Source organism: Diuraphis noxia, unplaced genomic scaffold, assembly GCF_037042655.1.
Source record: "Diuraphis noxia isolate RWA-SAM2 unplaced genomic scaffold, SU_Dnox_SAM2 contig0003, whole genome shotgun sequence".
Classification (NCBI taxonomy): Eukaryota; Metazoa; Arthropoda; class Insecta; order Hemiptera; family Aphididae; genus Diuraphis; species Diuraphis noxia.
The window spans coordinates 4,171,180-4,456,164 of record NW_028301713.1 but is presented as its reverse complement, the minus strand read 5'-3'; the positions used below and the strand labels follow the sequence as shown (position 1 = coordinate 4,456,164).

General features: G+C 29.1%; 16 protein-coding genes and 1 long non-coding RNA gene across 25 annotated transcripts; 9 read left to right on the top strand and 8 right to left on the bottom strand.

The window, feature by feature from the left end:
- Positions 1-17,369: 17,369 nt before the first annotated feature.
- LOC107173772 (uncharacterized) lies at positions 17,370-19,789 on the top strand. Its single transcript, XM_015524436.2, has 2 exons — positions 17,370-17,528; positions 19,097-19,789. The coding sequence occupies exons 1-2, from the start codon at positions 17,511-17,513 to the stop codon at positions 19,391-19,393; spliced, it is 315 nt and encodes a 104-aa protein (XP_015379922.1). The 5' UTR covers positions 17,370-17,510; the 3' UTR covers positions 19,394-19,789.
- Positions 19,790-28,150: 8,361 nt separating this feature from the next.
- LOC107173760 (uncharacterized) lies at positions 28,151-32,024 on the bottom strand. 2 transcript variants are annotated; one of them, XM_089224546.1, is made up of 2 exons: positions 31,852-32,024; positions 28,151-30,287 (listed from the first exon to the last, which is right to left on the bottom strand). In XM_089224546.1, the coding sequence occupies exon 2, from the start codon at positions 30,210-30,212 to the stop codon at positions 29,622-29,624; it is 591 nt and encodes a 196-aa protein (XP_089080672.1). In that variant the 5' UTR covers positions 30,213-30,287; positions 31,852-32,024; the 3' UTR covers positions 28,151-29,621. The 2 variants fall into 2 exon arrangements, with proteins under 2 accessions (XP_089080672.1, XP_089080671.1); XM_089224545.1 differs by lacking the exon at positions 31,852-32,024 and adding an exon at positions 30,379-30,693.
- An 8,302-nt stretch (positions 32,025-40,326) lies between these two features.
- On the bottom strand, positions 40,327-41,596 carry LOC107173773 (uncharacterized). Its single transcript, XM_015524438.2, has one exon. It carries the CDS (start codon positions 41,229-41,231, stop codon positions 40,920-40,922), a length of 312 nt encoding a protein of 103 aa, XP_015379924.1. The 5' UTR covers positions 41,232-41,596; the 3' UTR covers positions 40,327-40,919.
- A 5,904-nt stretch (positions 41,597-47,500) lies between these two features.
- On the top strand, positions 47,501-50,861 carry LOC107173774 (uncharacterized). Its single transcript, XM_015524439.2, has 13 exons — positions 47,501-47,611; positions 47,695-47,761; positions 47,835-47,967; positions 48,098-48,183; positions 48,280-48,480; positions 48,588-48,701; positions 48,894-48,999; positions 49,060-49,203; positions 49,285-49,691; positions 49,769-49,990; positions 50,080-50,141; positions 50,238-50,335; positions 50,705-50,861. Exons 1-13 carry the CDS (start codon positions 47,548-47,550, stop codon positions 50,774-50,776), a joined length of 1,776 nt encoding a protein of 591 aa, XP_015379925.1. The 5' UTR covers positions 47,501-47,547; the 3' UTR covers positions 50,777-50,861.
- On the top strand, positions 49,859-54,958 carry LOC107173775 (uncharacterized). Of its 2 annotated transcripts, XM_089224347.1 has the most exons (4): positions 49,859-49,990; positions 52,057-52,266; positions 52,936-53,141; positions 53,932-54,958. In XM_089224347.1, the coding sequence occupies exons 2-4, from the start codon at positions 52,123-52,125 to the stop codon at positions 54,482-54,484; spliced, it is 903 nt and encodes a 300-aa protein (XP_089080473.1). In that variant the 5' UTR covers positions 49,859-49,990; positions 52,057-52,122; the 3' UTR covers positions 54,485-54,958. The 2 variants fall into 2 exon arrangements, with proteins under 2 accessions (XP_089080473.1, XP_015379929.2); XM_015524443.2 differs by lacking the exon at positions 49,859-49,990 and having other exon boundaries at positions 51,759-52,266.
- A 2,454-nt stretch (positions 54,959-57,412) lies between these two features.
- On the bottom strand, positions 57,413-58,694 carry LOC107163175 (transmembrane protein 170A). The gene is made up of 3 exons (XM_015510451.2): positions 58,328-58,694; positions 58,151-58,256; positions 57,413-57,751 (listed from the first exon to the last, which is right to left on the bottom strand). The coding sequence occupies exons 1-3, from the start codon at positions 58,416-58,418 to the stop codon at positions 57,556-57,558; spliced, it is 393 nt and encodes a 130-aa protein (XP_015365937.1). The 5' UTR covers positions 58,419-58,694; the 3' UTR covers positions 57,413-57,555.
- Positions 58,695-58,852: 158 nt separating this feature from the next.
- Positions 58,853-61,526, top strand: Yeti (yeti). The gene is made up of 6 exons (XM_015510450.2): positions 58,853-59,127; positions 59,418-59,571; positions 59,633-59,733; positions 59,886-60,042; positions 60,866-61,093; positions 61,167-61,526. Exons 1-6 carry the CDS (start codon positions 59,067-59,069, stop codon positions 61,261-61,263), a joined length of 798 nt encoding a protein of 265 aa, XP_015365936.1. The 5' UTR covers positions 58,853-59,066; the 3' UTR covers positions 61,264-61,526.
- Positions 61,527-61,599: 73 nt separating this feature from the next.
- On the bottom strand, positions 61,600-64,892 carry Grip75 (gamma-tubulin complex component 4). The gene is made up of 2 exons (XM_015510446.2): positions 64,168-64,892; positions 61,600-63,018 (listed from the first exon to the last, which is right to left on the bottom strand). Exons 1-2 carry the CDS (start codon positions 64,711-64,713, stop codon positions 61,750-61,752), a joined length of 1,815 nt encoding a protein of 604 aa, XP_015365932.1. The 5' UTR covers positions 64,714-64,892; the 3' UTR covers positions 61,600-61,749.
- Positions 64,893-72,893: 8,001 nt separating this feature from the next.
- Positions 72,894-94,333, top strand: Klp10A (kinesin-like protein 10A). 2 transcript variants are annotated; one of them, XM_015510455.2, is made up of 14 exons: positions 72,894-73,910; positions 88,130-88,224; positions 88,291-88,404; positions 88,988-89,030; positions 89,321-89,753; positions 89,827-89,930; positions 90,060-90,222; positions 90,309-90,555; positions 90,625-90,767; positions 90,838-91,004; positions 91,074-91,228; positions 91,321-91,539; positions 91,643-91,817; positions 93,268-94,333. In XM_015510455.2, the coding sequence occupies exons 1-14, from the start codon at positions 73,835-73,837 to the stop codon at positions 93,408-93,410; spliced, it is 2,277 nt and encodes a 758-aa protein (XP_015365941.2). In that variant the 5' UTR covers positions 72,894-73,834; the 3' UTR covers positions 93,411-94,333. The 2 variants fall into 2 exon arrangements, with proteins under 2 accessions (XP_015365941.2, XP_089080471.1); XM_089224345.1 differs by lacking the exon at positions 72,894-73,910 and adding an exon at positions 83,954-84,199.
- Positions 94,334-95,514: 1,181 nt separating this feature from the next.
- On the bottom strand, positions 95,515-100,403 carry LOC107163170 (transmembrane protein 41A-like). 2 transcript variants are annotated; one of them, XM_015510443.2, is made up of 7 exons: positions 100,207-100,403; positions 99,558-99,747; positions 98,382-98,480; positions 97,337-97,498; positions 96,058-96,234; positions 95,834-95,972; positions 95,515-95,696 (listed from the first exon to the last, which is right to left on the bottom strand). In XM_015510443.2, exons 3-7 carry the CDS (start codon positions 98,478-98,480, stop codon positions 95,530-95,532), a joined length of 744 nt encoding a protein of 247 aa, XP_015365929.1. In that variant the 5' UTR covers positions 99,558-99,747; positions 100,207-100,403; the 3' UTR covers positions 95,515-95,529. The 2 variants fall into 2 exon arrangements, with proteins under 2 accessions (XP_015365929.1, XP_015365928.1); XM_015510442.2 differs by lacking the exon at positions 99,558-99,747 and having other exon boundaries at positions 100,207-100,402.
- Positions 100,404-102,207: 1,804 nt separating this feature from the next.
- Positions 102,208-107,287, bottom strand: LOC107163180 (regulator of microtubule dynamics protein 1-like). The gene is made up of 7 exons (XM_015510459.2): positions 106,847-107,287; positions 106,208-106,402; positions 105,401-105,658; positions 104,541-104,596; positions 103,303-103,443; positions 103,116-103,230; positions 102,208-102,504 (listed from the first exon to the last, which is right to left on the bottom strand). The coding sequence occupies exons 1-7, from the start codon at positions 106,949-106,951 to the stop codon at positions 102,457-102,459; spliced, it is 918 nt and encodes a 305-aa protein (XP_015365945.1). The 5' UTR covers positions 106,952-107,287; the 3' UTR covers positions 102,208-102,456.
- A 9,676-nt stretch (positions 107,288-116,963) lies between these two features.
- On the bottom strand, positions 116,964-170,260 carry cd (peroxidasin homolog cardinal). Of its 5 annotated transcripts, none has more exons than XM_015510457.2 (15): positions 170,105-170,260; positions 168,066-168,210; positions 164,597-164,751; positions 149,432-149,559; positions 149,020-149,278; positions 146,758-146,975; positions 143,685-143,855; positions 140,053-140,205; positions 138,333-138,554; positions 136,509-136,706; positions 133,485-133,621; positions 127,488-127,655; positions 125,775-125,995; positions 122,069-122,238; positions 116,964-121,001 (listed from the first exon to the last, which is right to left on the bottom strand). In XM_015510457.2, exons 3-15 carry the CDS (start codon positions 164,737-164,739, stop codon positions 120,634-120,636), a joined length of 2,556 nt encoding a protein of 851 aa, XP_015365943.2. In that variant the 5' UTR covers positions 164,740-164,751; positions 168,066-168,210; positions 170,105-170,260; the 3' UTR covers positions 116,964-120,633. The 5 variants fall into 5 exon arrangements, with proteins under 5 accessions (XP_015365943.2, XP_089080469.1, XP_089080468.1 ...); XM_089224343.1 differs by lacking the exon at positions 170,105-170,260 and adding an exon at positions 168,995-169,090; XM_089224342.1 differs by lacking the exon at positions 170,105-170,260 and adding an exon at positions 168,967-168,984.
- Positions 170,261-172,350: 2,090 nt separating this feature from the next.
- LOC107163172 (A disintegrin and metalloproteinase with thrombospondin motifs adt-2-like) lies at positions 172,351-240,333 on the bottom strand. The gene is made up of 17 exons (XM_015510447.2): positions 240,226-240,333; positions 230,525-230,664; positions 223,311-223,503; positions 222,706-222,853; positions 215,791-215,843; positions 215,499-215,672; positions 205,253-205,449; positions 203,869-203,918; positions 202,078-202,219; positions 198,960-199,088; positions 197,315-197,510; positions 191,608-191,703; positions 189,823-189,943; positions 189,619-189,722; positions 189,182-189,305; positions 185,575-185,750; positions 172,351-173,435 (listed from the first exon to the last, which is right to left on the bottom strand). Exons 1-17 carry the CDS (start codon positions 240,322-240,324, stop codon positions 173,163-173,165), a joined length of 2,415 nt encoding a protein of 804 aa, XP_015365933.2. The 5' UTR covers positions 240,325-240,333; the 3' UTR covers positions 172,351-173,162.
- On the top strand, positions 207,206-209,835 carry LOC149056556 (uncharacterized). The gene is made up of 3 exons (XM_089224348.1): positions 207,206-207,848; positions 209,722-209,730; positions 209,810-209,835. Exons 1-3 carry the CDS (start codon positions 207,338-207,340, stop codon positions 209,833-209,835), a joined length of 546 nt encoding a protein of 181 aa, XP_089080474.1. The 5' UTR covers positions 207,206-207,337.
- On the top strand, positions 219,368-221,129 carry LOC149056555 (uncharacterized). Its single transcript, XM_089224346.1, has 3 exons — positions 219,368-220,132; positions 220,195-220,415; positions 220,499-221,129. Exons 1-3 carry the CDS (start codon positions 219,577-219,579, stop codon positions 220,829-220,831), a joined length of 1,110 nt encoding a protein of 369 aa, XP_089080472.1. The 5' UTR covers positions 219,368-219,576; the 3' UTR covers positions 220,832-221,129.
- LOC149056554 (uncharacterized) lies at positions 237,221-240,362 on the top strand. Its single transcript, XR_016191121.1, has 3 exons — positions 237,221-237,352; positions 239,942-240,176; positions 240,244-240,362. It is a non-coding gene; the product is annotated as an uncharacterized LOC149056554 (long non-coding RNA).
- A 19,467-nt stretch (positions 240,363-259,829) lies between these two features.
- Positions 259,830-262,465, top strand: LOC107163177 (uncharacterized). Its single transcript, XM_015510454.2, has 2 exons — positions 259,830-259,886; positions 260,397-262,465. The coding sequence occupies exons 1-2, from the start codon at positions 259,884-259,886 to the stop codon at positions 261,024-261,026; spliced, it is 633 nt and encodes a 210-aa protein (XP_015365940.2). The 5' UTR covers positions 259,830-259,883; the 3' UTR covers positions 261,027-262,465.
- The last annotated feature ends 22,520 nt before the right edge of the window (positions 262,466-284,985 follow it).

Genomic DNA, 284,985 nt, shown 5'->3' with positions numbered 1-284,985 from the left:
TTTTATGAATTTCTAACACAAGATAAATCGTATTTTTAAAATACGTATTTTGTCATAATTCGAAATTTCAATGCTTATTATTAATAAGTTATTAAAAAAAATTGTGGCTATGCATTTTTAATATTTTTTAACAATTGCCATTGTAACAATATATTAGGAGTCTCGTATTAAATTTTGGAACTTTTTTTACCAAACTAATAAAATTGTATTGCTTGAATAAAAAAAAAGAACTTTAAAAATTTTAAATGTCTATAAAAAATTTATAAAATTTGAAAAAATCAACTAATTTGGGGAATGCCAATTTAATCATTTAGTGAAAAATTCATATATCTACGTCAATTTGTTTTAGAGTAAAACCAGTATCAAAAATCGATTTTGTCAAAAACAGATTTTCGTAAACCTATCCGTTCTTCTTTAATTTATTTGTTGTTTTTCCTGGTATTTTTAAAAACTACTGGAAATTTCTACATTCATTTTCCCGACGGAAAAGTTACTGTAGTTGAAAATCGTGGCATAATTTCGACTACTTATTACGACACACACACACAAATAAAATAAAAACACACATCATTGTACAATTTATACAACGAAACGCTCGTAATAAAAAAAAATAGAATAATATACGGGAAAATATATTTATGTACACAAAGTTTTGATAAATTCAGACTAGTGTTTTTCATTTTTTTTTTAGATTCTGAGCGGAGCGATGAATGTATTGAAATTACCATGATGTGTGTTTTTTTTTTGTGTCTGGTCATCACGTTTTGGGGCAGTAAAAAAGCTTCGATTTTTGACTTCAGTACCTCGTTCGAAGGGAAAAACGTGAAATTTTACGGACACTCATTTTTCGACAAAATCGATTTTGGTTTTAAATGTAACTTTAAAACAAATGACCATAGATACATGCAATTTTCACTGAATGTTTATATAAGTATATTCTATCCACCATGAAATTTTCAAAAAATTTCGACTTAAGTTGAACTATTTATAGGCATTTGAAATTTTCGATCATTATTAGTTTTTTTAAAAATTAATATCGATAAAAATTTATTTGTTTGGTAGAAAAGCTTGAAAATTTAATACAAGGCCTCTAACACATTGTAACAATAGCAGTTAAAAAATATTAAAAATTCGTAGGCACGATTTTTTTTTATAAGCATTTAAAGTTCAAATTTTGACTAAATACGTAAAAATTACGGCAATGTTCAAATTATCTTAGATAGAAATTCATAAAAGTTTTTCTTTTTAATTCTAAGATTTGAAAATTTAATACAAGGTTCCTAACATATTTTTACAATTGCAGTTGTAAAATAAAAGAAATACATAGTCACAATTGTTTTTTATAAGCATTCAAAGTTTTAATTTTGACAAAATACGTAAAAATCACAAAAATTCACAAAATATTTTAAGCTAGAAATTCATAAAAGTTTTTATTTTTAATTCTTAGATTTGAAAATTTAATACAAGATTCCTTACAAGTTTGTCAATCTTTATCACAAATAAAAAGTCCACCGGAAATTCAAATTAAATTTTTATGAGCATTTGAAATTTAAATGTTTACAACATTGGATTTCCACTGGATTTCACATTTAGTGATTTTCTTGTTTTGGTGTAACTCTAAAAGTCTCAAACAATGACCGCAGATACTTGAAATTTTCTTAGAATGTTTATATAGACATTTTCTATATTTGATAACATTTTCAAAATATTTAGATTTGTTTTTAGCTATTTACTGACATTTTAATTTTTCAACTTTTATAGTTTTTTTTTCTATAAATATCGATAAAAATGTATTTGTTCGGTAGAAAAACTTTAAAATTTAGTACAAGGCTTCTAACACATTTTAACAATAGCAGTTGAAAAATAAAATAAATTCATATTCACAATTTTTTTTTACAAGGATTCAAAGTTTGAATTTTGACAACATGAAAAAATCACGAAAATTCGCAAATTATTTTAAACTAGAAATTCATAAAAAAAATGTATTTGAAATCTAAGATTTGAAAATTTTTCATAATCTATAATATATCCTAGACAGATAAAACGTCTTCGCTCAGAATCGTTTTTCGTATACAATGATATAATATCATTGGATTCAAATTTAATTCCATCCATTACAGTAACCCACTTGTAACCTACTGTACAGCAGAGCGACATCCACGACTTACCCGCTTTTTTTTTTTTATGAGTCAAATGGAAAAACAATAGACTAAACATTTTCAGCAAATATTTAGATGTAATTAAATTTTCTTGAAGATATGATTATATTTATTTAGAGAAATTTTAACTTTTAATAGGAGATCTCCAAGAGCTGTTCTTTAACAATTTTTTTCATTTTAATGTATTAGTTTTACAATGAAGTGGTGTGTTTTATAGTAGAAACATTCTTATCGGTTTTCAACTTCTGCAACTATTATGATGGAAAAGTAAATCTAGTTTGTACTTTTGAGAGTTGTTGCATATTCAGCATTTATATTATATGATATTACACCTATACTGTTTATACTAACAATAATCATAAGTATCATATTACGATCGGTGGGGACTGTCCATCGGTTATTAGCGAGTAGAAATATATTGTACGTCATTACGATTTATACTGTCAACAATAAATGTCTATATAATACGTTTATGTTATTATTTATATTTATAATACATAACAAATTGGCGACGAAGAAAATAATAATTTAATCGTAATCACTAGTGCATTAGAAGTTTCAAGTATTGTATTCATACTAATACAAAATGGCAACTCCTAAGACAGAATCCATAACGAACTTCAATCAAGTTATTGGGTCACCTGGAAACTTTGAAACAGGTATGGATATCACAATTTTTGAGTCAAAATTGACAAATTTTTTTTTGGCAAATGCCATCGAAAATAATATTCAAAAAAGAGCCATTCTATTATCATCAGTCAGTGAGGAAATTCACAAAGTACTTTTTAGTTTATGTGTTCCTAGCACGCCAAACGATGTTGAGTATGAAACTCTAATGAAAAGTTTGAACAAATATTTCAAACCAATAAAATCGTACTTCGCGGCTAGGTATACATTTTATCAAGCTAAACAAAGACAAGATGAATCGGTGTGCCAATGGGGTGCACGTGTCAAAAATCTTGCTTCAAAATGTGGGTTTTCGTCGGAACTAACAACAGTCATTAGAGACATATTTGTTGTCGGAATGGGTTCAGGACCAATCCAAGATCGTCTGTTAGAAGAGGATGCCTCAAAAATTGGAGTTACATATTCAAATCTAATGGAAATCGCGACAGCCAAAGAAGCTGCAATAAATGACAAGAGTGGCTGGAAAAAAGAAGAATACGCAGACTTGAAGTACCAACAAAAAAATAATGGACATACTGCCAAGAAGGGGTTCAACACATACAAGGAGTCAAAAATCAAATGCGGGATTTGTGGCCGTTCCAATCATTTTCAAAAAGACTGCAGATACAAGGACTTCGAGTGCAACAATTGTGGTGAAAAAGGTCATTTGTCCACCGTATGTAAAAAGGGTATGAAAGAAAAGAAAAATATAAAAACACAAAATAAATTTTTGTATGATAATAATGATGATGACGAAACAGTTAATTATGATCTTTCGAATACTTTTTTTTCCATAATTGATCAAAATTTTCAAAATAAAGCGGTAAAACCGTTTACAGTTAATTTAATTGTACAAAACAATAATGTAAGCTTCGAAATTGATACCGGTTCACAACATAGCGTAATTTCAAAAAGATTATATCATCAACTGTTTAGTCATATCAAATTAAAAAAAAATGACATTTCGCTATCTGATTACGTCGGCAACGACATTAAACCGATAGGAAAAATATTTGTCGATTCGGTGTACCAAAATAAAAAATTTACAATGTGCCTTTATGTTATCGACAATGGTGGTCCTCCATTAATAGGTCGAAATGATATAAAAAACATAAAATGTTTTACCTTGTTTAGTATTGAAAATGACGTAAGTGTCGATAGTATTATAAAAAAATATAACAATGTTTTTAAAGATGAAATAGGCACTTTTAACAAATACGAAATTTCATTAAATATCAAAGCGGGGGCAGTACCTAAATTTTACAAACATAGGTCTATTCCATTAGCATTAAAGGGAAAAGTTGAAACCGAAATTGAGCGTTTAATCAAAAGCAACATTTTAGTTCCCGTCGACCACAGCGAATGGGCAACTCCAATAGTACCAATTTTAAAACCAGACGGCACGGTTAGAGTTTGCGGTGATTTTAAAATAACAATAAATCCGGTATTAGAAGGGACTGAATACCCTCTTCCAAAAATAGAACATTTATATGCAAATATTAGTGGTTCAAAATATTTTTCGAAAATAGATTTAAAAGACGCATACCAACAAATGGTTATTAAAGAATCTGATCGCAAATATACCACTATTAACACACATAAAGGTTTATTTAGCTATACACGCAACCCTTTTGGAATAAAGTCGTCAGCAGGGGAGTTTCAAAAAGCTATGGAAACTTCAACAGCAGGTCTTGAGGGCATAGGTATATTCCAAGACGACATTATTGTTGCAGGTTCCACTATCACAGAGCACAATGCTCGTTTAGACAAATTACTAAATGTATTGTCAAATGCAGGTTTAAGAGTAAAGTTGAATAAATGCAAATTTATGCAAAAGTCAATTGAATATTTGGGTCACAGGTTAGATGAAAATGGTTTACACACACTAACAAAACACACAGATGTTATAAACGATGCCATTGTCCCAGAAAATAAAACATTGCTAAAATCATTTTTAGGTTTAGTTACGTATTATATAAAATTTATTCCAAACGCTGCAAATATTTTAAAACCATTGTACACTCTTTTACGTAACGGCAGTGAATGGAATTGGACACCAAAATGTGACCAAGCATTCAATAAAGTCAAACAAATTTTAATTTCGAAACCCGTATTGGCACATTATGATCATAATATTCCGATTAAACTCGTTGTAGACTCATCATCTTATGCACTAGGCGCAGTTCTTTCCCATGTGTACCTAGATCGTACTGAAAAACCTATAGCATATGCATCAAGAGTTCTATCTGAGTCAGAATGTAAATTTCCACAAATTGAAAAAGAAGCTTTAGCAATTATTTACGGGGTTACGAAATTTTATGACTATTTATATGGTAGGCATTTTCTATTAGAAACCGACCATAAACCGTTAATATATATTTTCGGTGATAAGAAAGGTATCCCAATTTACGCGGCTAATAGATTACAACGATGGGCCTATGTTTTATCATCATTCGATTTCGACATAAAATATGTAAAATCCGAAGATAATACAGCCGATTTTTTATCACGAATAAAAAGTTCAAAATTAAAAATTGAAAATCATAATGAAGAATGTATTAGTCTTAATTTTATTCACGAACAATCACCTTTCACATTAGACTGGTCTAAAATAAAAATTGAAACAAGTAGAGACACAATTCTCGCCAAAGTATTAAACGCAGTCAAAACAGGAGAATGGAATAGTGATTTTTCTAAAAATTTAGAACTTAATTCATATAATTTACGAAAAACTCAAATTGCAGTGGAACAGGGATGTCTATTATGGGGTTACCGTGTTATTATACCAGCTAAATTTCGAAATAATATACTCAAGGAACTTCATTCGTGTCATATGGGTTCTTCCAGTATGAAAAGTTTAGCGAGATCATACTTTTGGTGGCCAGGAATGGACAAAGAAATCGAAAATATCACACAAAGTTGCGACAATTGTATTAATGTCAGGCAAAATCCGCCAAAATCTGTAACATCACCTTGGAAATGGCCAGAAAAACCGTGGACTAGAGTGCATTGCGATTTTCTTGGTCCATTTCAAAATAAATATTTTTTTGTCATTGTTGACGCAACCACAAAATGGTTAGAAGTATTTCAAATAAATTCTATGACAGCAGAAATTGTTATCCAAAAATTTTCAGAAACGATAGCACGATTTGGAATTCCAAAAACAATTACATCAGATGGTGCAAAATGTTTCACTGGTTTTGAATTTCAAGCATATTGCAAAAATCTAGGTATAAGGCATATGACAGGCGCTCCATTTCACCCAGAATCAAACGGCTGTGCGGAATCAGCAGTCAAAACAATAAAAAATTTTTTTAAAAAATGCTCGACTGCACAATCCCAATTAAATAAATTTCTTTTGATGTATCGTAATACACCTCATTCAACAACACGAGAAACGCCAGCTAAACTAATGTTAGGTCGATCAACACGTTTACAATTTGACGCGTTAATGCCGAATACAAGTGAAGTGGTTATTGAACGACAAATATCACAAATAAACAATGGTGGTAATAGGATAGTATCATTCAATACAGGTGATAATGTTTTAGCTAGAGATTATAGGAATAATAACAATAAATGGCAAAAGGGTAAAATTATCAAATCCATTAGTTGTAATACACACGATGTAGAGCTCGATGACGGAACTATTTGGAAGAGACACAATGATCAATTACTCATTGATAAATCGCTGACACCAGCGAATAATTCAATTTCACTTACACCCACTAGACAAATAAATGAAAATACTGAAAATATCGAAACCGTAGGTGCAAAACAAAATCCTGATACTATAATAATAAATAAAACACCCAGACCAATTAGATCTAGAAAACCACCTCAGCGATATTCTCCAAGTGATTATAATTAATGTAATTAAACTTACTAACACACTAACATAGCGATTAAGCAATACACAAAATACTACTTATATATATATATATTTTTTTTTAAGGAAAAAGATGTTGCATATTCAGCATTTATATTATATGATATTACACCTATACTGTTTATACTAACAATAATCATAAGTATCATATTACGATCGGTGGGGACTGTCCATCGGTTATTAGCGAGTAGAAATATATTGTACGTCATTACGATTTATACTGTCAACAATAAATGTCTATATAATACGTTTATGTTATTATTTATATTTATAATACATAACAAGAGTTAAAAATTTGAAATTCCCATCAATTTTTAAAAGTGACATGAAAAACCAAAAAAAAAAAAAAAAGGAAAAGGAATAGGAAATAATGTAAATTTTTATTTTATACGCCAGATCATTTTTCGACAAAATCGAAAAATTGTTTTTATGTAAGATTTAAAACCACGAGCCGTCGCGTCGTCGTTGGACTTTAAACATATAATATATTATTATACAAAAATGTTACCAAACTATCTCTACACAATATAATGATAATATTACGTGTCCGTTTAGAAAAACACAAGTTTATACGACCGAACAATCGATCGTCGAATAAGTAGTTACGTGTTTGATTTATTGAGGCCGTGGCCTATGTAAAGACGCTCATTGTCTTATTGCAATTAAAAATACAAACGTAACTTCTAATGAATCCACCAATGTCAGTCGCTATACGAATATTATTATTATAGGTATATATCGATTGGAGGGACATCAGACAGGAGCACGTGAAATGTCATCACTCAACGGATCTTTGGCCAGCGATCGCACAAATAATAACTGATTTATTAGCATTATATACGTCTTATGCGTTGTTACGTGAGAATATAATGAGCCAACGAATGCAAAATGTAATTACATGTTTGACGATATGTAATTGCAATACAATAATAATGGTAATAATAATAATAATAATAATAATAATGTTTCGCAAATACATGCGAATTATAAATGTCCATCAATAACATGAATAAATCAGTCTCTTTCGTAGACTAGGGGTCTCCAAACTTTTTTATTCAATTATCACGTCATGAAATATCAAAATTTTTTAGTGGGCTAAATCAGTATTTCTCAACCTTTTTACTGTGACGACCCCCTTTTTGAATTTCAATTTTTTAGCGACCTCCCACATATAATTCTTTATATACTCGCATGGAATAGAGATTAATTTTAATATATTTTTTGTGTTTTAAATATTTAGATCATACGCGACCCTAAATAATAAGTTGGCGACTCCCAGGTTGAGAAACACAGGGCTAAATTACATAAATATACATATAATTTTTTATTTTATAGAAATACATATGCTGTAGAACCTCTAATAACCCTCGTAACCTAAATTCCACCATCCCTGTCAGTGGCGTATATAGGGGGTGGCCTAGTGCAGGGCTGCAGCCTTCCTGAAATTTCATTCTTAACTGTTAAATATAGAGTTGGTTCTAGGTGCTAAATCATTATTATAGCCCACCCCGAAAATTATTTCTATATACGATACTGATCCCGGTTGATTCGACCCTACCATTATCGATATTAATGTTTTAAAAAATACATTTGGATTTTCCAATTTATATAGTGTGTAGCTAAATACATTAAAAAAATGAATTACCAGTTCACTATTTATCTTATCGCTTGCCCGCTTTATAGCACTCTGTTCTCTCTCGTATCGTTTCTCCCGTGCGTGTTTGAGGAATATTGCAGCCAAGTCAAGAATTTAATTTGCTAAACAAAAATCTGTAACTAAATTTTTTCTAAATAATCTTTTATCATGTTCATTATATATATAAAAATATTTTTAAATCTTTAAATAATATACATGCATAAAAAATAAATGCATAAAATATTTTGTTTCACCAAGTGGATGACCTTTTGATGAAAAAAAAATTACTCAATATGAAATTTTAGTATCTATTTCGTGAAAAGATATCCACGTCATATTTTTTTTAATTATTTCATTAAGTGGAAAAAAACAGTTTTCATTTCATGACACGGACATTTCCATCAAGTAGACGCGACATATATACTTACATTTATGTACATAATGCTTTCATTCAAATTTTTGGTGTTACACATAGACATAATATTATGTAGTAAGTAAAATTTAATAAAATGTTTTTGTACATGCTGATAAATCCAGAATTCTACCACATTCTCAGACTCAAAGGTTGAAAGGTGACGGATTAGAGGGGTTTTATTGTATATAATATATGTGTTTGTGTGTTACCGGAAATGTTGACAATTTAGGAAATGACGACGATTCCTAGGAGATTATGAAAATTCCTAATAAAGGAAGGATATTATTGCCTAGGAATTGTCATCATTTTCGTACTTTAATAGGCAATTATGATATCACTCATCGCTTTCTTATACGAAAGCATTAGCGACAAAGCTGGGCAAGTTAGTCATTTTTTTTAACTAGTTGAAGTTAAGTTACTTTAGTAAAAAAACTAACTAAGTTAGAACATAAGTTAGTTTCTGAAACTGTCCAAATTTTTAACTTAGTTAGTTAGAAGTTAGTTTGGTGAAAATAGTAACTTAAGTTATATTAGAAGTTAGAAGTTAGATTTTTTTTTTAGATTAAAAAACGTTTGTGTTCAAATGTAAGTTATATCTAACTTATATTATTGATAAAAACTGAAAAATTGAATTAATCACCTAGTAATTTGATCACATGTTCTAATTAGGTAAGTAATAATTTCAAGTTCTTGGAATTTTAGTTATTACTTATTAAAACATAAATGATGAAACAAAATAAAAAAATATATATAACAGTATGACAACATAAAATATAAATATAAAATAACAATACATAACAGTCATAGTGTAATCAGATATTTTATGTTTTATTTAAAATATTCATTAAATTTTAACAAAAGTGTCATTTCAAAGTTGTTATCAGACATAGACCCACGCCTTTCATCAAATAATTGCCCTCCAGCGCTAAAAAATCTCTCCACGTGAGCACTAGAGGGAATACTAGTATTATATCGAATATACAATTTTTGTATTTCTTTAGAAAATACAGTTAATGAAAGTTTAGGAGAAGAGTTTGAATAATCATTAAATAGATTTTGAACTTTATCTGTTTCTGGATTTTCTATAGTATCAAAATGTAAAAAATCATCATATGTGACTTCATTGGTATCATCATTTAAAATACTGCAATAGACAATAGTAATAATAGTTATATAGATAAATGGGCAAACCAAGGTCCAAGACCAACAATAACACTACCACGAAAATTCGATATCGTGTCAAATGCCTACTCTCGGTTTAACCCACCCGTATAGATAGTATTTATATTTACATTCTACGGACTAAGCGGAAAAGCCATGGTTCCTGTGAGTACATTATTATAAATAGTAAATACTAATAATTATTATCCATGAGCCTATAATCCATATTCTATATTATATTCTATATATATATTTTATATAGCTTTTAGAATTTTGGAATGAAAAAAAAGTAATAATAATAATAATAAACTAACTAGTTAGTTATTTTTCCAACGAGTTAGATTAGAATTATTTTACGCTTTCAATTCAACTCGTTAAGTTTGAAAGTTATTGTACATTAAAACTAACTAGTTAAGTTAGAAAGTTACTTAAAAAGTAACCAGCCCAGCTTTGATTAGCGATTATGATATTGGCGTGTTGCAGGTCACGTGGACCGGCTTTGTTACAATGTTAGGTTATTAGAATTAGAACGATATAGTTATCGTACTCGCAACGGTGACATGTTAAAAACCATTATAATGCCACTACTGTCAATATTATCAGTGTTCTGAAAATGTAGGTACCTACTGAAAATGGATTTTTAAAACATGTCGGAGATACACGAGATCAAAAATAAATCCTTTCAATGCAAATTTATTGGATCTAATTACTGTTTTAGAATTATTACACAAATTAAAGTAATATAAAAAAAAAGGTTTGACAACACTTGATTGTTAATTATTTATTAGGGTAATTAATAATTATGTTTCATAAAAATAATATTTAAATTAGACAGATTAAATTAAAATATCCAAAAAAAATACGTGATATCCTTGCCTGATATCGTTAAGAAATAATAACATATACTATGCAATGATATAATTTCCTAAATGTCAACTTTTCCGGGAACATTTATAAATATTTAAAAAAAATACTTTTTATAATATACTTAATTATACTTAGGCATATAATTATGGTACAGCCGTACAGGTGATAATAAATAACGATTTTGAATATCACACATATTTTTGGCTGCATCCGAGTTGGGTCCCAAATTTTAAATTGCTACACTAGTTGGGTCCCTGATTTTTATAGGTACTACACTAGTTCGGTCCGGAATTATTTTAGATACAACATTAGTTCTTGAATATTTTTTGGTAAGTACTTCACTATATTAACAATTTCATTCCCATTTTAAAATTCTTAGGACTGTCTACAATCTATTAAGACCACAGGTATGGTTAAAAATGTTTTTTACAGTTTTTTTTTTTGTTTTGTTTCTTTTCCATCAAAATATAAGTTATTAGAATTTATAAAAATCAACTTCACAAAATCTCTTTTGTGTTGTTAAAAATATTAAAAATGTTAAAAACCAAGTATAAAAATACATATTATATAATATAAATAGAGCCATATAGATGTAAGTGAAAAAATATTTAAAATGTTAAAATAATTATATAATATAAAAACAAATAAAATAATATTTTTTGAAAAATCACACGTGTGTTGGTAAAAATGTATACGACATTAATTTTACAAAATCAAATCGAAAGATTATTCCTGAAATTGTTTTATTATATATTTTAATAATAAAAAAAAAACTGTAAAAAACATTTTTAACCATACCTGTGGTCTAAATAGATCATAGACATTCTGTTAAAATTGAAATGAAAATGCTAGTATAGTGTAGTACTTACCAAAAAAAATATTCAGGAACTAGTGGAATACCTAAAATAATTCGGGACCCAACTAGTATAGTAACTTTAAAAATCTGGGACCAAACTAGTATAGTACCTGCGATTAGACCCTAGTACTTGGGACCCAACTAGGATGTGCCAATATTTTTAGATTATTTTGTCCTTTGGGGGACAGATGAATATTTGTTCGTGGGCCGCAACTGAACCGTAGTTTGGAGACCCTTGTTGTCTATATAGACACTGAAATGTAAAAATGTAATATAGTAATATACGTATCGAAGATATATTTTGTAATATTAATTCAACACCCAACTTACGTTTTTTTTTTTAAAGAAGCTGTTGATAATTTTTATCTATTCAATGCCATTAGCCAGTTGGCTATTATCTTTTATACGATTTATCCGCGAACATGCTTTACTTATTTGGCATAGTAGTGATATGTAAGTATTCTATGTCAGCGTTTCCCAAACCATGGGTTGCGAAATTTTTTTGATGGGTCGCGACTCGCGGTTACGATTACAGTTATTTTAGCCGTAAATTGATAAATAGTATAAATAACTAGTATTGTAGAATAAATGACGTAAAGTTATTATGATTATGGAATTTTTTTATCTTATCGGTAAATGTGCTAATGACTAGTGACTAGTCGATATTCACACTAAATTTTCTATTATACTAATTTTTTGTATTTTTTTATAATTTATTTTATTTATTTATTAATTAAGTTATTATTATTCAGTATATTGTATTCGTATTGTATTTTATAAAAAAACTCAATGATAAAATGGATTATAGTAAAAATCTTATTTATTTAAGTCATACTTTTTTTAAGGGGGGAGGGGTCGCGTACCTAATAAAGATTAAATGTATGGGTCGCCATTGCAAAAAGGTTGGGAAACGCTGTTCTATGTAATAGTCAAATTTATAACTCCAAGACATTTTTAAGGTCCTTAAAATGCCAAGTTGAAATTATTGATATCCGTTTTAAGGTTTCGGGTTAGGCATGGAGTTTTAATTTTTTTTTATTGGCACTACCTATAAAGTCTATAATATTTGAATGGAACTGGAACGCCCAAAAAACTGATTAAAGTCAATAGCAGCTACACGAATGTTGTTATCGATTAAGTCGAAAATATATGCAAGCGCACGTGGAATGACATCACTCGATTTTTGGCCAGCAATTCGCAACTCGCAATAATAACTGATTTATTATGTATTATATAATATGCTACAGTGGTAACTATAGGCGATCGTGTGCATATAATTTAACAATGTAGATTTATGCAAACATCATAACACGTACACCTACGTAAATGTATGAATAAAATAATAATAACACAATATGTAATTATGTCTCCGAAATAAATATCATAAAATATAGTTTTGTTTTTAATATATTGAATAAAAACTGCAATGTTACATTGTAAGAAAGTATTAGTATAGTATTTAGGTGTTAAATGTTAATTTGTGTAGGTATGAAACGTTAAAGTTAAAATAATCAAAATAAAATCATTGCCGAAAATTTTTTCAATTTCAATTTCGGGGGTAGTGTTACGTATACAGACATCGGTTATGTGAAGATAAAGACTTTTCCTTGTAATAAATATTATTGTAATTATTATAAAATATTAAAATATTGCTAATTATTGTTAAAAAAAGGTCTGCAAACCTCTCTTAAGTGAACGATATTGAGTTAAAAGCATATACATAACACTTGGCATAAATTCAACACAGTTCATTGACTATCAGTCATCAACAGCAAATTATAATTTGTACTATACTCTGATAATTGGTTTAGAACTTACAACTCTCTCAAATAACAACAAAAACAATTTAAAGTACCAAACATTGGTAGCTTTTTTATGGTATCCTATGTCAAATGTTAAAGTATATTTCACGCTTTTAAAATAGTATTATGTTCAAGAAACTTTAAGAACAGTTTTGACAATTTAATCTAAATTTTATGTTGCGTGTGGGTCTGCGAGGGAAAACAAATACTGCTCTGACATCATCTTTAAATATTATTATGTTTTTAATCATGGAAATATATCAATTTTGTCCAATGACAATATGATAGAATGTTGTTAAATTTTAAATGAATATTATATATTATGATAATACAAAAATTCCAATCTAAAATTGTATAACATCAACAAACATGTAGTAATGTACGTAATATTCTCTTCTTTTTACTTATGTAAAAACGTTACTGATTTATTATTTTTGTTTAAAGTATTTATCATTAAAGAAATAATATTTATATCAGAAAATATGTTGTCAGTTTTCAGAAAAACAAAATGTTGTTGGTCAATATATTAACTAATTTTTACGATTCAAAAATATAACAATTCATATAAACAAGTATTTAATACTAATACATAATTATTATATATATACAGGGGAATTTTTCAAGCATGTTCCTCCCCATGTTTTCCTTTAATACTACATTTATTCAAATTCTGATTTTAAGAAGACTTAAAGATCATATTTTTAAATTTGAGATATTTTTTGTACTACTTAATTAATTAATATCGTGTGGTGATACTAAGATCTATTTTTCAAATGAGAACCCCCCTTTTTTACTGAAAATTATTTAGTGGATATTTGTTTTGAACATTAATTTGATGTATCTAAATTAAATCTATATATAATATGTATAATATGTATCTAATGAATAGTTTCTGAGTTAATAAAATATTTATACAAAGGATAATAATTATTTATATTGATAAATCAATTGTAATCGCAAACTTTTTAAAATCGTCTAAGCTAATTAACCTACCTATTATCATAGACATATTATTCTTAAGACATAAATTTACATAACTCAAAAACTAGTAGCTCGAATTTTTATTTAGATACGTTAAAATTCTCAAAACAAAAAAAGGGAGGTTCCTATTTGAAAAACTGAAGTTTGTACTGTCGCAGGATCATCTTTACGTGGTACAAAGAAAGTCAAAAATCTGAAAAAAGGTCTTCAAAAGAGTATTTAAAAATTCCAAAAAATCTCAAGCATAATTTAACCATACAAATAGGATTAGCAATGCTTAAAAATCACCCTGTATAAAGGTAAAAACCAATTCAATACAAGTCAAAGATTTGTATTAATGGCTTCTATAATAATAATATACTTTGACCGTGTTTAAATGGAATCCATAGTTCATACCTCCTCTCATCCTCATAAACCAAAATTCTAATGAAGCCAAATACATAATATTTCATTTCTTTACAGTTTTGTTTTTAAACACTAAAATATATTAAAATTTTTAAACATCGATTAAATTAAAAGAAAAAAAAAGCGGGTAAGTCGTGGATGTCGCTCTGCTGTACAGTAGGTTACTGTAATGGATGGGATTAAATTTGAATGCAATGATAGGTATCATTGTATACGAAAAACGATTCTGAACGGAGATGATTTGTCAGTCTAGGATATATTATATTTAAATATTGTCATATATTCTATTTTGAAACAAATATTTTATTTTTCAATTAAGACGCATTTTGCAAAAGGCACGGTTAATCAATTAGTATAGTTATCATAATTCATAATACCTTATATTATCATAGATATACGACTACCTGGTTTGAGGATAAATCGTTATCATTACGCGATTTCATAAAAATTTAAAACTCAAACGCTCAAAACATTTTTCCTATAATGACGCTTCAAATTTTCTCTATGGCTATTTGAAGCAAAACTTATGGAAAACTTGGTGTTAAATTGTATAACCTTAGATATAAATACAAACAATATTATGAATTTTGAACTACAAAATAATTTGCAAATATTCATGGTTTTGACGAATTTTTGTCAATATTTGAAATTCAAATGTTAATAAAAATTTAATTTGAATTTCCGGTGGACATTTTTTTTTTGATAAAGATTGAAAAACTTGTAAGGAGCCTTGTATTAAATTTTCAAATCTTAGGTATAAAAGGAAATTTTTTTATGAATTTCTAGAATAAAATAATTTTCGAATTTTCGTGATTTTTACGTATGTTGTCAAAATTAAAATTTGAATGCATGTAAAAAAAATATGTGGCTATCAGAGCCTGATTTACAAATTTTGGGGCCGGGGATTTAAATAAAAAGAGGCCTGAAATAAATTTATTAATGTTATAATAATATATAAAACTAGCAAAACGTTTGGGGCCACTCCAAATTGGGGCCGGGTAACTAGTCACCCTGGTACCCCCCTAAATCAGGCACTGGTGGCTATATATTTATTTTATTTTTCAACTGCTATTGCAAAACTATATTATGAGCCTTGTATTAAATTCTCAAATCTTAGAATTAAAAAGAAAAACTTTTATGAATTTCGATCTAAGATGATTTGAACATTGCCGTAATTTTTATGTATTTAGTCAAAATTTGAACTGTAAATGCTTATAAAAAAAATTTGTGACTATATATTTCTTTTATTTTTCAAATGCTATTGTAAAACTATTTTAGGAGCCTTGTATTAAATTTTCAAATCTTTGGTATAAAAGGTTAATTTTTTATGAATTTCTAGGATTTCAGACAAATTGAAAATTTCAGTCGTCTATAAATATCTCAAAAAAAGTCAAAATATTTTGAAAATTAAATCATGTAAAGAAAATGCCAATCCTAATAACTGGTAAAATTTTCAAGTATCTAGGATTTATTTTTGAATAATAACAAATATTTAAAATTGTTTCAGGATAAATCGTTATCGGTACGCTATTTCGTAAAAATTTAAAATTCAAACGCACTTAAAATTTTTCCTATAATGATGCTTCGAGTTTTCTCTATAGCTACTTGAAGGAAAACATATGGAAAACTTAGTGTTGTATTTTTAATCCTTAGTTATAAACGCAAAAAGTTTTATGATTTTTCAACTTCAAAATGACTTGCAAATTTTTGCGTTTTCGACAGATTTCGTAAAATTTTGAACTATAAAAGCTTATTAAAAAAAATCGTGACTTACGATTTTTAATTTTTTTAGCTACAATAAGAACTACTCATAAGGAACCTTGTATTAAATTTTCAAGTTTTTTTGGTCGTCCAACATTTTTTTACCGACACTTCAAAAAAAAATTCTCAAAAAAGTTGAAAATTTCAGTGGTCTATAAATAACTCAAAAAAAGTCAAAAATTTTTGAAAATTAAACTGTATATAGATAGCACTACACAAGTATTTACAATGATTAGTTTTTGAATTACAACCATATAAAAAAATTGATTTGGTCGAAAACTGGTTTTACTAACCCGTTTTTCTGTAATTTTTTTTTTTTGTTTTTCTCGATTTTTTTAAAAACTGTTTGAAAATGTTTACTTTTGACCTCTATAATGCACCAAGGATATTCACTTTTACATCGGAAACTAACCCCAAAGTTTGAAATCTGAGCATTTTTTCGACTAGTTATGCTGTACACAGACACAAAAAAAAAACACATCATTGTAAAATCAATAGATTCATCATTTCATTCAGAATCTAAAATATGCAGTCTTTGTATACAATACCAAACTATATGCATTTTCCATTTCAATTGGAAGCCGTTGTAGTAGAAGGTGAACACTGAAATAACATACATAATTGATAAATCGTTGTATACAGGTATATGTCACAAACCCAGTGCACAGAATTATTAAGAAATACGCGCATCATCGCGTGCGAAAAAAAATCGGTCACGTGCGGTGATGGTCACAATAATACAATAATATTATGTTATGCCAACGATAATATAATTCTTATAAATACAGTTGTCGGGTACGCCACTACATCAGTTATCAATATTATTTGGACGACAGCACTCTACCACTCGTCATTCGCCTACAACATTTTATACTACTCAGTTTTAAAAACACGAACAAATTCACTCACAAAATGAACACCAACACTATGGTAAGTCGAAATTTAACACAACCTAATATTATGTTATATTTTAATATTATTTTCATCTTTACGTCCGTTCGCGATTGGGATAAACTAAATATCGATAGACATTTTATTACATTTATATTTTACCTACAATATATATTATTATATGTACTGATCTACGAAAATTTTTTGAATTTGACGACAATATAATATCGATAAATTATATTCTTTACGAGTTTATTAGGCAATAAAGTAAGTACACTGCGTGGGTGATTTTCCAAATAAACTCAAACCCATTTTTACCCTTTAATAATAAGTTAATTCAAATTCAAATATTTGTAATTTACTAATTTATACATGTATGTTTAAGGATCATATTTTTAAATTTTTCATGAAACACTCTTATCGTTATGTCATTTGAAGGGAGTTTTGTGACCATACCAATTTTTTTTTAATGAGAATCACCCTTTTTTCTTATAAATTGTCAAGCAGATGAATTTTTTGAAATTATTTGTGTATTTACATATATAAATCGAAATAAGAAAGAATAGCTTTTGAGTTATTTAACATTGCATTGCAGACTAATAATAAAAGTGTTGAAATATAATAATATTTGGGTTATGTGATGATTTGACTATTTAATTGTTAAATACTATTAACGTTTTATAATTTTTAAACATTATCTAAATTAAATACTCATCATTATAACAATTTTTTTAAGTACTATTATCCTATATTTTTAACTTCAAAACTACTCGTTAGAATTTTTACTGATAGGTACTTACATGAAAATTTACAAAAAAGTCATCTACTTGACAATACATTTGTAGTAAAAAATATTGGTTCTCGTTTGAAACAAAAATTAGTTTGTATCAACACATAATGAGAATATTTCTTAAATAGCATAAAAATCCAAGTATTGTAAAGTATAGTCAAGTAAGGAGCTTCAAAAGCATTATACCTACAGAGTAAAAAATAGAGCAATCGAGTATTTAGTGGATCACTCTGTTTAGACAAAATGAATGATGAATACATGAATATAAATGAAAAATTAGCTAAATAAAATTGTAATTGTAATAATTTTAAGTAGTTTTGAATTAAATGTACATTTTATAAATTTTAGTTGATTTAGAAATATTTTATTTTTATTTTTATTATGGTTAAAAATTAAAATTGAGTCATGATAAGAATTTTGTGTATTATTTGATAATTGCATGTACCTATATAATATAATGTTTCTTAAGTTAAATTTCAACCTTACATACATAACACATAGGAATTTTAAGCTATGTATTGGGTGCTATCATGGTTTTAGATTGTGAAGCGTAAAATCTAGATCGTCGTAAAAAAGAAATCAAAATTTGACATGGTATTCTCGGAAAATACTAAGTGAAAAAATAGACGGAAGCAATAAAATAAATTGTTAAAATAGATCAAATTTAAGAGTTTTCACATGCAATATGTAGAAAAAAAATCAATAATTACACTGAACTTTGACTATATAAATTATAAACTTACCTATACGACCATACCTTTTTACATACTATAAAAACACATAACTAAATACATACTAATTTTGTTCTTTTCTATAGCCACTGTTTGCGCTGGTCGCCTGCTGTCTGGTCACCATATCCGTCGCCGCCCCGTCAGGTTTAGTCCCTGTGCCCCTAGCCGCAGCAGCACCTGTCGTGGCCACCTCCGTCCACCCTGGAGTGGTCACCGCCTACAGTTCGCAGTACGTGTCTAGAAACTACAACGGGATTGCCGTGACACCCGCCGTCGTCCCTTCCGCAGCCATCGTCGCCTACCCTGCCCCAGCACCAGCACCCGTCTACACACCCACTGGACTCGCCTACTCAGCACCTCTAGCTCAAGACTATCTTTTCTAATGATGACGACGACGACCCTCTACCGCAGCGTTTCTTAAACTTTTTTATCCACGGAAACCTTTTTGATGTTCACTTTTATCGTGGAACTCCTACTTTTTTTTTAGCTTTTTAGCTTTTTTTAGGATTATTTGTTGCAAATGAATTATAATATTAAGTAGAAGTATAGATTATTAAATATAGACTTAGCTGATAGATTATTCCATATGAATTATACATTATTATTTAATATATATGTAATTTTCTTGAACATTTAAAAAAAATAATTCAAGCTTCGTGGAACCCTGAAGTAATCTACGCGGAACCCCAGGGTTCCGTGGAACACAGTTTAAGAAACGCTGCTCTACCGTACCAAATATATTGTAAATAATATCGCATAAAATATACTATTTCCGCAAATATTGTCTAAATTATAATAATATTGAAATTATTGATTGCAACAGTGTAATCTGAAGGTTTTTATTTTTCAACTTTTGATTTTCTTGGCGACGAAGCAATCTTTTTCAAATGCCAATTCATGTCGTGGTAGGTAGTACAATAGTATTAAACACAATCATAATCCGTTTCCGTTTTCGTAACGGAACAATGCTAAGTACCAAAAAATTAGTTTTTCAATTGCTACTTACCTGCAGTTACCAACATATAGTACATAAGTTTTATATAGTTCCACGTGCACGGAAACGAAATGTCATAATAATAATATAGTTACTCTAGATCGACTTTGTTTACATTTTTCTATACTTAATAATAATAATAATATGTGGTGTAGATATAATGATTATTAACTATAATAATAACGTAAATTTGTGTACCGCTATTGCTCATCAAAAAAAAAAAAATAAAAAAAAAAATATTAAATAATGACATGCTACAATAATGTGTATTGTTATTCTTTTTGAACATAATCAATTGAGTCACATTATTTGTAATATTTATTTTTATTTTTTTTTAAATCAAATATTAACAAAAAATATTACTCACACTTTGCACTGCATATTAGCATCATTATGTGTTGTTCAGAATCAAAAGGATAATCTCTAGAGGGTAGAGGGTTGGGATAGGTTGCCACTGACACTTTATAGCGGTGGCAAAGATATCGTATTCACCCCCTCCCTATCATCTGTCTTAAACTCTAATTCATATTATATTACAAAATATTTACAACACATTATTTTCAAGGCAAAATGCCCGAATGTTATTTGTCTACACTGTGCGTTTAATATAACTACTATTCGTCAATTATTTTAATATTTTATTAAAAATGGGCAATTAACTTGAGTTAGTTAAATTAGTCAATGTTCAACACAACGTTGATTTTTTAATCCAATATAGTTAGGTACCAAATAATATATAATATGACGGTCAACACCAAAAGTTAAATAAAATGTGTTTAGTGTTTAGCACCTTTATGCTGCAATGAGTAGTGAGTACGCAGATTAAAGACCTATTAATAATGATTAATAAACCATACACAAAACAAAATTTTAGTTTTAAATCAAAATTTATGAGCACGTTTGATCAATTAATAATGAAAATAAAATAATATGATAAAAAATAATAATAAAATAATTGCAACATAGTAAATATTGATTCCATAACAATATTAAATTATCGGATTCTTAATAAATGGGACCCATGTTTGGTATAAAACAATCAGCATTTATTAACATAATAAGATATTATTAGATAAAATTTAATCAAGTCACCTAGCACTCAATTAAGTTGTGTTGAAGTTTTGTTTATAAAGAAAATAAATTATTAAAATGAACTGTTTAATTTATGTTTTTAGACTCGTAAGATTATTAGATAGCTTGATTTCCCATCCAAAATGTGTATGGCGTTAACACAAACTCAATAAAAATTTACGGTAAGTAATACATCATTATATCAATAAAATAAAAATAACTTTAAAGAGCGATTTCTGAGAAATACAAAATACATCTCTTACTAGGAAAAATAATTGAAAAAAATATAACAAAAATGGCAAGTGTGAAAAGTTATTGTAGAAACAAAAATCGAACAGTTTTTAGATTTAGCGGAAACAAATTGGATTCGTATAATTACTTATCAAAAAGGTCGTTATCTACACGGAAGCCATATAACAGGGTATAGAATTAAATTTTTCAGTATTATAAATACTGTCTGTGCTTTTAATATTAATTTCTGTTTCATCGAATTGTTTTGCGTAAACTGTATAGGCTCGTATATAATATAATTTCGATGAGAAAATCGAGTGAATCCCAATCCATTCTTCTTGTACACATAACTAAAGTACACCAACGGACTAATCCGAAATAAGACGAGCAGGTAAGTGGATAACGCTGTTTAGTGAAACACTGTAATGGATGTGTTAATTTCGAATTCAATGGTATAAAATCTTGGCATACGAAAAACGATTCTGAACGAAAGCGGTCAGCCTATAATATTACCAAATAGATATATTTTATGTTATATTATTGTGATTAAAGTCGAAAAAATTGCGTTTGACAATATCATTGTGAGTGTATAAAATATAATAACATACCCACTCTATGTATATGTTTCAAGTACGCGAAAATAATATTTTTAAATTACAATAAAATAGCTAAAATCATTATTCTTGGTTTAAGTATGCAATTTCGTCCGAATTTTGGATTTATAAATGTTATCAAAAAAATTCAATATTGAATGCTTATAAAAAAAAGTCGTGTCTATGTATTTTTAATATTTTTCAACTGCTATTATAACAATATATTATTATCAGGAACACTTTTTAAGCTTATTTTTGACACAACGAACAAAATGTTATTGACATTTATAGAAAAAAAAAACTAAAAATATTTAATATTAAAAATGTCAGTGAACAGCTCAAAATGAGTCAAAATCTTTCTTCATTTTATCAAGTAATTATTAAAAAGGCGGATAAGTCGTGGATATCGCTCTGCTGTACAGTAGGTTCAAGTGGGTTACTGTAATGGATGGAATTAAATTTGAATCCAATAATATTATATCATTATTGTATACGAAAAACGATTCTGAGCGAAGACGGTTTATCTGTCTAGGATATATTATATATAAATAATTAAAAATTAAAAATCTTAGATTTAAAAAGAAAATTTTTTATGAATTTCTAGTTTGAAATAATTTGCGCATTTTCGTGATTTTCGTAAATTTTACATATGTTGTCAAAATTTAAAATTTGAATGCTTGTAAAAAAAGATTGTGACTACGCATTTCTTTTATTTTTCAATTGCTATTGTAAAAATATGATAGGAGCCATGTATTAAATTTTCAAATCTTAGATATAAAAGGAAAATTTTTTATGAATTTCTAGCATAAAATAATTTATGAATTTTAGTGATTTTTACGTATGTTATCAAAATTCAAACTTTGAATCCTTGTAAAAAAAAAATTGTGGCTATGAATTTATTTTATTTTTTAACTGCTATTGTTAAAATGTGTTAGAAGCCTTGAACTAAATTTTAAAGTTTTTCTACCGAACAAATAAATTTTTATCGATATTTATAGAAAAAAAAACTATAAAAGTTGAAAAATTAAAATGTCAGTAAATAGCTAAAAACAAATCTAAATATTTTGAAAATGTTATCAAATATAGAAAATGTCTATATAAACATTCTAAGAAAATTTCAAGTATCTGCGGTCATTGTTTGAGACTTTTAGAGTTACACCAAAACAAGAAAATCACTAAATGTGAAATCCAGTGGAAATCCAATGTTGTAAACATTTAAATTTCAAATGCTCATAAAAATTTAATTTGAATTTCCGGTGGACTTTTTATTTGTGATAAAGATTGACAAACTTGTAAGGAATCTTGTATTAAATTTTTAAATCTTAAATTTGAAAAGAACATTTTTTATGAATTTCTAGCTTAAAATAATTTGCGAATTTTCGTGATTTTTACGTATTTTGTCAAAATTCAAACATTGAATGCTTGTAAAAAAAAATTGTGACGATGAATTTCTTTTATTTTTCAACTGCTATTGTAACAATATGTTAAGAGCCTTGTATTAAATTTTCAAGATTTTCTACCCAAAAAATACATTTTTATCGATATTAATTTAAAAAAAACTAATAATGATCGAAAATTGCATATACCTGTGAATAGTTTAACATAAGTCAAAAAATTTTAAAAATTGCATGGTGGATAGAATATACTTATATAAACATTCGGTGAAAATTTCATGTATCTATGGTCATTCATTTTAAAGTTACATCAAAAACCAAAATCGATTTTGTCGAAAAATGAGTGTGCGTAAAATTTCCCGTTTTTCCCTTAATTTTTAGTTAGTTTTTATCGATTATTTAGAAAAGTATTAAGAACCCCCCAAAGTACCAACTAGATTCACTTTCTGATCGAACGAGTTACTGAAGTCAAAAATCGAAGCATTTTTACTGCCCCAAAACGTGATAACAGACACAAAAAAAAAAAATTAATAAAAACACACATCATGGTAAAATCAATACATTCATCGCACCGCTCAGAATCTAAAAATTAAAAAATTATATTTTGTAAATTCCAAGTATCTATCTGTTATTCGTTTTTGAATTATAATAAAATATGAACATCATGAGAAATCGATTGATTAGCTTTTAAAGTTTTAACTAACATACAAATTTAATTTGACTTTCCGTAGATATTTATTTTTTTTTGTCAAAATTCTAACTCGAGACATGCTTATAAAAATTTATTGTGGATTTACGATTTTCTTTTAACTTGTACTGATAACAATTTTTGAAGAACCTTCTCAATCAAAATATCATGGATATACGATAATTTTTTTTATTTTCATTACACTAAAAACCAAAACCGATATTTTTGTTGACCAATTTTGCGAAAAAATTACCATTTTTTCTTGACCCCCCCGGGTGCTTTTGAATACTTTTGCATCTACTGAAAATTTTTAATTTTGACCTCCTGAATGCACTAACTAATTAACTTTCCTACCAGAAAAGATACTGAAGTTGAAAATCTGGAACTTATTTTAAAACTTTTAGTCATAGATATACCTAATTACACTAATTAAACATTTCATACTCGGCGAGTTTCATTTTAACTACAATTTTTTGTTAACATTTGATCTTGAGCAATGCCAAATACCCGTCCACTCCAAAATTAATATTCAACCTGCATAAGGTAACTATTATTTATTATTTATTGCTTAACTAAATATCTTTAGCCAAATTTGTAATGGCACCCGGCGGGTATTACACTACGCTTACACCCTAATTCTTTTCCAATAAAAGCGAAATTAGTACAATTCCTGTTTCACCAAAGTCCAAAGCACGCTTTTACCCTAAAATATTCTGGTAACAAATTATCTTAATTTTTAGGCAATAGAATATTATGATATTAATATATATGTATTAATGTTTCATTATATAGAAGTGTTTTTTCACGAAAATACATTTTGACGGAAACAGGAATTGTACTTTTTCGTTTTTGGCGGAAAAGTGTTTTTCATAATCACGGAAATCAATCAACCAGTTTATTTGGCAGAAAAATGCCGTACTTACTCGGACTACTTGCGATGACGCATACGCACCTACTTGTATGCTTGCACATTGTCTCCGGACATTGTCTCTGGACATCCGGTCATCTGCAAGTTGATAGTTACGTGACATTCAATCGCTAATTGCCACTCTTTCCACATCCACCGCACTGCCACTGCATTTTTCACGGCTTTGGCAGCCTCAGGTGCAGCTGCAGTCGATGTTGTCCACAGATGTCGAGACCGTGATAAATCGCCAGTGTTGGTGGTTTCGTATACACCACCAGCGGACTGCCCGATATCCAATGATGAGTGTTGTTCCGTTGCGGTCTCTGTTTTTTTTTTTTTGCGCCACTGCGTCGACAGGGATCGATCAAAAGTCGATTTGGAATCCAGGGATAAAAATCCCTGAGAAAATAAATCCCCCGACGAACGCCCCGGAAAAAAATCCCCAGATTACATTATTAATCGCATGAAAATGATTTATGTAAATATTTTTTACAAATAGGTATATTTTATATTACACGTATCATTCAAAAAATTAATATATATAATATGTATAGTACCTTGAAATAAAATATTACGTTTTCTATAATATTTTGACGATAATTTGTAATATATTAGAACTTTAAATGTTCAATTTAAATATAAATATTCAACTTAAATTCAATTAACTATCCGTGATTGTTATTATCATTATTATAATAAAATTATCAAAATGTTTTTAAATACTACTAAATATTAATTTGTTCAATGATAAATATAATATTTAATATACCTATTTGTAATTCAATTACATATTTAAAATCATTTTCATGTGATAGTGAGTAAATCTATTGTAATCTCGGGATTCCGATTACCATCGTTTTTTTTTTTTTATCAAAAATCTATATTATATAATAGAACTGTGACTATTTTTAGAAGAGATATGAAAATACGTTATATGTAGGACCCATGAACGACTGTTGCACGAGTGCGAGTGATACCTGCAAACTTTGCAGATTTTAAAATTTTACAACATATATATATACATATTTATGGTAGCAGAAAAAACTTTGATGAGTTCACGTGAATCGTAAAAAGTATGTGTTTGTTATTTTTGTTACTAAAATAAATATACTAACTTTTCGGGAGTAAAAATAGTTACATGTTACAATATTATAAAATATGCACACATCACATGCAGTGTGTAGAGAAAAGAGAGAAAAATAATTTAATAAATTGTATTTAGAAGCCAATTATTAACAGTATGTAGATTCTGAGTGTAGCAAATATTGTATTTATAATGATGGGTTTTTTCGTCTGTTATCAACATTTGGAAAAACTAATTTTATTTTTTGGTGTAACTCAAAAACCAATAACCGTAAACACTTTAAATTTTCATCAAATATTGAAATTAACGTTTTCTATAAATGTCAAAATGTTCAAACTGAATTTTTTGAGTGAGTTATGGTCTTGAAAATTTTTATGCAATAAATATATTATACACAATACAATATTTTGTAAATATTATTAAAATTATTATCGTTAAAAACTTTTAACTTTCATCAAAAGGCTGAAAATTCAATGCTAATTAAGTTTCTCGTAAGATGCTTTAATAGCATCGAAAATGATTAAAATAGCAGTTCAAAAATATTAGCGATATATAGGTAACATTTTTTTTTTATATGCATTTTAAGTTTATAGATTCATGGCAAAATTTGTCAAAATCTCGAAATTTTTCAAATTATTTTTTCATAACTAACATTAGAAAATTTTAATAGAAGATTACCAGCAAGTCTTTCTACTTTCGAAAAAAAAAAAAAAAAAAAAGGAATGTAACAAAAAATTAATTTGAACTTAGAATTCAAAATTATAATGATATTTAATATTCAGCGATAAACTGATAAACTAAGGAAAATTTATTAGGTTGATTACTTTTGATATTTTGTCGTAATTCTAAACGAATAACCGTAGGTACTCACACAAATGTAAATGCAATACATATTTTCTCGACATTCCAGCTTCAAACTACATATTAATACCAAAAATATAAAATATAATAATTATAAAATATAATATATTATACCAAATTATTGTTATCTACAGATTATATTATACAATTTAAAACTTTAATTTAAATCTGTCCAATTCTGTAAACTATATTCATGCGTAGATATATCATTCTTATAATATTGCTAATTTACGATTGTCTCTTACTCGCTTATGTCCATCTGTTGTAACTGATCCATCAGACAAAGGGGCTATCCCGTCTCTTGCTATACTATAAATCGGAATCCACGCCACCTTAGTGTCCTTAAGCTAAATATTTGTTATAGGTATGTATAATTCCTAAGCGCCTATACCTAATCGATAATAATGGAATTAAACCAACACAGGACCTTGACATGATGATATTGAACCGTTGAAGGAATATCTGCTCGATTGCTCGATTGCATCGTCGTAAAGTTTATTTTCATTTAGATTTAACTAATTGTTAAAATAATACTGTAAATTATTTCCTATAGTACCTATAGAAATTTGTGTATGTACTACTCACTGTCAAAAGATGCCATCATAAATGTGAATACAATTACGTATAATAGGTGCGCTGCAATTATTTAGAAAACCTACCAGAAAAATATTGAGTTGCATAAAAATTTCCGGTACAAGTTATAAAAAAATAGAGATTTTTGAGCACAGCTTACAACCGGCCAAATATGCGCAAATACGTATATCTATCCCCCGAAAGCATATAATTATATTATACTATTTAAGCGTTTTAAAATTACCTACTAATACTATTATCGTCCTGCAAAGTTCAATAGTCACTGCAATCTTCGTCGTGCACTGAATGTCTGACACTGCAGTTTAAAAAAAACAACATTTATATCATATAAAACATAAAATGACGTCGAGCTCATCCTAAAATGAATTTATATAAATAAATACATACAAATTATAGGTACCCATCTATATGACATATATATTCAAAGATAATATCGTCTAAATCACTATACGAGAAATAAAAACCTATGTCTTATTTATGGAATATATTATGTTAATATTAATAATTCATCATACTATAATATTTATAACGATCGGTTTTTATTCTCGAGTAGAGGTACCTATCACCTATGAACCAATTAATAGAATTACCGCACACGTGGACTAAAATTATAAATAAACAAAGACCAGATTCAGGACCTAATTTCAAAAAATTTAAAACAGTAATTTTATATCATAGAATTTATTTTTATTGTTACATTTTTATGGACATCTATTTAATTCGTACGAAACACATTAAAATCACTCGATAATTGAGAAGTATAGTAATTGTTACGTGGAAGTTATAATATATTATATATACTATGAAGGGTATAGAACATAGATTAATAATAATGTTTCATATATTTCAGTATAATAAATCTCTCTTATATTTTTAATATTAATTATTATTTTTACTTCAAACTGTGCTATTAAAAATATTTAAAATATAGTCACATTACAAATGTTTAAATGTATGTATAAAATAGAAGTATAATCTTACCATGAAAATCGTTTAAGCCTAATAGGTACATAATAACATATAATATCGTCTAATGCACTAGATTTCAAATAGTATACGACTACTACAAGGGTCAAAGAATATTTATATGATCGAAAATATGGGAGTAGGTATGTATAGTGCACACTATTCAATCTAAATTACAATAATTATCACAAGTAAAATATCATCTTGAAGGAAGCCTTTTTACCACAAAATTAAGAAATTAGTTTTATAATTATATTTTTTAAATGTTTTTTTTCGCCCATAATATAAATGGTAAAGTGATTTAAATTCGTAGACCGTTTTGAAATATTTGTTTTTATCCACAGCTGTAAAAGCCGTCCATTTGAATATATGTGTATGTCAGAAAATCTCTACGAATCAAAAATCACTTTTGGTCTAAAAACATGTGAAATACGTTTTGTTATAGGATAGATAAGATGATATTCCAATAAATAATATTAATATATAAATTAAATAATTATATCACACGAGTGTACGAAGTACGACGTATAGATAGGATATATACCACTAATGGGTAGTGAGTACTATTCAGTAAATCTATTTTTAAACATTATACATATGAATAATAAATCTAATTCTAATTTATCGGGATTCGGGTCATGCATGAATTCTACCGATTTTTTATCGAGTCCGCCGAGCCTCAAAAATTTTATGTGGATACAATATAAATATTTTAAACTGTAAGGCGTATTGGTATAGTCAGTCTGTTATATATATATATATGGTATATAGGAATTTTTTTTTTTTGATTATCCATCACATTTCTACTAATTTATACATATAAGATTCAGCGAAATCGTTTTAAGTCGATAATGTTACTATTATTATACCTTTTTGTTTCAAATCAAGACAGTTATGAATGCGTCCAATATTTAGGTAATAACTCCCGCGTGTTGCTGTTGCGTTGTTCCAATGACCAATGACGTGAATGACGTGACGGCATTTTCAAATGATACCTAGGGAAGAATGGCGCTTGACGTCCGATGACCGTGGTCGGGATGGACGGGATCATACAAATGGTAATGATAGAGACGGTGTTGGCTGTGAAGGCGGCCGGGAAACGTGACGATTGGAGGTGATCGCAATGGTCGTGTGTGCAGTGATTGCCGATAAGGTTCATGCAGTGGTTGTCGATAGGGTTCCAAAGGTGCTGCGGGTACAGCGATAGAACGGCGGCAGGAAATCGAGTTCACATCATGTAGTTTTTTGGGTAGACGGGAACCTTGGACGGGATCCCGGACATGCCGATGACGTACTTGTAAGTGGTCGGTGGTCGGAGGATGGTCTTGACGACTCTCTTCTTGCTGCGGCTCTTGCGCTCGCTGCCGACCATCCGGTCGATGACGGTACGCAACGATAATAACCACTTGCCTCTGTGGCCGCTTCCGCCGCCGTCACTGCCACTGCTGTCACTGCTTCCACTCCCGCCGTTATTGCTGTTGCTGCCGCCGCCACCACTGCTGCTACTTCCGCCGCCGCCGCTACTGCTGTTGCCGCTGCCACTGTGGGTCCTCGACGATTTATCGCCGTAACCGCTGTAACAGCCCTCGTCGGCGCTGCCGGACGACAAAGAGCCGTTGACGCCAGTTTTGCTGAGACTATCCGGGGACCAACTCTCGTAGTCGTCGTCTAAGTCACTGCCGCCGTTTCCACTTGAGCTCGAGTCGCCTCTACTTCCACCGCCGTCTTCGTACATCACCATGCTGCGGGATACGTAAGATCCAAAATTGCGTTTTTCGTCCATCGATGGATTGTTGGCCTGGTCACCGTTGCTCGGCATGTTCAGTGATGCTGCTGAAGTAAATGCGTTCGTCTGCTGAAGTGCGGGCTGCGATCAACGACCTGACACTCGTTACTGGAACGGACGGATTTCTGTGAGTGATCGTTATAATAATTAAGCTCGTCGTAAATAATAATAATATTATTATTATTATTATTAGACATACGGCCTATGAAAGGGTTTTTGGTTTTCGGTTTACCGCTGCAGCGCACGGCTATGAGTGTATGATAATATCGCGATAAGTACGTATTATATACGCGATATTACGATGATGTGCCGGTATAAATTAATATTATATCGTATATCGCTGCAGAGTGGGGTACCGGGTGCGAATGAACGACTTGAATGGTCCACGCCGCCGGACGCACAGTCTTTATACGGCCGGCGCCAGCCGTGTGGCACCACGTGAACCACGGCCCACACGTGACGCGCACCACCGGTACAGGGCACCGCGATGCTCAGACGCTGCGCATAAATTCACGTCACCGTACACGTGACGCATGCTCCATGACGGCCACGAGGTACTGGCGACTCACGTGTGCTGTAATTATATTAATGTATTTTATCGTTTTAACATTATATAAACCGTCGCCCACCTATGCTCATTCCGCGCACGTGTGCTCTACCGACGCGTTGCGTGTGACTCCTCGCGGCAATGACGACCAATGGCAATAATGTGTATACCAGCTATGGTAATAGGACTACATATGACGTGATGTGTGAAAATCGTGTTATCCTGTACCTATATGAGGCACCTTCGTTCACGCAGAATTTCGTAAAATTCTGGGACACACAAGTGCCTAAAATATTGCTGTAAATAGTCGAAGGCTAATATATATGAATTAAATGCAGTATAAAACTATAAAACATTCAAAAAATGATTTTAAAATATCAAAAAACGCGATATAAATCCTGAAAATGCATTAGAAAACCTTGAAAATTACATTTTAATCTCCAAAACTACAGTATAAAATGCGCATTGTAAACGCCAAAAAATGCATTTCAAAAATCAAAATTAAAACGTATGACAATCTGTCAAGCGTTGTATTAAGAAGGGCACAAAATAGAAGCTCACTCGGCGAGCGTTCAAAGTTTCCAAGCGTACTTTCAATTCAACCCAATAAATAATTATAATTCCATATATAATTTATGTACAATATAACTATGACCTGTGTATAATAAAAAAATATCTTGATATCGACAATCATAACTATATAATATGCACTGCTGCAGGTTACTAACGGACGGACTGATGAAACAGGGATATTAGGATAACATAATATGTTTAGTAACCTAAAACTAAATTTTTAATTATTTTTATTCACTTATAAAAATGTATAAGAAAAAAATTAAATTATAATTTATAAAATTTGTGTAAAAACTTTTTAATTAATGGAGGATGATGAAAATAATGAAAACAGTTATGTGACTATTAAACATTTACATAAAAACGCTAAAAATTTAAAAATTCATAAAAAGCATAAAAACGCAAAATAAAAGATCCTAAATATTAAAAAAGCTAAATCTTACAATAAGTTTACGAAAATTGCATTTTTCTACGATTGTACCTACCTACAGCTCTTAAACGAATTCTCTATTACTCGAGAATTCTGAAAAATTACAACTTGAAAGTACTTACTTAGAATGACCACGGTGGACGGTACCCTTGCTCCAAGGAAGAAGGGAATTCGTTGCAGGAGAGGTTTACATCCCAAGTGCGTCTGTAGTTTTATCAACGAATTCGATTGAATTTCAAGAGTACGTCATTAGTGGTCCCGGGTCCGTAACCAATACTTTTAGGAAACAGAGTAAACAGAACCGTGGCGATGACAAAAGAACTTAACAGTTGTATAAGAAATTTTTATAAAAACTACTGTGGGAATAGAGAAGAAACCACATTTAATTTTAAAAATGACAAAGCGTGAGTGCGTGACTCATTGAAGTCAAATAAGTATGAGTAGTAAACTGATGCGCGATATGGTGCATTAGTGCCATAAATCATAATAGAAAAGTGTAGTTACTATTGTTTTCAATTTTCAAAATAGAATGACGTTCAGTTAATTTAAAGATACTAAAATATACATAAATGCATTATTCAAAATGAGTACACTTACCTAAACTTTAATGTGTAAAAAAGAGTGTAAGCCAAAATAATATAATAAATTACAACGACTATACATTATTGTGGTGCACTGAGGGTAACTTAAATGAACTGAGACGTATTCAGACTTCAGACTTCGTTAAAAATGTGATAACGCACTATAAGGTGATGTTTAATCGAGTACCCTGTCAGCTGTCATTCATCAATAAAACATAACTGAAGACATTACAACCTAAAACAATTATTATGTATAAGCAGTGGCGTATTTTCAATTTTTTTATGGGGGGGCGGGGGGTCTAAATATTAAGTATAAGTTTATAATATTATAATAAAATACATACGAGTCTACTATATCGTCTATAATATATAGCGTACTAATATAATTATATAGGTATATTGTATATTACGTTGTTATTGTCATTGTTGTCGTCGTCGGATGGCGACGATGCGATAAAAAAAAATAACCAAAGGTTAAACCCAAGTTATGGTTAAAAATATTGTAATACAAACATTAAAACACATAATATAAATTAATATTATTTTTCTCGATACCATTACGTAGCAAGCTAATATTATAATCTTTTAAAATTTTTTTCTGGGGGGGGTCGAGACCCGGGGACCCCTCCCCCCCCGTAAATACGTCACTGTGTGTAAGTAACGAAAAATTTGTTGACATTATAAACGGAGGTTGCAAAGCAAAGCTGCAGCTGGACAACTATAAAATTTTACTGAAATAAAATCCGTCATAAATAATAATAAATTAATAAATCAATCTTACATTCGAAATGTTTTATTGAATACAAATTTACACTATAAACGTAACGTTATTATTAGTTTTCTATATAGTACTATTTTTCAATCAAACTATAATTATAAATTTATATTTTGCATTACCCGCTGTATCTCGCGGGTCGTTGTATAAAACTATAAAATAACCATGCTATATATCTGTATGACAAATTCTAAACTTTCCCGCCTACATTGGACACTATACATTGAATCCCAGACGGAATTTTCTTAAATTGAAAAGCCACTGCAACAGCCTCCGACCCATTTAGCATGTTTTTTTCCTATACATGTTATTTTGGCGTATATCATTCAAATATTATTGATACCAAATTGTTTATTATATTTTATACTACCTACCTACTAAACGGAATTGGAACACGTGTACTGGGTAACTGCAATGTGTTCACCGATCACGTTAAACGGTGGTATATCTATGAAAGGCCGTATATATGTATAATCATACATATAACATGTTATACGATATACACGTTGTGTCGCAGCATCTATACTATACGCAGAAAGTAAGTCACCGGAGATACGCACGTTCAATTTAAACCACCCTCTCTGATTGGTTCTACCCACGAGTAATGGGGCGCACGTGGTTTGTGAAAGCATGCAATTTCATGTGCGCGTATATTTTTCGCATAAACTTTAGACCAATTGACGTGTAACAGCGTGTTCTATTCTAGTTGCGGAAATAATTATGAAAACCATATTGTATGATTTGCAGACATGACCTACATATAATATTTTAAGGGTTACGAGCAAATTTCCGGATACAAACATTTCCCTTCGTTTTTCGGTGCATTTTTAGGACAAACATTGTCCGAGTATACTAATAATTTATAGATTTAATTAGAGATATTACGGTCTTGAAAAAAATTATTCTTATTCCTCGGTAGGTAAGCAAATAATATCTAATGAAAACAATTCTTAAAAAACCCTAAGACATATTATACATTATACTTATTTAAATGTGTACCTATAACAATCAAATTTTCGAGGCAATCATTTTTGAGAAACGGCCTAATATTCATATCTATAGACAGTCATTTTATCACTCAAAAAAAGTTCAATATTAAACACATATAATAAAATAAGTTGCATCAAGTTCACGACCAAAGTTAATAAATATATATTGTGTAAATCAAAATGACTGTTAAGCCAAAAACAACGACCTGTGGAATTTCGACCGAACTATAATATATTATTTACGTACCTACAACATTATTACCTACTGTAAAAAAGTTTGTTTATTCGTGAACAATTCTAGTATTATTATATACCTATTCTTGTATTAATTTAATTTAATTATTATTATATAGTTTTTTTTACTCAAACCATGCAGGGCACGCATCAAAATTACGCTTCCGTTTCATACCTCCCCCTCTATAGAAAAAAAACAATTTAAATCTAAAAGGCTTACTGTTATTGATAACTATCCATCATCGTGTTAACTACAAATTAAAGATCGAGTTAATTGAAACCGATTTTAATAGGCATAGTTTTAACGTTATTAATTTCCGTTGGATAGGATGGCCTGTTGCCGATTTATTATATTTTTAGTGTTCTATAAAATTTAAAAATTATATTTTATATTTCAGTTGTCACCTAAAACTTAAATATTATAATACTTTTCCACTAATCTATTGCTCTACTCCTATTCCTATATTTAGGGGTGAGGAGTAGTTGATGTATTATTTTAACAAAAAAAACTTAACGGAAAAAACTCTACAGGCCTTGTTGAATTTTCAGATTTTAATACCGCACTTTTTATGTAAAAATTTTTTAAAAAAATACAGTCAACTATTAAACTAATATGATTTTTAATTTAATCTTAAGTAATAATTTATAATAATTTGTAAAAACACTTACATTTTTTTTTTATAAACCAATATAATATATTACCTTTAAATTTTGAGATATAAATATTAAAAAATGGAGTTTAATGTGAGCAGTAGAAATACTTCCATCTATTAATTAAAAAAACCAAATCAAATTTGTTTTATTCTACAGAATGGAATATTTTTGACGACGATATTTCAGTAGCACCGGTCACCGAGGATCGATGACAATTCAGCGCGGTCATTTTAGCGCACGAAAATTCAGCGGTGATATTTCAGCGCAAGACAAATCAGCGTATACGATATTTCAGCGTAAGACAAATCAACGTATACGTCATTTCAGCGCAAGACAAGTCAGCGCATCATGTTTATTAAAATATACCAAATTAATTAAACATAATAAATATAATAAAATACCAAGTTAAAATCATATTAAAAATATTATTTCAGCGCAACACAAGTCAGCGCGTCATGTTTATTAAAAAATTAAAATATACCAAATTAATTAAACATATAATAAAATACCAAATTAAAATCATATTAAAAATATCATTAAATATTGCTAAACGTTAAATACCTACATATTACATTATTTTAAAAATCACTTATTTAAATTAAAATTATGTTTAAAATTTAAAAAAAAAATACAAACATTTATAAAAAAAACATCATATTATAATCATTTATTTAAATTCAAGTTGTGGGCTATCCCTTGTAAGTACTCATTGAGTGGTCGATTTTCAAAATATTCGCATATGTGTAATATTTTTTTTGCTGTATCTTTATTGTATTATTTTGTTATTTTGTTATTTTGTTGAGTTAAAATATCACACGCTAAAATGTCGTATTCGCTAATTTGACGTGCACCAAGATGTCGTATGCGCTTCATTGTCATGCGCTATAATTTCCACGCCCAATTAACGTGCGCTGAAATTATCACGCGCAACTGACGGTACACCGGTCACCGAGCACCATATATATTGTATGTGTATCCATCAAAATAATATTAATATATTAATCGATAAAAACGTGACAAAAACTGTTAGTATTATGATGACTGATGAGCATTTGAAAAAAGAAACGTGCTCGTGGTGTAACGAAGCAACGCGCAGTTATACGAATTATCGGAAAAAATTGTAAATTAATATGGAAACAAAAAAAAACATTGACGGCGTAAAACTCAATATTATGACGTTCAAATGGTACGTCATTGATATAACATGGTCACATGGAACTACTCAACTACATTGGTATAAAATATGTAAATAATAAATTATATTACCTAACCGATTATTTTCATTGTACGATACGATTAATAAATAATTAATTAATAATTAATAATTATTATATGATATATCCGAACTAATTCTGAAGAAATTTTTTTTCATAAAATTCCGAATAATGTTGAACAAAAATGAATTTCTCCCAAGTTTCTTTTTAATCAACAACTATTGAGTTCTAGACATTATATAATTTTCGAAAAATGTATGTATAATTCGCAGAAGACTGGACCATATTTTAATTCAAGTTTGAATTTTCTTTTGACATCAGAACAATTTTTTTTCATATATATTTACTTAAAAAAGTAATAATAAATTATTACATGCAATAAATTTTTAAATTTACTATGTATAAAACTAAGAACGTTAAATGAGTTTTCGAACCAAGAATTTCTTATAACAGTTTTTCTAAAGTATTTGAATAATTTAAAAATGCAACTAATTTATAAACCTTATATTTATTGTATTTTGTCGACAAGTCGACAATAACAACTAATCTACATAAATCATAATCAACTGATAAGATTCGATTTGACCAGGAATTCGTGAAGTTATCTATTATTACAATTTACAGTGCAAGTTTAGACGGGGTTTGTTGTATGTCGTATGTGTATCATAGAGATTTGAATGCTGCTGCATGTGTTAAACGCATATTATAAAGTTTTGTTTTAAATTTTTATATATTTTATATACAAATGTATACGATAGTACGATACCATTTAGTCGTGGTCTAATGTCTTGATATACATTGCGTACCATAGGATTTTTTTTCTAAATTATTTTATTCTTGCGCCTTTAATACATATTAAGTGACTATATTAAGTGTGCATGCCTATTATATTCGTAACAGAAAATAAATCATTATAACAATTGTTTATTGATAATTAAAATGTATGTACACAAACACAATATATTAATATATATATATATTATATATTAGGTATACAATATAAACATAGTTACTAAATATTTATATTCTAAGCTTATGTTAAATGCATATAGTCGATACAATAAATTATTGAATTATCTAATATTGTATAACATTATATTACGTATAATATACGTTTTGCAAACTTTCAAAACACGTGCATATCTATATATACCAGGAATGACGAATCTATTGCACGTTGGTTAAATTTCAATAAACTCAAAAATATGTTTATTTCAAAGTTAAATCTTGTATTTAATGAAAAAAATCACTAAAAAATGTCTGTAATATTTCTAAAAAATAAAATCACCAACTGTAAACTTTCTCAGCTATCACAGCAGCATCCTATACGTAATATTTTATAGGTAGGTACTTATGTAAAAGTTTATTTTTTACAACGAATTGTTTAAAACCAAAACAGAAAAATAATACATTGTTGGATTAAATATTAATGCTGTTTATATATTTCATTGAAATAATAATTAAGACTAACATAATACACAACAGATACTAAAACAATGATAGTGATGTTTTTAAAACCTCTATTACTCTGAGGAAAAATTGTATTTATAACGGTAACCACGGGTACCTATGAACATAGGTATTTACTATTAATAGTATGTGCATATTTTTTATAAATTAATTTAAAAAAATGTTGACATGTGACCCGAAAATGTATGTCACCCCTGAGGGTATTATACCATGTGTCCACGAAAACAAGGTACACTCTGTAACTAGGTTACTTATAATCAAGGACGGAAGTGGCTCAAACCAAGTAGAGGGATGCCCTTATTTGTACCTATAATTCTCATATATGTCTCATACATATTTGAAGAATAGAGGGAGGGGAAAGATTTGAGTTTCACTCTTGTACACCCTCTTATATAATACAACGTTATACATATGGTATACATTTTAGTTTTTTAGTCTAGCGTCTTCTACCTACCTAAGTACCTATAATAATATATATTTTTAAAACATAACGAATATTACATTTATGTTGTATAAATGTATACACTCATTATACTTATATTATGCTTGAAGTATTAATTTGCATACAATTTATAAATTCTAACAGTATGCATATATTATACCATTATACAGAAAGTATTAAAAAAAAATGGAAAGCTAATTGTTTATGCTATATTTATTAACTTTTGTAAAATTAATCAAAAATGTTTTAAATTTTAACTATAAGTACACTGTAAAGATAATATATTATTTTATTATCATAAAATGTAAGAAATTACGCTTAGATTTTATTAGTTCGAATAGCCACAATTTAGAAAAGCAAACCATCAGGTGTACTAGTTTCTTATCAAAAAAGTAATAATATTTATTCTATTAATAAATATCAATGCCAACTGCATTGCTATAAAACTAATTTAAAAAAAAAACAATCTTAAATGTAGAAATATACTAAATAATACCAATATAAATCTATACTTAATATATTTTTTAAATAATAATAAGGAATGTATTATTTTCGACAAAATAATTAAAGGGATGGAATATGTGAACTATAAAAAGTGGAGGAACAATTCCCACCATATCGTATTTCCCCACTTTGACTATACTGATATATTACTGCTCGAGTACCCTGTACATAGTTTTGAATTTTATGATGAGCAGTTTTAGATTCTGAACGAAGTGATGAATGTATTTTTTTTTTTTTCATTTTAAGTATTTACATTTTTTACAGATGGACAGATGTATACTTTTGACTTATAAATATAGTTATTAGTTATATATATGTATATAAACACACGCCATAGTGATTTTTTGGATACGCAGCAACTTCAATATTTCTGTTTACCTTGTTTTCATGGACACGCGATACATAGGTATACAGGGTGATTCATGAGGCGTAATAAAACACTCATTATTTATAAAAACTATTTACTTTTTTAAAATTTTTTTTTTTCAAAATTTTAGATACATATGCTGTTCTAAAACTATATAAATTTTTAGTATTTTTCACCCTTATATTTATTAGGTAAACCACTATCAACTTTTGATTTTTAAATGGTAACCTACATATATTAAAAATATCATAAATTAATAAGACTATTTTTTTAATGAATTTTTACGTTTAAATTTTCATTTTTCGTCCGTTGACGAGATATAGTCTCCCAAAGTTGGATGGTTTTGGGTTGGTGTTTGTCCTGTGTAAATAATAAATATGTTTACCTATTTTGGGGCACAACTTCGGCTTAGCTATCGTACTTACTGAATTTATTTGAAAAGTGTATTATGTTTTACACTATAGAGTACAAAAATCCCAATTGCTGCGGCCGCGGTACTAACATGGTATAACACATTTATACACAAACACCACGCCAAAAACCATCATCCAACTTTGGGAGACTATATTATCTCGTCAACAGATTAACGAAAAATGAAAATTTAAACGTGAAAATGCATTAAAAAAATAGTATTATTAATTTATGATATTGTTAATATAGGTTGCCATTTAGAAATCAAAAGTTGATATTGGTTTACCTAGTAAATATAAGGGTGAAAAATATTAAAAATTTATATAGTTTTAGAACAGCATAGATCAACAATTTTGAAAAAACAAAAATAAATAGTTTTTATAAATAATGAGTGTTTTACGTCTCATGAATCACCCTGTATTATACATTTTCACGTAAATGCGTGTTATAAAGCGATGAAAATGTACACTGTAAGCATATTAAACAATCGATTGTGCAGTTCAATATAATAAAACGCAAAATCTCAAATATTTATGATGTATGTAAATTTCAAACGTTTGTTTTCATATTTTTTTTTAAATTTAATTTCCGTTTTTATCACGAAATCAAAAGGTTTAATGTTATTGTTACAATGCTACCTGTCGCGATTGTACCAAAAAAGTATGTGTCAGTAGACCTTGAAAAATAATGCACACTCGAGTAATTCTTATCTCAGCATTTCATAACATTCGTTGACATTGTCCCTTAAGCGTTATAATTGGAAATACTCAGTGTTTTATTATGTAATAATATTAAACACACAAAATCCATAGCACATCATTCGTAGTATTTGATCGAATTACACTACATCTGTTGCTCATTAAAATTAACATGAAAAATGTATGATATATATATTATATTCTAAATTGAAATATAGTAATATACGCCTAGATATTAAAAATTAGAAAAACAATCAATTTCATTATGTACAGAAAATTTATTTTAATTGTTTCGTTCTTGTCGAAAATAATAATTTATAATTTACAGGACACATTTAAATCACGTAGTAAAATTATAGATAATATATGTTTACATGACAGTTAAGCCCGTTTTTTCAGTATTACAAATCTCTTTTTATCTTACATAATATTTGATAAGCACCACGTATGTCGTGCACCACACATAATTATTTAATATTATATTCGTATCAAAAGCGTTTATAAAATTTTAAAAAAAATGTATAAAATTATCTTAATACAATTAGAAACGAATGGTGAAAAATATTATCAATTCGTGTATAAATAAAGAAATTATGAGAAACATATCTACAGTATTGAAATTATCCTATACCTATACAATATACATATAGTCTTTTGAAACGTTAGACTCGTTAGAGGGTCACAATATACAGTTATTATCTTCAGTCACAAAATAAAATTTATGACCACAATATGAATCGTACGACAAAACAATCATAATATCGTGGCATCCGAATTTGTAATATCTCATCACATTTTTACGGATCGTCTACTCAGTCTGGCCTTTGGTATCCACTTCCTTACGGATTCCTTCACATATATCTCGGGTAGACGGCCACCTTGGACGGTAGTCCAGACATACCGATCACGAACACATACGTGGTCAGTGGCCTGAGAATGGTCTTGACCTGTCGCGGCCGGCGTCCACCACTTCTGCTGTCCATCCTGTCGATGATTTTCTGTAGCGTCTTCAGCCACTTGCCCCTGCTGTGGGAGTGGACCGTGGTGGGTGACGGTGCGGATGAGGTCGTATCGTCGAATCCGGAACAATCGGAGTCGGATTCGAACGTTTTGCCGGACGTCGTCGATCCTTCGTCGTCATCGTAATCGCGGTACTGTTCCATGGTGATCTGTCGGAGTTCGCGGCACGGTATAATTTCGATGATGATATTATATTATTATAAAATATTTTTTGATTGTGTTGATCCGACGATGACACGTTCGAAAGAGAAATTCAATATAAAAATTTAACTAACGATAATCTATCGTTAAACGGAAACGTAAAAATCGTATGCGATAATATCGTATTATAATAATAATATAATGTTTTCAAAGTGTCGTCGCGTCCCGAGAGTGTACGGCGTCTGTGTAACTGCCAGCGACGAGCGAACACTTTATAGTTTATGCGATGGACGATCAGCGCGGCGGCGCGGCGATGGCAGTGACGCGAATGAAGCGCGTGACTGCTACCGCTAAGTGTGCGATTAGTCGTCTCGTCTCGGCGCGCGTGACGCCCTTGTTGTTCACCAACAATAATGATATAATACGCACGCGGACATGCGGCTGACAACGTTGTAACGTCGATGATATGGGGGAGGGTGGTGAGGGGGGCGCGTGCACGGGCCGCTCGGAACACACGACCACGGTGATATAATACTGTATTGTTGTTACATATTACTATTTTTGTATCATTTACAACGTGCAATTTGTATTATTATTTATTTATTGTGTTCTGTGGGGTCATCATTGGCGTCATTGAGAGTATTTATAGGAGCCTTTACAGTTAGGACTTTAGGAGTTAAGGCTTTTACGTTTATACGTTTACAATAATGAATACAATTATTAATTATGATGTATTTATAATAAATAGCCTGAAGACTACCAGTTTATTAATATTTGTATAGAAATATTAGAACCATGTAAGTGCATAAAATGCATGTTTCGTGACACTTTAGTTTAGCATAATAATATGTTTGCATATTTTGTTGTTATTCTACATAAATGCATATTTAAGTATATCGGTAATTAGGAACGTAAAATTCTTTTATCCGGTGAAATTGCGATAACAGAAAATGTCCATTTAAAATTTACTACGGTTTCGGTGATAAAATTAGTAAATATACAGTGTAAAATAGATGACGTATAATAAAAAAATACTGAATGAAAAAACATTGAATACAATTTTAAAAAGGCGGATACCGCTCTGCTGCACAGTAGGTTACCAGTCAGTCACTGACTCATTGTAAATTGTAATAGATGGAATTAAATTTCAATTCAATGATATAATATCATTGTATATACGAAAAATAATTCTGAACGGAAAAATTATAATAAAATAACTGTGATTGTTATTCTCTACTTAAATATTTAATTCCGTCCAAATTTGAACTTAAATAACAATAAAAAAAAATGCGTAGAATATTAAAAATCGTATCATATAAACAAAGTATAAAAAAGCGGGAAAGTCGTGGATGTCACTCTGCTGTACAGTAAGTTACAAGTGGGTTACTCTAATGAATGGAATTAAATTTGAATCCAATGATATTCTATCCAGAGGCACAAACTAATTCAAATTATGGGGGGGGGGGACAAAACAAAAGTATTCAATACCCACCTATTAAAAAAAATTTCGATTTGCTCACTTACATATAAATAATAATATTAAAATGTATCAAATTAAAATATAATTTAAGTGTATTGATGTATGCTTATTGTAATGTCTGAAAATTGACCATCGTGTATCAATCAATTGACCACCTACCTACCAAATGAAGGGGGGCAGTTGCCACCCCTGCACCCCTAGATTTGCACCTGTGGTTATATCATTGTATACGAAAAACGATTCTGAGCGGAGACGGTAACGGATCTGTCTAGGATATATTATAGACTATTAAAAATTTTCAAATCTTAGATTTAAAAAGAACATTTTTTATGAATTTCTAGCTTAAAATAATTTGCAAATGTTCGTGATTTTTACGTGTGTTGTCAAAATTCAAACTTTGAATGCTTGTAAAAAAAAATTATGCATATATATTTATTTTATTTTGCAACTGCTATTGTAAAAATATGATAGGAGCCTTATATTAAATTTTAAAATATAAGATTTAAAAAGAAAAACTTATCTAAGATAATTTGAACATTGCCGTAATTTTTACGTATTTAGTCAAAATTTGAATTTTAAATGCTTATAAAAAAAATCGTGTATATGTATTTTTATAATTTTTTAATCACTATAAGAATAACTTATGAGGAACTTTGTATTAAATTTTCAAGTATTTTGATAGGGCCAAAAATATTTTATCGACACTTCAAAAGAAAATTTTTCAGAAAAATTGAAAATTCAGTTGTCTATAAATATCTCAAAAAAATTCAAAATATTTTGAAAATTAAATCATGTAAAGAAAATGCCAATCTAAATAACTGGTAAAATGACACAAAAATAAAAAATAAAAAACAAACATCATTGCAGTAAAATCAATACATTCATCACTCCGTTCAGAATCTAATAAAATATACATACCTATCTACCAAATCGTTACCAACACTTACAACCGTATAACATCTGATCTCTCTTTCGTTTAAATAATTTAATTCGCTATATTATATCATTGTTTGTCGTGAACCTGTTTGCATATAGTCCAAAAAAAATAATAACAATTATAATATATTACTATGTATCGAACGAGTCAGAATTTTTGTAAACGTTTCTCTTGCCTCGGGGCTTTGGTCATTTATACGTAAAGAAATGGAATTAAAGAATCTAAAAAAAAAAGCCGCTATCAATATAGTTCACCCATAATCGCGCGCGTATAAAATCGCATCAGTATTAAAGTCCATATTATACTGATCGTCTCTACGTGCAAAACCGTTTTAAAGTTTTATCGAACGACGCCGTTTACAGATACTGTGTACTGTGTAGGATAGTGTCGATTATTGTTTTAGTCCTTTTATATGACTGTGTTAAAAATCTTTAATAGATATTAAGATAGGGTATATCCACGGGAAGTTTTGAACATGGCTAGCCGAGGTATTAAACAACGAATTAAACACAAATTTTGAATCGTATAATATTATATAATAATTGATATTTTTAACGGGCAACAGAAGTGCACGGGGATCAGCTAATATAATATAAAACTATTAAATTAAAATGTTATCAGAGCCCAAAATAATTTATTGCTCTGAATATTTATCATAAAACCCCGTTTATAATAAAGTTAATATAACTCGCACCTCTTTTGGCTGAACTTCCGTTGAATAACTTTTTATCTTGAAATTCTATTACGGTGTTTACCATATTTGAATTTAAATTGACTAATTATGATTACTATTTCATTACATTGCATATGGATTGATATATAAAACTTATAGTAGAACTATATTATACATTTTCAAATAATACATTTTATTTTTACTATCGTTGAAAATCAAATGCTTGTACACATTTCGAATGCCATCCAGTTTTCTATTTACCTTTTTACTTATAAATACCTTACTATTCAGTAGGGAAAATGGTTATGATAACTGATACGTAGGTAATATTTATTGAATAATAAATACTCGTAACTCGTACCAACTATCTTCCACTACGTGATTTAAAAGTAAATTCAAATAACTTTTATCAATATAAGTTAATCGGTCGACGTTTACCGAAACAATTGTATATCGTATAAGTATGGGTTAATCCTTATAAGTTAAAAGGTATAGTTAATCAGAGTAAAGTCATTTGCAATTTATTTTACTTGTAATGCAGAAAATAGCGTTGTTGACATTGTTCGTTGTATTAGGGTGTTGTTCGACTTATACAACTAATATGGTCCGATCAGGATGAATTTATATTTGTATGATTTAAGTATGTATTTATGTATTCTAAAAATGTATCGTCAATCATTTAAATACCAGCCCAAATGTGTTTCGACTTTGTATTGTTATTTATATAATATTTTTGTTTCACGCAAATACGTAATAAAATATTATTATTTTGTGATACATCGATTTCGACGACGTTGTCAGTGCAATCGGTCGTATATAAATGATATTATTATGTGTGTCCAACGTAATATTAACAACAATAATGCGTATTATAGTGTTACTGTTTTGTACATATTATAAGACGTTAGCGTGCCACCGTATCGCGTTCACCTAGATCATTATCGTACTACGAGACCGATTACAACGACGCATGAGATATTATTATATATTATATTATTACGATATACAATTATACAAAGTGATTCAAAAAAGCATGCTCACCACCATCTTTTCTTTATCAAATAATTAAGATTATTTAAGACAATTTTTAAATGTACTCAAGTACCATTTATTTATTTGTTTAGATTTTTGTACCATTTAAGTTCTGTGCAGGTGACCCAAACTTTAATTTTTTGAAAAATTAAATAAAATACAGCCTTTTTACATTGTGAATTGTTAAATAAATTATTATGATGAAATGTTGACGTTTCTAGATGAAATATAAACCAATAGTGTTTCTGAGTTATATTTAAAAAATGTATGTACCAATGATTTAAGGATTTATGGCTTAAAAAATATTAAACATATTATGTGGTACCGAATCTAGTATATTATATTTTACTTGGACAGTTATAACAAACTATAACATTTTCATAGAAAATTACTATAATTTATTCAAATAAATCTATAGCATCTTTAAATCGTACCTAATATTGCAAAACTATTATTTTTGGTACACAAAGTAAAAAGACAAAACTAATTTTGAATTTAGATTTAGATACATTAACGTTTTCAAAAGGCCATTTGATAAATAATATCTAAAAAAGTCGATTCTCGTTTGAAAAAAAGAAGTTGATTAACCAAATTATACCCCTTAAATGGTATACTTAATAAGAATCTAAGTAAATATTTATAAATATCGACCTAGTGAATACTTTAAAATCCAAAAATAATCCAAATATTTATTATCAAATTAAAAATGGAGGTGAATCACGCTGTATTGTGTAATATTTGTGTATCTTCTGCTGCTCATCTGTCCTGTATCCACAACATTTGTCCGTTTAAGTATCATTGCAGCCACGTCTTTTGTTAGCATATTCTTTTTTGTCTGACTGTTGTCACGTGCGACATAAATTCTGCTATTATTGTTAATATGTTATATAGTTTTATTATGTCGTAGATTCGACAGTGCTTGACGACCATACTATATAAACGTCATCATAATAACGACATCTCCGACCTAATTTTTCGTTGCCGTTGACAGTACTTTGACACATGATACGCGCATCTATAATACATGCACCTCACCTGTTTAACATAATGTAATGCGTACGTGAATAAAATACCATATATCAATATAAAAATTGTAACTACTAAAATGAAACTTAGGTTACTTAAATCGTATAATAATAATAATCATATTATTATAATTCAATGTGTTGATAAATGAATTTTGATTTCAAAACTCATAATATAGTTTGCTGCGATCAGAATCACTCGTGTACAAAGCATGGGTTATATTATATTATATTCGAACTAGTATGTTTATGTTTTCAGCTAGAATCAAATTACTCAAAATTCTAAAAGGTAAAGTAATTTTTATTTTGCTTCAAAAAATCCAAAATGTTTTTATTAATTTTGTAGAACAGATTTTTAATTATTAAGTTTTTATTAGTATCTACTCAACGATTTAGAATAACAATTTTTTTCTCTTTACTTTTGTTTATATTGAGTATATTTATGTACGGGAATCATTTAATAAATCACCTCTTATAACTCAATGCACTGTTCATATAATATACATAAAGATATTAGTAATTAAATATGAAATGCGAGTATTTTATTTTGAACTTGAAAGAAAATTTAAGGTAGACTAAAAAACACCCATATTATATTTGTATATTTATATTATGTACCTATCATTTTTTTTTTTTTTTTTTGTACTACCTAGGTAATGTTAATAACTATATAAATTATAATAACATATTTCACAAGTTTTTTTTTTATTAAATGCACCGTGGCTATAATTACTTGTTTTACAAACTTATCCTAAATGGGCTAAATGTATTTGAAGGTACATTTTTGAAATCGATAAGGATTACACATATACATGCAATTTTGTTATTCATAAATTATGTAAATTGTGTTAATAACATATACAATATACAATATACAATATATATATATTTAGTATAAATTATAATTTATAATATTATATATACTTTATACATTATTTAAATTTAATTCATGCAAAATATTTATAACTACGGTATTATTCAGTTTAATGTCAACAAATGGTTACTATAGTTACGTATAATATGGTCAATATGTATAAGATTATTGACCCCATATGTATGCAGTCTTAAGGAGGAACAGTATCGTGTTTCGTAGGTGCGTCATTATTATTTTTTTTTGTGGCCAGATAAACACTGATTCTCTCATGATCTCCATTATTTGTTCACTAATTAAATGATGGTAGTGAAGTCAGTATCGTTGGTTGAGTTAAAAAAACAACAATGGGCCAAAGAAAAAGGTAGGTAAAATATTTATTAAACCTATAAGCCTGCATTATTTTCAATTATTCGAATTTTTTTTGATCATTTTTTTTTTTTTTAGAAGAGCTTGTAAAATTAAACAGTTACTGGAGAAATCAAAACACGCCAATTGTTTTCAATGACCAGAGGTATTTCAATTTCAAATTAATTAATTTATAATCAAGGCATTTTACTAAGTATTATTTTTATTATTCCATTCAGGGGTCATGTTATTTATCCGGAAATACGTTCAAATGATATTGATCGTCTAGCTATATACAAAGATTTACAAACACAAAAAAATTTAAGTTTTCCTCCAATTTCTCAGGATAATCAAAAACAAAACTTACACAAAGTAAGATAATGTACTTCAGTCATTTGTATGACATTAGCTTTAATACATTCTTTAAATGTTAATTATTATTAATTATTTATTACGAACTGCGCGAACACATCATTTATTTAAACCATAATATTATATACAGAATACCTACATAAATAAAATTGAAAAAGATCTAAACATTGATACTGGAGTGATGGATGATTCCAAACCAAAAAGCACTCATACAATGTAAGTTAAAAATAATGTATCTATAAAGACTAAGGCATTAAATATTAATAAATGTTTGTATATCGAATTAATAAACACTGTACATCAAAATAAAAGATTAAATCGGACATACACAATTTCAAAAGAAAACAATACTAATGAAAGAGGAGGAACACTAGAAAGACAAAAGTGGGATAAACAATATAATGCTTTAAATGGTGGATTAAACGATCAAAACTTCAATTCAAATGAGAAAAAATACTTAACCAATGAAAAAAATGAGACACCAACTTGGGTAGAATATTCATCAGAAAACCCGTAAGTAATGAGTAGATTTTACTAACTCAAAAGTTAGGCGAATAATATTTTTATGAAGACTGAATATATATTGGGTAGGTACCTTTAATAATTTATATTTAAAATAGTTCTGCAACCAATGAAATTGGAAAAACACAATTCCAAAACACTCATAAACCTTCAGATTTTGGAGGTAGCTGTGATACTTTAAGTTCATTAGATTCAAACAACGTTTATAACAGGTAACATACCTATATATAATACTGTATAACTATAGATATTTGATTGATTATACCAAAATAAATATATGCGACGAATACGTATTAATTATTTATTTTTTTATAAATATCATTAATACCAATAAAAATATTAGGTACATTATACATTTTTAAATTAAATAGTTTATAATATTTCATTATCATGTGTATGCATAGGACTTACTTGTTAGGGCAAAATATTCCATTAACCTCTGAAGAATTAGCAGCCAGAGAAATTAAAAGGCAAAAAGCAATGGAACTTCAAGAAGCTATAAAACAACAGGTGAATTGGACTAGAGCTTAAAATTTATAACGATAACCTATTGCTGTATTCTCATTATAGCTAAAAGAAAGACAATTAAAAAAAAAGGAAGAACTTGAAAAGAAAAAACAAGACGATTTGGTTGAAGAAAGACGTATACAAAGACAACAAGAAATTGAAAAAAAGCGGTTAGAAGACGAATTGAAGCGACAAAGGGAAAAAGAAGTAAGTCGTCAAAATATATTATGTAAAGCTATCATGAAGAGCGATAAAATATTTTCTAATGAGCTTTTTGTTTCCAAATAGTTGTTTGACGAACGCAAAGCAAAAGCAATGCAAGAAGTTTTGGAGAATGCACAAAAACAAGCAAAGGAGGACAAATCCAAACACATGCAAAAAAAGCGACAAAATCAGGAAGAAATCAAAGATAAGATTTCTACAGAACCTACAGTGGTAGTCAGTAACAGCAGTGAATCCTGTGAACCTAAGTGTGAAACTAAGTGTGAACCTAAGTGTGAAACTAAAATTTGCCTAGAACCCAAAGCACAACTAAATACATCGAGTCCAGTAGAGATTAAAGAGATCCCTAAGTTGCCGGACGTCGACGTGACACTTCAAACTTCACTCTCTCCACTAAACCACCAAAAAGTGTTGACACCGAGCAAATTTCGAAATCAGACTACTAGTGTTGCAATCCAAACTGACATTTTAAAGTAAATCTAATTTATAAATTTAACAAAAACGCTATTCTAAGACTGTTAAGTCTATAGAAAAATTACTTTTGTTTCAGGAAACCCGTGAAAACTTCAGTTGGTAATGCATATCAAAAATCTATAGATTTAGACCAAAGGCCTAAATGGGGAGTGAATCGACCAGAAGTACAGTACATCAAGCAAAGTGCCAAAGATCCGAATTACCAGTTGAAACTGAGACAAAAGTCGCCATGGACAAGACGGATAAATAATGCAAATTCAGCGAAAAGCCAATCACCAAACGTAAATGGACGAGCCGGGTAAACAATTTTAAAGTTACTATAAAATAGGAAAATGTATTAGGCCATTAGGTATGTTTGTTCATGTGATCGTGTGTATTTAAATGTAGCTTAACGTTTCCGGATAATTATTCAAAAAAGACGTTTGCATACGGCCGGCCAAATTTTGCAGGTGTGTTGTGTGAAAAATTCAAAATAGCATCTACTTATTACTCAAATTAGGAATTATGTATTAAAATACACGTTACTTTATTATGTAATGTTGCAGAAATGAAAAACAGTAATAGTGTTTCAAATAAAACTCCTTCGTTATCAGAAAGCATATCAGTTAGTGATGTGTTATACCAATTATCATCGTTACGAAAAGTAAGAGTACAATATATAATTCATAGTAATAAGTAAATATTCCATTATTATATTCGGTATACAACATTCGATTCGAATAAATATTAATGTAAACTTATCATCCACTAATGCATAAACAGGGTTTAAAATAACATAATTATGTTTATATTAATTTAATATAGGCTCACGAAAATCATTAATTTCAGGACGTTTTATTTTATTCAACGTAAAACGTTATTCATTTATTATGTTATATTATACAGTGTATAAAATATTACTGTATTATTAGATTTAGCTATTATACAATTGGTTGTGCGCGAGAAACCTCAAAACTATGTATAGCAGGTAACTTATTAATTGTTAATTATCATTTTATTTGTTTGCATACAGGTACTAGAAACCAAACGAAAACATTGGAAAAGTGTTATTGCTGACGAATCACCATCATCGGATTCTTCATGATTATTTAATATTAAATTTATATAGCATTAATATTATCTAAATCTTAGGACTTGGAACTATACATATAGAAGTAGAAAAAATGAAACCGTCAAACTAATTTCAAATATTAAAATACATTAATAACATTATTTTAAACTCATAAAATATGAAAACTACTTAGTTTAAAAGTTAGAATGTAGAATGTTAAAATGTATTTTTAATTAATTACTTTTCAATTTATTTTGTTTTCTTGTTGAAAAATTTAATTTTGTTGAATTGTTTATAGTAATAGTAGGTATAATTTGTTTATGTTAAAATGTAGTTCTATCATATAAGCGATTATTATAATTTAAACTTTTAAAATTGACAACCTTCGATTGTTATTTTTATGTCATATGTCCATATGTGTACTGATTATATAGTATATAATTGGTAACAACGATTTTTAAATACATAAAAATAGAACTTTTACGTTATATTATAAACTGATATAGTTAGAGCATGGAAAAATGTGGTTTTAAGTTCAATAAAAATTACAAGTAGGTAATTAACCACAGAAACATATTCATAAAATTGGTTAACATTTTTAAATGCACCTATTTATAAAATGAAATGTAACGTTTTCAACATTATATAATTGATAGATATATAATAATCATAATAATTATGAACTATCTTATTGAATTCTATTATATTAATTATTAATATATTATTATATCATACCTATTTATTAGGTATGATAATTAAACATAAATATATATGTATTAGTCTTATAAGGTTAGAAATAAATTAACAAATTATTGTAACATATTATACTAATTATCATTAGTTATTTAAGAAAATTTAGTCTGTAATCGAACAAAATCATAAAAATAACTTGAAGGCCAAAATATCATATCATAAATTATTAATATATATATATATATATATATATATAATATGAAGTTATATTACATACCTAACTGTACCATATAATTTAATTAATATTTATTGTACACTCACATAATATATTTTAATATTTATAAATATTTAACCTTAAACTTAATATTATGTGAATAAGAATTTAGTTGTTACTTATTTTTTTCTGACTCATATAGGTGTTTATTATCGAAAATTGACTTTAATTACAATTAATTTTAAAAAATGAAAACGGTTTATATATTTTTAATAAAAAAAAAAAAACATTATTACATTAACGGTATTAGCTAAAAAATATGTTAAATAACATAAATAAGTTGTACTTTTTAAGTTCATACAGGAAAATATGTTGTTTACCTACAAGTTTTTTTTTTTGTTGACAGGCCAACTACATGTATGCATGAAAAATTATAACATATATGGGATTTTATTAAAACAGTTACAAGAAAATGGCTTCACAAATTGAAGAGTTTCTTGCTAAAAAGAAGGAACAAACTACATTATTGGATTTACATAACTGTACTGCCAATTCAAAGGAAGAATTAAGAAAACTTGTGGAAAAAGTGCCCGAATTCAAGATAAAGCCAGAAAAAGTAATTTTTATTACTATTTATAATATACTTTGAAATACATACTATTATATCAATATAGGTATGATACCTATACCTACATTATTTTATAATATTTGATTGCTATTATATCGTTTATCGTGTATAGGTAAGGTGTGTGTGTAATAAATATTAAATACTACAACATTTTTTGAAAAAGTCGTTGATACTCAAAATAATTATGCATTAATTTAAATAATGAGGTTAAAAATACAAATAGGTTAACACCATATTTCCAAACCACCTACATTTTTTTTTTTTTTGATCTTATAATGCCTATTTAATTGTCGATATTATATAAATATTAATAATTAAATGCATGCGGAATATTAGGTATATTGAGCAATACTGCAATAGTTTAATGATGTACCTATACCTACGTTTTACCTACCAACCTATAATCTATATCCTTATAATATTTTCATAATCATCTATAGCTATACTTAATCAAATACAGTTTATTAATTCCAACTATAGTTTAAGTTCTTTACATAATAAAATATTTACCAAAAACTGAATGACAAAAAAATACTGAATGTTGTTGTATTTTTGAGATACTTATAGAGATACCTTTAATTTGAAGTTATAGTATATTTAAAACTACAAAATGTTATCAAATTAATTAATTTAAAAAATGTTCTCGATTTTTTTTAGAAATTGGGTGATATTAAGATAAGAGAAAAAAAATTCAAATTTAAATTGCCTAAGAAAGAAAGTAAAAAATCATTTCCATTTGCCGAGCCAACCCCGTCAGAAATGAGAGGAGTTTCATTAGACGAACTGTACTCGGTAAATATCCCATGGAAAATGCTTACTTCTCTTCGACCAAAATCAAAAATTGATGAAGAATATTTTTCGAGGTAACGATTAACAAAAATTTACACCGTTTGCATTTTTTCTCGACGAATAGTTTACCCAATATTATAGGTATATAAATAAATAGATAATACATTTAATATGATAATAAGTTTCAATATCTAAAAATTCGATAGTTTCTTTTATATTTAAATTTTATAACATAATAAAATATATAACGTAATTTTAAATAACAATATTAAATTTTAAGTATCAGTTCAATTTATCTTTGTTAATAACTACCTATACCTTTATAGCTATCTATCAGTTACTGTAGAAAAAACGTAATGAATAATAAAAATTCCAAATTGTTAAGCCAAAATGTATTTTCATGCTACTTAAGTACTTTTGCATTTAATTGAGGTAACATAATTAGTCACTAATGAACTAATAGTAAATAAACTATTATTAGTATTGTTACCCATAGGCTTAGATTAAAATTTGGTTATTAGGCATTAATCAATAACAACACAAATTTGATTAAAATTAAAATTTGTGAACTCTAAACAAATGGAAGTACTCGAGTAGGTAATAATCTATTTATAAGCTAATAAAAAAAAACTTGATAGTTAGGTTTTATTCTTACACCTCTAAATATTAAAATGTTTTCCTTGAAAAACCGATATTTCAATATTATTGGCACAATAATATCAGCTTCCGGCGCTTCCGCTAGACCCTATACAAGAAGTATAGAGATAGACTATATGTACAGCATCGTGACAGTGTCTTTTTCAAATACCTATTTCTTTTTTTTTCTGGATAAAATGTTAATTGTTATTTTGTTGTACTGTATAGACAAGTCGAACTGGGTACGGCCACGCTCAAGACCAGGAACGCGGAGAAAAAAACGCCACGTGATAGTTTTCTGCGGAAAAAGAAAAATGCGTCCGGTGGAGTTGAGTCGAAATTTTTGTCGTGCAAAGAGTGTGGTATCGAATTTTGTACAGGCGAGAGCTGCAAAGTTTTCGATTACGATTCGTTCAAAAGGGTTGCTGTGCCTGCCGTACAAACGACCACCGAACAGACGCAAGAGCCCGCCGCTCAGGAAAAAAAGACGTCGAAAAAGAAAAATGCTAGTAAAGGACTTAAAGTAAAATCGCGAGGCACGGTTGCAGTAAACATCAAAAACGGTCTGGCGAAGAAAAACGGCGAGAGAATCATAATCGGCGTGAACACAAAAAAAAAAAATTCTACTGCTGTTCCGGATAAATCAATCACCGACAAGTCATCCAACAAAAACGCCAAAATAATTATAAAGGATAAATTACATTCATCGAAAGCTGATATAAAAGTAATAAAGGAAAATTCGATTAAAAAAACACGAGTTTTCGACAAAAAAAAGTCGTAAAATATTATATAAATATACATACAATGAGAATTTTCACATATTTCATTATAATAATTATTATTATTACGGAATAGGTACCTATCTACCTTTGTTATTTGTATTTTTACCAATGATTAAAAATTTTTTTTTTTCATAAACACTAATAACCAACATTATTTGCATACCTTTATGGCTTTTTACTTTATTACATAATAAATTGATAAATGTATTAAACATTGGTACATTTTGAATTATTTAAATAAAAATTAAATGCTGTTCGTTACAGGTAGGTAATTGCATCATGTTAAAACGGGTGAACCAATTTCCTCAATTTTATTTATGCTTGTAATAGATATAGTATTCCGGATAAGGTTTTGACGAAAAGAAAAATTTGAAAAGTTTCCGAACGAGTTGCTTACACGGTCAATGATTATTGATTGCTATTAGTTGCATCATTATAATATTAATAAAGGTAGAAGAAAAAATTATTAGAAATTATTATATTTTTTTTGTATCTATATGATATATGATTATTGGCTTGGCTGCCATTGGATGAGGTAAAAAACATAAAAATACCTATCAAATTGTCTCGTTTATGGCCTTTAATAAAGAAATAAATTATTATAATAAATCTAACTTACCTTTGAACAAATATGAGTCTATGAGTGTTAATTGTATATTCTTAACTTCTTTTCTAACACATCCTCTTAAGACCATTTCTTCGAACAAATTCGCCGCCATCTTTCTCTGTCCTTTGAAACTTCTTTCCATTGTGTATTTGGTTCAACTTCTTGAGCATCTTTTCTGGTACAATTCTCTCACCGTAAACGCGGTCTACCGAGGTAACGGTGTTTTCCCAATCGGATCTTCTTTCCGCATTAATAATAATAAATGAGCCATAATTGGTATGTTATTGAGCATTAGCCACATAATAAATTTAATTTTTTATGTGACACTAAAATATGGGCCAAAAAAGACTCCTTAAGTTTTGTACACCAAAATACCGGAATTTGAAAATATTATGACAGCGACACCGCATTCCAGAACATGGAAGATACATTATTTGTTTTATATACCAAATTTTAATTTGATTAATTATCAAATGTTATGTGTACAAATTCTTCTGGTCATAATATTATGAATATGAAGCAAAATATCATTACTGTATCAAAATATTCAAGACTTAAGCCCTTTTCACACGATGATAGTTATGGTACTCTATCTAGCATACTAACTTGTATAGTATATTGCGTGTAACCTAGTATAATAATTCCTGTACTAAATTCTATTCACACCATAATGGCATAATGTGCTATGCACTGTAAATTGTACTATGTGATAATAATAAATATATGATAACGAAATATACGAAAATATCTATTATCTATATTTCTGTAATTATATTCTACTCTTTACATTTTATTTTTATAGACTTGGTTTTGGTTTATGTTTATATTTATCGGTAAAAAACAAATAGGTAGGTAGTTATATACATACATACATATATATATATATATATATATATATATATATATATATATATATATATATTAATATACATGAATATACCTTGATTAGTTTATTTGTTTTTAGTATGGATTCTCGAGAAAAAATGTTAGCTATTGCTGCTAGTGTTATTGGGCATAACATAATATTAATACAAAAGTTATTAAAAGCACCAAAAAAAAGAAATGTGTGGGTGAAAGAATGGATTTCTCGTCGAGAAAAAGGTCTAGGTTCTTTTAGTATGCTACAAAATGAATTATTGTAAGTTTATAAATCCATATTTTAATAGATAAAATGTAGGTACTTCCCTATATTGTTTAAATATAATATATAAATTAAAAAACATATTTTGTACTTTGAAGAATAGAAGATGAAAAATCGTACATGAACTATTTGAGAATGGATCCGGATATGTTTAACGAAATTTTAGGCAAAATAACTCCAGCTATTATTTTAGGTGGCATATTTTATTTTACTAAAAAGACAAAAAGTGGTAGGTGGTACAATTACAGCCGATAGTACTATGTAATAATCGTGAACCAAAAATAACTAGTTTAAATTTTAAAACTTATGCCATCAATCATCATTCATCATGGTGTTAAATGATAATTTATAATTTGTATATTGTATTGATCTCGATAATGATTTTGATTGATAAGATGTCTGTATTCTGATTGGCCGAAAATATTTCTATGCTGGTAAATAGTGTGGAAAATAGGACATGTTCTATTACCAAAAATTGTATAGTAGCTAGTATGATTCCTTTAGCAAGTATACTATATTATAATTCACACGGACCTAAAAACTAGTATACAAGCTATCATACTACTGATAGCACAACAACTAGTATCGTGTGAAACGGGCTTTAAATATTTTATTAATAATTTTTCCATGAATTACCAGAAAACAGTTTAAAACTATTTTCTGTTTAATTGTTTTAATATATATAATTTAATTAGAACACATTGTCTACAGTGACCCAAGTCAGAGGCGGTTTGAATGTATTATTCTTAGTGGTGCAAGACAATATATAGACACCCCCCCCCCCACCACCATCATAATAGAAATTACAAATAAATATTTTTTAATAAGTTTATAGTTTATAATTATAAGGCCCTTATATTCTTAACTCGACGCTTTCAACAGTTTCAGCCACGATTATCATTTATCATATGTCATTGATTAGGTACTTTATTACTTTTTTCATTTATTAAACATTAAAATTAAACATTGCGGTCAGCACATGCTCAACCAAGACCACCCACCCCCCTAACATTGGTGGTGCAGTGCACCAAAAATAGTATACTCAAACCGCCTCTGACCCAAGTTATCTATTTAAAAACTAAGCGTGTGATTCTTCTAAAATTTTAACAATTTAAATTGATTGATACTAATATACATGTATATTGTATAGTTATAAAAGCAGTAAAGCAAAAAAGTAAATTACTTTCAACATTATATTTTATTTATTAAAAAATAAATATGTACAAATTTGTTATATCACAATTCTTGTTTATTAATAGACATCACACAAAATATATACAATCTTTTATGTTATATTATGTACAAGGTATGTACAAATTGATCTATAATGTAGCTAATATTCTTGTAAAACCTACAGCTGCTGAGAGTAATGTCTGTCCTACTCCCCAAAACATTGCATACAACGGTTGCATTTGAATACTAGATGCTCGATAGACAAATGCTATGGTAGCACTGCTGACTATGCCTGAACTTAATGGAGCAAATATTCCAACCAATAAAATGAACAATGGAAAAAACCTAAAAAATAAACAAATTAGTAATAAAAATAACATAATAACAAAATAGTAATATGTACTTTATAAAGTTATAACATTTAAATATTATAAAACAAATTTCAGGGCAATAATATTTGACATACACATTAAAACCTCAAAAATATTTCGCTTTTCTTTGGTACCCCTAAAATTTGTGGCACCTTTGGCGCCCTAAAACGCATACTCTTTTCACCATCTTCCTATTAAAATGGCCAAAGTACTTAAATTAAATATCTACTATTAATCCTCCAAGTATGATTCTAACTATAAAACTATTAAGTTACCAATAAAATGTTATATGTATGTAATTGTCTGTACAATATTTAAGACATTAATTTAGACAAATAACTGAAATAACAATAAAAACAAAATATTATCTTACTTTCCAAAACTATGTTTATGGAGTGTAGCGAAAGCAATTATTGCAGCTACAGTATGGACAACAGCAGATGAGAATAACGCCCATAAAAAAGTTTGATACCACATTTCTGAAAATTGTTAATAAAAAATTAACATTGTGTTTTATTAATGAAATTTATATTATTTCTTTATAATTTACCAGGAAATGTACTAAGGGGTCGTTGAGATGTCAAACCAATTACGTTGGAGATCGGAACAAGTTCAGGATTCTTGAAATCGTTGAGTGGCATTATTTTTCAAATACAATCGTTCTTGCAAAGAAAAAAAATGAATTCAAACTATTTTATAGTGTAGGTGGATTAAAAATATAAAGCTGTCATTGAATGTTTGCTGTTGTAATTATACTTCAACACTGGTGTATATATCAGTTGTTAAAACTACAGTTAAATTTCAAAGTTTAATTTAACTTAAAAGTTTAAAATCCAGGGTCATCCCTGGAATCCTTAGATCATATATGATCTAAGCTAGAATCCAGAGTCGTTTTTGTCATGATATCATGATTCATGACTATAGATAATATATTAGCTATATCAAGGTGGATATATATATATATATATATATTTATATCCACCTTGAGCTATATCAGTGGTTATCAAGGTTTTTGTTTCATAATGATAACGATCATATCAAAATCCCAAACGGGATAACCTTACTACTTTATCTATAGTTAAATTACCAACTATATAGTAACTAGTAATTACTAATTAGTAACAACAAATGCCATTACAATTTACAAGTAGTCAGTTCTGTCAAAGCCTATTCAGTATTTGCTTTAATACTATATATATATATTAGGACTCTGTACTATAATATTTTGTTATTTGAAAAAATTTGATTGAACTACTTAACCAGATAGACGACAGCATTGTAATTATAACATGGATTCTCAGGACTATTCCGACAGTAGTGATGAAAATGATTCTGACTACAAACCACCAGGTATTAATTAGTAAAATCTTAATGAAATTGCATTTTAGTATTCTAACTAGGTAGTTATTAAAATCGTTATTATTTTATACATAATTAATACGATCACAGTACTTATAATGCTTGATGAAAATAAGTCTTCAAATGTATTGATTATTATGAAGTTTTAAGGACTAATAAACATATTAGGTACTATTTTTTATTATTAAAGTATATAAGTCAGTTTTAAAATCGAAATATTTTTAACTATTTACCAATTTATATTTCTGATTCATAAACATTTAATTTATATTTACCTTTAGGTGAAGATGAAAAATTATCAGAAGTCGATTCAGATGATCCAATTGAAGATGATGAGGATAGTGTCAGTAAATTTGCTAAAAAATCAAAGAGAACTAATAAGAAATCTACAACTAAGAAAGGAAAAAGAAGCTCACTAAAGAAATCAAAAAAAATGTAATACTTAGTGGTTTTTAACTTTTAAATATTATATCATGATTTTTTGTTTACTTTATAGAGTAATTGATGATGAAACAGTTGAAAAAACAAAAGAAGAAGTAGATACTCTTCTCAATTCCTCTGAAGACGATAAAAAGCGTTTAGATGCTTTGTGGGAAGGTATAATTGATTTCATATAAATAAATAGTACTTTTTTAAAATCAATAAATCAATAAATCATTAATTTTAATAATAATTGTTTAAAAATTATGATTTATAAAATATAAGGTATAAAAGTAAAATATTTGAACTAATTTTTATTTTATTTTTAGAATTTCAACGACCTATTCCAAAGAAATCTTCTAATACACCTTTAACCAGTGAAAATAAATCTAAATCAAAAGAATCCATAGTAAATTCTAACAAACCAGAAACAACCAAAAAAAGGAACTTTGAAGCATTATTTGACAGTTCGGACTCATCTACAAAGTAAATACAATACTATATTTTTTTTAATTCAAATTTTTAAATAAATTTAATTATTGTAACTCTTTATAAGTAATATTTAAAAAAATTATCTGTATCTACTATTTTTAATTTTTTATAATACATATACAATTTACACAAATTTCACAAGTACATGTTTGTACATTCACTACATTAATTTTTAATGTATTATAAAATTAAAAGTAGACTTACCATATAAAAAAATATAAATAAAACAACAATCATACCATAGATAATTTAATATTTAAAAAATATTTAAGAATTTATGATTTGGATAACACAATCAAAAAATGCCACTTGGCACATGACGGCCAATACTTATTTTTATTACCCCTAACTCTATAGTTAAAATTTAGCTTTCAAATCAAGAATTTTGTTGTATTATTCTTTTCACATATTTGATAGTATACCAAAATATAACATTGTATTATTATGTATAATATATATAAAAAAAAATTTGTCAAATACTGTTAGGTACAATGTTCTAATCTAGAGGTATTTAGCTGTGTAGTGCGGCTCTAAAGAGCATCACGAGTATGGATAGATAGATATTGATTAATGATATAGATCAGATGGGATTAGAGTATTAGGGGACTGGATAACTTTAAGCATCACTATTGCTGGAAAAAATTATACCAAGACTTAGACCTATTTTTTAAATTAATAGAAAATGTAAAATAAAATTATATCATTTTAATTAAACCAAAATACATTTATGAAAAATCTAAAAGCATTTATCAGTTACCAAAAAAAAACTCAATTTATGTTAATATGATTATTTTGTTTAAATGTCTTTGTTTTTTAGAGTAGAGAATAATGATGACAATACAACTACACCTAAGTTTCCAGGACCTAAAAGTGCAGTAGCTCCTATTGCTACTAAACCATCAGGTGGTTTAGCAAGTGTATTAAGTCAAATAGGAAAAAAAAGTAAATTGACAGTTTTAGAGAAATCCAAACAAGATTGGGATGGTTACAAAAAAAAAGAAGGAATTGTTGAAGAATTAGTCACACACAATAAAGGAAAAGATGGGTAAGTGTTTAAAATATTTTATATATTTGTAAACATTTAAAAATATAGTTTAATGGGTAATACTTTTGTTTAGGTACTTAGAAAAGCAAGACTTTTTAGAACGGACAGATTTACGACAATTTGAATTGGAAAAAGCAATGAGAGCTGCCAATAGGTCACACAGAAGTTAAATATAGTATCATTAATTTTATATTATATTAATGCTCTCTAATTATTTAAATAATTGGTTTTAAACTTATAAATTGTATTAAATTTAAATTATTAAACTTTTTTTAAGTAAATTAATATTATTTAATTTTTTATGACACTAGGTATTTAAAAATGCAATGACTGTATTTATAAATTAGTTTATTATATACAAACAACTGAATTGAAAAAAATATTGTAGACTATTTGAAGACAATTGTTACATAATAAATAGCTAGACTTAATACATTTATGATTTTTTTGATTAAGTATTCATAATAATTATTTTTAATGAATAATATATACTGATATGTGTGGACATTTAATATATTATATATATATATATAGTTTTTAATTGAAATTCCATGTCAATGATAATATAAATTAGTATTTATAATTATTAATGTTTCCTAATTTAAAAAAATATTACCTCTTTGAGCTTGTAAATTGAAAATGTAGACACTTCATTTCTAGCTATCACTAGATATTGTTTGAAGAAACCAATAATTAAAATTTAATCTAACAATAAATTGATTTGGTTTTGGAGTCACATGGATTTTTCGAATTATATTTATCAATGAGACTAATTTATTCGGCTTTTTGGTAAAAAATAAATGTAACTCTTCAAAACACTGTTTATACTGTGGATTTAGAGCAGCTGTAATGTCAGTCATATATCTGCAATAGTTTTCGCACATATCTAAAATTCTATTAAAGCCCAAGTAAATTTCTTCCATGAACAAAAATGAATCCCTCATGATATTTGTCTGGAATATATCGTGTATGTGCTTGATTGATTGAAAATCATTGGCATTGGTTAATTTCTCCAAGAGAAGAAAATATTCATCTTCGATGACATCCATCTGAAGATAACTATAAAGAGTATCTATTAAAAACGATAATTTGGTTTTCAGCTGGACATTATGAGCATTTATTTCATAAGATTTTGATTTTTTTTCAATCCATATTGTATGCAAATTGGTTTGCACTCTTTTAATTCTTGATAAAAATGCAAACAATTTTGAATAGTTTTCTTGAACAGAGCTAGTAAATATAAATTGTAATGGCCATTTGGTTTCAAAAGTGACTTTAATTTTTGTCCATGTTGTTTCATCAGCTTCTTCATTTTCTAATGAACTGAAACCAAACAATTGATTCACAGATTTGTGAATTTTGATATCCTGAGCTGTATTAATAAATGCCACCTTAACAGCATGTAAACTGTGTTCAGATTTCAGTGATAAACTGCACATTTTATTTAAAAAATGCTTATAAAACTCTCCATTACCCAGCAAATAAAAATCTCTTACCAATTTCATATGATAGCCAAAACTATCATTATTAAATGATGCTTTTAACATATATTCATCTACAACATCATAAAACTTGTCAATTACTTGAACAAATTCATTTTTAGTAAATAAAGGCACATTTACTAAATTAAACAAATCAGAGAACAGTTCATCTTTTTTGTGCCCATATAACTGTATAGAAATATCCTTGTAGTTTATCAATGATGATTGGTCATTTGAATGTTGTAAACTTTTAATTACATCGCCAATTCTTGTTATTTTGCTTGCAGTTGAAAGAGGAACAAAAGATGGCATTAAACTTGGTAATAAAGAAAACTGTTTAAATTCTTTTTTGCTTTTAGAATATTTGGATTCAATAAAGAACTCACGATGAGGATCAAAAATCACTCCGCGTGCGAAAAACGTGTTCAACTGCGATATTAACACCTATAATAAATTAAATATCATAAAAAAAAGATAAAACGATAAAGCAGACAAAATTAATTACATCTTAATTAAATTATAATTTTTATTTAAAAATATTAAATACTAGCTAATATAAATAGTACTACATAAATCATCCTAGTTCTTTGACTTCACTTAAGTGTTCAACTGTGTGATATGTAAGCCTTCATCACAAAATTTGTTCTCTTCCTATTATTTCTTACAAATTATAATCAAAATCTATTTAATCAAACAATTTTTTTCAGTATGCTATAAATTTAAACTGTCCTGTCTCCATTAATTAAAAGCAAGTGTCCCACAGGATAGTGTAATACTAATACCCTACCTCATTTTGGTTATCTTTACTGGCATCACCTCAATTCTCAACTAATGTTTACCTAATTTAAATCTTGAGTTTCTTCAAACTCACCTTAAGAAGCTACAAAACTGGTACACTTAGTCAATATAATCTAACCCTATAATTTCAGGTAATAATGAAATGATTCCTCAACAAATAGTTAACAGATACCTAGTATTTACCTTGAAAAAAGAGGCTAGATACTTCATTCAACCAGGACTGTTAAAGGGTATACGGTGGTAAACGCTTTATACCTTCTGATCATTAAGAAGAAACACTGTATAACTTTTAGTCATAAATGTTATGGACATTACACTTATATCTAATGATTCCAATGATGTTTATAAGTTATTGTATTCCTTCTGCTTTTTTTATGACTTCAGCACTGAATTCAACCATACAAAAACATAATCTCTAAGCAATCAGCATATTAATTAAGATGTCACGAATTATAACACTTTAAATCATCTGTAAATGAATAACTCGCCCGGAGCATAAAGATGACCAGCAGTAAACAACTATGGCAGCCAAAATATCAAACATATGACCTTTTATTTCTAACATCCAACTCATGGCTTAAGATACTCATATCCATTGTCTCTGCCTAACAAATGCATGACATACCAAATTTTACGTTTTGAATAATCTATTTAATCCCCTGCAAATCAAGTTCTGTCCAAGTATCATAATGAGAAAAAAAAATGAAAAATGATACATACCCAAGTATTTGATAAATTAGATATGTAGAAAAATATTTCTATAGTTATAAATGTATAATATAACTATAATATTACCTGTAAACATTGGTTGAATATGAGCAATAATTGATTTTTACTATCCAAAAATTCCATACAGAGTACTTCGTGTATGAGATTCAATATTTGTCCGCCATGTAACTGAGAAAGTTCAATTTGATCTAAAATATTATTAACTGCAACAATCAACGGTTTATGTTGTTCAACTTTCCTCAATGTTTCAGTCAATAAACATTTGTTTTCTTTGTTATTTGACAAATTTTTTTCAATGTCATTTATACAGTTGCGATATGGTTTCAAGGCAATTAACATACCATTGACAAAAGCTTCAAAGTATAAACCTCGTCTGTTTGATTCTGATTCTGTGTAAATATTATGTAATCGGTTAAAGGATACAATAACGGTGTTAAGTTTCTGATATTCTTCAGCCAAATTTAAGAAACACTTCAACAGTTGCTTGTCTTCAGTGTTCAAAATAATATATTCATCATCAGTGAAATTGCTGTCATTGTCAACAATACACTGCAATATTTCAGATTTGTGGCCAAGTAGAGTAAACAAAATATCAGGAATTAAACATTCCATTGTATTTATTATATCTTAAACAGCTTATATAATGATAATTGGTCAATATAATTCAATTAATATTTACAAGTTAGTAGTTTATTTATTATTTAAAGTTAAATGTTTATAAATCATATTGAGGCAATTAAAAACATTTTTATATTTTTAATTAAAATACGGTTATACATTTAAAAAAAACTTATAATATAGCTATAAGTGAAAGTGATAAAATGATAAAAGATTATCAAGAAACAGATTTCAAACGATAACAATCTCAACAAAAGTTTTTTTATTAAAATAGAATATTTATTATTTACAATCTGTAACATAAGTACAGTAAGTCAATATGCAAAAAATAGGATTTCTTTTTTTTTTACAAAATATTTACATAATGGTATAATATTAGGAGGGAGGCTGTCCAGTGACAGAACCCTCATATCAACAAAAGTTAGTCACTTATATAGTTATATAGTGCTTATATTCTGTGCTTCCTCACTTAGTTAATATCTACTTATTTTTATTTACAAGGACGCAGGGAGTAAAAATGAAGATTAGAATCAAATAAGAGTTATATTCTAGAGTAGGAAGTTGCTAGAATATTGATTAATATTTAATGAATAATATAGATTAATGGTAGTTATACGAATTATTATATTAATATCTAATACCTACGTACATATACATAATACATATTATATCTCATTCGGTATTATAACTAATTTAGGGATTCCAGATTTATTTTTTTAAATACGGTACATTTTTTAAAAATCATATCTATATACTTCAATACTTGTAATTTGCATTTGCATTGGTGTTACACTGTTCATTTGGGCAGGGGGCGGGGACTTGTGTTAGCAATTAACATATTTTACATATTAAATTTGAGTCATTTGGCCTAGAAATAACATTTAATTTTACTCAATAATATACTATAAAATAAAGTTAAACACAATATTAAACAGTAGAAACAAATATAAATTATAATTAAAATTAAAAACAAATTTTATGTTGACTTTCCCATAATAACATTTTAACAAAAAATTGAATTTAAACAAAAATTCTTATTATTAATTATTAATGTATAACAAAATATATCAAGGTGACTTTCTCATGATAAATTTATAATAAAAATAAATAAAGAATTAAATAAAAATTTGAATAATGTAGTAACATTTGGTTTTACTCATTTGTATACATTATTAATTTATAAAATAATATATTAGGTGACTTTCCTCTGATAAAATTATTATAAAAAAAGGCGGGTAAGTCGTGGATGTCGCTCTGTTGTACAGTAGTTTACAAGTGGGTTACTGTAATGGATGGAATTAAATTTGAATCCAATGATATTATAATATCATTGTATACGAAAACCGATTCTGAAGTGAAGACGGATTATCTGTCTAGGATATATTATAGATTATTAAAAATTTTCAAATCTTAGATTTAAAAAGAAAATTTTTTATGAATTTCTAGTTTGAAATAATTTGCGAATTTTCGTAATTTTCATGATTTTTACGTATGTTGTCAAAATTCAAACTTTGAATGCTTGTAAAAAAAATTGTGACTACGCATTTCTTTTATTCTTCAATTGCTATTGTAAAAATATGATAGGCGCCATGTATTAAATTTTCAAATCTTAGATATAAAAGGAAAATTTTTTATGAATTTCTAGCTTAAAATAATAGCATTTAAATTCAAACTTTGAATCCTTGTAATAAAAAAATTGTGGCTATGAATTTATTTTATTTTTCAACTGCTATTGTAACAATATGTTTAGAGCCTTGTATTAAATTTTCAAGCTTTTCTACCAAACAAATAAATTTTTATCGATTTTTATTGAAAAAAAAACTAAATATTTTGAAAATTTTATCAAATATAGAAAATGCCTATATAAACATTCAGTGAAAATTTCAAGTATCTGCGGTCATTTGTTTTAGACTTTTAGAGTTACACCAAAATAAGAAAATCACTAAATGTGAAATCCAGTGAAAATCCAATGTTGTTAAAATTTAAATTTCAAATGCTCATAAAAATTTAATTTGAATTTTCGGTTGACTTTTTATTTGTGATAAAGATTGACAAACTTGTAAGGAATCTTGTATTAAATTTTCAAATCTTAGATTTAAAAAGAAATTTTTTTATGAATTTCTAGCTTAAAATAATTTGTGAATTTTCATGATTTTTACATAATATATTGTCAAAATTCAAACTTTGAATGCTTATAAAAAAAAATTGTGACTATGTATTTCTTTTATTTTTCAACTGCTATTGTATAAATATGTAAGGAGCCTTGTATTACATTTTCAAATCTTAGAATTAAAAAGAAACACTTTTATGAATATCTATCTAAGATAATTTGAACATTGCCGTAATTTTTACGTATTTTGAACTTTAAATGCTTATAAAAAAAATTGTGCCTATGTATTTTTAATATTTTTCAAGTGCTATTGTTACAATATGTTAGAAGCCTTGTATTAAATTTTCAAGCTTTTCTACCGAACACATACATTTTTATCGATATTTATAGAAAAAAAAACTAAAAAAGTTGAAAAATTAAAATGTCAGTAAACAGCTCAAAACAAAATTTTATAAAATATATAAAATGCCTATATAAACATTCAGTAGAAATTTCAAGAATCTGCGGTCATTTGTTTTAGAGTTACACCAAAATAAAGAAATCGCTTAAAGTGAAAATCCAATGTTGGAAAAATTTAAATTTCAAATGCTCATAAAAATTTAATTTGAATTTCCGGTGGACTTTTTATTTGTCATAAAGATTGAAAAACTTTTAAGGAATCTTGTATTAAATTTTCAAATCTTAGATTTAAAAAGAAAATTGTTTATGAATTTCTAGCTTAAAATATTTTGTGAATTTTTGTGATTTTTACGTATATTGTCAAAATTCAAACTTTGAATGCTTATAAAAAACAATTGTGACTATGAATTTATTTTATTTTTCAACTGCTATTGTAACAATATGTTAAGAGCCTTGTATTAAATTTTTAAGCTTTTCTGCCTAACAAATAATTTTTTATCAATATTAATTTTAAAAAAAACTAATAATGATCGAAAATTTCAAATGCCTATGAATAGTTCAACTTAAAGCTCTCGAGATAATAACCGATCGGCGATCACCGCCTACAACTTACAAGACACTATTATTTTCACCGACTCCCTTAGCACTATCAACAATATAAAAAACACATACAATAACTCATTAGACATTGGCTTACATATTCAGAATAAAATGTAAACGTGACAGTACCACAATAAATTCAAAATTATTTTTTTTTGGATTCCCGGACACTCCAATATAAAAGAAAACGAACTCGCCGATCTTGAAGCCAAAACTGCAATTACCTCCACATTAGCGTCGTACACACAAATCATTCCATTCAGTGACATACAAACGCTAATAAAGTTATAAAAAATAAATGTCAACGTAGATGGCACCAGAAGTGGACATATATTACTGCACAAAATTAAATTGTATTAAACATGATACCGGCGATAGTTGAAAATTTCCTATATTTAAATGCATAGAAAATTCGTGGTCATATAACTAGACTCAGAATCGATCACACTCAAATTTCTCACAGCTTCCTAGTAGGCAGTAGCTAAGGAAGAATTTCCAATGTGCCCATCATGCGGTGTCCAAGTCTCCATCAACAACATCCTCACCAAATGCCGAACATACCACAATATCCGAACAAGCCACAACCTTACTGAATCACTAACAAAATTACTAAGCAATCACCAATCCCAATCCATGGCAAAGATCACCCAGTTTATTACAGCCGTCAACCTCCAAACAAAAATATAATTAATACTTAAATTTAGTAACTACCTACATAATTAATATGTAATTAATTATTTTGCTTTAAGCCCAATGGTCTAATTTGCCGAGGGTATATATATGTACAATAAAATAATACATAATACCTAGTAATAATAATTAATACTTTAAGTTGGTGTGTTCTGAAAATTGTAATGATACATATATGTGGATTGTGGACTAAGGTAAAATCTGATTGAAATTTTATCGGAAGCTACCTATGTATACTTGATAAACCATCGTCCATCAAAACTCTTATGAAAATAATTGTTAATTGTATGAACTTAATGCACTTGTAAATCCATAATCTATCTATATAATGTATATGCATTATAGTATTAAAATTATAGCATACTGCGGCCTGCGATTAACCGATTTCCTCCGATGAATATATTATTTTAAATGTTTGTAAAAAAAAATAAATAATCATAACGATTTTCACACAACTACCTATATGTCATATTATTATATCTATAATATGCGTAGCTATAATATTATAAACCTACAAGCTACAACCAACTGTAACACTACTTACGACATTATACCGTCACTAGAATATGTATAATCGAAGTCTCATAATAATAAATCTTTTTGAAAATCGTGTCAACGCTCAATAATGAGTGTTATTTAAATTTCGTAGATTAATATAATAATATACTTCTATCAGATACATATTATATATAGACATAATAATATAGTACATTAATAAATATAAATAAAAATAGGTACTTATAATGTTATTATTTGTGAGTAACCTTGGAAACGACTTAAGGGTTATGTATCATTTTATAGGTAACTATATGAACATATTGTGTATAATAATATATAAGATATATAATATCTAGTACAACCTAGTACCATCATTGACGCAACCGAGATAAAACAAAGGGGGTGCTAATAACTTTATATATAAAATGTAAATATTAAAGAGTCTTATTTTTAGACAATATAAAATTTGATGCATACCTTAACATGATACAATTAATTTTTATTTTCAAGTTTCCATAATTCATCCGGTAAAATTGGTCCTGAACTAATTTACTAATCGCCGGTTAATTGATCGCTACTTGCCAGGATATTGGACTGTCAAATAAAAATTACACATTCAATTGTTTTAAGTTCATAAAATGTTTAGTTACAAATTATTCCTTACATAAATTATATTATATTACAGTTAATTATGAAGTTATTTTTGTACATAATTATTTAAAAGATAAGATAATATTAATATTATAACTATTGCTTATACTTCATGTAATTTAGTTAAAATGTTGTAGGAACTTAAATTTAAAAATATCAATTGAATAATATGAAAATTTAATCTAAAATTATGAGTTATTTCTATTAAAAAGAGTACTTTAATTCTCGTATGATTATAATATGGTCGTCACATATTTTTGTAATCTGCGCTCTGCGGGGTCCTTGACACTTATGTTTAGAATAAAAACATCTATAATATCTACTATTTTCTTTTTCTTTTAATATAATTTATTATAAATTTGTATAATAGTGTATATTATCATATCTGTTATAATTAATAATTATTGTCATCCATATTGTAAATTTATCGAACAGTCCTTTATTTAAAATAAATAAATAAATGATAGTATTTAAATATTCTTTATGAAATATACCAATTGTCCTAGTATACCCTGCACATACTAAAAAAAATAATTTTTTTTATTTTTTTGTTTAATGATCAATAATCTTGGCGACCAATAAATTGTGTCCGTGATAAGTTCTTCAGAAATTAATTATTTTCGACCAATAAATACACCACGACTCCCCATATTATACTTGGACTTGATAATAATTTTAAATATTTTGTTGATATATTAAAATTATTATTTTTTTTTTTTTCATGGTATTGAGAATCGGAGGAGGGACTGATATTAACATTGCTTCCCCTCCGGCGTAGGCGGAAATGGGGAGAGGGCTTGGGTGAAATGTGATTTTATTTGAATATAGTTTTTTTTTAGTTTAATTTAGCCCCCCCAGAAATTTCTATGGATTTCCACCTATGTCTTCCGGCCATATTAAAATTATTTATAAGTATTACAATTTCATGATATAAGTAAAATGGGTACAATTTAAATTAAAATCAATAACACAGAAGATAAATGCACAGATATAAACTAACACTATATTAGTTATTGTATATATATATATCTGTGAATAAATGATAAACAATAGATTTAAAAAAAATTAGAAACTATTATAATAACATTAGGTTTAGATTATATCTTACGTTGTATTTTGATACAGATTATGTGGTCGAAGTAAAAAACATTGTAGTTGTCGTTTCTGAAATCTGAATTAAATAAACATGTTCAATCGACAATCGATTTGGATTGTCAAAATGAACTTTATTGAGTTTGTGACTTGTGTAAGTGAAACAAATATAAATTTATGATTTTGAATTTATATAGGTAGCTTTTGATTTGAAAACCGTGGGCCGTTTAAACTTGAAATAAAGTTTTACAGTGTTGCCGCATACCATAGTCTGTTATCAGCATTGGCGCGTGCGAAACCGTTTGAAAGTAACCACTAACCGTTCAGTTCTAAAATGTTAAATCAGTAATCACTTAAATTCGATTGCTCACTAATTGGTAATTTTTCAGTTAATATGTTTTTTAAATATTATAATATGTTTATCATCCATCGTTGCTTAAGAATATCAGAAAGAGAAAATATCTTTGACATTTTCAAAAGTTTCCGTGCCGTTTTACACGGTTTAACATAACATTGTAATTTAAAATTTGTAGCTTATATTGATAATGCCGGTAGGTATTAGTGGTATTACATTTTCTTTTTGTTTTCAATTTCAAATCGTAAACCATCGTTTTATTGTGGTTATATTATATTCTAAATACTAATCCATAGACATATAAAGAGATGGACTGCGCTTAGAGAGAGAGGTGTCAAGTCATCATTGTTAAAGAGAGAAAAATATATACTACAGGTTGGCATGGAGTAAACGACATATGTAACTTTATTATTCCATATAAAAAATAAAAATTATAGTGATTACTGATTAGTGATTACAATTTACAATCAAAATAAATGTAAACATTAAATAGAAATATAAAATAATTTAATATACAATATATTAGTATATACAAATTTAAAAAAAATTATAATCGTTCCAATATTGTATATTTGTATGTGCTGTGTAAGTAAAAACTAATAATTACTAATTATTAATTAAATATTATAAAATATAAATTATAATTGTCAACATCAATGTTTAATATTATAATATCTAATTAAACTATTTATATAATTACAAGAAAGCAATACATTAATAGACAATAATTTAATGCCTAGGTACAGTATACATTTATACAAAATACTATTGATTCCTAAAATGTATAGTTTTTGTCAAATGTGATCTAATTCTTTCCTTGGGTTCACTAATACTATTATTAAAGTGATGAAGCCTAATTGTATAAAATGTTTTTAGAGTGATTTTTATAATTTGAAGTAAATGATTATTCAATGGAGATTGATCTAAAATGTGGTCCGAAATTTGATTGAAAAGTTTATTAATTTGTAATTTTGATGAAGCCTTTATGGTAAGATATTGAATTATATTAGATTTTAAGGATGATAATGAGTGTTGATGAGATCTAAAGACTAATTCAGCAGTCTTGCATATTAATACAATATCTTCTGAAGGTTTAATCAAACCACCTCTATTTTTAATATTTAGTAATGTATTATTTAATACATTATGACCAGTATTGGTCAATACATTTAAACATATATGGCATGACACAGTTCTGAGCAATTTTCGTGTAATAAACCCACTTATATATTCAATTACATTATTCATATATGTCAATTCAGTGCTAGTGAATACTTCAATATTTTCTTTCAAATCATCATTGTCATCTTCAGCACATAAAATATCTAAATTGTCAACTAATATTTTGGATTTTTTAGATGAACTGATAGTTAATATTGGTGTATAATCTTGTACAGTACAGTTGGCTTGAGAAGATACTTTTAATTCTACATGTACAATCAAACGTTTGTAAGCTGCTTCGAACTGAGTAGGTGTAGGGTTATTTAGATTTTATAGAATAAAGCTTGGAAGAATTGATATGATAATATTTTATAATCCATGATACCCTTTAGTATTAGTCTGTCTCTCTCTCTGAATAGTTGATTTGCCTTTAATGGACGGGGGGTGAGGAAAGCGCAGTCCATCTCTTTATATGTCTATGTACTAATCACACATTTTTAACGATAATCGTAGCAGTACAAGTTTGTCAGTGTCGGGGAGTTGGTACCGCCGTAGACACGACCTTGCTGCTTGCATTGCACCGTTGCGGTGGACCGCCGACGCCGGACGGCACTACGGCAGTTTTGAATTTCGTTAATCCACCTCCGTCTTCCGTCTACTGATCTTTGTGACTCATAAAGTCATAATTCGTCTGTACATATCAATATATATTTACTCATTAGCTATTTGTTAATCATTAGTTGGTTTTTTAATTTCTCATTATTTGACAATCCCGTGAGACATCAGATAGACGAATTGGTGGCAAAGCGAAACCCAAAACCCGTTTGGAAAACCAACTGGAAACGCAACGCCGTCTTATCAATATTCATATGGGCGAGACGCTCGTCGGTTACGACCTCGGATCTACGACAACTATACTTGGGGAATTTTTGTTTTTGCCCGTCGATCGGCTGAAAACTGCGCAACGTTCGATTAGGGGGCCTCCGCGATCGCATGTTATGGATTCGTCGTTGGTCGTTGGCCTTTGTCGTCCGACTCCGACTCGTCCGTAACCGTCTTTCTCCGCCACCTCCACGACCACCGTCCCACTACTCCACCGCCTCCTACACCGGACGCCGCCTTGCGAGTCGTCGTCCTCCGCCGGGTGTCGTCGCCGTTAGTGGTTATCAGTCGTTGCTCGTCGTCCGGTGTAACGGTTTTGCGCACAACACGGCTGGTGCGGCCGTTCGCGTGACGTTTCTCCCGACTCGATCTCGTTCTTATTATTACTTATTTTTACGGTTTATCGCGTGTCATGCGAAATACGTTAAAAAAATTAAATTTATCGAAACATATCGTTCGTCCGTCCGCCGCCGACATTAGTATTATTATCGTCACACTATATTGTTAATACCGAATCGTTCGTCGTTACGCGTATCGCGCCTTTGTATCGTTATCGTTCGTCCCCCCCACCCTTCCCCCCACACACATACATACGCGCACACAGCCCTCGACTGGGTCCGTTGTGCTCGCCTTTTGGTCGTCGTCCGAAAAAAAACCTACGAGGCTACGACGTCAACATGCAAGTGGAAGAAGCGTTATTCGACGGTGTAAACTTGAAGCTGGCCATGGACATCAAGATCAAACGTACCGATGGTGAGCGATTAATGATTACTGTGTGCCCGCACGTTAAGTTTTGAAAATCTTGTCACGATATGTGTGCTGGTCAGTGAATAGGGTCTGTCTTGCCCCTTCGATTGGCTGGTCAAGTTTAGCTCTATCTACTTACCTAGTTGTGGCTAGCAGCAGGCTAGTCTTGGTTTGCCAACACAGCCATAGCTCTTACCTTATGTTTAGTCGTCATGGCTTGAGAAACATTCATATAATTATGTAACTTCCCTATCTAATATTAATGATTTACGGTACATTTATAGCTTTGTTTCTTCATTTTTTACTGTTTTGTTGAATGCGAAGAAAATCACTATGTGAGAATCTAATAATGGTCTTCAACACTGTCTCGTGATGTTGGTCTTCTAATGTCTTACCTTTTCACCGTCTTGCCATGATTACCTACCTGTCTTGGTAGGAACGAATTTTTTTGATAATTTTTCATTACTAGACATATTTTTCTGTTATTCATTATATTTCCCACATCTCCAATATCATATTATTTTAATTAGACAATTGAATTGAAATTTTAATATGCCTAACTAGATAATTACTTAGTTTGGGTATCTAAGTACTTACCGATTAAATTAAATATTCTTATTTTAGATGTTGTGTGTAATATACAAAAAAATCCCTACATACCTATTATATCATAAAATTAGATAAATTATGTGAGTAGGTAGTTCAATTACAGTTTGCTACCATACTTTTGTAATGATAAATTTTATGAATTTAATCAATTTTTAGGCACATATCTACCATTATTTTTACTCTTTTTAAATAAATACACCTTCGTAAATATAATTTTTACCTCCAGTTAAAAAAATGTACCAGTGTAATTAATAGGTAATCAATAGATTGTTAGTTTCTTATGTACCTAGCTAAGTAAAATTTTACTAAATAATTTAGTTTTAATTTTACCAAGTAGGTTTCTCATTTAATTTTTAAAATACAGTAGGTAATTTAGGCATAGGTGTCTGAATTTACATAACTCAGGATTAAACAAAACAACCTATTGAATGAGCCAAGGTACATATTCAAACACTTTTCTGTAAAAATATATGTGTGATAAGTACCTAGGTATTAATATTTTCCTGCTAATTTTATCTTTTACATGTTAAATCAGCGTTTTCCAACCTTTTTCCCTCGCGGCACCCTAATCCCAATTTAGCCGCGACACACTTGTCACTGACTTATAATTATATCTCGAATTATATGTATACATATTTTTTTTATACCTATCAGACTCATCATATTAAATATTAATACCAAAGTAGTTGTATATCAGTATAATACAAGGTATAATATTACTAGCAAACAGTTTAAAATGGTAAGATAGGAAAAAATATTATTATAATTATCCTAAATATTAATTAATTTATTGAAATGTAAAAACAAGATACATTACAATCACAGCAGACAACAAATGACTAACTGACTAATATTTTTAATTATTTAATAAGAAATAGTGAACAATATCCCCGATAAGAGAATCGTTTAAACTATTTTAACCAATTACCAAAATTTTACGTAAACGTTTATTAATAGCCGTGAAATTTCGTGGAACACCAATATGGACCTCGCATCACACCAATATGCCACGGCACACCGGTTGGGAAACCCTGTGTTAAATGTTTAGTTCTTAGTGTAGCTTTTAATATTTTATAAATTTACATATAATACCTATCGAGGTATATTATCAAAATTAGGTTGCTATCCATTTATTGATAGACATTTAAAAACTTAAAATATTTGGAATGCAAGTCACTCAGTGGATGACATTTTATGTTGGCATGTATCCAAACTTAAATGTTTGCTTAAGATGTTTATGCCTTATGAAGACCTACAAATAGATAGAACTGGATCAGTGATAAACATCATAGATATAAATTAGAAAATGCCTATGTTAGGTATAACTGTTATGTACCAATATTGCTGATAATTTTTTTAAATTATTGAATATGCAATCTTTCGTAATGGCGCATAATACATGGTAGATACCTCTCTGCACCTACAAACTGAAATTTCAATTGGTATTAACTTAAGTAAATCTTTGTAAATACAACTGTTAACTATATTAATCTATATTAGTACATAACCACTATTAGGTAGTAGGTACATATGATTGGACCTTGATGTATTCAGTATTTATATGATTCAAACACAATTTAAAATAATGAAGGTAGGTACCTAGCATACACCCACATACATAATTTATTGTTTATCTCTCATAAGTCATTACATATTATGAACCTATAGCTATATTTTTTGGTGCCTATGTTTAGTATTTTAGCACTGATAAAAATGCATTCATTTTTGTAGATTTCTCACTTATTTAAATTTACTCAGAATTAATAATTATTTTATAGCCTAAATATACCTTTAAATCTCTCGTTAAATCCATAAACTGTGTAAATATATTTAAACTCTAATTATTTATGATGCTAATAATTCCAGGCCATTTTCTGTAATGAATAATGGTCTGTTGTCTTTTATGTTTATTGTTTATGTGAATTAACAAAGAACTTATTGATAAATTGGCAAGAGCTAAAATACTATATTATATTGGCTACACTCATTTTTGGAAAGACCATAATATATAATAGTATCAAAAAAGCAAACCATTGACCAATGGACATTGTATAAATAGTTTTTAATTCTAATGTTATTTTTTACTAAATAAATAAATAAATAATGATAATATGTAACTACCTAATCATTACTGAACTTTATGCAGATGTACATACTCTTTAATTATTAATTAGATAATTGTTTATATTTAATTTAATTGTCTAAAGTTAGGGCAGTGTTCACAGTTATATTTTTTTGGTTGTAACTATTTTATTCATGATACCTAGGAGTAAAGTTTGTTTTAAGCACTCAAATATTTTTTACCAAATAATAAAAATGTCCTTGTTTTATTAAATGTTCAATGTAGTTTAAGAAAATGATTTTTATTTAATTACTTTTCCCCTCTTGGCCTAACTCCAAAATGTGGTATAACCTACTTACAAACTAAAAATGTATTACAAACATATTATCAAATATTATGTGTACCTATTTTGGACTTAGTAATGATTAATAATCTGAGTTTTAAAAGCTAGTAGCTATAGTTATTTTTTTTATCATAGAATATAATTTGGATATTTTGGAAGTTATAAGTATACATTTTATTACACATTAGTTATTAGCAAAGTTAGATGTTAGGTACATTGTTCATTGAGTTTATATATTATCAGAAACTTATAGATTGCTATATATATATATATATATATATAGGTTAGATTAATTATATGGTTATGGTAGATATCGATCGAGAAAATGTAGGTACCTAATTAATGAGTTAGGTAACATAGTTTATTTCTCCATTCATAATTTACTAACTAGGTAGTATTGTATACATTGTTGGTGTTTTACATGCTTTGTTTAATGCTACATCTCATTTACCTAATAGTTACACTATCGATGAAATCTAATTACTTGTCTTATACTTAATTTAATGTGATTGATTTAGTATAAAATTAATGTAATTTAAGACATTATGCTACATATTTGTAACTAATTAATTCTTGAAATTCAATACATACATCTTATAGAATTATAAATCTTAGGTATTTTAGTGTTTTATTATCAATATCTATCTTACTATATTTTTTTAGTGTTATTAACTAGTATGGAAATAGGTACCAAATAATTGTTTAAAAGTTTGACATTCCTCAAACCTAACTGATTTAATCTATACTAATTATAATTTATCTATATTGAGAAACTGATTGTTACTTTCTTTTTTGATTTCTATGTAATGTTTAGAATACATTATATTATACTCCTTGTGTCCAACTGTTAGTTACCAGTACATAGTTACGATTGTTAATACAGTTATTTGTCTTTTGTCCATAGTTATTGTAGGTACCTAGATTGTATATTGAATTAAAATTTGTTGTGTTGGATTAAAATATGTTTGGAAGTTGAAAATTTAGCACATTCATAAAGTAAGCTTTCCCAACTTGCTTTGTTTAATACATCTGTTTTAATTATTGCTACCTATTGTTATTTTATGTCTTAATATTAAATTCAAAATTTTTATTATGAGGAATCTTGAGTCAAATTTTGTAGACTAAGTAGCGTTTGCATATATTTAATTTAATATAGGCACTTATAATTAATGTGAAATTTCTGTTAGATATAAGCTATATTCTCGGCTATATCATATAACTGAAATATATACCTAGCTTTTGTTTCAGAAAATCAAATAATTTATCTTATAATACTAAGTATATATCCTTGTAAACCTCTAGCAATTTTATTTGGTTAAAATAGGTTTGTTTATAATTTTATTTTTTGAAAAGTACTAGGTGGTGGTAGTAAATTGTGTACTGGCTCATTTTTTTACCACCACCGTAGAATGTTAAGATCTTTATGTGTTAATAATATTTTTAGTAACATGTCCATGTAACTGCATTAAAGTGACAAAATTTGAATTAGTAGAAGTAGTTAATAATTGTGCTTTATTAACTATTGATTGTTTAAGTTTTACAGCTAGGTATGTGATTCAAGTTTAAATTATCTGTAAAAAAAAAATGAGTTTAAGTACTTTTACATATACTTTAAGTTGTATTAAGTAGTTAAAAAATGCTTTAAATTCATATATTATTTTTATTACAAATATGTACCTACTTTATTTATTCCTTTTTAAGTATAAAAATCATACAGCATGTAGTTAAAAATTGTTTCTGAAAAGTAGTAGATATGTATTTATATATATTTTAATTTGATTTATAATTTAAGATATTATTCACTACCCTTTTATATTATTAGGTACAAAAAGTATAATTTGTTCAAATAATAGGTAAACGTATTTTGTGTTTGGGTGGGTGACAAGACAACAGTTGTTTGACCTTCAGTAGTATCTTCTGTAGGCGGCCTGGCAGTCACAAGACCATATAAGGACGTCCAGAAAATGCAGACTCTAATGTAAGGGCCACTGTGTCTACAACATTAGGTCCAACTTTTTGTAGTAGGTATTAAAGTTTAAAAAAAACATCATAACGTTGGTTTTTCTTACCTACTTCTATAATACGCTAAAAATTCTTATCATTATGAAAATCTATTTTGAAGATATCTGTGCATTTTTTCTCTCTGATCCACGCGCAACTTAGAACATTTTGCATTTACAATAATGGTTATAACCATAATGATCTCTAAAATTAGAATGAGAATTTTTTTTATCTAAGGGAAATTATTATTATCTAAAACATCTCATAGGCCTTTTATTATATTTTAATTTTAAAGCAAGTTATGAGTATTTTGCGTAAAATTAAAGAAGCTTAAAACATACTTATATTATATTGTGTGTGGTCAGAGAAAGAAAAAATTTCACCTATATGGTATTTAATATCATAATTGAATTTCAACACGCATTACACATTTCATTCGTTCTCGATTCTTAGATATATTTTATTCATAATATTGTTAAAAACGTGGTTAATGGACTGAGTGTCATCTCCCTTCATCAATAATGATATCCTTACCCCTGGTTAAGCTTTGTATCGTCAACTATTTTATTCAAACAATAATATTGTATACTATGTAGGTGAATCGCAAATTAATAGAAAAATAATTTATCATTAAACTGTGTAGTTGTGTATTTTTGTTTTCCGATTAATAATAATAAATGTTTTAGTTTATCTATCATTACTTTAGAGTCACTTTAAATATTTCATATCTAGTCTAAGATAATTGGTTATTAATTATAACTCCCTTATTATTAATAGTTTAATAAAATTAATTATTTGCAATAGTAGATCTTTTAAATTTAGAGTGAGTACCTATTTTTTATTAAATTCAAACGCCTACTGAAACAATTTTTTGCTACCTACACAATTATTTACCTCGCAATTTAGTGTGAAAACTAAATATACGAAAATATATTCTACCTATAAATCAATCCGATCAATAGTTTTAGATGCCGTGAACTTAAATTACATTTTAGTACTACCTATACTAAAACAATTATTCGTAGATATAATATATATCCATTTCTATATTTGCATAGATTATGTATTTACGTATATTATTTATATATTAAGTAAATCGGGTATTAATAATTTTATTTTTTTTACTGATTTAACACACTGAATTACAATGTTATTCAATAATTTTAAAAGTGATTTATTTAAATTAAATTTTATAATTAATAGTTTAGGTTATTCTTATTACTTATACTTATCGAAAATTAACGATGATTGATGAATAATATAATATAATATGATTTATGACATAATAATGTACCGGTTGGCGGTTATTAATTTATTATCCAGTTGTGTACCTATTATAATATCTAATTCTTCCAGAAGATAATAGGAATATCCCATATAAGTAGGTATTTATATATTTATAGAGTTTAAAAATTCGTTAATGATTAAAATAATAGTAATATCTGGTTTGTTTAATTTGAAAATCTATTTGGAATAACAATTGGGTTCCTTTAAAATGGATATTTATAATGACGTTACCTATGAATGATTCCACTTATTGTTATTATTTTATAACTTACGTTTTTTAGGTATAATATGTTTCTTTTTTGAAAAATGCAAAATGTATTATTATCTATGGCTTAAAATATCTTTAGAAATGTTTCATTAAGTATGATTTCAAAAATCAATATTTTTTATTCATTTTTGTGATAATTTCACATGTTTATATTTAACAATATAAACATGGGTTAATCCTTTAGATAATTTATGCAATAAAATGTACGTGATTATTTTTATCAATTTATACTACTACTATTATTATTTAGAGTTCTGATTAACACTCTAAATAATTGGAATTTATAAGTATTTTTATTCCAACATAGTTTAACTTGAGAGTTAAAATTGAATCCCACAATTTCAGATTTTTTGTTTAAATTAGCTACTTCAAAATTTTTAAATTAAAATTTATTTTTATTTTTTCATGTATTTTTTTATGGCTTTTAAGAACGGGAAATGAAAAAAATAAGTATGTTTTGAAACTTGGAAATAAAACTTCTAAATTCTTGTTTTGCGTTTGTTTTATTCAAAGACGGAAAATTACCGCTTCCCTCCTCTAATAGCTTAATCGATTGTCTTTTGTTGTGTGATATACGCCCATATTATGAGAGGTTTCCCATTTTGAGGATAATTAATTTTCAGTGCTAAAATGTTTATGGATATTAGAGGTATCAGGTAAATTTTATAATTTGTTGCATTTACTGTATAATTGGTTGGAAATAAGTTTATATTAAATAAATTATGCACTTGTATTAAAATACTGAGATCATTATCATAATCACAGAACATTACTAGATATTTTGTTGATTATTACTCATTAGGAATTGATCTATATACGTAGTACTTTATAGGTTATATCTTACACTGATGTTTGCCATTTCGTAGTAGACGTGTTGGATTTAAACTTAAATTTGTCTTGGACTGGTTTTCCACTTATTTAAATTGATACATGGTTGCTTAGAACTTGTGTGTGATTCTATTAAGTTAAGATCCTTGCCATAGAATCTAATACTTAAGTTATGTTGTATAGTATTAAATGTTGTGAAATATTTTTTGTGTTTTTGTTTAGTTTTTAATTTTGTTGTATTATTTATTGGTTAACTTATATATATATATATATATTTTTTTTTGTCGTATGGCGCTATGTCCGGGAGTAGGCCCGAAGGTCTAGTTCAGACGCCTGTTTGGCAGAATTTCTATTGGGGCACCCGTAGGTTTCTGCCATGCCCCGGAGTGGGGGATGGCGGCACTTGTTCTCCGGACACCATAACTTGCCCGGAGAAAAATGCCGCCCGATGGTCGAGGATCGAACCCGGTCCGGCTAAGCCACAGCCGACGCGCGACGCGTTAGACCACTCGGCCATCTCGTCCCCCAAATATTATATTCCCACTTATATTAAATTACTATGAATTGAACAATTACTATTATTTCTTATAATTGTAATTTTTTGTATTACAATTTAAGACTGTTTATCAAATTATTAATTAGGTAGTAAATTTGGCTTCATAAAATAAATAGTGGCATTAAATACCAAATTACATCTTATTAAGTCAATTTCATTATTATTTTTCAAAACTGTCATTTTTCACTAATTTATTAATTTGTTTATTTAGAATTAACATAGAAATTATAAATAATTATTTACCGGTCCGAGGACTAGTTAAAATGTAACAATAATATTGTTAAATATAGTTATTATTTTAACCATAATATAATTAAAACAACTACAATTTCTTTCCATGGTAATTAGTAGCTTTGTTAGTAGGTATGTATAGTTTTTTGTAATTTATTTTCATGTGATCTATATGATTTTGTTAATAAATTATAAAAATGGGAATTTCCTCTTATAATTCATAAACCATCTAATGTTACGTGTATTTTACTTTAAAATATTTTTTCATTTTTCTTAGTTTCAACACTTCAGGCGTTAGCATAATATGGGAAGTAATGCTAACGCAGTTTACCATGTATATGTAATCCTTTCCTGATATATGTAATCATGAAAATGAGTATTAATACATGATTAAACAAATTTAAATTACACTTGAATTTTATGATTTTTTCAAGTGCATCTATTGTAATTTTATATAGACTTAATGTCTTAATATTATTGTCTGTGTGAAATATAAACAAAACATTTTTGAGCTTTTCGTTCATTAAACTTAGATTTAATAAATATTAATCTATATAATATAGTGTTAAATATAGTAATTTGCTCAACAGTTTTTAAGTTCTATTTTTTTTGTGGTTACGTATTTTTTATTTTACTCATTATGGCGATTACAATCTATTCAAGTTTAAAGTACCTATGCAATTTAGATTCCGTGAAAAACGAGGAAGTAAATAGTTTTGCATTGTGCTTTTATTAGTTTTTTTTAGATACCGATTTATTATTGGTGGACGTTGTGTCGTGGTTTATTGTAATTTATAATTAAAAGTCAATCATTAAATTAATTAGTATTTGGCGTATAGTTTTCTTATGAATTTATTGTTATTGTTTATAAGGATTTAAATTTTTTTTTTTTATAAATAATTGGAATTTTAATTTTTCTTAAAATATTAAATTGATATGTGAAATGCTTAATTTTTTTAGTCTATAGTTAATAGTTCTTTTTTATTTTATTGTTAAGAATGTTATCATACGATTTTAAAATTCAATTTGAAAAGTTTTTATTGAAGTTTCAAATGTGTGAGTTATATACGTAATTGTTGAAACTATTAATTTTTTTCTATGCTATATACATTCGTATAGATGCGTGGTTTTGTTATGATTTTTTAATTCGTACCTTCTGATACTTGGCTATCGATATATCAATAAGACAGAACTATAAAAGTCCATACATTGAGCAAATCATGAAATCCTTGGCGGATTCTGAATTATTTCCAAATAAGGTTGTAAGTTATATTTTTAATTTATATCTCTGTTGCCTATTGTTTCTAAAAATATTTGATTCCTTAAAACTGTTTTCAAGTAAATAAAAGAAGCTGTATAAAGTACAATAATTAACAAAACACGTAATAATAAATAATTAGTCAATATCTAAATTTACCTATAAAAATACGTTTGATGAAACTCCAGGATTGGCATTCAATTTATCAGACGAAAAATTGCATTGACAGCTGCAACTTGCCTTAATATATTATGTATATATTACTTTGGATAAATTGTGTAACATACTGATCGATTTAGAGTTTTTTTGTAACGAGTTACCATGGCCTCCAGACGTTTAGATACTATAATATGTATTCATCCTAACTACATTGTTTATTATACCGTGTATGGGGTGGGGGCTGCTCTGTGCCTGGTACGATTTGCAAACCATACTTTACGGACAACACCGCCAGTATTGTACCTAATGAACGTTGAATAAGTAAAGCAATTGAAAGTTTCGCACGTTAATTTAAATAAATTCGTGGGTAAAATTAACATCCGCCGTGTGTATGTTTAAAAAATCCAACCAGTTAGTCGTGAACCGATCGTTATAAAGGTTAGCTTATAGTTCCAGTTTTTTTGCCGATTTCACAGTATCTCCGTATTTTAAATGTTGGTCATTAACCGTTTTGATAAATTATGTCGTCGTGGATTAAAAAGAACTTATCGTGTTTTCAACATGACAAACGCCGTAACGATTGTAGGTGCAAGTGCAATAAAAGTGTTGGTTCGATGTCTGATAAAAACATTCAATGTAATTTTGATGAAGAGTTCAACAGGCAGTGTTTTGGAAATCATGTGGATAATACGGGTTAGTGCGAGGGTTAGTGCTTGTATAAAATATATAGGTATCACGTGTGCAATGCTTGGAAAGTTCCTTTAAAAAAAGAATTAGTTCTCGTTCCTGTTCCTAAATATAGAACATTTTTCGTTCCTCGATAATTTTAAAATAGTATTAATATGATTTGTAGCGATAATTGTTTAGTTAGGTAGTTGTTTTGTTTTTAAAGTGATTAATTTGTTTATTTCATACAAGTTAAGACCATCGTGAATTCGTGACTGACTCGACATTTTTGTAAACATCGTCAATATTATTGTGTATTGTTGTATAATATAGCTCATTATAATATTGACTAATTAAAAAAAAAAAAATTAATAAATCTTGTCATAAAAACGATTTAAATTCCCTATATTTAAGAATATATAAACAAAAAAAGGAACAAATACAATTTTTCATGTTCTTCTAAAAAATGAACAAAATTCCTTTATGTTACTTTACTCGGAAAAGGAACTACGTTCCCGCTAGGTTCCTGAAAATCGAATAAAATCACTGGAACAAGTTCCTTCCAAGCATGTGTGTAATTAGCATATAATTTTTTTCTTTTTTAAGAAACCGTTTGTCTTGTCTAAATAATTTATTCGTTTCTTAAACTTAACAATTTCATGTTAAGTAATTATAAACGTTATATATATTGATTGTTGACAATTTAAAAACAGTTGTTTTGTATTTACAGTCGATATTAATTATTATGTTAAGCACGCGAACATATCATCTAATTGTTAATATATGTTTGAGAAAAGCAAATTTAAATGTTGGAACTACAAACCTCGGGGTGTCATCAACGGATGACTCTCCATTCACGTCACATAATATCTGATCTTATTCCATTATAGTCATGTTCATCGCGACTAAATATTACCTCTGAGTAGTTACTTTTTTCAAGCCTCATGCCTTCAGCCTTGTATGTTGTATGCATATTTTTTCTCTTCTTCTCTTTCTCCACATAAACTTATTGTAAGGATTATTTAAGATCGTATATTTCTGATTAGAAATTTTAAAAAAAGTGTTTGATTTCTCTTATTTTGTATTATAAGAACTATCAATAGAATAATCCAGAAAAATAATTGTTTTGCTCGCTTCATTAAGTATTAAAGTTCTAAAAAATAATTCTTCAAACGTCGTATATTATACAACCATTATTCGTTTTATTGTGTATAATATATATACCTATATATATTCCACCCCGATTTCATGTATCTAATACCTATCTATTATATTAACATATTACACAATTCATGATTAGTTTGTTACTACCTTAATTTTACGTACAAATAAGGATCTACGATTATTCTATTTGCAACTTTTGGCTGTCTAATTTATTGTTGTATAATAGTAATCTATTTATGTTTTATGACTAAACTAAGGCTGGTAGTATTTATGGTTACCGTTATTTGGTAATTACATTGATTCCTAAAAATACAGTACACGTTTATTCATAAAAATTATATCTTTTATAATCATAATAATAATAATCACCAACATAATTTTTAGAATTTATGTTAACTTCTCTTGAGTATAGTTTATGTATACATATTTCTGTTTTACTAAACCCCCTTTTTTGTTTTAACATAATATGCAATTTAGCATAGGCACTGAAAATGATGGTGAAGTCATCATTTGGCGGTGGGACTTAGTTTTGAAGTTAGAGATATTTGAAGTCCAAGATCTATCTAGGGTAGTTTTACATAGGTGGTAGCAAGTTAAGGGATGCTTTTTATTTTAATTGTCTTAGTAAATTGACCATACCTGGTGCATATGAAAATATTACCAATTGCAATAAGCTAAAACATTAAAACTAAGTTCAACCGTCAAATTCTTACTTCACCATCGTCCATTTTACCATGAGTACATTAATATAGATAAAAGGGTAATCGGAAAATCAGAAAAGTTCCACTACTAAATTCATCGAAAATACCGATTACCAAGGTACGGCGTTTTTGGTATTTACCAAGGTGTTGTATTTCTAGTAATTGTCGAGGTAATACCGTACATACTGGGATCAAAATTTGAAATGCTTCTTGCCCTACTTTAAAACAACCCATTGCAAATTTTAATTAAATATTGTCATGTTTTTTTTTTTAAAGACAAAAAATGTAAACAGCAATAGTGTTCTTCTGCGCCGTTATTACTGTAAAACATTCAATTCTCTAAACCATATTATGAAAAATAAAAATGAGTGTTACTGTGACCCATCTTGCCATCTTGGTGTGTCTCGAAAGGTCATTGCACGAAGATTGTTCATTAATCGTTATTATTCGATTATAATCAATTAATTCGGCACTAAATTATTTTATTTTACTTGTTAGTTGTTTGTACCATAAACATTTAAGTTAATAGAATTATTTTTTTGGAGCCTAGATTATTTCTAAACTGCTTCTAAAAAACACGTTGGTTGTTTTAATTCGTTACATTGTTTTTTGAAGTTCTAGATTAAAGTTAGAACCTTTTTTTAACATTACATATCTAATGTATATTGTATAAATTATTTTACTTTTCGATATTATTAATTCATTAATCATACTAATGCTGTATTATATTGGATGGTCCAGCAATTTTACGAATTGAATGGACTACTTTTTAATATTCAAGGATCCATAAAATTTTCAAAAGACACTTGTTGAATTCGTAGCATATGATATGCGGTATCGTGTTAGTAATTTCTCGTAAAAAAGAAATTGTTAGGTACTTGTTCAAATTACTCGATTATGTCCCATATGTTCCAATTATGTAATTACATAATAGTCAAACAAATTCCAATTAAAAAAAAAAAAGAGTTCGAATACAGCTCCTAGCTGTTTATAGTAACTCGTTTGTCGTTTCGCATCACTCACAATGAAACGATGTTTCATTATTTATATAAACTTAAGTAGTAAAGATAATGTTTTTTTTTTATCTGTAAAACAATTTTGAGTTAAAAGTATATAGTGTGCTTAATTCTAGACGTAGTTAGAATGTTATGAAATTATGATTAAAATTACGTAAATCAATTTTGATGCCAAAAAAAGTATCAAAATCACAAATAAACTACTGAAAAAACAAAATAATTTATTGATTAGGATTAATGAAATTAATAAATCAAAATAAAATGCTCATATTATGTATAATTAATAACTTTTTCTCCCTTCTAGAATCGTGTGTAATCTGGAATTAGCAGAATGAATTGTTTGTATTTATTGCATACTAAGTACGATTTAAATTTAAATTTATGACGTACCATAATGCCCAGATGTTGATGATTAATAAAATATTGCTTAAAATAGATTTAACTAAGATTTTTATTTTGTTGTTATCGATATTTATATTTATTTAAGAAATATTTTGTTTTATGTTTATGTTGGTTGTAACCAGGTCATGTTTTGTGGTCATTTTATCATGTTTATAGTGATCACAAAAATGTTACCATAGTTTCCATATATTATAAGTTTATAAGTATGGTGTTTAGTGTTGACTGTTGACCCTTCCCTTTCATTCAAATTTATATCCACACCAATAGGGTTTAGTTTAGGCTCAGCTCATGTTGTTTCCTGTTTGTAAATATGTTCCTATGGGCAACCTTGTACAATATTAATGAACATGGAAATAATTTGTAAAAGGTCAAGTTCATTGTCATTTTAGTTGTTGTACAGGTACATTACTATATTCCCTTAAGAATAATGTCCAATAAATAATTATATCATTATTGGTTGATTTTATTCTGTAAAGATATGTTTTTTAAGTAAGTAGGTATATATATATAATATATATATATATAATACCTACCTTGCTATTGAATAATATTTATTACTATTATTAAATGTTATACCCAAAATGTATTTTTACATTTTTTTCTTAGTATAAAGTATTTACTAACAATTTATATTTATAGTTATTTAAATTTAAAATTTTTTCTTTTGTTTTCAGGTCGTATCCACAAGGCAGTTGTGTCTAGGATGAATCCAGATACTAGAAGCATTTCAGTTGAGTGGCTAGAAAATGGTGAAACAAAAGGCAAAGAGGTATGACAAACTCTTAAGATTCAAATTTTATTTCAATTTATTTCTCACCATTTGTTTTATTTATAGATTGATTTAGATGGGATCTTGGAACTGAATCCTCAATTACGTTCAAATATTCCTAGTATTAATATGGTTGCTCAAAATGGTACTAATATACCAACAACAAGCAAGTTAGCAAGGGTAAATTTAACTTTTATGATGACTTTTTATTGTGTACAAATTCAATGAGGCTTTAACTTAACATTAAGAAATTAGTTATGAATCAATAATATTTTTTAATTTAAGATGTAATAGCTAGATATTATCTCTCATACTAATTATACACGAGCTGTAGTAATATCTTAAAGAAAAATTCAATATACAGTGAAACTCATCTTAAAAGACACCTCTCTTAACTGACTTTTTATGGTCCTGTGAATGTCCCTTATAGGCAGGTTTTACTGTAATAATAAAAAAACCCAGTTAACTAAGGTTAATTATTCAAATGCTAACAGTTGTCAGTTGTGTTAAAAATGGTACCAAATGTTATTGTCACCTTTGTGTGTTCGATAGCTAAAACAAGTTTCGATTTGAATATTGTTTTGTTGGTGATCGATGAAGTCATTGATGAAGTATAAAAGACATTAGTTACCTGCCGATATATATTTCTTATGAAATTCTGGGCCTCTCTTAGTTTATACATTTTAGTTATAAATGTAATGTAATACAATTTAAATAATTTATAATAACAATAATAATTAAATATTCACATTTATATTTTCAGTATTCCACAAAAGCCTCGATACAAGCATTTACAAATAATAAAGGCAAGTATTTATTTTACTTTGCTAATTTAATAAATAAAAATTTAAATATAATTAGATAACTACAGTATATATAAAAAAAATTTAAATAAAAATAATAAATTGAAGAAAAAAGTGTATGTTAATTCAATAACTATAAATATTCTATTTTTTATGTATAATTTTTCAACTATAAAGCTTAAGTTTTACCGCTTTTATTTTTAAATTTAATTACTGATCAAAAATTATTGAAATTTTTAAATATTAAACTGTATAATACAGGAAATCATTTTAATGATATTTACATTTTTTAGGTTCTTATAAAGGAACAAAACCAGTTAGTAGACAAACCAATCATTATTCACCTGCAGTGAATGGCACTGGAGAAGTTTTGTCAACAACTGTCCCATGTACACCTTTAAACCCTCCAACCCAGTATCAACAAATTCCTGTGTTAAAACCAGCTGATCCTCCACCTCAAACACAACAATTAACCCATTTGTATAGCAATAATACGGCAGGAGCAATCCGTGGCTCAAATACTACTGCAGCAACATCAGCTGCAGCTGCCGCTGCTGCTGCTGCAGCCGCCAAAGACAGGCGAAGTAATGTTGTTAAGGAAGTAGCTAAATTGAAAAAAAACCGAGAAGAAAGGCGACAACGTCAAGCTGAATTAAAAGAAGAAAAAGAAGCATTAATGAACATGGACCCTGGTAATCCAAATTGGGAATTTCTTGCTATGATAAGGTGTGATTGTTATAAATAACCAACTTAATTCAGTTGCCATTTAATATTTATATGCAAATGTTTTATATTTTAGAGATTATCAATCTAATTTAGATTTTAAACCTTTGAGAGACTCTGAAGTAGTTGAAGATCATCAAATTACTGTTTGTGTCAGAAAAAGGCCGCTCAATAAAAAAGGTATTTTATTTTTAAAATATTTTGAGTTGATGAATAACATAACTTTTCATGCTATTATTAAAAAAAATACTTTAAAAATTTGTAAAAAAAAAAGACTGTTATTATATTTATAATTATTTCCATTTCCAGAATTGATTCGAAAAGAAGTTGATGTTGTTGCAATACCATCTAAAAATCAGGTTATTGTCCATGAACCAAAAAACAAAGTAGATCTTACAAAATACTTAGAAAACCAGCATTTCCGATTTGATTATGCCTTTGACGAGACTTGCACCAATGAGACGGTGTATAAGTTAGTAATAAATTGATAATTTAATTAATAATTGTTTTCATTTCATAAAAACATATTTTGAATTAAACTATTTTTATTTCAACTAGATATTCTGCAAGACCTCTTGTAAAAACTGTATTTGATGGTGGCATGGCCACATGTTTTGCTTACGGACAAACCGGCAGTGGTAAGACTCACACCATGGGTGGAGATTTCCATGGTAAAACACAAGACTGTAAAAAAGGCATTTATGCAATGGCTGCTAAAGATGTTTTCCGTTTTCTTAATTCACCTAGTTATTCAGCATTAAATCTGGTTGTTACTGCCAGTTTTTTTGAAATTTACAGTGGCAAAGTAATTGACAATAATTAATTATTCATTTATAATGATTAATTATTAAAGTTTATTTACATTTATCCTTAGGTGTTTGACTTGCTGGGTGATAAAGCCAAATTAAGAGTACTCGAGGATGGTATGCAAAAAGTGCAAGTAGTTGGTCTTACTGAAAAAGTAGTCACTACAGTAGATGAAGTTTTGAAAATAATCAATGATGGTAACAGTGCTAGGTAAATATTTATATTTTTTAATAATTAATGATTGAACAATACCGTGAAAACATACATTTTTTTGTCTTAGAACTTCAGGTCAAACATCAGCAAACAGTAACTCTTCAAGGTCTCATGCTGTTTTCCAAATCGTATTACGTATCCCAGGCTTAAATCAAATACATGGAAAATTTTCATTGATAGATTTAGCTGGAAATGAAAGGGGTGCAGATACATCATCAGCCAACCGACAAACACGTAATAATTTTTGAAAATTCTTTTTGATTATTTATCTTTATTTATCTGTAATTTATTTATTTAACTCAGGAATGGAAGGTGCAGAAATAAATAAATCTCTACTTGCATTAAAAGAGTGTATTCGTGCTCTAGGGAAAAAAGGTTCTCATTTACCTTTTAGAGCAAGTAAATTAACACAAGTACTTAAAGATTCCTTTGTTGGTGAAAATACTAAGACCTGTATGGTGAGTCAATTTTCACAGAAATATATAGTGTATATTATATAAAATGTTTTTGGTAAATATATGTATAATAATAATTTTAAACATTTTTTTAGATTGCAATGATAAGTCCAGGACTTAGCTCATGTGAACACTCTCTGAACACGCTCCGTTATGCTGACCGTGTTAAAGAATTGGATGCATCAGATCCTGCTGCTGAAGAAGTTCAAGTGCCTATGTATTCTTCACCACCAAATCGTTCTCCGAACATGTCTCGTAATTTACAAGATGTCAGTATGGTCGATGATGATTTAGCAGCACTAAGATCGCTTAATGTTAGTATCCTAAATGTATATATATGTTGTAGTTATTTTTTTTTTTAAATACAGTTATAAAATTTAAATTAAATTGAATTATTAAAGAAATTTGTTCTGATAGGAGGGTGAATTGTCTGCTGACTTGTACAATTTTCACGAAGCTGTTTCCCAACTGCAAGAACAAGAAGATGAAATGCTAGAAAAACACAAGTCATTAATAGAATCTGGACAGAAATGGTCACAAAAAGAAAAACAGTTGTTGGCAATGACTAAACACGTTGACTACGATCAAGATGGTAACCAAGATCAAAAAACCTGTTTTCTTGTAGCTCTCCAACTTTTAGCTTTACCCTTCGCTTATGCTTTTTTTTTTTTTTTTATTCTCCCATTGCTGGAACTTGGCAATTTCCAAATGAAATAATCCAGCTTATTGTTATAAAAATCAAAAAAAAATCCTTTGTTGAATTTTTTTTGAATTTTGAATTAACTTAATTTTCTTAGTATTTCATCAGTATTATTTATTATTTATTCTTAAGCATAGTTTTATAATATTACCTTTGGAGTGTTTATTTTCTTCTCATCTTTGATATTTTGATATTGCTACATTTATTTATTTTTTTTGCATAATTTTGTTGTTACTTGTGTATTATTATTCAAATTTTTCTTACGACTGTTTGAAACATATTATGTATGTGATATAAACAATATTATTACATAGTTATTTCGATTAAGTAAAAAAAAAAAAAAAAAACAATTGAGACTCAAAAGATTTTTATTTTCAATATGACATTTCACTTAAAAAGGCGCACATTTAAATCATATTTATAAATATTTCAGAAATGAGGAACATTAATTGTAATGTTTTTTCTTTTAATCGTAGTTTCTAATATTTTTTAATTTTTAATTTTTATAGCTGCGTATAACTTGTACTAGAGAGTTTATCTTTAAATACACTTTACCAAGATATAGATGTACAAAATTCCAATATCCAATATTAATTATTGAATATTTAAAAATAATTTTTTTTTATTTTTATTTCTGAAGTCTAAAAAATTAGAATATATATACATATGTATATATTTAAACCAATCTTAATATTAGTATTCTTTGTTCAATTTCTAGTGAAATTTTCTAGTAACCTACTTTAATTTAATTTTAACATTTATCTGAATTTTAAGGTATGTGTATAAAAGAAATAAGCCGTCCAACTGTTAACCATTAGTATTATTAAATAAAGCAACACGAGTAATTTAAAACATACTTTAATTAGAAAATGAAGTTGTCTGTCCAATTGCTCATTTAAAACCCGTCAACAGGTTTAAGTCTATCTAGTCTTTATTAATGTTTGTAATTTTCACTAACATTTTACCATTATTTATACAACCAAATATTATTGCATTTGTTCACAGTTACGCATTTATACTTTGGTAGCTTGTACTATAAGGTTGACTCCTTGTATTTATTTATTTATTTAATATAATATGTTTAAAAAATTATTTTTATCAAAAGTATTTTTTTTTACACTCCTTGTTTTTTTTTTTCTATTACATTTAAAATGGCCGATATTGTTAGTACTGATGTTTTAGTAAAATACCTGGTATTAAGTTGGTTTTCTTGATTGTGTGTGTCTGCTTTTTGATTTTATGAATTATTATGTACCTGTGTTCATTTGAAATATTTTTTGATTTATTATTAAATGTTATGGATCATTGGAGTGTTGCATTCTAAATTGTATTGTTTTTCCAGCGTATTCATTGCAGCTGCTCAATTTGCTTCAAACCAGATTAGCTGCAAATCAAGATCTAGTTGAAACTGTGCTTGCATTCAGAAAACAGTTGACAACTGAAGAACAATTCAGTCAGAACATAATTAGAGGCAGCCACCGTTAGAGACAATGTTATTTTATTATTGTCCTCTATGTGTACTCGTTAAGTCTTTGTTTTTGTAATAAAATAATATGATGAAGTAGAAAACGCATGAGAACATTTCTATTTTTGTCATATAGATACTGATTTTATGTGATTTTTTCAGTGATGCTACTATTAATGGCCAGCAAATACTTGTAAACTCTAACAAGTGTTTGCCGGTTTTACCTACTTAATAATTTACTACATCGCTTTAATTAAGTTTTTAACCTCAAAGAACTAAACCCTTATTATTGTTACGAGCATTATAAATTTGTTCTTCTAACTTTAAATACCTTTAGTTATATATATTTTTAATTATATGTATTTTTTCTTTTAACAAGCATTTATTCGTATTTTTTTATTTTTTACTATAAATTCACATATTATTTTAATATATTATATCTTAGCAGTTATTTAATTACAACTTTTCTAATAAAAACATACTATAAAGGAAAAAGCAAAATTAAAATTCAATATTCAATCAAGTTTTTTTGAATGCCTATTTTTGTAAAATATAAAACAATAATATAATGTTACAATAATATTTAATTAAACCAAGAAAACTATTATTACATTTATTTTATTGTTTATGTGCAAATAGTTGTTCAGGCTTTACAATGTTGGAATAAGTACCTATTTTTTTAACATTTTTTGTAAGTCCTATGTTTCATTGATTATTAATGATTGGAGTATAATTTTTTAAAACAAAATTATTTTCGAGTTTTTCTTTTCTTTTGTGTTTATTGTTACTATATTTTATACTATACTTTAATTTTTTTAGGACAATGCTCAGTGCTAACCTCTGTTTATAGCTATTACAGACCATTATGCAATGTGCTTTTTATTATTTAAAGTTAACTGTTACTACCTATATATTATATTTGAATGATATTCATTTACATGAATATATGTGTTAAATTGTTTTTCAAATGTTGACATTTTTGAATTTGGGAACTAATAATTTTTTATTGAAAAATACTAAGCGATATTAACACTTATAATCATATTTAAAAAATAAAAAAAGCTTACCTTGTTATAGTTCATTGAAACTACTAATATATATTATTATATTATATGGTCAATGATCAGCATAAATATTTTTTTCTGTTTTTGTTTTATATTCTATTTAAATTCTCCACAATTCACTTACGTTTACACATTCATTTTTTGTTGATCATCAGCAGGGATCAGACAAAGTAACTTAAATATAGCATAATAAATATTGAGATATATTGTAGGATGATAATTATTTTTATTTTATGAGTATTCAAAATTATCTGAAAAATAATTATTGGTAACTGTTTATATATTTTTTTTTTGTGTTGCGGTTATCTCCTATATATGAAAAATTAAAAATTTATTCAAATTCTAAATTGCTTAATATCTTTTTAACATTTTGAGCGGAGCAATGCATTGATTTAAAAATGTTAAAATTTGTTAAGGTACCATCATTAAAATGAGCATTAAAAAATTTTAAATGTTGAAAGTGATTTATGTTAAATTGAATATAGTTACTTTATATTGACAGTTTGAGTTTAAAATTACAGGTCTTATTCAGTCATAGGTAAAAGTGTAATATTAATCACCTAAATACCTTTTTAAAAACTTGATAAATTTTGACATCTGACATTAATCTTTTTTAGTAAAATTTGAAAGAAGTCATGAACACTTTCACAACCTTGTAATAACAAATTCTAAACCAAACATTTAACCAGAGTAAAAAAAATAATTATTTTTATAATATAAATTGTCAATTTAAAAGAGAAGGGCAAAGTTCCATTGGGTTACTTTTTAGAGAAACTTTTGGGGGCTTCAATATCAGCAATATTGCAATCAATCTAAAAGTTATTTAGTGCCATATTTTAAGAGCCCTATTTTCTGACCCTTGGCATCGACTAGGGTCCATGGCCCAGTACCACATTTTTGCTAGTGGGCTCCGGCTCATGTGTTGAAACCAATGACGTAGATGATTAAGGATCCAGATTGGTCATAAGATGCTACCAACAACTGGATATTATGTACATAAAGTTTTTGAATACCAACTATTGTCCTTGAATGAACGTACCAAAAACTACAGATCAGTGAATTCAATAAATAAAAATTAGGTGTTTATTTTACAGAACTTTGAGGCAATCTTAACAACAACCATAACCACAGCGATGGACGTTAACTGCAGTGTTGTTTTCAACGTAAATATTTCTTCTAATGAATTGATACTCGACAATGTTTCGCCGCTCTGGCAGCATATGTAATTATAGGGCATTAGTCCTGAAAAAAAAAATAGTTTGATAACATTTAAATAATTTGAAATTAGAAATATTTTTAATATTTGGATTAAATATTAACACATTACTACAATTTAAAATTAGTACTATAAAAAACTATTTAGTATCCACCAGACATACCGAAAAACGTTGTGTAAATAAAAGTCCAAAGAGGAATACTGAACACCGGCGCAAGCAGGTTCAAAAGCCAATTTGGAGTAATTGGAATGATGCGCAAGATTAGTAGCAAGTACCAAAGTTGGTGTTTGTTATTTTTCACCTGAAACAATTGCACCATTAAGAACGTTATAGTCATCACAATTTAAATCATACTATGTTTAAAAAATATATGGTGTTTTGCTTACCAAATTTCCCACAGTAGTTTTCGATGAGGTCAGCGTACCAGGGAAGTAATTCATTAGAAACGCCTCAACGCCACACACTTTAGACAGGAGGTAACATGCAGACACACCGATACTGGATAGCGTGCACACCAGTAGCATTCCAAGACCAGAACCAAACAATGAACCCGCAATCAAGTTCTGAAAAATGATGGGATAAGACACTGCAGTGCTCCGAAATTAGACAATGTTTGATTTTAACAAAAAATTTTAAAAGATTGTGGCCACAAAATCCTTTACTAAGTAAACACATACATATTTTTTTTCAAAAAATTATAATTTTTAATTTATTTGTATTCTATATCCTATTTAATTATTCGTTAAAACTTATATTCAAGTTTTTATTTAATTTTAGATAATTTTTATTCATTTATGTTATAGAAGTTCTCAACTTCTAGGTGAAAAAAAATGTTTGCACTTTTGCAGCACAAATTTTATCGATATTTTTACTGTTCATTATATTTCTAATGAAATTAAGTATGCGAAAACCAAGATTTAATACATTTACTAAGCTCCTATATTCAGAATTGTTCATACATTTTATATATTATAAGATATCAACTAGTGTTGAGTATCAAATCTGGATCAATCTATATTTTGATTGAAACAAAATTTACAATGCATTTAATCTGGATTATAATATGTTTTGAAAACGATTATTAATAAAATTAACCCGGGTATATTTTCTAAAAGCGTTCTCATAACATTGAGTTGATTGTTATAGATCTGAGATCGTATATTTGTATTATTTATGTTGACAATAATGAAAAAATAGCTGATTAACAATGAGCAAGATTGGATCCGAAATCTGAAATTACGGATCGACGGATTGGATCCAAAATTAGAAATTTCGGATTGATCTGAAATTCAAATTGAATAATATTGTAAGTTGTAATCTGGATCGGTCAAAAAAATGCTCCGCACTAATATCAACCATGGCTGCTAAACCTACTTAGTCAACAATTTAAATTATAAAAATGTGGCCTAAGTAATAATGGCATTATTAAAGGAATAATAATGTAAATGTTCCAAAGTTCATAAAATATTTTGTTACTTACTTAAGCATATTTTTTTTTATAGTTGTATAATTTAAACAATATATTCTAGGTAAACATTTTAGTAAAATTAAAACAATGTTTTTGTCATGTTAACATTTAGTTTCAGACCACTGTTGAATGTTGATTGAGTACTCTTAGACAGTGGGTACAATCTTGTATCACCACCACAATCAATGCACACTTACCAGTATGACAGAGCCTGGTATGCAAAAGGCCTGTTTAATAATGTAAACAGTACTGAACAATGTAAGCATATATAGGTAGTTGTTATTGTAATGATTTCTTAAACACGAGTTGAGTTCCATTAATTCAGCCATGCTCTTGGGAATCGCCATTTTGATGCGGCACTAGATGAACAGAAAATCATTGTGACAAAAATTAATATAAAATGTAACATACAGTAGTCAAGTGGAACCAAAGTCCATATTCAGGTCTGTTGACACAATAATTCTTAGTTCTAGGTCAATGAATGGGTATTTGTCTACTATATTAAACATAGTTAATTAGTCACTCAAGTACTCAAGTTGGGATTTACCATAATATTCAGGACTCGGATTTAGTATTGAAAATAACTGAAATATGCGCTATAATATAACATATAAGAAATCTTAAAACAAGTACTGTAATATGCTCTAAATATATGCGGCAATGCTGCAGTGAAAATTTATTTTATTCACAATTCAAAAAAAATACATACGAGTCGCAATTATTTATTATCCGATAAGCCAATTTGCTAGACTACTATAAAATATTTTTATTCAAAATTTGGATATTCATATTTTTTCTATGGATTAAAATAAATAGGTAACATACTTTTTATATTTTTCATAATGTAAACTAGATTCATGGAAATACAAAATAAATTGTTATTTTATGGAAATTAGCAATAAATAGTACCAACATTTGAAAAATAGCATTAAAAGTCTAAAATACTTCAAATATTAAAAAAAAATAACATTATAATATGTTTTATATTTAGTCCATGGTGCATACAACAAATTTATAGCTTAACCTGCTATTTATATCTGCATTCTACAACAATTAGCAAATGCTATAAAATCCAGGCCCTGGTAATATTTATCATTTTATTTATATTTAATCATATTCAAGGTTTGTATTTCTGTAAGAAAATATTACGAAAGAAGACCAATTCAGCCACCCACATGCATATGGATAGGAAAATAATATTCCAAGTTTTAATTCATTTGAGTTGATAAATGGCAATCTTACCTGATTATCGGTGGGTGGAGCATTTTGGACGAGAAAGTACAATCCGAGAATAGAAGCAAAAAACAGCGGGACCACCAGAAGTACCCGCAAGAAAGCCATCTGTGGAAAAAAAAATTTAATACTCAATTATATAAATATAGTGTGAACCTTCGACGAAAGAGCAGGATAAGTGTTTATAAATAATGTGATGAAACAAATATCCGTTTGGCATCAGTGAGTATGAGATTATTTACAGCACCTATTCTACTGTCAACGTCGACTAAGTGATCATTGTAATCTCAGTGTTTATTAAGTTTATTTAAAATGCAACTATTATTGTTCTATAAAGATTATAATATATATTTTTATTTTTTACTTATAATAAAGGCTTAGACAGCTAGGTCATTAGCCTATGCAGTGGCGTAACTAGCAGCAAATGTTTGGGGTAGCGAACACTTTTATATAACACTTATACGCATATAACTTCCTCCTAAATTATTTAAAAATAATCATAATACTTACAGTTTTATAACACGAAAATTCACAAATAACATATTTTTTTCTTGATAACTATTTAAAGATAAATAAATAGTAAATACACACTGACGCGGATTTTTTTTATTAAATTATATAAATAATTTTGGGGTAGCAAAATGATACTCTTGCGACCCCATAAAAATGTTTAGGGTCACGATCGCTACCTCTCCCTACCCCATAGTTATGCCACTGAACCTATGATTGAATTTTAATTATTATTGATGGATAGTGAAGTTCTGATTAGGTATGGACATGAAATCCAATTATCTGAATATCGATTTGATTTAAATTCTTATATGGATTTGCTTATAATGAGACTAATACAATTATTTTTAATGTATAGTATAATAAATTATTTTTTTATAATGAAAATTTAACAGAAAATTAATACTTTAGTTTTATGTTACCACTGGTACTTGAAATGTGTTCGAAATTCGGTAAACCGAAAATTATTTTATAGAATTAAAATATTATTAGTATATAAAAATGAGTCATTGAACAGCAATATCGAGTTGAATAATCCAGATACTCTGGATAATCTGTGAAATCAAATTAAAATTATTAAATCTGGATTTGACAAATCCGAATATGCCCACCACTAATTGTAGTTGGTGATTACATGGTTACGAGGTAAGTAGTGTTACAGAATCGAATATTTACATTTTTATAAGTTGAACGGGTTTATCTTAATATACAATTTTTGAGTCGATTCCGATGGATTTGAAGAAGCTATGAATCAAGTTGTGTGTATTATGTTCTCCTAGAACTCTATTCATCGATGTAGGTTGGTTGATGATGATTCTTGTGTAATAATAAATTAGACCGCTTAGTTATAATATTATTACCAGTCCTGTAAAGAATACTTTAATTGTAAAGTATTTCAAATACTACTCAAATACTTTTGGTTTTTAAAGTAGGTTTCTAATTATTTATCGTAATATAGACACATAGTAAGTTTGTAATAATTTTTATTTATTGAATAAATGTTTGTTATATTTTAAGAACATAATGTTATCAAAATGTTCATTGGTCATATTGCTTCTCTTTTAGGTCATGGTTGCTCCACCCACACTAAATACCCGCTCCACTGAAGCACTGCTTGGCAGCGGAGTATTGAGTTTAATGAAAAAATAAAATGTTCGAAATAAAAAACCAAAGTATTCAATAGTCAATACAAACAAGTACTTAATACAATAATGCTTAAAAAACTTCATGCTGAAAGTATTTAAAAAGTTATTCAATACTTAAAAAAGTATTTGAATACTTTTACTCAAATACTTTACAGGACTGATTATTACACACAACTTACCCATTCGCTGTGATCGTCCGACAAATCAGATATCGGACTGATCACTGATCAGTCTCTTATTCAATCGTTGCTCGTCCTTTATTTGTTTCGATTCGAATTTCGAGTAACAAACATTTACTTCATTCTCGAAAACGATTTAATTTTGAACGGAGAGCCGACGATGCTGAATTGCCGACTATATTATTATAATTTCGGTCTTATCAAATTTTCTTATCGCTCTCGCTCCGGTCCACGATTAAAGATTCATGTTGTATTCATGAGCAACGGAGTCCGATACGGAACGGTTCGCATCGCTGCCCGCTCCACGCTGGCAAATTGCACGACGCACGTGCTCGGGCGACTTCGCCTTGTACAGTTGTACACAATAATGAATAATTATATAATATTTAAAACCATTTTGTCTGACAGGGGCCTACCTAGGAATTATGAAAGGGGGGGGGGGCTCTACATTTTAACATGTCAAAAGTACAAAAAAAGTGGTTTCAAAAATGTTAAATAGACATCACCTTTTTTTATATTTAAAAAAAATCATGGATAAGCTTTAGGGCAGTCGTTTTATTTTTAGAAATTTAGAATTACTATAGAGTCAGCATCTGTATTTATTTGAACTAAAGAATAAATACAATTTATAAATTATTACCATGAGTCATGACAATAGTTTTCTAGTGTTTACACAATATCATGTTTCCACAAAATTAAAAATATTTTACCTATAGTTATGTTACTTTGTCAACAACTAGCCGTCCGATCCAACAATTGGGACGATTTTGCTATAAGACATGTGCAAATGCTTATATCTTGCTCTCCCTCAAAGCACATAATTAGATACTTTTTTTAGGGGGGGGGGGAGTTTAAACGAGATGTGTATGGAAATATTTTGCTACTTCATAAGCAATACTGAGTAATATAAGTAATATAGCTGTATTCAATAGATATTAGTTGAATTAAATGCGCTATGATGTAGGTGCCTACAGAAAGAAAAAAAAAACCTAGGTAAATGCAAAACAGTATTTTGATTTTTGTTCAGTTAAAAAAAATAAATATCAATAATATTAAGTTCAATGATCAATTATAAATATACTATTATTAGTGATACACTAAGTGTTAGCTTCAATAGTGGACTAAAAAGTAACGGAAATAAAACAGGGGAAAAATGCTGCTGGTAGACAGGACGACACCAATGATATTAATAATGATAGGGCATTGTTCGCTGAACGTAAATAATACAATTGTTAAGATAGATAAGTATACGAGGTTAATATGAGGCAACAGGCCGACAGATAACTCATCACATTGAATACAAACACAAAGAGAATAAATAAACATAATAATTATAATAAATCACACTTAAGTAACGAGAGGTGTATAGATGAGGATGGAGGTCGGCTAGAAAATAGTTGCTGTCACGCAGAAAATGGACAACAATGAGTTGATTACTTAGGCGCAAACAGGTAATAAATTAAAATATTACAAATATAATGTATATCAATTACAGATTTTGAACACAAACATGATTAATATAGATTGTGTACGTGATAATAATTTATTTTAATAACAAAAGTAAAAAATACAACACTAATGTAAAACACAGCACTTAAAAGGAACAACAAACAAATACTAGTATAATATTGACTGTAACAAATCATAAATAAATAGTAACATAAAAAAGATAATTTTGCTTAAACAAAGAATACACTGTTCTAAAAATATAAATCATAAATAGGTGTTGTAATTAACAGCGTAATTTTGACTCCTCAATTATTATGTTTTTACTTACCTATAATATATCTTATGATTTGTATAATACATTAAGTATAGGACTAGTGGCAGTAAAAAAGGTAACTTTAAGCTTTAGCTAATTTAAAAAAAGATAAGTATCATAAACTAAGTTATATAATACAAAATCAGATATTTTGACATTTGAGATAAATCATTAATAATGATTTACTCGAAAACAACTTTTTTTAATAAATCAAATAACAAATTACTTATAGGTCAAAGTTTATGTGCAATTAAAAATTTTTTTTAATATATTGGAAGGCTTTTAACTCGAGTTTGAAGCTATAATTTAAAGGTTCTGGGTACAGATCATTGGAAAATAAAAACTCTGGAATTATAGATATCTACACTAAAATGCTAAGTTAGGGTAAAAATATGGTAGTAAGTACATTAAACATACACATACGTTAGCATTTTAAAATGATGGTGATAATAATAATCCAGCTGTGTCATGAAATTGTAGTGATTTGACTATAGCCCAAATGATGATTTAAGAATTTTTTCTGCTTCAATTTTGGCCTAAAAAGTATATATGGTCAAATAATGAAATATTACACATAATAATAATTGCATTCTTATCAATAAAAATAATAGAAACAAAAAATAATTTTGCCTCTAATACTCTTATAATTTTTTTCTTTATCAATTATATTTCATAACTAGGACATAGGTGAGTATTAAATCCTATTTTAGAAAAGATCATTTACATAAGATATATACAATTGTTACATAAGTTTAGTAAAAAGTTAATATATAATAAAACTAAAAAAGAATATTATAAGTTTAATAAAAATGCCTATAGGGTAACATGATGATTTCTAAAAAGTATTAACATTAATGGAATAAAACTCAGTTAAAAATATAGTTCACTTACAATTATAATAAAGTACTAAACCTATTTAGATTGTGTACAAAATTACTGAAGCAACAAAATTGAAAAAAAATAAATAATTCAGATACTTAAATAAAGATATCAATATAGAAGTATAAGTAACCATTCACAAAATAATATGTTTATTAAGGTCTCCACGATCAAAAAATATATAAATAAAGTAGATAACCAACTCAGAAAAAAATGAGTTGTAATGAATCTGCCAAGCAATGAATTCAAATTAAAATCTGATAGTTACCTGATGGTCCTCAACAGTTTTAACAGGATATTGAGTGACTAATTTCAGATAATATTCAGCACTAAACTTGTTGTCCATTTTCAAAAATGTTTTTCCCAACATAAGAAGATTTTTGCTGTAAAATAAATATAATAATTAACAATTCACAAAAAGATAAATTAAGATTAACACATCAAGTAGACTGTACCAGTAAAACTTAGGTTGAATTGATTCAGCTTCTCTAAAACATTCTAATGCTTCTTCATATGTCGACTCGGGAATTTCAGTTCCAAATATGATTGATCCAAGCTTTCTCCGAAACCAAGATAAATCAGCAAGATTGTAATTCCTTAAAATTATATAGTTAAAGTGTTACACTAATAAATTCAGTATTCAATATGTAAAAATAAAATAATAATACCCAATCAAAGTTTAATTTTAACTGATCAACGAGCTGATCAATGTAACATATTTTTAAAAATGGAATTATGTATTTTTTCTACCTCTGTTATACATTAAAATGCGTACAAATATAAAAAATATATATTATATTACATCAGGATAATGAATATATCCCACAACTTTAAGTTCTAGAAACTTGATTAATAAATAAATACAATCAAATATAGTTATATTCAAGCGAGGATCAATGGATTAGCAATATGCTCATGCTTAGGACAGAATTTGAAAAATTTTATATAATAAAGTCGATGCCAGATAAACTAAGTAGGTGGCGGCGACGCTTTTTGTTAGGTGTAAACCCAAACTATAGTAGTGGTGCGCGTCGACCTCGTAGAGTGCCTCAGTCGCTCATCAATTTGTTTATTATAAATGTATAAATGTCTTGCCTGAAATCCAAGTACAAGAAACCCTGGTTGTTTGTCATCATGATGTCATTGCCTGCTCAATTTATCTAGCAGCGACTGTAGTTACATGTAAAACGGGATAAAACTTATGTTTACTTTGATGTGTTTAAGAGGATGCCACATCCGCTACATTATCTCCGTCCTACAAACGCAGAACAAAGTAAAAAGTATACTTGAGCTGGAAACTGTTCTCCTTCAGTATTTATAGTAGAATTATCAGAATTCCACAACGTATAGGTAAGGACTTTTTTCTGTCATAGCGTAGTTATTTTTTTGATGGTATAAACAACAATTTTTAATAATTAAATAAAAAATTTTTTTTTTTCTTAAGCTAATAACTTTAATTATATGTAAGTTAAAAAAATAATGACGCAATGATACAGATAAAGTTCTTACCTATCTGTTGTGGAATTCTAATAATTCTAGCATAAATACTGAGGGAGAACAGTTGTCCCTTGCAAGTACAGTTTTTGCTTTGTTCTACATCTGTAAAACAGAACCAATACATGCTGGTGAGGTGTCCTCTTAAATACTTGAGTCGTGTCTAACCATAATGTACTATGAAAATTGAAAACCTTACCAATAACCAATCATGTATCGTATAAATGGATCTTTTGGGTTCAGTTCCAATGCCATCTAGAAAATGATAATAAGAAATTAATTAAGTGATACAAATGTTAAAAGGTCACTATGCCTAGTAAATGTACAACATAATAAATTTATGTAAAGTAGACTTGATTTTGTGATGTTGCTTTGATATTAAGAATGAATTGACCTATAATCAAATTTGAATGTAAGATATATCTTATCTCTCATCAGTTTTCTTATATTTTAATTTTTAAGCAAGTTATGAGTATGTTAAATAGTAAACCATAAAATGTACAAATACATCGAACTTATCTTGCTTAAAAATTAAAATATTGCAAAAAAAAAAAAAACAAAGCATAACAGATAATATTATAATAAGTTAGTCCCGTACCCAAGATTTGTTTTCAGGGGGGCGGGGTTTAAACATTCATACTTAACTCTTTAGGAAAATAGGAAATAATTTAAAAACAATTATGAATATATATATACACATACTATTTGATGTATTATGCATTTATCATATTAATGTAAATAGTTACAATTATAAATCTAAGCTCACCTGTCAATATTATTAGTATGATATTAATCAATTACCCATTACTAAAAAAATACCTCACCTGAGATTTCAGGGGGGGGGGAACTTATGCCCAATAGCCCACCTCTTGGATACAGCACGGTGATAAGTTTTTTGTAAGTTTGGTAATAGGTCAATCACTCTAAATATTAAAAACTAACAACATGAAATCGGTTGTATTGAATAAGCGCATATTCTACATTTCTAAGACATAAACAAAACATTTAGGAGTAAGTATCCCCTTAATGTCAATAAAGTAAATGTCACACTTCACATACTTGCAAATGAAATTTAACAGTTTCCAATTTAAGCAATTGTTCTTTGATTCCGAAATTGATATTACTGTAAGCATCAATTAACACAGCAGCCCATTTGTGAACTTCAGATATATTTGAATCAATGCTTAATGCTTTAATGATTGACTCATGTGCTGATGATATCAAAGATTTTTTTTTCTCTTTGCTAATGTTTTCATCTAAACTCATATTGTATTCAGCTTTGCTCAAACGCCATAGTACTTGTACGTCATTATTGTCCTGGAATAAATAATATAAACAATCATAACTATTAGGTTAACAAATATAAAAATATTAACCTTTCATTTTTTTATTATATTCATATATATAATATATAATACAAAAATGTATAACTAGATGTTAACAGATTATGTTATAAATTATCAACTATTTAAATGTTGCTCACTGATAAATACTTTAAAAATTATTAAAAAAAATAAATTATTTTGAATTAAGAATAAAGACCGAATTAGTTGATTTAAACTTAATTTTTATAAATGAAAAATACAATATTTATATGCTGTATGTAATTAATTCAATAAATCTTAACACATCTCAAATAAGTACCCATTAGAATTTACAACTTCAAAAAATCAAAAAATTTGAAATTTCAATATCTACCACTTCTTAAAATCAGTGCCCAGTACCTAGTATTAATTTAAAAAAAATAAAACTGCACACAAGTTTTCATTTGCACTAACATACATAATAATATACATAACAAATCATATTTTTTATGAATTTTGATCATTAAATAGCAATAAAAATAATAAAATCAAACATAATTACCTTGTATTCTCCAAGTAAACGTACTACGTCTTCATACTTATTTGCTAGAAAGAGCTGATCGGCTTCAACAAGTTTTTGTTGTAAAACTAATTTTTTGTCATCAATGACCAAATCGCGTTCGTTGACTTTGGTCAAGCTTGTATTTTTGTTGCCAAAGAAAGGAATGGCTAGGCTAAACGTCACTGGAAGTTGGATCTGCAAAGACAATGAACAGTTTTAGAAGTCAGATAAATTTTAGGCTAAAAATCATCATCTGTGTCACTCCTCCTCAGTCAACCAGTTTTAACACAATAGACAATACTTATTCGTAGCAATAATATCAACGGTCAATGCTCAGCACACTACAACGTAAATTTTTAGGTAATTTTTTTATAAATTAACTCAACACTACAAATTAGCACAAATAACGGCCTGATTCATTAATTATTTATCAAAACAATATTGATTTTCTACCAGAAATGTTTAGCAAAACAAAAAAATGTAAACATAATGAAGTTTGATTCCGGGACAATTTGTCGTCACTTCGTCGGGACAGCGGGATGCTATAATAATATAATAATAATATATAATTCTATAATTGGTACATTCCAAGCCAAACTACAAAGTAAAGCGATTAGATATTTTAGCGGCGAAACTCACGTTTGACGATGACTTGACAGCACGGCGGGCTTGCCGGTATCCAGAGGTCCTTGTAAACGATTCGAAAACGAACCAACTGATCTGTTTAACCCGGTTTCGGAACATTTCTGACGATTAAACGGAAAAGTCCGAGTCGCTGCGAATATGCGGTTTAATAATATCCTTGGCCGCCGGCAGCAAATACCGTAGAGTTAACGAGTGAGTATTTGTATACAATACAACTTATAAGCAGGAAATACTCAGCATATTAAAATAAATAGTAATTAATAATTATTAAAGTTCTGAATAAGCAACTTTTGAGTTGGTCAAGAGTCAAGACGTAATGAACATGACAAAATAAATAACATATTAAATAATAATTATTTTGTCAGGGTAATGAATTGAGTAGTGACTAGTGAGTAGACAGTGAGTAGTCGTGACTGAGTACATACTACATAATATATACCATAGATTATATGAAATTTGTGATTATACTATAATCACGGTTCAATGAACTGCGGAGACAATACGTGATAAACTGATAACAGTTTGTTCACAAAAATACATAATGGCAATGTTGGCCCTTGCCACGGATAATAGATATATCTATTATCCGTGGGCCCTTGCCTCCTTGGTAGGTGGTAGCCACGATGTAGATAAAACCACAGACTGTGATAAAACGGTGTAGTTACTATCAATGATACGTATGAGAAATAAATGAGTACCATTTTTACGGCAGTTTAGTTACAGAATTGTCCACCAGGAAGAGCTAAGAAGGCCGATTTGAAAATATTTTATAAGCAATATTGTCTATTTAAGTATATTTGTTTTGAATAATATACATATTATTAACAAATTGATGAACATTGTTTATTTATATTTTATTATTATATAGTACCACCACTACCTATAGTAGAAATATAACCCACACCTACCTAAAACTAGTAAAACTTATTATTTTTAAACATTTTTCATATTGTGCTAATATGCCCAACAAATGTTTTGTTCCCGCATGCAAGTCTGGTTACTTAAGTAGTACTAAAATATTAAAATCAGCAGGGAAGAATGTACCAGCCATGTTCCATCCACCACAAGTAACACTTACCCGATAGTTATTGTTTTGTTTTAAATAATAATAATATTTTGTATACTTAATTATGTACTGTAACATACCTCTAACGAAACTTAACACGTTGACCACCGAGAGGAAGCCTGCGTCCACAAATTTTTTTATTATTCTACTGATCTTTATATAACATTTTTTTTAAGACAAAAGAAAACTATACAATACATATAAGTAAAAAAAAAAAAAATAAAAATAATAACAAAAACAAAATAAATATATAAAAAGCTACATATCAACTAATACAGGTATTCTGGTATAAACATGAACGTTTTAAAATTATTTATCTTGCAGGATATTAACATTGTTAGATTTATTAAGTTATTTTTAAGGAAAAAATAACAAAGAAAAAGGTAACTAATTAGGTAACAAAGTAATGCATTTATTTACCAATGCATATTGTTCTTCCAGTAAGTGGTCGTGACTCGAGAGAGGAATAGAGAATCATTCCATTCTTTACTTTAGTTATTATTTTTACGTCAATAGTATTAAATAGTATTATAAATTATAATATTATAAAGTGCATATTTGATTATATTTATTATAAATTTGAATGAATATTGAATACTGAAGTCTGAAATTTTAAAACTTTACCGTGGATAATACGCAAAACGGCATTATAATACGGCCTTCTCTATAGCAGCCGGTTGTTGATCGGCCTTTTTAGCGCTACCTGGCGGAAGGCGCGCAAACCAAAGTGCCGTCAGATATGGACTCACATTTGAGCTCGAGTGACTACACCGTTTTATCTACATCGTGGAGGTAGCATATAATTCTGTAGTAGCATAGTGACCATGGTATATGCATTACATTATCGACAACCGTGATTCAAATCTATTTTAAAATATTATCTTAAACCTTAGATCATATGATCTAAGTCTTAAACCGTAGTAATAATCGTGTTAATTATTGTATCCACTTATACACTAGTCTGTTACTACGTTTATGTGCACAATTAAAGTCGGTTTAAAGACTAAAGCGGTCTAATCGAGCATCAGGTAAACGCTTTAAAGCGATCTTAATAACATAAACCGTTTTTGTTTTAAGGACGCTCGAATTAAACCAAATTAAATCGGTTTAATAAATAAAGTCTGCTGTTTTTTGAAAACATGTAAACACTCTAAACCAATAACTTTTATATTGATAAGTGATAAAGTATTTTTCGGAATAATGAATGTTATAACATACCGATTTAATATTTAAGACTCACGTCATGTAAACAGGTCAGGAAATTTAGTTCGACTCATAATAAAATCGGGAACGGTCAACTCGTATCATGTTCATGTAAGCGTAGTAAATGATTGTATTTGACAGTTTTAATTTTCCCGTTATCAAACGTTTCAAACGTTTAGCGATATAAAATATTTTCATCTTTGACGTTGTGACCTGCGCCCTGCGGACAATATATTTGGTATTTTATTGCTTCATAACTATTAAAAAATCTTAGGAAATTTGAAACAATAGGTACGAGCAAGACGTACAAATAAAATCATGGCCACAATATTGGAAGGTACTTATTAAATATAAAAAGCAGGACTAGGCCTAGGATTTTTTATCACTACAAATAACTGAAATATGCGTTTTAATGTGACCTTAAAAATCTTAAAATAAGCGTTATAAATTTTATTATAATATGCTCTATACACATGAAAAATTTCAAAAATTAAAATTTATTTTGTTCGCGATTCAAAAATATACGTACAAATGTACTGTAGAATATTCTGTGCTAAAATATACAAGTACGACCGGTACAAATGATAATGAATCATAATTATTTACAGTTCGATAGGTCAAATCGCCGGATTACTTTAAAATAGATTTTAATATAAATAAAAATGTGGGTATTTACTACTTTTCCTATGAATTCAAATGAAATATAATTAAAATAAATTACTTTTTACTTTTTATACTTTTAATACCATGTAACATAATATAAAAAAAAAAAATGTGAAAATAAAACGTTAAGAGGACGCCACACCCGCATGTGTTGTCTTCGTCTTTCAAGTGCGTAACATGGCAAATTTTATGCTCAGCAGTTCCAATTTAGCTCCGTTAGTTTACAACTTAGAGTAAATTGATCTCTTATAAGAATTAAAGGTAACATTATTATCTAGGTTTTCACAGAGGCGTTTTATTATATTTCAATTTTGAAGCGAGTTATGAGTATTTTAAGATATTCAAGCAATTCACAGTTTTAAAAATACTCATAAGTTGCTTCAAAATTGAAATATAATAAAAAGCCTCTGTGAAAACCTAGATAATAATGTTACCTTTAATTCTTATAAGAGATCAATTTATTCTAAGTTGTAAACTAACGGAGCTAAATTGGAACTGCTGAGCATAAAATTTGCCATGTTACGCACTTGAAAGACGAAGACAACACATGCGGGTGTGGCGTCCTCTTAAATTAGATGACTAAATATTTTAGTTGACTACGTTTTCGTGTTCTACGCTTTCACAGTTTCATCTTTTCTACCTACTGTTTCTTACACTCTTCCGAGTTCCAATGTGATTTCCTTACGGAAATTGTAGTATGACATCAGTCGTCGTACAAAATTGTTTGTTTTTCATAGCACTAATGTTAATGTCAATACTAAATAGATTTACGTTTAACACTTTGCTTATTACTTAACTATCAGCTAAATTAGTTTGTTTTAATGGCAACTCCAAAATCAAAAGGCTTTTCATGTTGTGCAGTTGCCTCGTGTAAAAATTATTTAGGCAAAGCCAAAAATGAAAAGCCTCTATCTATCTATGAACCTTGGTTCGGCTGTTCACGTGTGCGGCGTGCAAATTGACGGGCGCTTATAAAAAGTAGTTGGTTAGCGTTTCCCCCATTTTGTGCCCATTTATGTAGTGGTTAGCACTCCCTATTGTATTCAGGATTTAATAAACAAACATATTTTACAGATTAATTTTTTAAAGATATTTGTGTTAAAAGAACCTGATTTAATGTTTTATCAAGGCAGCAAAGATGAAATTCAACTGATGTGGATGGAACTATAGAGCTTAATTGGAAATATGTAGTAGGTAATTTTAATGACATGAATTTAAAAGATGAACTGTTGCGGAGTATGTAGGTATGCATGTGGTTTTGAAAAGCCATAATTTATTCAATAGCGTACTATTCTGGCATGCACCAAGGGACATGATGTCATTGTTCAGTCCCAAAATGGTACGACGGATGGATTCAACGAATAAATTGTAAACTGAACTCAATTTCCTAGCATAATAAATAGCTTATAGAGGATGAGCATTTCCATGTCCACTTTCTTTTATTTTTTTTTACAAATTTTTTCTTATTAGTTGCGCAATGAAGTTTAAATTATAAAATCTTTTATAAATTATGTAGGTTACATAATATGTCTATCTATTAAGATTTTAACAATTTCACTTTACTACCTTACGACAATGTTTACTGTGAAGCAAATAATTATGAATTTGCACCGACTTGCTGCTACAATAATGTTGCACAGTAGTCTTGATTACCTTTCTAGGTGGCCAAAATAATTGTTTCATAAAATATAAATACAAAAATTCCTGGAATTGGCTTAATTACTTATAAAAACTAATAAGTAAATAAAACATAATATTGAATTGGAATTGATTTATTTTACCTTTATTATACCATTTATACAACTTAAACTTATATAAGATCTCGAGGCCATTGTCGCTTGAGTCTTCTTGGGAGATTTCCAGGGATGGAGATGGATAGTAATTTTTTAATATGAGGGTTTGTGTGGTTATGGAGGCGGTTTCTGAATTTGGAGTAAAATAACTTGGCTGTATCAGTGACTTTAGGAATATGGAGATCTGTGTATAGGGTGTGATTTGAGATATAAGGAGGACAATTGATAATAAGTCTGAGGATTTCGGATTGGAATACTTGGATTTTTTGAATGTTTGATTTTTTGGCAGTCCCCCAGACCTGTATACCATATAACCATATTGGTTTAAGGAGGAGATTATATATGTGAATTTTGGTTCGGAGGGATAGTTTTGAGAATTTACCAAGGATGGGTCTGAGAGCGTAGAGTAGTTTGTTTAATTTAATTTTTGTTGCATGAATGTGTTTAGTCCACGTTAGACGTTTATCGAAAATTAGACCTAGATATTTAGCTATATCGGAGTTTGGTATTGGTTTGTTGTTTATTTGCACTAGAGGAGGTAAATTTTAATATAATAGCATAAAATACATAATAATATACATATATAGTAGGTATTGTTACTAATTATTATTTAATATATTTATGTGTAGGTATTTACCAATATCTTGTTCTTTTATTCTAAATCTGTTTCTGAATCACTTTTCTTATTTATTTTTCTAGAAGAATCTATTAAATTCAATGCATTCAAAAGCTCAGTTTTGAAATTTTAGTTGAAATTCTCTATGATTTAATAAGAAGATCCGAGAAAATGCTTGAGTTACTCTACTTACTTTTAATCCCATTTCATTACAAAATTTCTTTTAGATTACGTCTTTCTTTTGCGAAACTAACTTTTTTTGCTCTTCACTCAACCGTTTAGTAGTTTCTGCAGAATTCAATTTGTGACTGATATGCAAAATTCATTCTAAAAATGATATCCACAAGTGTAAATACTATAACCCATACTTAAATTATCTTCATTTATTTCAAATAAATACATATTGTTTAATATATTCATATTTTTGGCATTGCATTTACAAATACCTACAATATGTTGCACTTGACGTATTTGTTAACGCATTAATAATCTTTCCATCTACCATACTAAGTATCAAAGTATCATAATAGTTCATCGAAAATGTATCAAATCGTCATTAATCTTAATTCCTAAGTATTTTAAATTAGAAATTTCATTTTCAACGTCTTTTACATATTTTAAAATATAATTTTCTTTTTCGAAAAAAAATTTGAATGAACGACAGGAACTGGTCGATGGAGGTTTTTTATTTAACCGTGAATTCTTTTTTTAATTTGCATTTGTATGTAATATTAATTTCAAAGGGACTAAACAAAACATGAATACACTTGTATTATTAATAACATTTGATTCCATTTCAATTTCGTTTGCAGAAAAAGCTTGTTGATATTCACTGTGGCCAGATGAGCTACCATCACAACTACATTTAAATATAAACTGTACTTAGTCTACTTTACAATTTTCAGAATTTTTATAAGTATTACTATATACTCAGAAAAATCAAGTATTTCACATAAATGCCTAGTGGTATGATCTAATAACTATTGCAAAGGTATATTGATGCACTAACTTCACTCACATTTATCCTTTCTAGATAACAACGTTTAGCTTCAATTATCCGTTTATAACTTGTATGTAATATAATATTAGCACCTCTTTGTTTTGCACCTATTCGAGTTTGTTGATATGCATTTTTTGTAAAACGACTATCAATTATATATGCTAAAGCTTCATCTTCACTACAAAGAGTAATAGTAGTTTTCGATTTCTGTGTGCTTAATTAAGTTTTCTTAATTTTTAAGCGGGCCCAGGAGAGGTAGAGGTTGATTGATTCAATAGATCACTAGCAGCACGTTTGCTCTCAGCATATAAGACACTTTTTGTGGCATAAATTAATTATTTTAACGAAGTTGTTACTTTTACGTTTTCCATATATCTACGTTTAGACCACTCACTTAAATCCATACAAAGTTTACGTGTCTTTCCACTTAGTCCAATTTGTATATTGTTTAAATCATTAATATTAAAATATAATTTTAACCAGTTTTAATTTTTAACTACAAATCTTTCAGTACTACGATTGGATTCCTTCCATTTTTATGCAATGTGCTACAAAACCCTCTATTTTAATTTTAATATCCAAATTATATTTATTACCTAGCCTATTTCTTATATAAATTATCATTGTATTTTGAGTTTCACAAGAACTTGTATGTACCATAAATCCTCCATTTCCAAGAAATTTGAACATATATCGATTTGCTGTTATGGTTTTCGTATTGTCATCATTGCTTTTATCTAAACAGAATAAAACTAATATTTCAATTTCAGGCAAAATGGGGCAAATTATTAATAGCATATTTAAATAATGATGTATTTAACTCCCTATATCCAATACAAGCTTTTAGCTTACAGGAGGTAGGTAATCAAAGCTGTACCTATTTGTTTAAACTTTCTAATTTGTAACCATTTATTTTGATTTCAATAATAATAATAAAAAAATTGGCTTTAAGAAAAAATAAACATAAACCTGCAAGAACTCCCAAAAATTGTTTGCCACCCTTTTGAAAATTAAAAACTAGCGTATTTTTATTAATACACAATTCAACCACAAAAATTTTAAATAAGTGGAACATTACTTTGAATATTAACTAAAGTGTCATTAATTTTGATTGCAATCGAATAGTAATTAATTTAAATTAAATGAAATTCCATAAATAAGTTTTTAATATTAAAGTTGCTACGTATTTTATAAAATGCAGCAGTTTATGTGAGTTAATTGGACTCGTGGCAAGAGATATGATTATTACTGTCGATAATAAAGTTATTAACTTAATCTATAGGGTGTAGTTAACACACATACATAGTTATTTTGTAGAAAACTCGATGAATAATATTTCTATTTTTGCCAGCTACATACTTATTTGATACCACTGTGCGTCGTATTATTGTAAGAGAATATTATTCTGTTAATTACCGGTGTGGTTTAATCAACTAGCTAGGTATCTATAGTGAAAATCTAGAAAATAATCATACCTAATAACAGCATTGAAATATTTTAGTATATGGGCAACGTTATTTATGATTGGTCGCACTAGATGTTAAATTCCACAATATTAACACAGTTGGGGGTCCATAATATTTAATCCGCATGAATTTATTGTTATTACTATGTATATTCTACGCACAACCAAATAATAATAATAATAATGCAAATTTGAATAATTCAACTAATATAATATACTTATAGCAGCCAGCCGTGGGAAGTGAGAGAACGTTTTTAATTAAAAATTATAATTATAAGATGGGGTTTTATAATATTATGATATTTTAATTTCTTGTATTAAACAATATTTGCGGCGAATAGAAAATATATAGAGACGCGAGTGAGTATTTGTGGCGAACGAAACGCTACAATTGTCTTTTGTAGTAATGAAAAATGTTTCTTAAAAAATAATATCAAGAAACATTTTTCCCTAGATTAAATTTTCAACGAATAATGTGTAGTGGTTTTCAATTTAATTTGAGTATTTCATATTTAATTTTATTAATTGACCACGGAAATTTAAACACAATTATTAAGAAAACGACAAATAATAATACCGTAGTTAGATAAGTAGATTATAATTAAAACGAAAATATTATCCGTCGAGACGTTATGACTACGATTATTATAATAATTACATAATATTATTTTCTTTTTGTAAGTGTCGGACACGTTGGACAGGATTAAGACAACAGAATAAAACATAATACTATACAGCTAGGGTGGACGATTTAACTTATAAGAAAATTATATTTTTCATAAAAATTAAATAACCGAACAACTGTTGAAAAAAAATTACATTTTTCTAGATTTTTCTTTTGCATCGTAGTTCCCCGAATCTGGTGAACAGATTTTGCTGACCTTGTTGGAATCACACTTCACATTAGATCGGAGAAATGTAGTGACGTGTTTCAGACCTTAACTGCCTTGACCTTTAATAGCTATCATCGACACACGCATTATGTGCAAATGAGGAATAAGTACCGAATGCGAAAACATATGGCTTAAAAGGTTCCACCATAAGAATAGTATCTACCTTTAACTAAAGTAATAAAAAAATTTTAAAAATGGACTGGTGAATTTTTACAGGTAATTGAAAAAGTTCCATTTCGAACACTGTATTAAGTACAATTTGATTTAAGGGGATGCAAGTGCAATATTTGGTTTCCCTCTCAGGTTCATGCGCAACATAGATAAAACGCATTTACGCAGAATATTTATTTATTTTTTAATGTTTTTGAGCGATCTTAGTCTAAAACACCAATAATAAAATTGATAGAGAATATTATTTTCGGAGGTATGACATAATTAATTGTCTAAATATTGTTTCAAAACAATTTAAACATAATTTAAATGTACACATTTTTTTTTTATTATTTTGAAAGTTGAATACAAAATCAAATAGAAGTAAAATATAAAATCGAAAAGTCGAACTCTCGAAAATATTATCCTCTACAATTTTTTTAATAAGTGATATTATTCTAAGATTGCTTAAGAAATGTTTTTTAGTTGAAAGTGTTTTATTTATGTCGCTTGAGGGCGTGAGCGTGAAAACAAATATTGCGCTGACATATTATACTCTTATTCTGCAGTATTTTAATGAAATATAATACATATACCTTTTATATTGAACAATTGTTCAAAAAAAAAAGATTAATCTTATTCTTAAAAAAAAAAAACAGAATTGTACAAATTAATTTAATGTAATCATGTAAATACTAAAATACTAACAATGTAATCAAAAATTCGTGTACTAATGGCCTAGTTGTCGATGTATATTTCAGATCAATAAAAAAAAAATTGTTCAAAAAATGAAAAATGATAATAATCAAGAAATTGTTCACGCCGACCCTGACTTTGCAAGAGATTTTTTAATACAATATATTAGGTGTTTTTATGACATGCATACTGTATATTATAGTGCTTAAAATAAATTATAGGTAAGTACTTAAAGATAAAGTTGAGAATGATATTGTTATTTTTATGCGATCAACTATAAAAAGATAGCTTTAGCGATGCGATCGGATATAAATATTATGAATCAATTAATTTACTCTTTGATTATTTGACAAATGAAAGTAGTACACCTGCTGAAATTTAATGGAATCACATCACCAACGAACTTATAATATGCAAACTCTGATTTTTTAGATCTAACCAATCTTTTTTTTTTTTTGATTTTTCGCTCCTGCCATCAGAATCAAACCGAACCATTCAAACTGTAATCCGTAACCGGACTTTTAGAATAATTAAAAAATGTTTACGCGATCAATTACAAAACAAAATTAATTTAACTTATTTATTAAAAAGATTAATCGCTCAATAAAAATAAACATATCTGCCTATTAAAGTATAGGTACATAGAAGGATAAATATAAATATTTTATTAGCAGTTTATTATAATTTTGCACTTTTGCAGTTAAATATTTTACGAGGTTAACAATATGATATATCTACAAATATTATTGAGTATATAGACTATAGTCCTCTATACGTGTTTGTGTCGTTTGTAATTTGGATTTTTTACGCATTATTGTTTTCATCATACATTTATAAACCATATAAACTTATATCTTTACACGAAAAATTCACAATGTTTAATGTATTTGAACGTTCATCATTTAACAGTAGTAATTTGATGATAATAATGTACATATTAAGATGTATAATAAAAAAAAATAAATAAATAAAACATACATTTGAGAGAATGTACAAAATTTTTTTTTAATTTTTAACGTTTGCGTAAAGATAACAATTATTATTATTATCGTCATACGACGGCAGTATAATAACAGAAAAGTCGTTTTTACAAAATACAAATAGCACCTACTCGCAATGAGAATGCACATCAAAGAAATGATTATGTACCGTTTTGTCGTCTCGTGTTTAGTCTTTGAATATTATTTAAACCATAAAACGTTCTCTTTGAATTATTGCATTTTGTCTAATGTTCGCGTATACAATATATATAATATTATCCTAATGAATAATGATAGTAGTGCCAACCGTGAAAGACGTCACAATATTATAATAATAATTATTACCAACCCCTATTTTTCACAAAAATTCGTACTACACATCTTTTAATGTACCATGAAATAATACAGAACCGTGGGGGGCTAAAAAAATTGTATTTTTTAAAAATGTGTATAATGTACTCTGTACTACCTATTACTATAATCTAGCAAGTAGTCTTATTTATTAGTATTTAGTATAAGTATTAGGTACACACTACACACTTCTCGAATCCGTAGTGCACACTTTCAATTTCGGATTACACACTTTGTGTCAGGGTTCACTAAAAAATAGGGCCTGATTATTACCATCGCAATATCTGCTAACACGATGAAATGTTTTTTTTAGACTTTCCAGATATAATAACGTACCTACGATAACATATAATTCGTTATGTGCATATAAATTCAAAGGTGGGCAAGTTAATGATTATAACTAATTCGAGTTAAGTTTAGTTAAGAGATCACAAAATCGATAAGATAAAGATTAACAGTTCATAAATTTAATTTTACGAGTTAAAAGTTAATAAAAAGTTTTTGAAAAAAAAAATATATTAACTCGTGGATACTCAGTTTTATTTTATTTTTATTTTTTTGAAAGCAGAAGGAAGCAAAGTTTTCGCTATTCTCAGATCACATTATATAAAATTAATTAATTGATTTATTATATATTTTAAAATAAGCCAAAGGGGGAAAAGCGGGGAGGGGAGATATGACACTTTCAGAGTTTCAGCCACCCCGCGAGCACGCCAATAACTCAGTTTGAAAAAAGTTAATCTAATTTCTTTAACTTGTACCTATGTGGATCACATAAAGAATGAACACATTGTTTTTAGTTTCCTAAATTTATTATAATAAACAAAAACAATGTTATTAAATTTTTATTCTTATGTACCACTGTACACTTATACACTTATACCTATTTTAATTTACATTATTTTTAAAGTTTATATTTTTATATAAAATAGCAATATTTATGGTCATTAATATTATGCTTTTTATATTTTAATGACATTTATCCGTGTTCAAAATTATTTTATCAAGAAAATTGACAAACATATTTGTATTATTATTGGAGTTGGATTATTTTAATTTTAATATAGGTGTACTTTCGTAGAAACAAAAAATTTCAAAAATTGTTTAACCTAATGAATTATTTTTAAATCAACTGAGAAAAACTAATTTATTTCAACTGACATAATTATACTAAAAGTTAAAAAAAACTTATTAGTAACTTTTTAATTAGTGTTAATGCCCATCTTTGAGTGTATTATACTATTATGTCTATTGTAGTTCGCACTTTAATATTATAATATATTATTACGACAGTGACCCGGCGTGGTGCGGTTGATAAAATCAATCACACAACAAGATTATTATGAGTATGCACCGCTTGTTGTCATTAGTACCCGGATGGGTGACCACCCGGGTTCTCAGTGGCAAAAACCTATTGCTATACATACACGTGTTTCCAATCGCCGTACCAATCCCCACTGTACAAAAACCTACCAAGAATAACTACCCAATGGCCTATGTTTACTCGGAATAAAAAAACATTATTATGACGTTGAAGGGCGATGCCCGTTTCCACCAAAAGTGTACCTTTCCCTTTTCCACCAATATCCGTTTCCACCCAATAAAATTATTTACCACGTTTTTACAAAAACGATTGTATACTACTATATTCTACGATTGAAAAAAAAATATCAACCAATTATATAAATAAGTAGATATAATATATTATACATAACTATAAATACACTAATTTATCATTTTTTCAATCCAGCATTAATATTTTAAATAAACTTATTACTGTACCTATTAAAGATTTTAATATAAGCTTAGTATACAAATTATTTTGGTAAATTAACCGTTGTTTAATGATATAGGTATATCTCATTTGGTGGTAACGGGTATTGGCGGAAAAGGGAAAAGTCTACTTTTGGTGGAAACGTGTTACGCCCATGGTGAAGCATCGTGTCCGTCTGGAAGTATCGTGATCGGAGATTTTCGTAAAATGTTTATTCTATTGTTTTTTTTTTTTAGGTGTGGTTTAAATGAAGGACATTTTCAAGAAATTATTGAATATGTTCTTATAGGTACCTTTAAGTCTTATGATAATATGGGTCGATTCCAATGTCAAAGCTTACAATTACATAAAATCGGAGCTGCTAAACGCTGTAGCAGTGACACAATAATTTCAATAAAAATAACTGGATGCGTGCCGAAGAAATCTCAGTCTGTACGATAATGGAATAAATCGTGAAGGATGTAAATCTCAAAGCTGGGTATGCTAATTACCTTTTAATCCCCCCTTCCCTCCTAATAACACATATTGTGATGTTATGTTGTATAGATGGGTACAATACACGCGGGTGTGTGAGGCCTTCCGATGTCTCAATCATCACACAATAATACAGTGATTTGTTTTTTTTTGTGAAAAGTTTATCATTTTATCAGTAGACTAGCCTGTTCGATTTCCTTATGTTTAGAAATCTATTAAACAGATATTGTTTCGAGATTATTATAGTTATTGTCGTGTAAAATATTGTTCAATAACCGTATAATTTATTATCACTATATGATCGGTAATCATATAATTACTTATAATTATTACTGTTTTCGTGTGAATATAATACATTTTTGTCTTTAAATAATAAAAAAAAAAACTATACATAGGTAAAAATAATTATTAAGAAATCCGACTTAAAAAAAGATATTATTTCGGGAGGCTAAGCTCACGCATAAGCCCCTCCTAACCTGACCGTTTGTGAGTTTTATCGAAGGTAGAAAAAAATAATTATAATATAATGACGAAATTCTGAGCCGTACGCGAATTCGGAGTTAATGTTTTTTTTTACACAGCTGATATTATTGCAGGTCAAGGTGGGTATTATTAAATTTTTAAAATTATTTTTGCGCTACCCGACTTGAAATAAATTTATGTTTTCGCTGTAGTGGAGTCGATTTTCGTCGACTGTGATCCGTCGTTATTATTACTGGTCGTGACTTCGGCGGTGGCGGTGGTAGGGTCCCGATGGATGGCGGTGGTAGGGTCCCGATGGATGGCGGTGGTAGGGTCCCGATGGATGGCGGTGGTCGGGTCCAGAGGGACGGCTACAGGGGTGGCCGCGTCGAACTCTTCTTTCCACGGATCGAGAGACGTTTTTATTAAACTGTCGCAACCAACTCTGCCGTTGCCGACTTTTCGGGCGCTTTGCATCACGTGCAGCTGAACGGATTCAATTTCGTCGGAATTGTCGCAAATTATTGCCGCAAAAGTGGTTTTTCGGATCTCTGACAGTTGATCTGTTCACATATACAACACACACACATACACGTATTAAATATTAATATATATATTATGTATTTAATATATTTTACATTTGTTCATTTATATCAGTCGAGTGAAATAATGTGTACGATGACGTATATAATATTGATTGGAAACGAATATATGTAATGCGATGACGAACGAGAACAGTTCGCGCATAATAATATTATTATATTATTATATAATCATATATAGGTACCTATCTATGTGGTTTGCAATACGGAACTTAGATGCGGTCGGAATGATGGTATATATATATAAATAACGCGTGGGTAGTATAAACTTTGTACATAACTTGAATATAAGTCCTTATTCAAACTATGTAAAAACATTGTTTCGGAAAAACCAGAACATTTCAACTAGGTATGTATAGGAAAATTAAAAAACGAGTGCATTTGTTTATTCTATTTTTAGATAACTTTGTGGCTAGTTCGTTTAATATACCTAATTAATATTTTATAATATCTTCACGTAAATGACTAAATTTATTCAAAAAATGAATTTTTCCTTTTTTAAATCACACACTTTTAATAATCTAAAAGAAAGAAGTGGAATGGGTTGTTTTTTAACACTTTTAAACCATCTTAACTATGTAGTCTGTCTAAGCGTCTAATCTCAGTTTTAAATTGTTAAATGAGGAACGAATAAAATCCCATTATAATATATGATAATAAAAAATCAAAAATGCAATAAAATGAGAAACGGATATGTGCATATAAGTACCTATAAACATTTTTTTCAAACAGATATGTAACAGATTCGTACCCAGATGAGCATCGTATAAGAAAAGTATACTTGTAGTAGATAAAATACAAAATCCACTGAAAACTCAGTACTGATTATAATATACATAATCTACGTTAGAGGAATGCGCGTGTGACGCGTGTGTGTATTACGTGAGAAGATGCGAATGCGGAGGGGAAGGTCAGTTGTAGTGATCGCAGGTGGAGAAGAGGCTCGACGTTCGTTGTATGTTCTAAGTGAGTATTTTAATATTATATAATTTAAAATTGTATATTATCATTATATGCGTTTTATTCACCCTCGTTGAACGCTTGAGGTTTTTCGTCCGTCTCGTACCAATAACGATCGCCCGATTTCACCCGCAGGAATTGGTCGGCCAACAGACACGTGATCGTCGGCCCCAAGATGCTTCCTTCCAGCGGCTTTTCCGAAAGCAGCCCGGTGTAAAGGTCCAAGTCATCGATCGACCTGTGTTGTCATAGTAGAAGTAAATTATACATTTTGGCATCATAATATTCTTAAGTAGCACAATTTTAAAACTAAAAAAATATATTAGTTCGAAATACTGATGTAAAATCCTATCATCTCTTTATCATAACTATTTTACTTATCACGCAATATAAATATTTCATAAATAATAATTTATAATACCTTTAAACTGTCCCACATGATGCTGTTTGCAGAGCCGTGAAAATTTGTTTTTTTTTATGAACATACATTTGTAAAAAAATGTACCTGGCTTATTTTTACTAAATACAATAGTTTGTGTAATATAATATGCAATAAAATACCAATGGTAACAATTTAAATAAATGAAAAAAATATTTTTTGCGTGAGCTACCTTTATAAGGGTAGAAAAATAAGGTATAAACCCTCTATTTTCATGGAATTTATTGTTAAAACTTTCGTTGAAAACGATACAGTAATTTTATTAGTTTTCGAATATTTACAGATAAACTTCCCAATTTTATACAAAATATGTAGAAGATAGATAATAATAATAATGATTCAATTGAGTACAAGACATAGGTGCTGAAGATGGGTTATATATTTCACTGACCACTGTCGCCGTAATGTCCTACGCGTGGTAAACACGTTACTGCATATAATATACTAAAATATGTTCAACTATACTCGACCGTGTAGTTAAATGGTTATGAATGATTAGTTGAATTGTTTCAAATAAGCAATATTATTGCTTATTTGATAATTAATAATATTATTACAGCCTGAAAATTTTGAACACGAAGCGACGGACCACACGATGACTGAAGCGTAAAATAAGAATAATAGTATAGGAATCTTACTTGACTATACTACTATAGTATCATATACAAGGATATTATGGACAAGACGCGTAGCCAGGATTTTTCAAGGGTTTTTTTTTTTTTTGTATTTAATTTTTAACATTTGGGGTGCTTTACACACTCTTCATTGTAGTCATCAATCTTCATATTAATCGGCGTTCGTCATAACCGCAGACTTTCAAAAAAAGGTCGTCGTGCAAATCCGCTGACCGCTGCACATTTCTATACATCAATAGGTACCGCACAGTTTTCACAAAATCGCATCACCGTTCAATATTACGAGCACTGATATGTATCAATAACGCACAATTAATCTACACATTAATAAAATACACAATTAATCTAAAATCACATCATCGTTTGAAAACCGCACACCAGTAGATATAGGTAATCACATTTAATCAAAATCACAAAATCTTAACAAATACAATTTTTAGATTGATCCGCAAATTGCTATGTTTCTCCAGTTGATATAATGTCATACGATTTTTATTTGAAAAAAAAAATATTTTTCCACTACCAAGACAACCATGTATGTGTCGATAATTATTGTAAAATATATTTTTACCAAAATTAAGTGTAATAGCAGGGACTCGCCTATCTCTTTCCAACTTCGCATAATAAAAAAGGCGCGCGATCAATAATCAACCGAAAATACACATAGTATTGAATTTTTCGTAAAAATAAAAATTCCGGTCACTTAGTTCGGCATTATACTTTATACGATATCAACACTTATAAAATCTCCCTGGATACCACCACCGAGTGTCTAGACCTTACATACACTATAGTTTTAGGATATATTATAAAATATATCACCTTTTGGTTAGATGAAATCGTCAATTTAATCAACTACCAGAAACACATTATCGCTATTATTGTCACGTAAAGGCAATCCGAGTATTTGAGATAAATATTCGTCTGGAGGACCACCTTATGTATATAAAAAAACGAGTCACCGACCTATGCTTACACATTTTTAACGATGAGGAGATGTATAACCGCAGTGATACCGAGGATCTATATAATATAATCGATAGAAATGATATATTTACTTATACATTTAAAGACGTGAATTTATAATCAAACATTTTAATAACTGCAGCTGTGCAATCATTATTTATAACATACGTGTCGTATATAGGTAGAATGAGTAAAAGGAAATTGTTATTTATGATACTATAGTGGTTGGAGCGGAGAGGTCACAGATATTTCTTACCTTTAGCTGTGAACAACGCGATTTTCAGCGATACGATAATCATCTTGTATGTTGTATATGATATTTTTTCGTTTGTTTATTCAATATTCATTGTAATATTATAATATACATTATTATTATTATCATAGGAATATTAGTCATAAAAGCGACCACGGTGGCGCGTCTTTTTGAATAAGCATTAGAAATAAACAAGTAGGTATATATATTATAATAATGTAAAATGTGTACACTGTTGCACGTGGCTAGAGCGTACGGATATATAGGAAAACTCGACTGCAAGCCGCGGTAAACTTTAATGAATTCCATTTTATCCCATTCCAGATTGCTTGTCAAGTATTAATGCGACGTTCGCCGAGAATTTAGAGTTTACAAACTTAAAATATATTTCAATCGAAAACTTTGTACTGCACACCACACGAACGACTCTGACACGAAGAAATACATAATTGATATTGTAATTAAAATATCATTGCTGCAGTACCTATACCTATCTATACGTTCAACTGTTTACCGATCGAAAAGCGTCCATAGTCTGAAAAAAAACATTTATATAGCAGAAAACTAGACCGTTTCGTGTTTTTTAGAGACATTTAAAACGATTTTCTAGTCCTAACCTACTATAAAAGCGTCTCGAGATTTTTTCATGTTCGACAACAATATTTTTGACATCGTTCACGGGACACCACCGGAATGAAATCCGCGGAATATGTTTAATAAATCCTATATAATCCGGATCTGTCAAATTATAATGGATTTATGAATCATCTATTAGGCATAATATATTATATTATTTCATGTGAATTTTCATTTATTTCAATGTTTTGATATCATGCCATATTATATTGATCGCCGTTAAGTGATGATATTCATATTTTCCGCCTATTTTGTATCGATTTTAATCGTAGTAATAATATAACAATAATATACTCGTATCCAAAATTATGCTGGGTGGGAGGGATGATAATTTGTTATACATATGGGAGGGTTAATTAGAATACCTCATAAATTTGGCACACTGATGCCTTTTGTTGCCTTTAATTTGAATAAATAGTTATGCGTCTTAGAAAATCAAATAATCTACAGAACATACTGCAGAAAACATTATTTTTAAAAAAACTATATTATTAGAGGAGTTGAGAGAGTGGCTTACAGGGCTGTATTAGTTATAATTAATTATATTTATTTGTGGTACTTTTAAAGGGTTACTTGAACGCGTGGTTTTATTTGGAACTCTTCGTTTTAACAGCCTGAGTAACTCGGAGCAGTCTATTTGACCATCATTATAAAATCGTATTTTTTTTTAGAGATGTTAAACCTGATTTACACGAGACATCATTGATCGATTGATCTTTCATATATCTATAGGTACTTGTACTTGATATCAATTTTTTATTAATAACTATTTACGCAGTTATCCTCGATAAACGGGTTGTGCAGAATCGGTGATCTATATATAAAAATATATCATATATACATACTTATAGAGTTTCGATATCCTTTGCAGTGTTGCCGGTTCGACGTGCCCTTCCAGATCGCTGAAACTCCGTGGCCTCGGAAACCCGCACGTTTCGCGCCACCGCGGGTACGCCGGAAGTCCGTGATCTCGACCCCTCTGTATGTTCAATGCGACCAAGTCCAATCCACACTGTCCTCCGGTGCGCCTCGATCTGTGGTTCTTCTCGAAAAGATGTCTGGTGACCTGCGTCGAAGAAAGAATCTGGTCAGACGGTCACCGTGAAAAATGTGATGATATATTATGAGCAACAGGTTCGCTCTTGGTAAATATACACAATTATTTGTCAACGCCAATCGTGATCGTATGTCGTCATAATAACAGGTAAAGTTTCCTGGATTGTTCTCCATTTTGATAATCAACATTTTATGGCATTACAATAATATTATAATTTTTAATGAGGAAAAATTATTCAGAGTAATAGCACTGTAATACCTACTCGGCAATGATCAATATTTGCACTCATACATAATTATTAACTAGCTTTTCGTTAAAATTAAAAGTGAATATTATGGACATATTTTTTTTGTATAAATGACTCGTATATTATATTATTATAACGAGACGGCATCTAAATTGTGACTCTGGACCGTATTCTACGCAGTATTGTTCTGTTATTATTATTTGACAATATATATATTAGAATACGATGCGACGAATATTATTGTGTTCGTTGAAGGAATCATTATAGTAATTAATATGCATATATACGTATCGAATACCGACTGTATAACGATAATTAATCATTCGTAGTAATTGTGGAGAATCGCGTAGTGTGTGCACGTTAAGAGATTTTAGTCAGGCACTAGAATCTCTTCAAAAGCCATACCAGTTATACGGTGATTGGTATTCTCGGGCATTGTTCTGATAGCGTTACAGTATCGTACGGCACACAAACAAACAGAAAAATTTTCGAGATGAAGCCATCCTGCGCCTATGTATTATTGGTACTTAAAAGCCTTGTGTAAATATATTACAGTGGTGTACGCAGGATTTTTCAAGGGGAAATGTGAATTTATGAATTTTTTTTTATTTATCGTTTCATAATTTGAAAAGATATTAAAAAATATTTAAGGTGGTCATGAGGCAAGGAGTCATATCTCCCAAACCAAACATACCTTATCTACAAACGAATTAAGTTTCAAAGCTTACATTTCACATATCTTCATACATTTTTTTATTTGACTATTCAGGGAAATTTTTAAATATTTTTAATAATACTTTCAATTAATCAAAACACTTTATGTATTATTTTTATTTTTCGTACTATAAATATTTTACACGGTCTGTATTCTATATACGGCATACTTAATTAATTATAATTTCATAATACACTTATAAAAAATATAAAAAAAACCTATCCGCATGGTCTGTTCAGCTACAAGTGTCAAATATCGATTAATAAGTAACAGCAGTTCTTAAAACTTTTTAATGTTAACATTTTATTTGAGTTTAAAAAAGTTATAAAATAACTATTTTTTAAATCAATATAGGTTATACATTTTATTCAATTTTTTTCTCGATAAAACTTGGTTGGTTTTTTAAATTTTGATTACCGAGATTTATATAGTGTATTTTATGGTATTGCGTTTTTGAACTTTTTTTTGTACTCTTCAGGGGTTTAATTTCATTATTACTTAGTGCATTCAATTCACATCCCTTAAAATTATTATCTTACTTCGGGTGTGAAAAAGGCATCAGATTTCCCGGCACTCGTATTCATCGCTCCACGAATGACGCTGTCCACGCCGCTGCACGTGTACAGTCTGTATGGATTGAACAACATTTTCCTCATTTCGACGAACTCGGGATCGCTGTTATCGTCCTTTAGGAATTTCATCATGCTCTGTAAAAATAAGCAAATTTTGTTGAACATTTTTTATTATAATTTCTAATCTTGGTGACTTGTTTCTCGATTCTGCAACAAGTGTACAACCCATAATTATAAGTTGTACGTCGAACGCATTTGCAGTATATTGCAAAATCACTATTATTTTTCTGCACACTTTGAGAGTGATGATCGTACCTATCTTATCGATTTGGAATCAAACTATATTACTATATTATATATAACTTGTATAGTATCAATATATTGGTGCAGCGTGAAATTGATTTATATTTACATATTATTATACTGCAAACGATGATTTATTATCCGGCACGAATACATTAATATTACCCGCTGAAGTAATGTTAAACAATACTAATATGTTAACGTATAACGTCACGTTTGTACACAAATGCGTAATATTACATAATTATTATATTAAATATGTTTATAATATACGAGGCGATCCCGTAGATCAATCAATTAATTTCCAATTCAAATATTGCCGTTTGCCTCTATAGAGTTTATAGCGTATAAAACCATATATTATTATAATGATAAAGGCCATAGGTTTATCGTATGAATTACCTGAATTATTTTACCAGCAGTCACCGCCGTATTTCCACAATTTTTCAGAAAATGAAATCATAAATTCAACGAACCACATTAATATTTGTTTTAATAGTTTTAACAGTTAATAAAGTAACGATAAACGGAAATGCTGTATCCACTACTTGAATTTTATAGGACATTAAATTATTAATAATTACGATGTATATAATATATTATTTGATAATTTCGATTATTTTAAACTGAAATGATTACTTCCAAAAGTCGATTAAAATGTTTTATGGCAGTGAAAATAGTGCAGTTATTGTTAAAAATTATGTTATAATATAGTTATAATATTTTAGTTTTATATTATAATATATTATATCAAATGCTGTATTATATGTATTAGGTTAATTCCATTATATATCCCGTTAATCAGTAAATTAAGTGATTTAAAATTCCTGACATACTTTTAAGCCATACGTATTTCCTTTTACTGAATTATATTATTATACCTTTTTACATTTATTGAAATTGCATTACATTGTATTCTTTAAAATGTTTTGTATATTTTAGCGTGAAATACATTTTAATAGAAATTTATTTATAATGGTTCATTTATAATTGACATGGCCACATCACCTGAAATTTGTATGATAATAGCTAGTGAGGGGAGCACTGAGAGGGTACGTACATCGTCTCGACATTTTTATTTTTTCGTAGGCCGTATTGTTTAGTGAGGTCTACAGACTTCTATTCCTCATAAGTTGTATCATTAATACGATTCGCGCGTTTGCCTCATTATTATCTCCTTTGTTTATAGACATAACGTAACATACATTTGCGTATATATTATATACATATTATATTATGTTTTTTTATATATTTGATAGGTTATAAGATCATCTTGTTAGTAATATTGGGTATTTGAATAAAAAATGAATTATGTTAACAACAAGTAAATTACTTCTGCACTTATATTAATTAATATACTAATCCGTTGTGAACAATCATATATTAAAACAAATGTTATGTTAAATGTACCTACACCTACCATAGTTGTTAACATAATTTTACAGTCACGAGGAAAAAGTACAATACAGTGTAATAAACATTTTACGGATAAAGACCACGTAATTATAAAGTAACTTGGTAGCTATTCGGTGCTGTAAAAACTAGAGAAAAAATAACCCTTCCCTCCCCCAAAAAAATATCCGGCGTGGCACTGTAATCTATAGTATGCTGTATTATAGTCACACATGTATTTATATTTTAGATAGGATGAATAGTTAATATTATAATTTATTTCAAACGCAAGGTTAAAAGGTTGAATGCTAAAAATTAAAAATACAACCTTGTATAGAACAAACTTATTCATTATAGTTTTATAGTTTTATGGCCCATTTATTATCACATAGGTATAAATTATAATAGTAGCTGATACAACAAATATTAATTTTTGATTTTGTAGAAAATATATAAACAATGCATGTTGTAAATGTTTTACTACAATATATTATATATTTTGCGCGATCCAGACATTTGAAACAATATAGTTTAACGGAATATGGAAAACAGTAAAAAACAAAACCGTTTTCGATAAGAACTATTGAGGTATACTCACATTAAACTTAAAATATAAAGTGTACAAATATACTTAAAATTTGCTTTTCATTTTGCGACCTACATTTTAAAAGGATTGTATATGTCCGATGATCGGGCTCTTAGTCACGTACGATTTGAAGAAATAGTCAATACCAAATGTCAGCGTGAAAATAATTAATTTGAGTATATATAGATAGACAAGTCGACATAGAACTATAGAAATTTTGAGAACAATCAATTTAAATCTTAAAAGTAGGAGGAAAAGGAATATGTGGACAATTAGTATGTGCGCTCAGATACAATAATTAATAATCGCATGAATTTAAAAATAATAAATCACACTATCATGAAATTCACTTATTTTCTACCAATTTTTTATCTTCAATGGTCTAATTATATTAAAACATTTTATGCGTTTATGGGATCTTTATATTTTGTATCTAATTTTTAGTCGTTTTCAGAATGTTTTTATAATTTCACAATAATTGTATTTGTGGGTCCCAAAAAAATGTTTGGGCTGCATTTAGTGTTACAATTTGTTTGAAATTCATCGACCTATAGATTTATATTATATCCTACGTCAAGTGGCTCTTATAATCCCGAATTAGTAAAACACAAAAATTAGATTTTCGTTTCCAATCGATATTAAATATTAATATTAAGAACATTCTTAAAATATGTTTGTTCGGAAAACCTCGAAACATAATGTACCTACACTCGCGTTATACATTTATGGCGTTTGGTTCCGCCACAGGATAGAGATGGTGTACATAATATAATAGTGGTGGGATACTAGCTGGTGTTAACCGCGGATAACGAATGCCTGGTGTACGGTAGGTAATAATAATATAATATCATGCTCTCGTTGTTCTGTATTCTTTGCTATTGTGATTATTACGCACCTACATCGGTTAACCGTACGACGTGTTGTGCGTATCGAAACGAAACCGGCAGAGAATCAATAATATCCACATCATACTAATACATAATTTCTTTGACGTTTCACAGTGGTCACTATCGATATCGTATTATCACAATAATATTACGACGGTAGCACGAAAATATTATAACAAAAACGTATTAAATATTATTATTGGGACCCGGATTTAAATGCATGCACTTAAAACCATACAAATATGTTCTAAAAAATAGTCGAAAATGTCTTTAAAAAATTATCTTTAAAATTCCATTCATATATATATATATATATATTTACATAATTTGGTGTTAATAAATAAAATATAATGATCATTTATCGTTTTATTGAAAATAAGATGTTGACACGCATATGTTTTTGGGTAATATTAGTCATTCAAACATAAGTATCATCAACTCTCGATAATTCAAACCTTCAATAATTCAAAACCATTATTAATTCGAAGTAAATGCTCGGTCCTTTGAAAATCACGCGGTAATTCGTGACAAATTCGAAGTATCATCCGTTCAACGCTCGGTAATTCGAAGTTTATTCACAAAATTTAAAAAATTATGAAAAAATTAAACTAAATTCGACGAAGCAAAAAACTATAACAGATTTCTTCAAAAAATAATCATCTTTTATCATAGTAATTATTAGGTATGTAATTGAATTTAAAATTTTTTTAAAATAATATATAAATCTAATATGTACTACCTGATTTGCTGAAATAAGTAATAATTATGATGTACAAAACTAAAAAAAAAACAAACATTTTTTCTTAACTCTCAGTAATTAGAATTTTTTTTGCTCACTTTTTAATTTGGACTCTCGGTATTTCGAAGTTTTTCAGCAGTCCCGCCAACTTCGAATTATCGAGAGTCGACTGTACTAAACTATATACATTATTAAATAAATACACTAAATTTGTATAATATATTGAACAAAAATAAAAATTTTAGCTTTAAAACATTCGTTACATGAAACAAATTATTTACTTGAAAAGCATTGTCTAAGATTAACCAAAAACATATGCACTTTGCATTGAAATCCGGGTCCTAATTAGTAATTACTATATGTATATAATTAAACTGAGTAAACTGCAATTGCACACGGCTCGCTAGCGACTGCATGCGCTTAGTCGTATTATACATAAACCAACCTTGAATGCATTATTGTATCAGTGCCACAACAGTAGGGGACGCAAGTTATGCATTGAATTTCCCTGGCCAGGTTTTGTGTTTAAATGGGAGGGGGCGGTCCATCATCAAAAAGAAAACTTAAGTAAGCTATTATTAAAAATGTATTGTACCAGGGCCCCCAACTCTTAAAAAAATTGGGGGGGGGGGCGATATTATGAATATCAAACCATCAAAAAAATTAAAAAATGATATAAGATAGGTAGTTAGGATAATATAGTTATAATTTCTAAAATGAAATGGGTTCTTGTTAGTAACGTGTATGTTTATTGTTATTCGGTTGGATAGTTATCGTGACAAAAAGTTAGTTACGGCACTAACTTTTTTTTTTCGTTATTCTGCTGTAGACTGTAATACAAGTACAACAGGGGCCTCATAACAGTTTTCGCATCAGGGCCCCACAAAGTTGCCACAGTTGCGGCACTGTGTTGTATTGGCATAATATCTTATAATAACAATATATAGTTATTGCTGCAGCTTTAATTGCCATTATGTTATTATTATGATATGGTTGTATTGAATCTCAAAATCGTTTAAACGAAATTATTAAAATTGCAAATAATAGGTAGGTATATTCGAATAAAAACCCGAGTAATCCCGCAGCCACAATTGGCCAACGGATGGCAGGGACGTGGATCGTTGTCGGGTCGCTTTGAGTGCCTATATACCCGTAGGTAGGAGTATATAAATATATAATATAATATACACACATACATTTACAAAATACGCGCTTAATACGATATCAAATTGTTTTCGGATTAAATGCGGCTTCTGCGGAATTACCTATCTGAATTTCATTATATATATAAACAAACGGATACCGAAGTGATACATATGCATATGTTATAATATGTATAATTTTTACCGTAGTTAAACGCACATAATGTGTATTTCAGTTCGCGATGGATAATATTCGATGGCGTATTATATATTATATAATATGCACCCATTTAATATACTTCTACAACGTAGGTTTATATGGTGACTCTAACGTTTCTGTACTACAGCAGCTAAAAGATATTTTTATAAGACGTTTTGTTCTCACATTAAATTTCTCGATTTTCCTAGTCACAAATGTTATGGATGTTATCATGATATTTATATTATAAAACTCGAATTGGAATGTTAATAATAATATTAATTAATTATGCGTTAATTTATAATTATTGAATTACTATTAAATATAATTAAAAATTTAGGAAGGAGGTATTATTCTTCCTTTGGGACACCTGTGGCTACCACTGATATTATAAGCTATTGATTATACGTCTACGTTTGTATTGATATGCAATTGACAATTAAAAAGAAAGGTTTTTGTTTGTAAAAAAAAGCTTAAAGTAAAATACATAGACGCAATTTAAATTTAAAAAAAAAACTAAGGGTGTTTAAGCTATATGCATATACACATTTTAGTTTTTTTTTTTGTATAAGAAGAAGTTTTTGATACATAAACACCAACATTATTTGAGGGTGCTAATACCCACTAAGCCCCCCTCGCTATTGGCGCCTATGGTAAAGTATCTAAAATCTACTCTAGTCAACAAAATTGAACTTATTATAGTGGCGACAATTTACCGGTATGAGCGTGTGGGCGAAACGAAAGGCCGCGGTGGCAAAGTTATTGCTGATGGTCGGGTCCACTGTTGAATTGTATCCGTTCCAATAACCCGTTTGTCGAGGGTACAAGTCCAGACGCCTCATGAGACTGTCGCCTGGAATAAAATATCGAAAAATCGGCCAATTATTAAATTACTAACGAAACTATTGCAGCTTCGATCAAATGGTTTTGTTATCATTATATTATAGCCATTTACGGTTAATCAATATAATTAATTATTATTACTAACCTGGCCGGCTTGATTTAATAATGGACAGTGACATTTAATTATTGTTTTAAGCGTTACGTATTATGGTAATAATATACCTAAGATATTCCGTAGAATGTATGGATGAATACAGATTATATGTATACTCAACTAAAATAAACGAATAATAAATGATTTTTAATAAAAGCGAGCTCCCATGTTTTATTTTTAAACTTATTTAAGCATTTTATTAGAACGTTTCAATATACCTATCTAAAAGAACAAAAAAAAAAATGTTTGTTTTCATTTGAATGCTGCAGCATTATACTAGTAAATCGTTTAATATATAGTTTTTTTTTCAGACAAGTATAATAATATAGTTGATACATTGACTTGTTAACCAGCGCAAAAACAAAACTTTCTACTTTAAAAGTTTTTTCGCCGTGTATAATTGTAACTTTAAATAAGTGGGATCAGACATGCTATCTTAACTTGACGTAGGTTATCCAATTACATAACTCGTTCATGCGCAATAAGCATAAAAACTTTAAAATAAACGAGCCATGTTTCTTTTCTGAATAGTTTCTATACAGCCTATATATACAAGATAGACATTAATTCTCTACATTATATAGTTATATAGTTGTATTTAGGTACGTTTTTAGAAAGTTTCTAAAAGTTCACACTAACCTTAAATACTGAAAATTTAATTTACCTAAGTGTTTTTTATGACATTTTTTTCTTTTTCAAACGGAATACCTCTATGAAAATTACGTCGAGAAAAGTTTTAAGCGATTTTGACATTAGCGACATTTAATGAACACACATTTTATTTGAAAATAAATATATAAAATAAAGTTTTATTGATACATATACGCGCGTTTGTGTATTTTAATAAAAGTTTTAAAACATTATTTAACTGTTAAAAAACAAATTTTCATGAACAATGAGTACCTAACTTACTTGTTTGCACACTTTTAAATTGGTATTTACTTTGAATCTGCTTGTTTACATATTTAAAAAAAAAGGAAGATTAAAAAGTTGTGTATCGGTGTGGTATGTTATTGATATGCTTATTATTAGCGTTTAATGTATGATTAAAATATTTTACAATTTTTAAAATACGCCAAAGAAAAGTTACTGCATTATAAAATTCAATTTAAGTTTATATTCTTACCCGTTAAGTCATCATATCTCCAAATTATATCTCTTCTTAGAGAATATATTTTTATTTTGGCATAAAGAGTTTTATTCATGAAATAATATACAAGCCAATTTGATCGTATTCCCCGATTTCTCTGTCCCTCTGTCTCTCTCTCTCAAAAAAAATAATAATTTAACATATCGTAAAATACATTGTATAATACAATAAAATATAGGTAAATTAAACTTAGGGGTGTACTACTGTATTATACTCGTTTATATTATGACGTTTTGATTTTATATACAAGGTCTTCGCAATGAAAATTGTAAACAATAATTTTTCTTATGGCTCTGAATATAATATGTTAAAATCATATTTTCTCGTTTCCTAATCGATTTTTATCCCACAATTCCATAAAATAAACTATGTTTATTTTTAGCGTAAAGCTGTCTTATACAATATTTTTCTAAGAGGTTTAATAATGATGATCAAAAGAAAGACAACTAGAAATATGAAATTGTTTAACAGCCATTTTGTGATCGGAAAAAAGTTAGAATTATTTTTGTGGGGGATATTAATAATGAGTAGGGAACGGATTTAAATGCTCTAAAAAACAACAAAAATATCTTTAAAAAATGCTTTAACATCAAAAAATGAACTATAAAAATGCCCTAAAAAACTTAAAAAATGGGTTTATATTCAATAAAAACAAAATTTTGTATTTAAAACTTATAAAAAAACACATTATTATGAAAAATGTGATAAAAAATATTTAAATACAACACAACCTTAATTAATTAACTTGAGATAAATAGTTTATCGTATCTTATCTCTTATCTTTACCTTAAGCTGGGTAATAATTTGTTGTAACTTGTATGTATATATTTTGTGTCTACGCATGTCAACAATAATTTCGTAATTTCGTAACATAATACACGTGTCAACAATAATTTCGTAATTTCGTAACATAATACATATTTAGGTATTTTAATTTATTTTAGAATGAATGTGGAAAACCACAAAATGCACTAAAAATTTCAAAAATCCTCTAAAAATGCATTAATAAGTCTTAAAAATGCAAAAAAATGCAAAATAAAAGTTACATTTTTTAATTATTTGATGTATGAAATTAACTTTTACCTAACCTAACCTAACCAATGTTTTCGGACATTCAGAAAAAAATGCAATTTGCATTCAAATCCGTTCCCTAATAATGAGCATATCTCTAAGGTCTATTTTTTTTTTACTGTATTTGCGATAGTAAAAACAAAACAAAATGGAAACTAACGATTGTAATTAAACGTCCCAAGAATATTTAATTTAACAAAGAAACTAATTAAATATTGTAAAATATGGTATTTATAATAAGTTATTATAATTATTAATAGGTAACTATATTAATGACGGTACCTACCAATAAAAGGAATGAATCTCATGGTGAGTTTGAGAGAATTTTAATTCCTTGATTTTTACTCGGTAGAAATTATATCTCTTTCATACCCAAAAATACTATAAAATATGAATTCAGGGTTTAGAATTATTTCATATAAACTATATGGGCTTAATCAGGATATATAGGTAATCATTCCGTTTTTATTCCGACCTAAAAGACGTTAATAATTATAAACAATCAAGTATAGGAGTACTCACCAAGCAATACCGGTAGAAATTCGTAGTACGTGATGTGTTGAATTTGAGCGGTGACTATGTGTCTGGTCTCTTGGAAGATGTGTTCGTCGTCCCAGTGGGGATTTAGCGAAGACAGTCTATCGGCAATCATGTTGTGCTGGCGTACCATGATCAAATGGAGAGTCGTCAGGTGCATGTTTTCGTTCGCTCTGGCGTCTCCTGTGATTGTTAAAAAAAATGCGCTTAACATTATTAATTTATTAATATTTCGTTTTTCGAAAAAACAGCATTATATTTAAACAAATGAAACGAAATTTAAATGACAAGTTAAAAAAAAAAATCCACAGCTAAAATTCATATTATTAATACTCGTATAATTATTTGTTCAAAACTAGCAGTTGGTATTTAAAAATACATGTTCTCATTTACCAAGGGGGTGGGGTTGCCCATTCGTTAACCCCAAAAGGGTGAAGCTCACGTTTTATAACTAAGCTATTTATAAAACATAAGCGCACTGTGTGTGTTTATACATAAAAATATAGTATTAGCCCCCTCCCTTCATAAAATCGAGTAAACACGCCTTATACGTGGCAGCTATACCGTATAACAATATAATATTATATAATATAAGGTATCTCACGAGGATTTACTAATTTAAAGCTGAGAAGGGAACGACGTAAAATCCATTACTCTGACATTTTAAATAAATAAACATTGGTGGGACATTTTATTATAGCATCGTACCTAGTTTGTATATTATGGTACATCGTATTATTTTATACACATACAGTAGGTTTATTATACAATAATATTCATATTTTACAATCTTCCTCGCAGTGACCCCAAATCGCTAAATTATTAGGCATGTAGATGTTATATTCAAAATAGTGCGATCTTCGGCGTATAGGCGTCTAGACCATCAATGTGTTTTCATACATTAGTACGAACGAACGATATATAAAAATAGTGATAAAATGTATGGTACTAGTTTTACATGTATCTATGTAAAAAATATTTTGGAATAATTGTTATAGCGTAGTTATATTATGCTTGAAAATTTAACATGGGGTTTTTCTTATGTATTTACTGGAACTCAAACATTTAATAATGGTATAAGCACAATTTTGAATGTCGACATTTTAATCTCAAATTTTGATGAAGTTTATTATTTAAGTCCCAACATTAACGATTAAGTTTATTTTGTTGTAATTTTTAAAAATTTGTTGGAAGTCGAAAAGTTTTCGTAAATTATTCAATTTTGCTATACGCAATTATATTTTAAAAATATTTAGAATAATTTTAAGTGTTTACCTACCTATTTATAGTTTCCATCGTATTGTCCGTATTATTAATACTAATATAAATTACTACAAAGTAATTAATAGCATTATTATAATTGCGTTATAATATCATAATATATCAATAGGTACTTAATAATATAGGCCGATAGACTACATAGCGCAAATAGGGGCGCACACTATTTGCCTCCCGAAGAAAAAAGGTCAATAATTTTTATACGAATTGCCCTCCAGTCCGATCTTATATGAGTCGTCTCCCAATGTACCCCCTAAATGTTACCGTAAACGAAAAAGGTATAGTACTAGTTGCCTCCCAATGGGTAGGTAATAAATGTATAAGTGGTTCCAAATATTTTCAAATAGCATGTATCAAAATAAGTTTGTAATTTTAAAGTCGTAATTTATGACTTTTGTGCATTGATATTTGATACGATTATACCTATATATAACTAAACATTAAATTATATAGGTACTGCGGCTAGACGTATTTCGGGTAAATATTATTATTATAAGAAACCATTATTAGTGAGATACATTCGAAGCTTACCAGACAAAAAGCAGTATCGACCTTTTTTCATTTCCGATTCTTCGTTGCACCCGTCCATCGGATCTTTGTTGGGCGGCAGCAACTGTTTTCCGTACTCGGTTACAAACACCTTCATTCGTCCGCCGGTCCACGATCTCAGGTCATTTTGCAATTTTCGCGTGTTGCCATACACTGACGAACCGTCCAGATACGAGCTCGCTTGGTTCAATTGTTCCCTGGGCCCTAAAGAGAACGACAAATTAACGACCGACATCATGATTTTATTATCATTACGACGGTTGCGGTAGACGAAGCATTCGAGTTACAACTTCCGCGACATAGGCATTGGAAATATACAAAAGTATTTCACCATGCACACTCATCTCTATTTTTTCATCGTGAATTTATTCAGTTTATGATTTTTTTGAAGTTTTAAATGAATATTTGTGAGAATTTTTGTTTCCCTTAAGGAGTATCTTTGATCTACAATTATTTTTCATATGAGAACCTCCCATTTCCGTGGTTAATTGTTTAGCGAATAGTATTTTTGAACATTTTGATGTACCTAATTCAAAATTTTATCGAGTAGGTACCTATATTGTAGTTTATAATGTTTCTAAGTTGTTGAAATGTTTATACTAAGGATAATATTGCTTAAAATTGTTTTATAAAAGTATAAAATACCTTCATGTAATACTTGAATTTAGTATTTATTAACTTTGAATATTTTAAAAATTATAAATGCTAATAATTTATATTTACCTAACTACCAAAATGTTTAAACTACTGTAGCCTTCCATACTTACCAAACCAATTGCCATGAATTTACTCTTATTTCATAATATACATAATAGTTAAAAGGGTTACTCAAAAACTACAAATTAGTGTTTTGATTTTGTTACGTCAATTTTTTTCAGAAAAAATAACCTCTAAATTAAACCTCTATAATTAAAAATAAGGAGATTTCATTTGAAAAACGTCAAGTTTGTATCTTTACATGGCACTCTTTAAGAACGCAGTACAAATAATGTCAAAATTTAGAAAATTTGGTCTTTTAGAACATAATATTAGTATTATATTAAAAAAGTTCAAAAATCAGATTTTAAATTAATGGATTATTGAAGAAAAAAAGAGTGGCTGCACATGCTTGGAGATTCACTGTGTTTGGTATATTGGTATAATAAGCCATAAGGATATCAATCGTGAAAACTACATCATATTGACCAATAGCAAAACGAAAACAACATACAGCAATAATAATTACAATAATAATTATTCGCCATCGTCGTACAAATTACTTATATAATATTGGGTGAAACGCGATTGCGGACGATCAATGTATGATAAAAGATATTATTTTGCACCCAAAAAATGACACGACTCCTGACGAATTTTAGTGAAACGTTGTCAAGTCGTAAGACGTAATCTGGCCCGACGATTATCAATTTAATGATCGGCTTATCATTTGGATGTCTATAGTGAATATCGACTAGGTACGGTTTAAGACATATATATCTACATAATTACGTTAACTTTTAAGTATATAATATTTATAATAATAATAATAATAATACAAATACGAATGATGATATTTGATAACCTAACCTAACCAATTTTTTCGTTTTACAAAGTATATTATACACGCGTTGACGTTTAATATTATAAATAATGAATTATTCTCGTCGCCTTCAAAGCGTGCGCCTCAAAAATAAAATAGTGGTGAACAATAATTAATGCTTACCGAAACCGCAGGTAGACGCAGGCGAGGACCGCACAAACTCCATGCATTTTCCGCACTTTTTCTCGTCTTCGTGCACAATCACTGGAAAACATTCGGGATGTGTAATGTTTCTGCCCACCGATCCGCAGCACGAAATAGCGCTTCCGTTACGCCCTGTAAACAGCCGAGTTTTCGTTAATAAAATAAAATATTATGCACGTTATTTGCAGTGATGTCTCGTTAGAGCTCGAAACATTTTCCAGAAATATGTGAAACATTGAATCCTTTTTGTTTTAACCGAACGATTATTTCAAAAAAACCTAACTATTAATTTACTTTTTCAAGTTAGATTTTTTATTTCCGGTAAGCAAACTGATATTGAGACGGAAATAATTATAGACTGTACCTACTATACGACCTGAAGTTATATATATATATATTATATTGTTAAATAATTTTCAAATAAATAATAAAATTGTAAAAACTAAAAATATATACCTTGGTAAAGATGGGAAACACGAAGTTTACCGCGATAGTACAATTTATTATTATTATTAATGACAATTGCTAAATTAATATTTTTTTTCCAGTAAATATAATTTTATAATTATACAATTTCATAAAAAAATTGCAACCGTGTATAAAAATAAAACATTAATATAAGTGAGACGCAGTAATAATATTAAGATTTTTTTTAAAGAAATAATTTTTATTTAGACAATCTGTTACATGTTACATGTGTTGCACAATAAACATTATTGATAAATAATATTATAATAGCGAAAAGAGACCACCCAGTCGAGGAACTTGGTCGTTTTTTTTAAATTTAAATTTAAAATTATTTATTTAGTTTCTAGTAATAACTATGAGTCGTACATTTTTTGTAATGTATTACCTAGCTGAAATTTGCTTTTTTAAATATTAGCATTGAATTTTCATTCATCAAAAACGTACCGTTCAGCTAAAGGTAGTTTAGCGAAATAAAATTGTTTTGCGGTTTGAACCACAAAGTTTTCAAAAATATGCTGATTGCGTATCGACATTCGCAAAGCGTGTCGCAAAAACTTTTTATCGAAATTCGTATTTTTTACTTGTTCATATAGTAAACCTGAATATTTAATGATTGTTTAGGCTCGAATCTCTGATTTTTTGTTATTATTGATTTAATTAAAACTAATATTTTTTCAATTTACGAATGGAAAAATACGTAACATTATGTTAAGCTGTTTATTGGTATTACTGCTGATAAATATAAAAAAAAACATAGTAAAAAAACGTAGCAGGTAGTGTGTAGTTAGTAAGTTTAGTAGCTTGCGGAAATCCAACAAAAACTTTAAACAAGGAAAGGGAGTAATTAATTAGGAAATTGTTATTATTTCACAATGCATACCTATTATCAAATCACAAATCTTAATTAAGAATCAACTTAACTACTAATGAATAGTATCATTAAAAATTTTGAAGACCATTCAAAGTTCTAACTCCTAATAAATATCACATAATGATATGTAATTATAAGAATATTTTATTATGAATAGTTCATAGGGGACGGTGGTAGCCGGTAGGTACAGTTAAATAATTTTGAAATAAACAAATAAAAGAGATTTTTTCAGTGATGTGATCTTATATAGCAGCCAATTCATAAAAAGTAGTTACAGGGTGATATATATATATATATTTTTTTTATCTTTAAATAATTTTTCAGTTGTTCTCAATTGTTCAACAACCCAAAATTAGTCTACTTTCAGATGGCTGGATTGCCAAATTCGATCGACCAATGTCATTATTGACCAATGGGTGGTGCAGGATAAACCTTTCCTCCGTTTTACCTAGATTCTTAATTTTCGTGGGGGCAGTGGTTGAGCAGGAATTCCGGGAGTGGTGGCAGGAATCGGCAGGAATGGATCACTAAATATTGTCATTGGAAAAAGTTTAAAAATTGAAATTGGTGGAGGGGATAGGGTTGGGGAAATGTACGTTAAAAATGTGTTATATATCTACTGATCGACGTTTAAAATTTTTTTTTTATATTATGTTTCAGATGTAGTCCCAATAAAAAATTAACATAATGTCATCTATTTTATTTTTGTTGCAATACTATTTCACTATATACTTTTATAATTTAAGGTTTAAATTATTTTAGTAGTGACAAAATTGCTGTACATTTTTTTCTTTGTTTTTGATAGGGATCGTTTAAGATAATAAAAGCTGAATGCAATCGTAACAGTAAATGTAAACAAAAATTGATTGACAGAATCGATCCTAACCTACCGATTATGTCCGAATCTAATAGGTCCAATTTTTATAATTACTGATATGAATAATTAATTATTTATCTAATATAATATGGGTTCTAAAGTTCGATTTATTTAATTCAAAACAGAATTAGATATATTTGCATATTGTCACGTTTTTGTTTATCGAAAAATAATAACACAAGTACCTACAAAGAATTTTCTAATCGCTTATAATAAATAGTAAATACACTGTTTAAAACCAGAAAGTAGTATGTATGTATTTTATTTTAATTTCTATAAATATGTTTAATACATATACATTCATATACATAATATGCGCCAGGAAAAATGACTTGACATATCTAATAAGCTGCGAGTAAAATAATATAAATTTTGTTTAAAATCCCATGGTCCCCTTAGGGTACGAGACATAACTTAGTTTCAACCAATATAGAGAATGTCTATATTTTTTACAACTCTAGTCACAATATTTGACTACACTACGTCTAAAATGATACCTATGACTATTCTCTCGAGGGGATCTAGTAAGCTAAACTTTTTAGAATGTAAAAAGTCGTGTGAAGTCAAAGTAATTTATTTTGTCCCGACAAGATGTAGTAAACGTTTCCTAAAAGTGTTTTAAACTTTGATTAAAATGATATGCAAAAATATATAACTAAGTTTTGGAGGACAATTATTCACACGATACCTACCCCAGGTGTACTTACAGTTTAAAAAAAAAAGAAAGTATATCACGCTTAAGTAGAATTTAATTTATATTTTGAAGGCAGGTTTAAGTTTCAAAAATATCATCAGAAAAATCGCCTCTTTCTCAAGCATATTGCTAATTTATCTACCTGCCATTATGAAATTGAATTAACATTTAATACATCTAGATTACGCTTTTGAAACATATTTTATAATTACTTTTATTTTGTCATTTTAACAATCGTTAAAAAAATAATTACCTTTATACAGTTTCATCACGAGCTTACATAGGTATTTTAATTCAAATTAAATATTCAAATATCCATTATTACATTTTTAGTTTTACCGTGATATTTCACGATTCGGAATAGTTGTTCTACAGTTTTAGGCATGATTTAGTTATTGAAAAAAATAACATTCATATTTATATAACCAAGTTAATGCGTTAAAGGCCAAAACAAAACCCACACAACTTGTTTATAATAATAATTATCAGTCGCAAAAAAGCAGCTTTTACAAAACCAAAAGTTTTCCGTTATTAATACGAATTAAAAAACAAATTTTTTGAAACTCCATGTCCGGAAATAGTTTAAAACAAAACTTTGAAACTTTGATCGAAATATGTGTGATGTTATTGTATAAAATAATTAATAATATATCGACCTATATTATGTCATTACCAATAATTAGTTAGTAAATATTATTCACCTCGGCTCAGCGCGGTGGCGGTGATGTCGTGATCCATGAACTGACCCCAGACCGCCAACATGACGGTGAAATCGTGATCTTCTTCGTACGATTGTCGGTGCACATCCTCGCTGACTTGTTTGGCTGACGGCAACTCCGAACCGTCCGCCGCTTTCCTCGGTTTCCACACGCCTGCGAGTCAATAAAACATTAAATTCGTTAATATAAAGATTTGATAAAACGTGTTTAAAACAATCGCATCCACTCTGCAGTGGGTGATTATATTATTATTATACGTTCATTATTGATAAGAATTTAAATTCATAATATATATCAGGCTACTGCATAACTCTTCGCGGAGGTGCTTTTTAGTCATCATAATATTATTATTATTATTATTATACTTCTGTATTATACTTCTTGCTCGATTATTTTTCAATTCCATCATATTCGCTATCTGACTAACGGGCTATGTCTGTTGAAGTCAAGATTGCTATATAATTTTTTCAAAATCATAGCTTTTTCATAACATATAATACACCGTATAATTAAAATTACAAGTTAATTTAATAAAATAAATAACTAAAACAAATTTAAGTATCTTGTATGTTTCTGGTTTTAGACTAGTCTTATCATAATTAAAAAAAAAAAAAACAAAATGTTTATTTTCCAGTATCTTTCCCAATCTTGGAAGATGTACTTATAGATTTGATTTGCCCCTCTTTGTCGTTATCCACACCTGTGGCGCTGCAGTAGTGTTCTAATTGTTACAGTAAAATTCATTGTTAAAATTAATAATGATTAAAAACTATAATTAGTCATCAAAAATTACGTTATAATATTTGTTTAATAATGAATGATAGATAATGATGATTATTATAATTTTATTTTATACAATTCGTCGTGACTATTTTCTATGTTAAACATAATTATTTATGTTTAATACGATATTTAAATTTTCATGAAATTGTGTTTACCTTTCAAACAAACACTTGCTCGTGTGGGCACGACAGAAAAAATAATGAGTTGGTGGTGAACAAAAAATATAATCACCACATGTACGCAGCTCTCATCTTTAAACGTTTTTCATTTATATAAAAAATTTTAATATAATAATTATTATGGTGTACCTAAACCTCAGTAATATATTTTTCCTGTTTTTATTTGTTAAAATTATACGTCATTACTTTAAAAACTCTACATACATGTGTTCACAGGAAAAAAAACGTTTACCTACAATGCTTAAGTATATGCGAATAAGTACACTTACTCGGGTTTTATTGCTCTTTTTTGTTTTTATAACGATGGTTTTAATTTGCGTTTTTTTTTTTACTTAATATTTTAAAACTCACTCGTTAAAAAGTAAGCGGAATTAAATAACGATAATTATCACTTTTAAATAAAGGTATTTGTGGCCATCCAAGAGCATCTTTCCGACTAGGTTATAGATTATACGGCAGTGATGGTGATTGTCATAGATGTTATATTATTACAAAGGTATATTTTTTTCATTCATAAATTTTTATTAATCTAAACGAATTTAGATTTGTAGAGGGTTTCCCAGCATAATTATAAATATTATTTTTTATTTTTTTTTAAATTATACTATCGAATTTCAAATGTTTGTCTGTTTTCTTTGATCATACTACCTATACACCTTGTAATAATTTGTTATTATAGGTAGTGAGAAATGTTTAAACTCTCAATTGGAGTGAATCCGTTCGAGTATGTAGAACATAGGTCAACAGGTTTTTGTTGATATTCAAAAAGTTTACAAATATTAATTTTTTTTTCAATTATTAAAATGATTTGCTTCCTAACTATTGTATATTATGAAAGATAATTTGAAAATAAAATGAAAACAATAAGATTTTCGATGATTGTTTTCGACGTAATGGCGCTCTTCTTATCGATCAAAACTGAATATAAAATTCGTGCAACAATTTGATATATATTATGCACGTATACTATAAAACTGAATTTATTAATGCATAAGATAAAACAGGAAATTTAATTTTTTTTTTATCCCGTTTTATGTTTAGTTGTACTTTGTGTTAATAAACAGTACATTTTTGATTTTATATTCCAAAGAAGAATATTTTTTCAACTATTTTGATAAAAAAAAAGTAACAACAGTGTAATATTATACGCATATATTAAATTAATTTTGGAATACTAAATTAACTACTATATTAACCTATAATAATGATGTTTATATTATGCAGAGTTAGAGTTGGATAATTTTATAGGTACATTGACATTTTTGAAAAATCTATAGAACACTTCGAAAGATTGTGAAAATTTAGTGTGGAACTGCGAACTGTCTGCTACTTACTATAATATACTTTCATTTAAAATTCCATATTTTTTCCATATTATTGTTTTATCTGTTTTCTTTCAAATCGTAATTTATTAAAAGGACACCATATCCGAATGTGTTGTCTCCGTCTGACTAGTTACAAGTGCGCTACATCAAATTTACACTCAGAAGATCACGTTTAGCTCCATTAGTTTAAAAATTAAAATGAATTGACCTCTTAAAAAATTTAAAAGTGAGAACATTATCCATTTTTGTATGTTGGGTTTTTATGATCTGTTTTTAAGTGAGTTATGAGCATTTTTAATTTACGCTTTTTTCTATACGCATAACTTGCTACTAAATTGAACTATCGTAAGAAACCCAGATCATCCAAACGCAGATAATGTTTTCGACATCAAGTTTCATGATAGGTTGATTCACTCTAAATTTTTAGACTAAATGAGCTAATCTGCTGAGCGTAAATTTGCTATGTTACGCACTTGTAAGACGGGGACAACACATTCAGGTATGGCGTTCTCCTTTAAGAGGCGAGCGATATAAGATATGTCAGTGCAATGTTTTTTTTCCCTTCTCACGCCCAAGCGTAACATCGATACCGGGTAATAGAGATGTAATTCACCGGTCTCCAATGTTGTAAACAACATGTCGGACCTCAACTCACCCACAGCCCACTCGACTACAAAAAGCGGTATACCATCTTAATAATCAGCTCAATAATATATATGTATATATATATATATATATATCAAAACAATAATATGATAAGGTAAGTACCGTCCGAATAGTCAGCTGGCAACACTCTGTGGAACGGCATCAGCGCGGCGCCTTTGAGAGGCTCCAAAATGTTGTTACAAATGCCTTCTACCGACCGGTAACGACTCTGCTGCGGGCAAATCACCGGTTCAGGACTCGTGCACTCAGTGTTGTTAAAAACGGCCACATTGCTCACCAATGCCGTAACGTCCTGGTCCTTCGGCACGTTTAACAGCAGTCTAAATCGCCGATAGCCGAAAACAATTATTTATTTTAAATACATAAAGGTACGGTGGCTCGGCATTTTGGATTGGTTTCCGTGCAGCGTTTCAGCATAACATGCGGTGCAGTCTGCGCAGTGTGGTATGGTAAGTCGAAATCGTGTGAGTGCGCGAGGTAAAGGGATGCGTTGGAGATTTCGAAAACTATAGTTAAATCGATGAATTCTATATACTACGGTAGGTAAGTGTATTTTTCGAGATTGTGCCGTTCGTTTGCTTTATAATTATAACATTGACAGTTTATTATGACAGTAATTAAAATTTTTAGAATTTATCAGTTTTTTTTTTTATTAAAGTTGTCGAAGAAAAAACGTTCGGAAATTCTTCCCGACAAACTCTTTGTCGAAGTTTAATCGATTTTGGTCAATTTTTTCAGTATTTTTTAAAACCGGAATGGTATACAACAAAATAGAAACGTCTTTGTCACAAGTTTATATAAACCAAATGAAGCTGTGTAACCCGTAAGTGCGTAAGCCGTTCGAACTATAATGGTAAAATGTTAAAATATAGAACTAAACGGTCTATAACGTCATATTTGAAAATTCGATTAAAACAACGAATTGTATGGCGAAATCAATGTCATCGTATATCACATTGTTCCATCATAGTTAATATACGCACAAACTATGTTAATATTGTAATATATTGTTCAAACATTTAATATGATATACTCGTATATAATATGATAGAAAATTAAATCAATATTTGCATGCCGCAAAGTATATCAATTAGTTCATAATTACATATTATATCCAACCAACGTTGCTGTTAATTATGATATAATATTATAATAATATAATATATTAACGATATTATTAACAATTTTATTTGAGTATTTCACTCTACTTACGTGACTTTTGACTATATATGAGCTTCCTCAGAAATGTTCAGGTAATAATATTTTCATAATAATACGATATTTGATAAGTTATCATTATTACCTATAGGTAATACTCTTATGTCGATGTTTGTCAAAGTGATCTATTCGACTCTACTTATCGCTTATGGCTTCCATAACAGACGTTAATATTGTTTACACACAATATGACATCGAATTAAATTATTAAATATCATGGCACTCCGAGCTAGTCGATTTTTAAAAACCCAAAAAAGTGCAAAATTGCTTTTAAAAATGTTTATCTAATAAAAAGGTGTAGGAAGACTAAAAAAAAAAAATATGAATAAATTAATATGGTTTACGCGCACGTAGTCGTAATGAAGGTAGAATTTTATATGTATTTTTTTTTGTTTTGTTTTATTAGCGCGACGGTGTTGTTTCGTTGGACTTAATAGCGTATGTATGTCCCCAGTGACCGACCCCAAAAAACCATATCGGGTTGCAAGAGTAATATCCTCTACTCGTTCCCTTTTCCATTTATTATCATCATCATCATCGTCATCATCGCCATTTTCATCATCATCGTAGTCTTCACCGAGTTAGCTCTGTTCACCCGTGTATCGTAAAATCGCGATCTGTGCACCGCGAAGAGATTCTTTGTGATACCTAGTGAAAAACTCCTAAAGGACTAAAGAAGTCGATTGGTCGTGAAACTAGACGCAAATCATAAAATTATTACGACGTGAATGTTTTACTGAAATATATTATACCATAATAATATAAAATCAATTTTGCTCGACGAGGAAAGCGGTGACAATGTAAGACCTCAGACGTTGAAATCGCGATGTTTTGTCACGACTTGTTTGTGTGGTGAGTGGGGGAGACGGGAATAATTTAAATAGAAACCTAGTTTGGAACGATACATTATAATAATATTGTATAACCTCATAATATTTATTATTATAGAGCGACTAGGAAGTGGGAGAGTTAAGGAGGGGGGGGGGAAATAAAACTAGAAACAAGCAATATCTTCGTCGAAACGTTTCTGGCAGTGGGATTTGGCAGGAAGCGGGTCGTGCGTGTGTGAGGGATAGTGGTTGTGTGCGACGGGGTGTGGGTTGGGCGGGTGGGTGCCAAGCGGTCGTTTGACGACGTTGCGCCGACCTCAATTTTTCAGTCGCGATGTTTTCGACGTAACCGTTCCGCGCGATTCCTATCGATTCGGGGCCGGACTTCATCACTTGCTGATGACGGTATGATGGAGTCCCGCCATCAATTGTCGGAAAGTTTTTTTCCAAATCCTCTTTGGCTTTCAAACTTTTGTAGCCTTCCTCTACTGCGGACATTAAGTCGTCCCCGGTCGCATTTATAACGACGGTCCTCTGAATAATTGATGTCGCCGTTATTCCCTCGTCTGCTTTGTCTGTTACCCGCGCGAGCACGCCATGGCGAAATTAAAAGCATGAAAAAACAAAACACACAAATATATTATTATAGTATTATTATATAAGTAATTCGTTCGCATGTCGTATAATATATTATTATCAAGAGATAAATAGAAATAAATGACACTGACTTTGCAACGGCCATCTTAACTGCAACAACGTGGACACCACCGACGCCGGTTGAATAACTGTCGAGTCCCCTTGACTCCGGTCCACGTAATATGATGTGCCCACTATAATGGCCATTAATACCAACGACCTGGAGAATAAAACATAAAATCCGGTTACTGGTTATGAGGGACAAACGACAAAAAAATAACAATAACGGCCGATTTTATTGCGAGTATATATTATTTTAGTACGAGTTCGTACTCCACATAATATTATATAAGCCGTATAATAAAATCTGGTTTCGAGGGACATCGTATTATTATTATTATATCAGTCGTACATTTATTATACCTACTAGGTCACGGTTTAATTTATTACCGATTTTGTTATATATACCTGCCGCAGCTGGAACGAAATCTGACTTCAGTCGGTTAAACGACATTAATCGAAAGGACTTTAAGCAATTTTTCATTTTTGGAAGACGCGTGTTATATAGATAAATTTGAAATAGAACCGTTCCGTATTAAAGACTATACTCGTAGGGTTAGCTATTATATATATATATATATATAACTTTGATACGATCTCAGACAGAAGTATGCATCCGCCGTAATAGGCTGAATAACAATTCTAATGGAAGTTTTCATTGCTCATTCTAAAAATTGATAAAAATTAATTAATATACAAATCTACGTATACGGACCGAGTGTAACGTTCGGAGGGATAAAAAACTTAATTAAAAAATAATAATAATAACAATGAATAATTGAAACGAGGTGCTTATAAAAGTAATCCACCGGTTACCATACTGCATACTAATTAGTAGGAAATAAATGCAAAGTATAATGTATAATATTATTACGGCGTATATATACATAATTATAAAATATTACACGTATAATAATATTTCAACATTATGGCGTCATTAAATTAAATACAACGAATTAGGCTTTAACTTACACTTGTACACCGCTCGCGTTATTGTATGTGCAATAAAATTATAAAAATGGAGGTAAAATGCGGAAAAAAAATCATAATAAATCGGTAAAAGAAAAAATACGCGTCTTATGAGGCTTATCAAATCACCCACTCGCTAATAAATAGTTTTAATAGTAATAAGTATACTCGTGTGTTTTGAACATCGTTATGAAATATCGAAGACGTTTAGATCACGGAGAAATCGATCTAATCATATATAATTATAATTATCTTTCGTCCGAATAGTGATGATAGTACATTTAAACGTAACGCGTACAATTATCAATAATATTAACTGTCCACTACGATAGTTTGATGATTTACTTGGTCCCTACCTATATGTTTATTGGGTTTATTTTATGATATTGAAATTAAGATGGGACGTAATATAGAAATTCCTACACCGAATATATTTTCACGATGAAATTAAAATAATTAGTATGTAATAAATCATCTATATTCTCTGAACCAGAGTATTAATGGTACCGAAACACAAACACGGTAGAAACGCTCCGTATGTAATTAAAAATAAATCATTCTACAGTTTAATGGTAAGGTAATAATTTTCATATTTTGTAAACAGCGTTATTAAACAAACGTAAAACTACGGCGGATAACATAATATAGGTTTATAACATATTCTGTCGGACGAGAATACCTACCGATCAAACATCATCAAAACAAACTTAAAAGTAAAATAACCTAATCCGACGCGTGTGGTGACGTAGTTTTGTTTTCACGCGTTTTGGTGGTTTACCATGATCGAGAGATTTAAATTTGTATTTAAGTTTAATAACTATTATATTATCTTAGTGTAATATTATTATAAACTATTTTTCCTCTTGGCTTCTATTGTTGAATCCAATTTTGGGCAGCATCCAAATGAGTCAAGTATAAAAATCTTTCCAGCCAATATCCCTCGCAACAAAAACCAATGCTCCGTGGTAAAATCGAATCCTCTATAAATACCTCAATATAATGACTATCTCTTATCAAGCATTTAAATTCTTCAAAGAATTTTCATAAAAAAACACATAATCATTTAAATCATCTCGTATATTATATTTTATACTAAATATATATCACAGGCCTATCCGATGTTACACTCCGACTGAAAATAAAATGGACTAGAGATCTTTTAACATAATTATTTTATAACTACTTAATTTTATTGAAAAAAACAAAATATTGAACTCGGGTCAGTGATCTAGACAACGCGCTATAATAGTTTTATTCAACCATGTGGACCTTATGTCATTTATTTTTTCTTCTCTAATCAAATTGATCTACTGTATGATTACTAACATTTAATGGGTAAAATGTAATCAATAAAACTTATGATACATTTATACTTTTTCAGGCCGAGTTGGCCTGTGTATTTTTACTCATCAACACGGTTGTTGACGCTGTGAAAAGGATCATGAAAATAATGTAAATCGTAACTGCATGAACTCGAAAATATCGTGATTTGCTTTGGCAATGGCGATAGGTGAATTTCGATACGTATGCGGTATTTTTTTTAGAGTGGTTTACAACGTCGTTTTATCGTTTATGAAAATAAAATAACGTTACACGATGGTCGATGGTGTCGCAACGCGTTTTGTTATGTTAAAAATATGAAGTATACACACATCATGCGTTCGTGTTTGTTCGAAAATCCGGGTTACACGATCGCTGATCTGTAAACAATAAGAACAGTGTGCGAAGACGTTTTTTTATTTCAAAACGCTGAAAAGAGGACTTCAAAAACTGATTACATACATATTGTGTATGTGTATACAGTACCCATACTGCCCGTACTCTATCCGTAATATTTTCGGATGAATTTCTTCACTGCCGACACGTTTTTGTTAAAATATAAAATACTTTTCCATGCTGTGGAACAGCGGGCGCCTGGTTGAGGTGGTGATTTCGAAACACGATTAAAACATAATAGTGTTATTATCAGATTTGTGATCGATTTCAGCTGTGCCGCTTGTCTTCTACGGTGTATAAACGTCGAGATAAAATAAACTTTTTAATAAACGTCGATTACGAATTTTTAAATATCCCGTCGATAACGTTTTCCAGAGACCGTTATAGGCGTATAGAATATTATTATAATGGACAATCGATCACACAGCTGTCGATAGGAATCGATGGTAAAACGCATCGCGATCGTCATTCATAATATAAACGTATACGCTATTCGTTATATTATGGTTATTATTATGTATACTACGATCCGTGATACATTTTTCTGACGTATTTTAGGATTGAAAATAACCGCTTTTAGATAGATTCGTGATGTTATATAATATAATATATAGCGTACATGAATTTGTCAAACGCATAAACAAATAATATAATACAGGATGTACCTATAGCTCAATATTTGCACTATTCTCTCGGCAGAAACAGTTTTAAGATATCATTCATATCTAAAAAAAATAGGTTTGAATTGAGTGTATAACTGAACAAAATAACTTAATTGATTACGAGAAAAATAATTTAAGTATGCGAGTTACGAAAAATGTTAAAACATACATTAAAAAAAGAAAATAATGTGTATACTCTAAAAATAGAAAATTAATAATTGTTCGTGAAAACCAATAAATATATTATTATTATTATCAATACCGCGTGAAATGTAATACAACAATATTAATATGTATAATGAATATGATCTTTTCAAGTAGATAATTATATGCCTGGATAATACAACGATTATTAACAATAATAATATATTAACAAAACAAACAATTCATCCGACGAATCGTGAATAAGTTACATAAATTATTCATAAGAAAGATGTAATAATAGTGTTTACTCATAATTATTTATGATTTTTTTATCATTATTATATTTATATTTAAGGTAAAATTAGGTTTCAGTAATTTCCACGCAAAGGATAGTGATAAAAACTTTGACAGCGCTAATACACAAATATTATTTGTTGAGTACTAGGTAAAAAAAGTTTGTGTCTTGATATGTACGAAGTGATTCAAATAGCATTTCCATCTAAATTTTTCCAATTTTACTTAAGCCTTATCGACTAATTATTCAATTATTTAGATTCTTAAACTATTTAAGAAGTGAGTTTTTTTCAACTGAGAACCAACCTTTTTTACCTAGATTTAGATGGGTTTTTATGAAAACATTGATGCTTTTAGATCAAAATTCAAATTAAAAGTTTTTTTATTTATTAAAATGTATGTAGCTAGTAATAAGATAAAAGTTATTAAATTTAGTTATATAAAATATAATATCATAATACATATATATAATATTATATATATATGTTATGTGTATATATTATTGGTTTAGTATTTATTATACTGCAGAAATTTTGAAAAGTGAATTTTATTTGAAATAAAAATAAGTTGGTATCATCACACATGACTCTCCTTAAATCGTATAATTTAGACATACATTTTTAAATATGTTCTAATTATATATATTCAAAAATTATACAAAAATCATAAATTGAGTGATTCCCTTTATAAATAATTACAAGGAAAAAATGTAACTAAACATACTTGGGGAAATTATCCTGTATATTATTTTAAAATATTATAAACAATATCTGAAAGAATCGAACAAACAACGCCACAGTAGTTCAGAAGAGCTCTGCAGCCGATTATTGTGTGCTCAATAATTAATATATATATATTAGGAGATTTTTTTTCACATGTCCGATCACCGTTTTCTAAACCGCCGATTTCATCACTGGGGATTTGGGTACACCACATATTATACACACGCGCGCCGCTCACCAAAGGGTCCAAACCCCTAATTTGTCATCCCTTCTCCAACCACGTGAGATTGTAGTAATTAAGCGAAAACTAATAAATTACCTAGAAAAGCGAATAATTACGACCACGTCTTCGTTACACACTCGTATGCGTAGGAGGGAGGAGAAAATGCCAAAATAGTGACAAAAGTAGAGTAAAAAAAAAACTAAAAAATAACCAAAACTAAATAGCGACAAAGGTCGCGTGAGAAAATATATCGTGTTTTCACGTATTTTTCTTTACCGTGGTAATCGATTTCGTGTGAGGTACCGGTTACCCTTTTTATTATACGCATGCCTTATGTCTATTATTATAAATAGCGCGCACAGGTATAATATATTACCACGGTTTGAATACGCGCACATTTACATAATAATATCATAATATCGACCGTTCGATTTTTGCTTTTTTATTTCGATTATATAATATTCTTTTCAAGTGGATATCAAAATTCAATTATATAATCGTGATTCCAGACTTGCCTATGATAATATTATGTGTGTTTAGTTTTCGATATTATTATTTAATTAAAAATAATTTTCCGAAATATAATGTGCACCTACCATAGCTAAGTTTGGGTTGTCTACGGTTAGAATTTATTATTCTGAAAGAATACAAGATAGTTAAAGAGTATGATATATTATAGTGCTATATCCTTTATTACTGAATTTCTTTTCGAAAGAATACTTCATGACAGAATGGACCTAATGTTATATAAATCATCGTTAGGCGTTGTAGCAGAATTGCCTATCCAAGACGCCGCGTCACCGTAATAATAATTGCACATTCCATTATTGAAAAGTAATAATATAAAACACCTATAACAAGTTCTAAATTATTAGTATCCGTCGTTGACCATCGTCTTTAGGGGCACACACATACACGACTTTGTGAGCGTCATAGTTTTATAGCGGTCGCGTTGCACTTATTTGTCTCGGAAGTTATTACGTATTTATTATAGTGTCGGGCCAGTTATTACAGTATTACGCAGTTATCATGTTTTTAAAACTGTCAACGTAATATAATAGTTCGAATGGATAGCAGTACTATAATTTTATTTCGTTAAGATATGTCCAAGTAGGTTTAAAACGTGAAAATTAAAATAAAATATTTTTTGACGATTGCACGCGTGTATTCGAATGTTATCGTAAAGGAAGATTTTATTATTTTTACTTTTCCAATGCGGCCATAAATGTGATCTTGTATTATGTATACGAACGTATACCCAGCTTGCCAGGAATTATAGATTGGAGACGACGAAAATCAATACACTTAGTTTGAAGGCAATATATTTTTTTTCGCTCGCATTTTCTCATAAATGGTTTAGTCCACATAAGCCGGAATACTACATGATGTCTAGAGCAAAGAAAAAACCGTCGTCAAATGGTTACGTATAGGTATATAACTTTGAACGACACGTGGTCACAGCTAGGCACTAAAAATAGTAGTGACATACGAAAGTGAAACGGAAAGGATTAAGCAGCCCGGAGTCTGTATATAAAATACTCGCCCTTTTTCATTGGATAATTTTTTTTCCTGCAGGTCTTCAATGTTTCGAGTTGTTTTTCGGTTTTTCTTTTATGCCATTGCTATTGTTATTATTATTTGTGGCCACAACTCGAAAGATCGAACACGCATAATATATCACGCAGAACCTAGCTATAATATATCACGTATTATGACAATAAAATAAAATACAGTTTTCTATATTTCCCGAAGCCTATGTTTTATGGTTTTAGATTTGGATCGGAGCGAGGAAGTACTCTCGTCGCGTGTGTGTGTGTGTGTGTGTGTTTGAACTCTCTTTCCTTTCAACAAACACATCTTGAAGCGTTTGAAAAAGTCATAAATGTTTTTACCTTCACTGATTGAACTTTGACGTGATTGTGCATAGGTAATATCCACGAAGCTACATGTATATAAATAGTCATTTTTTGGGTTTTTTGGCTGCTATAAAAATTAATGGTTTTTTTGAAAACTCCAAAAGTACCAGTGATGTAAAAAAACGCAAAACTCGCATGTCAATGTTCAAAATGATGTTATCGTGCAAATGTTTCAATTCTTGATTTCGATTGTCTATGATGGTAAGTCAATAACATTACATTATCTGTCACTTATTATTCTCTCGTCACATTTTATACAAAAAACACGACAATAATCTCATCATTTTCATCGTCAGTGTGTATAAGTTTATAATATCAAACTATCAGAAATATTACATTACTGTAGCCAAAACATGATTATTTGTCCATTATATTTATCATGTTCAATTTAAAAATTGTATAAAATATTAATGTTTAATATTAGTAAAGTTCTTATACACTTGATAAGAACTTGATCTGATGGGACTTAGCAGAGTTTTGAAGATCTGAGCCCCATCTAGATGCCACATGCCAAAATTTGACCTGATGAGGCGATGAGTAAAACTATTACATCTTTATACTACCTAGGTACTTCAAGAAACCATTTTTCTGAGTTTTTCTTTTGTTCATAGAATAGTTGTTTAATTTCGATCGACCAAATCATAATATAATATTATAATTTTTAATATAAGCGACATATTGTTTTCTGTGCAAATAAAAACAATTACCATAATCCTATATTCAGCCGCGCATATACTAAACGGGCGAGCGCAGCCGTTCTTTCAAAATTCGCCGAAAAACCGCTTATTCGTGCTGGAGACGAGAGAAATCTGTTTGATTGTATTTTAAAATTTTTCAAATGGTATTGCGTTCCGTTTTGTACCGCACTATATATATTAAATAATATATTCATAGCACACAATATATATTACTTATATACATTTTATTTTTTGAATATAATTTGATATTCGAAGACAATGTAAATGGTTTTTCAGAATTTGATTTATTGTTTTGAACAGCGTGCCGAGATTCTGCTCTAGTTGTCTCTATCGCTGCAATACAATAGTGCGATCGTTCGGGAATAGGATTTTTTTCGTTTAAATTGTAATTTTTTTTCACAAAATATCACGGCAGCGTATATTGTTATTATTTTAAATAATATATAGAAGGCACCTACGTCATTCTCCGAGATACTTCTGTTTTTATAAATGTTTATCGTGTGTGATGAATTACAATAATAATATATCGGTTTCCTTACCACAGATGTGCGACTGAAGCTTTTTGGCGTAATCCGTTTAGTTGATATACACCTGTGTGATTCGATTTAATAATGTCTCTGTAATAGTAGATAGTATAACATTGAACGCTGAACCAAATCATTGCTTTTATTGAGTGTAAAGAAGTAAGTGCCGCTGGGTATGGGTTTTATGTCTTCACATATTTTATTATATTAGGCTAATATTATTAGCAGAGCTTAAAGGTAAACTGATTCATCAAACATCATCGCCCTCACTTTATTTTCAATGATGCAGTTATTTAAAATATGATTTTCGAATTTTTTAATATCCTTTCACAAAGACCATACTTTTTTTTTTTTTTTTTAAATTTATTTAATCAACAACAACAACAACAATAATAAAATTACAAGTTAATTACAAATTACAACAAATACAATTACTTTCAAGTTCTTGTTATCGTTTGTACTATTTAAAGCATTTTTTGTAGAGATACAATAATCTGTTTTTTTTCGAACGAGAATCTTCTTTTTTTACTGTTAACATTATTTAGTTCAGAATTTTTCAGAAAATGCTAATATTTCTAAATCAAAATTCAAACTATCAGTTTTTAATTATTTAACTTTGTCTACCAATACGGATAATTGGTCCATGATAATGAGCTAAGAATATATTGTGAGAGTAATGGTGAATTTAAAATTTAAGTAATTAATATAAATTTACATTTATAAACCGTAAAAACGTCTCAAATCTAATAAATACTAAATCCAGTATAAAATGTTTTATTGTATATTTTTATAAAACCATATTTAAGAATTTTTATCCTCCATAAAAACATTTTAATAACAACTGATAAGCTATTATTGTTAACATTTTGAATAAGGTTAATAACATAAACGATTTACATTAAAAAGGGAGGATGGAGGAGGATTTGATTAAAAAACAGGAGCTCGTATCGCCACAGAACTTTTCTTAAGAAGTACAAAAAACCTCAATAAATTAAAAATATAATGGTCTAAAAATAGTCGGTATATTAAATTTACAAATTCAAAAAATCATAATTTGAATAAATTCATTGTTAAAAGAAAAAAAATAAGGTTAGCACTAAGCATGCTTACTGAATCGTCCTGTATAAATATATATTATTTTTATAGTTTAAAAACTATAAATTAAATTAGTTTGTTCCTACCTAACGTTGGTAATTAATTAAAGTTTGTGATTATGTATACCACGCTATAGCTTTCACTATATTCGTAATTAACATTGTCTGGTATTTCAAAAGCAGCAATTTTATGTTAGATCTAAAAACAAAATAAATATTATTTTCAATTTTTCTTTTTTTAAACAAACATTGCGTGTGTTATATAAACAAATAATAAATAAACATCATCTGTAAGGCTCGGATGTTTTAGGAGTTGCATAGCAGTTTATAATATTGTACTTTCGATTTATAGTAGACCAAGATAGAAATTTAAGTTATAAAATGGCAAGCTTAAGAATCAAATATTTAAAATGCATATTTATTGATTTTCATACGGATGTTATGCATATTTAATATGTTCTAAAAATATTGATTTTTTTCTCTCTTTTAGGCTTTATATTTTAACAATAATATTAAATATAATAGGTACTCAATGTTATAATTTATAACATCGAGTTTTATATATTGTAATTTATAATGCAGATATTTATTGTTATTGTCGCAGTATACCTACTATTAATTTAATAATAAGGGTGCAATATGCACTTAATCTCTATATCGCGTTAAAATTCTAATATACTCTATTTTAAAATACATTATTTAAACTAATTTTTCAGTTCAATAAAATGGCGAAATGCAAACAGTATTCCACCATATTTGAAATATTATAAATTAATTTTTCTATAAATTATCTTAATTTTACTGCAAATTACTAACAACATAAAATGGTTTACTTAAATAATTTTGTATCAAAATTAGACATTTTTTGCATATTTGAAACTTTTTTATGCATATTTCACAATTTTTTTGTACATAATTTTCCTGTCTTAAGTCCTTTAACTTCCTAGCCCTAATCATTAGAAATATAATTTTACATGAAAAATGTCTAAAAAAAAATCATCAACGCTTCACCACCATTAATTCTGTTTGAATAAGAAAATCAGTTGTACTATTATATGTTATTGTTATTTCGCAGACCACCGGATAGGTTGAGAAGCTGCTGTTCACGGACCGTGATTTTTCAATTAAATATGCAGTCGCATTATACTGATGCAACTTTTAACCCTCGCGCAGTCACGGTGCTTTATTTCTTTTATCAATTTCAGTAAAACACGATTTATTGTTGTTATTAAATAACACAGAAATGCGACGTTATTTCTATGAAAATGTTTGAATATCTCGGGAGAAAAACTATACGGAAAGGGGTTAACTCGAGATTTATGGAGAGACCGAACGACATTAGTCGTTTGGAAAAACCGTGTTCGTATTATTATTTTTCCATCTGTGTCAAAATCGTATCTAACTACTATGCAAAGAGCGCACAATTAATAATCTATAAAGGTACCTATTTTGGAATGATTATTAATAATATCCTTTTATTTTTGTTCTTTGTTTTCAGCCCCCTCCCCTACTCCTTTCTCGAGAACATGGTTTGGTCTTAATTTTTCCTTATACACGATATACATAATATATTTTATCCTTTATATTGTTATGCTCGCAATTCACCTGTCAGCGTGTCGCGTGATTTTCAGAAATAAAATTGTCGAGCTGTACACTTTTTGAATCGCATGCATTTTAATATCTTTTTAGAACTTCAACTGCTATTAACCGTCATTGTAGCAGCAGCAGCAGCTGTGTTGTGATATTACAATTTTGATTCCGGTTTTCAGTATTGTACACTGTCATGCCTGTATTTACTATTGTAAAATAATAATTGTTAAAAAAAAAAAAAAAACGAGTATGATAAGTCTCGTAGGTAAACGGCACACGGTATATTATAATATTATATATTATTACACCATTGCACATTTGATATGAAATGATTCACGCTCAGAATAGCATATTTTTTTGTTTTATGGCACGCATTTAGTAATGTTTTATTATACCTTGTATATATGGAAAGTTTTGAAAACCGATTTTATTATTTATATTTTATTATCGTGGAGACATGGCGATGGTGCATACATTTTTGATTACCCGCGACTGCGTGTCGGATAAACGAGATACTATTAAACAGCAACACATTTTGCACGTTCTCTTCCGGTTTAATATTATAAATGGTTTTACCACGCACAATATAACGCGCGAATACGTATATGATATGCGTGTATATATACCTACGTTACTAAAATGTCATTATCAAACGCTAAACGATTATATTATTCAAACGTAAAAGTCCAATTTAATAAACGGAAAACTGCTGTGGTGGCAACTTGAAGCCTGCCGTATCCCGCGGTTTAAACAAATAAAATAAAATTATCATCACGATAATAATATATAGTATAATAATATATATATTATTATATTATGAGATGTGCCTAAATAAACGTAAGCGTACGTCTAGGGCCAATGTGTATATAGGTGACGACCTATATAGTTACCGATAATCTGCAATGGCGTTGTGAAATGAAATTTTTATCGGGTGATTCATTTTTTGAATGACCCATCATCCCTTGGCTACTTAAAACAATACATTTTATTGAAGCTATTCTTCTTATTAAATATCATATTCAGATGAAGTTAGTTTTGTACTAAAATTTCTCATTAAATCCTGTACTCATCCACTCAGCACCAGTATCCCACTCCTTTAAAACTATCGAGCAACTGCCCTTAAAAATCATGCAGTCAACACTCCACTGCCGGTGATAGTGGAACGAATATTTTAGACGATAAATGAATGAATCAAAACATGTCTAATAAAATATACTGATATATTAGGCATCTGTTTGGCATCTATATGACTATAATAAATTATTATGCCAAACATTAAAAAAAAAATTCTCTATAAAATTCAATTTCAGGCTATATTGAACGGTAATGTTATCGAATGATATGTATATGTTTAACTGCAGTTGACACAGTCATGATTAAACTTAGCAAAAATAAAGGAAATTGATTTTAATTTGTAAAAAAAATATGTGTAAAAGTTTAAATTTCAAATAATAAATTACATATTATATAGAAAAATGACGATTTTGTATTTAACATAAATAATGCGTTTAGATTATATGTTAATTTTTTGAATTTCTCGTCCACTAAGGAAAATGATGAAAATTCGTTAATGATAAGTATTGTATGTATAATACTATTATTTTATTACGATAGTCGATAACGTTACACAACAACGTATAATCGTCGAAACATATAGAAGCCTGACAATGACTAGTACTCGAAACGCTTTAAATAAATACATAGGGGACTCTATAATTTCTTGATTGAGAAACTTAATCTTTTTCAGACCCATGATGATTATATAATTATGTATGGATATCTATTTTATAAATATTGGGTTGTGATATAAATAGGAAAAACTTTGCAATATAATTTTCATTTAAATCTATCCGAATTCGTATTATTATTTTTGTATAATATTACGATTGTCGCTCGACATTAAGTATTGTGGTAATGTTTTTATAGTTAAATATTTGTTGATAATTTTCGCTGTTATTCTTTTTATTCGTTTAGAAAAAAGTATATTATTCCGTACAATAGCAATGGAGGATGGTGTTTAATTTATAATTTTTGAGCCCGTTTGTTTCAAATTGGTATTTACATTTCAAGGTATTTTTGTCTTTGAAGGTTTTACACGGTTGTTAAAAAAAAAAAAAAAAAAAAATACCTTTAGAAAGCTTAGATATTTTTTCTACGTTTTATTTTTTAATTTCGTGTAGGTACTACTTAATCACTATCAAAACGAAATCAAATTAGACTTGGACAGTTAATAATTATTGATCGTTTTCATTTTAAAATTCAAAAAATTGTACCTATTATATTAAATTTGTATTATATTATGTTATAAATACGCTTAACGAAAACGATTTAAGTTTGTAGTATTATAAGCTGCGATGTTACCTACAGAAATACTGGAATACATTATTTATATTTTGCTAAATTATAATTTTAACTTTTTAATTATTTTTAAATATTAATCTTTATTTGAAAGTGGGTATTTTAATGAAATGATACAACGGATAATGTGATAAAGATGTATTTATATTAACTGTATAGCTATATTATGTTAATATTTGTAAGCAGCAAATCAAATTGTATTTGATCTATGCCATCTATAAAATGGTTGTTATTAATAATATATTGTATTATATAAATGAAAATAAATTATAAAAGCATGTATAATCTCGTTTTTGTTTGAATAATATTAAATATCAATATTAATAATATTCTAAAGGCTAACTTATTCAAATTCATTTTTTTTTTTCAATTAACATATTTAATTTGTCGACATAAATGGCTCAAGTAGGTTTATTGATTATTTCGAATTTCTCTAAATAAATGAAATATTAAATAAAAGAACGATAATCCATGATATGTGCTATGTTGTTTTTAATCCATAAAATAATAAGAAAAACAATTTTAAAGTTCTATAAATAATTTAAAATTGAGACGAGTTTTTAAAGAAATAATATTTGTTATGTTTTCGTATAGTTATTATATATAATATCGTGAGAGCAAATTACGTATTTTTGAAATAAAAACTACCTATGAACATTACGATGACAAAATATATTGAGCAATTACAAATCCACTTCAATTTATAAACAATCATCATACTTATAAACATTTAAATGTACCTATAACTTTACGTACCTCATTTTTATCTAAATATTTATCACACTGATATAACGAATTAATATTATAAAAAAGATCCATATAATAAGATCTTTTCATTAGTAAAAAAAAATATATCTATAAAAAGTAACATATTTTCATTCATTCGGTCATAAACAGAAATATTTTTATGTTTTATGATTTTATTTTTATTCAACATGTTTATAAGAAGTCATTTGTTAGATTAGGAAATTATGTAGATACATAAATATAATTTATGGATATTATTTAAATTGTAATAGTATTAAAATCAATAATATTTGAAAACCTAAAAAAAAAATTCTGGTTGAATATTAACGTGTCTTCCCACGTCGCCGAAACCCAATTTGCCGACACCCCAGTTCGCCGACTCTCAATTCGCCGAATATAAATATTATATAAAAAAAATAAACATTATATTATACTATAGGTATATTATAAAACTTTTTATACTGGTGAGTACGGGAATAGCATCTATAACTTCCGAATTTGTAGCACCTTCTATATTCCTGAAGTTATGACAGATCTCCTAATTTCATTAAATGCCTTAGGTTTTGAGTAAGTTTCTCCTTCATTAATCAAAGTTTAGAAAAAAAAAACAAACAAAACTCGGAAAATAATGCGCTTAATAAGTACTATAATATATTTGAAATTATATTTTTATAATTTCTACTTAAACATTACAAAATTTGTACTTACTTTCAATTTATTTCGAAAGCCCCGATTAGCCAACTCAACTCCGTGTGTTGGGTGATTGTGAGGCTTCGATAATATTACGTCAGTTTTATTTTTCAAAATAGCACGACCGCCGCAATTTTGTATGCATTTATAATATTCGATTGTGTCCCGTATTCTATCCACTCGATGAATAAAATTACTACTAATAAATCATGATTTTTTTTTGATTTTATTTTAAACCATTCCATTTTAATTTTTAACTGGCTAACTATTAAATTTTGAACTTTACAGTACACACGGCTGGAACGAACTAAATTCACCAATCTGAACTCCCTCTGGATTTTATATGTGGGAAATCATTTAATCATTGAACTTATCGACAACATATACTGTGTTATCGCTTTCATAAAATCCGTTTTTGATAAAAATGATTGTTACCTGTCGGTGAATCGAGAAAATTGAAACTATATTTATAATTTGTCGGCAAACCAAGATGTCGGTAAACTAGACTGTCGGCGAAATGGGAATGTTTTTAAAATATTTTAAAACTGGTATAATTGTCGGCAAATCGAGTTGTCGGCAAAATGGGTATAAACCAATATTAATTCATTCTTGTTAAGCTGTGAACGATTATAAATACATTAAAGTAATACGATAGAGCGGTTTAATACTCTAGATCAGCATAATTAATATTATATGTTTACAACTTAAGTAGGTTGATGACATTTTTATTTTCTAGCCGATCTATAGAATCGCAGAATGCCTCGAGAAATAAATCAATTTATTGTATCATGTGAGCGCAGTATAGTTGATAATATTAAATCGTTTTATAATAATTAAAATAACAACTCACAGCAATGCGGCGTACACACAGCATCTAGGTTTTAGGCAAGGAGGAGTGTGATCAGTTTCATGTTTCGACAGCGAAAAGTACTCGGAACCTGATACCGGTGTGACGTCATCGGTATTAGTCAACGGCGTGCATTCGTTCGCCATCGGTGTGATGTCCTGCGAAGGAAAAAACAATAATATCATATCATTTTAGAAACATATGTGATACGTCATTGCTAATAAATCAGATAGTTTAGCTCATTAACTCCGTTATTGAAGAAAAAAGAGGAGCGAGCATACCTGTGTAATCACCCAGTATGGCTGTTTATACGACGGTGGAACGAGTCGGTAAAAATAATATAAGTAAAAATTGATTTTTAATAAATCACACAAGCACATGTCACCAATTAAATCATTATTTATGATGTACTTTCGTCGATTATGAGCTGTGCATATAACTCGGCAAAATATCTGGACATTTTCAGTGGTAGATTTCAACGGAAACATTTAATGACAGTTTGACAATTATTTTAAAACTCATCGACACACGGAAAAATACCAAAAATATTTCCTAATTCGATATTAATAGGTAGGTGGCTATAAAGATTGACGTCATTCGTATTGTATTATATTTTATACAACATTTTCACTTAAGATTGGCCTGCAGCTATCCTATAGGTTCTTCGACGCTCTTGCAAGTTCCAATAAATAGACAAAATATTTAATTAATTTAACAATTATTTGAAGTGTTGCAATAATACATTTTTTTTTTTTTAAACTAAATTATATTGGAATATAATATTGGAATTACCACTGCATAAGCGTGTGCTACAGCTACCTGTATGTTAATATAAGCACTAGGAAATATTTTTAAAACCTTTTTGATTATGACGTAATACTTATTGGCTTATAAATTTAAATGTTTAAAACATCATATGGATATAAATTGTATAATAAACCATTAATAAACAAAACACTAGCTATATGTGTAAAAGTAAATATTATTATTTTGGACATTTTCAATAAATAAGTCTTAAAACTCAACATAAATGCCAAAATTGTTCTAAATTAGGGCTAAAAGAAAAAAAAGAATACGATTTGACGCATTGTATTATGTTGGTCAATGATACGTATAGATTATAGGTAGGTTAGTAATAGAGAAACATTTGAACATTTGAATAGCTGTGGAAAATAAGCTTCATAAAAGACTGATAAAGAAAACATATCAAACGTTTAATAATAATTGTCAGTTGTCGAGTTAGAGTGCCTGTCTACAATACAATAAACGTATATTTGCATTGATTTATGGAATACTAAATGGCACAAGATCACGGAAAACAAACTATGAGAAATTAAACACTCTGTTGAACTCTGGCCGAAGACCGAAATACACTGATCTGAACAGAAAAAATGAAGTAATTTTTAATAGACTCAGAATTGGCCACACGAAATTTACACATGTACATTGAACACCTAGGGCAAAGACAGATCCACCCCTATGCCCAACATGCAATGGAAACTACTCCATCAAACACATTATTGTCCACTGCTCAAACTTCAATGAAGCTAGGAAACACTTTGACATCCCCGACAGCCTTTACGAAGCAATTGGTCCATGTTCCAACTACCATAATATAATCTTATATTTAAAAAATATAGATTTGTATAAAAAAATGTAAATTGTAAATGTGTAAAATTTTTGTAAAAAGCTAAAACCTGTGTAGTTGATGCTTGACTAATAAAAAAAAATATATAATGTATAGGTATAAAAACATGTCTAGTTATTATATTATATTGTATGGAAGTAGCAAGTTGCGAAAACTATAACAATTAGGTATTAACACTATATTATTATAATTGGACCATGTGTGCGACGAATTGTTGATGGGGGGGGGGGGGGGGAGGGCGCCAAGCTGAAGGACTGCGCGTGTTTGCGTCAAAACTAAGGGCGAAAAACTGCACGGGTCGATACGATTAAAGCGTTATACGTAGTATAAGCGAGGGAGAATTTAACGAATCGACAACATGGCTATTATAATACGCAAGGCAGGTAAGTACGAAATAATATTAACAGTACATAATAATATTACAATAACACCGCCACCGGCTTGAGCACATATTTATACACATACGGTGTGGACCGGTGTTGCCCTCTCCTCTAAACGCGCGTACACACAACATACATATATTATATTAATAACGCGTCGTGTATTGTACACCTATAGATTCTATATGTACCGCAGTTACCAACGTTTAATAATAAAATATGTATAGGTACATCGTGTTAAATTTAGGGTCGGCGTTACAAATCCATGCGCGTTGGTGGGGGCGCTGGGTCGGTGCGTGAGTGTTTTAGTGGTGGTTTTTGGGCCTTGTTATGGTGGCGTGGGGATGGGGTGGCATAGCGTCTTAATATGCTAAATTAAGCGAATAGGGCTTCCTAGCAAACATTAATTCTACGCTAGGCTGCAGCTGCTGCCACTGCCGCTGTGGTAGTGTACATGGCGTGTTTGTACAAGTGCTTGCGATTTAACGACGTCTACATACACTCATTCGTATTATCTTAATCGACTATATAATAATATTATTATGTTACGGTCTGACTCGTTGCCAACGATATAATATTGCCATAATTTGACAATGACGAATTTCATCCGAATTCGTAGCGGGACAGTCGTAATGCTGTTTGATTACTATATACATATACATTGTACCTATCATACTAAAATTGTTTGTTAAATTTCACTAGTTCAAAATCATATATTAGGAGAAAAACTTATAAGTACCTCGTAAACCTCAGTACCTTAAGCGCTCCCAATTTGCTTGCTGAAATTCCATTCCAATTTCATACCGGTGGAACGAAACCTAGTCCATTTTTAAATCTCAAACCATTCTACTGTCTATATGGTTATAAATAGTTATAATCATTCATTATACAGAATGCTCCTAGTTACGAGTCTAAATGAGCCTTAGTTGTTTTAGCTACCTTCTATTACTAATATTGTATCACTCGTATGGCTATGGGCGCTATGCCTGATAAAATATTTTTTTTTATGGTGTTTAGAATATAAATATGTTTTTTGACAAGCAAATTTTAAAATGTTAAAGTAATTTTTTAATTTGGGGGTATGAGTCTGAACCCTATTCATCTTGGCTACGGCCTTGCATCTATGCTATTTCTTATTGTTATTGTTACTTAATTCTCATTTCCACCATACATATAACCTTGTTAACTGCCGATTGGTGTAAAATATATTTGAATAAATAAATAAACGTCGAGTGAAAAATTGTGTCTATATAATAAATGTTGGGTTGGATGTTAATTTCTGACCTAACCTATATACCACAGTGTATTAGGTACCTACTCGATTTAAACGCGAGATGGTTAGGTACAATATTGCAAGGATATAATATCAAACAGGTTAATAATTAATAAAATTTAATGGAGTGTTACGTGCTAAGTATGGAATAGGTAGTATAATGAAATTTACCTCGTCCGGGCAATGTGCTGCACAGTCACCAGACCAAAGCTATGGGCCAAATTGGACGTAGACTGATTAAATATTATTGGAATTAAACTTGTAGGTGTTACAAACGTCTACATACAGATTTCTTGACTTCTATAATATCTTAGAACTGAAAATAATTTGGATTTCATTAGTTAATTAGTACTAAATAACACGGTGTATTAGTGTCAATTATAAAAGTTTAACACATAGACAATTATACTTATGTAGATATTGAATCTAATACATTTGTAAAATATTTATAGTGTACAGTGAATTGTAATGAAGTATAACTAAGTACTCGTATATAATAATAGATACGGACATTAGCGACAACAGCGACAACCTGTATGATTTTCGGGGCTGTTGTAAGGAAATATTTGAACGTAAAACGATCGTTTTAAAGTTTGAGGATTTCCCTTTTTGCCCAGGGTACGCGTATGTGGACTTACCTTGAAAACGAAAAATCTAGGTGTACTGCATCACTGCTGCCGATATACCATGATCGACTGACGTAGTAGGATTCGACTGGTCGGTGGAAACGTGATCGCGATAACCAACACCATTGAGAAACCCTTCAAATCCTAGTTCCCCTCAATCACACCTCCCTAACACTCTCGGTCATCATTTCCCCTCCAATGACTCGGCATACTACGGCGTGATGATTGTGGAATGAAAATCGAAAGGAATAGTGTATAGAATATAGATAAATGGTCGAAGTAATATATTTTATGGTATAACACGGTTACGATGATATACCATGGTCGTGGGCAACAATTTGAGCTTAATATAGTATCCTACTATACATAGAGTTGAATGCGTTATATCTTATAATTAATAATATATATTATACAATTAATGTGGAAAACAACCACATCTCACTCACTCTGTATACATTATAATATAATATGTACCTATATATGATACTGTTTTGGCGCGTGTAACGTATTACGTAAAACGAACTGGACACTACGAAAAAGCACCGATGACTGCAAGTGTGTGACTGGTGACTACGTTTTCGAATCGATACCTTAACGTCGGATTGTAAATTTATAATAATGATTATATAGGGTCGCCGTCGCCGTCATCGTTGTTGTCGTTCGTTGGTAGAAATATTACTATAATAGTGTAAACATATATATACATGTATACCTACAGTAATATCGTCGTAATGAACCGCGGCGTGAATCATTAGTCATTACCCCTGGTGGTGGGGAGAATTTATATACAGTTAAAAATCGAACGCAATTCCAAAATAAAAACACTCATCATTTTCGGCAAAAATCGCCGGCGAATGATCGATAAAACGCGATCAATTTAGCAGAAGACAACGACAGGGATAATTTTTGATATCGCTTGTACAATTAATAATATAAATATTATACGTCGTGTACTCATGTAAGTGTTTGATGTGGATTTCGAATTTGTTTTACATGTTATATATATTATAGTATGCCACGTTATTATGACTCGTTATCCCGATCTCTTTGTTTTCTCTTCGGAAGTCGTAAAAAAATATATAATTTATAATAATAATAAATATGTATGTATAATAGGAAGGAAAAAACGTATAGAATATTTTATGGGGCGATCAACATGCGCATGTGTGTACGGAAGCTATTATAAAGTTAATGTTATTTATTACGGCGTGCCATTCATTAATAATATTTATAATAATAATAATAATAATAATAATAATAATATTGATAATAAAAAATGAACGTCGCTTTTATACAATTGTGTTCCGTCTGCAGGCGTATAACCTATGTATATGCCTTTAAATGTATAACAGTAATAATGATAGTAATAATATAAAATACAATGAAATAAACTCTGTTTAAAATTTAAATCAATAATATATACTATTTTTATCGTTAGAGTCTGAAATTTAAAGCAACGCGGTCGTTTGCAAACGAGAATTAATATACATTTGGATATTAAACCTTATATTATGTACTTGCTGACTGCTTAAAGTATGTTCCTAAAAATATATAAAGAAAAAAATGTTGAATAATAATAATTACCAATGTTTGCACGACAGTGATCGCATCGGCTTCGCGTACCGCAGTGGACTGAACAACCCTTTGGCGACACGCGTTCGGGCTTCCTGTACATTTAACGTACTGCACTCTGAAACGACCAGTGGCATGACGTGGCCTAGTCGATGGTTTAAGCGATGAATAAAACACATAATATTTTAATAAACTACCCCTCTTTTCCACAGCCATTGCACCGTATAAACCGCAACAGTGGCGCAAGTAAACGGTGGATGAGGGCTTGGGGATAAATTACGAAAAACATCTGGTTTTGTATAGTTGAAATATGGCAGAATTGGTGGACAGAAAGGTCGGTGATGAATTTGTAAATTTCCTTCCGTTCGTAGAAAATCGTAGACCTTCACAGCATATCTAGAATTTAAAATTTGACGTGGACATGCGACGGCTGAGAATGATTGCTGCGGACTTCTGCGGCGTTTCATTAGTTTTCTAATTGTATTATTTCGATAAAATCAACACCGCAATAGGTTACACACTACAGGACGATATCGTATCAACCGCAATGATATATTATTATTTTTTATTATTATCATCGTCGCCGTGGTCCGGTGTTATTGGGGTTCGCAACTGCTGTCGGGAAACGGTCTCATCAACGGCTGTGGCGACTGACCGACAATAACTAAACTATAGCTATATGCCCATATTATTACCACCTACAAATGACATTACGACCACTCGTTGGACGCACATAATAATATATTGCACAGCTCCAGTCATATGGTACGACTTCGTCGAGTCGACCTATCTACGAACGTATATAATATTATGTATATTGTATATGCATACTTCACAGGGTGATCTATCAGTCGCGTTCACTACCGTTTTATTCATAAACAATATAATATGATTTTGTTTCAATCCTATTTATTTTTCATCAGTCATCAATATTGTAATCAATCGATATTTTTGATATTCTATAAAAAATTTATACTATGAATACATCTATTTCATATAATTAATTAAAAATAGTGCCCATCCAAATTATTCTAAAATAGTCATGAAGTGTTATGCAATTTTTCAAAAATTCCATCTTAATAATTTACAGCAAAATGGTGTGGTTCTTATGGTAAAAAAATGAAGTTTTCGTCTAACAATAGCATACAAAAATCTCTGTATTTAAAAATTTGTTTTCATAGAGGATAATCCAATATTCCAAAAATCGTAATTTTAATTAGTACATAGGAAATGGACAAAACGAGAGTAAGCGTGCTTAGCGAATCACCCTGTAAAATATATAACTGAAAATTATAAACATAACCTGCAGCAGTGGCGCATAAAATGTAATGTGTCGTATTCTTGTCCAACGTGCTATAAAAAATCATCTGCGTCTTTTATAATATTATATACCTAGTATTGTATTACAGCGGACGATGAAACTCATTTTTCGTATTTGCATCGTTGTGTTATGTTTTCAAGATGGGGCCGTTTACTCATATACATATATATACCTATTTCTGGCTGAGAAAAATACGGGTTTTTTCAAACTTTTGTTGTACATTTAAATTTTCTTTTGTTTTTAATATCAGTCTATATATTTCTACGTTTCAAATCCAGTGGATCAGAATATCAAATAAACAAATTTGGTAAACATTTTTGTAACAACTTTTAAAATAGACTTCTATAAAGTCTTGGAAAATTTTCTTCTCATTAACTGTTGGCATTTAAAAGTGTAAAATATATAAAAACTCATTAAAACGCAGTGATTGAGCAAACATTTATCAATAATTAGCTATTTTGTGAATTGTTTGAGTATATATATGTACCATAGAGTAATAATATTACTCTATGATATGTACAATGTACATGTAAGTAGGCCGTATAATAAACTAAAACGTAAAGCAGTTTATATAACATTTGATAAAAATATATATTACAGTCAAAGATTAAATCCGGTTCAGTGAATTATTATTCGATATCATTTAATATTATTGCAATATTGTAATGCAATTTAATGTATATAGGTACACGTTTGATACACCACACATTTCAGTTTAAACTTAACGAGAGAAAGAAATTACTTTATTATACGTGATTAAATCCTGCAACGGTATACAACACTGTTAAAATGAATAATGATATCCCATTATTATATAAAATCTTATTTATTCCGGGTACGTCAGGCGCGTATATACTGTTTACTGAAAACCATTGTTATCCCGAACACAATGTAACGAAACAAAAAGAGTTTTAAAAAAATGAAAAGAAAAAAAAGGTTAAATAATATAAAACTTTACTGATTAGAACGTCGATCAACGCATTTTTGGGCTTAATAGGTTTAATTCATTAGTTGCCGCACACAATAATAGCGAGCGCTTGATAATAACAATAATAATAATATTATATGAGTATAAAACATAGCTACACAACAAAATATTGGGATAAAAGACAATATATTATTATAATTGGGTAGATATTGTTGGACTTGTACATAATATCATTGTTGTTCGCTTACGATAAACGAACGTAAAATACAAAATGTTTTCGTTAAAATATAATTATATAATCTGTTAAATGCTTTCACAGATGTCCTATCAAAAGCCAAAAATCGGTTTCTAATAACACAACCTTGTAATGTATATGTATAAACAAAAAATTATCAATTTAAAACCACGTGATACCAAAATGATTCGACACGACGTAAACAAATATCGACCAAATGAAGTCATATTAAAAAAAAAACTAAGTGATACGTATCCATATACAGAGTGATGCATTTATCCATCTACATTATTGCTGTTGTCGGTTTACGAAATAAAATATATTTTTCATCGAAGTAGTTTTTAAAAATCACAAAAGTCTACTGAATTGAAACTACGGTAGGTATATGCAAAAGTAATAGTTATGTAACCGGTTAAACATAATATTATAATATTGTTCGGATTAAAGTGTAAGTTGATTTTGAAAACTTCAATCAATATTAAATATTATTAAGTATTATCATTATTATACTGCGTATACGGCTGATCCGTAAATTAGATAAATGCCTTTGAAACTGGACATCTGCGATGTTGACATAGTCACGGCCTCATCGCATGTTAACGGCATATTCCAAGCGCTGTTGAAAAGGTCTATCTGGCATGTCAACGTAGTCATCACTCGACCAATCGCTGTAATCGGTTTGATCGACCATGTCCGGCGTGATTGTGGTTAGCAAAGGCGTGCCGTCAGCGCCCACGCTTAAGTAACGCAACAGGACTTCCGGTACGACGTACGGTCCTGGCGGTCGTGCATTTTGGCTGATCATCGGGAAGTCGCCGCCCGAATCGACCGAACTCTTGCCTGACCGCTTCAAATCGTTCTGCAAAAACAAATCGATTGACCGTTAAACACGCCAGAGTAAACAATACCGAGTGATTCATTGAATGTACAACACTCGTTATTCAAGAAGTTAAAATGTTTTTGAAAATATTTTTTTTACATAATGGACAAGTCGATACAAAAGAACGTGTTTATCAACAAAAAAAAAAGTATTTTTTTTTAGTATTTTGATACATAGAATATGTACTATATAATTTAGGAAGAGTAGTGTATGAATTATGAGTGTTTAAAGTTTTAAAGTTTTAATGAGTGGAGCAGTGGACCAAAATGTTGTAGGATAACCATTAACCCCATACACTAACTCCACTCATCGAAACATTTAATACTTATTACTTATGAACTACTCTTCCTAAATTTAATTTGTAATTTGTATACTTATAATCTTTTGTCTTTATAAAAATAAAAACGTATGTATCTATGTAAAAAATTCGTTTAAAAATTCAATGGTGAAAATACACGTGATAGGTGTCTGAAAAATACATCGAAATTTAATTAACAATATTGTATAGTACAAAGGTACTCACTGCCAATGTTTGTGCAAGTGGGCTTATTGCCCTAAAAGTCACCTCAAAGGACTTGTTACATTGCGTTTTTCTTCAGTTATTATTGCAGGTAACGTAGCACAACTTAGAATTTTATTAACCTCTAGAAAAAAATTAATGAAATTTCTGCGAAACAAGTCACTGACATTGGCGGTAAATAATTCAGTCCTAAAAAATTTTCCACCCAGAAAAATAGTGACTTCAATATTTTGGTGCATTTTTCATACTTTTTTCTGGTATAGGTTAACTAATTTTTAGATACTCTTAGTAATAATAAAAAATAAATAAAAAGCATCAGTTATTATTAAACATGTTACACCTAATTCAAAATTGATATCTAGAAAAATATAAATATTCCAATTTCCAATATTAATGTGTTACCAAACTTATAAATTATTTCCAGTAAATATTTTTAGCATTGCTCCATTTGTATAAAACCTAATGATAATAATATAAAAATCCAACTATGGCCTGCAATTTACGGACAATTTATAATAAAAATTGTTATAAAATTCTAAATTTTACTTGTACAACCCATAGAGTTATAATACCCGGTGTATTTATACGATGTATATACATGGATTTACTCAGCAATACAAAAATATTAATGTATAATCCTAATTTGTACCACTTTTCTAGACCAATTAAAGACTTTGATTTCATTCAAAATAGGAAACATAAATGAATTAATATAGTAATTAAAAATGATGAATCATTATCGTTACGCATAGAATCTAAAATGTATAGTGAGGTTTATATGGATACAGATATAACACGATGACGTGACGGTAACGTTCGGTGTGGCACACATTTATTGAATGACATATAAAAAAAAAAAAAAAACTTAATACTTAACCATAAAATGTTGTGCTTTAAGTATACCTATAAACATTGAAATATTAAGTGTCATACCTTCAAAAGTATAACCAAGTACAGCTGTACATTATTTACTATAATGTTTAGGAACAGATAATAATATTGTACTTCAATTAATTTTATAATACATTGTAATGTTTATTATATACAATGTATGCACTAATATACTATAATATTTAAATATTATTATACTCGTATTATACACAAATCATACTAATTATAATGAACGGTCGAAGACCGTTCTCGACTCTAGACTCTAGACTACACTGAGTGAAACCATTAAAGTAAAAAAAAAATGAATGTTTTAATAACATAAACATTGTAACTCGATACGTATGTATATGAAAAGCTGCAAGTGTAGGATTACAGTTATATTATACTACACGTCTAGCTGCTCCAGTAAGTGTGGCAGAGTTAGTTATTATAGTAGATGGATTACGGCTTCGAACGGGATATATCGAGGAAAATCGATGTCGAATAATATACTGAGCGGCCGTAGTGATGTTCGTGCCATGACGATTAGATACAACGAAAACAAACGTATAGGTCGAAGATCTATTTAATGTAATGAAACAAAAAATAGATTTTAAAATAATATAACTTTAATCGTTCTAGAAATTAGCAATTAACGACGCAATTAAATTATTTTTTATATATTGCATTTTCTAGAAAAGATAATTTTGACATTTTTTAAACAATTTATAGACAATTAAAATGTTTTCATTTTCGTTTCTCATTAAAAGGAAATGTGAAAACGAAATTCAAGGTTACTGATATTATGTAATGCTTACAGTGGTTTAAAATATTAGAAAATATAGTCATTATATTAATCATTAATGTAAATAATTTGTTTTTGGACTGGATAGGTACAATTTTAAAACGCTTTGTTTATTGCCATAGAAACACAATTCAATAATAATAAAAATAATAAATTAAATTCCTGATAAAATATAACATGCCACTAGATATTTTTCCACTGCATCATATCCAAAATCATATCATCAATTCCTCAACTTTTCTTTTTAGAGGACAATGCTTCTTATAATATTATCATTTTATCAAGGTACTAAAGATATGTTTTTTGTTTATATCTAAGCGTTCAAAATTTCAATTGAAATATTTTAGGTCTGAATTAGATGTTTTTGATGGAATTTTAAAATAAATTAAGCAGTTTAAATAATTTATTAAAAAGTTTTATATTCAATTTTTTTCGAAATTGGCATAGATAATCACATTAAATTTGATTCAACTTTGATATTAGTTAATTAAAAATGCATATGGTGCAACCGATGCTTTTTTTGTCACGAATATGACTTTATGCATACGAGTATACGACTGTAGGTTTCAAACACAAAACACTGACTATAGACTGATAACGCTGTCCAAAAATAATTTCTTAAACTATTAGGTATCAACAACTTGACACACAATTATAAACTATTAAGTATTATAATTATAAATAACTATTTATCATATTGACTAAAAAACATAGGTACACAAACACTGTAAAAAAAAACAAAAGTTGAAAATATTAATGACAAGTATAAAATATTAAATGATGGGAGGGGTAGAGATATTTACGAACCGTTTCTCTAGTGGTATTATTCGGTATTTCTCACCATAGTGATACTTTATAATAATCTATTATGTCTACTTATTTCACGTTCGTGAAGTTGGCCCCCCCACATAGCCCCACGGAGTTCAAACCTGTATCAAAATTTTGCAATTTTTATGCAACTAATTGCATGTCGAACGAACGTACTTATTTCTACAATTATTATTCTATCACGTACTAAATTGCACAATAAAGTGAGTGTGGTATCATCTAACTAGTCAATTTTGTTTTTGTTTTTTTGTGGCACATAGATATACATACCACATTACTTTGGTCCCTTCGTTGTATACAAATTCCAATTATTCATCTATTATTTACTTATTAATATCTGAACAAAGAATTGTAACAACAATATTTACGTAGATAATAGTAAGCGCAAAGACTTTTAAATATAATGTAATCATGTAAAATAATACGCCAATAATACGAAATAATCCTGAAATAGATTAAAATACATTTTTAAATGATATGAATCTAAATTCTCAAAGTTCAAAACCTCACTAAAATACAATAAATTATGAATTTTAGAATAAGTGCGATATTGAATATTTTAATAAATAATAATCAGTTACGTGTGCACTATCGACCGAGCAACACGTTAATCGCTTCGACCGCGCTCTCGTATTTTTAGCTCTCGTATGCACTCAGAATAATTACGTAAGACTATCAGGTAATATGAACATTTTTCATATAACTACCACCTTCTTATATTTACCCGCCTAATAGAAATATTAACTCCAAAATGGGTGATTCACCCAAGAACCCCCCTAACCTAATAGACAAACTTTTAAATTCAAAAAAAAACCAAACACACAAACCCAATGAGCCAACTCGTATTTCCGTTACTGCCATTACCACCGTAGATAAAGAAACTAATGTATCGCCGCCTATCGTCACATCAAACACAGATAACGTCACTAATGACCACACATCCAAGCCATCCGACCAAAATAACGCAAATATTATTTACACCGATGTAACCAACCATATACAGAGCGTTCCAAATGAAAAATCGACATCAATTCAAAACTACCCCTCCGAAACCGATAAAAACAACTTAAAAAAAAAAACGTTCGCCGAGACCATCAGCAATGTTAATACACCAAAAAAAGAACAGGCAATCATCTTCGATTCTATCGATAACATACCACAAATCGAATACGTCATAGCCATCAGCAAAATAATTCCACCGAAAAATATTAAATTCGTTTCTAGAATGTCAAACAACCGTTTTTGCGTTTATTTCAACGACAAAAACACTGTTGATCTTCTAATCAAAAATCATCCTATTATCAAACTAAATGATCTCACACCTATAAAAATTAGACGGCTAGTAAACCCAACCAAAAGAATCATTATTTCTAATGTATCGCCCGCTATTCCTAACGATATAATTATTGCTGAACTACATAATCGCAATATCCAACTCCTATCACCGATAACACACATTAACGCTGGATTCAACTTAAAAGATCTAGCGCATATCTTAAGCTTTAGGCGGCAAGTTTATATAAACCATGAAGACTTTCATAAAATACCAGAATCCTTACTGGTTAAGGCCGAAAACGAACTTCACAGAATTTTTCTCACAGACGACACCCTTACTTGCTATAAATGCAAACTCACTGGACACACATCAAAGCTGTGTAAAAATCCCCCACCAGATCCTCCAAACGCTATGTTATATGAATCATCCGACCCCAACATCACTACAAGCAAATCAATCATCTCAAAAGATAAGACCGGGCATATCGTTCCGTCAACAGTTATTCCTTCAGATAATGCAAATGATACTTTTGATACTTCCAAAGTGCAAAACTCAATTCAAACATCTCTCCTCGACGACTCAATAACAAGTGAATCAACACAAGAATATAGTACACTAATACCCACATCTGAATCGAAAAAAAGATCTGCGCTCTCCTCTACATCATCAAGTATAACCACTAACTGTCCATCCCCTAAAGCTTCGTCACAAACTATTATCTCAAACGACATTAACACGCCAATCGCAAATTCTATAAAAACACCTCAACCAAAACCTAAAAAAATAAAACGCACCAATTCCTTAGAACAAATAATTTTAAAACTCGACGAAACATTTGATCCAGTAAAATCCTTCTTCTCAGAAACACCTGGCTTAAAAATAAATTACGATCAGTTTAAGTACATTATTGAAAACACCCTCAGTGTTGCCGACCCATCTCCTACATTAGAACAGTCCAACATCACTGAATTCGAAATAATTGAAATCATCGAAAACATAAAACCCAAATTGAAAAATCAAAGCATAAAAAATAGGCTCTCAAGACTTTACAGCACGCTGCTCGACAAAGCCCTTGGAACTGATCCAATCAATCCTTAATAAATATATATATCTCAATTCAAACACAAACCTTAATATTTAAATGCAGTCACAACATAAAAACATTATTCAATGGAACCTCAATGGTTTACACAAAAATATCGAAGAAATCAAACTAATAATCAATCTACATCATCCAATTGCAATATGTCTTCAAGAAACCAACCTAAAATACGATGAATCCCCTCCAATAATTAAAAACTTCCAATATGCAAAAAAAAATCGCAGAGACTGCCTGAGGGCAAGTGGTGGCGTATGCATCCTTATAAACAACTCTTTCCCCTGGGAGGAAATCCCTATCAATTCAAACCTAGAAGCAGTTGCAATATCAATCACACTCGAATCAAAAATCTCCCTCTGTAATATCTACATCCCAAATCAATGTAACTTCTCTCTCTCAGACTTAGAAAATATTATTAAACAGCTACCAAGACCTTTTATCATCGTAGGGGACTTCAACAGCCATAGTCATATATGGGGGTCATACAAAACCGACACAAGAGGTAAAATCATAGAAAAATTATTAGAACAAGATAACATTGTAATCCTCAATAACAACGAGCAAACCAGAATAAATCCCTCTAATAGAACCCTCTCAGCTATCGACTTATCGTTATCCACCCCCACCATAGCTCAAAGACTCCACTGGCAAGTACTTAATGAAATATACAATAGTGACCACCTACCTATCTCTATTCAATTTATTTCTAACTCAAATCAAACGAGCCATCCTACAACAAAATGGAACCTCAAAAACCCTGACTGGGTCCTTTTCTCAAACCTTCTCGAAATGAAAATCAAGTCTATAAAACTTTCTGGTGAAGATATAAATATCGATAAAACAGTCAACAAATTCACAGAGAACATCATAGAGGCAGCAGAACAAACAATTGGCTACACTAATCATACCTCCAAAAACCCACAAGTCCCCTGGTGGAACAATGAAATTAAAAAATATATAGCCCTTAAAAATAAAGCACTTAAAACATTCATCAAAACCAGATCTTCGAAAGATCATATAAAATTAAAAGAACTCAGAGCCAAAACAAGATTCTTAGTCAAAAGCAATAAAATTATATCATGGCGAAACTTCACTGCCAACATCGGTGCCCAAGTCGACCCCCACATAATGTGGAACAAAATTCGATCATTACAGGGACGGAAAAATCACAAACATATTTACCTCACCACCAACTCATCCCTAAACACCGATCCATCTTCAGTCGCCCACCTCCTCGGTGAATACTTCAAAAAAAACTCCAGTAATGAAATGTACAGTCGCGACTTCCTACGTGAGAATGCAAACAAACCCCCTCCCAAACCATCGTCATTATCACCTCTAAACACACATCAGTCCGACCTAAACACGCCAATAACTATGGAAGAAATACTGAATTCGCTTAAAAGATGCACTAGCAAAAGTACAGGTCCCGACAATATCCCTTATATTTTTATCCAAAACTTCAACATTAATACACTCCAAATACTCCTAAAAATCTACAACTACATCTGGAACCACAACGTTTTCCCACAAAGTTGGAGAAACAGCATTGTGATCCCCATAAGTAAACCAGGAAAAAATAAATTCACACCTGAAGGATACCGTCCAATCTCTCTCTTAAATACGTTATGCAAACTCTTAGAGAAAATCGTAAATCAACGTCTAATATGGTTCCTAGAACAGTCCTACTACTTCACTCCTGAACAATGCGGATTTTGGAAAAATAAAGGTACAAACAACTGTCTTTCAAAAATACATACAGAAATACAAAACACATACGCCGAAAATCAATACTTAGGTATGATTAGCTTAGATTTAAGGAAAGCCTACGATACAACATGGAAACCCCACATTTTGACTAGTCTCTCTAAAGTACTTAGCCAAAATCAAATGTTCAATTTCATCAGAAACTTCCTAAAAACAAGAACTTTCCAAGTAAGAATCAACCAGTCACTTTCCAAAGTATTCGACCAAGCCAACGGAATCCCCCAAGGATCAACAATTTCAGTCACTCTTTTTCTGATAGCCATCAACAACATCACTCAAAACATATCCTTCCCTGTCAAATCTACCCTCTACGCGGATGATTTCAATATTTACTGCCGGAGCAAATCCCTAGCCACTGTCCAATGCCATCTTCAAAAAGCCATCAACAACCTACAAAAATGGACTCAAACATCTGGCTTCACCTTTTCTCCCGAAAAATCACAATGCATCGTATTTACACGCAAACGCGCTCCAAATCCAATTAAGATAAAATTGGGCGACCATCAATTAATAAATAGTAATACAATCAAAATACTCGGTATCATTTTCGACAAAAGATGCTCTTGGACCCATCACATCAATTTTTTGAAATCAGCCATCTCTCCACGTCTCAATATTATAAAAATGTTATCCCATACTTCATGGGGTTCTAAAACTCACGTATTGTTGTCTATCTACAAATCCCTAATACTATCTAAACTTGACTACGGATCATTCATTTGGACAACGGCTAATAAATCGATTACAAAAAAACTAGATACAATTCACAACTCCGGACTTCGTATGTCAATTGGAGCCTATCGCTCTAGTCCAATACCGAGCATCTACAACCTATCAGGTACTCCTCCTCTTGATATAAGAAGACTCAAAATAACATTAAATCACGAATTAAAGCTAGCTAACACTCTTCCTTCGCTCGACTTCAATCCAAAATTTAAAACTTTAACAACACTACTCCAGGAGAACAATCTAGTCATCTCAGATGTATTAACAATTTCTCCCCCCTTAACTCCGCAATGGACAAATCCCAACGTAGCAAACACTGATCTCTCCATTTTTAAAAAAAAAGACACCCCTCCTTCAATATATAAACAAGAATATTTCCACATAATACAAAACATAAAAAGCGAAAAAATATACACGGATGCATCCAAAAGCCCTACCGGGGTCGGGGCTGCAGTTATTTGGAATAACATGGAATCCATGTACAAACTCCCCAGTGCCTGCTCCGTCTTCACAGCTGAATCATTCGCAATAATCAAAGCCCTCGATTTAATAACCGTTCACCAGCTCCAAGACACCATCATATTCACTGACTCCCTCAGCGCCATCAACAATATTAACAATACCAATAACCCAACAGATATCGGTCTTCATATTCAAAACAAAATATATACTCTACAGAAAAACAATAACTTCAAAATCAAACTTTGCTGGATCCCCGGTCACTCCAACATCATTGAAAACGAGCGCGCCGACCTTGCCGCTAAAACTGCAATAACCTCTACACTATCGTCTCCCATCAATATCATCGCATACAGGGACATACAAGCACTGATAACTAACAAATGTCATCTAAGATGGCACCAGCAATGGTTATCTTATTCCACCAAACTTAATCAAATAAAACACAACACAGACAATTGGACATTTCCCATCGAAACACCCAGAAAATTCGAAGTCATCATAACGAGACTGAGAATCGGCCACTCTCAAATTTCGCACAGTTTTTTAATGGCTAAAGAAGATCCTCCAACATGCGCATCATGCGGCGTCCAAATTACCATTAAACACTTACTCACCGAATGCCGCACATACCACAACATCCGATCAAGCCTCAACCTTTCCGAATCACTCTCCGAAATACTTCAAAATCATCCCAAGGCCATAACAGACATCATCCAATTCATCACAACAGCAAACCTTCAATCCAAAATCTAGAATTAAGTTCTCCCTTGTACGTTTCTTACTGTAAATATTTAATTTAAGCTATTCATATTTTGTAAGCCCAATGGCCTATGCTGCCGAGGGCTCTTTCCTAATAAAAAAAAAAAAAAAAAAAAAAATAAATAATAATTAAATTATTCGAAAAACTAATCGATTCTGACTGATAATAAGGTTCAAATAATTAAAACACCGGATGTGCCCTATAATATTATACGATTATAATAATTAGTAGGCCAAAGATCTATTATAACATTGATACGGATTTCTATAGTATGTTTCTAAAAATTTATTTTTAATATCAGAAAATTATCTTATGATTCTTTGTCAATCGGATATTGTATTTTAAGATTTATGTGCATATTTTTATTTTAATATATAAATCACCAATAATTGAAAATGTATTTGGGTAGTTTAGGTAAAAATACCTAAATACGGGTAATGGATAATATAATACACTCGCCATGTTCCTTCGCGTAATATTATTTGAGGTATATGGCAACGGTAACGTGGAAACGCGAAAAGTTATTTTTCCTATGAGAAATCAAGTTTGAGAAAATTCCCATTTAACATCATTTTATAATTTTGAATTCGGATACAATCAATAACACGACGGCGCGTTTGAAAAGTTAGGAAACTCATTAAATATTTAACTCATATTGAAATATGTTTCAAACTTTTTAAATATATTATAATAAAATAGTATTTTGATATTTTCAAAATATCTGAGTATGCAAAATACATCGCACGTGTAATAATTGTAAATTTAAAATAAAAATAAACACTGTAGCAATTATATGGATCGGAGAGCAAAAAAGAAAGGAAAAATGTCTGTTTATCTGTTATCATCGTATATTATTGTCTCTTTAATGATATACTGTGTGTAAACACTAAAGAAAATCACTATGACACAAGTATATACGTCGACGCCACCGTCACGACTGTATTCATTATCATATATCATTCACCAAACATCCAAATCCCTAGATATATTATTGTCGAGTCTGCAGCTGCAGCAGTATTACCTATACAGACGTTGCCGTAGCCATGACCTTTTATTTTATCCTTATATATATATATATAAATTTATGGTTAATCCATTTTTCCTACTACCACTAACATAATAACTACTCTGAAAAAATCTTTCCTTTTGTCGTGATATTAATCACCTGTTGAGATATAAAATGATCGTCATCGCTAAGTCGACTGGCCTTGAAGTCCACTCGCGTCAACAAAAATTTTATGGTTCCTCTAGTCTCTACCTTTTGTAATTTTATTATTCTTTTACTAATTGTAGAAAAAAACTGATGCTAGAGTCGAGTATACTATATTGTATAATAACTATAATAGTCACCTATTATACTTAATCGGGAATCGATTCGACTGACATTTTTTATTGCATGGCTTCAGTATTTTAATAATGCAATTACAAATGAAACATATTATATATAGTATGAATATATAAATTCATTTGGAAAAGAGTAAAAAGTAGATAATAAAAAATAGATAGTAATGTGTAATAACAATATATTTTGGTAAATAAAGAGGATGGTAAACCAGTGAGATATATTGGAAAAGAAAATGGATAATAGGCCTATAGTCAGCTAACGCTTTCAAGTTCCAATTATTTTCCCTAGTATTGCATTTATGAATGATAATAACCCTCCTCCAAATTTGGTATACCGAAAATTCGAGAAAAACTGAAAGGCCTTTGTTTTTTGTTTATAAATGGTTGTCAGATCATAATATACTATATGATACAATGATAGTAGAAATTAGAATTTTGTTTATACAGGGTGATTATTTTATCATAAACCACTCATTATTTCAAAAAGTATCAATGTTTTTGAAAATATTTTTTTACAAAGTTTCGTGTTGATAAAAAAACAACGTTTTTATTATAAAATTATGTTTTTTAATATTTCTATCCTTATATTTTTTTAAGTTTTTTATTTTTTTGAATGACAACCTAGAGTTTTAATTTCATATTCCAAAGCAGAATATTTTTTTAAGTATTTTAATACGTAAAAATCGAATTTTGGACGAGTAGTTTATGAGTTATAAGTATTTAAAGTTTACAGAAGTGGTCTAGTGGAAAAACATTTTGCGGGGTAACCCCGTACCACTCCACTCTATCAATCTAAACTTTAAATACTTATAACTCATAAACTACTCGTCCAAAATTCGATTTTTACGTATCAAAATACTTAGAAAAATATTCTGCTTTGGAATAAGAAATTAAAACTCTAGGTTGTCATTCAAAAAAGTAAAAAACTTAAAAAATTGTAAGGATAAAAAATATTAAAAAACATAATTTTTTAATAAAAACGTTGTTTTTTTAACAACACGAAACTTTATAAAAAAATATTTTCAAAAACATTGATACTTTTTGAAATAATGAGTGGTTCATGATAAAAAAATCACCTTGTATAATCGGTCGCCATGCGATTGTCACTGGTTTACATATAATATAATAATAATTATTATGATTTGTCGACAGATTAGATATAATAATTTTGGTATTTGGTCACGATATTTCTTACCTATATTGATTTATTCGAAATTAATAGACTTAAAACTCAAAAAATAGGTACTGGACCATTATCAGTAAAAAGTTATACCATTAGATTCTTTGAGGACTTGGAGTGTGTTAATATATTATCTTATTTGTTAAGCTCTTATAGGTAACTAGATTGAAAAATTCAACAATTTAATAAAATATATTTTTCAAACGGGAACCAATTCGGTACCACCCCGATTGAGATCCCTAACAAAAGGTGGAAGGAGGTGGTTTATGATAGGACATTTGTGATTTTGTGACAGTAGTTTTGAAATTTGCAGTCTTATAAAGGATCACATTGACTTTTTGTCTCTACACTAGTGTCATATTATTATTGGAAGTACTGTATGTGGTCGACTGCGAAGAGCAACTACTCTGCGTGGTCCGCCAACATTTATAGACATTTATAATGTGCAAAGATAAAATAAGACAAACAATGGTTATCTTACCTCGGACGTGCAGACATGATTCAGACAGTAATAGTTATCGTTGTCCGCAGAGTGACACCAAGTTCCGTCAGGGAAGTACGGATCGACCGGTAAGTTTGACACATCCAACCTGGGAGTGTAGAACGACCCGGTATCTTTGCGCCGACAGAACACCGAACATCCCATCCACGGGCGGGCTGCAATAGTGTAAAAATAAATAAATAAATAATGCGTGAAATATAACATTATGTGGATAGAATATATTATTAAATAAAAATGCAATATCGCAAGAAACGGAGACGACCGTATAGAGAATGGATTCAAACTGATAATGATATTGCTACGATAATACAATAATAATAATATATTTTGAAATTTAACTTGTGCTTTGCGGATGATAGTTTACAATGATTTCCAGATTTTTGTAGTTGTAATAATAATAATAATACAAATAATGATGGCGATAATAATTGTGATGGCATTTATAACGCGCCGATAATAATATAATAATACTTGTACCTATGTATTTTATAATATTTTAAGATAACTTTGAAAGCAAGCCTCGAATAGTAATAAACGTTTCTTTACACATTCTGTGTGAATAAAATGAACACAGTAGCGAATATTCATCAGATTTTTTTCTTGAAAAATCCTATGTGCAGAATAAAAAATAAAAATATTAGGACTTGTCAAGCGTTTGGGTTTTTGAATATTATTTTTTAATAAAGAATAAAAACAGATACGTATCATAGTAATATTGTGTTTATCGTATTACTTGTTCACTTAAAATAAATGTCCGACGAATCTTGTTCTATGTACATTAAACTGAATTACCACGATAAGTAGATACAATTTCACACGCTTACGAAAAACACGATGTCGATTTGGCAGGAAACAGAAAATCCTTGGATTACGACCATACCAGACCGGAAAATAATTGATTTTTTTGTTAAGCAAACAAAGTATATGGTTGAACTGCATTAATATTTTAAGGAAATAAAATATTGTTTTGTTTAAAATTCTAAAAATTAGATTTTTCCTAATTGCCTCATATTAATTATGTACTTAATTTTTGCATAATATAAGTTTGATACTTAACGGGACAGCTCATCAGCGGCTGATTTCAACGATTACTGGAATAGACAGTTTGACGAGAGGAGATTGATTCGTGAACTTAATGAGTTTTGTACTCGCGTTTAACATATTAAATAATTATGACCATGGAAAAGGTTTAGTATTTTTTTTCCATCACAAATTTGATAATAATTATTTATACCGGTTTTGGCCGTTTTGGGTAATGGTGTAGTTGTTGTAGGAGTACGGGCTTATGCCGGACGACGATAATTATAATATTAAACAGGTCAAAAATAAATAAATCGTATCGATTATTAATTTTAAATTATTAATATGGTATAATGGTGAGATTAGTGCATGGTCTACACACTAATGTTTTTTGGCGTGCCTGAAAAATAAAATAGTAAATTTCCTTAAAGGATTCTACACCTGGTTTACAAAATGCAAACCTTAGCATAAACTATTTTACGTGGAAAATAACCAAGAAAGTTATAGCCATAACTAAAAAATGATATTAGAATATTATAGAACATTTAATGTACAATGTTGTTTTTACTTTTTTCTACATCACGAATACAAAAAAAGTTATTCAAGTTTGAAAATTTAATTATTGTAAGACAGAGACAGCGCAAGCGGGTTTAGCGTCTTCTTAATTTACGATAAGATTATGATCAAGGTTATGTAATTTATTTGAATAATGTAAAAAAATGTTAAGTTTAGATTTGAAAGTTATTTTTCGATTGTTGTAACTATTGTGAAAGTCTTAAGAATAGTTAGTTAGTTAAAAATGTGCTCATTATATTATTTAGTTAGTTACTTTTTAACTTAACATTATCCGCTCAACTAGTTATTATTTATGATAAGCCTTGATTATAATATCTGATGATTGCGTTAATGCAGTTTAATCGTTTTGATGATATGACGGACACAGCCAGGGGCGGATAGGGCTATTTTATATTACCGGGAAATTAATTCAAGGGGGGCCCCGAATGGAAGGGCCCTAAAAATTTTTTACACGCTTAGCTCGCAGTGCCATCGCTAATCAAATTTTGTAATTCCGTGTACACTCTTTGAGGATGTAAAAAAATTTAATAGTGTGCTGCAATTCTGTCAATATTTTTTATTAGGTAGAAATTAATATATTAATTTTTTTTTTAATATTTCACTATGTGCAGCACTTTATTAATTATATCATTAGGATAGAAAAAACCTATTAGACCCTCAGAGCATTACGAGAAAAATAAAAATCCATAAATATAATATATTATAAGCCAAAGCCGACAAGATAATAATATATTATTAGCTAGCGACTGATTTTTCTTAGAAATAATATAAATTTATTTTATAAATCTTAAATCAATAAGAAACCCTTTAAAATTTTAAGACATGTTGTATGTTAAAATACAGTTACTAAATAAATGGTAAACTTATTTAATTTTAAAATATGAACATGAAGTCTGGGGCCCAAACTAGCCGGAGTCCTAGTCCGCAATCCGACCTTCGCTATATCAACTGCAATGATTATAAGCTACTATTTATAATTATATATACAATACTAAAATGTCACGTATAATTAACGTAAACGTAAAAGTATTTTTTCATTATTTTTTATAATTTATTATAAACCAATAAAATAAACTATTTTATAATATGTATATAGTTTGATATTATATTATTGTTTAATTAATAACATTTAAAACATAAAATACAGTATTGAGACTGGGGGGGGGGCACTGGGAAAATCCTGATTTACCTATAGGCCTATCCGCTCCTGGACACAGCCACCAACGAACATTATTATTATTATTATTATTATTATGTTTGATTGAAACTAAATGCACTGCACATGCCACGGCGACACACGATGGTTATAAATATTATAATCATTACATCGTCATAAGATCATAAGAAAAACATTAAAACATTACAATGTTTACACAGAGAAAATTTTAAATGGAACCAGTAAGTTAAGCGTGCGTGCGTGTTACAAATTTTACTCATCCGATCGAACACAAAAATCTGTAATTGTTCAGAATATTAGCTAACACGCGAGCACTTTTAAAATGTGTTTTAGTATAGTAAGATTTTAAGAAATAATCATACATTTGTTTCGAACACATCAATATAATAAACAAATAATAAATAATCAATTTTCATTCTAACTTATTGAAAAATTGATCATTATTCTAAATAGCGATCAATGTATTGGATTTTAGAAATTAACTTGACATTGAGTAAAAAAAAAGTATAGGATAATATAAATTGTATTTTATATATCTAAGGTAAGGTATAACCTGTATAAATCCTAGTACCTTAGGTCTAGGAACTTCTGTAACTACACCTATGCTATTATTATTTATTACTGCTTATTGTCATGAATTATTTTGAATGAAATTGAAATAATAAACTTTTTTTTAGTGTTCATTACTCGGAATGAATTCGTTAATTCGTTCATTTGGATATCATTCATGTTTTAATTTAAATTAGCACGCATGTACTACGCAAATACATAATATACATAAATTCGGGTTTCATTAACGTAGATTGCACTAACCGTCTTCATGAGGCGCCTGCAGACCCGAATACTCTTTGTCTAACGATGGCAGTATGGAGGCCAATTCCTTGCACTTGTTCGTCGCGTATTCCGCAGCCGTTATTTTTTTAGATTTCTGGCACGTCTAAGAGACACAAGACAGTTATTGTTTATAAACACGATATGTACTAGTAAAGTTTTTATGATACCAGTGGTTCTCAATATGTTCAAAGTGATGACACCAAAATTAGATTAAATTTTATCACGACCACTAGAAACGTTTTGTTTATATTATAGGCACCTGGTCATACGTAACTTAACTTCAAAAATAAGTGGTTTAAATCACGTGTTTAGGTGATCTTCATAAGTAATTAAATATTCGACGAGGACAAATGTCGAGAATCGCTAGTATGGACTAGATTTTAACAAAATTCATAACAATAATTTATATAATACACCTTGTCGTCTTTGCAGAGAACGGCTTCATGTCTGGGTCCCTCGCATCCCTCGTTCGTGTTTATCGGTTTCGGATTGTTGCACATTCTCGTCCTGGACCTGAAACCTATAACAAACGTGATACACGGTCGGGGTGGTACATTGTTGTTATGTAGCGATGAATAAAAGAGTGAAAAAATAAATAAACAAAAAAATAACCCACATACCTTTTGACTTATGTATACACCCCGACGTACATTCGTGCACCTTCCACTGACTCCATCCACCTTTTATGATCTTTTTGGGTTTTTTCGGTTTGCCTTTAACGCATTTTCCCGCCTCACACCACTGCGTTTGAAAAAAAATCGACAACAATAGGTTCAATCCCGGGTAACCCGTAAAAAGCTTTTTCAATTTAGAGTGGATTAAAAAAAAAGTGTTCGTGTCAAATAGGTTGATCGAATTAAGCTAAGCTATATATATCATTATATGTATAACAACCTATATTTTCTTCTTTGGTCACACTCCGCGCATTATAAAATATAGGGATTAGCTACATCATTTGGAGAAAAAAATATCAATACGATGTTACTATTACAAACCACGCTGTATCTATATTTTACGAGATCAATTTAAACCCATACATATAAAAATTAAGGTGTATTCTCTAATCGTACCAACCTAATCTTATTTCGCTTCTCATTTCATAAAATATTTTATGAAGTTATTCTTTTAAAAAAGTAAAGTATTATTAGGTATAATTATCATAGTCCAGGGCTAAATTAGATTTCAAATAATGAATAATCAAAAAATCAATTTCAAAATGCGTGAATTCTCTCAAACTCTAAATTATGAAAAGATGGGTTCTTTTTCAAAACAAAATATGTTTCTCTTATATTATGATATATGTGCAATATTGAGCATATTTTCCATGATTGCAAACACCACCTAGTTAGTTTTTGTCACTGATTACCGATTTTGTGGACTCAAACTAGGAAATACAAGCAAAACTAAGCACTTTCAAATTGTTTGTAGCAACATGGCATAAATTTTAATAGCACTCTGTTAGATATTATGTCAAAACAAAAAAAATGTTCCTAATAACCCGAGTAAAAAATTATTATTCACTTTCTAAAAAAATAAAAATGTTAATATTTTTGGTATAGCTGACAAAAAAATATAATAAAAAAGTTAATATAATACTATGTAGAATTTAATACTTGGTATATTATATTCAGCAATAGTTGTTTATTATTTTTTTCTAGCAGTGTATTTCAGGTATAACAATTCTAAATTTAGGAGTTTATTCATACATTTATTATAATATGGGTATACATTTTATACAATGACAAAATAATAATTATCTTATAAATTTTATTTACATTTTCGAAATAATTTATATTAACTTTGAATACGGTAGCGCTTTGTAATTTGTTTTAAATATATTTGTTTAGAATTAATTAGAAACAAAATAATAATAATAATTTAAAACTGTATGAATTGTTTACAAATTTATCTGCTTACTCTTATTTCTTACTATCAGGACTTAACATCTGCAGTATGTAGCGTATTTGAAGCTCAACCAAGCAATTAATTTTTTTTAAATCAACTTTTTACGGAAATTTTATTTTTTAACATCAATAAATATTTGTTTTCAATTTAATAATATAATATAACGCTAATCTGAAAATCGTATTATTGTAAATATAACAAAAACATAAAATAAAATCCAAGGTCTCCTCACTAAACACGTCACCGTAAGTAATAATCGTATCCGACGAGTTTTCGAGCGACGCAACCTTTTTTTGTTTTAACTTGTGAAACAGCGGATGTTCGATCTATAATAATTATCAACACAGTTTGATAGCGTCTGGAAAACAGAACGAGATAGGGGGAGAGCGGGGGGGGGGGGAGGGGGATATAAATTTTCAAAATTACATATTACCACATGCCATGCATAAATATGTATAATATTATTATATAAATAAAAATATAATAATGCGTATAATTACCGAGCTGGGCCCACACGTGGTTCCTTCTAATGCTGGCCCGGCAAAATAATATCCAGGTTGGTTTGGTGTTTCACATTGTAAATTTTCACATATATCCTATATAAAATATAAAATTAACCACAGCATAAAATTATTGTCAATTGAGATGAATATGCATACCTACACCTATCTAGATATTGTTAAATATACAATGTACAAGTTATATATTATATTTGTATTTGTATTCGTGTTTTTCCAGTCAAAATATATTCGATTTGACAAGACCAAAATGTCATTGGAAAACACAATGATTAAAATAAACATAATTTTAAAAAAATTGGTAGTTATAATATTATAAAATATATAATATGTCCATATAGTGATTTGATTTGACCACTATTGTAGTACTGTTTTACCGAATATTTTTTCATCAGTTTTTGTAAGCTTTTGTCGTTACGTTTATTATTTTTTACTATAAAGGTCACAACTAATTTTCTATTCAGGAGCAGACCGTTTTTCATAACATACCCGATGCACAATTGTTATTATTGCAGGCTATTGGACTACCAATAATGTAGTACAATACCTATTTATTAAAGTTTAAAGTTTGGATGACCCACGGAGTGGAAAATGGTCGGGATATTGCCAAAAAGTATATACAGTATAATTTTGTGTATACCTACTTTCTTTTTTACTCTTAATTTCTAAAGCTTTAAATTCTAGTACATAATATGTGTAATTTCTATTATAATATACAACCGTAATGTTTAATGTTTTTTACCGACGTTTTAAAAAGATATTGTATTTTAGAAAATTGAAATTAAAAAAAAAAAACAAACTCCATTAAATGAAGTAGAAAACCTAAATTAAATTTCATAAAGTTCAAACAACGCGTTTAAGCAGATAATATCTACTTTAAATAACGTCGAAAAACATCAAAAAAAGTACTTACAAACGCTCGTGCGAATATAGGTAAGTAAAAAGTATACCTCCGACTGAATCTTTGCAGGTAAATCGTAAAACATAATAACCGCAGAAAAAACACAATCAAAGTAATACTATGGAGTAATAATGACGAAGAAAAAAATTGCTCGTTAACAAAAGTTACAGACGTCGTTCAACAATACAATCGAGCTTTTTATAGAACAACCTCCTGCGTAAGTTAAACGGGAAAACACGATAGTCTACGGATATTATATAGGTTTATACGCCTGGAAAGTGTATTGTCCCCATCGAGCCAAGCAACGGAAGAAACGGTTTTCACGAAAAGGTACTCAATAAACATTATGTCAATTATTGTACTATTCTGCCAACAGTTTGTTCGCGTAATATGATCCCAATCAGAATGGAAATACAAAATGCAGCTATAAATAGGTGCTACAGCCGAGATGAACATACGACAAACCCCGTAACTATCATAACATATATTCGTTTTTCGGTAAGATGAATAGAACATAGTATTTTATACTTGGATCAAAATACACCGTAGTATTCGATTCGTAATTTTCGTGCTCGGGCTCTGGATTAAACGAATAATGACATAGTTATGCGATGGCGGTGTTTAATGACTATAGGGGTCAATGAATTAACTTTGTGTGGCCCGCAGACAAGAAATTTATTTTTATTTGATGAAGAATTCATTGAGCATTTATTTTTATTAGTTTTAATCGTAATAATTGATTTTGCCATTTTATTATTTAAACAAAAATATTAATATACAATTACGGGTCTCAATGCCTTCCTAAATTTTTAAACTAGCATTCCAAAAATATTAATTTATGATCGCTGGTGTATAGCATGTTATTTATTATTTATCAACACTTAACATTTAACCCAACATTTGTGATGATGGTATTAAGTTATGTTTTCATTTTATTGATTTAATATTTTTAGTTTTTATATAAATAAGAAAAATATCATCAAATATCGATCCCACATAGGTCCCCACAAGAACTTTGGAAAGGATCAAATATTATTTTTTAAATTATTGGCAAGCTGCATATGTTTTTTAAAATTAAATATGACATGATATAATACACGATGATATTCATAAATTCAAAACAAATAATTCTATACTTTTAAAAACAAATTATTTGAATCATTAGAATTATTAGTATAATATTTGTGAAAAAATATTACCGTATGTCTAAAAACTGTATTTAATCATTATTTGATGTTATTTTGATGCTTATTGTCGGAATCTCTTTAATTCTCGCTAAAGATAATAGAACTGGAAAAATATGAATTTTTATTTTGTTATACTATGGAATATATAGTTTAAGTTTAGTGTGGGCCACGAAGTGTTTATCGCTGATATTATAGACTGGAAAAGATGTGAGCGCAATTCTTATTTTTTACTATTATCTATTAAAAATAACTGTGGACATTTAAAAATATGCAGTGAAAATTCTCACCTAGTCCTGTTCAAATCTTAGTTCAGGTAGTTTCACCGTGAATCAAAATTTAACCTCGTTTGATATAAAACCGGATGATATGAACTCTCTCGCTTAGGTTGGATATAGGAAAAACAAATGTAAACAAACCTTTTACGCGTTTATGGTTTGGTGTGATGCCTGGATAGGGTAAAAATGCATACGTAATATCTTTTATGTTGCGATGGCGTTATCATAGGTAAACATTAAACAACAGTCAACACTATATATTTTATTTTCTGTAAAAGAAACGAGTTATCAGCGATTTAATACAAACAAAGTCATAAAAAAAATCATATGACGATGATAAAATATGCATTAATATGCCAAACATTGAGTTACGTGGTCAATGGTTATCATATTACTAACATTATATTATGTCAATATGCCATATTGCTACAATAATATGGCTAATACACGATTTAGCATAAATAAGGGGTTAGGTTAATAAAGGGGTATTTACGACACAATTTGTAGGCAATATCAAGAGATTTGGAAATACAAAATAAAACCTTCACAATTGAGCGTGAAAAAATTCATCAAAATTGCCATTTTAAATTTTGAATTATAATTTACAAAAATATTTATTTAAATAATTAAAAATATGACATGAATTAAAAGTCTCTGATAAAATTATTGTTATATTATTTATATACATCATACATATTAATAAATGAAATGATACTTTTTAACTTATTAGGTTTTTTTAAGCTAAATTACTTTAGTAAACTAGTAAAAGTAAAAATTTGAAAAAACATTTTTTTTTTTAATCTACTTATTTGTTACTAAGGAAAATCTGATGTTATTTGTTTTAAACATATTTCTTTATTGATTGTTGAGGTTGAAAGTTTGTTTAAGTGAATGTTATATTGTTTTATACATGCAAACTAGGGACAATTAAAACTGCACTGAAAGTCTACGACACTAATTGTATTTGTTTACAGAAATTAACTCACGAGAAAATTATCAACGCTGTAACGTAATAGTTTTTATTTAATCAAAAACACTAAAATTCTAAAACAATTCATAATAATAACCAAACATTTTGCCTTTGAATATTTTTGATGTCACAGATTATAAGGACACAATTCAGACGTTCTAAAAATATAGCCCTAGATTCAATTATTATACCTTTTTATACGGGACGCAATTCGTAAGCCGCAGCTAATTATTTCTATAATAATTTTGGAATTGTTAATTATTTTAACTATCTTATTTTTTTCTTCAGATGCTAAATGTTTAAACCGTTGTATCTGTAACGATCAATATATTATGGATAAAACTAATATTTATTGTTTAGGAATTATTCAGAAACAAATTTATTAATCGATAACATTATCAATGAAGCTGATCTCAGCTTGCGTATCGTTTATGTTTGGTTTCATAGTATATGTTAATAATATATGAAAATTATAAGTTACCAAAATATCGGATCTGTAAATGTGACTATGTTGCATAAAATATTCCATGCTCAATCGTGCTTTATCGAATAATAAATTATACACACGATACTACAATATTCTCGTTGATTATGTGTGCGATAGGTGTTAAATTAATTAATTTTATACACAACTAACTCATTAAGGAAATAGGGTTGGCAATAGGTAGACTGCGTCTGGAGAGGAAATATTTGGACCGCTAAAAATATGGTGATTTTTTTATTATTTGTCTCTGAGTAGATCCAAAATAACTTACTAAAAAAATAAAAAAAATTCTTAGCCCTGTAGACATATTTTTTCAAATTATTCGGTACGAGGTGCTCCCTTTTAAACTTAATCTCAAACCCTGCTTTAAAGGGGGGGGGGAGTATCGATCAAACACAATATAACATTTTTTGCTCATTTATGTGAACAGATGAATAGTAATTATTGCAGTATTGTAAGTTAATGAAAATATTTAAATGAATAGAAATAATGCATACACTTTTAAGCTAAACGTCTTGAAAACAGATCTATAATGTTTTGAAAGCGATTAAGTATAACGGATTCAAAAATCAAACCACAGTAGTTTATTATATAGTGATTTGTGAAATTGATTAATTGGAGGAGCTGTGAGGAGCTATTTCAGCTAGTTTTAGATCTGCGGCGTTTATCCCCCTGTGTGTCTTAAAGTAGCGGTGCACGAATACAATTTATTGGGAGACAAGTTTGATGGACTCTATATTAATAACCATTATCGCTGTGATTCTCCACCCCTCAACTTTTATCAACCAACTATAATATATTAGAATAGAGATTGTCGATCGACCTTCTCATTCATTTTACGACCACATCGTCCGTCGTGAACGCTAATTCTGAATGTAGCTTAGAACGTATATGTATTAATTTATACGTATACGTACACAAAGGTCGAGAAAACATTTCTACAATTATATAATATATAGTAAACATAGTTGACAAAAGTAGATTTAAACATAAAAATAATTGAAAAAAATGAGAGAGTATTCACATATCATGCAAATACATCGGTTTATGTATCGGTATATGTGTCTTGTGGCTACTGATTTCAGTCGACATAAGAAGTAATAAGTTATTAATAAAATTCTAAATCATCGTTGCGCTTAGAAGTTAAAAAGCAAAATGAGATTGCTATAGTAATATATTTCTATTATTATTAACATCATTGGTTTCTAGGGGCAATCTAAGAAAATTTACTTGAAATTAATATTTATAACATTAATTTAATTATTGTTATTGTTTGATTTTCATCGCAACCATGACGTGAAATCGATCACAAAAATACAATAATATTTTATGTTCCCGACCTCAACACGATAACTGAATGGTAACGCTCTTGATGCCACACAAATGACCCAAGATTTAATACATATTAAACATATGAATATTAAAAAAAATGTTTTGCCATGTTATAATTATTGGGGAGAAGCCATATTAAAGTTTCCCTTGATGCACGCATTGCCACTACCATTGGTGCCTTTTCGACTACACCGAATCAACTCAAAGCCCTATGTAAAATAACTCGTTAGATATGTAGATATTTAGTAAAAATTGAAAATTCGTGATAATTTTACAAGTCGATGAGAAACAAAAACGATTTATATGTCTTATTATACTATACATTGTACATGACAGATAGGTATGTACATCGGAAATACTGTAGGTGTATCGAAAATCTTATATTTTTTTACGACGTAGGTATCACTATTTTTGTTTTCACTAAAGAAAGCAAGAAAATGGTGGAGGGGGTGAGTCAGAGGCTATAAACATGTTATACTCGGCGTGTTTGTTAAACGATGTGTTATTTCATTATAGCCATTGTTGTGATGACAAACTTACTTCTGGTTCCTGGCGCGACGAGTCCAAATTTGTTTCGGTGCTCATTACTCGGGCTTCGTTGTCTAATAACAGCAGTTCGCATTGTTTTTTCGCGTCCCACGCTTGGCCAGGCTTGTCGGCGAATTTATTGTGATCTAACTTTTGGACCATGGTTGAATGCCGGCTACTGGACTGCTTGAAGAGACATTCAAGATTGCTGAAGCAAAAAAAAATGTCAACAGAAAATTGTATTACGTTGGTCCAGCGTATAATAATAATAATAATCTATATGGTTCACCCCAGCAAGTCTGCTGCACACCATAGTTGTATATAAATATTGTGTATTTTAGTATGTCTCAGATAAATGAGAAGTCGTTCAGAAAATCACTAACAATTATTTTATGTTGCGAGCTAACGAAATTAAAATCGACCAAAGTTATAACATTATTATTGTGTAGCCATAATAATAATAATAATAATAATAATAATAATAATAATGATTAAGTAGGTCACATTTTATCGTGTACCAAATTACAAGAATATTAACATTGTTATCGAACACGGGTTTTATGAATATTTTCGGTTATTTTAGTATAAGATTGTTTAAGTTATAGTTTTTTCCCTTTATTCGTAGGTACTTAGGTATACACATTCACTGTGATTAATTGACGACTATAGTAAATTGAATAATATAATTACAAATTACTTGTATTACTTGTAATAAGAATTACAATTGCATAATAACATATATCTATCATATTACATATACAAATATGGTAAATAATATAGTTTGGTTAAACCTAGATAGTAAAAATTTAAAGTAAACTATTAACATATAAAAAAGTGTTCGTGTGCGTTGTATATGAGTTTGAAATAATTAATTCGTTGGTAAATAATTTAATTTTATATACGAAAGAAATATAATATTGATTGCTTTTTTTTAAGTTGGTACTAAACGGACAGCTATCTATCATCTAAATTCGCTTTGACATAATATCAACTAGCTGTTTGATACCAAAAAGATTTTATTTACAGTTTATGGCTTATTTTAAAACTCTGAAAGAGCTAATTAAATTTTAAAGTGAATAATTTTAAATGAAATAATTTAAAGGCTTCATTTATTTAAAATAAAGGTAAAAATATTTCTTATATAAAGGTCTTATTAATGATGAACATCAATAAGTTGATAAAATATCTTATCAATTATTATTTTTTTGTGAGTTCATTAATAATATACTATTAGTATTAACAAATTGTGGACGGTAACTGAGCTTAAGATAGATTTAATCGGAATTGATAAATTAAATCAAAATGAATTGTTTAGGTATATAAATTTATTTTTCTTGGTTTGGTGTGGTGCGGTCATACGCTTAACTGCGGAAACGCTACGAGTATCAGCCGGTGTTGCTAGCTTCCGGATGGGTGACCACCTGGGTTTTTAGCAATAAATCCTTGTAATGTACATACATTTTATTTTCCAAATCAACCCTTCCCCTACAAACAACTAATGGTCATAGTTACTGCCTAGCTGGTCTTATGATCAAAACAAAAAATTGTGAATGTATTTAATCGTATTTAATTATCCAATCATTAATAAAAAATTGTAAGTATTGCGATAAATCATAATTTGAAAACCTACATTAAAATCACACATTAGTTGACTTACTTGAGGTTTGTTGCGACACGAGCACTGCATTCTGACCATAACAATTCTCCGGTAATCCCTCTCGATGGTGACATTATGAACCCTTCTTTCGGACAATTATTCGTATTGCCGTCGTGATGCATACCTAAACTGTAGCGAAAAATTGTTTTAAGGTTATGAATCGAAAGTTCCTACTTAATATGTCCAATGTCCATATTATTTTATACTGAATTATTAGTAAAATGTAATACAGTAATGCCCCTTGCACAATATCAGTCACCCAGTAGGTTAGGTTAGGTTAGGTAGATTATAAAAATAAATATTCTTCTGTTTATACTACATGGAATTTTAACTCTTGGTAAACTCAAGGATCTTATTTTTTTAAATTTTATGTTAAATTTTTGATTTATTCACATGAACAATATTTTATGAATAAAATTATAAGTATTATATAAAACTTAATTAAATACCTACATATTATTATGTTTTTATATATTATTATTACATATTATATTCTATCTAGTATAAACGTGGATTATTATATCATTCTGTCATAAGATAATATGTTAATTGATTTGAATCAGTTTTCACCACGATCCTAAAATTTGTTCATTATTGAGCAATATTTAGAAGTGTCCGTTAAGAGAGATTTCTCTGTTAAAATAATAACAGTTAAAGAACTGCTCCACTATATCTTACAATCAAAATTGTACAAACAACGAGTTAATCAAAACGGATAGATAAATATCAGTGTTGCAGTTTTCACTACCAAAATGTAAAAGACAAATCTAAAAAAAGAAATAATAGGTACGAGACAAAATTGTGAGATTGTATAAATTCAATAAACCTTAGATGGATACTTTTATAGGTAAAATATTGATATATAACTGTTAATACTAAAGTTTTATTTTAAAACTGTTTACAAAAACACGTAAATTAACTTTTATGCTTTTATTACAAATAACATAATAAAATAAAAACGCAAAAAATGTTTTAATTTGGTAATATAATTTAATTAATGTACAATGTAGGTAGGAATATGTATGAATAAAAACGAGAAATAAAATAAACGAAAATTCAAACGATTTGAACACATAGTACGAGACTAAATTTTATTGTTATTCATTAATAGTGTAGGTATTCATACTTGTTGTCTCAACGAAAAAAATTAAATAAACGAATAAAAAATACCACATCCTACTTTATTAATTAATTTACAACCCTTTATAATATTATACGCTTCTCAATGATCCTTTTCTACATCCATTGAATGTTTCAAATATTAGATTAACATATTATAAAATCAATATAATATGTACAGTATGCAACATCATAGTAGGTATGTGAATTATTATTTAGCCAGCTAACCTCCTAATCGGCGTTCCAAATATTGTAAATATAAGTTAAAAAAATAGGAAATTTTATCGACAGACGTCTTAAAAAATGTATATTAATGATATTATTATTATCATACAATTTTAACGAGAGAGTTGTTTATTTTTGATTCATTCCGCGCAGTTCTCAATCCGAATGTTACGCGACAACCGTATTGGACAATTTTAAACAGAAACAGCCGCGCTTAAATTTATTGTATATTGGGATGAGACCTCTACACCAATATTGGCTGTAAACCGAATCCGAGGAGGCTGGCATAATAATAATATAATATCAGAATAATGTTATATATAATACGCGTAATCTAAAATAAAACAAATAAAACAAATTTCCAGTAGAAACGTCGTCGTGGAATGTTTATTAATTTTGTGCTTTGGAGGACGGACGAAATATCGTCAGATGATTAATTTCTCATGACTAGTAAATCGATAAACAATATAATATGATATTATATTATGGAAACACTGCACCGACAACGCGCTATATTATTATCATTACTGTATTGTAATACTTTGTCATTTCACGTTGATATCAACAACGCGCAGTTGACGTAAAATGTCCGGCAAAAAATATGTCTGTAGATATTTACAATAATGAATTTCAGTGTATAAATGATAAATTGATGAATAAAATCGCATTTTAGCGAACTAATAATAAATTTTGAGATTTTGTTGTTGCTTTTTTTGCAGACTTATTGCTTGTAAAAAGTACAACAGAGTTATAATTGTTATCTGTTCTGGCCGGCCAAATATCTGTCTGTATATTATATTTTAATGACTGTCCTATTTAATATTGTTATAAAGCATACCTATACCTTGATTTCAAACAACTCTGAGCGTTGACGGGTTTCGAATAACTACTGCGCAGAATCGAGGTGGGTTTCAACAATAATTAAGGTCTCCGTTTCGAACATCGAATAAACATTCGAACGAAACGTAAACATTTTGGTGTTATTTTATGAGGTGATAGGATCACGGCGAGACTGCATACAAAAAGTTTGAAATAATATCGATGAATATAATATTGAAAAGGGACTAGAATAATATCATATTATACAAACGTTGGTTACTACGTTGGTTGATAAAAAAAAATTTCGTTGCAGAAGTACGGCATCACATCGATTTCTTGAACTTTATCTACTTCCATTATACGTATCATAATAATAGCTATTAATCTATTGTATAAAAAATATCGAAATCATTATAATATGCAGAAGATCTATATATTAAGTACGATAGTCTGATACTTCTTCACTGCGTCTATAACACTCGACGTGATAAAAAGTCGTGTATATATAGTAAATCACCGACGACGTGTGTTTGTCACCGCCTTTAGAGTGAACCTCAAAAACATTAAAGGCGAACCTTTAATACGATAGTGTATAATATGTTTTTAACAGTAATTAATTATTCACAGTCATCTCGGTCTTTGACGATGAGTAATATATGAATACGCCGGGAGGAGCTCGTTTTTTCCTCTTTCCTTGTCGTCGTCGTCGGATCGGAGTGACGAAAACACGATGAGAGTTATTACGATGACAACGACGTAAGCGGTACAAAATTATTAAATTTTCATTTAATCCACTTCGTTACTACTACTACAAAAGGTTTTCGAAAGACACATGAAACATTGCATTTTTGTCTCGTTACGATCATAATCCGTTAAAATAATAATAATAATAATGAGAGCGTGTTCTCATAAAAATTATTTTAATTGAAATAAAAATATAGATAGTCAAAGTTACCTGTGGCCTATTTCGTGCGCCAGTATGTATACGGAAGTAAAGCCCGCTGACGGGTACGGTTTTCCAAGCGCATCTGTAGAACCGAACTCAGCGATAATACATGAATACTTCTCCGAACAGACACCACCCACGGTCGCCAGACCTGCGAAATATCAGTTAAATAACATCATCGTCTGAACAATTGAAATATAATTATAGACTAATATGGTTTTTTCCTCATAACAACATCAAGTATATCGATTTCTCCTTTCGAATATGCTAATTATTACCATAAAAATAACCGTCGTTGTTCAAACATGTGATTTGATGTACTTATAATATTGGCATTTAAATGAAATAAACGAAATATTATGTAATTCATTAAGTTTATTTTCAGTGTGTGTGGGCTTCGGTAGAGGTAATAAATACTATCCCGTAGCCTTTATCATATTTTGCCTCAAACAAGTGTCCACAGTCCATTGTATTCAAAGATCGTATAACCCGATAATTGGTATTGATTTTTTTGCATAAAATGTGTTAACACATACATTATTATATTTTAACCGCTGCAGGCTTATATATAGGTTCATATAAAAATATGTACAGCTTATATAAATGTTTTACATTTTAAAACCTATATTATGGAGATTAAAGAAATTGACGAGAAAAGTCCATAAATATAGAAGTAGAGGTAGCTGACTGAGAAAATCCTTTTTTTTTAATTTAGTCTAATGAAGAGAAGATCCGGACAATAGATTAATAGATCATGGAAGACATCACCACTGTTGGGTAAGGTACATAGGGATGATTGAACCACGATTTGAAAGAGGGATTAGGTAGCAGATTATGGCTGCAGTGACGAAACGTGGAGTATAGCACAATTATTGCGTGACCCAACCTTTATGTTTCAGACCCGGGATGAATAGGAGTGTTGACCGAAATTATTTTTAAAACATAGGTGTATAGAGAATTCAGGAAGGTTTTAACATTTTAGATTTCAAAAATATAATACATAAAAACACTTAAAATTAATTTCACACATATAGTAGTAGATAACCAGGTATGATCACATCAAATACAGATTTATTGTATGTTTTGAAAATCATATACATAGCACAGTTTTCTATGGAAAGTGTTGTAAGGTGCTCAAAATTGAAATCGGGAAATTTAATGTATGGGCGCCTGGAAATTATTGAGACACGAAAATTTTACATTTATAAGAGAGTGATTAGACCTCTATTTCAAACGATATTTACAATTGAATTTGGTATAAGCTGAAATTAATAGTAAAATTAGAAGCGTTAAAATTTCAAAAACTTGGAGATAAAATTTCATTGGAAATATTGTCTTAATGAAATACAAAAATACAAAGGGAAAAAACCTGATTTGAATTTATAAAATCTGCATAGCATTGTTTAAAAAAATAATTTTATTGTTAGGAAATTGAAAAAAAATTATTATTAGTTATTTGATCAATGTTGTGCATTAGATTTATATTGAATTGTATTTTTTTTTGATTTTAAGTTGTTAAATAGGTACCTACAGCTGTAAATTACAATTAATACATTTTATATATTTGTGGTCCAATATCCGGATACGTTTTAAAGATTTATTCTAAATGTGTAGCCCAATACCAGGCTAATAAAATACGACAAAGTATTATTTACAAAGTTGATAGGTACAATATGTGAACTGATTACCGAGAACCCAAATGTGTTTGAAGTGAACTTGATATCAGCGTCATACGTATTAATTAGAGTTGCATGATGCTACCAGGTTATATGTACTTAATTATATTGTTCTTACACTCACCCATGGTGGAGCCACTCCAGTGTCCGTTTTCCATCGAATAAAAGTCTAAACTGAAAAACAAAACCTATAATTTATTACCTTATTTTATAGCCGTGACTATAACGTAATAGCCTCAGTTGTTAAAACAATTCCAAAGGAATCGTTTTTACGTGAATGACTTAATTTACTATTTTAGTGTTGCAGTATACATACGAGTATGTTCAAATAAAAACAGAAATACCCTAGCAAGGTATTATTAGGTATTCATATCATTTGTGTAAAATTATTTAATAATTTGTTCACAGCTTAAACGAAAATTGTTAAAGAATCATGTTGGGCACACATTATAACTTATAAAGTTATAACCAGTGTTAGGACTTATCTAGATAAATTTATCTAGATAAATTATCCAGATAATAATTATTTTATTTTTTATCTTATCTAGATAAATAAATATAAGTTATCTAAGTATTTATTTTAGATAAATATTTGACTTATCTAGATAAATTTAAAAGATAAATTGTTTAGTGAAAATTAGATAGATCTGTACCAAAAATATTATTAACTATGTGAATTTTGTTTTTGGTCCACTCGACAACTTCTTCAGCTGCAGGGTGACTTCCCAAATTTTTATTTATACTTTGTTACTCCCTAGAGTCCCTTGGATCTTATTGATTCCTTATATAATTATATGTGTTGAAGTTAATGTTTGGTGATACACATCATGATATAATAAGTTAAGTCGAAAATAAACATATTATATAGGCATGTACTTACATGGCATTATATATATTTTTTTAAATTAGTTGTTTTAATTTTAATTTCTATAATTATCTGTTATTTATCTGGATAAAATATTTTTATCTTTTTGTTAGATGAATTAAATTTGTTTATCTTTTATCTGTATCTTAGATAAAATTTAGTGTTGTTATCTTTATCTTTATCCAGATGATTTTTTTGTTATCTGTTCCTAACACTGGTTATAACACATCTCAGACCTACATACATTTTTATCATATGTAATCGGTTTATCTTTGTATTCCCGTACAGTATCATAATTTATTAGTATTTGAATAAATTAATTTTATCTACTACTTCACCACTCATGTAGTTTCCAATTCAACTTGAACTTGATTAATTTCTAACATATTATTATTATTATTTTATTGGAATAAAAAAGCCTCGGCGTCTGTGGCCATTGGCATACAAGGAGTTTATAAGGTTAACAATTTTTTAGGATACAGTATTTGTATAGACAAAAACAGATTATAAACTATTTATAAGATTAGTCTTACTTTAACATATTATTATGGCTGTAGGTATTGTATATATATACATAGTATATCATAACAGGTATTGTAATTTTTTTTGATAAAATGTTTGTATAATGATATAACTTATCTACCCTGAAATATATAGTCCAATATCCCATTGTTCTTGTTTTCGATATTTCTTATTGAACGCGCAAAACGAATCCAACAACGAACTTCTCTCACCGCCATAATGTGGTAAGTCGTCTGGTTGTTTTTTGAACATTTCCAGTTTCACCAAAACGATTTCGATTTTTTGTCCCAAGCTTGGATGGTGGTATAGCACTTGAACCTGAAGCCAAAAATTAAGTTAATTCATAAACAAAACGAATTAAAAAAGTAGGCACACAAATATACAATATTAAGAACACCGTAGTCACGATATTTCGATATCAAATTGTTATTTTTCGAATTTATGTATTATAATCTCATTGACGTGAACTCTGTGATTATCAGTAAAATATAAATTTATAAATTTACAAAAAGTGAGAGCATAATTTTTTTTACGGCCTTTTAGACCACACATCCAAACATAAACGCCTCAATTCGTCTCAATTTTACGCTAATATAATACCTATGCTATTCTTCATTCGGGAAGAAATCTGCTTCATGACACAATCCTCCCATCTCATTTGGGGCTTTTTTTTAAAAGTTATAACTTTCTATGAGTGTATTATGAATATATTCAAACAAAAAAGTAAAACAAAAGTATTATGTTAATTTAAAAATTCTCTTTTGTCGTTCAAGTAAAACAAAATAATAATTGTTTATTTAATTTCCTATAGAAATAATATAAGTATCAGAGTATAATTGTATCGCTTCACTTATATTTGTTTGTTTTGTGTTAAAATATCCTGTAAAAAACGTGATTAATAAAGCTTAAACTAACAAAGCGATTTGTTAATATTAAATAGGTACAAACAGTTGATAAACGTTATTATATTGATAACTTTTTCATTGAAGTTAACATTATTTAATAAAAATACCTAATATTTTAATATAGTTACTATTAAATAGCCTTAATGAAAAAAAAAAATTCTTTAAAAAAAATTTAAATACCCATGTCAGAAAATGCAAAATAAATAATAATATCATAATTTATTCCTAATACTCATCAAAACGGTCAAGTTCATAAAATTATATATATATTATAATGTTAAGCACGACAATATTTTTATAATTTTTATTAAAATTAACAATTAAATCTGGCATAGTAATATAAAAGAAAAGTTCCAAAAAAGCTCTCGTTTACCTTTAGAAAGTTTTTATAAGGTAATTTTTGTGATTAAAAAAAAAAAAAAACACTTTTAACAAAGAATATATATTTTATTTATTAATATAGTATTTAATATGTTTTTGTTTGATTTAATAAGTCGATATTAAATTAAATGTTGATTAAATATTAGTTATTTGACAAATTTTAATATGTTTGGGTTCCTTTTTAATATATTCATCTATCTATATATACTATTATATAAAATTGTAAGGGTTTTTCTTAGACCGCGCTAACCGAGAAAACTACTGAACCGATTTGGTTGAAATTTTTTTTGGCTGAAACCCGACACTCCGCTGAAGGTTATAGTAACACTTTTGTCAATAAAAAAAAAGTATAAAGTTCATACAAAATCAAAAACAGAATCAAAGTAGTGGCGCCCTCTTTCGGCCAAAAAATATACTAAATATTTTTAGTTGTTATGGTTCTATAGGTTGCAGATCCAAAGAGGATGAGGTGTTCTTATATAAAATGGAAACATATGGTAAACTTATTGTATGACATATAGTTACTATTGGTTACTGATTCATAGAAACCGAATACTATGTTTGTTTTTTTTCATATTATTATTATTATTAATGTGCCATAAATCTTTTTGTGAAATAGTTTGTGCTTAGTTTGATAAAATATACTTATTTTTACTTATCATGCCGAGAGCGTCAAGAGCACGCATTGGAAGAATAACTGCCAATGCAACTCGAATATATAACAGAATTCAACAAGATATCACACAAAAATTGCAAAAAAATGGAAAGATGAAACCCATGGACTTTGCTGCGCTGACGGTAAAGTTGTTTTACACCAATTTGAGGATCTTCCAGACCTAATTAAAAGTTTAATTGATAATTCTCACCCTCTATCAAAACATTTCTTTGATAATTCTAGACGGTATAACACTCTGTTTCAAATGACATCGTTTGGAGCAAACGAAATAAGTGAAGGGAACTTCATGCCCTCTTTTAAAATTCAGGGTCAAGTGCATCATTTAATAGGTAGTTTATTACCCGAAATTGGAAATAATGCTAAATTTTTACAAATATATTTTATGTCAGAGTCGGATCAAATATCTATTCGAACAAATATGATTCCAAATATGAAAAGAGGTCTCATTGAATCATTGCAAACAGTTTTGCGTGAAAATAATCACCTCATACAGAGCTTTAGATCTAATCTGGAGTCGAGGTCTTTTGATGAGTTGCAAAACTTTAAGTTAATTATTCATGCTGACAGAGTTCCTCAAGATGAACACAGAGGTCAATATAATGCACCTACCATCGATGAAGTAGCTGTATTATTAGTTAATGAAGATAAAGGTCCCAGAGATATAGTTCTGCACGGTCGGAGTGGACAATTGAGTCGAGTTTCCGAATTGAATAGATCTTATGATGCACTACAATATCCGTTAATGTATACTAGAGGTGAAGACGGATATTACATTAATATTACACAAAATCAACGAACAAAAACTGTCTCCTGCATGCAATTTTATTCTTATAGGTTTATGGTTAAAGAAAGAAGCCTAAATCATCTACATTATTACAAAACATTATTCAGCCAATTCGCCGTAGATATGACTACGTGCGGATAATTATGTTCACCTCCGAGATGATGTTAACAATGATGCAAATATTAATGCTAATAACGTGGGGTAACTAGTAATTCTTCCCTCCTCTTTTACTGGCTCCCCACGTTACATGCATGAAAAAAATCAGGATGCCATGACTTATGTTCAAAAATTTGGCCGTCCAAATTTATTTATAACTTTCACATACAACCCGGAATGGCCGGAAAAAATGAATTATTTCAAGACCAAGATATATATGTATAATATGTATAAATGGATTTCGATCTGTTTGTTTGTCCTTTATGCATTCATAAATGGCTGGACCGATTACGACGAAATTTGGTGCAGAGATATATTAGATCTATAGGCAGAAGATAGGCTAAGTTAATAAGTGATAGACTCAAACCTGGGAGATGCTCAGACATTTTGAGATTTACGATGGACATTTTTGTTTATTTATAAATTGTCGCTATTAGTGATGATTCCTTATAATTATTATATATTTCTATTATTATTATAACATATATCCCTGAATTATTTTAAATTGCGCACTACATAGTCCGTAAAATATTTTACATTTTAAATTATGCCTCAAAAAAAAAAGATCGATCCGTAGTTGTACGCCTCAGCACCAAAGAAAATGGCAATACGAGCTACAGAAACATCGAGCAATTTTTTTTCTGAAAAATAAACCCTGCAAAATGGCTATCTTAAATTTTTTTGGAAATAATTAAATAAAAAATTATGTTTTTTAAATTTTTTACAAAAACATTAAAATAAATTAAAAAATTAAATAATTGTAGTTCTTGACCCTGTGCATCTTATTATAAAACCAGAATTTTTATATCTCCATTATTTCGTGAGATATTTTAATGGGTAAATCCTCGCGGGACAACCTATATATATAAATGGATTCGTCTGTTTATCCTTTATGTATTCAAATTCCAATATTTGGGCCGATTACGAACACAAAATTAATTGGCACAGAGATTTATGAGACTTATTGGCAGAATATAGGATAAGCTAAAAGTGATAGATCCAAATAGCATTCAATTAAATATTTGAATTGTCAGAATTTGCTCGATAAAACGAATAAATTTACATAATGATGAATTAAATTGAATACCGTTGTAAGATTATTGCGTATTATATTTTAACCATTATTTATTTACATATTGTATAAAACATACTGCTAGCATAATCACAGGAAACGAATTTAGCACACAGTTTGAGAAATGTGAGAGGTAAGATTTTTATCGGGCTACGAAGTGCACGGGATCAGTTAGTACTATTATATAAAATTGTAAGGGTTTTTCTTAGACCGCGCTAACCGAGAAAACTACTGAACCGATTTGGTTGAAATTTTTTTTGGCTGAAACCCGACACTCCGCTGAAGGTTATAGTAACACTTTTGTCAATAGAAAAAAAGTATAAAGTTCATACAAAATCAAAAACAGAATCAAAGTAGTGGCGCCCTCTTTCGGCCAAAAAATATACTAAATATTTTTAGTTGTTACGGTTCTATAGGTTGCAGATCCAAAGAGGATGAGTTGTTCTTATATAAAATGGAAACATATGGTAAACTTATTGTATGACATATAGTTACTATTGGTTACTGATAGGACAAGGTTATTATGAAAGAATATTTTATGAAAATCCACCCGAAAAAGTTTCCGAATTGAATAGATCTTATGATGCACTGCAATATCCATTGATGTATACTAGAGGCGAAGACGGTTATCACATTAATATATTACAGGAAAATAACCAATATCGAACCAAAACTGTATCCTGCATGCAATTTTATTATTATAGGTTTATGGTTAGAGAAACAAGTCTAAATCATCTACATTATTACAAAACATTATTCAGCCAATTCGCCGTAGATATGATGGCAAAATTGATTTCTGAAAGACTACACTTTATTCGTAACCATCAAAAACAACTACGTGCGGATGATTATGTTCACCTCCGAGATGCTGTTAACAATGATGCAAATATTAATGCTAATAACGTTGGGCAACAAGTAATTCTTCCTTCCTCTTTTACTGGCTCCCCACGTTACATGCATGAAAAAAATCAGGATGCCATGACTTATGTTCGTAAATTTGGCCGTCCAGATTTATTTATTACTTTTACATGCAACCCGGAATGGCCGGAAATAAAAAATGAATTATTTCAAGATCAAAAGTCGTTTGATAGACACGATATAATCTCTAGAGTTTTTCATCTCAAACTAAAAAAGTTTATGCATGTATTAAAAAATAAATATATTTTCGGAGATGTAAATTGTTATGTTTACAGTGTTGAATGGCAAAAACGAGGTTTGCCACACTGCCACATTCTTTTGTGGTTACAAACGAAAATTCAGCCAGATGAAATTGATAAAATTATTTCTGCCGAGATACCAAACAAAGACAGAGATCCTATACTTTATGAAATAGTTTGCAAGAATATGATTCATGGCCCATGCGGCGAGTTAAATATTAGATCGCCATGTATGAATATTGGAAAATGTAGTAAGAAATACCTTCACAAATTGGTCAAGGATACTCAAACTGGAGATGATGGTTATCCGACTTACCGACGGAGATCACCAGATGATGGAGGTTATACTGCAATATTAAAAGTTCGTGGTAAAACAGAAATCGTGGTTGACAACCGTTGGGTTGTACCGTATTGTCCAGTGCTATCTAGGTGCTTTAATGCGCATATTAACGTAGAATACTGTCATACGGTTAAAGCGATAAAATACATATGTAAATATATTAATAAAGGATCAGATAAAGCTACTTTTTCTGTTAATCGTGAAAACGATGAGATTACAAATTTTTTGAATGGTCGATACATATGTACTTCTGAAGCGTTTTGGAGAATTTTCAATTTTGAAATCCATGATAGAGATCCGACAGTTCAGCACTTGGCTGTTCATCTAGAAAATGGACAGCGTGTTTTCTTTAATGATAATAATCTTCATCAAGTTATTGAAAATCCAAGAAAAACGACACTAACTGCATTTTTTGAACTGTGTTCACATGATGATTTTGCGAAAACACTGTTCTATCATGAAGTTCCTTCTTATTACACCTGGGATAATAGCAGAGGCTGGTTAAAGAGAAGACGGGGAAAAGATGTTCCAGGTTGGCCAGGAATAAAAATGGACACTGCCATTGGTAGAATTTACACGATTCACCCAAATCAAAGTGAGTGCTTCCATTTAAGATTGTTACTAAATTATGTACAAGGTCCTACTTCATTTGAAAGCTTGAAGGCCTTTGATGGAGTCATTCACGCGACTTTTAAAGCTTCCTGTTTTGCTCTTGGGCTTTTAGAAAATGACGAGCAATGGAAAAATACTCTAGCGGAGGCAACTCTTTCAGAAAGTCCTTCAAAATTAAGAGAATTATTCGCAATAATCATAGTTTTCTGCCAACCGTCTGAACCTCAATCTTTGTGGGAACAGTTCAGAAATGATTTTTGTGAAGATATTCTTCTTACAGAGCGCACTCGATTAAATGACTTGCAATTTACTTTTTCTGATGAAATATTTAATAAAGGTTTGATTGAAATAGAAGATAAAGTTGTTTTTCTGTCTGAAAAATATTTAACTGAATTTGGAATGAACTCACCTGTTCGAAATGAAAATGCATCTGATCCTTTTGAATTCTCAATTTTGCGTTCTTACGATAATAACCGATTACAAGAATTTGTAGAAATCAATTTACCAAAATTAGTAAATGATCAAAAATATGCTTTTAATGTTATTACAGAAAGCGTAATGAATCATCAAGGAAGAGTTTTTTTTTTAGATGCTCCGGGTGGTACAGGAAAAACATTCCTAATTAATTTGTTGTTGGCTCAAATTAGATCCTCAGGTAAAGTTGCATTAGCAGTAGCTTCATCTGGTATAGCAGCAACTCTCCTTAGTGGCGGCAGAACTGCTCACTCGACTTTCAAGTTACCGTTAAATGTATTATTTATTTTGATACAGAATACGTTTGTCCGATTCGTAAAAATGGCCCTCATGGAAAAATTCTTCAAAAAACCTCATTCGTTGTGTGGGATGTGTGTACAATGAGTCACAGATCACATATCGAAGCAATTGATCGAACATTAAAAGATCTTAGGTGTAATAATAAGTTTATGGGTGGCATAACATTCGTTTTCGCTGGTGATTTCCGTCAAACCTTACCAGTAATCCCTAAAGGTACTCGAGCTGATGTCGTTAATGCTTGCTTAAAATCTTCCCATATATGGAACTATGTTGAAAAACTTTATTTGCGAACAAACATGAGAGTTTATTTATGCGGAGGGGACGATATTTTTCCAGCACAGTTGTTGAAAATTGGAAATGGAACTTTAGAAAATGAAAATGGTTACATTTCTGTCAATCACACGATTGGACGGGTGGTCAATAACGTGTTAGAGTTGATTTCTACAGTTTATCCAGACATTTTTAATCTGTCCAATAAATCAGATCAGTGGTTATGTGAAAGAGCTATAATCTCTCCAAGAAATGTAACAGCAGAAGAAATTAATGATATCATCCTTCTAAAATTCGATGGACACTCACGTGAATATCTATCTATTGATACAGTTACATCAACAGATGATGCTATTCATTATCCACAAGAATTTCTCAATTCTCTTTCTCCTTCGGGATTTCCTCCTCATAAACTAAAATTAAAAATTGGTGCTCCAATTACATTATTACGTAATCTTCAACCACCGAACTTATGTAACGGTACAAGATTACAAATAAAATCGTTGCGAAATAATATTATAGAAGCCGTAATTCTTACAGGTCCAGCGAAAGGAGAAATTGCATTTATTCCAAGAATTCCCATGATTCCCTCTGACTTGCCGTTTTCTTTCAAACGGCTTCAATTCCCGGTTAAAGTTTCTTTTGCCATTACCATAAACAAAGCACAAGGTCAAACATTCAAGTACGTTGGCGTAGATCTTCGTACAGAGTGCTTTTCACATGGGCAATTATACGTGGCATTTTCTCGAACTGGAGACCCGAATCATCTTATGATTTTAATTTCAACAGGAAATATAACAAAAAACATCATATACTCAGAAGTCTTATAAAATTCATATTTTAATTCTTTTTTTTTCTTTAATAAATTTTAATAAATCTTTAATAAATCTTTATCAACCATAAATTATTTCTTTTTTATCAGTATTTATTTTTATCATTTATAACGCTAGAAACCGTTTTTTATATTTACTAGCCGATCACAATAAACAATAATATTTGAATAAAAAATTCTACATATCATGGTCCGAAGGCAAAATAAACAACCAATCACGGGCGAAGCTGTGACGGGTCGGCTAGTATTATATAAAATCTTGGTTATTGGGGTTAAATATTTTAAAAAAAATTATTTTTATGTATTTTATTCATAGCTTGGTAGCCCTATGTGAGTGATTTTGTTCCCGACTTGGGGTGACCTAAGATTTACAACACAAAGTGTGCCACGAATATTAATTAATAATTACCTTTAAAATATTCTATCACGATGCATACGGTAGCGTCTCAAAAACAACGTAATTCGTAACGCGTACGAATACTGTGTTTAAATTTTACCAGCCTAAAAAGCTAGTCAGAAAATTTATATTATAATATTTCGCAACGAGCGTGAGTAATTTTTTTTTGAGATTCGTCTATGTTTAAATTTAATTTTCGAATTAAGTCACCTCAGTGCATTTAAGATATATTTTTCAGGTATAGCAACTACACAATATTTACACATAATGATTTTACCCACTCACTAAAAGTTACTAAATATTTTTCTTTGAATATACTTCTCCGCTTATTTATAATGTGTAGGTACTGCTATACGTGTCAATTATAATATAGATATTATGAAATGATCAAAATATACCTTAATTTAAGTTGATTTTAAATTTGATTTACTCAGTGTTAGACATCCGCCCACTAATAAATCATAATAAATTGTATAGAAATCGCTATACCTTATGGATATATGGGCTTGAGTACTTGGCATTACTGAGTCCAGCAATACCCGCTGCAAAACTTGATTATAGTTAACGTTTTAATATTATGCAGAGCGATTGAACAACAAGCCCTACTCTTTCGAATTTTATTCATTAATGGTGAATTTTTTCAGTCTTCGATTTTTGTAATTTTACAATGACTTTGGACTTAGAAACTGTATTGTATATACACCAAAAACTGATTTACTTCATCTTCAACATATTTATTTTGTATTAATTTGTACTTGTAATATATAATATTATAATAGCCTTATTATATAATATCAAAATCAACTAGGTTATAAAATAAATATTGAATCTAAATATTATGTTCTTATAGAGTGCTAAGTGACATGTCAGATAACAATTCGTATCTAAAGTATTTTATTTAAATAATATTAAAATCTTTGATCTATAACCTATTGTATTTATAGTTAAAATATATTTTATACTATCAATGTATGGTTTTCAGCGAAATCTCTACAGAAATTATGTGTCACAATTGTCACATCGTTTTTGATAACCAAAACCCTAAAAATAATATTAATTACACGAAACTGAAATAGAATTAAATCTCTAATGATGTAACCCCAAAAAAGGGTAGCAATTATTTCTAGGGTTGTTTTCGCCACAACCGCTCCTGCCATGAGGTTGGCGTCTGCGACTTGCACCTAAACTGGAAAGCTGCTAAGGGATAGTGAACATAATATATGGTATACGATTGAAAAATAGAACAATATCTTTTTATAAGACCTCTAAATATATATATTAATTATGCTAATATAAAATATTGACAACATTTACCCACCAGTGATGGCCAATCTACTGGGAGGTAATACATAAAAATATAGCAAATGCTGAGTTAATACAAATAATATAATAAAAAGGGGGAGACAACTGATCGTACAATAAATAATACACAAAGGGGAAGGATAATCTCCGGACCGAACTGGACTGGATGCCGAGCTGCCACACACGCTGCGAGCTGCACTTGATGTAGTAACAGGAAGATTACCACGTACCGAACTGGAATGAATAACGAACTGCCAAACAGGAGGCGAGCGGCCTTTGTCGTAATAAGAATAGAATCTTCTGATGGACAACAATATCACACGATATAAAAGGTGAATATTAAAAGCCTTTAAAAAAATGCTGAGCTGCCATGCGCTTTTTACGAACGGTAAAAGTGTAAAACAAGAAAACAAAAACTACTCGACGCCATGTGTCCACACACACACACCAATACAGCGGGACCCGGCCGCTGACCGAGCTGGAACGGGGGAGAGTGGAAGTAGCGTTCTCACCCAGTATGACCAACTTCACATATGCTGAGCTAGCAGGGCGGTCTTACTTCGTGCACAAACAAGGGTTGTATGAACTAAGATGTAACAAAAATTCGTAACCGATAAATCTCTTCTTACAAGTCCTCATTATAATCGATATATTTTCGACATAGATTTAATTTTTTTATGAAAAAAAAATATATATATAATATACTCACGGCATTAACGTATGCTAAAATCATGTCGACAAGGTGTTCGTCGTCGTGTTTAAAGTACTCCGAAAATGTTTTGTACGCAGCTTCGTCAAAATAGAGCGCCGTCTCCAATATGGGCATCGTTGTTGCCATTGTCACCGCCTCCATTCCATCCTCATCGTATTTTGTGTCCTCTACCTGCGTGGCAAAATATTTAATTAAAATCTTGGATAGAGTAAAACGCGAACAAGGGGAGGGAGAAGGAGAAAACGCGACGAAAACGACAACAAAAAACCTCACTAATTTTTATACTCACAAAAAGGTCTGGTGACATGAAAGCATAGTTTTCGCCGGGTCTTCGCAATACATCTGTGGAGGAGAGAAAAAAAATATATACAAACTGTCAAGAGGAATATATTGTATTAAAGTCCTAAACGTCGTTGGCGCCGAAAGAATAACGCGAATTACAGAACTTAAAGTTTTTTCCTTTTCTCTTATTTATTTATTTTTCGTTTTCATGAACGCGACGTGTCTTCAGCAGTTCTATCACGCCCGGCTGTTGTAGGTATATAACGTATAAGCATCAGCCATAATAAATAATATTATACAATATATATATATAAGTGTAGATATAATAGTAGATACATCAGAAACGTAAAGAAACATATGAAACTTATATCGTAACTATTTAGACGCTGACCAAACATGGACACTATTAGATCATGGATTCGGAACGTTAACTTTTTCAGCTACATTTTAGTTTATTACACAATTATTGGTTGTAACACGCGGTCGCGTACTAATTGAACAATTTAAAATTCACAACATTTCATCCCTAATATATGATATGAATTTATCGAAAACTCTTACATTCTTTTATTTATACATTAAATTGTAATAAAATATAATACAGATCATAATGAATTGTACATTTTACATACGAATGTATTATATTAAAATATGTTTATCTATAACCTTATTAACATGTATATTTCATCTAAAAATAGGCTTTTAATGATCACGTTGAATTCCTAATAATAATTAATAGAAAACAATTTAAAAAAATAGTAATTATATAATACTAGAATTTTTATCAAATTTAACCATACTATAAAAACATGTTCTATATCTAGCAAACGATAATAATTATTCAATGATAAAATATACCTAACGAAATATTATGATAAAACATTTTACAATCATGTTTATGATCAAATGGGAAAATCTCCCGAAGTGTACGACTATATAGGTATAAAAATAAAAAATGTCTAGAGCAGAATTTAGAGTTTTGATGACACTAGTCCAGCGTTTCTCAACTAGGGGGTCGGGAACACCTTGACTTGGGGTCGCGTAGGTCGAAAATAATAAAATGTTGATTTAAAATTGATATTGATAATAATAGAATATTTTTTGTTCAAATTTTTACCTAAGTAATATAGATAGATGTTCGCGACACTAAAAAGGTTGAGAAACGATGCACTGTAGTCTAACAAGATTTTGGCCCCTAGGATTTAATATATTTTTTTTTCGTATACCCCCAAACTGTGTTGCAATACTACAATTGATACATTGATTATTTACAAATAAATAAAAGAAGCGATTCTTTTTCTATTACTTTAAAATCGTATGTATATTAAAATATTTTTTTTATAATTGTTGAAATCTATCGTTAAAAAAAATATAAGATCATTTTGTGAGAAACTCCCAAAAAGCGGTCAACCTCATCTGCTGTTAATGTCATTTGTTAACTCTAGATCTAAATATCTATTTAATAAAAAAAGAAATAGTAAAAATATTAGCAAATGAAATTGTGAATTTATTACTTTTCTTTTTGTTCGCAATTATGCGCTTCGTCATGTTCAGGTTGAAAAAAGTTGAAGTGTTCCACCAAGTTAAGTTATTAAAATTGTTACAATCGACAGTCACACGGTTGGTATAATAATATATTCACTACCTATTTATAATTTTTTGCACGTTTCAAATCTGAATTTGAAATTCGAGTCGGTTACAATAGCGTATGCAAGATTCGAAGAAAACTGTTCTTGGAACTTGTATAATTTTCGTGCGTGTATACCAGAACAACATATTATAATGATCACATGCTTTAAATTTAATTAAAATACTTGTTGAAGAGAAACGAGTATAATACTATAGTTACATACATACAACATGTAGGGACTTCCGGAAATAAATAATAAAATACTATATATTTTAATTACAAAATAATTTTTGATCTCGATGTATGTATAAAATATAACGATATACAATTATAAATTATTCAAACCAACGTAGTAATATATCTTGGACTCAAATTCCAGAAAAAATATAGAAAAAACAATACCTAACTATTTCTATGACGTTTAAATTACATTTTGTATCACGTTTAGAGACATTTCATAATAACTACGTGTGAAATACATTTCTAAAAATTTTATTTTTAACTCAATCCTCGTATGTTATATGTGCTATATAAATATGAAAAAGTTTTTCACTACGTACTTATACTTATAATATATAGATACGTCGAAAACTTATCATCGATTTGATACGTATTTATATTCGCACGGAAAGTTTCTAAACATATTATATGTAGTATGCACAGTTTCGTTTGTGTCATCTCGAATCCGCGCACCACTTTGCTACAGATGTACGATATTATCACGATATCCATTTATCACCACTCTCCATGCTATAATAGATTGTTACTTTATTACTTTATTAGATATGGTTTATAATTTTGTGCTCAACATCATCACAACTAAACCTAATCGATTATTAATTATTACGTTATGTTTTGACGTCCACTAACTAAATAAAATCACTTACTACTGACGTATGATGGTTATAGTTTTTTAAACGAACCATAAACATAACTCTAGGATAAATTTAAAAAAATGTAATATGTATGTTCAAAAAATAGGAATTTTCACGTAATGTCCTAAAACTAGGTAAAATAATTTTAAGTGAGACTTGAGTCCACAAATTAGGAAAGGAAAGCTTATACATTTTATATGTTATAAATAGTTATAATAATTATGTTAACTGTCCTTATCGTAAATATCACGAATATACACCTCAGCATTTTTGCATACTTAAAATTTTTAATTTAATTATAAATATCATAATCACAATATTTTGAGCTTATAGGCTTGGATACTACTGGACCAGTTCATAACGAATTTTGTTCAAATACTCATTGAGACTATAGTGGCTCCTACAGACATTTCGTTTTGGCTCACGAAAACTTAATATTTATTTTCTTATATGATATATTATTTGTTATAGAAATAATATTATTTTATAGAATCTATATTATTATATCACGTATAAAATAAATTATATGTTTGTAGCTAATATACAACTCCGATAACTGATTTTTACGAACATTTCAAATTGTTCTTAACACTTTCAGACCCAGTGATGCCATATGGAATCATAATATTTAGTATTTCTTCTTATTTTTATGATGAGCCCAATGATTCCATATGGAATCAATTCTTATAAGAAATTTTGTGTTCTATCCATTGGTATCACTGTTTTAACGATAACGTGTTTATTGATAATGTTATTATCTGTTGTTGTCAAATTTTTTCAACCGTTACGACGGGAACTACTTTTAAATTTATTTCCTCAATTTTCGGTAAGTAATTTATATTTTATTATGCTTGCAATTACTTTTTCTTATGTAAAATACACGGCATAAATGCAGTTTGGTTCCCACGCGAATTTTTCGATTTTTTTTTTTCCAAAATGTGTGTTTCACGACACTGAATACAAAAGTCTAATTCCAAAATTCTCGCAAATCATTATTTTGGAAGTTATAGCCATCCAAAGTTTGCGATTTCACGTATTTAGTATTTACGCATGTATGCGCGCAAACCGGCTTTAGATACCCACTTTCTTACGTTTTCGTATTCTCGCCTCTCATTTATATGTTATTTTATTTTATTACAATATTATCTAAAGTAGTTTGATGAAAAATGTTAGATTATACCCTATAATTATATTTTTGTAAAAGTTATATTTAACTTATTAGTTTTATGTAGATATCTACCTCATTATAATTTTAATTAACGAGTTTCAAAAGGCAATAGAACTGATAATGTTTTATTTTCGTTTTAAATATTACTTTTTGAAGATTGCTATGTTAGTACCTACAAGCGTACTCCAGATCACTACAGTTTTTGTTACAGTTACGACAACATATCATTTTAAAATGACATCTATTAATTTTATTGAGTTGTATGATATATTTGAGCATAAAACCAATGGCCCCGTCTCAATGAGTGTTATACAAAAATTGCAATCGTGGAATTTGTTAGCCCGTGATGGTGTATTAAAATGTAAAAATGGTCATTATTTACAATTATACAGCGATATACGTTCTTTAGACGGGTTTAGTTGGAGATGTAGGGCACCTATAAATAAACAAAAAAACAAATGTGACTATTATCGATCGATTCGCATAGATACATTTTTTCATAAATCGCATTTGTCGTTATACCAAATAGTATCGTTTGCATATTTGTGGTTAGAAAACGTGTCACTGTCATTTATTGTTAAACAAATTCGAATTTCTCAACATACTGCTGTAGATTGGTCATCATTTCATAGAGAAGTCGTCTTCGAGGCTATGATTACGAATCATAATAAGATAGGTTAGTTTAAACTTAAATAAATCATTTTTTTATAGTATTAAAATAATTAATTCATATAATAGGTGGAGTCGGACAAGTTGTTGAAATTGATGAGTCCAAATTTGGTCGAAGAAAATATAACCGCGGGCATCGTGTAGAGGGGCAGTGGATTTTTGGTGGTGTTCAGCGAGAAACTGGGGCTTGTTTTTTAATACCCGTAGAAAAGCGAGATAAAGATACCCTATTAAGAGCAATCAATGATTGGATCTTGCCAGGGACTACAATTATCAGCGATTGTTGGAAGGTAGATTTAGTTTTTACTATGTGGGCTGTGCCGAGGGATATTGTGGTACTGAGTTGTGATATTGTGTTAATTTGTTTTACTAGAGTTATCAATGTTTGGAGGATGAAGGGTATGTTCATTTAACAGTGAATCATTCCATTCAATTCAAAAACCCAGAAACCGGAGCACACACTAATAATGTTGAGGGAATGTGGCGTCACGCCAAGGCTTCGCTTTCCCAATATTGTCGTAAAAAACGGTTTTATGGTGGATATTTAGCAAAGTACATGTTTTTGAAAAGGTGTCGTATATTAAACATTGAACCTCTAACGGAATTTTTTAAACTTGCTGGTGAGCTGTATAACTCAAAAGAAAACGATGTTTTGATAAGTGATGATGATAAAGACTCTTCTTCTACAGGAACGGATGACGATTAATAAAATATTGAAAAATTTAAATAAAATTAAAATTGCAAAAAATGTTTGTTTTCAATAACCCTCCCCATTCAAGTTTGATTTTTTAGCCCGGGGGGTTTGAGGGCCGAGCCCACATTCAACGAGAGGTCCGTAGGACCTCGAGTTTGGTGACTGGAGCTGGCAGGCGGAGGGAGCTACTTATACTTATTTTACTTTATCTGGCCATCAAGTCCGGCGACCGGAGCCGATAGGCTCCGGGAACCGGGGGTCCCTTGAATTTAAAGACATGAGTCATTTGTGTTAAATTAGTTTCAGATTACTTGTTAGGTCATCAGGCTGCCCGCAGGGCAGGGACGCTCTCCCCCCCGCGACCCCGGAGGGGTCGCCCCCCCCCCCCCCTCCCCCTCCCCCCCAGGTTTGCTATTTAAGCCCCGGGGGGTTTGGGGGCCGAGCCCCCATCCAACGAGAGGTCCAGAGGACCTCGAGTTTGGCGACCGGAGCCGACAGGCGAAGGGAGCCACTTATACTTATTTTATTTTATCTGGCCATCGAGTCCGGTGACCGGAGCCGATAGGCTCCGGGAGCCGTGAAGTTTATTGACTTTAAGACATGAGTCATTTGTGTTACTTAAGGTTCAGTTTACTTGCTAGGTCACTTACCTACAGCGAACGTGCGTATATATTGGCGATGTGCACGGCATTAAAGTAGTGTTGCGCGTATATGCGTATAAACATAAAATCGCAAACTTTGGATGGCTATAACTTCCAAAATAATGATTTGCGAGAATTTTGGAATTAGACTTTTGTATTCAGTGTCGTGAAACACACATTTTGGTAAAAAAAAAATCGAAAAATTCGCGTGGGAACCAAACTGCATTTGTTCCAATGATGCTGAAATAGAAAACCTCCTTAGAGGAGATATGTCTGATATAGAAGATTTTAATGATGATGAAGATGATCTCAATGAAGAACAAATTATTACTCAACATATTGCTGAAATTACAGAGTTTATAGATTTGAATAATGCTGAAATGGACAATTTGGTAAATAAATTGTAATTTTTATTATGTTTATTGTTTCTATAATATCTTTTAAACTTAAGGAAAGAGGACAATGCCTCTTAGATGGTGAAATATCTTTAACACAAGATTTATTAAACCAAAGTGACAATACTGAAGAAGCCGATGTTGAAAAAGAAAATGAACAGTTACCAGCTAATTGGGTTACAGGTTCTTGGGAAACATATTATCAGGAAAGTTTAAAGAGTTGGTAAAGTTTGAACCTTACGTTTAAAAATATACAAAATTCTACATCCAATCTATCACAATAGGATGGACGATCTCGGTCAAATTAGTTCACAAAGCAAGCTACACTGACTCCAAAATGTTACCCATGAACTGAGGTACACTAAAACTATAAATAATACATAAATTATATAGGATATACCCATGAAAATCGCATACGGTATATACTGCTAGAAGATCCCTAGAGATACCATATTTCTTGTTAAAAGCATTATAGTGGTGTCAAGATAAAAATATCTGATACATTTTTTTTTTCAATTGGTAAATCATACGATGATATTACAACATTACAATAATAACTTTATAACAGCTAGGCAACATACATAATACATTATATTTATATACATACACTTTTTCTTAAAATTTAACTATCAATGGATAAGGCTTAAAAAGTAGGTACTTATTGGTTATTATTGAGATAGGTGTTTAGATTCATACCTACCACCTACGTATATTGTGTATATAATTGGTACCTAACCTATATGACAATACATCTATAACTATAAAGTATTATAGTTTTAATATTGTATATAATATAAAATTCGTTTACTACCGTTTTATAAATTATTACACAGATGAACGGTGTACTTACTGAATCCATCGGTCCACGTGTGATTTACTGTCGGAGCTCGTTTCAAAATAAATGCATTTTCACTATCATCGTCACACCGATACCGGCAAAGCCCGGCATTAACAGACTGCAATTCGTATGTGATATCTGATAGAAACACAATACCGTTCTGTGGATTATATTGAACGAGTACAATTCATTAATATATTTTAATGGTAATTATTGTATTTGATTATCGACAATTTTCAGTCAATCTGGTTCATTTATAATATATATGGTTAGGTTATGGATATATTAACACTATATGGAGTCACGGGTTTATTGTGGAAAAAAGAAAATATCTTTTAATAATGTTCTCTCTCCAGCATATAGGGTACAATAATTTAATAGTTTAAATAAAATCACTAACATAATCGTTTTATTGAATCATATAAGTCATCTATACATTTGTGTAATTTATTATATTATTTTTTATACAAATATTGATAATAAATATAATTACCACACATAAAATTAAAATTGATATCAGTTAACCGCATAGTAAACTTTGATTATAAAAGCCTATTGATCTCTTTATTAAATCAAAGCTTTGGTTGAGAACAGTGTTCGTACAATAATGCACTTACTTTGGAGCTTCCCGGACAGTAAGTAAATGCTGCGGTCACGTCACCGTCCCCGGTATGACTTATCCGGTGCATGTAATGACATCGTCTCGGTGACTTTTTTTCATACGTCACCGACTCCGAATCACCTCGTATTTGCCACACAAAATCTTCGCTGATCAAACGGTCGTTGGGTTCCAAGAACAACTTCACCAATCTATGTATAATAACATATAAACAAATGTGGTATAGTATACATTATGTACACGACACTACAACAAACGATAACCATTAAGGTGAAATGCATAATATATTTCACATTAGCTGGTCATAAAAAAAAAAAAAAAAACAATAACAGTTTTTGCTGTTTACATAGGTACATAATTTAAAAAGTACATTTAATAAATGAAAGGAATTGTGATAATAGGGATAAAATAATAATATTTCATCAATCAATAAAATTCATTCGTCTGTTTTAAAAATAAAATAAAATATTTAAAAAAATAAAATTTTGCATTCATCGACAAGAGTAGATGCGACAAAGTAATAATTATATTATGAAGCTAAATCTATGAAACAAGCAAAACAAGCTTATATCTAGATCTATATGTCCAGAAAACTGTTGTGTACTCCATACATTTTTAGCAACATTTTTCTTAGCACAAAAATGTAAAGTTTTATGGGGCGTGCAAAAACTGCATAATAAAATGGCGCCGTTCCTCACGCAATCAAACACGGATACCATCATGGTTTGTATAAATAACAGCATACATTTTTGCTGGTCTCATATTCAACTATTATTTCGTTGATAGCTGTACATAAGAACATGTATTAGAGGTATACTGCTTAGTGCTTAAGTGCAGAATGAATTTGCAATTTAAATGCATAATAAATGGGCGGAGGATAAGACGTTTTGTTATATTCGATATCATGATTACTATCTGTCGAAGATTGTTAAATATTTACTCAAACGATAATATTATATTATGGAGGCAGTACAACCATGCGTCATAATGGACTTCAAAACGTACCGGTGCAGGAAACAATTTTCAAGTGGTCAAATTGGGTACAAACGAAGAAAAAAATATACCTCAAGATGGACTCGAAAAAATCCCACTTGAGATAAAAGAAAGTTTTGTTATATAGCGTGCGATAAAAGTGACGCTTATATATATATATGTAAGTATGAAAGATGACTCGTGGTGTTACGGGTCTTACGGGTGGTGGGGCAAAGAAAGATTTGAAAAAAAAAGCTCATGACTAAGATGGAAATGTTCAGATAGGCCAACGCGAGGCCTATACATACTTAAGTGATGAAGAGTATATATATATATATATAACTTTATCTATGCTGTCAGCCGGCTTAAAATAAAAGTGAATCCATTAAGATAGTGTAATAATAATGAGGCTCGCGAGACGCCGGTGTGATACGCGTGTGACTGGAATAGACGTGATGGCAAGATGTGTAAAAAGAGATTAGGTACTAATTATTATCATTAAAAAAAAAAAAAGCGGAGTAAATAATGCTTAGGTATAGTGTACAGAAGTGCGCTCTATGACATAAACATTTGACGTCGTCAAATATCTTTGCGTAAACGATCTGCAGACCAGTTTGAGCGATAGCTACGACGATATATGTACCGATCCTCGCGAAAAATCATTTCCCATACCTTCGCACTTTTTCCAGAGCTTATAATAATATTATTCAGTATTTAAAATATATAATATATTATTATTATAGCACACCTACGACGCCGAACGGGCAAACCCATATAAATACATACAAACACATAATATTATATTCCTAATATATTATATATGTGTAGATCGAAGGGATGATATTTATGTTTTTTAATCTCGGATATTCCGTCGCATAGTCAGGAGTAAAAACCGTATCTATTTATGACGGGCTAGCCATAAAAACGAACCCCTTGTCCAATTTTGGTGGGTGGAATAAAAAACCACGATGAATAAATATAAATGTTTTTCCCACTATATATATATGTATATACCATTTAGCTATATACACCGAAATGGGCCAATTTCATACACTGATACCTCCGAAATGGGTACTTTATCCCCGCCGGACTGCTGATAATATTTTTTCGATCTGTAACACTATTTTATAGTTGGTCATCTTCTAAATGAATATTGAAAAAAAATTGTTGGTTGTAGTTACTATTTACACCTAAAATATCAGAAAAAAATTACGTAGTCATACCTATTTTGAAATATTCACCGTCCTTCTATTATTGAACGCAAACCGTGATCGTGTTTACTTGGCAGAAAGCAATTTATTTAAATACGAAACGGAGAAAAGAAAATAGATTCAATTTTTAGCAATATACACTCAAATTTGAAAGTTGCATAGTTAGCATATAATATATATAAGTGTGTAAAAAATCAGATTTTTTCCACAAAACTTCATGAAATGACGTTCAATGTTACTTTTGAGTTTGAATTCACCGAAAAAAATATTTTATAAAATAGAATATCGAACGACATAAAAGTATTTTAAGATTGGTGGAGAGGAGTTGCACGTCAATGACTCGGAGATTATACACTATTATGGTGGCTGTCACTGCAACTCCTGATGAAGAAATAAATAAGATACATGTAATAAAAAATTGGTTCGATATTGGATGTATTATTTTGTGTATAAAAGGAAATGTCGAGAAAGATGTTATATTTTCAATGATGATATTATTAAAAAAAAAAAATATTACGCTTATAGGTATTTAAAGAAATATAAAATTTAACACGACAAAACACATCGCACAAGAAACGCACAGTGCTTATAACAGTATAAGTATATAACGTGTTACAAGAAAGGGAAAATATACCTTTATCGTATTATTATAATTCGATTTGGAAAAAATCAAAATCAAGAATTGACTGAAGACAAGAAAACGAGTCTTGCGTGAAAAATAGTCTCCCCGAGTGGCGGCAGAACATTTCATACGAATGTTTCTAGCAGGCCAGGGCTAGAAGATTGCTATGTAGATTCTGTGTTTGTATCTCATATTTCTCTCTCTATTTATCTCTACGTCGTTTTCACATGCACGGACGCGTTAAAAAAAAAAATAAAATATAGAAATTTCGTTCGAAAGGATCGCCGCAGACGATGTTTGCAAATGTCCGTGATTGACGTTTTCTTATAACGTATAGGGTGACTTTTTTGGCTTATGAGCAGTGACAATTTCGAATAAAATCATTTTCAAGCAAATCCAAGTGCCCTGATGTAGTGCCTCATCGGATGAGAATATTATGAAAGATGATTCTAATTTTTCATCTCCATTGCCGGAATATTAAAGGGTTTACAACAGTGACCCAGCAGATTCTGATATATACATACATGAAATCGATGCGAGCAGATAGGACATAAACCATTATGATATTAAATTTATATAATAATAATGTTACTGTGGGGGACAGGATGTATATTACGAATCACGTAAAACGTTTTTTTTTTGTTTTTAAGAGGTGAAAAAAATCATCTGAGAAGAAGAGCTCGTTGCTGGTTAAAATAAACCACCCTGTGATGTACGCACGTACCTCCATGTACTCGTAGTATAACGTGGTCAATTATTAGTTTCGGTCCCTTGAATCCACCTCGGACCTTTTTCTTTCGCGCGTCGTACAACGCCCGTGATACAACAACATATTATACTTATACATCTCACACATATGTAATTTAAACACGGTATACATATTATTATTATGTACACTCCGTGGAGGAATTTGCCGCTATTATGTTTACTCGTTATTTTATACGTAATAGTGAATACTAGTTTATACAGGTAGTTGATCGTCGAAGCTCTGCCCGTTTCGCGTAGTCGCTATTATAAGGGGGAGGCAGGCAAAGAGTTACTAGGGTGTTTTTAGAACTATATTTGAGTTCAGTCTCCCTTAAATTATGTATATAATTAAATCTATATCTGCTGTTGTGCGATTTGCCATTATTCAATATAATAATTACATGATTTTAATATTATATTGAATAAGTTTGCATGTGTGTGTATGTGTGAGGGGAGGCCGCAGGGTCGGAGCTAGGATTTGTGGGGCTCCGGACAAAATAAATAAAAGTCACATTACATATTATCCAAACTAACTAATCTCTGAACAGTATAAAATATCATTTAAGAACTGCGGGGCCTTAATTATAATTTTAAAAACGCGGGGCCCGGGACAAATGCCCCAATTCCCCCACTCGCGCTGTCCCTGGGGGAGGGGGAGCAAAGTTAGTCTTTGTGCAATACACGGTTATTTGACTAGTTGAAAAAATATGGAACAACTCCAAATTTTTCATTGAAATTGAGCCTTAATTTGGAGACTCAGTCTCCAACTATATCATATACTATCCATTGAATAAAAAAAAAAATACCTCTATATATTTAACAAAACTATAATATATAAATATAAATCTCAAAGTTTATTTTTTTTTCATTTAAATAATTAACGAAAATTATTTAAATGTGTGTTTAAAATTTGTAACAAATAAAAAAAAAAAATAATCAATTATAAATACCTAACCTATAAAGGAGCGGTTGTAGACTCTAGTTATAATTAGGGCTGAGGACTTAATTTTTTTTCATATTTGTTTGGAATGATTGCAGAATAATGTGAGTGATGCGTAAATATGTTTTATAACATAATTATAGGTAACACTGCTAAATATTTAATTTTGCATATTTTATCGTTATTGCATATTATAAATTATACTTGAACATGATATGAAAAAATAAGAACATATTATTTGGCTATATTTAAGTATAAAATGTTGGTCTTTCAAAAAATAAGAACATAATATAATATATCATACATATTTGGAAATTGGAATGTTTAAAAATAAAATAGTACTACGCTAATCAAAGCATATTATTATATTATTTAAAATTCTGGCTGACAGTTTCTTCAGGTCTATTCAAAAGTCAACGGGATCAATGCATTATCAATTCAACATAGGACTACTTGCATAAACTAACGCTCAAGAAACTACGTACATTAACTGTTAGCTAATCATACTATCTGTGTTTTTTTTTTCTTATCGTTATCATGTTTTAAAAGTCAAAAACTAAATTTGTAAACATTATCTCTAGATTTAGATGGCCTACTGTTGGCTAGGAATGTCTTTTAAAAAAAAAAATTATATTATTTCATCGACAATTGGTTAACAATAATGATCAGCGATCGTCACACCGTGTCTGCAGTATACATTAGGTGTAGCAGGTAGTGTAAGTGAACTTCTGAAAAACTGTTAGGTACAACTGAATTTTGTTTATAATTATTTGTTCATATAAATTGTAGCTATAATTTAAGCATCAAAATTTTAAAAAAATTGTTGAGCATATTTGTTGTGTTTTTTAGATTCTGAACGAAGTGATGAATGTATTGATTTTACAATGATGTGTGTGTGTACAGCATAACTAGTCGAAATAATGCATCAATTTCAAACAATGGGGGTGGTTTCCGGTGTAAAAGTGAATATCCTTGGTGCATTATACAGGTTAAAAGTTAACATTTTCCAACAGTTTTCAAAAAAATCGAGAAAAACAAAAAAAAATGACAGAAAAACAGGAATTTTTACGCAAAATCAGTTTTCGACCAAATCGATTTTTTTATATGGTTGTAATTCAAAAACTAATCACTGTAAATACTTGAAATTTTCACCAAATTTTTATGTTAGTGTTATCTATATACAGTTTAATTTTCAAAAATTTTGATATTTTTTTGAGTTATTTATAGACCACTGAAATTTTCGATTTTTATGAAAATTTTTTTTTGAAGTGTCGATAAAATTTTTTTGCCCAATCAAAATACTTAAAAAATTTAATACAGAGTTTCTCATAAGTTAGTCTTATATGAAAAAAAAAATTATAAGAATACATATGCACAATTTTTTTTTATAAGCGTTATAGTTCAAATTTTTATGAAATCTGTCGAAAACGCGAAAATTAGCAAGTAATTTTGAAGTTGAAAAATCATAAAATTTGTTGTATTTATAAATAGGGATTAAAAATATAACACTAAGTTTTCCATAAGTTTTTCTTCAAGTAGCTATAGAGAAAACTCGAAGCATCATTATAGGAAAAATTTTAAGTGCGTTTGAATTTTAAATTTTCACGAGATAACGTAACGATAACGATTTATCCTGAAACAATTTTAAATATTTGTTATTATTCAAAAAGTATAAGTCGTAGATGCTTGAAAATATTACCAGTTATTAAGATTGGCATTTTCTTTACATGATTTAATTTTCAAAAAATTTTGACTTTTTTTGAGATATTTATAGACAACTGAAATTTTCAATTTTTCTGAAAATTTTTTTTTGAAGTGTCAATAAAATTTTTTTTGCCCTATCAAAATACTTGAAAATTTAATACAGAGTTTCTCATAAATAAGTCTTATAGTGATTAAATAATTATAAGAATACATAGGCACAATTTTTTTTATTAGCATTTGAAGTTCAAATTGCAAAATGCAAATTATTTTGTAGTTCAAAATTCATAATATTGTTTTTATTTATATCTAAGGTTATAAAATTCAACAACAAGTTTTCCATAAGTTTTGCTTTAAATAGCTATAGAGAAAATAAGTATAAGTCGTAGATACTTAGGAAATTCGAAGCGTCATTATAGGAAAAATGTTTTGAGCGTTTGAGTTTTAAATTTTTATGAAATTGCGTAATGATAACGATTTATTCTCAAACCAGGTATTCGTATATCTATGATAATATAAGGTATTATGAATTATGATAACTACATGATAACTACACTAATCGATTAACCATGCCTTATGCAAAATGCGTCTTAATTGAAAAATAATATATTTGTTTCAAAATAGAATATAATATGACAATATTTAAATATAATATATCCTAGACTGACAAATCATCTCCGTTCAGAATCGTTTTTCGTATACAATGATACCTATCATTGCATTCAAATCTAACCTACCTTAGTCAGAGGTCCACCCCACCACCTAATGTACAGCAGAGCGATACCCACTTTCCCGCTTTTTTGAGTTTTAAGAAAAAAATCCAATCATATTCGTGTATTATGTATTATGTGAATGGAAATATAATAAATATGTTACCGTGTTCTAGGGTGGGTCTGACGAAATCTCGTCTGGACATTATATTTATTATATTTGTCGTAAAAAAAAATAGAAATAAAAACAGACTTGCTTGAGTTGGACGTAATAATAATACAATGGTATTAATAATATTATACAGTTACCTGCCAAAAATGAAAAACGTGCAATCCGGTCGGTCTGCTGGATCGGACAATGTGACCACCTCGTACTCGGGTACATCCGCCGGATAGGACACTCCGAAATAATAATTTAGCTCGTCTACCGTCATCGCATCGTGTAAGTCCTGTGTGAGTGAAAACAAAAACCAATATAAAATATCACATAAACATGCTATTATTCCGAGGGCGTTGTAGATAAGTCGTCACATTTCATTAGTGCTAAAAGCGCCACAGATGATGACCGGTCGCTTTAGACTTTCAAAGTAATAAATTTAGCAAATATGAAATAATTCGAATTTATTCTGTAATTAGTGTCTTGCGATCTTAGTTCTTACAATTTTTTACTATCTTTCACTTTACTTGAAACTTATATAATATAATAAGAACGAGCAACAATTAAACTAAACCGGTAACTAAAAAAAAAAATAATAATAATAACGCTCTTTCAGTAATGCGTACAGTTGCTGAACGGCTTGCTGTTTAATGCTGCAACAACAAAGAAATAACGATATTTCCGAAGTGTACGTTTCCATGAAATCGTTTTCATGGAAGCAATACCTTTGCAAAAACCAACACACCAGGGTGGATTTTGGTGATTAACGTGAATTGGTAAAATTGGTTGACTGACAAAGGCATATGAACGTTTCCGCGTAACTCAGGCAAACAAACGTATATACACCACGGTTAAAGTATATTATCTTAAACCTTGGTATAAGCTCAGATTGGTACTCGGAGTCGTTTTCGTGTTATACAAATCACAGTGTGACGTTCTACATTGTTCTGTGACCACACGAATCCTATTATTTTCTTCCAAGTTACCATACATTTCTTTAAGTATTTTTTATTGTAATGGTAAACGGAATAACGAATATTAAAATGGCCGCTTTGAACAATTTCAAAATATGGACTCATTTGGTTGTTGCAGCAAGTCTTTTACCGGCATGTACCGCAATGTCAACATTTTGATTCGAATAGGAAATTATAACAGCCTAAACAATTTTCAGAATTTCGTAAGTATTTTAAAAAATAATATAACTGAACTGAACTTAAGTTACGTAAATTTTATCTGCATAAAAGGGACTTCTTATAGATTCACGACATTCTGTAATATTTTCAAGAAAATTTAATGACCCAAAATTAGAATTATTTTTATATTTTTTTGCGGGTTATCTGAAAAGTTAGGAATAGCGAGTTACTGCTCCAGAATTATTTATTCGACATGTAAAATTATACTGTTTATTTAATAAAAACAAATTATTATACTATACCTATATCTTTATCGCATAAACTAAAATAATATTATAATTGTTATATGAAACATAATTTTTTTTTTTTGTACTTTTTTTGTACCTAACCTACGTGATCTGTGATCAATACGTGAAAAAATACGAAAATCAAAAATTATACATAAAATATTAGAATATAGCGAATAGAAATAAAATGTCACACGGTCCTCTGATCGAACACAAACTTTTTAGAATATTTTAGAATTCCTACGTGTGTTTATCAACGTGGCCACGAAAAATTAAAACTCGCTTCACCATTATGTACAACACATTTCGGAATGATAATCCAATAATCAAAAGAATATGGTAGACACACATCGCACGTGCGCGTAAGTGAAATCACAACAAACAAATAAATAAAATGTTTAAAACTTTAACAAGTCCAAACATTAAACAATATTTTGAAAACGTATTTCGTTCAACAGTCTTTTACATTTTTGAGTGCCATGTTAATTTTATTTCAACGACTTAGCCATTTAGCGTACCTATATATGATTTACGATTAGGAAACTATAATAAAAACAATCTAATTTGAGTTAGACGTTGCGTATTTTACGCTGTTCAACATAAAAATATAGGTAATATGTACAGTAAAATATATACTATTTGTACGACTATTTGAATACTTAAATCAGTGATTTAACTTTTAAATTCTGAATGTATTTTATTTTATTATGATCATGATATCATAGAGTTCAAAATATATCCAAAAATCTATATTAAAGGCTATTATTATTTATAGTGAATTATTTCTTAAAACTGAAATACTGAAAACTCTTATGTACGATTGCTGATGAAGAATTATGACATTCACTCCTTACAAAAAGTTGATTTTTCGTGGTACTCTCGGAACCTATATTGCAGCAGAAGTGGAATGAATTTTACGACTTGCTTACCTCGTGAGTCTCAAAGATTCTAATTGTTTTTTGTTGATACTTACATACGTATTTCAACGAGCTGAGAACAATAGTAACAATCAGAATTTGTCGTTCAGATATGCGGACTTAGTTTCTAAGGTTAGTTTAGAGATCTAAAGTTCGACAATTTGACATGTACTAGTAAATCACGAGTGTTAGAATTGCATCAATATTCGCGATATCGTCAGAAAATTTTTTTCTGCGTTAATGCGGTATCGTATTGACCTAGTATAGAGATTTTATAATATATATAATATAAACACTGAGACTAAGGTTCTCAAGCCAGATTTATAATGGAGTGATATATCCTGAATATATAACTATAAATATAACAATATATATATAAATATATATATATTAATACTGCAGTCTATGAAATGGCTGATTTTTGAAATCAAAGAGGTCCAAGTTTAAAACGTGTTTATTTCCATGTGGTATGACTATGATATAAAGCATTATGATTTATGAAAATACCTATATAATTATTTACTGTCTTATTGATAATATATAATTGATTAACCTTTGTTTATCGTTTAATTTTAATGTTCACTGTTAACAACCTGAGGTACTTGTAGGTACACTTATTGGTGGTTCTGCCTGTTGGTCAAAAATATTTAGGTATTGGCGCAATAGATAATTTTATATATGCTGTAAGTTATACCAATATATTACTTATTTACTTAGACTTCTCGAGGGACCGACCGAATACATATACAGAAAAAATATAAAAATATGAAATTGCATTGAAAACGTTTGGCAAAACAAACGAGTATATTATAGTGTTATCCAAGTCAGAGGACAAGTGTAATATATAATTTATTGTTCAGTTATTTTATCTATCTGCTTTATACTATTTTAACAGTAATATATAATAGTTTGTCAAGTTTTTATCTGAATTTTTTTAATAAACGTTATTAGATAATAATATTATTAATATTATTATTATCAATTCGATCGAAAATATCATTACTTAATAACAATAATGACTCTTGTAAAACTGTCTTATCACTCTTATCCGTTATTATTTTATATATTTACAGGGTGTCCCACGGAGATCTGACAAATGATGAACAAATTTTTATTCTAATCAATATTTTTTTTAAATTTCCTCTTATTATAATTCATAGATACTTGTGCTACATTTTTAGAATACATTTTATATTTTTTATATTTTAATACTGTAAATAAAAAACTTAATAATTGATAAACATTTTTTCTCAAAATATTCAATATAACCAATTTGTAAATCTTTTTAGAAAAATTTATATGGTAAAAATACTTATTTAAGTCAAATGGCCGATTTTTTAATTTTTTTTTAAATATTAATATTTTCATTTAGAAAATTACGATCTAGTTTATGTTAGAAACATTTTATGTAGTTTATACATCACATGTTATTAATATAAATACAATAAAAAAGCGGGTAAGTGGATGTCGCTCTGCTGTACATTAGGGGTTGGGGTGGACCTCTGACTAGGGTAGGTTAGATTTGAATGCAATGATAGGTATCATTGTATACGAAAAACGATTCCGAACGGAGATAATTTGTCAGTCTAGGATAATATATTATATTTAAATATTGTCATATATTCTATTTTGAAACAAATATTTTATTTTTCAATTAGGACGCATTTCGCATAAGGCATAATTAATCAATTTTTCCAAAAAAATTGCATGTAGTTATCATAATTCATAATACCTTATATTATCATAGATATAGGTACATTACTTGGTTTGAGAATAAATCGTTATCGTTACGCGATTTCATAAAAATTTAAAACTCAAACGCTCAAAACATTTTTCTTATAATGACGCTTCAAATTTCCTAAGTATCTACGACTTATACTTTTTGAATAATAACAAATGTTTAAAATCGTTTGAGGATAAATCGTTATCGTTACGTTATTTCGTGAAAATTTAAAATTCAAACGCACTTAAAATTTTTCCTATAATGATGATTTGAGTTTTCATTATAGCTACTTGAAGGAAAACTTATGGAAAACTTAGTGTTGTATTTTTAATCCTTAGTTATAAACACAAAACATTTTTATGATTTTTCAACTTCAAAATTACCTACAAATTTTCGCGTTTTCGACAGATTTTGTAAAAATTTGAACTATAAACGCTTATAAAAAAAAATTGTGCATAATATGTGTTCTTATAATTTTTTTTTCACTATAAGACTAACTTATGAGAAACTCTGTATTGAAAACAAACACACATCATTGTAAAATCAATGCATTCATCACTTCGTTCAGAATCTAAAATAATTAGATTTTAACATGCACCTATTTAAAATTGTTTTTATAAAATATTCTTAAAAAACTTTATATTATATTTGAAATAAAAATCAAATTAACAAATTGATTATATTGAATATTTCCAAAAAAAATGTTACCAATTTTTAAGTTTTTTATTTTCAGTATTCAAAAATAAAAAATGTATTCTAAAAATGTAGCGGAAGTGTCTATGAATTATATTTGATTAGAACAAAAGTTATTTCATTTGTCAGATCTCCGTGGAACACCCTGTTTATGCGCACGTACGTATTCAGTGTTCTTGAAGCGGTGTTAAGTTTTTTTGCAGATCATATCGTCAAAATTGTATTACTTTTCGAAAACGTTTCATACAATATTTTTCTACAGCATCACGTGGACTGAACATAAATCGTATAAATCGTAATGGATTTATGTATTATACTTGTCCAGGAACGCATTATTTACATATTATGTTTTATATGAAACGCATTTTATTCGTATTGACACGTATTCTATGTGTATTTTATTTTTTAAACCTTCTCCAAGATCTTATCTGAAGAGTAGCGTTTAAGAAACGTATAAAGGGTATAGTTTTATTTATGAAAGTTTGTTCCATTTTTATGTTTATAATATGTGCGTTTTACGAAGTCTCTAATTAGTGAGTATAGAAAGTGTGATCAATATTCAAAAACAAAATATTCAGGTTTTTTACTGTGTTTAAGTAGGTACCTAGATAGTAGATACATCACAAATTGTCTAGTGGCACTGGAAATATTTTTTCGTTACGAATTTAAATCAAATTAAAGATAATAGTTTCTGGGCTTTTTTGCTTATAGTATGTTAGTTTATAAACTTAAATACTATACAAAATCTATAGGTAATAATGCAAAAATTGATACTTGATCGTGCCGTCTCTAGTGCAAAAAATTTCCAAAAATCCCAAGTTGAACGAACGTATAGTTTGATCATAAGTATCTAATGTAACGAGAATTCTTCAAATATCATTCAGGATAACCTGTATCAGTGGTGGCTTTTTGATGGTGAACCATACAACTACTAAAACGAATAATTACAGTTGAAAGACAAACGAACTAATCGCGAAGTATATCGAAAACAACTTTTAAGCGTGGAGTTGCTGAATATATATTGTAATTACGTGATTATAACTTACAATTGTACAATTGTATGGCAGTCTGATGCGGAGTGGATTGATTTCAAATTTCAAAAAGAGAACTAGAATATTATGCTTTATAAAAGAAAAAAATATATTTCGTACAATTCCACGTAATGATTTCATTATCATTTACTTAGACTTAATTTTATTTTATTTTTTTAAAGCTTGATATGATTTAAAATAAAGAAGTTGGAGAATTTAAACTGACGAGAAAGATAATCATTTTATAAAATGTCGATACGTTCAAACCTTTCCTTTGGATAGTATGCCACTAGATTCGTGGGATAAACTTTTATATTAAAGTAGCTCAATTTTACCATTATTTAGTTTGGTCTCTGTCACCTTATTATTGCATTCTATTCCAGAGTATCGCAGTAACGACTAACGACTGCGATAAATCTATTACGTCTCATCTACGACAAGCGATGTGTTTAGTTTCTATATTGGATAATTTTTAATTGGCGCTACAGAGTGATAATCATTTTGACTGTGATTTTAATTAGAAAAAAAAACCCATTTGCCGTAAAATCAAGTTATCAATAAAATCTGTGTGTAGACACATAACTTCCGGTGTGGGAATTTTATTTAGTATGTGGAACGAGGTAAAATAATTATATAATATGATGTTCTCAATTAATTTTGCTCTGTTACATAATTATGCGTAATACATTTAACTGTCAGGGATGGATAATAATATAAAACCCGACCAACGAAAGTCTGGAACGTACGAGTTAAGTTAATATAATAACAGAAAAATAGCGCTAATTATTATTATTTATTAATCAATACTCAGAGGCTTTTCGCATCGTTCGGGCTTCCTATATCTACCTATACCAATACCGATGGCGATAGATAGACATGATGCCTAACTGAGATTAAAATAAAAGTAATGATATAATATTATGTGAAGTAAAATTGTAGAGTTAAAACCATATTTTGTTTTTCACTATTAGACAAGAAAAAGATATAATAAATTATTATTTGTGAATTTTAAAAACCATAATGTTTTCAATAAACGTTTGTAGGCTTGTTTTGTTTAGATATAACAAATGGCCAATGACGTCAATGTGGGATCGGAGAGGTGACAACGTCATTGGCCGGGAAATGTCATCTGGTTTCCCTGAAGATTGGGAAATGTTGAAGTGTATACATTTATCGATCATTGATGTCAATAGCCAGTTAAGTGCAACTCAATATTATTAACATTGAATATATATTCATAATATGAAAGATGATGCATTGGCACAAAAATTTACTTATAAAAAGGTACATCCAACTCGTAATGTGATAAAATCATTAATGTTTACAAACTATAAATTCTCTACACATGTCAAAGTATGTGCCTACAACTTAACAACTGTTCCCATGTATCAATATTTGATTTCGATATGACTTGAGGATATTTACGAAATTTCTTGAAGTTTTAACTATTTAGTGTGAAACGCAATATGAATTTAGTTTTTATTTTCTTACAGTAAGTAGGTATAAATTTATGTCTAGTTGTAACACTATGCTACGCAACTCTAAATGTGTAATACTGTAATAGTGGTAACAATTGTGTAGATAATTAAAAAAATAATAAACTTATAGTTATAACTTATATTATACCAATCGTCTATATTATATTTAATCTCATATCTTGGAAATTGATGTCATTGAACAATGACTGATCAAAGACAAAATATTTGCAAAAGTGCTATTTAAAAAAACAAAAATTCCCCAAATAATTGGATCATTAACAATATTAAAATTGTATAATATGATATATGAAACCTAAATAATGAAATTATTATGGACACATTCACACATTGAACAAATATAATTTACAAAACTTAGAATTTGAATAATTTTATTGTTAGAGGAAAACATGGAAGTGAACATGCTTGGTGAATCACTCTGTACGTAACCATATATATATATATATAATATATATTTAAAAAAACCGATATTATGGTTAAGTTGTCCCTCATACCAGTCACAATGGAAGTGTTTATTTTACAACACAGGTTTATTACATTATTACGTTCTAAAGTTTTAATGGTCAAGTGAATGTGTAAACTTTTTTTAAAGACAATAACAGTTACAAACATTTTTTTTAATGCTCCGAGAACTCTATGATTATTATTACTTTTATATTAAAAACAAATATCGTATTTAGAAAATTACATTTTCCGATCATATAAAATGTTCTGAAAATGTAAGGCAATTTAATGTTTGTAAAACACATTAAACGATTAGTGTTAAAAGTAGGGGAAAAGAAACGGTTTTACACATTATAGTATTGTTACATATCTGGGTCTAAAATATTCACAACGATTTCAAACACATCAAAATTTAGGTAAAAAGAAGAAGATGCGTTATACACGTGTGATATTTGAATACATGACATTATTGTAGACCCTTAGTTGCAGGTATATTTACTGACTTTAAGATGACAAACTATATTATAATTTATAATCAATAAGGCACCTAGTATATAATATTTGCTGATGGTGATTACATTAAATTTAAATTTATAAGTTGTTTTATTCATTTATATAAGTAATTAAACCATAATAGTATCTATGTACATAATATTACGTACCTAATTATATACACAAACTTATAATTTTTTTTTTGGTTTTTACAATATTTATCATCGGAGAAATACTATCCAAACGATTTCAACTAATATATCACTGTAGTACATAAACATTATAGTTTTACTTTCATTATAATATTCACATACTAATTAATTAATTATAAGTATTATTATTATTATTATTATTTTTTTGTTTGATTGCACTCTTTGTATAGGACGCAAAAATTGTTATATTATTTGTTTAAAAAATATATCTCAAAATAAAAATGTATTGTTTTTACAATATTATGTAATATCGTAATAGTTCAGCCGTAATGCTTATTGACAGGAGCTCAATATAGTAATACAATTGGCCATGCATGTGAAATGGTTGTACACTTGTAAACATACAAATATAAGAAATGAAAAAAAAAACGCGTAATCAAATTGATGTTATATTGGATTGACAGTTGTAAAGACGAAAACTAAAAATATACTACCTAATAATAATGTAAAGTCAAAAGATGGTTAAATTAAATTTGCCTTGCCATAGCCCACGTTGTCCAACTTTACATAAATAATATATTATACTATTAAGCAACGTTGTAGATGGGGAACTGGTAAACTCAGTAAGATAAATAATAGTTTAAATATTTCAAAAATAATATACATATTTTTTTTTCATATTCAAACAATTTAAATGACTGCACTTGCTGACGTCATAGGATATAATATGCTTAAAAATTGTAGGGACTAGGGTCTAAGACCTATCACAATTTAAGTATGTACATGGAAAATCGATACAATATATGTATTATTATAAATGCGAGTTTTCAACAATAATCTATAAAAATTCAAACCTTGTGTTTTTTTCGAAAAAATTGTTTGTTTAGTTTGGTTTTCTGCTATGACCATTTTGTATTGACCTTCATATTCATTTTTCAAGCAATTAAAGAACAAAATAATTAAATTAAATTAAATGCGAGTTTACCACGTAAAAACAAAATAAATTTTTGTTTTTAGTTAGAATAATGCGACAAATGAAAAATAATGAATTACATACTTATCGAAATAAATCTCTATTGTAACGTAGATGTTTTTTATGATATTTCGTAAAAATATAGTGGAATAATTTTCGATGGAATTTTATTTTGTATTATTAATGTGGAAAAATTTTCATTTAAATAATATTTCGTTCTGCTTGCAGGCGCAGTTACTGATAGCGATACTTACTGAACTTAGAGGCACAGCCACATTGTACAATGTCGGTAGGTTAATAAATAATACAGAATACGGATTAAAATAATAATATGTTAGTCCATCAACCGTGGTACAATGGTACTTAATATAACCATGTAATACCTATATTCCGATATTCGACAAGGATTCCAATACCTAATCATCTCAATTCAAGCATATACGATGGTGGAGGTGAAAGAGTGGTGAGAATATAAACCGAATTTTTATCGCTTATAACGTCATGTATCTTACTTGGTAAATATCACCCAGATGCATAAACGAACAGACTTGTATCAACTGAAACAGTGAACCGCAGCAGAACGCGAACACAACGGCGGTGGAGGTATTCATGATGGTTTGAAGTCCGGACGCGGTTTGCTCAAAAATCGGTAAATTTCTCTGGCCACGTGTCGTCAAAGTCTGCAGGTTCGTGGAACAAGCAATAACGTGAAGACTGGAATGATTAAACGAAAACAATATGATATCATAATATTAAAAACAATGTGCTAATTAATGAGATGTGGGCTGTTTTTTGGCATCCAGAATGTGATACCGTTTTGATGTCATGAAGGTAAGATAATTATAAGGTTGGTACCATCTATATATTATTTTGTATTATTTTATGACGCTAACGTAACCATTGTTGATATGTCGCGATGCGGACGATGGTAACAATAACTGTTGTTATTCAAAAGCCATAAGGATGGGGTGGTCATAAATATGATGGTTTTCGGAGTGTGGGAGGGGCGCCCGCTCTGTCGAAACTATTTACCTGCATAATTAATAATTATAATTATAATAACTTTTTTTTGTTATAATGGCATTAAAAAATTATTATTATAATTATAGTAGACCCATATATTAGATTATTGAGGCGCGTATAACACGTTTTGTTTTATAATAATAATAATAATATGTTATAATATATTATTATTTTGGGTTTCTGAGGCTTAAGAACACGATTACCATTTACCATAATATTATTTATGTACCTATTAGACGAGTAATTGTTTGAGCAGTGTAAGTCAAAATTGTTAGTTGAACATATCTATTATGTTCTTTGGGTTTTCCTGCGATTATTCGAGTAAATGAAAATATAATCTGTCGATGAAGTGCGAGGTCTTTGTGTTTTTCCGATCGTCTAGAAAATTTAATATTAAATATAAATTTTAATTTTAGAATATGACAATTGCAATAACAATTATATACAACTCATTTAGTTATTAACTTGACAGATATAGCTTATGGCTTCTGCATAGTCTAAAAAAATATAATAACAACAAAATATTTTTTTGGAAGTTGGCGGTTAATAATTTATTATTTTCACCTGCATTCGGTGATATTACATAACGAAATTTCTATCTAATTCAAAATTGCTTCCAAAAATTAAATAACTAAAGTTTTGAACATCTAAAATAAAATAAAAATATATTCCCCACTGTTTACATAATTCTCTGAAAAACTTTAAGTCTAGAGAAAGATGAAGGAATTATATATTACCACGTACATACGAATACCGGTTCAGAAGTTACTTTCTTTAAGGCGTAACAGACGTATCCTTTACTAAACTATCCACATAAATATATAATCATATTAGAGGAACTACCACTCAATCTGCTGGCTGCCTATATTATTATATTGTCCAAACTTAAAACTTCAAAATAAACTTACTATAGCAGCGGCTCCTATAACTAATATATAATATATTATGCATCGTAAATATTTAAATTGTTCTTTGGTGATCAAAGATTAAGTTTCAAAAGAAAACATTATATTGCAGATTGATATGAATGGTGTGGGGGGGGGGGGGTGCTGATTGGGTGAGAAAAACGTCATTAAATCTTTATAAAAATTAAACCTAATAGGGTACATCATACAAGTTAAAAGCCATTATTGCTGTTACCGTAATCAGTAATTATTTTATGAGTAGCTTTATTTATTTTAATTTTTTTGGAGGGAAACGATTTAAATAAATCTTAAATGGTATTAATCGATATGGATGAAAAAAAACCATGTAAGTACTTATTATTGGAATATTTCAAACGTCATTAATCATTATTATTATATTTGAATTATTATTATGCGTTATGTGAAATTCACGTTTATTTTGTGGGAAAAAATAAGGTTGTGTCTTAAACGTTTGGGGATGCGAATTTATGTAAACGAATTAAAAGTAAATAGATGCATGCGTGTATTTTTGTATCGTAGCAAGTACATTTTAAATAATATATAAAAATAATATACATTTTAATAGTGTTAATTCAAATAATGTCGTTTACTCGCCATATTATTATTAATTATAATATTATGTTTTCAAAATGTTTTGGTGAACTCCCGCATTAACTATGTATTTAATACATTTTACTTTAAGAAATCACACATCAAATAATATAGTCAGCTTTCTTCGGTAGGTTATCGAGTTCAAGTAATTCAGTTAATTATGTTATTCATAGTGTTACTTAAGAATATGTCAAAGTCAATACTTAAGTTTCAAACGAACCCTTCAAAATCATGAAAGAATCGCTATTTAAAGTTAAATTACTCAAAAGCTTCTAATTAGAATATTTCGATTTCGATAAATAAAAATCCAGAGAACACCACTTAAATTGTTTAAAAAAATCTATGTATTTTAAATTATGACTTAAAGACCTACACATGAAAACAATTCAGGAAGAGGCAAAAAATTATTATAAACGATTCCACCTACCTACGCCTTAACTCTCATCCAAACAAACTTATAAAAAATCTAGCTTCATTAACCATTCCTGATAACCCTCATCGTCGCCTTAAGCATAAATGGTGCAGAGACCTACTTAATCCCTAACACAAAAAAAAAAAATAAATAATATTAAGGTTAAAACAAAATAATTAAAGACGTAATAAGTGTCATCGGTGGGTAGCTTCTTCATTCAAAATTCCATTATATTGTCATTGTCATTAGCTCATACTCTTATTGTGACGATTGCGTATAGATTGTGTATTTATTAATAAAGTAATAAAAAAAAATGTATTTTAAATTATGACTTAAGGTTTGCTTAAGTATACTTAAATATTTCAATAATTATGTAAATAAATAAATACATTATTGAAGGAAAAAGGGGTAAGCAATAAGCATGCTTCGCCAATCACTCTGTTCATGGTTTTAATTTTTTAAATTACAAATAATATAGTATTATGATATTATAGAACAATGTTTGGTACTGTGGGTTACTATAGACTACAAATTAAATATATTTGTATTATAAAAGGATTTTTTTCAATTTCAAACTAAAAACAATTATTATAACTGACAATTTATCCTGATGACATACTATGAACAAATACTTAAAAATTAGTATAATTCCTACTAATCACTTATTAAATCTAAAAGAAATTGTTAGTATTCAAATAGTCTTTTTATACCTAATATTTATACTTAATAGTATTATGTGATCGGTGTTGTATTGAATAAATTATTCATTTCTATGAATAAAATAACACTATTACGACTATATTACGAGTCATAATTTACGACACTTCTAGAATACCCATAATAATATTTTTCAACTACGAAAATACTTATTTTAAGTTCGTACCTACCGATTTCTGAAATAAATTCATTTTCGTGACCTTGGTATTTCGGTCAGGAAACTACATTTTTAGCGGATCCTCGTCTAGAAATTTACCACGTGGATTATATAAGTCAAAAGAGCGAGCGAGCAATTTATTTTTGTGATTTTTTTCCTGTCTAATTTAGCGTGGCGTTATCAGCACTATATTCGGAGAATCAGGAAAAATAAATTTCTAAAATAATGTATACCTTATATACATATAAATATATAATATTCAGTACTCACGTTTTACACACACATATTATTATATAATATTATAGAATAAATTGAATTTTTTTTAAACTTAAAATAATATTTTGAGGTAGAATCATAAACCGACAGAAACATAATGACGGTTATAATAAACTTAAAAAATATATAGATATTTTGTTGAAATTTAAATATGATGCGAGTGTGATAATGTATTTCGCTCGATATAAAGACAACAAAATATGATCACTGACATTTTCTAGATATTATTCGTATACTCATTGCAATATTACTTGAAATATTTAGCTACGCTGGGACCGTAATAATAAATTATTGTTTTAAAATGTCCAATAAAGATAAAAAAAATCGGTATTGTCAAATGTGCAAGAGAATTTAGTTTTTTTTTTTATCTATACGCTACACGCGATAGCGTATGCATAATAATATATGTATTGTATATAAGATGATTCTTTTATAGGTAAACCCTCATTTTAACGAAAAGTTATGACATTTTTGGAAATACTTTTCGAAATGAACATACGTAAAGACTAGATGTTTAAATATAATTTTAGATAGCTTTTTTTGTTACACTTAATGATCTCAGTAGCAACAGTGAAATCATTATTCGTATCGATAATGAATGTGTTAATCATATTTCTTGAAATTCAAAAGACATGTTTATGATCTATTACGTATTTTTAAATGAAGGAAAGTTTATTGGCTTTCTATTTTCAATATAATTAGAAGTCAATAAAAAAACCAAATTTTTGAAGAAATAAGAATCAATTTTTACTATAAATGTAGTTGTGAATAAAACTATGAATTAGAGTTTATATAAATATTTAAAGTAGGGTAGTTTAGGTGTATGGAAAATTTAGTGGACTAACACTTTAAGGGTTTGGTATCCTTGTGCTATCCCACTCCACTTATTTAAACTTTAAATAAACATTAGTTATAACTAGTATAGGTGTATATGAACTGTTTGGAATTTATGTTTGTACTTAACTCTAAATACATATGTGTAGCTTGAAGTACATTTATAGTATGTTCAGTCAGAGAATGCGCTGATTCCTCCGTGTCACCCTGCTATTAAAAATTCAAAACCGATTCTATTGTGGTAGAGTATCACGTGAGAATGCATGATAAACTGGATTTTGATCAGCCCATGGTGTGTTTTTTAGCTGAATAGAATATATGTATATAATTTATATTAAATTCTCTAAAAATTTAAAACATTTTACTTCGAAATATGAAATATGGAATTACTATACTATCATTTAAATTTTTCAAATATTTTGTAGCAACTTCAAATCGTCTAAAATATAAATAGGTAATCAAAAACTTTATTACTTTTTGAGAAAATATTAGAGTTCATCTTAAAAAGACTTAATCTATATAAACCGACATGGATGCTGATCGTATGCATAATAACTAATAAGTAATAACAATAGCTATAATAGGTAGTAAAGTATTTTGAACATTGCAGGGTAGGCACATCACCACATCATTATTGCTTATATTGTTCATAGAAATCGTGAAATTATCATAATCTCGTACTTTCGGTACCGTACGATAAAGTAATAATAATAATTATTATTGTGTAATTACGTAACAATAATCTAGAATAGGTACTCGTATTCAAATAAAATTTGAAATTTACTGCTTAAACTGTTAAACGGATATTACGGTGTCCCGTGCATCGTACCTATAATGAAAATGACAATAATAATAATAATACGATTTAACAGATAATAATGTAAATTATTTTAATGCGTCAGCTCTCGATTTTTGTATTGGTTATTAAAACAGACCAGTTTATATGTACAATATATAAAATAATAATATGCGATACCTATAACAAACCATTTCCGAATAACATAACGGTCAATCATTTTGTGGTAGACATATTATAAAGGTGTAGTACATGAGCGATGAAATTCGTTTCGATTGCGATCTCCGATTTTCGTCCGGAAACCATTATTTAACACATATAATAATAATAATAATATATTATATGTACTGTACTTGGTGCTTATCTAACGTGAGACTTTAAGGGTCGGTCCACATCCACACATACATATACATAGTATACATAGGTGGGAATATATTATTGTCGACTGGGATTTTTGTAGAAATGGGTTAATACGGTTAGAGAATTCCGGGAATGGCAAGGACCGAATACAGTTTTCTTATAAGTGTAGTTAGATATTATATAAGGTACGAATATAGGTATATCTGATAAGTATCGAAAGGAAAATAATTTATTTTCCTTTGATTTATGGTTAAGGATTGACTCAAACAAATTTACAGATACCCTAAAGCACTGTAGTGCATGTAGAGATATTATAAAACACGCGTTTCACAACGCACATTCGTCCCAGTCAATATACCTAATCATCATATTTAATATTTATGGAATGATATTATTATTACTTCGGAAAACTATTAAGTACCTACTCCTCATATTTTGACATGCAAAATATTATAAAATTGATTTTGTTATTCTCGTGTTCACCTATTTTGTTGTTATTTCTTATTTTAAAAATTTAATAATTTAATCGATATTAAATTTACAGAGTTTGATTACCTATGAAAATATTTAAAATTTAAAATAATATGAAATATCCAATAATAGTAGGTATACATATAATGATTATATTCGTTCGATGAAGTAGCTAAATATAGATTTCGCGTAGTGGAGAGGGTGTTAAGAGGTTTTGAACATTTTATATGGATGATAGAATTATAAGAACAAGAAAAATATTATCCATGTTTTTCGTTGTAATAATTTTTTGCATCATCAATACTTTTGTTCTCATCTAACTATTTTTTTTTTTATTAATGAATATATGAATTCTTGGGTGAAGAGGTTAGTTTAATCATTGGGTGTATACGTGGGAAAATACAATGTACATTGAGAAATCTATGTGTTATTTAAAATACCTACTTCGTATAGTAAACATAGTAATATATTAATAAAGTTTTGACTTTTTAAATTTAATTTAATGTACAATATTATTTTTTTAAATTATTGTTTAATTAATTCTGTTTAAAATACACATATTTAAGTGATATGTTTTTTTGTAAACGTTGAAAAATAATATTATTTCACGTAAAAAGCCAAATCGAATCGTATATTTATAACATTTTAAACGATTTGAAATACAATTATACAATATTTTATATACTTAGTAATAATATGTTCAGTCATATTCTGAGAACAATATACACTGTATAATATGTGTACTAAAACTTGGAAGTCATTACTTGAATGCTAATAAGAAATAAGAATTTATATTTACTTGTGCAGCTACTTCTTTCTTTGACTTTGACGAAAGTTGTCGAAGTAAATATTATTTGGTTTCAATGATTTATTTAGTCTTTGATATATAGCCTCGGGAAACTTTTGGACGCATTGCTTTATCGATCTCATCAAAATTTTATAGTCAATAAAGTTGAGTTCTCGTCTGACTGACCGCACTCTCCCGGCTAAAAAGATTTGTTTGATTCAATTTGGAGCTATTGTTTACTTAATTCATCATGCTGTTGCCTGTTATTCATCGCATGAATTTTGAACTACTTGTAAATAATACCATAAAAATATATCAATTATTTTCGAAACAATACTTTCTTTATGACGTGATCATAAAATAAAATATGCGTATTTTATTATACAGTATATTTACTTTTAGTTATTATGCGATTTATGTGGTCGAGATAATAATATATATGAGATCAAAAGGATTTTTTTTCTGAAAAACCGTATATCATAATCAATTTGAAAAAAAATAGATTTAAAAAAAATGTATAAAATACATGTTCGCCATTTAATTTTTTTTTTTTATAATATGGTTTTCACTAGAAACATTTGCGGCTACTTTTGACGCCTTTTTATAAATAGATAATTTAATTTCACCGAAGTAGCCAGTAGGCGAGGATATATAAAAAAAAAAATGAAATGGTTTCCCGGGAATTGGGTTACAACCTCTGGGGTTGTGTGTAATATCATATGGCAGCTATTAATGCTACGATAATATATTTTATTTTTGATTGCATGACTCTCTAAAAGGCACACTTCAATAAAACAAAACAAGACATATAATACAGGTCATACGCATTCCATGCAGTGGAAATATAAGACTTTGTAACTTTGAAAACGTAGATCATTGAAGTTTTATCTGTTTTGATATTTCATTAAAACGCTCACATTTTTTAATTATAAAGTATGAGAATATGAGGTTGGCGAAAAATATAAATTTAAGTTAATATATTATTATAGTTAGATTTATTATTTCGAAATGTTACTTATTTTATGTAGATTCTCTATTATTTTTTATTTTTTTTTAATTCTTAATATTTCATGTTGAAGCATATTGTTGAGATTAACTAATAAATAATGTTTATACTGCTCGTGTAATTTAACTAAAAAATGTAATTTTTCAAACAATTAAATTAACAGAAATGTACAACAATATATGCTTTCCTTACTAAGAAACAAATAGAAAAAAAACTGATGTTCAAGCTCATTTGTCTATTTCACACGTTTTCTCTATAACCAATCATAACATTTTTTATTTAATGTGATTGTTTCATATTGTCGCTTTAGCCGAAATAGTGTTCAGAATTTCAGTAGGTACCTCACTGGGAGTAAAAAAAAAGTATTTTTATTAATTAATAATGCATAATATAACGAAAAATTATTAAATGAATATTCATGATTGTAAAATATTTTGATAGAAAACTATACTTCTTATGAGACGTGATTATCAATAAATAAGTAATAATATTTTTTTATATATTTATAATATTAAATGTATTATTCGACTGCACCTCTGAAAACATTTAATATACAATACGAAATTTTTATTTATTTTTTTTACTTTTAGCTATTAGTTGAAACTATGATAGCTCGACAATTACGATTGTACAGGTACAAAATTAAACATTACAATTATATGATATAGACTAAAATGTTACAGTAATAATATGAATTGAAGACCTATAGGTACATTAATTACATTTACATACTGGCAATTAAAAATATTTAAAATTCAATTTAATTATGTGATAAGAAAGGTATCAGAGTATCGGACTATGGAACAATCTGTTTATTTAGAACAGCTGAAAGGAGCGTAATGAGGGGAGTGATTAAAGAGGAAAGTTCAGATAAAAATTTAGTTAGTGGATTATCAATTGCGTGGATATTGGGTAGAGGTATATTTTTGGAGTTAGTAACGGAGGCGTAAGAATTTTTGGAAGGGGCAGGGGTAGTCTGGAGATGAAGAGAAGTGGGTACCGGAATCGGATTCTGTGGTTTTGATTGAGTGATTTTGCGTCGTTTGAGAAGAGCTTTGAAAATTTGACATCCTTTGTAATTGGAAGTGTGATTACCCATGCATAGGGCGCACTTGGCTGGACTGGTTTTGGATTTGGTGCAGTCTTCGGTGTGGTGGTCACTCCCACATTTGACACACCGTGGAGGATGGTGGCAATAATTTGCGGTGTGACCGTAGTTTTGGCAGTTACGGCACTGAGGTGGACCACTCTTTGTCCTATATGGTAGTTCGACTTTTACATATGTGTGCAAAATTGAAGACAAGTTTAGGATATCTTTATTGTTGGTGTTGGGATTTAATTCCACAAGAAACAGTGGGCATGGGTGCCCATTTTTTATGACGTTTGTGACTCGTCTGGTGGAGTGACCTAACTCCGAGAGTGCGTCAGATATATCGGAAATGAGTGTTGTATGGTGCAAGTTTCTGATAATGACCTTGTAAGGTCGATATGGTGGAGGCATGAAGGTGTGAAAAGAGGCACTGGTGCCCATTAGATGATTAACGATTAGGTTAAACATAATACGTCCATGAGGTCGAATAATCAGAGAGGAAGAAGTAGACTTACAAGAAAAACCGTTTAGGCCGGTGATTTGTATTAATGCATTTTTTAATGCGGAGTAGTTGGTGATATTTTGAACGTATATTGGTGGAGCCCTGAGGTTGTCCTGTTGATGATGAAGATTTGACTCGTTGATAATATTGGTAGTATCACTAGAAGTATCGATTTGGACATCGTGGTCCTCATTGTTGGCTAGGACAGCGAATTTATTTGGCGAAACAAATGACTTGGTTTTTTTGGTTTCCGTTTGAATAAGTGAATTAGGAGAAGACGGCAGCGACCGTTTGGATTTGGAAATTTTCGGAGAGGAATTCATATTAAATGAAAACGTAATTAACGGAAAGAAATCCGTGAACTGATAACTGATTACATAATAAAATGCGATAACAGAGCGAACAACCGTACATACGTGCGGTCTCGCTGCAGGTCAACAATGAACTGAATACGAAATTTTATAGGTGTATCTTTGTTTTAGTATACCAAAATTCACGGGCAAATCGGGATCGGTGTACCTCACTTTGTGAACTAATTTGACCCAGATTTTATATAAGTCTAGGTATATTTCCTATCGTGGCTTAAACTACTTTTTTAAACTTTCTAAGAACAATCGCTGAAATTTCTTTAAATAGTTTACAAATCTATAAACTACGAACATAGAGACAATACGGATCTTTTGTTGTACATTTGAATAACAAACAATTAATCAAATATAATTATCTAAAAAAGAAAACCCATAGCAACGCTCGTACTGGCGGGTGGGCCAGTCTATACACATTTTTTTACTATAGCCAATGGTGACCCAAAATAAACGAAAAAATTCAATTTTCTTGTGCCAAAACGAAATTCATATTGGAGCCACCCCTAGGAACCATGCAAAGGACTTGATAACCGTAGTGAAAGACACTTATATAGTCTCTAGAAATACATGTTTAAAATTCGGGGCCAATTGATTGTATTATTTCAATATCTTTTTTAAGCCTTCAAACAAGCGCACATTTATCGTCATAATTATTATATTATAATAGTTGAGAAATTACTATATTTTAAAATAGGTACCTTGCAAACATGGTCGCTAATCGTAGAGATAGGTACTATAATAACTACAGTGTAAATTTTATCTGGTTACAGATTAAAGTGGTGTTTGAAATTCTTGGGAAATTTCTGTCGAAAATCATCACCGTGTATTATTCCCTTGTGGGAAAATGTATATCGTTTTATCACCGAATGATTGTAAATTTAAGTTGTGTAAAATATGTAGGATGATGAAGCTGCTCGCATAATTTCGAAATCACATAATATAACGTTTAACATATATTATTATTATCCTCCCGGTAACAATTTGGATATAATAATTATTGAATAAGGATAATGTAAGGTGGTCGTTTCGCACGGTCATGAATAAAATGAGTGACAATAAAACACCATCTGTTTAATGGGTGAGAGACTTCCAGTCATAATGGAAAATGGTAAAATGGGTGGCATCTGGTCCTTGACAAATATTATTCATAAATACATAAAACATACAAAATAAATATTTAAATATTAAAAAACATCTTACCTTGTAAAACACAAAATCCTCTTCGCTGATCTTCAAATAGTAATATTATCTATTGAAAACAATAATTATTGTTATAATATTTTCCTGTGCAAGCTGTGTTTAATTTTTTAATTTTTCAACAACACAGTTTGCCTCTAAATGATGAATGTTCGGAACATGATTGTGTTTATAATTTCATTTAACGATTTTAAAATTATTTGCAATTTGAACAAATTTAGCATAATATAATAAATAGTAATTACCATTATATCTACTGTGATAATGTACCTATATGATCTGTTATGTAATTAAAGCTATTACATATTATAGATGTTTTTTTTAAGTCAGGAAATTTAAATTTAAACTGAATTTGCACTGCGGAGATTGTCGAACGACTAAATTTAATGGAAAATTAATAGGTAATAATACAAAATATTTAAAAAAAAAACATTTTAGAGAGAGATTTTCTGTAATAAATTCCATTATAACACTCAAAATAAACGGATGAAAGGTGTAACTTTTGTGAAGTTTTTATAGAATTCCCTGATTATTTTCATCGGATTACTCTTTTTGATATATATAAAGTTGTATTCCAAATATTGGTCAGTATACATATAATTTTAAAAAGGCGGGTAAGTCGTGGATGTCGGCTCTGCTGTACAGTAGGTTACAAGTGGGTTACTGTAATGGATGGAATTAAATTTGAATCCAATGATATTATATCATTGTATACGAAAAACGATTCTGAGCGAAGACTGTCTAGGATATATTAAATTTTCAAATCTTAGATTTAAAAAGAAAATTTTTTATGAATTTATAGTTCAAAATAATTTGTAAATTTTCGTGATTTTCGTGATTTTCGTGATTTTTACATAATATGTTGTCAAAATTCAAACTTTAAATGCTTGTAAAAAAAAATTAAGACTATGCATTTCTTTTATTTTTCAATTGCTATTGTAAAAATACGATAGGAGCCATGTATTAAATTTTTAAATCTTAGATATAAAATGAAAATTGTTTATGAATTTATTCTAGCTTAAAATAATTTACGAATTTTCATGATTTTTACGTATGTTGTTAAAATTCAAACTTTGAATGCTTGTAAAAAAAAATTGTGATTATGAATTTATTTTATATTTCAACTTCTATTGTTAAAATGTGTTAGAAGCCTTGTATTAAATTTTCAAGCTTTTCTACCGAACAAATAAATTTTTATCGATATTTATAGAAAAAAAAACTAAAAAAGTTGAAAAATTAAAATCTCAGTAAACAGCTCAAAACAAATCTAAATATTTTGAAAATTTTATCAAATATATAAAATGCCTATATAAACATTCAGTGAAAATTTCAAGTATCTGCGGTCATTTGTTTTAGAGTTACGCCAAAATAAGGAAATTTCTAAAAGTGAAAATCCAATGTTGTAAAAATTTAAATTTCAAATGCTCATAAAAATTGAATTTGAATTTTTATTTGTGATAAAGATTGAAAAACTTGTAAGGAATCTTGTATTAAATTTTCAAATCTTAGATATAAAAGGAAAATTTTTTATGAATTTCTAGCTTAAAATAATTTGTAAATTTTCGTGATTTTTACGTATTTTGTAAAAATTCAAACTTTGAATGCTTATAAAAAAGAATTGTGACTATGATTTATTTAATTTTTCAACTGCTATTTAACAATAGGTTAGTAGCCTTGTATTAAATTTTCAAGCTTTTCTGCCTAACAAATAAATTTTTATCCATATTAATTTAAAAAAAACTAATAATGATCGAAAATTTCAAATGACTATGAATAGTTTAACTTAAGTCGAACATTTTTGAAAATTGCATGGTGGATAGAATATACTTATATAAACATTCGGTGAAAAATTCAAGTATCTATGTTCATTTGTTTTAAAATTACATCCAAAACCAAAATCGATTTTGTCGAAAAATGAGTGTGCGTAAAATTTCCCGTTTTTCTTAATTTTTAGTTTGTTTTTCTCGATTATTTAGAAAAGTATTAAGAATTTTTCACTTTTGACCCTCCAAAGTACCAACTAGATTTACTTTCTGATCGAACGAAGAACTGAAAATTCGAAATTGAAGCACTTTTACTGCCCCAAAACGTGATGACACACATTAAAAAAACACACACACATTATGGTAAAATCAATACATTCATCGCTCCGCTCAGAATCTAAAATATGCCATTTAAACACACAAAATGTCGATGGGTCTATTTTAAATCTGAACTTAAATTATGTTTTAAATTTATATAGATATGCACTCTTCACATACTATTATATTATTTCGTGGTAACATGTACACATGTTTGAAATAATTATTGAAAATCTTTGATTAGTTATTTAATATCAATTAATGTATAAATTATTTTATTTTTTTTTTAACTTATTGCAGCGCTTCGTGAATAGTGTGCAAATAAAAACCGAATGGTTATGTTAAGATAGGTTAGAAATGAGTTCCTGCTATTTTATATTGAAAAACAAATGAAACGGTTTTAAATGTTTATTTGTTTTAGTCCCCACGTTAATTGATATCTATTGAACGTTGAACATTTTTATAATGACTATTCTGTGTTTTCTTTTATTGTATACTATGAACCTCGTTTAATGAACTTTTAGATGCTTTGCTAAGCAATGAATGAATTGGGTTTACAACGTTGTAGTGTTTGTGTATAGCATATAATATATGAGTGGCTACGAAACCTTCTATTCTGCCACCGTGTGGGTTGACAGGCAAATCAATTTTTTTTAGAAAATTCATGTTTGAAGGTTTTTGTTTTCAAAAACTGTGTAGTTATTCTACACATATAATATAGTTTCAAATAATTTCAGTGACCCATAAGATTAAGTAAGAGTATATGCTCATTATCTAAAAGGTTTTACTGTAGTAAAAAAAAATCATAGTGAATACATATATATCTTTCTAACGATTGAATTACAAAAATATTGTTTTTTCGAAGATAACTGTCTGATGATAATATTGAACATTTTACATTTTACCTAGAATTAAAAAATGGAAAGAATAAATGTCGAATAACGTAATATTATAATCATGACACAGTAAATCAAGCTTATAATCGTATTTCAACCGATACGAATCGCCATTAATAAGTTAAACAGAAATGTGTAAATATAAATTAGTATCGTTTAATGATATGAATGGACTTCTGATATAAATAGTTTAAATGTAGTAAAATATTTTGAAAATTTAATTGTGTATTGAAAATGTTAATATAAAAGTGTATCTGAAATAATTTAAGTTTTTGTATTATTGCTAACCATTTTTTAATTACGATAAAAATAACTAAAATCGTTTGAGAAAAAAATCATTATTTTATAATTGAATATACAATTTGAACTCAAATACTTTAAAAATATCCAATTATATGCATTTTCAAATTTGTTTTATCAACACAAATAAAAAAAGACACTGATATAAGCTTAAAATGTCTATAAATGGTTGAAAAAGGCAAAAATATTTTTTTTTAATTAAATCTTGTATGGAAAATGCTAATATAGCTTAGAAAATGTCTTCAGTAAAAAATGAAATAAAGAAAATTGGTTTTCGTCGAAATCTGGTGTTCTATAAATATTTCCTCTCTCCCATTGTTTTTTGGTAAATTTTCCCAAACTATTTTAAAATATACAGAGCATTTTTTTTTTTTTTTTTTGATACCTTCTACCTTTTCTCACAGATAGATACTAACCTAGCTAGAAATATCAGAAATCCAGAAACCTTATAAAGATTAAATCATTTTTTCTGCTCTGAAAAGTGATGACAGGTAGAAAAATACGCATCATTGTATAATAAATTATTAAAATAACAAAAAAAAGTGATTGTTCTGTTTGAAAATTAAAATTAGCAAAGGATTAAATAGGTATTATGATGAGTGTATACTATAGTTTTATTTTTTTTAAGCTTAATATATTGTCTCCTTTCGAAGTTAGTTTCTAAAGTAGGTATAGGGGTTCTTAAGACCTTAACGAAGTACAATAAATAATAATATTTATTTCTGTCTAAATTACGATTTTGATTTTGATTGTATAACGTTATAATAGTATATGCATATCAAAAAATGTTTGTTGCGAAAAATATTGAATAATAATAAAAATAAACGAGAAAGTGGCAAGACGATACTATTAAACTATAGGTATAATGATAAATACAAGTGGATATTAGGCGTATAGTTTATGCACACGGCATTCTATTTTACGAAAAATAATAATATTCTCGAGGTTACGATAGCTTTGTTACGAAAAGAGATAAAAAGATGGAGAAAAAAAATAGCAGTGGTATTGAGACTTTTGGAAACGACGGGACAGAAGGCGGGGATGAGAGTAAATCGTAAAAAAAAAACCAAAAGACGAAAAAAATGGCTAGAGGCAATCTAAAAAGATATGGAAATGCGCGTAGAGTTCGAAACACACGAATATACTATAATTTGCACTGGATGGGCCGAGGCATTTTCCCGTCGATAACGAACCACACGCGAGGTCGACGGGGCAAACCCCGAAAACGTTCATGCTCACCCTGTTGTACACACACACACACACACACACACACACACACACACACACACACACACACACACACACACACACACACACACACACACACACACACACACACACACACTATACGTTAGTTGGAGATCGTTTCTTGTAATATTTATATATATATAATATATATGCGTGTGTATGTGTGTGTGTGTAGCGGGAGTTGAAGACTATTGCTGGTTGGTTAACGCCACACGATAACTAGATGGTAGACGACACACCGCGAAGATGACGATATAGTTGTAAAAACGCGACGTTTGTGTAAAAAACAACGAAAAATACAGAAACTGGCATTAAGTCTGCGCAGGGAGAACAAATCCATTGCAGCAGAGGATTAAATTGGATTGGCCATAATAATAATAATAATTGTCTAGTCGCCGCCATTTCGGGCTGAAATTGAAATGTTTGTTTGTTTTTATACAGTATACTGTGCTAAAATTGATAATTTTGCATTAGGGCCAATATATGATACTACGCGATATATATATTTTTTTTTTCTATACAAAAATGTACATTTCGATCAGAAAAAAATATTATGTCAGAAAAACTAAATTTAACGCTTAGAAAATAAAATGACATTTGCAAATTAAAATGATATAATATAAAATACCAAAAATAATATCAAACTCTGCGGTAAATTCTGAGTTTTAACTAACGAACGAATTTTACTCTTGCCGGAAATTCGCGGAATTTATTACCTTCGTCAATAACAAGACTTTGCAAAGTACAAATCCATATGTATAATAATATTATTTTATGTACCTCATAAAATATAATATTTTAACATCATCAGAGCATATTATTATATCGTTTTGTTTTTGTTCACCTAAAGCTTAGTGTGCATCGTGCTAGTGTATAAAATATACTAATTTTAGTAATTTCGATTAAAATATTTTCAGAGTTTAGTCGCAGAAAACTTGATGTATGTACACGAAGTTTTCTCTTCCCACAGTTTGTAGTAACGAATTTATAAAACGTCACTAAATAATTGAAAATCGATTTATTTATTAGAATTAATGAGTTAATATTTATACATATTATTCTAATATATTTAATATACAAATAACATACGACATTCTGATGGGGGCTGGAAAAATATTAAATATTAAAAATGTTGTATAAGAATATTAATCGTTTCAATTTGCTTATTTCGTTTGACGAATGACGATGCCGTGGGAACTATAGAAAATGCTTAAATAAATAATAATAATACTTAAATACTAAAATTAATTTTAGATATCAAAATTCAATTTACAATATTGTTCGAATGGTATTTTGAAGTTGATTGGACGATTATACATGCTGATAACGTGTACATAGACGTAGGGTTCTAGCTGGTTATATTGTGATATATCACATTATTTAGTTCACATTAATAATTAATATTTGCTTGCAATATAATATGCGTCGTCGCAATATGTGAGCGGTAGTGTGTCGTATAATATGTGCATTATACGAGCGAGTATTTAGCACTTTGTACATAGCTATCTCTGAACACATTTGCGGTTCAGAAAAAGTCTTTCATATTTTGATCCGCACCATCCGTTTTAAATCAAGTTCAAACCATTGAAATTAAAAATCAATTTTTAAATAGCTCATCCTTTATCGTTGTGACTTTTGTTTGTATTTCATCACCTAAACGGACGAACTGGATTTGGATTTTTAAATACCCAACATAGTTGTTAAATTATTTCCACTGTTGAAGCTTAGATTAGATTATATAATATTATTTATAAATTGCGCTCAACGGTAAAATTAATTACACACGATTTAAGCTTAATCGATTATAATACAATATTATAGAAAAATAACGTAATTATTGTAATTATATTTGGTAGTAACATTCAAATGTTATGTAGGTACTATACCGTCGTCTTATAAAAGAACAGACTCTTATGTTGTGTCATATACATTTAACGCGATTATTTTTCGAAAAATATCCCAGTATTTAATATATAAAATGTGCTTCTGAAGGTGAGTTTGGTATAATATATTATATATTTTTGTGACATATTATTATAAGTTATCATTTTCAAACTCTGAAACTGTGGAATGTACAGCTTTGGAATTTGAAATTGTTTAGTCAATATTACTGTGCCCTCTTCCATATTTTAAACACATCGATTGTTGAAGGAGTGCATAATATACAATTATTGTTCGTGTATAAAATAGTGTTAAGCAATAAATATCTAAAGAATTAAAAACATAATATAAGCCGTGTGTTTTGTGAACAAAATTACGCGACATTTTGAAACTTTCTGACTAAGATAACATACTTTGTACAAAGGCGTTTTATTCTCTCCTCTATAATATTTTGTAATATATTATAACGACTGCTGACTGCAATAATAACACGCGAGTATGTATTCATATCATTTACGTTTTGTTAATTTTAAATTTCATTCCAATTGTTGTTGTTGTTGTGTTTGTTTTTTTTCAGTTAAAATTGTTAAGATGAAACTCACTGTATAGCTAACAACAATAAACTGAAGTCATCGCGCCAACGTAAATTATGTTAAAATATTCATAAAACATTTTCACACCAGCGATTTCGCTAGTAGAGGTAAAACCATCTTAATAATATAATGTACTCTAAATCTTCATGTTTTCAATGATAAATTGTGTGCGTATCTAATAGTGCGTCGAGACAATATCTTGGAAAATAAAATAATTCTACACAAAAAACGGTATCAAAGAGTATGCATATGCGATTAAAAAACGATTTGAATAAATTGCTGTGTGATGGAGCAAAATATAATATTAACCACCTACTATTATAATAAACGACGAGGGAGATTTGAATTAGAATGAAAATGCATTGATGTACTCGACGAAATAATAATGTTGTTATAAGCATGACTTAATAAACTGACTTGTCAGCCAGATATAATATTGCGCATAAAACGCTCCCCTGCAGGCTTGGAATAAATACGCGTTAATAATAGTTAACATTACTCATTTTATAATATCGTTTCCGGCCATGTCTGGGGACATTGTGTGATGGTGGAAAAAATTAAACTTTAGCTGATATGTCTGTTGATTTAGCCACAGTCATAGACTTCGATTCTAATATTAACTAATATCGAATAGCTATGGTTTACGATGTAGACGAAGGCGTGTAATATTTCGGTCATATATAGACTCCCAGTTCGCTAAAAAATAAACCAATTTTTATAGTTAATAGAATTTTCCCATTTTGTTGACTACGAATATTGTGTGTCGATATATTACCTAATATTTTTAACTGTCAATATTATAGATGATGATATGGAAATAGTTTTCCTTGTTTCTGACAAACTTTATCAAATGTTTGAACTTATTGAAGACTATAAAAAAAAAATTGTGCATATGTATGTCTACGTATCGTTAAATAAAAATTTATTTCAAACGTTGAATTCCGTCAACTTTTTATTTTAAAATGCGCATAAGGTATAACATTTTTATGAGATTTCATTAAACTTTTTTTACTAGTTAGAAGAATAATTTATGAGAAATTATAGTGACATCATATTTTATGATAATTTTTCGTTATTTTTGTATTGTCGCTATGCTACAACAATATATGCTATTCCAATATTTCTGGATGGTAGGTACATATCTAATAGTTTCCCAAGTACAACCAAAGACAGTCAAGCCATTTAGGAAAATTAAACGCGATTTCGACAGTATTTTGCGAAGGCTTTTGACATGCGCATTTATTTATTTATTAAAACAATTCGTTCAGCACTCCGAATGTTTGGAGTACGATGCGGAAGTCGGAACCTACTCTTATCGGGTTTAGGCTCGAAATAATATTAATGTGGGTAATCGATGTCAGCAAACATCAGTGTTTCGTGACCGGAGATCTTGAGGAAGTTCATTGAAAAATAATCGTCGAAATAGTGTAAATATTACGGATACGATCGCAATAAAAATGCATAGTTGTCGGCTGAAGTCGAGTAAGATCTTACGACGATTGACCTTGCGACTTCGACGGAAAATCAATTAAACACGGTGATGGTAATACGACATAATAATATTTTATATAAAACGTTGTTCGCCGTCTAAAAATCGTTAGTAGAATTTTCCGCGAACGAATGACAATAATTAACTGCTGTTGTACCGACGAAGACGTATAATGGTGAGTCGCACTTGATTTTGTAATAATGATATTGTCATATAATATTTTTCCCCAGACAGCAATTCGTTGTCTAAAAATATTATCATTGCAAAATGCTGCAGGCATCTAATCCAATTATTAATTATCAACGTAGATAATTACTATAAAAAGGTACTACACTATTGCACTTTAATCTTGCTTTAATTGTTGCTGCTGTGTTTACTTGATATTATAATTTTTGTATTATTTATTAACAAATATTAAAAAAAAAAAAAAATATTATTTTCATTCAACAACAATAATCAAATATCAAATCCAGTAAGTAAGATAATGTTGGGACGCGTTTAATAATGCATTTAGTAATTAGAAGTTATAAAAGGTTGTAAAACTTCATGACAGTTGATTATAAGCTCACTTTTTATGAATTCAGTCTATAGTTTATACTCATTTTGTAGGGTGGAATAAACATACAACCAAATTTGGAATTTATAATAAGTTATTGTCGTTAATTTTTTTTTTCAACAATTTTAGACGGACAGCAATGCGGTGGTGACAATTATGGCGAGCCTTATTTGCTTGTCAATTGTCGTCAGGATTGTTTGCGGAAACGACAAAACCATGATCGCCTTTGGTCCGATGCCCACTAAGCAGCAGCAAACAGTCGGAAATTTCAGTGGCAACTTAATGAGGAGTCCGAGGTTCGTGGTGGTCAATGGCGACGACGTGCCCGACTACGATGGCGTGGACGACGACGATGACCACGTTGTGTACGACTACGACGACGGTGGTGGCAGCGGTGGCGACCACGACCACGGTTATGGCGGTGATCACGACTACCATAACATCGGTCATGACGATGACGACGATGATGACGATTTCGACTACGGTAGCGGCCCCGGTTACCACCATCACGTGTGGTGGCACCACTATTACCACCACGGTGAACCGCACTTACCGTTTCCACTGTTCCCGCCAATTTTCGTCGTCCACAGGCGACCACCTCACCGTCGATGCGATCGGTGGCCGTTCGTGTGCAGGAGCACGTACGAAATGATCCAATGGCTCCAATGTTATCACGAGTTTTTGTCCGCCTCGGGAATTCACGACGAGAACAGCTTCCATGGGGTGGTTGGAGGGCCCACACACGCATGGAGGAAATAGCAACAGAGCGGCGTCGAGTGCTAGGACTCCGAGAACGATCGGAGCGAAAAATCGCACTTTTAATGGTTTTTTTATTGCCGTTCCATATAATATTTACCCATACTTCTAGAAAGATCAGAGACTGTCGGACTGGTACCTTTTGTTTTTTCCCCCGTTCTGGTTCCGGTACTAGATTATTTCATTAAGAGGTTCTGGTTCCGGTTCCGGTTTTTGAAAATATAAATTTCGGGTGAAGGTCAAAATCGATACTTAATGGTTCCACATAAATATATTTTTTTAGTATACGTCTCTTTAGTGTCTGTTTTTTTTTTTACATATTATATGATAATATATTAAAATGAAATATAAAATTAAACAGGCATTTAAGTTTTAAGGTATTACAATAAAAAGTAATCGACTAACATATTAATTAGTAATAATAATATATAGCACTTATCCTATTATACTGTAAACAATGATCACGTGGAAATATAAACAACATCGAGTTGTAGATATTTTATAACGATTTTCATCTAAAATTATTGGTTTAGGTTCTAATAGTTTTTGAATCCTATTTGTTATTCTGCAATAAGTCGCAATAAAGCATAATAATATAACTAAAACGCTGTAACTGAACGTACTTTTGTCAGGTCTCAGCCGTTAATCGTCGAATTTGTGTCTGCCCACGCCATCTCCCCATATTGTGTACGGGTAGGCTCCGATACCATGGAATCAAATCGTCATTGCTAATTTTCATTAGCTGGTCGGCTATGAATTTATGTGTTATTTTAATAATATTTTTCCAATGTCAAGATCGTATTTACAGTTTAACGAAGACGAATTAATCTGAAAAGCAATGATGTGTTACAAAAACACGACTGTAACTGGTTGGATTGAGCGTGCGAATCGTTATAATTGCAACGGAAACGGAGATAGGATGTTTGAACTCTCGATGGAATAGGACACTATACCTAGTACTGATGAAAACAGTAATTTTATAAATGTTAACTATTGGGTATTCTATAAAAACAAAAACAAAAAAACTAAATTAAAAGATTTAGTCCGTTTTTCTCAACTCGTGGATTTATTAAACTTGGTCGGGACAATCGTTTATGTTGTGTATATTATAGATGTATAATATATTATAATACGCGTGTGTGTAAATCTCAGATTCTATTTTAATTTAAACATTGTATTTGTATTACACATTAAAATAATTTTACACCTTACCTGAGACAACTGACTAATGTTTCATTTCACAAACGGACACTGTAAATAGTTTGACCAAATATAAATTTGTAATACGCCTATTATTATAATAATTTCAAGTAGTCATTACATTTTAAAACGGTTCATATTCATGTAAGTACTGGCTATATTGGTTAAAATAAATGTTAATAATTTATATTAGTGGTCAACGTTTCGTACAGTTATTAGTTACCGTATAATATGATTATTTTTCTGTGTTATATAAATCGACGTTATACGAGTATATCATAAATACATTTTATCAATATAAAATTATAGAATTTAATTATTGTTTGGTTAAAATTATCAAATCAAAATAAAACGATTATTATTTTATTATGAATGACAGTTATAATATAGGTAAGTATCGGTTTATTTATTGAAACGTAGTATTAAGATTTATTTGAATTTATTAATAAACGATGCAATCAAGCAAACCGAAAACTATAAATATTTATCTAAGGGTATTAAATGTTCTATTCATCAAATAATTTATTGAGTATGACTTTCAGCTTGGGTTTTATTGGTATCTAATAAACAATAGATTTAACAAATATATAATAATAAACATTATGTACTGCTCAAAACTATAATGGACAATTAATTTATTATTCGTTTGATGTAATATTACAATATTATAAAGACAACGGGATTTAATAATTTTTGAATAGAATTTTTTTAATATCCCATAATATTTTTTTTTTTTTTTTTTATTTTGAGGTAAAGGCTTCAACATCAAAAGGTTATTAGCCTAAAGTTATAACATTAGTGTACAAGATAATATAATATATACAGATATTTACAATTTTACAATTTATGTGCAAGATGGATATGATGAAAATATTTGTAGATAGCTTCGGTGTTTTCTTCACTGAGGGCGAGTTGAAGGGATGATGGAATCTTGAAGATTTTCCGAGCTAGGGAGTATTTTGGGCATCTTGTTACGATGTGTTCGATCGATAAAGTCACGTTGCATATGGTGCATACTGGAGCAGGTTCCTTAGTGATGAGGAATGAGTGGGTGAGGTGGGTGTGGCCTATTCTGGCTCGGGTAACGATGACTTCGTCTCTTCGATTAAGGCTACCGGAAAATTTCCATTCATAATATTTAATAATATATATCTTATGTAATATTAAAAATATTCGTTTAATAACTCAAGTATCTTATATAAACTACTATTGTATTATAATATTTTATATAATTTTAAACTTTGAAAATTGATTATAAATTTAAAATACCATAAAAATTCACTATAATTCATATTATATAAATACTATTTTTTCTTTACTCAATTAAAATGACAATCATTACGATTATCTGTTTGAATAAAGCCATTTCGCACATTATATCATACCTATAATACTATGATAGGTACACTAGAAACAGGAACATAAGTTTCGAGCTATTATTCTAAAGTGTGGTTATTTTAAAACAAAACATAACTAAAGGATTTGAAATATTAAAATTAGGAATTTTCATTACGTTTCTAGTAATATATATGATTAATAATTACCAGGGCTAGGATTTGTATGCAATAAAAAATTGTAAAATATGCGTTTTAATTTCTATCTTAGATTTTATATTGACCGACATACGTACTTTTATTAATTGTGTTTATCTTTCTCCGTCAAACTATTCAATCTTTAATCGCATACCTATTGTACCATAGGATTGTATTTATAAAAATAAAATTTATGTTTGACAAAAAAAACCAAATTTTATACTTTAGTCAGCAGAGCTAGAATTAAATACAAAATATACTATAAAACATGCATTTTTCGCATTCTTATAATCGAAATATGCAATAATATTGATTTTATTCAATATATGCATTTTATCCAAAATATGCAAAAAACATGCAAAACAAAACAACCACCATTTATCTCATCATGAGGTGATTTGTGGACTTTACTGACAAAATCAATAATCAGAAGACGCAAAAAAACATGCTGTTGCATACAAATCCTAGCCCTAATAATTACTAATTCCATACAACTTAGACAGAGCGATCTACTTTGGAAAGTCAGATTAAATTATTTATTTTAATGAAGCAAACTAAAATCACTTATTGCATATTGTAATCTGTAAATGAGTTATAAATTTTTTATTTATGTACCTATTTTTCACTCAATTAAAATGTAATAAATATATATTATTGTATGGTCAAGCATTATAATTTAAGAGAGCAAAGTCTTAAATGAATTCAAGTCGTTACCTTAAATGCTTTGACAGAAAACAATATCGACTTGACCAGAGCACACGTGATTAGTTTCCATCTCATAGATTATAGGACGGACGTGATGCAAGAACCATATTGACAGGACCACTGATGCGATCAGAGTTATTTTACTTGCACTGCAGATTTGTCCGGCATGATTTTAATAATATGAGTTGCTATGACACATACGCTACGATGTTAGAAATTTAATTTCAGAAGAGGTCGTACTTAGAGTTCAACGGGCATCGAGAAAATCGTGAGTACTTATCATATATGATATTTATACGCCTTACCAATGAGTCAGAAAAAAGTTTAGGTCAGGTTGTTTACACATATTGTAACACTGTTTTTTAATGATCTAAAAATGTTAAGTACAATTTTAAATATTATTTCAGTTATTAACATATTTAATTATAAACATTATTATAAATTATAATATTATATTGTGGTATTATTTTTCTTATGGTATTCGATCATCTCAGCTCCATCACGAAAAACATTCAATCGTACTAATCGTAGAAATGTTAAAATATAATATATATTATATGCGTTTAAAACCATATTATGATTACAAAGATATTGTGCTAAAAAAAAATGAGATTGATACGGTAACGTAATTATATTATGCATCGTTATTATAGTTAAAGGCAACAGTTTCGTGATTAAATATGTCCACTCAAATTTTAGAATTACCAACATTTTTTTTTAATGCCTATACCACCCGAGCCGTTTGGACTTTTTTCAAAACGAATTGCCAATACCAATATTGTATATAATATTACAACTGCTATTACAGCCTTGCGATGAGTTTAGTGAGGTTTAAATGCGGTAAAGCGATTATATAATTTCAGCCGCGGCAACCAAGAGACCCTATAATGATTTTTCTACGTCTTAAGAATCTATTTTAATCATGTTTTAACGACCGGAATAATTGCAAAGTAAAAATACTGTAGGATCAGAGCGTTAAATAATAAATATGTTGAGCATATATATATATTAGGTAAGTGGCTTATTATAACAGATTCGTTAGACGTCATTATTATAATAATCACCAGCTTAATTTTTATAAGCTTCTCCCATATTCGACATTATAGAATATATTTTAGTAAAATTATTGACAGGCGATTAAAGAAAAATAAGAGTGCTCACCAATTATTATAGATAATAATTATACCTGTCTATTAATAAATTATGGTCGTTCTTTAGAGATTTTATACTACTTGACTTATTTTTTCATCAATCTGTGTAATTTGTAATTTCGACAAACATATTTAGCTCGGATAGACTGCAATATATGTATATTGTGCCAGAGTTATGATTTTCGAGTCCTGTGAAATTAATAAATGCAAAGTCCTATGGTTATAGCAAAGTGGTGATTGAATTGAAGGAAGAGCAGAGAGCTCTTCTTTAATTTTTTTTATACTTTGAGAGCACCATTTTTAATTATTTCAATGAGGACTGGGAGACGGAAGCTCCGTCTCTCCAGCACCCGAAGTTTAAAATTTTTACTCCAAAATTTCACAAAATTATGTAATCATTTTGTAACGAAATGTAACCATGATAACTTTTTTTGTAACTTACAAGAAAGTTCAGAATTTCGAACTTAAATTCCGGGTGCTGGGGTGACGTCCATTTTAAGGATATTAATAATTAATGATGTAATATTATATTATACGTACTGGCGTGTTTAATATTATAACAGTATAATATTATATGATATATTATAATTTATAATATTATATACCCAACAACGTATAAAATATATTTTTGAAATAAAGGTTTAATACCATAATTTATTATTTTTTTTTTTTTAGTTTTTACATATGAATGTTTTAATTTTATTAATATTTTCTTAAATATATATAATATAATATATAGTGTTTGTATTTATATTATTATATCATGCTTATTATTTATATTTTATACCTAATTAATTTATAGTTTTGAATTATCAAATCCAACTTTGTATTGGTTTTTAAAAAGTAATTATTTTCATTATAAGAAGGATAGGTTAGGCTAATCGTGATGAAATAAATTTTTATTGTAACACTGCAGTGGTGGTTTTCATCTAATAAATATGTGTTTGCGTGTCACTGATGATAATTCTAAGGACTTATCCCACCTGTACAAACATATTCTGTTAGAAAATACAAATTACTAAATAAACAATCAGTGAGCCACATATTTTTAGATGTTATCAAAAAATAAAATTTGTCTCATATTTATAAGTTAGTTACAAAATGAATAATATTTTTTAAATATTCACTTTTTAAAAGAAAAATATATATACTAAATAGAAAATAATTACACCATGTAATCAGATTTTAATGCAGACATAATAGTATTTTGTAGAATGTTCATCAGGAGACGAAAAATCAAAACAGCAGAGCGCAAATATAGGGGTCCTATGAAAAAAATACAAATTATCAAACAAATCATCTCCGTTCAGAATCGTTTTTTGTATACAATGATTAGGTATCATTGCATTCAAATTTAATCCCATCCATTATAGTAACCTACTGTACAGGAGAGCGACATCCACGACTTACCCGCTTTTTACTTATACTTTTAAATTTTTTTATGAAAACTACAATGTGTTTATTGAATATTTGTTTTCCGAATTAGCAATTTTTAACTTAGATTAAAAAGTAGGTAACGTAATTTTGACACACTACATGTTAGATAAAAGGAGACAGAAAAACGCTGGTGTTTATACACTGTGCCCTTAGGACTACGAACAAAATTACTTCACAAGAATACCTATCCTTTGTTTGATATTTTATAATAATCATTTGAAAAGAGGTTAATAAATAAAATAATTGTGTTTAAGTAATTAAGTTTAATGTATAATATACTGTATATTACTTACCTATATTGAGTATATTATAGTCAGATCGCCCAGATCGTGTAGAATATAAAATATAAATTGAACCACTGACGACTGACTAAACGAAAACCTAAACCTAACCCAAAAATATAGATACTAGATAGGTGGTTGAATTCTTCCTTGAAATTGTTTATTATCTGTATATCTCTATTTCAATATAAATATATATTGTGTGACACCTAGCTGACAACGTATTTTTTCATAGGACCCTGTAACGGAACTCCCGAAAACGATACTCCGTCATTTTTATTAATTTATGCAAGTGTTGTTTTGTGCAATTATCCTGTTTATTTCACATAAAAATATATTTATAACTAGCAGGGGGGGGGGTTGACTGCTCTCGTTCCCGTGACTACCTGTCTTCATAAGCGGTCCCAGGAATTTACATCAGGTGCAGCACATTAAATTATACTTATTCTTAATACTTATATACCAAATTCCTAATATCATTACCACACATATAAATACATACATACACACACACACAAATAAACATTTTATTCCATTTTTTTACTTGGAATTTTAAATCTTATTTATTTTTATAAACAGTTATGAATAATTATAATTAATATTATTATCTCAACTGATAAAAAAAACAAACGTGGAGGGCGGTTGAAATGTCAGGTGCAGCACAGGCTGCACCCTTAGTACCGCCTATGCCTGTCTTAGTACTCGGGTATGAGGCGGTCTTACATAATCGGGTATTGGCTTTTATACGTACATTATCGGGACGGCCCGGGTAGCTATGATCAGCCCGCTCGAGAAAGTGACGTCGATCAATAGTCCCGGGTGAGAAGCGTGGCCTAGGCAGGCGCGCTTGGGGGGACTATATTACGTGTCGTTTGTGGCCCTGATAAGGGCCGTTTAAATTTCCGCCGAGTATACGGAGTGAAAGAGTGGTTCTCTGAATCCTCTTCAAAGCACTCCGGATTGGTTCTGGCTTCGCTCTTTGGATGATCGTTAGTGGTCAGGAGTTCGTATCGTCTCTGCGTACTGCGTGTCAGGATAGCCACGACACATTGTCCCAATCCGTCGGCGCGAGTCGTATCGACCGTGAGGTGTCTGTGAACGTCGTTGCTACTGTGGTTGATATGACCGGGTCACAATTACGTCGGTACGGCTTAGCCCGGAAACGGGCTGTTTTGATATGGTACAATGGTACGGTCAATATTGCCGGCTGGCTGTGTCGCCGTCCGGTGGTCTGGATTGCACTGGTCCTGCTCGAATCAGTCTTCACTAGCGGAGGCCGGTTTTGGTGGTTGCGGTGTTTATCTTCGGTGTCGGTTGTTCTCCTTTGATCCTTCAGTAGACGGCAGAGTGTGTTGATTTTCTGAGGTCTTGGTGTTTTGATGATTGAAGGAGTACTGTCAATATTTGGTAAAATGCACCCGTATATGTATGCATATACCCATTTTTGCACCGGGTGCTGTTCTACTCATTGGCGGGAGGCTTTGTCTTGACGAGTGAATATGACATCTACCCTATAACCTGTTAGACATCGTTGATGTCATTTTCACTCGTCATTCTCGTCGACAATACTTTTTGAAAATTGTATCGTTTTTATTTATTGTATGCTTGTTCATGTTATATTATATTGCCATACGTATCGAATCAGTGACCGTGAGAACGGCCGTTTTAGGTGTCAAAATACTATTTTGTCTGAATTAAAATCCGATTACATGGTGTAATTATTTTCTATTTAGTATATATATTTTTCTTTTAAAAAGTGAATATTTAAAAAATATTATTCATTTTGTAACTAACTTATAAATATGAGACAAATTTTATTTTTTGATAACACCTAAAAATATGTGGCTCACTGATTGTTTATTTAGTAATTTGTATTTTCTAACAGAATATGTTTGTACAGGTGGGATAAGTCCTTAGAATTATCATCAGTGACACGCAAACACATATTTATTATAGATGAAAACCACCACTGTAGTGTTACAATAAAAATTTATTTCATCACGATTAGCCTAACTTAACCTTCTTACAATGAAAATAATTACTTTTTAAAAACCAATACAAAGTTGGATTTGATAATTCAAAACTATAAATTAGGTAATTAGGTATAAAATATAAATAATAAGCTTGGTATAATAATATAAATACAAACACTATATATTATATTATATATATTTAAGAAAATATTAATAAATTATAGTATTAAACCTTTATTTCAAAAATATATTTCATACAATGTTAGGTATATAATATTAAACACGCCAGTGCGTATATAATATTACAATATTAATTATTAATATTCTTAAAATGGTTCTTATTAGAATAAGGCCAAAACAAGCATTTCGAATTTTGGATTACATTTGGTTACAAAACGGTTACAAAATCGTCTGAAAATTTCGAGCAAAAAAAATCATTATCAAAGGTACCGAGGTGCTGGGGTGACGGAACGTTTTATTTTATTAAAATAAAATTGTAATTTTGTAGTTATATTATTTTGTAAAGTTGTACTTAATACACATTCAATAAGATATTAAAATCCAATTTAATGATTTTTTTGTTTTTAATGATGTCTAACGGAGCCAAAATTACAGACTAAGATATAAGTATATCTCAGTCACTGGTGAAAGTTTTACATCTTTGAGTTATAATTATTACGATTTATGACTAATTGCCTAATTAAAGTTAGAAATGTTAGAATATATACTTTTAGGCATGTAATCATTATGTTATATGTTAGTTAACGACAAGTGCAATATTATATTTTATTGTAGTTGATGATAAAATATGTTATTATAGAATTTGTATATAATTTTATTTAAATTAAAGGGCATATAGGCACATATTGTCAAAGACGGATGAAGCTGAGTTAAGTTTAATCTTGTAGTAAGGAATAATATCGTGTAAGGGAGTTGCCTATTTATTTTATTTTTCCACTGGTCACAAGTTAAGATTGCTCGGAAAACTGTCAGTTAACTTTGTCTGATAGCAGTATAAACAGCACCATAATAAGGTTATTCTACAAAATCTTATAGGAGGTTTTGCGGATGCCCCAACCGTTCCTTTCCCTAATAAACTTTTATGTCCCTCCACGTCCAACCGACTCTTTCACTCCATCGTCTAATTTTCCAAACGCTTTACTAAAACTAATTACAGTAGGAATAACCCAATATTGATCGATTAATGCGTCAATCGATTATAGCACACAATAAGTTATCATTTATATGCCTCGAAACTTGTTGAATTCGCATGTTTTTTGTGAGATGTTGTATTTATTGCTAAGTAAGCAGCTTGAAGTTAGTTTAAGAACACCACGAAAAAAAAGTTTATAGTGCATATTTTTGTATATTTAGTGATTTTGATGCTTTAAGAATATATTTCTTAGTTATTTTATTATTTCTTAGAGGATATTATTTTGATAAAAAAAAATGATAGTTTGAAAATTTTGTGAGAAAAAAAATATTCGTTTTAAGTTTTTCATTAGATATTAGGTATTAGGTATAATTATATAATCATTTCGAAATTCCAAGTACAGTGAAACCTCCTTTAACGGACACCTCCAAATAGCGATATTTTTTTCAGGAACGGAAACATTTTCACTACTTTTACACAGGAAAACCCCTAAATACCGTACACTCTAAATAACGGTCACTTTTATGGTAATTTCATTTTGGTTTTGCCAAGAGTTATCTTAAATATAGAATAAACGTGGAATGCTTTTATAAATATCTATCTATTTATATATTATAGTTTTAAGATTATCTTATCTGTCTATTATCACGTCGATGAAAACATTTTTTTAGTGAAGCATCCTACTCGTATTTAGTTGTGTTTGTAATTATTGCATTACATACGAACGTATTCATAAACGTATTGTCTACAACACAATTGCATTAGAAAATTCCGTGATACATGAAATATTACTACGCATGAAGGTCTCTAAACAAGCTAAAGTAACTGATTTTAGATTCTGAACGAAGTAATGAATGTATTGATTTTACAATGATATGTGTTTTTTTTTTGTGACTGTGTACAGCATAACTAGTCGAAATAATGCTTCAATTTCAAATTTTGGGGGTGGTTTCCGATGCAAAAGTGAATATCCTTTCCTTGGTGCATTATACAGGTCAAAAGTTAACATTTTCCAACAGTGTTCAAAAAAATCGAGAACGGGAATTTTTACGCAAAACCAGTTTTCGACCAAACCGATTTTTTTATATGGTTGTAATTCAAAAACTAATCACTGTAAAATACTTGAAATTTTCACCAAATGTTTAAGTTAGTGTTATCTATACACAGTTTAATTTTCAAAATGTTTCGACTTTTTTTAAGTTATTTATAGACCACTGAAATTTTCAATTTTTTTTAAAATGCCGGTAAAAAAATGTTGGACGACCAAAAAAACTTGAAAATTTAACACAAGGTTCCTTATGAGTTGTACTTATTGTAGCTAAAAAAAAATTAAAAATCATTAGTTACAATTTTTTTTTATAAACGTGTATAGTTAAAATTTTTACGAAATCTGTCGAAAACGCAAAAATTTGCAAGTAATTTTGAAGTTGAAAAATCATCAAATTTTTGTGTTTATAACTAAGGATTAAAAATACAACACTAAGTTTTCCGTAAGTTTTCCTTCAAGTTAGTAGCTAAAGAGAAAACTCGAAGCACCAGTATAAGGAAAAATTTTAAGTGCGTTTGAATTTAAATTTTTACGAAATAGTGTAACGATAACGATTTATCCTGAAACAATTTAAAATATTTGTTATTATTCAAAAAGTATAAGTCGTAGATACTTGAAAATTTTACCAGTTATTTAGATTGGCATTTTCTTCACATGATTTAATTTTCAAAATATTCTGATTTTTTGAGGTATTTATAGACCACTGAAATTTTCAATTTTTCTGAAAATTTTTTTTTGAAGCGTCGATAAATTTTTTTTGCCCTATCAAAATATTGAAAATTTAATAAAAAATGTATCATAAATTATTCTTATAGCGATTAAAAAATTATAAGAATACATAGGCACAATTATTTTTTATAAGCGTTTATAGTTCAAATATTAACAAAAATTCATTAAAACCATAAATATTTGCAAATTATTTTGTAGTTCAAAATTCATAAAATTGTTTGTATTTATATCTAAGATTAAAAAATTCAACACTAAGTTTTTCTTCAAATAGCTATAATGGAAATTTGAAGCGTTATTATAGGAAAAATGTTTTGAGCGTTTGAAATTTGAAAATTTTTATGAAATCGCGTAACGATAACGATTTATCCTCAAACCATGTATATATCTATGATAATATAAGGTATTATGAATTATGATAACTATATGCAATGTTTTTGGAAAAATTGATTAACCATGCCTTATGCAAAATGCGTCCTAATTGAAAAATAAAATATTTGTTTCAAACTAAAATATAATATGACAATATTTAAATATAATATATCCTAGACTGACAAATCATCTCCGTTCCGAATCGTTTTTCGTATAGAACGATACCTATCATTGCATTCAAATCTAATCTACCCTAGTCAGAGGTCCACCCCACCACCTAATGTACAGCAGAGCGACATCCACTTATCCGGTTTTTTTTTCATATTGTTTTAAATAATAGTATGTACAAATATTAATATTTGAATTAAAATAATAGAAATATAGAAATATCATTGATTACGTATAAATATCATATAAATAATAAATGTTGTAAATATGTAATTATTAATTTCTTAGAGTTATTTTAGATAACCCTCCTCCTCCCTCTGAATAGCGGACATCTCTAAATAACGGACAAAATCATGGTGACCAAGAGTGTCCGGTATTTAGAGGTTACACCTACTATAACTGTATAATAATATACCATATATTATGTGTAAAATACGATTTATCTTATCTGCACGCCATAAACACTACCATTTATTTATTTTATTTTATATATTTAATACCTGGAAATCGGGTTTAAAAATTAAAATTAAACATTTACTAATATTTTTTTGGATTTTGATGTTTTTGTATATTTGAGTACTTGCATATTTGTACTTTTTTAAGCGCATAAGCCATGAGCGCATGCATATTTTGTACTTTTTAAGTGCATTAAGTTCCGACCCCTAGACCTCATAAATAAAATAAATAAATGAATAAGCACCATACATTATTTTCTTTCGTCGGACGACCGAATCGTTGAATAATTTAAACAGTTGCTCGGCTATGATTTATATGCACGATTGGCGAGATACGACCACAATACGATCGCTCGACGATAATTTTATATCAAAGGTTATAGGTACTCATTGATATTAAAAATAAAAAAAGATCCCCGTTAGAGCCCCCTCCCCCCTGAGCGATATGGAGATTTTTTCAAGATCAGATGGCTAAGTAACGATTTTCTCCCGGTATGACATACGGCGAGTGGAATTCGTATTTTTTATGGTGGAGATACGAGTAAAAAATTAGAGGGTAAGTCGTGTATGTCACTCTGCCATGCAGTCATTGTATACGAAAAATAATTTAGAGCGGAGACGGTTTATCTGTCTAGGATGTTATATTATTGGTAATTAAAAATTTTCAAATGTTAGATTTAAAAAGAAAATTTTTTATGAATTTCTAGCTTAAAATAATTTGCGAATTTTCATGATTTTTACGTATTTTATCAAAATTCAAACTTTGAATGTTTGTTAAAAAAAAATTGCGACTATGTTTTGAAAATTTCATGGTGGATAGAATATACTTATATAAATATTCGGTGAAAATGTCATGTATCTATGGTAATTTGTTTTAAAGTTACATCAAATACCAAAATCGATTTTGTCGAAAACTGATTGTGCTTAAAAATTCCCGTTTTTTCCTTAATTTTTAGTTCGTTTATTCCGATTAATTAGAAAAATATTTAGATTTTTTTACTTTTGACCCCCAAAGTACCAACTAGATTCACTTTCTGATCGACCGAAGAACTGAATTCGAAAATCGAAGCACTTTTACTGCCCCAAAACGTGATAACAGACACAAAAAAAAACACACACACATATCATGGTAAAATCAATACATTCCTCGCTATATCAGTGAGAGAACTGAAAGATAAAAAGTCTGCGGTGGTGGTGTAGCTGTTTTTTTATTAGCCTTAAAAAAGGGCAATCGCCACGTAGCCGCATCACCCCGTCTATTCATACATCACCTCAAAGGCCCGCGCGATTACGTTCCGGCGTTTCAGAAAAAGGTGACGGTCATGTGGACCTTTTTGGTGTGTACACACACATATATAGGGTAACTTAGACACACACAAACACACATTTTGATGTTGCATTTGATTGCAACGATTTGCGACGACGGTACAGAACAATCTGCAATATTTTGTTTTGTATACTATTATACAGGGTGTCCCGCGAGGATTTACCAATTGCGATTTCTCAGGAAATAATGGAGATATAAAAATTCTGGTATTATAATAAGATTCACAAAGATAAGAACTAAAATTATTTCATTTTTTAATTTATTTTAATGTATTTGTAAAAAATTTAAAAAATATATTTTTTTATTTAATTACTTCCAAAAAAATTAAAGAGAGCCATTTTGAAGAGTTTATTTTTCTAAAAATATTTACGTTTCAAAATTTTATTTTCATTATTTTCCTGAGTTTTAATATTTTTTCTAGTTTTGAAGAAATAAAATATAATTATAAATTTATGACTATTAGGTACACGGAAAGTATTCGGCCGGCCGTATGGGAATGCGCACGGCGCGGTGGGTCACATGTTTGATAACATTATGGTGTTAAATAATTTGCAGTTTTTCTCGAAACTAAAAAAAATATTAAAAATCAGGAAATTAATGAAAATTAAATTTTGAAACGTCAATATTTTCAGAAAAATAAACTCTACAAAATGCCTATCTTTAATTTTTTTGGAAATAATTAAACTTTTTTACCGAAACATTAAAATCAATTAAAATATGAAATAATTGTAGTTCTTATCCCTATGAGTCTTATTACAAAACCAGAAATTCGATATCACCATTATTACGGGAGATATCGCAATGGGTAAATCCTCACGGAACACCCTGTATAATTAGGTACTGCGAAAAACCTTAAGCGCGTTAAGTCGGCGGCCGGCCGTCAACATCGCCGCCATTGATAAAGGTACGTAATAGGTTTTGTGTAAAATTTCGAAATGAAAAATCGATTCTATGGTAAAATCCGGAATATTGTCGATATATTGCATTGATCGAATCACAAAATACATCAGTGCGCTCGTAGCTGAAGAACGAACAAAATCTACTAACGACTGAGATCATGTGAACACATGAATGTCTGACTGTGAGTCATATAATGAATATGATTTGATTAATTTGGAATTTACTTTATCATTACTTACATTTTTTTTTTTTTTTAAATAACAACGAAATAATTAATATGGAATAAAATTTCCTAGACTGACAAACTGTTTCTGCTTCTCAGGATCGTTTTTCGTATGCAATATTATATTAATGAGTTCAAATTTAATACCATCCATTATTACTGCAGTAATAACCCTGCACTTATAACCAACTGTATAGCTGACATCTACTTACCCATTTTTTATTTTATTTGAGTTTGATTATGTTTGCCAACTACCAAAGATGTATCTAGAATGTCCATTGTTTTAATAGTATCTTATAAGTAAACAGTAGAAATATTTTTAATGCGAACGTCGAGGATTAATCTTTTTGCTTTAATATGTTCGTTCCCAGTTAATCGCCGCTTATCAAGGTTAAGACCTAAATACTTAAACGAATCAAGTGAAAGAATAGATAATTAAATGGATTTAATGTTATGTCTGAGCAGAAACCATGTCTTTAAGTGAAGGTCGTACTGATGACACGGTCGTAATAAATTATTATGGTTTAATTTGATTCGCCGCTTCTCAGTTAGTTTTAATAATACTTATAGTAATAGAACTATAAAAATTCTAAAAAACAAAACTGAAGACGGAAAACGGAGCGATGAATGCATTGTTTTTAAGATGATGTGTGGGTTTTTTGCCTTTATTTTCTGTTTCGACATTTTTTCTGGTAGGAAAGCAAATCAAGTAGGTACTTTGGGAAAGTGCCGATGTATGTAGTGGGAAAATTCCAATAGATTATTAGACACGTTGGAAAAAAACAAAATAATGAAAAATAGATTTTCTTTTTACGCAAAACCAATTTTTGACAAAATAGATTTTATTTTTTTGGTCTGACTCTAAAGATGTGATGGTTTCCAAGGCACGATAAGCCACTCACTCCTGATTTCTTTGAAACAATATAAACTGGTTTGTAAATTTTTCCGTCGCAGACTGACTAAATGATTAACGTTTCATTAATTTGCAGATAATTACGCGGCACGCTCTGTTTTAGTGTCAATATCTACAAAATTACTACTGTAAAATAGCATAAAACTATAAACATTGTTATTGCGTCATTTAATTTACCAATATTTTGCTATAGGGTAATCTACCTGTATTGATATTTATTTAACAACGTAAAACGCACACTATTCAAAAAGATAATTAATTTTAATTCTTTTGAGAATATATTTTTTTTTTTACATGGATCAAGTCATTATAAAAATATGTTTTTGTTCAAAAATCAGGTTTATTTTTTTTTTATACTTGTTATTTTTTAAGTGTTGTAAATTTTTGAGTTACATCATCAACATACAGTTTCCATTTCATCTTCACTATGTAAAGATGTAAAAAATATTTTAACTAAAACATTGTTTTGTATTAACTTGAAACCATGCAAAATAAAATAGTTTTAAAACTATAAACATCATTTTTTTAATATGCGTATTCTGCATGAAATGAGCCGCTCAGTAAAATATTGGAAAATATATTAAATAATATTTGTTTTCAATATTTCACTAATATAGCCGTGTCAACATTTAACTAAAAACATTTATAATTTTTGAAATAATTAGTTTCAGCAATTAAAGAATCACCAAGTATTTTTAATTTGATATATTATTAATGCCATTTCTAATAAAATATTTGTATATGGTACCTATTAAAAAGATAAAAATGTAATATACATGTTGACATGTTGTTACAGTTTTAACTATAAATAATATATTCATTAAATAATTTTGAAAAACGATTTAACATTAATTATTAAAGAATTGTAAAAATTATAGCGAATTTTCATAAAATAATAAGATTTATATTCAAATTATAAAAATTGTAATATTTAAATATTAAATAAATAATATTTTCATTTAATAATATTACTTAATTACCAATAATCTTCACGGCTAAAATATCATTAATTTAGAGTTATGCTAATTCATTGTTTATTTATTTAAACTGATATATTGTTGGGATGGAGTGGACAAGACAATTGGATATTAATTGTGTAGATCGTGACTGCCGCCTATGGTCCGACGTGGTCAAGCCTTCTAGCATAACAATAAATTATAGTGAATTTATGGTGATTATAACAAGCAACTATTACGCCATTTTAAAATACACTAACCCCTTGTAGAAGATATTTCCATAATTTCGATTATTATCTAGACAAAGTTATTATGCCAAATCGAAATTCGACGAATTGAAAAATTAAAAAAGGCTTTGAGTGTATATACTATTTATATGACCCACAAATCTTTATTTACTATCAATAATACCTAACCTAACCTAACCTATCAATAAGCGTGAATTATAAAGTCAATTTTTGAGAAATATTTTGTGCCACCAACATTCGAAGAAGGATTTTCATCCTAATAGTTTAACCTAACCTAACCTAATAGTTCAAACTGACTACCTAACTGGTCAAACGACTTGAGAATTGAAACAATCGAAGTGATGGCTCGCTTGCTATTATACTTAATGGAAACTAAAATACCATTAAACGATCAATTTCCATTCTTAATTTATTTCCCTTTTAGAGCTAAGATAATTGATCTAGACTTAGAAAAATTGGGTGTTGCATATTTGGTATTAGTTAAAGGTGTCTATTTTATTTTATTTTTTGTAATTACCAGAAATTGTTAGTATTATAATAGGTTAGGTTAGGTTAGGTTAGGTTTATTTTTTTGCTGTTAAAATTTTTAAATTACCATTAAAATAACAAATGGCAAACACATTGATAGAAATGACAATATTGTATTATTTTACCTTATAGCATTCGATTGATTTCTTTTCAAATTCAAATTTGTAAATCATTTTTCCTACACTAAATTGTCCATAATATTGTACTCAGAAAGTAAAATTAGAAAGTCACCTTATAATATTATTGTCGTATTGTTTGTTTTTTGTAGGGTTGCATAATGTACCTATATCGTGACTAGGGCCCGGAATTGTATGCATTTACATATTTTTATTTATTAAATTATATAAAAAGTAGCTAGACAAGACTCAAATTGTTTTAATCTTAACCTAATGTGATGGTATGTAAAATTAAACGTTGAATATTTTGCATATTTGGAACATTTTTAATTTTTATGCATATATTACCATTTTTCTAAAATATAATGCATATTTATGAAAAAATTGTATTAAGTTATTAATACTAAGACTTAGCGCGATGTCCTATGTAAAACCTGCGAACGTGAAAATAAAAAACTTAGCTAAACATCGATGCATTTTTATTTGAAAATGCATCCAAGTCTTTGGTAGTTTAAAGTTAACTGTAACTCTCCCAGTAACCTTGAAACAGTCCCTAAAATTGTGTGTAGTACGAAAAATTCAGTGCGTAGTACGAATACAATTTTAATATAACAATACTAATTCAAGATATCAGAAAGTTCTTCGACCACAAAGAATAAAAAAAAAAATTATAATTTACATACCTACTTAATATTGGTAATTTAAATTTATTTTTATTTACTTACTGATATTATGTATTATTGTGTACACTTAAAATGGATTTTATCAGGGTGATTCATGAAGCGTAAAACACTCATTATTTATAAAAACTATTTACTTATTTCAAAATTTTTTTTTCTTCAAAATTTTAGATCTATGCTGTTTTAAAACTTTATAAATTTTTAATATTTTTTACCCTTATATTTATTAGCTAAACCACTATCAACTTTGATTTTTAAATGGTAACTTATATTAACAATATCATAAATTAATAAGGCTATTTTTTTAATGAATTTTCACGTTTAAATTTTCATTTTTCGTTAATCCGTTGACGAGATATAGTCTCCCAAAGTTGGATGGTTTTGGGGTTTTGATGGTTATTTTCAACAAAAATTCTATTTCACATATTTTTTTAAAGAACCTTTAAATTTGTTAAATAGAGGTTCTACTTTATTTAAATAAAGTTATTTATTGTAAATACATATTATCATTAATTGGTAGGTACTATGTATAATTTAGATTTGACTGATTTGAGACTATGTGTGTAGTACGAAAATTTGGATATTTTAGGGACTGCTTTGAAATATTTTATTATAAAAATATACCTACTAAATTTGTTTTCATTAATTTTCGTTCATCAGTTTTTATCTAGATGAGTGAATGTTCAAAATGCAACATTACTCAATTGAATGCATCATACAAAATACAATCAAATTATATCAACTAGGCTATCAACTTTTGTTGTTCCATATTGATCATTTAAAGAATTATATACATTTTTAAACTAAATAAATTTAATTAAAATGCATTTTTGTTCACATATTTATGCATATTTGGATGAAAATCAGTGCATATATGCATGCATATTTTGTACATTTTTAGTGCATATAATTTCGAGCCCTAATCATGACTGACGCGATGACATGGAAAATGTTCGCCATCGACAAATCGCTGGGACGGACGGTTTTTCTTTGACAAATGTTGTAAACCTGACAGGCGAATAAATATTCAATATCAAGGACGATGAGCTGTCGATTCTTGGACTTAACAGTTAACTTTGCATCACATAACTTCTAACCCTTTAGCTCATTATAATATTTATAGGACACAGACTGTACTAAATCGCTGTTTTTGGTATATTTTCCGTACCTGTACCGCAAAAGTTTTTTTTTTAAAAGAGATTTGAGTGCATCGACTTTTCGTTGATATACAAGGTGATTGATCCAGGGCTCGTAACACTAAAAATTGGCAAAATATGCACTGAAAAATTCAGAAATATGCATTTATATATGCACCAACATTTTTAGATTATGAACTTAAAATTTGCATAATAATGTAAAAAAAAAAATCATAAACAAATATTAAAATAATAAGATATATTTAGTAATTGATTTTGATTCATCAATGATATAATGATATACACTTAATATATTTAAATCATATACCTTGTAGAATTTAAAATGTTGTCATATTTACCAATTTTAATTATTAATATTTGGATTTTTGCAGTATTATAATCTTCATATATTTATTACTATTGTTATGAAACGGATTTGAACTTAACTTACGAGCCTTGAATCATCATGCAAATCTGATTATTTTTGGAATCTTAAAATACACTAAAAGACCATATTTTCAAATTCTTGAGATTTATTTGTACCACTTAAGGAGTGTCGTTCTGTGGTGATATAAACTTTGGTTTTACAAATGAGACTCTCTCCCCTCTTTAACTGTAAATTTTTCAGAGGATATTTTTTTTTAAGATTTTGATGTATCGAAATCAAAATTCTAATGAGTAGTTTTTGAGTTATTTAACTTTGTGTTCTAAGGATAAAAAGTTCCATAATTTAGGTTTATAAGATATGTGTTCTATGGTGGATTTGAAAATATTAGTCATTAATATAAATCTATCGACACAAATAATAATTTGTGAAAACGACCTAAGTATCATAAATATTAGTTCCAACTTTCAATAGTACGTGCACTTTATACTTTTGTAAAACGATTTTTAAGGACTATTATCCTTATTACAAACATTTCGACAACCAGGAAACTACTCATTTGAATTTTGATTTCGATACATTAAAATTCTCATAAAATGATTCGCTAATTAATTAATATACAGTAAAAAAAGGGGGGTCATCATTTGGAAAACAAAAGTTTGTACCGCCACAAAACACTCCTCAAGTAATAAAAAAAATGTCATAAATTTGAAAATATGCAGGTCTTTGAGTATCCATATATTTAAAGATACCAAAAATCAGATTTTGAACAACTTCATTATTAAAGAAGAAGTGTGTGTGTGTGGGGGGGGGGGGATAAACATGCTTGGTGAAGCACCCTGTATATAATCCGGATATACCGGCCGTAAGTATATAGTTAGTACTTTCTTTTACATCGCACTTACATTATTTTACTCGAAAATAAAAACGTCAGGAAAAACACTCTTAGAAAACGATTTTGCTACGATTTTAATGTCTAAAACGCTCGCGTGTTACGTAAATGCGAAATGTAAATAAAAAATATAAATATAAATAGTCACGCGTTTGGTATGCTCAAATTGTGACAAATTTTTTAGTGTCCCGTGTAGGACAAGTGAGAATATTTGATGATACGAAACGCTATGCCAACCGACGATTTTTTTCTTCGTCTCACCTACAATATATTATGTACATGTATAATGCGTACTTATTAGCACAATAAAAAAATGGAACAATAGTATGGTTAGGCGATAAATATAATACATATTATGTAAGTTTGAAAAACTTTTAAATTCTGAGCGGAGCGAGGAATGTATTGATTTTACCATGATGTATGTTTTTTTTTTTGTGTGTCTGTCATCAAGTTTTGGCGCTGTAAAAGTGCTTCGATTTTCGAATTCAGAACCTAACCTTTCGTTCGATCAGAAAGAGAATCTATTGGGGGGGGGGGGGGGGGTTCAAAAGTGAAATTCCCAATATTTTTCTTAATAATTGGGATAAACAAACTAAAAATCAAGAAAAAACGGGATTTTTACGCACAATATATTTTCGACAAAATCGATTTTGGTTTTTGATGTAACTTTCAAACAAATGGCCATCAACACATGAATTTTCACCGAATGTTTATATAAGTATTTTCTACCCACCATAACATTTTCCAAAAAATGTCGACTTAAGTTTAACTATTTATATATTTTTATATATTTATTTATTTTTTATTTATTGCATATGCAATTTTCGATTATTATTAGTTTTTATTTAAAATAATATCTATAAAAATTTATTTGTCGGGTAGAAAAGATTGAAAATTTAATACAAGGCTCCTGACATATTTTTACAATATCAGTTGAAAAATAAAATAAATTCATTGTCACAAAATTTAAAACAATATTCCTTACAAGTTTGTCAATCTTTGTCACAAAAAAAAAAATGTCCACCAGAAAGTCAAATTGAATAATGTATCCATAAGCTGATGTCTCTGCTTTCTCGTTTCCGTGTATATACCAATGTGTGAGGTTAGGTGTCGTATGAGTTAAGTAGATATTATCATATTGTGTATAAATGTTCGACTGATGGGAAAATACTTTTTACCGTATAAATACTTTCATATATTGTGCTTGCATCGGTGTAATGATCTCAGTGGCGCCCAATGAAATTGAAACTGCAGATGGCAGTTCAAACAGTTCTATTGACCCACCCATCGCTTCAAAACGGGCTTTTAACTAATAATTATGATGTATACATAATTTAATGACATTTCCGTATTAAATAAAATTATAGCAGCAAAATTAGGAAGATTATTTCAAAGCAGATCAACTCAGCCTACTAATGTCGGCCAGTGTTCGGCGCCACTGCAGAATGAACTGTTAGGAGATATTTATTTATCACCTATAGGTAACTATATATTATTATATATTTTAATGCGTTCGGCTATCTTACTTTTTTATTATAATATTCTATTGAATAGACTAGAAATTTCGTATTCAGCCTCCTTGGCGGCACGAGCGGTTTCGCAATGTCGATAACGCTGGCTCCTCTCCGTCTGGAAATCGAATGCTTGTTTTCCGTTCTGAATCGAATCCGCTCCTAAAATCTCTCAAGCTTATAACGTTACCCGTTCATAATATTTTTCGTAGGTACAACACAACACACACACTTATCACTTATTGTTTTCATTGTATTTCCAAACACATCATTTCACACATATTATAAATTATTGTAATATTTATCATTATACGCATCACAGCAGACAGCGACTCGTTGGCTACAGGGTAGGCTTATAATAATATTGTATTCCACGGCGGATATTACTATCGTCAGAAATATATAATAAAAAATAAAAAAATTGTACATTGAAATAAATACTTACATATTTTTCAATAGGTATATGGTATATCCCAGTAATCTCGGCGGCGATACACAATATTTGTGAAGTTCAATTTTATCTAAGGTACGTGTTACGCATAATTCATAATATTTTTATATGACCTATTGATAAAATTAATGACGCAAACTATAAATACGAACCATTTTTCGATGTATTTGCCTGCGCCTTTCCTATAGTGAAAACGGTTTTTGATATTAAAATATAAACATTTATCGCAATGCTAAACAATATTATTGTTCTAATGCTGAATAGTTTGTATGTTTGAACGTAGAACGTGTTAAACTCAGAAAACTGCACTGAGATTTAATTAAAATGTATACCAATGGATTCCACGATAATCGGATCTCGTTCTTTCGACCTTTATGATTGATCAGCGTACGCTGATAATACGTACGCTATATAATACGATGACGCAAAGTGAATTTCGTTTAGGCTGACAAAAATCGAATTTATTTTTATTTATATACATATACAGGGTAGGCGGTCTTTGGTTGCGGAAAGAGGTGTTAAAAAAAAAAAAAAACATATTGATCAAACTATTGACTATATTCAGCTGGTCAGCTGACCCGTTTATTTATTAATAAAAAAATATTTTCACTTATTAATCACTCTATAGTTTAAGGAAATTAATAATTATATATAGACATATATTGTTTATATTATAAATTTATAGACTTCCTGTAGTAATGTATAGGTACACTAACCCACCCGCTCGAGAACAAAATATGCAGTTGCACCTATTTTCTAACCTACAGTCTAGGCACCACTGTAGGTGGTTAGTGGTTAGGCGCGCTTTTAAATGATATACTATACGACGCACAGAGGTGTGCTCAAGGGGAGGGGGTCATGGGCTTCGAACCCCCCACCGCGGTAACGATGAATATATCGTATAATAGTAGACTTTTGGAATAACTTTTATTCAAATTAATATGTTTTATTTTTTTTTGTTCGTTAAGTGATCCTAGACACTACATGTATAATATATTTATTTTATGTTTATTTTTTAGTATTAAAATTAAAAATTTAATTTAGTAAAATTGTTTTTGGATAAATTCAAAATAACCTATTTATGAATCTGATTATAAAAACAATTTTAACGGTAAAAATATTTATCTAAGTCAAGTAGTTTATTTTTTAGAATTCAATATTTTTTTTTGATTAAATTAATTTGGAACGTAATAACTTTTTTAAAAATATGATTTTTTTGTTGACACGAGTATATTTCTTAAATTATTTATTTATCATATAATATAAAAAAAAAAAATTGTCTTACGTTTAACATTTTGTCGAACCCCCTCCCCAATATAAAAACCCTTCGGACGCCAACGATGATGCACGAAGACATTGTGACGATTATACGGACGTAGAATATGCCTACAGCGAAACGTCCGTCGGTGACGACCACCGATTTGAAATTGAAAGACATTTCAATCACTCGACTGCGAAGAAGAACGCGTGCCGATCGATCGTGATGCGAATATAA

What these genes read in the sequence shown, in the direction of transcription:
- LOC107173775 (XM_089224347.1), top strand. Translation starts at nt 52,123, where the DNA reads ATGGCTTCACAAATTGAAGAGTTTCTTGCTAAAAAGAAGGAACAAACT. An exon ending in TCAAGATAAAGCCAGAAAAA is followed by an intron (nt 52,267 to 52,935) that starts GTAATTTTTATT and finishes GATTTTTTTTAG; the next exon opens with AAATTGGGTGATATTAAGAT. An exon ending in GATGAAGAATATTTTTCGAG is followed by an intron (nt 53,142 to 53,931) that starts GTAACGATTAAC and finishes TGTACTGTATAG; the next exon opens with ACAAGTCGAACTGGGTACGG.
- LOC107173773 (XM_015524438.2), bottom strand. Translation starts at nt 41,231, where the DNA reads ATGGAACAGTACCGCGATTACGATGACGACGAAGGATCGACGACGTCC.
- Grip75 (XM_015510446.2), bottom strand. Translation starts at nt 64,713, where the DNA reads ATGGAATGTTTAATTCCTGATATTTTGTTTACTCTACTTGGCCACAAA. An exon ending in TATTCAACCAATGTTTACAG is followed by an intron (nt 63,019 to 64,167) that starts GTAATATTATAG and finishes AATTTATTATAG; the next exon opens with GTGTTAATATCGCAGTTGAA.
- LOC149056555 (XM_089224346.1), top strand. Translation starts at nt 219,577, where the DNA reads ATGTTTTATTTTCGTTTTAAATATTACTTTTTGAAGATTGCTATGTTA. An exon ending in TACGAATCATAATAAGATAG is followed by an intron (nt 220,133 to 220,194) that starts GTTAGTTTAAAC and finishes TTCATATAATAG; the next exon opens with GTGGAGTCGGACAAGTTGTT. An exon ending in TTATCAGCGATTGTTGGAAG is followed by an intron (nt 220,416 to 220,498) that starts GTAGATTTAGTT and finishes TTGTTTTACTAG; the next exon opens with AGTTATCAATGTTTGGAGGA.
- LOC149056556 (XM_089224348.1), top strand. Translation starts at nt 207,338, where the DNA reads ATGACATCGTTTGGAGCAAACGAAATAAGTGAAGGGAACTTCATGCCC.
- LOC107173774 (XM_015524439.2), top strand. Translation starts at nt 47,548, where the DNA reads ATGATGGTAGTGAAGTCAGTATCGTTGGTTGAGTTAAAAAAACAACAA. An exon ending in AAAAACAAAACTTACACAAA is followed by an intron (nt 47,968 to 48,097) that starts GTAAGATAATGT and finishes TATTATATACAG; the next exon opens with AATACCTACATAAATAAAAT. An exon ending in AAGAAGCTATAAAACAACAG is followed by an intron (nt 49,000 to 49,059) that starts GTGAATTGGACT and finishes TTCTCATTATAG; the next exon opens with CTAAAAGAAAGACAATTAAA.
- LOC107163180 (XM_015510459.2), bottom strand. Translation starts at nt 106,951, where the DNA reads ATGTTCCGAAACCGGGTTAAACAGATCAGTTGGTTCGTTTTCGAATCG. An exon ending in GTTTACTTGGAGAATACAAG is followed by an intron (nt 105,659 to 106,207) that starts GTAATTATGTTT and finishes TATTTATTCCAG; the next exon opens with GACAATAATGACGTACAAGT. An exon ending in AAACTGTTGAGGACCATCAG is followed by an intron (nt 102,505 to 103,115) that starts GTAACTATCAGA and finishes TATACTTTTTAG; the next exon opens with GCCAAAATTGAAGCAGAAAA.
- LOC107163170 (XM_015510443.2), bottom strand. Translation starts at nt 98,480, where the DNA reads ATGGCTTTCTTGCGGGTACTTCTGGTGGTCCCGCTGTTTTTTGCTTCT. An exon ending in AAACTACTGTGGGAAATTTG is followed by an intron (nt 95,973 to 96,057) that starts GTAAGCAAAACA and finishes CAATTGTTTCAG; the next exon opens with GTGAAAAATAACAAACACCA. An exon ending in TATTTACACAACGTTTTTCG is followed by an intron (nt 95,697 to 95,833) that starts GTATGTCTGGTG and finishes TTTTTTTTTCAG; the next exon opens with GACTAATGCCCTATAATTAC.
- LOC107163175 (XM_015510451.2), bottom strand. Translation starts at nt 58,418, where the DNA reads ATGCCACTCAACGATTTCAAGAATCCTGAACTTGTTCCGATCTCCAAC. An exon ending in ACCCCTTAGTACATTTCCTG is followed by an intron (nt 58,257 to 58,327) that starts GTAAATTATAAA and finishes AACAATTTTCAG; the next exon opens with AAATGTGGTATCAAACTTTT. An exon ending in CATAAACATAGTTTTGGAAA is followed by an intron (nt 57,752 to 58,150) that starts GTAAGATAATAT and finishes TTTATTTTTTAG; the next exon opens with GTTTTTTCCATTGTTCATTT.
- LOC107173760 (XM_089224546.1), bottom strand. Translation starts at nt 30,212, where the DNA reads ATGCCGAGCAACGGTGACCAGGCCAACAATCCATCGATGGACGAAAAA.
- Yeti (XM_015510450.2), top strand. Translation starts at nt 59,067, where the DNA reads ATGGATTCTCAGGACTATTCCGACAGTAGTGATGAAAATGATTCTGAC. An exon ending in TTTAGATGCTTTGTGGGAAG is followed by an intron (nt 59,734 to 59,885) that starts GTATAATTGATT and finishes TTTTATTTTTAG; the next exon opens with AATTTCAACGACCTATTCCA. An exon ending in AGTTCGGACTCATCTACAAA is followed by an intron (nt 60,043 to 60,865) that starts GTAAATACAATA and finishes TTTGTTTTTTAG; the next exon opens with AGTAGAGAATAATGATGACA.
- LOC107163172 (XM_015510447.2), bottom strand. Translation starts at nt 240,324, where the DNA reads ATGAATACCTCCACCGCCGTTGTGTTCGCGTTCTGCTGCGGTTCACTG. An exon ending in TCATGTCACCAGACCTTTTT is followed by an intron (nt 215,673 to 215,790) that starts GTGAGTATAAAA and finishes TTTGCCACGCAG; the next exon opens with GTAGAGGACACAAAATACGA. An exon ending in CCACGTGTGGGCCCAGCTCG is followed by an intron (nt 189,944 to 191,607) that starts GTAATTATACGC and finishes TTTCAAACGCAG; the next exon opens with TGGTGTGAGGCGGGAAAATG.
- cd (XM_015510457.2), bottom strand. Translation starts at nt 164,739, where the DNA reads ATGGCGAACGAATGCACGCCGTTGACTAATACCGATGACGTCACACCG. An exon ending in GCCAGCTGACTATTCGGACG is followed by an intron (nt 143,856 to 146,757) that starts GTACTTACCTTA and finishes ATTGACTCGCAG; the next exon opens with GCGTGTGGAAACCGAGGAAA. An exon ending in TCGCCCACACGCTCATACCG is followed by an intron (nt 127,656 to 133,484) that starts GTAAATTGTCGC and finishes TTATTTTTACAG; the next exon opens with AGCATGATGAAATTCCTAAA.
- Klp10A (XM_089224345.1), top strand. Translation starts at nt 84,028, where the DNA reads ATGTCGTCGTGGATTAAAAAGAACTTATCGTGTTTTCAACATGACAAA. An exon ending in GTGAAACAAAAGGCAAAGAG is followed by an intron (nt 88,225 to 88,290) that starts GTATGACAAACT and finishes TTTTATTTATAG; the next exon opens with ATTGATTTAGATGGGATCTT. An exon ending in AAAATACTAAGACCTGTATG is followed by an intron (nt 91,229 to 91,320) that starts GTGAGTCAATTT and finishes ACATTTTTTTAG; the next exon opens with ATTGCAATGATAAGTCCAGG.